This window comes from Anomaloglossus baeobatrachus, chromosome 6, assembly GCF_048569485.1.
Source record: "Anomaloglossus baeobatrachus isolate aAnoBae1 chromosome 6, aAnoBae1.hap1, whole genome shotgun sequence".
Taxonomy (NCBI): domain Eukaryota; kingdom Metazoa; phylum Chordata; class Amphibia; order Anura; family Aromobatidae; genus Anomaloglossus; species Anomaloglossus baeobatrachus.
The window spans coordinates 554260370-554529879 of record NC_134358.1 but is presented as its reverse complement, the minus strand read 5'-3'; the positions used below and the strand labels follow the sequence as shown (position 1 = coordinate 554529879).

Below are 269510 nucleotides of genomic sequence, written 5' to 3'. Positions count from 1 at the left end.
CTCTGTCCCCAGCCTCAGCCCCTCTCTGTCCCCAGCCTCAGCCCGTCTCTGTCCCCAGCCTCAGCCCGTCTCTGTCCCCAGCCTCAGCCCGTCTCTGTCCCCAGCCTCAGCCCGTCTCTGTCCCCAGCCTCAGCCCGTCTCTGTCCCCAGCCTCAGCCCGTCTCTGTCCCCAGCCTCAGCCCGTCTCTGTCCCCAGCCTCAGCCCCTCTCTGTCCCCAGCCTCAGCCCCTCGCATCCACTCACACACACCCGATCGCATCCACTCACACACACCCGATCGCATCCACTCACACACACCCGATCGCATCCACTCACACACACCCGATCGCATCCACTCACACACACCCGATCGCATCCACTCACACACACCCGATCGCATCCACTCACACACACCCGATCGCATCCACTCACACACACCCGATCGCATCCACTCACACACACCCGATCGCATCCACTCACAGACACTGACGATATCGCACATACGCGCTGATACTCACAACATCCGGACATACCACATGCCTCTGGCCATGTGATCCTCCGTCAGGTCCTGGAAGATCACAACAGCACAGTATCGAGGCCGAGAAGCAAGCGATATCGCCGGATGCTGTGAGTATGTAGATGCGATGTGTGTGTGAGGTGTGTGTGAGAGTGAGTGCGATCTGATGTGTGTGTGTATGCGTGTGTGTGTGCTGTTATGTTTGTGCGTGTGGAAGTCGCGCCGCTGCAGGACCTTGATTTACTGGTAACTATGGTTACCAGCGCAACACGTCCCCCGCTCGCACGGGAGCCCACACCAGCATACGGCGGCGGCGTACGCTGATGTGGGCTCCCGTTGGGGAGGGGGGAAAGGGGGGGGGGGGAGTACAGTACTCACCTGGGATTCGTGGCTCCGTGACCGTGTCAGTTCGGGCAATGCGGGGGGGGGGGGGGGGGCGCGAGAGCTAACGTCTATTGCGTGAGGGGGGCGGGGCGTGGCGTGGCGTGGGCGAGTTGCCAATGCCTGCAGGGTGCCGGGGCGAGAGGCCAATCTGTGGGGGGGGGCAGAGCCTGGGCGAGCGGCTGGCCAATCCGTGTGGGGGCGCAGCCGGGACGAGAGGCCAATCCGTGTGGGGGGGCGGGGCCATGGCGAACCCAGCGGCCAATCAGCTTTGTGTCACCGTAAGGACATGTCACGGTGACACTGTCACCGTGACACAATTTTGGAGCATGACAGACAGACAGACAGAATAAGGCAATTATATATATAGATATATAATATACAGATTGTGATATGGGATGCAAAACTATTAGGCTATGTGCGCACTAGGCGTTTTTGCCGCGTTTTTAGCGGCGTTTTTTACCGCGTTTTTGTGCTGAAAACGCAGTGACATTGCTTCCCCAGCAATGTCAATGGGTTTTCAGAAGTGCTGTCCTCACACAGCGTTTTTTTTTAGCTGCGTTTTTGTGGTGACCACAAAAACGCAGCATGTCAATTATTTCTGCGTTTTCCACTGCGTTTTTCACTCATTGAATTCAATGAGATGTTAAAAACGCAATGAATAACGCATATAGCCGCGTTTCTATGACTAAAAACGCAGCTATACACGCAAGGGGTGGGCACTACAGTGACGTGTACAGGAAGAGGATTCCTTCTGTTGGTAAACACAGAAGCATGAATCCTCCCGGTACCGTCACCGCTGCTTCCACCTCCCGTCCTGTGCATGTCAGCTCCGTGCGGCGCCATGTCTGGGCGGGAGGTGGAGGCAGCGGCGAAAAACAAAGTGAACAGTAGAAAAAAAAAAATGTCATATATACTCACCTGTCTGCAGGGTCCCGGTGCCATGCCCGCTCCCATCTCCTCCCGGTCCCGCCGCTCTGGCTGTGTACAGTCTCCCCGGGGCAGGACCTTGCTTGCAGGACCTGGCTGTGGATCACCTGATGCAGTCACCTGACGCATCAGCTGATCGTAGTCTCGCCGGCTTTTTCGCGCCCGGCCGGCTATCAGCTGATCCTGCCGTCAGGGGACTTCATCAGCTGATCACCGGCAGCTCTTGCAGCGATCGTATAGGATCAGACTCCTGTCCAATCGATCGCTCCAGGAGCTGCCGGTAATCACCACAGCACATAAGTGAGTATGTATTTTTTTTTTTTTTTTTTTTGGCAACGATGCATCAGCTGATTGTATAATCGGCTTTTATACAATCAGCTGATGTGTGATGTGATTCAGGCACTTGATCCTGACACATCATCTGATCGCTCTGCCTTCCAGCAAACCGATCAGATGATATTGGATCCGGATTGGACGGCGCGGGACCCTGACCCAGGATTACTGCGGAGGGGGGTTAATTTCAATAAAGATGGAGTCACTAATTGTGTTGTGTTTTATTTCTAATAAAAATATTTTTCTGTGTTGTGTTTTTTTTTTATCATTACTAGAAATTCATGGTGGCCATGTCTAATATTGGCGTGACACCATGAATTTCGGGCTTAGGGCTAGCTGATAATATACAGCTAGCCCTAACTCCATTATTACCTAGCTCGCCACCCGTCACCAGGGCAGCTAGAAGAGTTGGATACAGCGCCAGAAGATGGCGCTTCTATGAAAGCGCCATTTTCTGGGGTGGCTGCGGACTGCAATTCGCAGTGGGGGTGCCCAGAAAGCATGGGCACCCTGCACTGTGGATTCCAATCCCCAGCTGCCTAGTTGTACCCGGCTGGACTCAAAAATTAGGCGAAGCTCACGTCTTTTTTTTTTTAATTATTTCATGAAATAATTAAAAAAAAAAGGGCTTCTCTATATTTTTGGTTCCCAGCCGGGTACAAATAGGCAGCTGGGGGTTGGGGGCAGCCCGTACCTGCCTGCTGTACCCGGCTAGCATACAAAAATATGGCGAAGCCTATGTCATTTTTTTTTTCTTTTTGGGCAAAAAACTGCATACAGTCCTGGATGGAAGATGCTGAGACTTGTAGTTCTGCAGCTGCTGTCTGCTCTCCTGCATACACTAGTGAATGGAGGATGCTGAGACTTGTAGTTCTGCAGCTGCTGTCTGCTCTCCTGCATACACTAGTTCTGCAGCTGTCTGCTCTCCTGCATACACTAGTTCTGCAGCTGTCTGCTCTCCTGCATACAATGAACATTTTGAAGAAGGAAATGACATCAGACCTTTTTTTTTTTTTTTTTTCATCAACAATCTTTAATGGCATTGTGCACTGATTAAAAACGCAGTGAGCAAAAACGCAGCAAAAAACGCACCAAATCGCGGCAAAAACGCATGCGTTTTTGCCGCGTTTTTTTAGCCGCGGGTGCGTTTTTTAGACAAAAACGCACATAAAAACGCAGCGTGAAAAAAACGCCTAGTGCGCACATAGCCTTAGCAAATAAATTACAAAAAATAAATTTATTGCAAAAAACTGATGTAACCAATAGGTGATTTTCTGATGACCCATGTTACATACTATGTCTTCCTGAGTTGAACCAAACAATACGTCACCAGGGTGCGGACTTTTTTTTTTTCTTTCCACTGTATCAGAGACCGGACAACCTCTGCTCATGAAGTCATGACATCTCTTACATATATATACATACATACATACATACATACATACATACATACATACATACATATACATACACATATATATATATATATATATAATATATATACAGTTAGGTCCAGAAATCTTTGGACAGTGACACAATTTTGGCGAGTTGGGCTCTGCATGCCACCACATTGGATTTGAAATGAAACCTCTACAACAGAATTCAAGTGCAGATTGTAACGTTTAATTTGAAGGTTTGAACAAAAATATCTGATAGAAATTGTAGGAATTGTCACATTTCTTTACAAACACTCCACATTTTAGGAGGTCAAAAGTAATTGGACAAATAAACCAAACCCAAACAAAATATTTTTATTTTCAATATTTTGTTGCGAATCCTTTGGAGGCAATCACTGCCTTAAGTCTGGAACCCATGGACATCACAAACGCTGGGTTTCCTCCTTCTTAATGCTTTGCCAGGCCTTTACAGCCGCAGCCTTCAGGTCTTGCTTGTTTGTGGGTCTTTCCGTCTTAAGTCTGGATTTGAGCAAGTGAAATGCATGCTCAATTGGGTTAAGATCTGGTGATTGACTTGGCCATTGCAGAATGTTCCACTTTTTTGCACTCATGAACGCCTGGGTAGCTTTGGCTGTATGTTTGGGGTCATTGTCCATCTGTACTATGAAGCGCCGTCCGATCAACTTTGCGGCATTTGGCTGAATCTGGGCTGAAAGTATATCCCGGTACACTTCAGAATTCATCCGGCTACTCTTGTCTGCTGTTATGTCATCAATAAACACAAGTGACCCAGTGCCATTGAAAGCCATGCATGCCCATGCCATCACGTTGCCTCCACCATGTTTTACAGAGGATGTGGTGTGCCTTGGATCATGTGCCGTTCCCTTTCTTCTCCAAACTTTTTTCTTCCCATCATTCTGGTACAGGTTGATCTTGGTCTCATCTGTCCATAGAATACTTTTCCAGAACTGAGCTGGCTTCATGAGGTGTTTTTCAGCAAATGTAACTCTGGCCTGTCTATTTTTGGAATTGATGAATGGTTTGCATCTAGATGTGAACCCTTTGTATTTACTTTCATGGAGTCTTCTCTTTACTGTTGACTTAGAGACAGATACACCTACTTCACTGAGAGTGTTCTGGACTTCAGTTGATGTTGTGAACGGGTTCTTCTTCACCAAAGAAAGTATGCGGCGATCATCCACCACTGTTGTCATCCGTGGACGCCCAGGCCTTTTTAAGTTCCCAAGCTCACCAGTCAATTCCTTTTTTCTCAGAAATTACCCGACTGTTGATTTCTTCGGCGCTCCATTGGGAGACCCAGACGATTGGGTGTATAGCTACTGCCTCCGGAGGCCACACAAAGCATTACACTTAAAAGTGTAAGGCCCCTCCCCTTCTGGCTATACACCCCCAGTGGGATCACTGGCTCACCAGTTTTCTGCTTTGTGCGAAGGAGGTCAGACATCCACGCATAGCTCCACTGTTTAGTCAGCAGTAGCTGCTGACTATGTCGGATGGAAGAAAAGAGGGCCCCACTTGTGGTTTGTAAGGTTGAGGTACCTATTGCTGGTACGGAGGCTAGAGCCCACATGCTGTTTTCCTTCCCCATCCCCCTGAGGGGCTCTGAGGAAGTGGGATCTTACCGGCCCCCAAGCCCTGAGGCCGGGCTCCATCCACAGACCCACTGGAACCTGATGGATACGGAGCTGTGTACCGTTCAGGGACAAGGCCCTGCAACTTTCAGGTACTCTGTGTCCCCGTACAGGCGGGCACGCACACACCAGACTTGCTGGGTGTGTTAGTGCGCCGGGGACAGTAGCGCTGTACGCTGGGGTTTGAGTCACAGCAGCTTAGCTGGGTGACTTCATGTGATGGGAACTACCGCGCCGGCCACTCTCGGAGCGGCGGCGCGGCTGGGACTTGTAGTGCGCCGGGGACTTAGCGCCGACCGCGCTTTTACGGCGGCGGCGCTTATAAATTTAGCCCCCGGCTTTTGCGGCCTAGCTCCGCTTCGTTCCCGCCCCCTCCCTGTCAGTCAGGGAAGGGGAGAGACGCTGTACGATTACTCAGCGCCGAGGGCTGGAGCCTTATTTACATGCTCCAGCCCTCTCACTAGGCACAGTGGCAAGCAGGTTTCCCGCTTTTAGTCTGGCACGCCCAGGGCCCGCCCCCCCCCTCCACAGGACGCCGGCAGCCATTCCTGCATGCAGTCTGGCTGGAGGACGGACACAGGCTCTGGGAGACCCAGACTAGGGATTTCTGGCGACCACACACCCGCGTTTAGCGGGCGGTAAGCAGCACATTAGTGCTGGCCCCACTAGTGCCACAGTGTGTATTGGTGTACTTTTTCCTGTACCAGATATTTATATATATACTGCACTGTAAGGTCGCTTCTTGGCTGTATACCCTATATTGCTCTGGGAAGACAACAACATGTCATCCACAAAACGCAAGGGTGCCAAGGCACGGGCTGTATTCACTGCTTGTACAGCATGTGGGGCTAATCTACCAGCAGGTTCCAACGACTCTCATTGTGTGCAATGTTCAGTCCCAGTGGCACTTCGTCAGCCAGAGCCTATGGTGGTGGTAGCCCAGGCAGAGACGCCTGTGAACCCTGCCCCGGTGACGGGGACAGAATTTGCAGTCTTTGCTGATAAAATGTCTGTGACTATGACAAAGATCCTGGAGACCTTGCAGTCCAGGCCAGTTGCTCAGACCATGGACACTGCTGTGCCTATGTTCCCCGGTCCCCCTCAGTTGGAACTAATCCGTACTTCAAGGGGGTCCCAGGCATCACAGGCTGAGGGCTCTGACTCCGATGACAGTCCCAGTCCACCTAAGCGAGCTCGCTGGGAGAGACCCTCCACGTCATCACGCGGGTCAGGGTCTCAGCGAGAAGGGTCTCTATATGATGAGACAGAGGTGGGTGATCAGGAGTCTAGTCCTGACACCGCACTCAATTTGGATACGCCAGATGGTGACGCCATGGTAAATGACCTTATAGCGGCCATCAATAGGCTGTTGGATATTTCTCCCCCAGCCCCTTCAGCAGAGGAGGCAGCTGCACAGCAGGAGAAATTCCATTTCTTGTATCCCAAGCGTAAATTGAGCACTTTTCTGGACCACTCTGACTTCAGAGCATCAATCCAGAAACACAATACTTATCCGGACAAGCGTTTTTCCAAACGCCTTAAGGATACACGTTATCCCTTTCCCACTGACGTGGTCAAACGCTGGACCCAGTGTCCAAAAAAGTGGACCCTCCAATATCCAGACTTGCAGCTAGATCCATAGTTGCAGTGGAGGATGGGGCTTCACTTAAAGATGCCAATGACAGACAGATGGACCTTTGGTTGAAATCTGTCTATGAAGCTATTGGCGCGTCGTTTGCTCCAGCATTCGCGGCCGTGTGGGCGCTCCAAGCTATTTCAGCTGGTTTGGCACAGGTGGACTCTTTCATGCGTCCAGCAGTGCCACAAGTGGCGTCCTTAACTACGCAAATGTCTGCGTTTGCGACCTACGCTATTAATGCGGTACTAGAATCCACGAGCCGTACCGCAATGGCATCCGCCAACTCTGTAGTTTTGCGCAGAGCCTTGTGGTTAAAAGAATGGAAAGCAGATTCTGCTTCTAAAAAATGTTTAACCAGCTTGCCATTATCTGGAGACAGACTGTTTGGTGAGCAATTGGCGGAAATCATTAAACAGTCCAAAGGTAAGGACTCTTCCTTACCCCAGCCCAGATCAAGCAAACCTCAACAGAGGAAGTGGCAGTCAAAGTTTCGGTCCTTTCGAGGCTCGGGCAAGCCCCAATTCTCCTCGTCCAAAGGGACTCAGAAAGAGCAAAGGAGCTCTGATTCCTGGCGGGCTCACTCACGCCCCAAGAAAGCAACCGGAGGTACCGCTTCCAAGACAGCTGCCTCATGACTCTCGGCCGCCTCCCTCCACATCCTCGGTCGGTGGCAGGCTCTCCCGCTTTTGCGACATTTGGCTGCCACAGGTCAAAGACCGGTGGGTAACAGACATTTTGTCTCACGGGTACAGGATAGAGTTCAGTTCTCGTCCTCCGCCTCGGTTCTTCAGAACCTCCCCACATCCCGACCGAGCAGATGCCCTTCTGCAGGCGGTGAATTCTCTAAGAGCAGAAGGAGTGGTGGTCCCTGTTCCTCTTCAGGAACAAGGACAAGGTTTTTACTCCAATCTCTTTGTGGTGCCAAAAAAGGACGGCTCATTCCGTCCTGTTCTGGACCTAAAACTGCTCAACAGGCATGTGAACGCCAGGCGGTTCCGGATGGAATCTCTCCGCTCAGTCATTGCCTCAATGTCTCAAGGAGATTTCCTAGCATCAATAGACATCAGAGATGCTTATCTCCACGTGCCGATTGCTACAGAGCACCAACGCTTTCTACGCTTCGTGATAGGAGACGACCATCTTCAGTTCGTAGCTCTGCCATTTGGTCTGGCGACAGCCCCACGGGTGTTCACCAAGGTCATGGCGGCAGTGGTAGCAGTCTTGCACTCTCAGGGACACTCTGTGATCCCTTACTTGGACGATCTTCTTGTCAAGGCACCCTCTCAGGAGGCATGCCAACTCAGCCTGAATGTTGCACTGGAGACTCTCCAGACGTTCGGGTGGATCATCAACTTCTCAAAGTCAAACCTGTCACCGACCCAATCACTAACGTATCTTGGCATGGAGTTTCATACTCTCTCAGCGATAGTGAAGCTTCCGCTGGACAAGCAGAGGTCACTACAGACTGGGGTGCAGGCTCTCCTTCAAAGTCAGTCGCACTCCTTAAGACGCCTCATGCACTTCCTCGGGAAGATGGTGGCGGCAATGGAGGCGGTTCCGTTTGCGCAGTTTCATCTGCGCCCACTTCAATGGGACATTCTCCGCCAATGGGACGGGAAGTCAACATCCCTGGACAGGAAAGTCTCCCTTTCCCAGACGGCCAAAGACTCTCTGCAGTGGTGGCTTCTTCCCACCTCATTATCACAGGGAAGATCCTTCCTTCCACCGTCCTGGGCGGTGGTCACGACAGACGCGAGTCTGTCAGGGTGGGGAGCAGTTTTTCTCCACCACAGGGCTCAGGGTACGTGGACTCAGCAGGAGTCCACCCTTCAGATCAATGTTCTGGAGATCAGAGCAGTGTATCTTGCCCTACTAGCCTTCCAGCAGTGGCTGGAAGGAAAGCAGATCCGAATTCAGTCGGACAACTCCACAGCGGTGGCATACATCAACCACCAAGGGGGGACACGCAGTCGGCAAGCCTTCCAGGAAGTCCGGCGGATTCTGATGTGGGTGGAAGCCACGGCCTCCACCATATCCGCAGTTCACATCCCCGGCGTAGAAAACTGGGAAGCAGACTTCCTCAGTCGCCAGGGCATGGACGCAGGGGAATGGTCACTTCACCCGGACGTGTTTCAGGAAATCTGTCGCCGCTGGGGAAGGCCGGACGTCGACCTAATGGCGTCCCGGCACAACAACAAGGTCCCAACCTTCATGGCACGGTCTCGCGATCACAGAGCTCTGGCGGCAGACGCCTTAGTGCAAGATTGGTCGCAGTTCCGGCTCCCTTATGTGTTTCCACCTCTGGCACTCTTGCCCAGAGTGCTACGCAAGATCAGATCCGACTGCAGCCGCGTCATACTCGTCGCCCCAGACTGGCCAAGGAGGGCGTGGTATCCGGATCTGTGGCATCTCACGGTCGGCCAACCGTGGGCACTGCCAGACCGACCAGACTTACTGTCCCAAGGGCCGTTTTTCCATCGGAATTCTGCGGCCCTGAACCTGACTGTGTGGCCATTGAGTCCTGGATCCTAGCGTCTTCAGGATTGTCCCAAGGGGTCGTTGCTACCATGAGACAGGCTAGGAAGCCCACGTCCGCTAAGATCTACCACAGAACGTGGAGGATATTCTTATCCTGGTGCTCTGCTCAGGGAGTGTCTCCCTGGCCATTTGCATTGCCTACCTTTCTTTCTTTCCTGCAATCTGGGTTAGAAAAAGGTTTGTCGCTCGGCTCCCTTAAAGGGCAAGTCTCGGCGCTATCCGTCTTTTTTCAGAAGCGTCTAGCACGACTCTCTAAGGTGCGCACGTTCCTGCAGGGGGTTTGTCATATCGTACCCCCGTACAAGCGACCGTTAGATCCATGGGATCTGAACAGGGTGCTAGTTGCCCTACAGAAGCCGCCCTTCGAGCCTCTGAGGGAGGTTTCACTTTCTAGACTGTCACAGAAAGTGGCTTTTCTGGTAGCGATCACATCTCTTCGGAGAGTGTCTGAGCTAGCAGCGCTGTCATCCAAGGCTCCCTTCCTGGTTTTCCACCAGGACAAGGTAGTGCTGCGCCCCATTCAGGAGTTTCTCCCGAAGGTGGTATCCTCTTTTCATCTTAATCAGGATATCTCTTTGCCTTCTTTTTGTCCTCATGCAGTTCATCGGTATGAGAAGGATTTACATTTGTTAGATCTGGTGCGAGCACTCAGAATCTACATTTCCCGAACGGCGCCCCTGCGCCGTTCGGATGCACTCTTTGTCCTTGTCGCTGGTAAGCGCAAGGGGTCGCAGGCTTCTAAGGCCACCCTGGCTCGATGGATCAAAGAACCAATTCTTGAGGCCTACCGTTCTGCTGGGCTTCCGGTTCCATCAGGGCTAAAGGCCCATTCTACCAGAGCCGTGGGTGCGTCCTGGGCATTGCGTCACCAGGCTACGGCTCAACAGGTGTGCCAGGCAGCTACCTGGTCGAGTCTGCACACTTTCACCAAACATTATCAGGTGCATACCTATGCTTCGGCGGACGCCAGCCTAGGTAGAAGAGTCCTGCAGGCGGCAGTTGCCTCCCCGTAGGGGAGGGCTGTCTTCGCAGCTCTAACATGAGGTATTCTTTACCCACCCAGGGACAGCTTTTGGACGTCCCAATCGTCTGGGTCTCCCAATGGAGCGCCGAAGAAGAAGGGAATTTTGTTACTTACCGTAAATTCCTTTTCTTCTAGCTCCTATTGGGAGACCCAGCACCCGCCCTGTTGTCCTTCGGGATTTTTGGTTGTTTTTCGGGTACACATGTTGTTCATGTTGAACGGTTTTCAGTTCTCCGACGTTATTTCGGAGTGAATTTGTTTAAACCAGTTATTGGCTTTCCTCCTTCTTGCTTTTGCACTAAAACTGGTGAGCCAGTGATCCCACTGGGGGTGTATAGCCAGAAGGGGAGGGGCCTTACACTTTTTAGTGTAATTGCTTTGTGTGGCCTCCGGAGGCAGTAGCTATACACCCAATCGTCTGGGTCTCCCAATAGGAGCTAGAAGAAAAGGAATTTACGGTAAGTAACAAAATTCCCTTCTTTGCTACTCCAAGCATGTCTGCTATCTCTCTGATGGATTTTTTTCTTTTTTTTTCAGCCTCAGGATGTTCTGCTTCACCTCAATTAAGAGTTCCTTAGACCGCATGTTGTCTGGTCACAGCAACAGCTTCCAAATGCAAAACCACACACCTGTAATCAACCCCAGACCTTTTAACTATTTCATTGATTACAGGTTAACGAGGGAGACGCCTTCAGAGTTAATTGCAGCCCTTAGAGTCCCTTGTCCAATTATTTTTGGTCCCTTGAAAATGAGGAGGCTATGCATTACAGAGCTATGATTCCTAAACCCTTTCTCCGATTTGGATGTGAAAACTCTCATATTGCAGCTGGGAGTGTGCACTTTCAGCCCATATTATATATATAATTGTATTTCTGAACATGTTTTTGTAAACAGCTAAAATAACAAAACTTGTGTCACTGTCCAAATATTTCTGGACCTAACTGTATGTGTGTGTGTGTGTGTATATGTATGTATGTATGTATATGTATGTGTATATATATATATATATATATATATATATATATAATGTATGTATATATATATGTATATATATATATATATATATGTATATATATATATATATATATTACTGGCTGTACTACCTGGCTTCGCCCGGGTTAATAACTATTGTTAACAAATTAGAATGTATTAATATTCCCGGGATAGAATGTATAAATAGAATGTATTAACGCCCGGGATAGTAACTGTCTCTCTGTTTCTCTCCCATTCTCTGTCTGTCTCCCCTCTGTATATATCCCTCTGTCTTTCTCTCTCTATCTCTTTCCCTGTCTGTCTCTTTCCTTCTCTTTCCCTGTCTGTCTCTTTCCTTCTCTTTCCCTGTCTGTCTCTATCTCTTTCCCTGTCTGTCTCTTTCCATCTCTTTCCCTGTCTCTCTTTCCCTTTGTCTGTCTCTGTCTGTCTCTTACCCTGTCTGTCTCTTTCCCTTTCTTTCCCTGTCTGTTTCCCTGTGTCTTTGTCTGTGTCTGTCTCTTTGTGTCTGTCTCTTACCCTGTCTATTTCTGTTTCTTACCCTGTCTGTGTCTGCCTCTTTCCCTGGCTGCAATGTGACGCGCCAACATTCCAAATAACGGTGTGGCTGACATTCTTCTGAAGTTGTGGCTGCCAGCTCCATTCGCTTTAATGGAGGCAGGTTTTTAGTGAATAACTGTAAAGCGCAGGGTTAAAAGTTCCCCTCAAAACATAGCCTATGACGCTCTCTGGGCCCAGATGTGTGAGTGTGCAGAATTTTTTGCCGTTGCGATGGTGCAGATGCCAATCCCGGACACACACACACACACACACACACACACACACACACACACACACACACACACACACACACACACACACACCTTTATATATTAGATACATGCTTTGGCCAATTCATAAACTAAAAATCTCATTTTTTCATATAGCAGTACTGCAGTACCAGAGTTCCCTTATACATTGCTGGCATTGTAGTGTGCAGCTGTATGTATTTTGTATCTCTTAGCAGTTGTCACGTCATTTTATTCTTCCTGTTCTCGCGCAGAGTCTGCAGGACCCGATGGATAAACTCTGTCGTCAGTCTAAAAAGAAGCCAAAAGCCAAGGATGCCTCTCCGGAAACACGGGACAGCGAGCAGTAAGTAGAGACCGAGTTCTGCAGGGTCCATCAGCGTCCGCACGTCTCGGGTCCACGTGCGGAGCTGCCGCCACTGATCCGGATATGTTTCTTTCCTGCAGACTGATCTCTTTAGAGGAGCAGCAGCAGCAGGAGACCGAATCCGTGTCATCAGGTGAGAAAACAGCAGCCACTACAGGAGCCACAGTCCACACATGCAACCGGTGCAGTGATCCCATAGATCACATCACATATCAGGCGGGCATGTTTCCACCATGTAAAGGAACAGCATATCCGCAGCTCTGCAACCCTTCCATTCTCGGGATTGATGGATGTCGGAGGTCAGACCCCAATGTTATACCATTGCAGCCTACCAGGATCAGAGACGACTCCAATCTCAGAAATGTAACACCTTTTGATGCCGCGGCCAATGGTGACAGCAACATGTAAACGGTTAATCCTCCAAAATTAGGCGCTGATAGGAAATCATGGCAATGAGAGGCTTAATGAAGCCACAAGCCTTCAGTTCTTGAGCAGCACCAGATCAGAACATGACTGTCTCCATTCACTGATTGCAAGCAGAGATCTAGAAAATCACAGTGAAAACTGGAAAGAAAAACTGAGAGCAGAAACTGAGCGTCCTGACCACCAGATTTGCACTTTTTGGTGCTGTAGGGGTTAAAGGCCATCTACTTTATGTACAAAGGGGAATTCATGTATGGGGGAGGGGTGATATCTGTGATCTGGTCTGAACCAATTGGGATTTTGTTTTTTTTTTGTTTCATGTCACATCTGAAGTTGAGCTGGACAAAGGAAACCCCCTCGCGTTTGATGGTAAGAGGGGCGGACAGCCGGGTGTGTGTACATAGGGTCAGTGCATTGTTTACAGCCTCATGCTGGCGGTTTTCATTTTCCAGGTACATTGGATGATTTGTTAGATCTGAAACCAGATGAGAAGTTCATCTATGAAGAAAGTGGTGAGTGTGCGCCGATCACCAATCCTCCATCCGTAGTCACTGACCCTGCACAGAGGCGTTACACCGAGCGTCCAACACAGGACTATGGGTGAAGGGGCTCTGGGTACTAAAGGGGGGTTCCCAATAAAGGACCCCTTCTGTAACTTCAGCTATAAAAACTGCTGACAATTCATATAGGCCCTATAGAAATTCTCTTCATGAGAAAATCCAAGATGAACAGTATGATAGCACTAATGTTTATGTACTTAGTCAGTTGAACTTATAGGGGCAGTATTATAGCAGTTATTTTCTTGTACATAGGAGCAGTATTATAGTAGTTATATTCTTGTACATAGAGGGCAGTATTATCGTAGCTATATTCTTGTATATAGGGGCAGTATTATAGTAGTTATATTCTTGTACATAGGAGCAGTATTATAGCAGTTATTTTCTTGTACATAGGAGCAGTATTATAGTAGTTATATTCTTGTACATAGAGGGCAGTATTATCGTAGCTATATTCTTGTATATAGGGGCAGTATTATAGTAGTTATATTCTTGTACATAGGAGCAGTATTATAGTAGTTATATTCTTGTACATAGGGGCAGTATTATAGTAGTTATATTCTTCTACATAGGGACAGTATTATAGTAGGTATATTCTTGTACATAGGGGCAGTATTATAGTAGGTATATTCTTGTACATAGGAGCAGTATTATAGTAGTTATATTCTTGTACATAGGGAGCAGTATTATAGTAGTTATATTCTTGTACATAGGGGCAGTATTATAGTAGTTATATTCTTGTACATAGGGGCAGTATTATAGTAGTTATATTCTTGTACATAGGAGCAGTATTATAGTAGTTATTTTCTTGTACATAGGGGCAGTATTATAGTAGTTATATTCTTGTACATAGGAGCAGTATTATAGTAGTTATATTCTTGTACATAGGAGCAGTATTGTAGCAGTTATATTCTTCTACATAGGAGCAGTATTATAGTAGTTATATTCTTGTACATAGGAGCAGTATTATAGTAGTTATATTCTTGTACATAGGGGGCAGTATTATAGTAGTTATATTCTTGTACATAGGAGCAGTATTATAGTAGTTATATTCTTGTACATAGGGGCAGTATTATAGTAGTTATATAGTTGTACATAGGGGCAGTATTATAGTAGTTATATTCTTGTACATAGAGGGCAGTATTATAGTAGTTATATTCTTGTACATAGGGGCAGTATTATAGTAGTTATATTCTTGTACATAGGGGCAGTATTGTGTGTGTGTAATATATATATATAATGTGTGTGCGCACTCTGGCTTGGTCACCATCCTTTTTTGCCTCCATTGCCTCTTCCTTGATTGACAGCTCTGACTTTACAAGAGCAAGAAAATATTGGGGATCAAGCAAAAATAAGTAATTTGGAGGATGCGCTGAGCTGCTGGGGTGGGCGAGGGGTGCCCTGTGAGCCTGTGAATCACACATACAGTTGTGCTGCCTCCTCTACATCCAGCCGTAGTCACACATCAGGCACCGTCTTATGTCTCCTGCCTCCTTTATAGTCACACACGAGGCATTGTCTTATGCCTCCTGCCTCCTTTATAGTCACACATCAGGCACCGTCTTATGTCTCCTGCCTCCTTTATAGTCACACACGAGGCACCGTCTTATGTCTCCTGCCTCCTTTATAGTCACACACGAGGCACCGTCTTATGCCTCATGCCTCCTTTATAGTCACACACGAGGCACCGTCTTATGCCTCCTGCCTCCTTTATAGTCACACACGAGGCACCGTCTTATGCCTCCTTTATAGTCACACACAAGGCACCGTCTTATGTCTCCTGCCTCCTTTATAGTCACACACGAGGCACCGTCTTATGTCTCCTGCCTCCTTTATAGTCACACACGAGGCACCGTCTTATGCCTCCTGCCTCCTTTATAGTCACACACAAGGCACCATCTTATGCCTCCTGCCTCCTTTATAGTCACACACGAGGCGCCGTCTTATGCCTCCTGCCTCCTTTATAGTCACACATGAGGCGCCGTCTTATGCCTCCTGCCTCCTTTATAGTCACACACGAGGCACCGTCTTATGCCTCCTGCCTCCTTTATAGTCACACACGAGGCACCGTCTTATGCCTCCTGCCTCCTTTATAGTCACACACGAGGCACCGTCTTATGCCTCCTGCCTCCTTTATAGTCACACACGAGGCACCGTCTTATACCTCCTGCCTCCTTTATAGTCACACACGAGGCGCCGTCTTATGCCTCCTGCCTCCTTTATAGTCACACACGAGGCACCGTCTTATGCCTCCTGCCTCCTTTATAGTCACACACGAGGCACCGTCTTATACCTCCTGCCTCCTTTATAGTCACACACGAGGCGCCGTCTTATGCCTCCTGCCTCCTTTATAGTCGCACACGAGGCACCGTCTTATGCCTCCTGCCTCCTTTATAGTCACACACGAGGCACCGTCTTATGCCTCCTGCCTCCTTTATAGTCACACACGAGGCGCCGTCTTATGCCTCCTGCCTCCTTTATAGTCACACACGAGGCACCGTCTTATGCCTCCTGCCTCCTTTATAGTCACACACGAGGCACCGTCTTATGCCTCCTGCCTCCTTTATAGTCACACGAGGCACCGTCTTATGTCTCCTTTACGTTTTCTGCTTTTAGCCACTTCCAAGGACCCTTATGCAGATCCCCTCGAGGCCGATTCTTTGGAGAAGGACGAGATGCAGCTGCTAAATGAGATCTTGAGTGCATCTTCCATGGATGGCGGGGACCTCGGCACGGAGTGGACGGCCGTGTTCGGGGAACCCCTCTTCAATGCTCAGCCTTTAAGCCCCACAAGTCCCGAAGAGGAGCAGAAAGCTGGAGAATCTCCATCTGGTTTCCTTCCATCACAGTTGTTGGAGCAAGACTTTGGCGGCTTCCAGGCTTCATTACACGGTTTGTACTCGCATCTCATTTCTTGCCCCGTCCAGTTTGCTACAATGTGTCAGCGCAGGTTAAATATATGTGCAAATTCTCATCTGTGGCAATATAAAGCGTCGTGTCTTCCGTACATTGCGGACTCTATCACACCCATGATTATGATTCATGTGTCCCTGTATTCCAGACTGGTCCACTAACAACGGGGCCTCGGCCTGTCTCCGAACCCCACCCGCTAACCCCCATCAAAATGCTAGCCGGACCCCTGCAACAGGTAGGATCATCCGCAGCCCTTCTGTGGTCCGTCATGCTTCTGTACGGGGTCTTTGTGTATATGGGGTGATTCTCATCATATGCAGTAAGATTAGATCTGTCTGGATTACGGTGGCGTGTTTTATTTTATCACTTATAGAAACGGCGCCATGTTTGTTCACAGGCTGTGGTTGGTATTGCAGCTCGGCATTTAATGAGTCACTAGGCTGTGGCTGCTTTTCGGTGATTTTATTGAATATGTTAGTGTCAGAAACGCTCCTAATGACCCCCAAAAAGCCCGATTTATACCAAGGTCAGGCCCGAGCTTGTGAGTTGTGGGATTCACCAACCTTCCGCGTCCCCCCCCTTAGAGGGAAAGATCTCGGTCTTTGCACTAACCCAGCGGTGCCGCGTGCTTCACTTAGATGTTTTTTTTTTTTCTTGAGCCGACGAGTTCTGGTAATGTCTAAAGTCAAATATAGTGGTTATGGGATGGGAAAATTAAGACTAGGAATGTCCAGGTTCAAGATGCGGAAGAACCAAAGTCCCATGGCTGATGTGTATGGCGTTCTGCTCGGTAATCCTGGTGGTTAGTGTACAGTGCGCTGTGGCCGGTAGCGTCAGTGGGAACCACTCATGCGGTATGACGATATGGTGGACGAGTTGAACCAAAGAGTTACTAACGCGTTTCGAAGAACAGAGCTCCTTTTCTTCCTGCATTTATATACAGCATGGAGTGTCTTTACTCTTCTAGCATGATCTACGTATTCTAATGAGAATACACAGGAATCTCAATAGAAACCCAGCAGCTGCTATAATGCTACTTCAATCAGCACTAGTGTATACAGTATATTTATGAAACGTGTCTACATTTTAGACAGTAAAAACACAGACACGCGCTCTTACATTATAGACATGGTTATGATTGACACATGTGTCCAAAAGTCTGCATTAATTCACGTATATTATAATATAACTTGAGAGCGGCGGCAGCTATAGGCATAGAAGTGGTGTCTAGGTATAGTAAAGTATCCATGCGCTACGCAATGAAACCACCTATAGCGCCACCTGGTGGAAAACAACGGAGTTAGCATTTTTATCTCGAAAACGGAACAAGATAGAGAAAAAAGTGAATTACAAAGTTGTAGGGCATCATCAATTCAATACGAATCCACACCTTGCATACAGAAATGCTATGATTAGAACGTGTAAAGCTCACAAGGCTGCGGACGTGAAGCGATACCTCATGGAGACCTTCCTACAAGTCATTGGGTATGGTGGCTGTGGAGTGGCCTCCACGCTCACCTGACCTGACCCCATTGGACTTCTTTCTGTGAGGTCACATCAAATAGCAGGTGTATGCGACCCCTCCACCAACATTGCAGGACCTACGACCACGTATCACAGATGCTTGTGCACACGTGTCACCTACCATATTGCACAACGTGCAGCCAGATACAGTATGCTGTGCAGAGTCCAGATGTGCAGTGCAGCAAGATACAGTATGCTGTGCAGAGTCCAGATGTGCAGTGCAGCAAGATACAGTATGCTGTGCAGAGGCCAGATGTGCAGTGCAGCAAGATACAGTATGCTGTGCAGAGTCCAGATGTGCAGTGCAGCAAGATACAGTATGCTGTGCAGAGGCCAGATGTGCATTGCAGCAAGATACAGTATGCTGTGCAGAGGCCAGATGTGCATTGCAGCTGACGGGGGCAACTGTGAGCATCAAAGTTAAATGAGCGCCATATGCGTGACCAGCATTCAATGTTTTGGGTTTTGGGGGGGTCATAGGTTTCGTATCATAGCATTTCTGTATGCAAGGTGTCGATTTGTATTGAATTGATGATGCCCTACAACTTTGTTATTCACTTTTTTCTTTCTATCTCGTTCCGTTTGAGATAGAAATGCTAACTCCGTTGTTTTCCACCAGGTGGCGCTATAGGTGGTTTCATTGCGTAGCGCATAGCTACTTTACTATACCTAGACACCACTTCTATGCCTATAGCTGCCGCCGTTCTCAAGTTAATGGCGGTGGACACACTGTATAGTTGATGGGTGATGGTGCCGATGGCGTTATGGCCCACACAAGTGTTGAGATAGGTGCACCTTTGACAGGTAGGACGTGTGTCTCTCCAATATGGCCATCCCCAAGGCTGACCCATTATTGCTTTGTAAAAAATGATTCGAACCCTGGGAGATGACACCAACTTAAAAGTAACGGGGGGTTTCTTGAGGGAATTCTTACATTTCTATGATTTTTTTTTTTTTCTTAGATGCCCCAAAAAGCACAAAGGATCTGTCTACCTGGTACAACCTCTTTGCCGACCTGGATCCTTTATCTAACCCGGACGCTGTGGGGAAAACCGATAAGGAACACGAACTTCTTAACGCCTAAGAACACTCCGCATCACTGTCCACGTGCCACCGCCGGGTGGCCAGGAGGGGGCGCCGCACACGTGCCACTAATGATTTCCTACAATTGTTCTTTTCTGTTCTCTCAGTGTAATAGAGGAGCTACACGACGTCTCTGAAAACGACCGCGTTTGCCAAAACATGTGCCAGGTCCGGACATTTAAAGGAGAAAATACTGGAAAGCTATTTTTCTACTGCTCGTAGTGATAAACCCAGGTGCCATGGCTCTTCTGTCACTACACGGCCTGGGCTCAGTTTACAATAATTTATTCGGATGGGAGTAGAATTTACTGGAGGATGATGGGAAGGATTGTATACCCAGCATGCACTGCTTTCACATGTTTGTGGGGAGTTACAAAAAAAACAAATATGGCTGCCTTCTTAGTCCCACCCCTGTCTCAGGTTGCCTGGTATTGCAGAACCATACGCAACCTTTAGGCAGGTTTTTTAAAGAAAGCAGTCATATTTTTCGAATTGTGGACAATCCCTTTAAGGATCCATCCTTGAGTTGTCTGGGACAGTATTCCAGATCCAATATGGGTGTTACTCAGCACTCATGGTGCTGACCTGCAAAGCTTCCTAGGCAGGACGCAACGCTGCAGCTAATCAACAACCAGCGGTATCACCAGCAAAACACTTAGTACAGTTGTCACCCATCTTTCTTACAATAACGAATGGCAAATCTGCCTAGGACGTTTAGTACAATGGCAGTGGAGAAGGTAGCCATTCTCATATCTTGGAAAGCTGGGTGACAACCAGCATGATCCACATTGGTGCTCATGTTGTCAGAGGAAGACTGCATTAAGAATGGGATTAAGAAATTGGATCAAGAAGGGGATGTTGATCTGTGCGTATATATATGTGTATATATATATAATATATATATATATATACTATAAAAATATAGTTTAAATATAAATATTATTTAAAATATATATATACACGCACACACACACTCTGGACAAAATAATGGAAACACCTGGAACCATTCAGAAAAGTTAGTTTAATATGGTGCAGGTCCACCTTTTGCGGCCTCAATTCTCCGACGTATGGATTCATACAGGGTGTGAATTGTTTCCAAAGGAATTTTAGCCCATACTGCAGTTAAAACACCCTCCAGTTCCTTTAGTGACGATGGTGGCGGAAATCGACGTCTAACTTGAATCTCTAAAATCGCCCATAAATGCTCAATAATGTTGAGGTCTGGGGATTGTGGGGCCAGATGAGACGCTCAACTTCATTAGAATGTTCCTCGTGCCATGATTTAGCGATTCTAGCTGCATGAATTGGTGCATTATCATCCTGAAAGATGGCGTTCCCCTTCGGGAACAGTGCTTGAACCATGGGATGCACTTGGTCGCCCAAAATGCCTAAATAATCGGGCTGTTAATTCTTCCATGAAGGGATATCATTGGCCCGGCGGATCTCCATGAAACAGCACCCCAGAACCTCTGCCATGTTTTTGGGAGAAGGCAGTCTGGAGGGAAGGCTTCTTTCGGCTTTCTCCAAACGTGCACTCGGCCGGAGGTCGGAAAAAGGGTAAACTATGAGATGAGAATATCACATGTTTCCACTGCTCGAGGGACCAATTCTGGAGGTTTCTACACCACTCTTAGGCTATGTGCGCACGTTGCGTACTGTCCCTGCAGAAATTTCTGCAGCGATTTGAACAGCACACGTGCGCTTCAAATCGCTGCAGAAACAGTTCGTAATGAAGAAAAAAAAAAGCCGATTTCATGCGCTCTGAGTGTAGCCCCTCCCATAGACAGAGCGGGGGCTGCAGGCAGAGTGCAGGAAAGAAGTGACATGTCACTTCTTAGAACGCGCGCTTCGGGCAGCAGCCGAAGCGCTGCGCTGTAATACGCCACGTGCGCACGGCCCCTGCACAATCTCCATAGATTGAGCAGGGGACGCATGCAGTTACGCTGCGGTGCAGATCGCAGCGTAACTGCATGCAATTACGCAACGTGCGCACATAGCCTTAGGCTATGTCCGCACTTTGCTTTTTCAACTGCAGCGTTTAATGCCAAACTGCATGCGTTCTGCTTTTCAAGCATAGTCTATGGAATTTTGGGTTTCTTGTCCGCACTTTGCTCTTCACAATGCTGCCTTTTTGTGGCAGAAATTTGGGCAAAAACTCTGCTTTGCAGTTCAAAACGCAAATGGCAAAAACTATTGACATGTTGCTTCTTTGAAAAGCAGAGTTTTTGCCCAAATTTATGCCACAAAAAGGCAGCATTGTGAACAGCAAAGTGCGCACAAGAAACCCAAATTCCCATAGACTATGCTTGAAAAGCAGAACACATGCATTTTGGCATTAAACGCTGCAGTTGAAAAAGCAGCAAAAAAGCAAAGTGCGGACATAGCCTAAACGCTTGGACACATTTGTGATTGAGAGCAGCGGTTTTCTAATTGCAGCTCTTCCGTGGAATCCAGATTTGTGCAGCTCCCGACCAACAGTTTTCATGGAAACTGGGTTCTGTAGATGTTCATTGAGCTCAGCAGTGATTTCCGGAGCCGTGGTCTTGCCATGCTCTCACAATTCGCTTTAGAGGCAGACGGTCTCGCTCAGTCAACTGCGACTTTCGGCCGGACCTGTGCTTTGCTGCCGACGGTTTTCCTTCTCTTTCTTTGGAGACAGAACCTCTTGACACGCCAAGCATTCAGGCACTTTCTATTACACTAGCGCCTGCCGTACGAGCACCAACACTTTGGCCTCTTTGAAAATCCGAGAAGTCTGCCACTGGTATCAGGTTCCCATCAATGTTCTTACAATTCTGCAAAACTAACAGTTAATTTACACACACATATCCCATAAAACAGTCAACCGCAAAACATTAACATACGTCACGGTGTGCATGTTTATAACATGTTCAAAGATTATGATGCCAAAACGTTAGGTGTTTCCATTACAATGTCCAACCCATTTTATATATATATATATATATATATATATATATATATATATATATATATATATATATATATATATATATATATATATATATATATATATATATATATATATATATATATATATATATATATATATATATATATATATATATATATATATAATAAAAATAAATAAATATTCAAAATATTCAAACAAGCATATTACACTGGAAGTGCTGGGTAGAAGGCTGACCTGCGTCCTCCAGGGGAGGGGTTTATCAGGTCGATTGTGGATCACATTTCTTATAGATTCTGCAGATCGCTTTAATTCCAGTTATTTGCAAATTTATTTTTATTTTTTTTTTTAAATTTCATTCCATTTTCTCGCCACCTGTCACTTTTGCTGAATGAAGTATTAATTGTCGCCACTCTGAGCATGTCTGCAACGTCAACAAATAAATTCTCTGTTCTGTTTAGGTTTTTTTTTTTCCCTGCTAGATGCGGCGTGGTGTCGTTATTTCACATTCATGCAGTTTCAACTTCTTCATATCCTAATTGTCCGATTTTATTATATAGATATGGGAGAAAAACAAGACCTGCTGTGAAAAGTTATGACTAGAGGTTACATATTATGGCACCATCCAGCTGAAATGCATTGCAGCACAAGGACTCGTTGGGTCTCCGCACTGCAATGTACCGGCCACCGATAAAGGATATGAATAGTCACTGCTCCCCACGCCCATAATCCCGCCCACCTCTTTGCACTGAAGATGGTGCTGAGAGGTGGGCGGGATTATGGGCATAGGGAGCAGTGAATATTCATATCCTTTAATAACAGCACATGTGACCGCCCCGCAGCTGGATTCCTGCAGCAGCTATACAATCACGTGCCACTATTAAAGAATATGGATAGTCACTGCTCCCAAAACCCATAATCCAGGGTGTGTGAAGCAGCAAATATGACAGTGGTGTGCGTGGGTGTGCATGACAGTGACGTCATGTGCTGTGCACAATCGGAGGTCAGTTGCCGGCGTGACTGCATCGGAAGAGGACACGTAGGAGGTAAGGTGACGATAAAAGTTTTTGTTTCTTTTTTTTTTTTAATGTGGTGTGATGGGGGAATCATATGTACCAGGATGCAGCCAGAATGGGGACATATTTACCAGTAAGTGGCTCAGCATGGGGGACTTTACTACACATTGAAGGTGGACACACACACGTGTTTCTTTCTAAGATTCAGAATGCTACAGTGGCCCATATATCTGACATATTACTGGGAGAGACATAGACCTCACATCCAGCCTATATTACTGGGAGAGACAGAGCTCACATCCAACCTATATTACTGGGAGAGACACACAGCTCACATCCAGCCTTTATTACTGGGAGAGATACACAGAGCTCACATCCAGCCTATATTACTGGGAGAGATACACAGACCTCACATCCAGCTTATATTACTGGGAGAGACACACAGACCTCACATCCAGCCTATATTACTGGGGGAGACACACAGAGCTCACATCCAGCCTATATTACTGGGAGAGACACACAGAGCTCACATCCAGCGTATATTACTGGGAGACACACAGAGCTCACATCCAGCCTATATTACTGGGAGAGACACACAGAGCTCACATCCAGCCTATATTACTGGGAGAGACACACAGACCTCACATCCAGCCTATATTACTGGGGGAGACACACAGAGCTCACATCCAGCCTATATTACTGGGAGAGACACACAGACCTCACATCCAGCCTATATTACTGGGGGAGACACACAGAGCTCACATCCAGCCTATATTACTGGGAGAGACACACAGAGCTCACATCCAGCCTGTATTACTGGTAGAGACACACAGAGCTCACATCCAGCCTATATTACTGGGAGAGACACACAGAGCTCCCATCCAGCGTATATTACTGGGAGACACACAGAGCTCACATCCAGCGTATATTACTGGGAGACACACAGAGCTCACATCCAGCCTATATTACTGGGAGAGACACACAGAGCTCACATCCAGCCTATATTACTGGGAGAGACACACAGAGCTCACATCCAGCCTATATTACTGGGGGAGACACACAGAGCTCACATCCAGCCTATATTACTGGGAGAGACACACAGACCTCACATCCAGCCTATATTACTGGGGGAGACACACAGAGCTCACATCCAGCCTATATTACTGGGAGAGACACACAGAGCTCACATCCAGCCTGTATTACTGGTAGAGACACACAGAGCTCACATCCAGCCTATATTACTGGGAGAGACACACAGAGCTCCCATCCAGCGTATATTACTGGGAGACACACAGAGCTCACATCCAGCCTATATTACTGGGAGAGACACACAAACCTCACATCCAGCCTATATTACTGGGAGAGACACACAGAGCTCACATCCAGCCTATATTACTGGGAGAGACATACAGACCTCACATCCAGCCTATATTACTGGGGGAGACACACAGAGCTCACATCCAGCCTGTATTACTGGTAGAGACACACAGAGCTCACATCCAGCCTATATTACTGGGAGAGACACACAGAGCTCACATCCAGCCTATATTACTAGGAGAGACACACAGAGCTCACATCCAGCCTATATTACTAGGAGACACACAGACCTCACATCCAGCCTATATTACTGGGAGACACACACAGACCTCACATCCAGCCTATATTACTGGGGGAGACACACAGACCTCACATCCAGCCTATATTACTGGGAGAGACACACAGACCTCACATCCAGCCTATATTACTGGGAGAGACACACAGACCTCACATCCAGCCTATATTACTGGAGAGACACACAGAGCTCACATCCAGCCTATATTACTGGGAGAGACACACAGAGCTCACATCCAGCCTGTATTACTGGTAGAGACACACAGAGCTCACATCCAGCCTATATTACTGGAAGAGACACAGACCTCACATCCAGCCTATATTACTGGGAGAGACACACAGACCTCACATCCAGCCTATATTACTGGAGAGACACACAGACCTCACATCCAGCCTATATTACTGGGAGAGACACACAGACCTCACATCCAGCCTATATTACTGGAGAGACACACAGAGCTCACATCCAGCCTATATTACTGGGAGAGACACACAGAGCTCACATCCAGCCTATATTACTGGAAGAGACACAGAGCTCACATCCAGCCTATATTACTGGAAGAGACACAGACCTCACATCCAGCCTATATTACTGGGAGAGACACACAGACCTCACATCCAGCCTATATTACTGGAGAGACACACAGACCTCACATCCAGCCTATATTACTGGGAGAGACACACAGACCTCACATCCAGCCTATATTACTGGAGAGACACACAGAGCTCACATCCAGCCTATATTACTGGGAGAGACACACAGAGCTCACATCTAGCCTATATTACTGGGAGAGACACACAGAGCTCACATCCAGCCTATATTACTGGGAGAGACACACAGAGCTCACATCCAGCCTATATTACTGGAGAGACACACAGACCTCACATCCAGCCTATATTACTGGGAGAGACACACAGACCTCACATCCAGCCTATATTACTGGAGAGACACACAGAGCTCACATCCAGCCTATATTACTGGGAGAGACACACAGAGCTCACATCCAGCCTATATTACTGGGAGAGACACACAGAGCTCACATCCAGCCTATATTACTGGGAGAGACACACAGAGCTCACATCCAGCCTATATTACTGGGAGAGACACACAGAGCTCACATCCAGCCTATATTACTGGGAGAGACACACAGACCTCACATCCAGCCTATATTACTGGAGAGACACACAGAGCTCACATCCAGCCTATATTACTGGGAGAGACACACAGAGCTCACATCCAGCCTATATTACTGGGAGAGACACACAGAGCTCACATCCAGCCTATATTACTGGGAGAGACACACAGACCTCACATCCAGCCTATATTACTGGGAGAGACACACAGACCTCACATCCAGCCTATATTACTGGAGAGACACACACACACACCTCACATCCAGTCTATATTACTGGGAGAGACACAGACCTCACATCCAGCTTATATTACTGGGAGAGACACACAGACCTCACATCCAGCCTATATTACTGGGAGAGACACACAGAGCTCACATCCAGCCTATATTACTGGGAGAGACACAGACCTCACATCCAGCTTATATTACTGGGAGAGACACACAGACCTCACATCCAGCCTATATTACTGGGAGAGACACACAGAGCTTACATCCAGCCTATATTACTGGGAGAGACACAGAGCTCACATCCAGCCTATATTACTGGGAGAGACACACAGACCTCACATCCAGCCTATATTACTGGGAGAGACACACAGAGCTCACATCCAGCCTATATTACTGGGAGAGACACACAGAGCTCACATCCAGCCTATATTATAAGCTGCATAACTAGGGCTTATGAAAATGAATAGATTGCTGACAAACTATACCTTTTGGATTTATTTTGAAAGGTCAGAGTGTGATCAACAGAAATTACAGATATCCAGGATCAGTGGCTATCAGTAAAATGCAGCTGTGGGCGGGTAGGATTTTTCTGTGGATACAGTCACAGCACTGGCCCGTCTTCAGCTCGATGTCTATTGTCTTCAGGGGACGAGAGGCATCTGTCGTTCACTCATGGTACAAGTACCAAAATGGGTCACAAGCCTGAAAAGATGACAGAAACCAGGGCAGCTGGCCGCTCGCTGCAATGTGTGCTGACAGATAACGAATAGCAATAACTAGAAGCTAGACTAGGTTAATGAAAATATATATTTTTAAAGGCCATAGCTAGTTTCACACAATTTTTTCTTTTTGCCTTTTATTTCCTTTCGGTGTGTATAGTTATACATTCTAAACAATTTTCTTCTAAAAAAAAAAAATATATATATATTTTACCACTTTGCAGTTGCAGAGTCTTAAATCTTATCTAGTTGTTCTGCAAAACAGCTAAAAATGAGTCTGTTCTCCTCCATTCTTTCAGTATTAGCCATACCAGTATGGAGGGGAATGGGGTTTTACATATTTCCACAGTATAGAGAGAAGGGAAAGCAAGTATATTTTTAGGTAGGATAGCACAAGAAGAGAAAATGAATGCAGGTTATCATCATCCTATACACAAAGACTTCCCATCCTTTCTATATTCCTGGGAGAGACACCAAGCTTATATTACTGGAAAGACACACAGCCCTCACATCCAGCCTATATTACTGGGAGAGACACACAGCCCTCACATCCAGCCTATATTACTGGGAGAGACACACAGGCCTCACATCCAGCCTATATTACTGGAGAGACACACAGAGCTCACATCCAGCCTATATTACTGGGAGAGACACACAGAGCTCACATCCAGCCTATATTACTAGGAGAGACACACAGGCCTCACATCCAGCCTATATTACTGGAGAGACACACAGAGCTCACATCCAGCCTATATTACTGGGAGAGACACACAGGCCTCACATCCAGCCTATATTACTAGGAGAGACACACAGGCCTCACATCCAGCCTATATTACTGGAGAGACACACAGAGCTCACATCCAGCCTATATTACTGGGAGAGACACACAGGCCTCACATCCAGCCTATATTACTGGAGAGACACACAGAGCTCACATCCAGCCTATATTACTGGAGAGACACACAGAGCTCACATCCAGCCTATATTACTGGGAGAGACACACAGACCTCACATCCAGCCTATATTACTGGGAGAGACACACAGAGCTCACATCCAGCCTATATTACTGGGAGAGACACACAGACCTCACATCCAGCCTATATTACTGGGGGAGACACACAGAGCTCACATCCAGCCTATATTACTGGGAGAGACACACAGAGCTCACATCCAGCCTGTATTACTGGTAGAGACACACAGAGCTCACATCCAGCCTATATTACTGGGAGAGACACACAGAGCTCCCATCCAGCGTATATTACTGGGAGACACACAGAGCTCACATCCAGCCTATATTACTGGGAGAGACACACAAACCTCACATCCAGCCTATATTACTGGGAGAGACACACAGAGCTCACATCCAGCCTATATTACTGGGAGAGACATACAGACCTCACATCCAGCCTATATTACTGGGGGAGACACACAGAGCTCACATCCAGCCTGTATTACTGGTAGAGACACACAGAGCTCACATCCAGCCTATATTACTGGGAGAGACACACAGAGCTCACATCCAGCCTATATTACTAGGAGACACACAGACCTCACATCCAGCCTATATTACTGGGAGACACACACAGACCTCACATCCAGCCTATATTACTGGGGGAGACACAGACCTCACATCCAGCCTATATTACTGGGGGAGACACACAGACCTCACATCCAGCCTACATTACTGGGGGAGACACACAGACCTCACATCCAGCCTACATTACTGGGGGAGACACACAGACCTCACATCCAGCCTACATTACTGGGGGAGACACACAGACCTCACATCCAGCCTACATTACTGGGGGAGACACACAGACCTCACATCCAGCCTATATTACTGGGGGAGACACACAGACCTCACATCCAGCCTACATTACTGGGGGAGACACACAGACCTCACATCCAGCCTATATTACTGGGAGACACACAGACCTCACATCCAGCCTATATTACTGGGAGACACACAGACCTCACATCCAGCCTATATTACTGGGAGAGACACACAGACCTCACATCCAGCCTATATTACTGGGGGAGACACACAGACCTCACATCCAGCCTATATTACTGGGAGACACACAGACCTCACATCCAGCCTATATTACTGGGAGACACACAGACCTCACATCCAGCCTATATTACTGGGAGAGACACACAGAGCTCACATCCAGCCTATATTACTGGGAGAGACACACAGAGCTCACATCCAGCCTATATTACTGGAGAGACACACAGAGCTCACATCCAGCCTATATTACTAGGAGAGACACACAGACCTCACATCCAGCCTATATTACTAGGAGAGACACACAGACCTCACATCCAGCCTATATTACTGGGAGAGACACAGACCTCACATCCAGCCTATATTACTGGGAGAGACACACAGACCTCACATCCAGCCTATATTACTGGAGAGACACACAGACCTCACATCCAGCCTATATTACTGGGAGAGACACACAGACCTCACATCCAGCCTATATTACTGGAGAGACACACAGAGCTCACATCCAGCCTATATTACTGGGAGAGACACACAGAGCTCACATCCAGCCTATATTACTGGGAGAGACACACAGAGCTCACATCCAGCCTATATTACTGGGAGAGACACACAGAGCTCACATCCAGCCTATATTACTGGGAGAGACACACAGACCTCACATCCAGCCTATATTACTGGGAGAGACACACAGACCTCACATCCAGCCTATATTACTGGAGAGACACACACACACACCTCACATCCAGTCTATATTACTGGGAGAGACACAGACCTCACATCCAGCTTATATTACTGGGAGAGACACACAGACCTCACATCCAGCCTATATTACTGGGAGAGACACACAGAGCTCACATCCAGCCTATATTACTGGGAGAGACACAGACCTCACATCCAGCTTATATTACTGGGAGAGACACACAGACCTCACATCCAGCCTATATTACTGGGAGAGACACACAGAGCTTACATCCAGCCTATATTACTGGGAGAGACACAGAGCTCACATCCAGCCTATATTACTGGGAGAGACACACAGACCTCACATCCAGCCTATATTACTGGGAGAGACACACAGAGCTCACATCCAGCCTATATTACTGGGAGAGACACACAGAGCTCACATCCAGCCTATATTACTGGGAGAGACACACAGAGCTCACATCCAGCCTATATTACTGGGAGAGACACACAGAGCTCACATCCAGCCTATATTATAAGCTGCATAACTAGGGCTTATGAAAATGAATAGATTGCTGACAAACTATACCTTTTGGATTTATTTTGAAAGGTCAGAGTGTGATCAACAGAAATTACAGATATCCAGGATCAGTGGCTATCAGTAAAATGCAGCTGTGGGCGGGTAGGATTTTTCTGTGGATACAGTCACAGCACTGGCCCGTCTTCAGCTCGATGTCTATTGTCTTCAGGGGACGAGAGGCATCTGTCGTTCACTCATGGTACAAGTACCAAAATGGGTCACAAGCCTGAAAAGATGACAGAAACCAGGGCAGCTGGCCGCTCGCTGCAATGTGTGCTGACAGATAACGAATAGCAATAACTAGAAGCTAGACTAGGTTAATGAAAATATATATTTTTAAAGGCCATAGCTAGTTTCACACAATTTTTTCTTTTTGCCTTTTATTTCCTTTCGGTGTGTATAGTTATACATTCTAAACAATTTTCTTCTAAAAAAAAAAAAATATATATATATTTTACCACTTTGCAGTTGCAGAGTCTTAAATCTTATCTAGTTGTTCTGCAAAACAGCTAAAAATGAGTCTGTTCTCCTCCATTCTTTCAGTATTAGCCATACCAGTATGGAGGGGAATGGGGTTTTACATATTTCCACAGTATAGAGAGAAGGGAAAGCAAGTATATTTTTAGGTAGGATAGCACAAGAAGAGAAAATGAATGCAGGTTATCATCATCCTATACACAAAGACTTCCCATCCTTTCTATATTCCTGGGAGAGACACCAAGCTTATATTACTGGAGAGACACACAGCCCTCACATCCAGCCTATATTATAGGGAGAGACACACAGCCCTCACATCCAGCCTATATTACTGGGAGAGACACACAGCCCTCACATCCAGCCTCTATTACTGGGAGAGACACACAGAGCTCACATCCAGCCTATATTACTGGGAGACACACAGAGCTCACATCCAGCCTCTATTACTGGGAGAGACACACAGAGCTCACATCCAGCCTATATTACTAGGAGACACACAGACCTCACATCCAACCTATATTACTGGGAGACACACAGAGCTCACATCCAGCCTATATTACTGGGAGACACACAGAGCTCACATCCAGCCTCTATTACTGGGAGAGACACACAGCCCTCACATCCAGCCTATATTACTGGGAGAGACACACAGAGCTCACATCCAGCCTATATTACTAGGAGACACACAGACCTCACATCCAGCCTATATTACTGGAGAGACACACAGAGCTCACATCCAGCCTCTATTACTGGGAGAGACACACAGAGCTCACATCCAACCTATATTACTGGGAGAGACACACAGACCTCACATCCAGCCTATATTACTGGGAGAGACACACAGAGCTCACATCCAGCCTCTATTACTGGAGAGACACACAGAGCTCACATCCAGCCTCTATTACTAGGAGACACACAGACCTCACATCCGGCCTCTATTACAGGGAGAGACACACAGAGCTCACATCCAGCCTATATTACTGGGAGAGACACACAGAGCTCACATCCAGCCTATATTACTGGGAGAGACACACAAAGCTCACATCCAGCCTATATTACTGGGAGAGACACACAGAGCTCACATCCAGCCTATATTACTGGGAGAGACACACATAGCTCACATCCAGCCTATATTACTGGGAGAGATATACAGACCTCACATCCAGCCTAAATTACTGGGAGACACAGACCTCACATCCAGCCTATATTACTGGGAGAGACACACAGACCTCACATCCAGCCTAAATTACTGGGAGACACAGACCTCACATCCAGCCTATATTACTGGGAGAGACACACAGAACTCACATCCAGCCTATATTACTGGGAGAGAGACACAGAGCTCACATCCAGTCTATTATTACTGGGAGAGACACACAGAGCTCACATCCAGCCTAAATTACTGGGAGAGACACACAGAGCTCACATCCAGCCTATATTACTGGGAGAGACACACAGAGCTCACATCCAGCCTATATTACTGGGAGAGACACACAGAGCTCACATCCAGCCTATATTGCTGGGAGAGACACACAATGCTCACATCCAGCCTATATTACTGGGAGAGATATACAGACCTCACTTCCAGCCTATATTACTGGGAGAGAGACACAGAGCTCACATCCAGCCTATATTACTGGGAGAGACACACAGAGCTCACATCCAGCCTATATTACTGGGAGAGACACACAGAGCTCACATCCAGCCTATATTACTGGGAGACACACAGACCTCACATCCAGCCTATATTACTAGGAGACACACAGACCTCACATCCAGCCTATATTACTGGGAGAGAGACACAGAGCTCACGTCCAGTCTATATTACTGGGAGAGACACACAGAGCTCACATCCAGCCTATATTACTGAGAGACACACAGAGCTCACATCCAGCCTATAGAGCACTGGGTTTATATCCAGCCTATATTACTGGGAGCGATAATCCCACAGTGGATTCAGTTCTTACACTCATGCTGCCAACTGGGTGTCAGGACATTTGAAAATGAATAAAGATTGGTGCCTGAAACTTACTGCAGTTTGGAGTACAGCTAAAAACTAATGTGAAATTTTTCTACAAAAGGGGTCCATAGCCTTTTCATATGCAGTAAACAAATTAAGAGTTTTCAAACTGCTTACTTCCTCTGGCCTCGTGGTTCAGCACAATAGCTGTCCGATGAACTGTCTTCTAATTTCTCCGTTCCACTGCAATGTTTTGTTTTTTTATCTGTTATTCATGTAAACAATATAGAAAAATCCATAAATTATCCTCTCCCTTTTCCCAATAATTCCTAAGCAACTGCTTATTTATTTTCATACCTTATTCTCTAGAAAGCATTGCCGGGCTTAAGGCTATGTGCGCACTAGAAATGTCCTATTTCTCAAGAAACTTTCTTGAGACATTCTGGGAGTTGAAAATTCCCGCACCTGCGGGAAAAAAAACGCACCAAATCCGCAGTAAAAACGCATGCATTTTTACCACGGATTAGCCGCGAATTTACCGCGGATTTTCCGCAGGTTGTTCCTGACACATGCATGTATAGAAATTCCGGGGGTATTCCGCAGGTAATAATGGACATGCTCATTTTCTCAAGAAATTTTCTTGAGAAAAATCCGCACAGTGCGCACAGCTATTTTTTTTACACATAGGTTTTTCTGGGAAATGTCTGCAGAAAGATTTCTAATCTTTCTCAAGAAATTTCCACGGCAAATCCGCGAGTAAAACGGTCTAGTGTGCTACAAAGAAAGAAATGGCAGCTCCTAGCCTTCCATGGCAGCCCTGGGATGAAGATCAGATATGCATGAAATGTCAGATACCATTATATGCTGATTAATAATGAAGTAACAGCTTTCAGGAGGAATTGATCCAATAAATGGCCCTCCTCTGAGGGGCATTAGATGTCAGGAGCGCAGAGCAGCAGATCGATCGCACACGAGGGTCCGGTTCTTCTCAGGTTTATAATGAACATCGCTATATAATCTCAGTATGGAGTAGATCCATCACCGGCCAGACGTGGGCCGCTTTAGGTTCTTCCACCAATAAGGCCTCTTCTCCACTGGCTTTTTTTTCCTGCAAATTCCCTCGCATTGAGAAACGGATTGCAATCTTGCAAATGGTTTCTAATGATGCTGTCTCCATTTCCCTGTTTTTCTCAGACGATACACGGGCTCTCCTTGTAATCGCAGCATGCTGCGATTTGATGCGATTCTCAGCTCTCACCCCCATGCAAGTCAGAATCCGGGTGGCATGCGCATGTCACACGGATCCTGACACTTGCATACCGCGTCAGACTGGTACCGGAGGAATCTCCTGTAAAACCAGTCCTGGCCGCGGTTACCTGCACTGAACCCCGGAGCTGTCCACTGGGCTCCAGAGTGCAGCCTGAACAGTGAGCGCCGAGTGATGGATTCCCCGGCGCTTGCTGGTCAGGTCAGCACAGCTGCAGACAGACGCTGGAGCTCAGATTACAGCTCCGGAGCTGAGTGCAGGTAACCGCGGCCAGGACTGGTTTTACAGGAGATTTCTCCCGTAGCCAGCCCTACACTGCTTGCCTAAAAAGTCACATAGCACTCACATGACGCTCACATGTCATACGGATGCTATGTGAGGAAAAAAACACACACTGTACGCAGATCACACGCAGGATACTCCACTCACATTTTGAGCCGAGTATCGCTGTGATTAAAAAAACGCCAGTGGAGAAGAGTCCTAAGCCAGATACCCAAGGGCCTGATCGTGTTACAGTAAGGCAGGGGAGGGTAATATGTCCATAGGATTCTACATGATTATCTGGTGACCTAGGTCTGGTTTTGTAGACCTGTGTGAGGCTGCATTGCCAGTGTTACATTATGTACAGTTAGATCACAGTCATCTGGCCAAAAGTATTGGCACCCCTGCCATGCTGTCAGATAATCAGTTTATTCTTGAAAATGATTGCAATTAGAAGTTCTTTGGTATTATTATCTTCATATTTGTCTTCAATAAAAAAAAAATTGTCATAAAGCCAAATTGGATATAATTCCACACCAAACATAAAAAAGGGGGTGAACAAAAGTATTGGCACTGTTTGAAAAAATCATGTGATGCTTCTGTAATTTGTGTAATAACAGCGCCTGTAACTTACCTGTGACACCTAACAGGTGCTGGCAATAATAAATCACACTTGCAGCAGGTGACATGGATTAAAGTTGACTCAACCTCTTTCCTGTGTTCTTGTGTGCACCACATTGAGCATGGAGAAAAGAATGAAGACCAAAGAACTGACTGAGGACTTGAGAATCCAAATTGTGAGGAAGCATGAGCAATCTCAAGGCTACAAGTCCATCTCCAAAGACCTGAAGTTCCTGTGTCTACGGTGCGCAGTGTCATCAAAAAGTGTAAAGCCCATGGCACTGTGGCTAACCTCCCTAGATGTGGAAGGAAAAGAAAAATTGACGAGAGATTTCAACGCAAGATTGTGCGGATGGTGGATAAAGAACCTCGACTAACATTCAAACAAGTTCAAGCTGCCCTGCAGTCCGAGGGTCCAACAGTGTCACCCCGTACTATCCGTCGGCGTCTGAATGAAAAGGGACTGTATGGTAGGATACCCAGGAAGACCCCACTTCTTACCCCGAGACATAAAAAAGCCAGGCTGGAGTTTGCCAAAACTTACCTGAGAAAGCCTAAAACATTTTGGAAGAATGTTCTCTGGTCAGATGAGACAAAAGTAGAGCTTTTTGGGAAAAGCCATCAACATAGAGTTTACAGGGGAAAAAAAAAAAAGGCATTCAAAGAAAAGAACACGGTCCCTACAGTCAAACATGGTGGCGGTTCCCTGATGTTTTGGGGTTGCTTTGCTGCCTCTGGCACTGGACTGCTTGACCGTGTGCATGGCATTATGAAGTCTGAAAACTACCAACAAATGTTGCAGCATAATGTAGGGCCCAGTGTGAGAAAGCTGGGTCTCCCTCAGAGGTCATGGGTCTTCCAGCAGGACAATGACCCAAAACACACTTCAAAAAGCACTAGAAAATGGTTTGAGAGAAAGCACTGGAGACTACTAAAGTGGCCAGCAATGAGTCCAGACCTGAACCCCATAGAGCACCTGTGGAGAGATCTCAAAATGGCAGTTTGGAGAAGGCGCCCTTCAAATCTCAGGGACTGGAGCAGTTTGCCAAAGAAGAATGGTCTAAAATTCCTGCAGAGCATTGTAAGAAACTCATTGATGGTTACCGGAAGCGGTTGTTCGCAGTTAATTTGGCTAAAGGTTGTGCAACCAAGTATTAGGCTAAGGGTGCCAATACTTTTGTCTGGCCCATTTTTGGAGTTTTCTGTGAAATGATCAATGATTTGATTTGTGTTTTTTCATTGCAAGCAAAATAAATGAAGATAATACCAAAGAATTTGTGATTGCAAATATTATCAAGAAGAAACTGAGTATTCTCTGACAGAATTGCAGGGGTGCCAATACTTTTGGCCAGCACTATAGCAAAAACACCAGACTTGTTTGAATGAGATTTATTACCCCAGGAAATCTTCCAGAAACATGCTCGCGTTCCCCATTAACTTCCATTATGCTTGGTACTCGAGTCACCAATCCGAGTATTGCCTGCTCGTTATGAGTACCGAGTAGACAAGAATGATCGTGCTTGCTCCGGACTATAAGACACACCCAAAATTTAGAGGAAAAAAAATGGGGTCAATCTTATAATCCAGCGGTGTCTGAGCAGAGGAGCGGGATCAGAGGAGGCGGGGGCTGTGCTGGAGTAGGGCGATGCTGTCATCGGTGCAGCGGGTGTTGCAGATGCTCGCTGTGGACGGCGGCGCTGCGCTGTGGGTGGTGAGGCAGGGTACACCATCCTGAATGTTTACAGTGCGGGCATCAAAGAAACGGCACCTGAAGTTGGCGCGGGTGCAGATTGAGCTATTGGTTCAAGCACAAGCCTGTGCAAAATAGTAAAATTAAAAAGCAATAAAAAAAAAAATTTGCAGTGACTACTATAGCATATGCCACACGTCAGTTTTACACCTAGGAGGCTTGTCAGACCCAGTTAATGGCCACCATTCCTGCATGTCACTCTTCCCGCTTAACCATTTTGATACCGCAGCCCTCACTAACTGCATCATCTAAAGAGTTAGAGAATAGGTTTTCCAGGAAATAAAAAAATTATAACCTAAAAAGGATAAAATAGAAAAAAAATTCCCTCTAAGCTCAACTGCAGGTTCCCCTCGATTGCATGTTCCTACCGGTCTGTGGCTCATTGATGATGGATGTTTACCCAATCACTGGTTGAGGCAGGTTGGCAATGTAGACGGTGATTAGGCATGAGGCCATTGTTTGGTGGACCAAGAAGCAAAAGACCAATGTGGAGTAGATAACAGTTGGCTCTTTAACAAAGGGAGTACAACATTAAGGCTAAGGCCTTCTTTGTAGTATCTGCGCGAAACACTCCAAAGCGAAACACTCCAAAGCGAAACACTCCAAAGCGAAACACTCCAAAGCGAAACACTCCAAAGCGAAACACTCCAAAGCGAAACACTCCAAAGCGAAACACTCCAAAGCGTGCAACATTTGAGATAAACTGGATCCCAAATATTGACCACGCACCCAAGCCCTTCAATGAAAAGAAGGGAATTTTGTTACTTACCGTAAATTCCTTTTCTTCTAGCTCCTATTGGGAGACCCAGACGATTGGGTGTATAGCTACTGCCTCCGGAGGCCACACAAAGCATTACACTAAAAAGTGTAAGGCCCCTCCCCTTCTGGCTATACACCCCCAGTGGGATCACTGGCTCACCAGTTTTAGTGCAAAAGCAAGAAGGAGGAAAGCCAATAACTGGTTTAAACAAATTCACTCCGAAGTAACATCGGAGAACTGAAAACCATTCAACATGAACAACATGTGTACCCGAAAACAACCAACAATCCCGAAGGACAACAGGGCGGGTGCTGGGTCTCCCAATAGGAGCTAGAAGAAAAGGAATTTACGGTAAGTAACAAAATTCCCTTCTTCTTCGGCGCTCCATTGGGAGACCCAGACGATTGGGACGTCCAAAAGCTGTCCCTGGGTGGGTACAGAATACCTCATGTTAGAGCTGCGAAGACAGCCCTCCCCTACGGGGAGGCAACTGCCGCCTGCAGGACTCTTCTACCTAGGCTGGCGTCCGCCGAAGCATAGGTATGCACCTGATAATGTTTGGTGAAAGTGTGCAGACTCGACCAGGTAGCTGCCTGGCACACCTGTTGAGCCGTAGCCTGGTGCCGTAATGCCCAGGACGCACCCACGGCTCTGGTAGAAAGGGCCTTCAGCCCTGATGAAACCGGAAGCCCAGTAGAACGGTAGGCTTCAAGAATTGGTTCCTTGATCCATTGAGCCAGGGTGGATTTTGCAGCCTGCGATCCCTTGCGCTGACCAGTGACAAGGACAAAGAGTGCATCCGAGCGGCGCAGGAGCGCCGTGCGGGAATGTAGATTCTGGGTGCTCTACACCAGATCCAACAATGCAAAGCCATTACATATCGATGAAATGGAGAAAAGGAAGGTAAGGAGATATCCTGATTGTGATAAAAAGGGGATACCACCTTAGGGAGAAACTCTGGGATCGGACGCAGCACTACCTTATCTTGGTGAACACCAGGAAGGGAGCTGTGGATGACCGCGCTGCTAGTTCTGACACTCTCCGAAGAGACGTGACCGCTACCAGAAAGGCCACTTTCTGTGAAAGTCGAGAAAGTGAAAACAACCCTCAGAGGCTCGAAGGGCGGCTCCTAGAGAGCAATTAATACCCTGTGCAGATCCCATGGGTCTGACGGCCTCTTGTACGGAGGGACAATGTGATAATCCCCCTGCAGGAACGTGCGTACCTGAGGAAGTCGTACTAGGCGCTTCTGAAAGAATACCGACAGCGCTGCGACTTGTCATTTAAGGGAGCCGAGCGACAAACCTTTTCCCAATCCAGATGCAGGAAGGGGGGAAAAAGGAGACAATGCAAATGGCCAGGGAGACACTCCCTAAGCAGAGCACCAAGAGAAGAATAACTTCCACGTCTTGTGGGAGATTTTGGCAGACGTCGGCTTCCTAGCCCGTCTCATGGTGGCAATGACGTCTTGAGATAATCCTGAAGACGCTAGGATCTCGGACTCGATGGCCACACAGTCCGGATCAGGGCCGTAGAATTCAGTGGAAAAAACGGCCCTTGGGACAGTAAGTCTGGCCGGTCTGAGAGTGCCCACGGTTGGCCGACCGTGAGATGCCACAGATCCGGGACCACGACCTCCTCGGTCAGTCTGAGACGACGAGGATGGCGCGGCGGCAAGCGGAGCTGAGCTTGCGTAGCACTCTGGGCAACAGTGCCAGAGTAGGAAACACATAGGGTAGCTGGAACTGCGACCAATCCTGAACTAGGGCGCCTGCCGCCAGAGCTCTTTGCTCGTGAGACCGCGCCATGAAAATCGGGACCTTGTTGTTGTGCCGAGACGCCATTAGGTCGACGTCCGGCATCCTCCAGCGGCTACAGATTTCCTGACACCATACTGGGTGCAGAGGCCATTCCCCTGCGTCCATGCCCAGGCGACTGAGGAAGTCTGCTTCCCAATTTTTCTACGCCCGGGATGTGAACTGCGGATATGGTGGATGCTCTGTCCCCCACCCACATCAGAATCCGCCGGATTGCCTGGTAGGCTTGGCGATGCGTGTTCCGCCTTGGTGGGCGATGTCTGCCACCGCTGTGGAATTGTCCGACTGAATTCGGATCTGTTTTCCTTCCAGCCACTGCTGGAAGGCTTGCAGGGCAAGATGCACTGCCCAGATTTCCAGAACATTGATCTGAAGGATGGACTCCTCTGGAGAGAGTCCTTGACCGTCTGAGAAGGGAAACGTTCCTTTCTAGGGACGTCGACTCCCCAACCCATTGGCAAAGCATGTCCCATTGAAGTGGACGCAGTGAAACTGCGCGAAAGTGACTGCCTCTGCATGAGGCGTCTTAAGGGGTGTGACTGGCCTTGAAGGAGAGACTGCACCCCCGTCTGTAGTGAACGCTGCTTGTCCAGCGGAAGCTTCACTAACGCTGAGGGAGTGTGAAACTCCATGCCCAGATATGTCAGCGATTGGGTCGGTGCCCGATGTAACCTTGAAAATTTGATGATCCACCCGAAACTCTGGAGAGTCTCCAGCGCCACGTTCAGGCTGTGTCGGCATGCCTCTTGAGAGGGTGCCTTGACAAGTGGATCGTCCAGTAAGGATCACAGAGTGACCCTGAGAGTGCAGGACTGCTCCCACTGCTGCCCTGAACTTGGTGAAAACCCGTAGGGCTGTCGCCAGACCGAAGGGCAGTGGTACGCACTGAAGATGCTCGTCTTCAATAACGAAACGTAGCAAACGCTGGTGCTCTGGAGCAATCGGCACGCGGGGATAAGCATCCTGATGTCTATTGATGCTAGGAAAATCTCCTTGAGACATTGAGGCAATGACGGAGCGGAGGGTTACATCCGGAACCGCCTGGCCTTCACGTGCTTGGTGAGCAGTTTTAGGTCCAGAACGGAACGGAAAAAGCCACCCTTTTTTGGCACCCCAATAAGAATGGAGGAAAAAACCGTGTCTTGTTCCTGAAGAGGAACAGGGATTACCACTCCTTCTGCCTGCAGAAGAGCATCGGCTCGGTGGGGGGGGGGTGGGGGGGAGCTGAAGAATCGAGCCGGAGGACGAGAACAGAGCTCTATCCTGTACACGTGAGACACAATGTCTCTCACCCACCGGTCTGTGACCTGTGGCAGCTAAATGTACCCAGAAGCGGGAAATTCTGCCACCAACCGCGGATGCGGGGAGAGAGAGCTGAAATACATGAGGAGATCGCCTTGGCAGCGGTTCCTCCTGCTGCCTTCCTTGGGCGTGAATGAGCCCGGCCGGAATCTGAGCCCCTCTGAGCCTTTTGAGCCCTTTTAGACGAGTACAATTGGGACTTGCCCGAGCCTGGGAAGGACCAACCTCGACTGTCCCCCCAGGACAGCATTACTAGGGTAAGTCGCAATGCAGACATTGCGAGGTTAAGGACACCACCTGCGGCACAGATGTACATGTGCTCAAGACCAGCTGCGCAAGACCAGCTGAAATAGGTTAGGGTGCCCATACGGCTGCGAATGCCGGAGCAACCGACACGCCGATAGCTTCACAGACAGATTTCAACCAGAGGTCCATCTGTCTGTCAATGGCATCTTTAAGTGAATTCCCATCTCCCCTGCAACTATGGATCTAGCCGCAAGCCTGGAGATTGGGGGATCCACCTTTGGACCCTGGGTCCAGGGCTGTACCCCATCAGGGTAAAGGGATAACGTGCATCCTTAATACGTTTGGAGAAAACGCTTATCTGGTAGCGTGGTGTTTCTGAACTGCGTCTCTGAAGTCAGCGTGGTCAGAAAAAGTACTCAATCTACGCATGAGTACTGAAAAAGGATTTCTCCTGCTGTGAAGCTGACTCCTCCACTGGGGGAGCTGAGGGAGAAATATGCAACATTCCATTGATGGACGCTATAAGATCATACACTATGGCGTCCCCATCCGGTGTATCCGGCTTGAGAGCGGTGTCAGGACCAAAGCCCTGATCAGCTACGTCTGCCTCATCATACAGAGAGTCGTCCTGCTGGGACCTTGACCAGTGATGAAGCCGAGTGCCGCACCCAGCGAGCTAGCTTAGGCTGTCTGGGACTGCCGTCCGTGTCAGAGCCTTCACCCTGGAATGCCTGGGACCCCCCCGGAGTACTGAGTACGTTCCAAATGAGGGTGGCCAGGGAGCATTAATCAAGATTGCCCATGGCCTGTCTGGACTGCAAAGTCTCCATCCCATGACAATCTCCGTCCTTGTCCCTGGACAGGGTTCACAGGTGGTTTCTTTGGCCACTTCTAGTAGAGACCCCGGCTGACCAAGTGCTACAGGGGAGCATTGCCCACAATGGGGGTCAGTGAAACCTGCCGGTGGAACAGTATCTGCAGGAAAAACAGCATAGAAAGCCTGTGTTGCTTTTTTGCTGCTGTATTCTAGTCATCTATGCAATGTATAGCATACAAGCATAAACACTTCAGCACATGCAATACAAGCAGCATAGAAAGCCTGTGCCTTGGCACCCTTGCTTTTTTGCTGCTGTTGTCCAGCCATCTAGGAGAATATAGCCCAGAGTAGCGACCGTCCAGTGCAATGTATAGCATACAAGCATATATACAAATGAACACTTCAGCACATGCAGTACAAGCAGCCTATAAAGCCTGTGCCTTGGCACCCATGCTTTTTTGCTGCAGTTGTCCAGCCCTCTAGGAGAATATAGCCAAGAGTAGCGACCGTACAGTGCAATGTATAGCATACAAGCATAAGTACAAATGAACACTTCAGCCATGCAATACAAGCAGCCTAGAAAACCTGTGCCTTAGCACCCTTGCGTTTTTGCTGCTGTTATCTCGCCATCTAGAAGGTCATATAGCCAAAGATAGCGACCTACAGTGCAGTGTATAGCATACAAGCATAAAATACAAATGGACACTTCGGTATTTAGTGGGGTCAGCACTTCAGGTGCTGCTTACCGCCCGCCTATAACGCGGGTGTGTGGTCGCCAGAGCCCTGTGTTGGTTGCCCAGAGCATGTCTCCGTTCCCCAGCTCGGACGGCGTGCAGGAATGGCTGCCGGCATCCTTCTCCAGCTCGTGTGACGAGGGGCGGGCCGTGGGCGTGCCCCAGACAAGAGCGGGAAACTGGCGTCCCACTGTGTCCAGTGAAGGGGGCTGGAGAATGCAAAGCAGACTCCAGCCCTCGGCGCTGACTGTCTGTACAGCGTCCCGCCTCTCCCCTGACTGGCAGGGCTGGAGGCGGGAACGAAACGAAAACTAGGCCGCAAAGCCGGGGACTCGAGTAATAAGCGCGGCCGTCCATGTGCACGGCCAGCGCGGAAGTCCCCGGCGCACCACAAGTCCCAGCCGCGCCACAATGTAAAAAACACCCAGCAGCGGCCGGCGCGGCAGTTCCCAATACATAAAGTCACTCAGCAAAGCTGTAGTGACTAATAGCACGAGCGCTCTGCGCTGTTGCCCCCGGCGCACTAACACTCCCAGCAATGCTGGTGTGTGTGTGCGCGCTTGCCCGGGGACACAGAGTACCTTAATGTAGCAGGGCCTGTCCCTGACGATACTCAGCTCCATATCCAGCAGGTTCTCTGGGTCTGTGGATGGAGCCCGGTCTCAGTGCCTGGAGACCTGTAAGATCCCACTTCACCCAGAGCCCTGAGGGGGGATGGGGAAGGAAAACAGCATGTGGGCTCCAGCCTCCGTACCCGCAATGGGTACCTCAACCTTACAAACCGCAAGTGGGGTGAGAAGGGAGCATGCTGGGGACCCCATATGGGCCCACTTTTCTTCCATCCGACATAGTCAGCAGCTGCTGCTGACTAAACAGTGGAGCTATGCGTGGATGTCTGACCTCCTTCGCACAAAGCAGAAAACTGGTGAGCCAGTGATCCCACTGGGGGTGTATAGCCAGAAGGGGAGGGGCCTTACACTTTAGTGTAATGCTTTGTGTGGCCTCCGGAGGCAGTGCTATACACCCAATCGTCTGGGTCTCCCAATGGAGCGCCGAAGAAATGACTCCTTATAAATCTTTTTTAAAGGAGATTTAAAAAATAAAAACACATCACAAGATTGTTTTTTTTTTTTTTTACTAATAACTTTATTTAAATAAAGACACAAGAACTTCTATACTGAAAATACAAAACGAAAGCCACACGTCTTTAGTTTTCTGAAGCAATATTGTGTGGTAACTGGAATACTGTAAAGCACGGCGGCTAAAAATAAACAGTACAACTATGTACAAATCTCTCAGATAATTACAAAAAAAAAAGTAGTCTGCAGTTTAGGAAAGACTGGAGCGAGAATTGCTGGGAAGTGCGGAAAGTTGGAATAGTTTTTTTTTGTTTTTTTTAAACACATTGCATGAGGTCAAAAGAAAAAAAAAGTTAAATCTCACATCTCTGAGGTGCATACAACACAAAAAAAAACAGTTATTCTGCGGGAGTGACATTCGTAATATACAACAGTGTAATGGTTTTTATTAGGAATCGCAGAAAACTGTACAAAAAAAAAAAAAGAGGGGAAAATCTGCAATTCCAGATTATATATTATTTATCCACAGTCATGTTCACGCATTCAATTTTTATTTATTTTTTTTTTAAAGACCTGAGATTAATTGCAATAAGTGCCATTTCTTTCTGAAGTGTATTTTTTTTTTCCTCCTCTCTAAATACTGTAGGAACTGGCTTTAGCAAAAAAACAGAAACCAGAAAAGAAAAAGAAAAAAAAAAACCTGCTACTTAGGCTTAAACAAGTATAAAAATATAAATAGAAAAAAAAAATTAAATATCTCAATTTTCCATCTATAGGTCAATTTACTGAAACTTTTTTGTAATTTTTTTTTTTTTTTTACTACAATCATTCAAAAACAGCAATGGGGAATTCATCGAGAACAGACAAAAGACAAAAAGTTATTCAGGAAGATCAGAAGGGAGAAAAGAAAAAAGGAATATAGCGTGCAAAACAAATAACAAGTACTACTAAAGTTGTAGGAATTTTGGTACGGGACGTGGCTTGCTGGGCCACGGGTTACAAACGTTGGCAATGCACAGGGTGTGTGGAAAGTACAGACAAAAATTAAAATTATATATTATATTGGATCCGATTGTAGGAAAAGTGATTGAAACTAGAAAAATAGATCTCACCCCTGGGGTGGGCTTTACACTTTTGCTGATTAGCGAGAGTTCAGTGTATTGCTTGTGCTAGGTTATCAAAAAAAAAAAAAAAAGTTTATTTTTTTCTTTGTACTGCTGTTTATATAAAACAAAAATGAAAGATACAATTTTAAAAAATAAAATTTGAGATTTTTTTCCTTAATAAAGTGGGTGATTAACAGCAATGCGGGCACTCCGAGAATGCACAAGTATGGCTCTTACTAAATGAGGGGGAAAAAAAATGTATATATATATATATATATATATATATATATATATATATATATATATATATATATATATATATATATATATATATATATATATATATATATATATATATAATTTGGGAACAGACATTTTAATTTGGGGGTTTGCAACAGATGAATGATTTATATCACAATCCCTCCCCAAGAAAAAAAAAAAAAAAAAAGAGATGATGGAAGGGATCAGTTAATCTGTTGCAAACCCACAAATTAAAATATCCATTCGCAAACCTGCAACAGATTAACCCTCTCCAAAAAATAAAAAAAATTATATTTAACCGCAAATGGGTGATTGAGATCAAGCTAACCTGAAAAAAAACATTTGAGAACATATTTTTTAATTTGTGTATTTGCAACAAATTATCTGATCCTTTCCATCTACCCCCCCAAAAAAAATTTTTTTTTTTTTTTTTTTACTATAGATGGGTGATGGAAGGGATCAGTTAATCTGTTGATAATCCACAAAATTAAAATATCCATTTTTCAGATCAGCTTTTTTCTTTAACTTCCATCACCCCCCCAAAAAAAAAAAAAGAAATTTTAAAAAAATTAACAGGTACGGGTGATGGAAGGGATCATTTAATCCGTTAAAGAAAAAAAAAAAAAAAAAAAAAGCTGATTTGAGAATGGATAATTTGTGTGTTTGCAACAGACTAACTGATCCCCTTCCGTGATCACCTCCTCCCTTAAAAATAAAAAAAAATAAAAAAATTTTTTTTTTTCTCTTTACGGGATCAGTTAATCTGTTGCAAACCCACAAATTCAAATATCCATTTTCAGATTAGTTTTTTGTTTTTTTTTAACAGATTAATTGATCCCTTCCATGGATATTGGATATTTTAATTTGTGTTTGCAACAGATTAACCGATCCCTTCCATCACTCATCTGTAGTACGAAGGGAATAAAAAAAAATTGGGGGGGGGGGGGTGGAAGGGATCAGTTCATCTTTTGCAAACACCCAAATTAAAGTATATCCAATCTCAAATCAGTGGGGTTTTTTGTGTTTTTTTTTTTTTTTTTCTAAACCCGGGATCGATGGGGAAGAAGCCGGGGAGGGGGGGGGGGCGCTTAGCAACTGCACCCCACTGATCAACAGGGCTTTAAAATTAAATAAAAAAAAAAAAAACCCTTATGTAGGGCACATGGACACAGCCGTGCCCCTTCCTCTGTTACCAAGGACCTGAACAGTTCCCAGCAGGGTGATCTAAGGGATACTGACCCTTTAGGACCCCTTTGGTACTACTTTACATCTATAGCAGAGACGCAATATTTTATTTCCAAATAACCTCTTTAAGGCAACGGGAATTACTTTATTAGGACCCGGTGTGATGCAGGATGTACCGCATATTTTTCCTCAAATATTCCTGGACAATAAAATATAACGAACATTGGAATGAATAGATTAAAAAAAAAAAAGGAGCGGTGGGGTGACGCAGCTTGAGGGGGGGGGAATAAAATAAATTGCTGCCTTTTTTGGTCATACTACTAACCCTCAAAAAGGACAGGTCTGCTTCGGACAAAAATAACCAGAAGACAAGGACATTGATTACAGGGACCAGTCTGAAGTTCCCCTAGTAAAATCGTGTAGGATGAGACACTCAATAGAGGGTGGATCCCGCCACAAAAACGTCCACTTCAGAAGTCTAATATAAAACTTCACATTTATTGGAACAATACAAACAGCATAAAATAAATTCCTCCGATCAACGCGTTTCAGACGCGATCGTCCTTGGTCATGATCATCATGGGATACAACTGATAGCATTTAGATACACAGGCAAGGGAAATGACGACTTTTTTGAATAAATTATGCAAACGAGCATACAATTTTTTCTTGCTCATTTGCATAATTTATTCAAAAAGTTGTCATTTCCCTTGCCTGTGTATCTAAATGCTATCAGTTGTATCCCATGATGATCATGACCAAGGACGATCGCGTCTGAAACGCGTTGATCGGAGGAATTTATTTTATGCTGTTTTTATTTTTCCAATAAATGTGGAGTTTTATATTAGACTTCTGAAATGGACGTTTTTGTGCCGGGATCCACCCTCTATTGATTGCCTTCAACCTCCTTCCAGCGAACACCGTCCAGATTCTCCTCTAAGAATTTCCCCTGTTTTGGGGGGAAAGAAGTTGGGGGGGGTGGAAAGGGAGAAAGAAGATGTTGGGGTGGAAGGGGGGGAAAGAAGATGTTGGGGTGGAAGGGGGGGGGGAAGAAGATGTTGGGGTGGAAGGGGGGGGGAAAGAAGATGTTGGGGTGGAAGGGGGGGGAAAGAAGATGTTGGGGTGGAAGGGGGGAAAGAAGATGTTGGGGTGGAAGGGGGGGAAGAAGATGTTGGGGTGGAAGGGGGGGGAAGAAGATGTTGGGGTGGAAGGGGGGGAAAGAAGATGTTGGGGTGGAAGGGGGGGAAAGAAGATGTTGGGGTGGAAGGGGGGGAAAGAAGATGTTGGGGTGGAAGGGGGGGAAAGAAGATGTTGGGGTGGAAGGGGGGGAAATAAGATGTTGGGGTGGAAGGGGGGGAAAGAAGATGTTGGGGTGGAAGGGGGGGAAAGAAGATGTTGGGGTGGAAGGGGGGGAAAGAAGATGTTGGGGTGGAAGGGGGGGAAAGAAGATGTTGGGGTGGAAGGGGGGGAAAGAAGATGTTGGGGTGGAAGGGGGGGAAATAAGATGTTGGGGTGGAAGGGGGGAAAGAAGATGTTGGGGTGGAAGGGGGGGAAAGAAGATGTTGGGGTGGAAGGGGGGAAAGAAGATGTTGGGGTGGAAGGGGGGAAAGAAGATGTTGGGGTGGAAGGGGGGGGGGGGGAAGATGTTGGGGTGGAAGGGGGGGGAAAGAAGATGTTGGGGTGGAAGGGGGGGGAAGAAGATGTTGGGGTGGAAGGGAGGAAATAAGATGTTGGGGTGGAAGGGGGGGAAAGAAGATGTTGGGGTGGAAGGGGGGAAAGAAGATGTTGGGGTGGAAGGGGGGGGAGAAGATGTTGGGTTGGGGTGGAAGGGGGGGGAGAAGATGTTGGGGTGGGGCGGGAGAAAGAAGATGTTGGGGTGGGAAAGAAAGAAGGTGGGGTGGGGCGAGAAAGAAGGTGGGGGGGGTGTTGAAGAGTTAGTAGAGGTTTTTAGGGAGGGTTCAGTAGACCGCTGACCGCTGGTGCAGCCTACAAGGCTTTCTGGTTCCTCCTGGTCCCACGTGTGTCTTAATCAAAGTGGGAGTGTCACAAAAAAATATAAATAAAAATTTCGTTTTATAAGTTGTAAGAATTGGGATCTCCAATGTGGTTTACATTCCGAGTTACCTGAGATTTCGACTTCAGCTGAAGTACCTGAAAATAAAAAAAAAAAGCCTTAGGACGGGCGTTGTGCAACATTCCTGCCACCCCTTCACGATGAATTGGGGAGGTGGAGAGAGTCGTCAATTTCTACAAAACAGAGTATGACACCCTCCTTCCCCTTCAAAATCGATGTACATCTGCCAGGAAAAAAAATAAAAAAAAATTGAGGAATTGGAAAAAAAAAAAAAAATTAAAAATCATCCTCTAGTAAAGAATTCCTCACCAGACCAACAAAAATAAATTAAAAATTACACAGGATTTTTTTTCTGAGATATACAAAGAAGCTTATTTTCAGGTTTTGAACATTGAAAGCTGATTTTTTTTTTGTATATGTATAGTCCACAGTGAACTCATTCGTAGAGACGGCGAAATTTGTGCCAATTAACAGAGAAAAAGAAATTAAAAAAAAAAAGTCCCGATCCAGGATAAACATTGGCAGATATAAATGAAGCGAAGCAGTACTTTTTTTTTTTTTCTTCTTTAACTCTGAATTCTTAATATTGATCAGACAGCGTTAACCAAACCACATGCAGAAGGTGTAAATCTGGCTTCAAGTCACAGAGGCCGGCTCTGCGGGGGAGGGGCTTAGATTGTCACATGGTTGTGAGGAGAAGGGGGAGGTGACAACTGGTCGTCAGACGGCCGCTCCACCCCGTTTTGCTGCTCTTGCGGGGACGCGTGGCCGTTGGTTTCAGTGTTGTCTACTTTGCTGGTGGCATGGTCAGTCAGGGAAGAAGAAGAGACCTGAGATGAGAGGAGATCCACAGTCACGGCGCTCACGGGCGAGCTCTGAGCGGGGCTCGGGAGGGTCTTCAGGGTTAGGTCTGACGCGATGAGCAAAGAGCCCAATAGTTTTACAGGACAGAACGCGGTTCCTGTGGGAATGAAGTTAACTTTGTTTTTGTCAGGGCATGAAAGGAGAGCTGCAGGGACCGGCTGACGAGACCTGCGGAGGAAACAACACCCACAACGTGTCACACAACTGCTGAAAACAAACTTTACTATAAAAATCTGATTAATAAGGCTGCGGCAAGTGTCATCAGGGGAACGTCACACATTTAGCTGCCTTATCTGGAAAATTCAGAAAACAATTTCATAGAAAGAAAAAAAAAATAAAAAAATTATTTGACACTAGGGAGGACAGGCACAATTAAAATCAGATATATTTTTTTCGCTTAGCTCATTAACAAAAAAAAGAACGTTCATGTCAATGAGATGTGAAGACTAGTCTAATGGGAAACATCTTCCAGATTTGTGATTGTGGCCATTATTTGGTGCAGAAATAGAAGAAACCACTCAAAATAAAATATATATACAAATTATAAATAAAACATTATTATTATTATTATTATTAATATTTATTCATACTAATATATACAAATAATATTCAGTAGTAATATTTAATTACAATAAAATTAATGATTATAATATTCGTATTAATATAATAAATATCATTAACTTTATTATTATTTATATAATAAAATTAATGATATTTATTAATACTATTGTTATATTATATAATATAATCATTAATTTTATTGTAATCAAATATTACTTACTACTGAATATTATTTTATATATTCGTATTAAATATTAATATTTGTATTAATATTTAATTACAATAAATTATATATTATTTATTAATATAACAATAGTATTAATTATATTTATATAATAAAATAAAAATAATATATAAATATAATAATGATATTTAATACTATTGTTTCTTATATGAATAAATACTATTCTATAATTAATCATTAATTTTATTATAATAAAAAATAATAAAATTAATATTAATACTAATATATAAAAATAATATTCAGTAGTAATGAAATATTTAATTACAATAAAATTAATGATTATATTATATAATCATTCATTTTATTGTAATCAAATATTAATTACTACTGAATATTATTTTTATATATTAAATATTAATATTTGTATTAATATTTAATTACAATAAATTATATAATAGTATTTATTAATATAACAATAGTATTAATTATATTTATATAATAAAATAAAAATATAAATATAATAATGATATTTAATACTATTGTTTCTTATATTAATAATAAATACTATTATATAATTAATCATTAATTTTATTATAATAATAATAAAAATAATAAAATATTAATACTAATATATAAAAATAATATTCAGTAGTAATTAAATATTTAATTACAATAAAATTAATGATTATATTAGAATAGTATTTATTAATAAAATAAATAATAATAGTATTAATAAAGATCATTAATTTTATTATTATTTTTTTTATTATACACACGTCCCTATTACAAACATTTCGTTACATCCAATGTCAGGCAATGCTATGTATTATCCCTGTAGTTGAACATTTCTGTAAAACTAGCAAAAATGCAATATAAGCAGAATTTTTTTTTTTAATTAGTCATGTTGAAAAATATATGTCATCTAAATCTCAGAGGAAGAGATCCTGAATCAGAGGGTGTCAGATTGTTGTGTGCAGCCGTTCAGAGGGTTTTTAGATTTAGCAATGTACCAGAGATGATAAACTGCCCTTGCCCACACCAGGCTCTCTGTGTACAATGTCTATACACACAGATTTGCTAATCGCAGGAGGCGGCGTCTGACTGACAGGCACAACGCAATGTAGCCCAGCAATGATAATTTCCTGGTGCTAAAACAATCATTGCAGGTAAACAGCACAGACCTTGATAGGAGTCATTATTAATTCTGTGTTTTAACCCCTACAGCATGTGGTCTTCAGATTATATATTAAAAACCCGCTGATTGATTTTTTTTTTTTAATAGGATTCAAAAAAATATTACGGTTTGGAGGGGGGAGGGTTTATCCCCCCCCCTTTCCCCTTCATCCATATTTAAGCAACTTATGGCTTCGGATCAGGATTAGTTGATCCCTGGGGGTGTCAGACCGCTGGTACACGCATCAGCGCTTGGATATATTCGTCCCACAGACAGTGAGCAGAGCGCTTGTGCAGACACCGATCCATTCTAACAAAAGATTTTAGCTCCCTGTTCTCGATTGTCGGACCCCTGAGAATCACCACACGTTATGGGACGGCGATAACCTGCTAAGATGGGAAAAATCAGTGAAATGACACTACCGTGACATGCGAATGTATTCACCCCTTTGCATTTTTCATGTTTTGCTACCTCAACCTGGAAATTCACTTTGAGAGTTTGAACATTTTGGTTTTCATTTCATTGTGAAGAAAATAGGAGAAAATAACTGAAATCTTCAGTGTGCATAACTATTCACACCCCTAAAGTCAGTACTGTGTATAGCCTCCTTTCTTTGTCGCTCCATTGGGAGACCCAGACAATTGGGTGTATAGCTACTGCCTCCGGAGGCCACACAAAGTATTACACTCAAAAGTGTAAGGCCCCTCCCCTTCTGGCTATACACCCCCAGTGGGATCACTGGCTCACCAGTTTTGTGCTTTGTGCGAAGGAGGTCAGACATCCACGCATAGCTCCACTGTTTAGTCAGCAGTAGCTGCTGACTATATCGGATGGAAGAAAAGAGGGCCCATACTAAAGGGCCCCCAGCATGCTCCCTTCTCACCCCACTCTTGTCGGGTGTTTGTTAAGGTTGAGGTACCCATTGCGGGTACAGAGGCTGGAGCCCACATGCTGTTTTCCTTCCCCATCCCCTTAGGGCTCTGGGTGAAGTGGGATCTTACCGGTCTCCAGGCACTGAGACCGTGCTCCATCCACAGCTCCTGGGAATCTGCTGGACATGGAGCGGAGTATCCTCAGGGACATGGCCCTGCTACGTTAAGGTACTCTGTGTCCCTGTGGGGACCGCGCACGGACACACGGCAGCATTGCTGGGTGTGTTAGTGCGCCAGGGACGGCGGCGCTGCCCGCACTAGTGCCATCGCACGCTACAGCTTGCTGGGTGTGTTAGTGTATTAGGGGACTACCGCGCTAACCGCCGTTGCAGTTTTTATTTCGGGCGCGGCTGGGACTTGTGGTGAGCCGGGGACTTCCGCGTCGACCAAGGCTTATATGCCGGCCGCGCTTATCACTCGAGTCCCCGGCTTGCGCGGCCTAGTCTCACTTCGTTTCCGCCCACAGACCTGCCAGTCAGGGTAGGGGCGTAACGCTGCACAGCACGGCAGCGCTGAGAGCTGGAGTATGCTTTGCATACTCCACCCCTCTCACTGGATGCACGGTGAATCCGGCAGCGCTGAGAGCTGGAGTATGCTTTGCATACTCCACCCCTCTCACTGTGTACACTGTGAAGCCGGATTCCCGCACTTTCTCAGGCACGCCCACGGCTTCTTCCTCTGCACAGGACGCCGGCAGCCATTCTTGTCAGTGTTTTCTGTAGCGACAGAAGAGACAAGTTTAGGAATCCCTGGCAGGGATTCGGATAGTCACACAACCGCTGTGACCAGGCGTTAAGCAGCACCTGTGGGGCTGACTCCACTAGTGCCGAAGTGCACATATACATATATGTTTATTCACTATGCATTGCACTGTTTAGCTGCATTTTTGTATATACCCTCCTTGATTGTGCGGAGGACATAACAGCATATTGTCTGTGTAAAACAGAGGTGCAGAAGCACATGTTTTCTATGCAGCCGGTACAGCATGTACGGCTATATGGCCGGCAGTGTACATAGACCCCCATTGTATACTACGGAGTCTCTGCTAACCGTCCAGGACATGGGGACGGAGCCTGCAGTATTTACTGACAGATTTTCTGAGACTATGGCTATGATACTAGAAGCCTTGCAGTCCAGACAAGTCTCTCAAATCCATGGCCACTGTTCACATTATCCATGGTCCCCCTCAGTGGGAACAACTTTGAGCTCCGAGGGGTCATGTGCTTCCCAGAGTGACGGCTCTGACACGGACGACAGTCCCAGATAGTCTGAGAGGCTCACTATGAGCGGCCATCGACTTCATCACACTAGTCAGGGTCCCAGCAAGCGGACTCTCTGTGTGATGTGGCGGAGATAGCTGCTCAAGGTCTAATCCTGAGACCGCTCTCAATCTGGATACACCTGATGGTGACGCCATAGTCAATAATCTCATAGCGTCCATCAATAGAATGTTAGTTATTTCTCCCCCAGCTCCTCCAGTGGAAGAGTCAGCTTCATAGCAGGAGAAATTCCATTCACGTATCCCAAGCGTAAATTAAATACTTTCCTTGACCACCCTGACTTTACACAGGCAGTCCAGGAACACCACGCTTATCCAGTTAAGCGCTTCCCCCAAACGGCTGAGGATACACGTTATCCCTACCCCCTGACGTGGGCAATGGCTGGACCCAGTGTCCCAAGGGGCATCCTCCAATCTCCAGCTTGCAGCTAGATCCATAGTTGCAGTGGAAGATGGGGCTGCACTTAAAGATGCCACTGACTGACAGAGGGATCTCTGGTCGAAATCCATCTATGAGGCTATCGGCGCGCTGTTAGCTCCAGCATTCGCAGCCGTAGAGGCACCCCAAGCTACTTCAGCTTGTCTTACACAGATGGACACGGTCACACGTACATCTGTTCCGCAAGTGTCATCCTTAACCGCTCAAATGTCTGCATTTGCGTCTTAGGCGATTAATGCTGTCCTGGACTCTACGACCCGTACGGCAGTGGCGTCCGCTCACTCCGTGGTTTTACGCACGGCCTGGGTGTTAACTGAATGGAAGGCAGATTCTGCTTCCAAAAAAGGGCTTAACCAGTTCGCCTTGTTCTGCTGACCAACTGTTTAGTGTGCGTGAGATGTAATCATTAAACAGTTCAAGAGTAAGGATTCTTCCTTACCTCAGCCCAGACAAAACAAACCCCACATACCAAGGGACAGTCGGGGTTTTCGGTTTTTTCAAGGCTCGGGCAGGTCCCATTTCTCCTCGTCCAAAGAGGACTCAAAAGGATCAGAGGAGCTCAGTTTCTTGGCGGGCTCAGTCACGCCCAAAAAAGACAGCCTGAAAACCTACTTCCAAGAGGCTTCCTCATGACTTGCGGCCTCCTCTCTCCGCATCCTCGGTCGGTAACAGGCTCTCCCGCCTTGGCGATATTTAGCTGTCTCAGGTCAAAGACCGTTGGGTGAGAGACATTCTGTCTCACGGGTACAGGATAGAGTTCAGTTCTCGTCCTCCAACTCAATTCTTCAGAACTTCTCCACCTTCCGACCGAGCCGACGCTCTTCTGCAGGCGGTGGGCACTCTAAAGGCACAACGAGTGGTGACCCCCGTTCCTCTTCAGGAACAAGGTCACGGTTTTTACTCCGAATTATTTGCGATGCCAAGAAAGGACGAGTATTTCCGTCCCGTTCTGGATCTAACACGGCTCAACCAGCTCGTGAACACCAGGCGGTTCCGGATGTAATCCCCCGCTCCGTCATCGCTTCAATGTTTCAAGGAAATTTCCTGACATCGATAGACGTCAAGGATGCTTATCCCCACGTGCCGATTGATCCGGAGCTCCAGCGTTTCTACGCTTTGTTATAAGACGCGAACACCTTCAGTTCGTAACCCTGCCTTCTGGCTGGCGATAGCCCCACGGGTCTTCGCTAAGGTCATGCCAGCAGTAGTACCAGTCCTGCAATCTCAAGGTCACTCTGTGATCCCGTGTTTGGGAGATCTACTTGTCAAGGCACCCTCTTAAGGAACATGCCAACACAGCCGAACGTTGCGCTGGAGACTCTCCAGAGTTTCGGGTGGATCATCAACTTTTCAAAGTCAGATCAGACCCCGGGCCAATCACTAACATATCTAGGCATGGAGTTTCATACTCTCTCAGCGATAGTGAAGCTTCCGCTAGACAAACAGCGTTCACTACAGACAAGGCTGCAATCTCTCCTTAGGATCAGTCGCACACATTGAAACGCCTCATGCACTTCTCACGTAAGATGGTAGCAATGGCGGCAGTCCCTTTCGCGCAGTTTCATCTGCGTCCAGTACAATGGGACATTCCCCGCCGATGAGACGGGAAGTCGACGCCCATCGACAGAGACGTCTCCCCTTCCCAGGCGGCCAAAGAATCTCTACGGTGGTGGCTTCTTCCCACCTCATGGTCAGAAAAAAGGTCCTTCCTACCCCCATCCTGGGCGGTAGTTACGACAGGAACGAGTCTATCAGAGTGGGGAGCAGTTTTTTCTCCGCCACAGGGCTCAAGGTACGTGGATTCAGCAAGAGTCCACCCTTCAGCTCAATGTTCTGGAAATCAGAGCAGTGTATCTTGTCCTACAAGCCTTCCAGCAGTGGCTGAAAAGCAAGCACATCCGAATTCAGTCGGATATCTCCACAGCGGTGGCATACATCAACCACCACGGAAGAACACGCAGCCGGCAAGCCTTCCAGGAAGTCCGGCGGATTCTAACGTGGGTAGGAGACACGGCATCCACCATATCCGCAGTTCACATCCCAGGCATGGTAAACTAGGAAGCAGACTTCCTCAGTCGCCAGGGTATGGACGCAGGGGACTGGTTTCTTCACCCGGACGGGTTTCAGGAGATCTGTCGCCGCTGCGGGATGCCGGACGTCGACATAATGGCGTCACGGCACAACAACTTTGTTCCGGCTTCATAGCACAGTCTCACGATCATCGAGCTCTGGCGTCAGACGCCTCAGTTCAACATTGGTCGCAGATTGGCCGAGGAGGTCGGGGTTCCCGGATCTGTGGTACCTCACGGTAGGCCAACCGTGGCCACTACCAGACCGACCAGACTTGCTGTTTCAAGGGCCCTTTTTTCCATCTGAACTCTGCGGCCCTGAACATGACGGTGTAGCCATTGAGTCCTGGATCCTAGCGTCTTCATGATTATCTCAGGAGTGGTTGTCACCATGACGCAGGCCAAGAAGCCAACGTCCGCCAAGATCTACAACAGATCATGGAAGATATTCTTATCTTGGTGCTCTGCTCAAGGAGTTTCTCCCTGGCCATTTGCATCGCCTATTTTTCCTTCCTTCCTACCATCTTGGTTGGAAAATAGTTGGTCGCTCAGCTCCCTTAAAGGACAAGTCTCAGCGCTATCTGTATTTTTTCAGAAACGCCTAGCCGACTTCCGCAGGTATGCACGTTCCTGCAGGGAGTTTGTCTTCTCATCACTCCGTACAAGCGGCCATTAGAGCTCTGGAGTCTGAACAAGGTTCCAATGACTCTCTTGAAGCCGCCTTTCGAGCTTTTGAAAGTTGTTTCCCTTTCCGTATTTCACAGAAAGTGGCCTTTCTAGTACCGGTCACGTCTCTTCAGAGAGTGTCCGAGCTAGCAGCGCTGTCATGCAAATCTCCATTCCTGGTCTTCACCAGGACAAGGGGGTTCGGCGTCCGATTCCGGACTTTCTCCCTAAGGTGGTATCCCACTTTCATCTCAATCAAGATATCACCTTACCTTCTTTGTGTCCTCATCCAGCCCATCAATTTGAAAAGGATTTGCATCTGTTGGATCTGGTGAGAGCACTCAGGATCTACATTCCCGCACGGCGCTCCTGTGCCGCCCGGATGCACTCTTTGTCCTTGTCGCTGGTCAGCGTAAGGGGTCGCAAGCTTCCAGATCCACCCTGACTCGGTGGCTCAAGGAACCAATTCTTGAAACCTACCGTTCTGCTAGGCTCCCTGTTCCCTCAGGGCTGAATGCCCATTCTACCAGAGCCGTGGGTGAGTCCTGGGCATTACGGCACCAGGCTACGGCTCAGCAGGTGTGCCAGGCACCTACCTGGTCGAGTCTGCACACTTTTACCAAGCATTATCAGGTGCATACCTACGCTTCGGCAGACGCCAGCCTAGGTAGACAAGTCCTTCAGGCGGCGGTTGCCCACCTGTAGAAAGGGGCCGTTTTACGGCTCTATTACGAGGTATTATTTTACCCACCCAGGGATTGCTTTTGGACATCCCAATTGTCTGGGTCTCCCAATGGAGCGACAAAGAAGAAGGGAATTTTGTATACTTACCGTAAATTCCTTTTCTTCTAGCTCCAATTGGGAGACCCAGCGCCCGCCCTGTTTTCTTAGGGTTTTTTTCGGTACACATGTTGTTCATGTGAATGGTTGCAGTTCTCCGATGTTTCTTCGGATTGAATTGGTCTTTAAACCAGTTATTGGCTTTCCTCCTTCTTGCTTTTGCACTAAACTGGTGAGCCAGTGATCCCACTGGGGGTGTATAGCCAGAAGGGGAGGGGCCTTACACTTTTGAGTGTAATACTTTGTGTGGCCTCCGGAGGCAGTAGCTATACACCCAATTGTCTGGGTCTCCCAATTGGAGCTAGAAGAAAAGGAATTTACGGTAAGTATACAAAATTCCCTTCTTTGCAGCAATTACAGCTGCAAGTCACTCTGGACAAATCTCTATGAGCTTTCCACATCTTGCCGTTGGGAATTATTGCCCATTCCTCAAGGCAAAGCTGCTCCAGCTCCTTCACGTTACATGTTTCCTCCGGTGAATCTTCACCTCTGAGCACAGATCCTCCATTGCATTAAGGTCTGGGCTGTGACTCGGCCGCTCTAATACATTTATACATTTCCCCTTACACCCCTCCAGTGTTGCCTGAGCAGGGGCTTTGGGTCATTGTCTTGCTGGAAGATGAATCTCCGTCAAGTCTCAAATCACTGAGACAATCAGGTTTTGGTCAAGAATATCCCTGTATTTCGCACCATTCATCTTCCCCTCAACTTGGATCATTTTCCCTGTCCCTGCTACCAAAAATATCCCCATCGCAGATGCTGCCCCCACCATGTCTCACTGTGGGGATGCTGATCTTGAGGTGATGAGTTGTGTTGGTTTGGCACCAGATATAGCATTTACCTTGGTCTCATCTGACAAAAGCCCCTTCCTCCATACATTTGGGGAGTCTCCCAAGTGCCTTTTGGCAAAAATCAAAAACAACCTTCCAATTTTTGGCTGTAAGGGCTTTTTCTGGCCACTCTTCCATAAAGGTCGGCTCTATGGAGTGTACAGCTTATTGTTGTATGGACAGATCCTCCAGTCTCTACAGCTCCTTGAGGGTGACCTTAGGTCTCTGTGCTCTCTCTCTTATTAATCTCCTTGTTGCACGGGCTAAGCGTTTTAGTGGGTTGCCCCCTCCTCTGTGAGCAGGTTTGTAGTGGTGCCATGTTCTTTTAGAACTCAACCCTGACTTGTACTTCTCACTCCTTGGTCCACGTGGTGGCGTCGGGAGAGGCTCCCCTCGGTGGCGTCGGGAGAGGCTCCCCTCGGTGGCGTCGGGAGAGGCTCCCCTCGGTGGCGTCGGGAGAGGCTCCCCTCGGTGGCGTCGGGAGAGGCTCCCCTCGGTGGCGTCGGGAGAGGCTCCCCTCGGTGGCGTCGGGAGAGGCTCCCCTCGGTGGCGTCGGGAGAGGCTCCCCTCGGTGGCGTCGGGAGAGGCTCCCCTCGGTGGCGTCGGGAGAGGCTCCCCTCGGTGGCGTCGGGAGAGGCTCCCCTCGGTGGCGTCGGGAGAGGCTCCCCTCGGTGGCGTCGGGAGAGGCTCCCCTCGGTGGCGTCGGGAGAGGCTCCCCTCGGTGGCGTCGGGAGAGGCTCCCCTCGGTGGCGTCGGGAGAGGCTCCCCTCGGTGGCGTCGGGAGAGGCTCCCCTCGGTGGCGTCGGGAGAGGCTCCCCTCGGTGGCGTCGGGAGAGGCTCCCCTCGGTGGCGTCGGGAGAGGCTCCCCTCGGTGGCGTCGGGAGAGGCTCCCCTCGGTGGCGTCGGGAGAGGCTCCCCTCGGTGGCGTCGGGAGAGGCTCCCCTCGGTGGCGTCGGGAGAGGCTCCCCTCGGTGGCGTCGGGAGAGGCTCCCCTCGGTCTCCGTGGTGTTGCAGCCTCTGTGGCCTTTCAGAGAAGGTGTGTATATAGTGACAGACCCCAGACATTTGGTGAAATGAAGTACACCTGTGTGCAATCTAAGCATCTAACAAAGGTAATTGCTTGCAACAGAAATTTTTAGAGGGCTTCATAGCAAAAAGGGGTGAATACATATGCATGGCACATTTTTCTTTTATCCCATACATTAAATTTTGGTCTATAAATTTTTCCCACTTCATTTCCACAACTTTGACTATTTAGTGCTGATGCATCACAAACAAAATCGGATTATAAAAATCTGTAAAAACACAGATTGAAAAGGGTCGGATGATTCCTCAGTGCACAACATTGTTGGATACAAATGGTTTAGTGACAAAATATATAATTGGTGGAAGAAGGTTCAACTAGAAGAACCTAGGGCTTTTTTTTCAACCTATGTAAACAAAAATATTTAAAGCGCCAAGAGGGTGAATACTTTCGCAATTCCCTGTATATGGTTGTGTTTGGTGTATATAGGTCAGGAGCTTTCCTGAAGCGTATGCCATACAGATATTTGTAAACAGTGTGAACAGAGCCCAGTATAAAAGATCTTGTGCACCAGCACAAGAATTGGCTCATGCATGGTGATCGCGGGACTCCCGGAGGCGGCAGGTCTGAGTCTAAAAAGCTGAAGAAGGAAGAAAAAAACGCAACTTCCAGCTATAAAAAACAAAAAAAAAAAACCACAACAGCAACTTGACCCCCCCAGACATGAACAGCAGCAAGCAGCTGTCCCTTGGGCCCCTTTTTTGTTGATAAAGGGGAAAAACAAAAATTGCTATACAGGTTCTGAACTTCAGGTCCCTCCTACTGGACCATCACCCGCTAACAAAATGGCAATTACTTACGACACTTCCTCAAAGACCTTGACCCGCTCGCATCCCTCGGGGGGCTCCCGTTTGAACATGTAGCTGTTGTTGGGTTTGGGAGAGGAGGCGTACTTGGGCAGCGGTGAGCTACTCCCACTGTCTGAAAATTTAAAGAGGGACATAACCAGTGATTGGAGGGTACCAAGAAGACAGAAAAAATTCATTTGTGAAGTTAGACTTTTTTCGTTTAAATTCCAAAATACGGAGGGGTTACATTTTCCCCCAGGATGGCAAAGCAGAGGGAGAAATATTATATATATATATATATATATATATATATATATATATATATATATATATATATATATATATATATATATATATATATATATATATATATATATATATATATATATATATATATATATATATATATATATATATATATATATGTAAAGCAAAAAGCAGACGAGTCACTATATATAGAGCGATGATTAGTACAGCACGTGCAGACGACAGACATTTTATTAGTTGGGTGGAAATTTTTGCCAAAAAAGTGTTTGGAGTGGTCAAGCACAATGAAACTTGCAGGACCCTGGCTCACTGGCTCAGTAGACACAGGGGAGGTTTATGGCCCGGAAGCAGAAGCCTCTTGTTGTTTGCATTACACCGGTCTTTTTTTCTTTTTTTTTTTTTTTGAGCATTAAATGAAAATTAATGGGTTTGTTCAGAATTAGTAAACGTGGCTGCCTTATGCCAAAATCGGCCTCACCTGGATGCACGTACATTGGGGTCTGGTTTGTAACAACCCAAATCAATCCCACACAACTCCAGGACTATTAAACACCAAGAAAAGAGATCATCACATGGAAGAGAACTATGGCAACATACAATAAATGTAAAGAAGGGAATTTTGTTACTTCCCGTAAATTCCTTTTCTTCTAGCTCCTATTGGGAGACCCAGACGATTGGGTGTATAGCACTGCCTCCGGAGGCCACACAAAGCAATTACACTAAAAAGTCCCCTCCCCTTCTGGCTATACACCCCCAGTGGGATCACTGGCTCACCAGTTTTAGTGCAAAAGCAAGAAGGAGGAAAGCCAATAACTGGTTTAAACAAATTCACTCCGAAATAACCTCGGAGAACTGAAAACCATTCAACATGAACAACATGTGTACCCGAAAAACAAACAAAAATCCCGAAGGACAACAGGGCGGGTGCTGGGTCTCCCAATAGGAGCTAGAAGAAAAGGAATTTACGGTAAGTAACAAAATTCCCTTCTTCTTCGGCGCTCCATTGGGAGACCCAGACGATTGGGACGTCCAAAAGCTGTCCCTGGGTGGGTAAAGAAATACCTCATGTTAGAGCTGCAAAGACAGTCCTCCCCTACGGGGAGGCAACTGCCGCCTGCAGGACTCTTCTACCTAGGCTGGCGTCCGCCGACGCATAGGTATGCACCTGATAATGTTTGGTGAAAGTGTGCAGACTCGACCAGGTAGCTGCCTGGCACACCTGTTGAGCCGTAGCCTGGTGACGCAATGCCCAGGACGCACCCACGGCTCTGGTAGAATGGGCCTTCAGCCCTGATGGAACCGGAAGCCCAGCAGAACGGTAGGCCTCAAGAATTGGTTCTTTGATCCATCGAGCCAGGGTGGCCTTAGAAGCCTGCGACCCCTTGCGCTTACCAGCGACAAGGACAAAGAGTGCATCCGAACGGCGCAGGGGCGCCGTGCGGGAAATGTAGATTCTGAGTGCTCGCACCAGATCTAACAAATGTAAATCCTTCTCATACCGATGAACTGCATGAGGACAAAAAGAAGGCAAAGAGATATCCTGATTAAGATGAAAAGAGGATACCACCTTCGGGAGAAACTCCTGAATGGGGCGCAGCACTACCTTGTCCTGGTGGAAGACCAGGAAGGGAGCCTTGGATGACAGCGCTGCTAGCTCAGACACTCTCCGAAGAGATGTGATCGCTACCAGAAAAGCCACTTTCTGTGACAGTCTAGAAAGTGAAACCTCCTTCAGAGGCTCGAAGGGCGGCTTCTGGAGGGCCACTAGCACCCTGTTCAGGTCCAATGGATCTAATGGTCGCTTGTACGGGGGTACGATATGACAAACCCCCTGCAGGAACGTGCGTACCTTAGAGAGTCGTGCTAGACGCTTCTGAAAAAAGACGGATAGCGCCGAGACTTGCCCCTTAAGGGAGCCGAGCGACAAACCTTTTTCTAACCCAGATTGTAGGAAAGAAAGAAAGGTAGGCAATGCAAATGGCCAGGGAGACACTCCCTGAGCAGAGCACCAGGATAAGAATATCCTCCACGTTCTGTGGTAGATCTTAGCGGACGTGGGCTTCCTAGCCTGTCTCATGGTGGCAACGACCCCTTGGGATAATCCTGAAGACGCTAGGATCCAGGACTCAATGGCCACACAGTCAGGTTCAGGGCCGCGGAATTCCGATGGAAAAACGGCCCTTGGGACAGTAAGTCTGGTCGGTCTGGTAGTGCCCACGGTTGGCCGACCGTGAGACGCCACAGATCCGGATACCACGCCCTCCTTGGCCAGTCTGGGGCGACGAGTATGACGCGGCTGCAGTCGGATCTGATCTTGCGTAGCACCCTGGGCAAGAGTGCCAGAGGTGGAAACACATAAGGGAGCCGGAACTGCGACCAATCTTGCACTAAGGCGTCTGCCGCCAGAGCTCTGTGATCGCGAGACCGTGCCATGAAGGTCGGGACCTTGTTGTTGTGCCGGGACGCCATTAGATCGACGTCCGGCCTTCCCCAGCGGCGACAGATTTCCTGAAACACTTCCGGGTGAAGGGACCATTCCCCTGCGTCCATGCCCTGGCGACTGAGGAAGTCTGCTTCCCAGTTTTCTACGCCGGGGATGTGAACTGCGGATATGGTGGAGGCCGTGGCTTCCACCCACATCAGGATCCGCCGGACTTCCTGGAAGGCTTGCCGACTGCGAGTCCCCCCTTGGTGGTTGATGTATGCCACCGCTGTGGAGTTGTCCGACTGAATTCGGATCTGCTTTCCTTCCAGCCACTGCTGGAAGGCTAGTAGGGCAAGATACACTGCTCTGATCTCCAGAACATTGATCGGAAGGGTGGACTCCTGCTGAGTCCACGTACCCTGAGCCCTGTGGTGGAGAAAAACTGCTCCCCACCCTGAGAGACTCGCGTCTGTCGTGACCACCGCCCAGGACGGTGGTAGGAAGGATCTTCCCTGTGACAATGAGGTGGGAAGAAGCCACCACTGCAGAGAGTCTTTGGCCGTCTGGGAAAGGGAGACTTTCCTGTCCAGGGATGTTGACTTCCCGTCCCATTGGCGGAGAATGTCCCATTGAAGCGGGCGCAGATGAAACTGCGCAAACGGAACCGCCTCCATTGCCGCCACCATCTTCCCGAGGAAGTGCATGAGGCGTCTTAAGGAGTGCGACTGACCTGGAAGGAGAGCCTGCACCCCAGTCTGTAGTGACCTCTGCTTGTCCAGCGGAAGCTTCACTATCGCTGAGAGAGTATGAAACTCCATGCCAAGATACGTTAGCGATTGGGTCGGTGACAGATTCGACTTTGAGAAGTTGATGATCCACCCGAACGTCTGGAGAGTCTCCAGTGCAACATTCAGGCTGAGTTGGCATGCCTCCTGAGAGGGTGCCTTGACAAGTAGATCGTCCAAGTAAGGGATCACAGAGTGTCCCTGAGAGTGCAAGACTGCTACCACTGCCGCCATGACCTTGGTGAACACCCGTGGGGCTGTCGCCAGACCAAATGGCAGAGCTACGAACTGAAGATGGTCGTCTCCTATCACGAAGCGTAGAAAACGTTGGTGCTCTGTAGCAATCGGCACGTGGAGATAAGCATCTTTGATGTCTATTGATGCTAGGAAATCTCCTTGAGACATTGAGGCAATGACTGAGCGGAGGGATTCCATCCGGAACCGCCTGGCGTTCACATGCTTGTTGAGCAGTTTTAGGTCCAGAACAGGACGGAATGAGCCGTCCTTTTTTGGCACCACAAAGAGATTGGAGTAAAAACCTTGTCCTTGTTCCTGAAGAGGAACAGGGACCACCACTCCTTCTGCTCTTAGAGAATTCACCGCCTGCAGAAGGGCATCTGCTCGGTCGGGATGTGGGGAAGTTCTGAAGAACCGAGGCGGAGGACGAGAACTGAACTCTATCCTGTACCCGTGAGACAAAATGTCTGTTACCCACCGGTCTTTGACCTGTGGCAGCCAAATGTCGCAAAAGCGGGAGAGCCTGCCACCGACCGAGGATGCGGAGGGAGGCGGCCGAAAGTCATGAGGCAGCCGCCTTGGAAGCGGTACCTCCGGCTGCTTTCTTGGGGCGTGAGTGAGCCCGCCAGGAATCAGAGCTCCTTTGCTCTTTCTGAGTCCCTTTGGACGAGGCGAACTGGGGCTTGCCCGAGCCTCGAAAGGACCGAAACTTTGACTGCCACTTCCTCTGTTGAGGTTTGCTTGATCTGGGCTGGGGTAAGGAAGAGTCCTTACCTTTGGACTGTTTAATGATTTCCGCCAATTGCTCACCAAACAGTCTGTCTCCAGATAATGGCAAGCTGGTTAAACATTTTTTAGAAGCAGAATCTGCTTTCCATTCTTTTAACCACAAGGCTCTGCGCAAAACAACAGAGTTGGCGGAAGCCATTGCGGTACGGCTCGTAGAGTCCAGTACCGCATTAATAGCGTAGGTCGCAAACGCAGTCATTTGCGTAGTTAAGGACGCCACTTGCGGCACTGCTGGACTTAAGAAAGAGTCCACCTGTGCCAGACCAGCTGAAATAGCTTGGAGCGCCCACACGGCCGCGAATGCTGGAGCAAACGACGCGCCAATAGCTTCATAGACAGATTTCAACCAAAGGTCCATCTGTCTGTCATTGGCATCTTTAAGAGAAGCCCCATCCTCCACTGCAACTATGGATCTAGCTGCAAGCCTGGATATTGGAGGGTCCACTTTTGGACACTGGGTCCAGCGTTTGACCACGTCAGGGGGAAAGGGATAACGTGTATCCTTAAGACGTTTGGAAAAACGCTTGTCCGGATTAGCATGGTGTTTCTGGATTGATGCTCTGAAGTCAGAGTGGTCCAGAAAGGTGCTCAATTTACGCTTGGGATACAGGAAATGGAATTTCTCCTGCTGGGCAGCTGCCTCCTCTGCTGAAGGGGCTGGGGGAGAGATATCCAACAGCCTATTGATGGCCGCTATAAGGTCATTTACCATGGCGTCACCATCTGGAGTATCCAAATTGAGTGCGGTGTCAGGGCTAGACTCCTGATCACCCACCTCTGTCTCATCATATAGAGACCCTTCTCGCTGAGACCCTGACCCGCGTGATGACGTGGAGGGTCTCTCCCAGGGAGCTCGCTTAGGCGGCCTGGGACTGTCATCGGAGTCAGAGCCCTCAGCCAGTGATGCCTGGGACCCCCGTGAAGTACGGATTAGTTCCAACTGAGGGGGACCGGGGAACATAGGGACAGTAGTGTCCATGGTCTGAGCAACTGGCCTGGACTGCAAGGTCTCCAGGATTTTTGTCATAGTCACAGACATCTTATCAGCAAAGACTGCAAATTCTGTCCCCGTCACCGGGGCAGGGTTCACAGGCGACTCTGCCTGGGCCACTACCACCATAGACTCCGGCTGACGAAGTGTAACTGGGACTGAACATTGCACACAATGAGAGTCGTTGGAGCCTGCTGGTAGATTAGCCCCACATGCTGTACAAGCAGTGTATACAGCCCGTGCCTTGGCACCCTTGCGTTTCGTGGATGACATGTTGTTGTCTTCCCAGAGCAATATAGGGTATACAGCCAAGAAGCGACCGTACAGTGCAGTATATATCTATAGATATCTGGTACAGGAAAAAGTACACCAATACACACTGTGGCACAAGAGGGGCCAGCACTAAAGTGCTGCTTACCGCCCGCTAAACGCGGGTGTGTGGTCCAGAAATCCCTAGTCTTGGGTCTCCCAGAGCCTGTGTCCGTCCTCCAGCCAGAACTGCATGCAGGAATGGCTGCCGGCGTCCTGTGGAGGGGGGGCGGGCCCTGGGCGTGCCAGACCAAAAGCGGGAAACCTGTGTCCCACTGTGCCAAGTGAGAGGGCTGGAGCATGTAAATAAGGCTCCAGCCCTCGGCGCTGAGCAAACGTACAGCGTCTCTCCCCTTCCCTGATTGACAGGGAGGGGGCGGGAACGAAGCGGAGCTAGGCCGCAAAAGCCGGGGACTAAATTTATCAGCGCCGCCGCCGTAAAAGCGCGGTCGGCGCTAAGTCCCCGGCGCACTACAAGTCCCAGCCGCGACGCCGCTCCGAGAGTGGCCGGCGCGGTAGTTCCCAGCACATGAAGTCACACAGCTAAGCTGCTGTGACTCAAACCCCAGCGTTACTGTCCCCGGCGCACTAACACACCCAGCAAGTCTGGTGTGTGCGTGCCCGCCTGAACGGGGACACAGAGTACCTGAAAGTTGCAGGGCCTTGTCCCTGAATGGTACACAGCTCCGTATCCAGCAGGTTCTATGGGTCTGTGGATGGAGCCCGGCCTCAGGGCTTGGGGGCCGGTAAGATCCCACTTCCACAGAGCCCCTCAGGGGGATGGGGAAGGAAAGCAGCATGTGGGCTCCAGCCTCCGTACCCGCAATGGGTACCTCAACCTTACGAACCACAAGTGGGGTGAGAAGGGAGCATGCTGGGGGCCGTATATGGGCCCTCTTTTCTTCCATCCGACATAGTCAGTAGCTACTGCTGACTAAACAGTGGAGCTATGCGTGGATGTCTGACCTCCTTCGCACAAAGCAGAAAACTGGTGAGCCAGTGATCCCACTGGGGGTGTATAGCCAGAAGGGGAGGGGCCTTACACTTTTTAGTGTAATTGCTTTGTGTGGCCTCCGGAGGCAGTGCTATACACCCAATCGTCTGGGTCTCCAATGGAGCGCCGAAGAAAAAAAAATGAATAAATACTCTTGTATAAGCCGACTTTTACAGCACTTTTTTCACACTGAAAAAGACCCTCCTCAGCTTATACTCGTGAGGGTCCCACTTCTGGATTATAAGACGCACTCTCTTTCCCCCCCCAAGACTGGTGGAGAAATGGGGTTGCATCTTGTAATCCAGATAAAGCTTACTGGGTCGTCAATATTGGGGGCTCAGGGGTGTCACGGCAGGCGCCATTGAGCTGCCCAGCGAACTACATGAAGGCCGCCGGCAGCTGAAGTAACAGACTTCAAGAAAATGGCCACAGAAACGGCGCACGTGCAGACTGATCTCGGCTCTCAGAGATCTCCATCTGTGCACGCACTGATTATTTTCCTTGAGTTTATTACATCAACCGCCAGCTGGCTCAATGGCACCCGCCACAACATCCGAGCCGCTGTATCACTGACCCTCCAATATCACTGACACTCCTGAGCCACAACATCCGAGCCCCTAGTATCGCTAAGGCTCCTGAGCTGCGACACCCCTGAGCCCTCAGTATCGCTGACCCTCCTGAGCCGTGACACCCGAGCCCCCAGTATCGCTGACCCTCCTGAGCCGTGACACCCGAGCACTCAGTATTGCTGACCCTCCTGAGCCGTGACACCCCCGAGTCCCCAGTATCGCTGACCCTCCTGAGCCGTGACACCCGAGCCCCCAGTATTGCTGACCCTCCTGAGCCGTGACACCCCCGAGTCCCCAGTATCGCTGACCCTCCTGAGCCGTGACACCCCCGAGTCCCCAGTATCGCTGACCCTCCTGAGCCGTGACACCCGTGCCCCCAGTATCGCTGACCCTCCTGAGCCGTGACACCCGAGCCCCCAGTATCGCTGACCCTCCTGAGCCGCGACACCCGAGCCCCCAGTATCGCTGACCCTCCTGAGCCGTGACACCCGAGCCCTCAGTATCGCTGACCCTCCTGAGCAGTGACACCCCCGAGTCCCCAGTATCACCGACCTTCCTGAGCCAAGACACCCCTGAGACCGATGTATTGCTGACCCTCCTGAGATGCGGACACCCCCGTCCTCTGGGCCCGCAGCATCGCCGACCCAGCCTCCTGAGCTGCTCTACCACTGTGCCGCCACTGTGAGCTAATACACACTAGAATCATAAGACGGACCCCCCCATTTCAACATTAACATTTTTTTATTTATAATTTTCCTTCTCTAAATTTCGGGTGCGTTTTATAATCCTAGGCTTATACTTGAGTCAATAGGATTTCCCAGTTTTTCATGGTAAAATTAGGGGCCTCGGGTTATACAAAAAAAAAACCAAAATGGGGATAACCTCAGAAAGAGGGACAACAGGAGACCTGAAGTGCATAACAAAAAAGGTAGCTGCTGGAAATCAGTATATTAGGCCGTGTTCACACATCTTTTTTTTCCCGCAGAAAAACTTGCTCTCTTGGCAAAAAAAAAAACAAAAAAAAAAACAAAAAACAGTTTTGCTGCATTTTGGTCATGTTTAACCCTTTAGTGACGGAGCTAATTTTCACCTTAATGACCAGACCAAATTTTGCAATTCTGACCAGTGTCACTTCATGAGGTTATAACTCTGGAACGCTTCAACGGATCCCGGTGATTCTGAGATTGTTTTTTCGTCACATATTGGACTTCATGTTAGTACCAAATTTAGGACAATATTTTTTGTGTTTATTTATGAAAAAATTGAATATTGGCAAAAATTTTGAAAATTTAGCAATTTTCAACTTTTGAATTTTTATACCGTTAAACCAGAGATTTCTGTGACACAAAATAGTTAATAAATAACATTTCCCACATGTCTACTTTACATCAGCACAATTTTGGAAACAAATTTTTTTTTGTTAGGAAGTTAGAGGGGTTCAAAGTTTATCAGCGATTTCTCATTTTTACATCAAAATTTACAAAACCAGTTTTTTAGGGACCACATCACATTTGAAGTGACTTCAATAGGCCTAGATGACAGAAAATACCCAAAAGTGACACCATTCTAAAAACTGCACCCCCCAAAGTACTCAAAACCACATTCAAGAAGTTTATTAACCCTTCAGGTGCTTCACATGAACAAAAGCAATGTGGAATGAAAAAAAGCAAAAATTAAATTTTACCTAAAAATGTTGCTCTAACCAAATTTATTCACTTTTAGAAGAAATAACACAACAAAATGGACCTCAAAACTTGTTACCCACTTTCTTATGAGCGCGCTGATACCCCACATGTGGTCAGAAACCTCTGTTTGGACAAATGGGAGGGCTCGGAACAGAAGGAGCAATATTTGAATTTTGGAAAGCAAATTTGGCTGAAATAGATTGCGGGCACCATGTTGCATTTACAGGTCCGCTAAGGTACCTAAACAGAAGAAATCCCTCACAAGTGACACCATTTTGGAAACTAGACCCCTCAAGGCTTCTATCTAGGGGTATAGAGAGCATTTTAGATCCACAGGTACTTCACAGATTTTGTTAACGTTACGTTGTCATATTGAAAATTTTAATAATTTTCTCAAAAATGTTGCTTTAGCATCAATTTTCTCACTTTTTCAAGAGGTAATTCCAAAAATTTGACCTCAAGGTTTGTTAACCACTTTTTTATGAGCGCGGTGATACCTCACATGTGGTCTGAAACCTTTGTTTGGACAAATGGGAGGGCTTGGAACGAAAGGAGCAATATTTGAATTTTAGAAAGGAAATTTGGCTGAAAAAGATTGCGGGCACCATGTCGCATTTGGAGGTCCCCTAAGGTACCTAAACAGCAGAAACCCCGCACAAGTGGCCCCATTTTGGAAACTAGGCCCCTCAAGGAATTTATCTAGATGTTTGGTGAGTACCCTGAACCCTCAGGTGCTTCACAGAATTTTATAACGTTGAGCCATGAAAAAAAAAAATAAAATTTTACCACAAAATTGTTATTTCAACCAGGTAGCTTTTTTTTTTACAAGAGTAAAAGGAAAAAATTCAGCATAACATTTATTGTGCAATTTCTCCTGAGTTTGGTGATATCTTATATGTGGTGGAAATAAACTGTTTGGGCACACGGCGGTGCTCGGAAGGGAAGGAGTGCCATTTGACTGCAAAATTGGCTGGAATCAATAGCGGACGCCAGGTTGCATTTGGAGAGCCCCTGAGGTGCCTAAACAGTGGCGGTCCCCCAAAAGTGACTCCATTCTGGAAACAAGACACCTCAAGGCTTTTATCAAGGTGTATAGTGAGCAGTTTGAATCCACGAGTACTTCACAGAATTTGATAAGCTTAGGTTGCCATATTGAAAATTTTCATTTTTTTCACAAAACTGTTGCTTTAGCATCAAATTTCTCACTTTTTCAAGAGACAACAACAAACCGTGGACCCCACAGGTTGTTATCCAATGTCTTATGAGCACAGGGATACCCCACATGTGGCCAAAAACCTCTGTTTGGTTAAATGGGAGGGCTTGGAATGGAGGGAGCACCATTTGAATTCTGGAAAAGTTGAAATAAATTGCGCACACCATGTCACATTAGCAGGGCCCCTTGGGTACCTATACATCAGAAAACCCCCACAAGTGACCCCATTTTGGAAACTGGATTTTATTCAGGAGTATAGTAAGCATTTTGAATCCACAGGTACTTCACAAAAATGTTGCTGTAGCAACAAATGTCTCACTGTTAGGCTATGTGGCCATGATCCAGCGACACGGCATCTAGTACACAGTGTCAGCCTCCTGCAGAGATGTGAGTGTTGTCCACGGGAGAACGCAGCTGGCCATGCCCACGATTTGGGTTCAGGCTGCTGTGGAGCTCTATGCTACCTGCAGAGAACACTCTTGTCTCCGCAGCATAAATTGACATGCTGAGGCTCGGGAAGCTGCGCCACAGGTCGGTTTATGCTGCGGAGAAAAGAAGCACATTGGGCATGGGATTTCTAAAAATCCTTCCACTGTGCTTCTACTGCACAACGCAGCGCTATGGACGCAGGGAAAACACTCTGCGCCCAAAACGCTGCAAACCCTGATTGTGGGCACACAGCGTAAAATGCTACAATGGATGAATGGATAGATGTCAAACAAATATAACGTCCCATTCCCCTGCATATTCTAAGCTGGCGCCCTTTAGTGCCTTTCATGTGGCACTAAAGGGTGCCTAGCCTTGTATTTAGCCCCCCAAAAAATTAATAATTAAAATAAACGACGTGGGGTCCCCCCTATTTTTGATAGCCAGCTAGGGTAAAGCAGACAGCTGTAGCCTGCAAACCACAGCTGACAGCTTCACCTTGGCTGGTGATCAATTTGGAGGGCTCCCCAGGCGTTTTTTAAAAAAAAAAAAAAACGTGGGGTCCCCCCCAAATTAGATCACCAGCCAAGGTGAAGCGGACAGCTGGGGTCTGGTATTCTCAGGGTGGGAAGAGCCATGGTTATTGGACTCTTCCCAGCCTAAAAATAGCAGGCCGCAGCCGCCCCAGAAGTGGCGCATCCATTAGATGCGCCAATCCTGGCGCTTCGCCCCAGCTCATCCCGCGCCCTGGTGCGGTGGCAGACGGGGTAATATATGGGGTTGATACCAGCTGTAATGTCACCTGGCATCAAGCCCTGGGGTTAGTGATGTCACGGCATCTGAACAGATACCCGACATCACTAACCCAGTCAGTAATAGAAAAAAAAAAGACAAAAAAAAAATTTATTTGAAAAAACACTCCCCGAAACATTCCTCTTTTACCAATTTATTGAAAATAAAGAAATTCCGGTCGCTGTAATCCATTTTGGAGGTCCCTCGGCGACTCTGGATCTTCTAGAATATGGGGGGCACGTTCAGGGAACGTATCCCCCATTTTCTGGAAGAGCAAGCTCTCCATGAGCAGTGTGGGTGCAGTAATCTGAGAATACTGCACTCACACTGCCCCGGTCCAACCTAGGGCAGAGTGACCTGCAGTAACCTCATTCCAGAATATGAGGGGCACGCTCACAGAACGTACCCCCCATTTTCTGGAACAGCAGCCTCTCCATGTGAGGAGTGTGGCTGCAGATCACTGCACTCACCCTCCCCCGGTCCACAGTGGAGCCTGTGCATCAGCGACGTCAGCAGGATCCCTGCTTCCAGGGATCCAGCTGACAGCCGCTGTCTGCGCATGCGCCGCCAGCATTGAAGAAGGAGGCGGCGATCGCGGGCCCGGAGCGGCAGACAGGTAACGTATAACCGGGGGCTTGGGGGGGGGGGGGTTACGGGGGGTGACCTAGTGGGACCTGGGGACACCTTTCTGTCGCATGTGACGTGTCACATGCGGCAGAAAGAGCAGAATGAAGGCGGCCGCGCGCTGTGCGCCGCCATCTTCCACGCTCCGGAGGGGGGAGGGGGGTGGTGGCTCTGGAGAACCGGAGGGGGCTCCGGTGACCAGAGGGCTCCGGTGGACCGGAGGAGGGGTCAGGGGGAGGACATTTCCCTCCGATCTGAAATGTTTGATCATTTCAGATCGGAGGGAAATGACTGCAGAGCCGGCGCCGGCGGCAGTTTTCTGTGCGCTTCGGCGCCATTTTGGATGTCCGGTGGGGGTAGGGGTGGGGGTGGGGGGACTCTCCGGTACCGGGGGCTTTGGGGGCACTAGGGGGTTAGATTTCTTTCTCATCTGACATGTTTGATCATGTCAGATGAAAAAGAAATCAGTTTTACCGGCCATTTCTTTTTTTTTCATGTGTTCGTCGGTATACGGTGTATACCGGCGATCACATTAACGGGGTCCAAAAAAAACACCCCGATTCATAATCTGGGGGGTCTCAGCTACCCCCGGTAGCTGAAACCCCCGAGATTTTCGGTCGCTGGGGGGCGCTACAGGGTTTTTTCGGGCCGCCGCTTTAAAGCGGCGGAACAGAATAAGTACCCTGTTTTGCCGCCGCTTTAAGTCGTACGGCCGTCGTTATGAGGTTAAAGGAGTTGTCCGACATTAGCTTAACAAAAATGTTTGAGTTTATCTGTGCTGTATTGTCATATTAATCACACCTACATTGTTATTTTTTGTTTTCTAACTTTTGTTCCTCTTGAATTATCCCTTTATTCTCTGCAGCTTCTTGTTTACATTCAGCTCCAGCAAACATGACCACTTCCTGTGCAAAACCTCAGTCAGAGCTGTCACCACCCGCCCCAGTGTCCAGCCCCGCCCCAGTGTCCAGCCCCGCCCCAGTGTCCAGCCCCGCCCTCTGCACACACAGTCCCTGTCAGTATTCTTCCCCAGCACCTGACCTAGTATCACTACAGCATTGCAAATAACAGCCCCACATCGGGCTCGGCGCCGCACGCGCACACATATGGCGCGGCTCTGCGCACACACGGCTCTGCGCACGCACACACACGGCTCTGCGCACGCACACACACGGCTCTGCGCACGCACACACACGGCTCTGCGCACGCACACACACGGCTCTGCGCACGCACACACACGGCTCTGCGCACGCACACACACGGCTCTGCGCACGCACACACACGGCTCTGCGCACGCACACACACGGCTCTGCGCACGCACACACACGGCTCTGCGCACGCACACGGCTCTGCGCACGCACACGGCTCTGCGCACGCACACGGCTCTGCGCACGCACACGGCTCTGCGCACGCACACGGCTCTGCGCACGCACACGGCTCTGCGCACGCACACGGCTCTGCGCACGCACACGGCTCTGCGCACGCACACGGCTCTGCGCACGCACACACACGGCTCTGCGCACGCACACACACGGCTCTGCGCACGCACACACACGGCTCTGCGCACGCACACACACGGCTCTGCGCACGCACACACACGGCTCTGCGCACGCACACACACGGCTCTGCGCACGCACACACACGGCTCTGCGCACGCACACACACGGCTCTGCGCACGCACACACACGGCTCTGCGCACGCACACACACGGCTCTGCGCACGCACACACACGGCTCTGCGCACGCACACACACGGCTCTGCGCACGCACACACACGGCTCTGCGCACGCACACACACGGCTCTGCGCACGCACACACACGGCTCTGCGCACGCACACACACGGCTCTGCGCACGCACACACACGGCTCTGCGCACGCACACACACGGCTCTGCGCACGCACACACACGGCTCTGCGCACGCACACACACGGCTCTGCGCACGCACACACACGGCTCTGCGCACGCACACACACGGCTCTGCGCACGCACACACACGGCTCTGCGCACGCACACACACGGCTCTGCGCACGCACACACACGGCTCTGCGCACGCACACACACGGCTCTGCGCACGCACACACACGGCTCTGCGCACGCACACACACGGCTCTGCGCACGCACACACACGGCTCTGCGCACGCACACACACGGCTCTGCGCACGCACACACACGGCTCTGCGCACGCACACACACGGCTCTGCGCACGCACACACACGGCTCTGCGCACGCACACACACGGCTCTGCGCACGCACACACACGGCTCTGCGCACGCACACACACGGCTCTGCACACGCAGACACACGGCTCTGCACACGCAGACATATGGCTCTGCAGCCCCCCCCCATCCCCATCGGGAACACATGTGGAATACATACTCACCCTTCCTCGGTCCCCGACGCTCCTGCACGTTCGTGCGCTGTCTGTGCTCTCATCAGCACAGCAGTGACGTCACCGCTGTGCTGAAGAGAGCACAGACAGCCGGAGGGACAGTGATGAGAAGCAGCGGTGCGCTGCTTCTCATCAGCACTTTCAAATGTACCGGCATCTGTGATCTGTGATGCCGGTACATTTGAATGTGTGATCCTGAGCAGGGGCCCGGTGCTGGAGCTGACACCACGGCAGCCGCCGCCAGGCCCCGCCCCCAGGTCACGGACCCCACAGCAGTGCAGGGGGAGGTTACTGGAGAGTAAAAGAGGTGCGGGGGAATGTGTGGGAGGGTGCACGGAAGGGGGCGGGGCTCACACTGTACACGCCCAGCAGGGAGGCGACATGCTCTTTCCACATTTACGTGTCAACATGGCCCTGCCCATGTTGACATGAAATGACCGGAAGCAGCAAAATCGCGGCAGGAGCGGTCACATGACCGCTCTGAGCCGGGGGAGAGGGGCTGACAGCAGGGCAGGTAAGTGGTCTCTATCTACTTACCTGCCCCAATGTAGCCCCATAGGGGAATAAAAAAAAAAAATGTCAAAAGCCGGATAACCCCTTTAAGTAAAGCTTGTTTCATTCACCAGAAAACAAAATAAAGGCAGATTTTGCACATTTCATTGCTTTCAATTGTGGGAAAAAAAGCTGCAAAAAACACTGAAGGTTGACACGCTGATTCTTTCAAACACGCAGCAGTTTTCCATTTCAGTCAAGAAAAAAATAAATAAATAAAAATAATTCTACTAATAAAAATAATAAAAATAAATAAAAATAATACTGATATATATATATTGCTGGTGCTGTAAAAAGCAGCTTTATAAAAATATGCATAAAATATGGAAAAAGAAGGGAATTTTGTTACTTACCGTAAATTCCTTTTCTTCTAGCTCTTATTGGGAGACCCAGACGATTGGGGTATAGCTACTGCCCTCTGGAGGCCACACAAAGCACTACATCAAAAGTGCAAGGCCCCTCCCCCTCTGGCTATACCCCCCCCGTGGTATCACGGGTTCTCCAGTTTTAGTGCCAAAGCAAGAAGGAGGAAGCCAATAACTGGTTTAAACAAATTAACTCCGAATAACATCGGAGAACTGAAAAACCGTTCAACATGAACAACATGTGTACCCGCAAACAACAAAAAAACATCCCGAAGGACAACAGGGCGGGTGCTGGGTCTCCCAATAAGAGCTAGAAGAAAAGGAATTTACGGTAAGTAACAAAATTCCCTTCTTCTTCAGCGCTCTATTGGGAGACCCAGACGATTGGGACGTCCAAAAGCTGTCCCTGGGTGGGTAAAGAAATACCTCATGTTAGAGCTGCAAAACAGCCCTCCCCTACGGGGGTGTCACTGCCGCCTGCAGGACTCTTCTACCTAAGCTGGCATCCGCCAAAGCATAGGTATGCACCTGATAATGCTTGGTGAAAGTGTGCAGACTGGACCAGGTAGCTGCCTGGCACACCTGTTGAGCCGAAGCCTGGTGACGTAATGCCCAGGACGCACCCACGGCTCTGGTTGAGTGGGCTTTTAGCCCTGAAGGAACCGGAAGCCCCGCAGAACGGTAGGCCTCTAGAATTGGTTCTTTGATCCATCGAGCCAGGGTGGCTTTAGAAGCCTGCAACCCCTTGCGCGGACCAGCGACAAGGACAAAAAGTGCATCGGCACGGCGCATGGGCGCCGTGCGGGAAATGTAGATTCTGAGTGCTCTCACCAAATCTAGCAAACGTAAATCATTCTCATACCGGTGAACCGGATGAGTGCAAAAAGACGGTAAGGAGATATCCTGATTAAGATGAAACGAGGATACGACCTTAGGGAGAAACTCCGGAATGGGGCGCAGCACTACCTTGTCCTGGTGAAACACCAGGAAGGGAGCCTTGGATGACAGAGCTGCCAGCTCAGACACTCGCCGAAGCGATGTGATCGCAACGAGAAACGCCACCTTCTGTGACAGGCGAGAAAAAGAAACTTCCTTCAGAGGCTCGAAAGGCGGCTTCTGGAGAGCAACTAGAACCCTGTTCAGATCCCATGGATCTAACGGCCGCTTGTACGGGGGTACGATATGACAAACCCCCTGCGGGAACGTGCACACCTTAGAAAGACGTGCTAGCCGCTTCTGAAAAAAACACGGATAGTGCTGAGACTTGCCCTTTGAGGGAGTCGAGCGACGAGCCCTTTTCTGACTCCTATTGTAGGAAGGAAAGAAAAGTAGGCAATGCAAATGGCCAGGGAGACACTCCCTGAGTAGAGCACCAGAATAAGAAAATCTTCCACGTTCTGTGGTATATCTTAGCAGACGTGGGCTTCCTAGCCTGTCTCATGGTGGCAACGACCCCTTGGGATAATCCTGAAAACGCTAGGATCCAGGACACAAAAGCCACCCAGTCAGGTTCAGGGCCGCAGAATTCCGATGGAGAAAACGGCCCTTGGGACAGTAAGTCTGGTCGGTCTGGTAGTGACCACGGTCGGCCGACCGTGAGATGCCACAGATCCGGGTACCACGATCTCCTCGGCCAGTCTGGTGCGACGAGTATGACGCGGCTGCAATCGGATCTGATTTTTGCGCAGTACTCTGGGCAAGAGTGTCAGAGGTGGAAACACATATGTGAGCCGGAACTGCGACCAATCTTGCACTAAGGCGTCTGCCGCCAGAGCTCTGTGATCGCGCGATCGTGCCATAAATGCCGGGACCTTGTTGGTGTGCCGAGACGCCATTAGTTCGACGTCCGGCACCCCCCAGCGGCAACAGATTTCCTGAAACACGTCCGAGTGAAGGGACCATTCCCCCGCGTCCATACCCTGGCGACTGAGGAAGTCTGCTTCCCAGTTTTCTACGCCCGGGATGTGAACTGCAGATATGGTGGATGCTGTGTCCTCCACCCACATGAGGATTCGCCGGACTTCCTGGAAGGCTTGCTGACTGCGCGCCCCTTCTTGGTGGTTGATGTATGCCACCGCTGTGGAGATGTCCGACTGGATTCGGATCTGCTCTCTTTCTAGCCACTTCTGGAAGGCTAATAGGGTAAGATACCCTGCCCCGATTTGAACATCGATCTGAAGGGTGGACTCCTGCTGAGTCCACGTCCCCTGAGCCATGTGGCGGAGACAAACTGCTCCCCACCCTGACAGACTCGTATCTGTCGTGACCAGTGCCCAGGATGGGGGCTATGGCCACTATAGCAGAGAGTCCTCGGCCGTCTGGGAAAGGGAGACTTCCCTGTCCAGGGAGGTTGACTGCCCGTCCCATTGGCGGAGAATGTCCCATTGCCGTTGGCGCAGATGAAACTGCGCAAAGAGAACTGCCTCGATGGCTGCCACCATCTTCCTTAGGAAGTGCATGAGGCGCCTTAAGGGGTGCGACTGGCCTTGAAGGAGAGACTGCACCTCTGTCTGCAGTGAACGCTGCTTGTTCAGCGGAAGCTTCACTATTGCTGATAGAGTACGAAACTCCATGCCGAGATACGTTAGTGATTGAGTCGGAGACAGATTTGACCTTGCCAAATTGATGATCCACCCGAAAGTCTGGAGAGTCTCCAGCGTAACATTCAGGCTGCGTTGGCATGCCTCGAGGGAGGGTGCTTTGACGAGTAGATCGTCCAAGTATGGGATCACCGGGTGTCCCTGAAAGTGCAAGACTGCTACCACTGCTGCCATGACCTTGGTGAACACCCGTGGGGCTGTCGCCAGACTGAATGGCAGAGCTACGAACTGAAGATGTTCGTCTCCTATCACAAAACGTAGAAAACGTTGGTGCTCCGTAGCAATTGGCACGTGGAGATAGGCATCTTTGATGTCTGTTGAGGCAAGGAAGTCTCCTCGAGACATTGAGGTAATGACGGATCGGAGGGATCCCATCCGGAACCGCCTGGAGTTCGCATGCTCGTTGAGCAGTGTCAGGACCAGAACGGGACGGAAGGAACCGTCCTTTTTTGGATCCACAAAGAGATTGGAGTACAAACCCTCGCCCTCGTTCCTGAGGGGGAACAGGGATCACCACTCCTTCTGCTCTTAGAGCATCCACCGCCTGCAGCAGGGAAATGGAGTCGGAGGACGAGAATAGAACACTGTCCTGTGCACGTGAGCACAATGTTCGCCACCCACCGGTCTGTGACCTGTGGCAGCTAAATGTCGCCAAAGGCGGGGGGTTCTGCCATCAACCGCGGATGCGGAGAGAGAGAGAGAGCTGAGAGTCCTGAGGAGACCGCCTTGGTAGCGGTTCCTCCGACTGCCTTCCTTGGGCGTGATTGAGCCCGGCCGGAATCTGAGCCCGTCTGAGGTTTAGTAGCCCTTTTGCCCGAGGACAATTGGGACCTACCGGAGCTTGGGAAGGACCGAAACCTCGACTGTACTTTTAGGACAGTATTAACAGGGTAAGTCGCAGTGCAGACATTGCGGGTTACGGACGCCTCTGCGGTACAGATGTCCCTGTGCTCAAGGCCAGCTGCGCAAGAACAGCTGAAAAGGTTAGGTTGCCTATACGGCTGTGGATGCCGGAGCAACCGACACGCCGATAGCTTCCTAGACAGATTTCAACCAGAGTCCATCTGTCTGACTGGCGTCTTTAAGTGAAGCCCCATCTCCAGTGCAACTATGTCTCTAGACGCAAGCCTGGAGATTGGAGAATCCACCTTTGGACCCTGGGTCCAGCACTGACCGCGTCAGGGGAAAAGGGATAACGTGTATCCTAAAAACGTTTGGAGAAGACGCTTATCTGGTAAGCGTGGTGTTCCTGGACTGCTTCTCTGAAGTCAGCGTGGCCAGAAAAATACTCAACATCTGTGTGAGATACTGAAAAGGGACTTCTCCTGTTCGTCTCCTATCTCCACTGGGGGAGCTGAGGGAGAAAGATCCAACCTTCCATTGATGGACGGTATAGGATCATTCCGTATGGCGTTACCACCCGGTGTATCCGGATCGATAGCTATGTCAGTATCAAAGCCCTGAAGAGCTGCCTTTTGGTCAAGTAGATTGCCCATGGCCTGTCTGGACTGCAAGTCTCTATATTATGACTACTCCGTCCCTGTCCATGGACAGGGTTGACAGGTGGTTTCTTTGGCCACAACTAGTAGAGACCCAGGCAGACGAAGTGCTACGGGGGAGCATGCACACAATGGGACGGTGTCATGAACAGCATCCCATGTAGTAAAAACAGCACTGAAAATCTGTGTTGCTGTTTTGCCGCTGCCGACTAGCTATCTAGAATTATATAGCCAAGATTGGTGACCGTACAGTGCAATGTATAGCATACAGGCATAAAGTACAAATGACCACTGCAGCACAAGCAATACAAGCAGCATAGAAGCCTGTGCCCTGGCACCCCTGCTCTTCTGCTGCTGTATACTAGTCATCTAGGGGAATATAGCCCAGAAGAGTGACCGTACAGTGCAATGTATAGCATACAAGCACAAGTACAAATGAACACTGCAGCACATGCAATACAAGCAGCATAGAAGCCTGTGCCCTGGCACCCCAGCTCTTCTGCTGCTGTAGACTAGTCATCTAGGGGAATATGGCCCAGAAGAGTGACCATACAGTGCAATGTATAGCATACAAGCACAAGTACAAATGCACACTGCAGCCCATGCAATACAAGCAGCATAGAAAAAAACCTGTGCCCCAGCACCCTTGGTTTTCTGCTGCTGTAGTCTAGCCATTCCAGGAGAATATAGCTAAGACTAGCGACTGTACAGTGCAATGTATAACACATAAACACAAATGAACACCTCAGTCGTGCAATACAAGCAGCCTAGAAAGCCTGTGCCTTAGCACACCTGCTTTCCTGCTGCTGATGTGTCGCTCCCCAAGCGGGCATATAGCGACCTATGCAGTAAAAAACAACACATGTACACACTGCAGTTATCTGTGGTCAGCACTATGTGTGCCGCTTACCGCCCGCCTATAAGCGGGTGTATGATCGCCACCGTCCTGCCTGGTTGCTGAAAATCCGAGCTCGGACTTCAGTAATGGCTGCCGGCTTCTTCCCCAGCTCATGTGAGGAGGGGCGGGCCGTGGGCGTGCCCCCAAGGCAGAGCGGGAATCCGGCGCCCGACAGTGTGCAGTGAGAGGGCTGGAGCATGTAAAAAGGCTCCAGCCCTCGGCGCTGCTGATTGCTCAGCGCCTGTCCCCTTCCCTGAGTGACAGGGAGGGGGCGGGAACGAAGCGGCACTAGGCCGCAGAAGCCGGGGACTGGATTTATAAGCGCCGCCGCCGTAAAAGCGCGGTCGGCGCCCAGTCCCCAGCGAACTACAAGTCCCAGCCGCGCCGCCGCTCCCGGAGCGTCCGGCGCGGTAGTTCCCAAAACACAAAGTCACTCAGCAACGCTGCAGTGACTGTAACCCATTACTGTCCCCGGCGCACTAGCACACCCAGCAAGTCTGGAGTGTGCTGTGCCTGTGTGTACGGGGACACAGAGTACCTGTAATGGTGCAGGGCCATGTCCCTGAACGGTACTCCAGCTCCGTATCCAACAGGTTCAAATGGGTCTGTGGATGGAGCCCGGCGTCAGAGCTTTGAGGCCGGCAGGATCCCACTTCCACAGAGCCCCTCAGGGGGATGTGGAAGGAAAGCAGCATGTGGGCTCCAGCCTCCGTACCAGCAATAGGTACCTCAACCTTACAACACCATCCAGGGGTGAGAAGGGAGCATGCTGGGGACACTATATGTGTCCTCTTTTCTTCCATCCGAAATAGTCAGCAGCTACTGCTGACTAAAATCTGTGGAGCTATGCATGGAATGTCTGACCTCCTTCGCACACAAAGCTAAAACTGGAGAACCCGTGATACCACGGGGGGGTATAGCCAGAGGGGGAGGGGCCTTGCACTTTTGATGTAGTGCTTTGTGTGGCCTCCAGAGGGCAGTAGCTATACCCCAATCGTCTGGGTCTCCCAATAGAGCGCTGAAGAAAAAAAAAAAAGTAGGAAAACCACAATGTGTGAACATTGCTTTAAAGTACTAGCGCAAAAAATTGTATTTCTGCAATGAAATGCCAGCGAAGCCCTGATCACCGGTCACAGAATTCATTCCCCGGCAGTATATGAAAAAGGCAAAAATGTAGCGTGTAAGAACCAGACAATACCGTATAAATAAGACTGCAATGGGGAGGGTATCGGGGTCTGTGTCCCTCCAACCCAGACTATGTAAAGGTCCATTTACTCTGGGTATGAGGACGCTCAATCCCAATTATCGGCCCAACATTAGACTGATCATAAATGATTGTGACCGTCGGCTCTGTCACGCAGCACATCACTCCGTGTACACAAAATGTATAGCCAGCAATAAGCACGCTGTAAAAAAGCAAGAGAAAAATACTCCGCCGCAATCATCGAAGTCTCCGCAGACAAAACCCACAGGCACGGCGACATCCAACATGGAATATGTGAGTATATAGGTTTGTGTTCTCAACTTTTTTGAAACAAGAGCTCCAAATCCTCTACATGGATGTACAAGACAAACCATGCTAACCAGCAGCTGCCACAAGAGGGCGCTCCCCGCACATGCTGCATCACAGGAAGGTTTGGAGAGAATATTCAGAAAATCACAAATCAACCAACAAAACCAATGTCCCTGATCTCTGGGGAAAATGACAGAACCCCACATCTGCCACATGCACTCCCCAACCAGGGGTTAATGTAGCACCGGAATGGAACTGGCACCAGAAGAGAACTGGAAACCAATTACGAGCAGTGCAAGGAAAACAATGTAATAATCCAAGGTGTGCCGAAAAAGTATAGCTCCTCTGTTATCCTCCAGAGCTGCACTCACTATTCTGCTGGTGCAGTCACTGTGTACATACATTACATTACTGATCCTGAGTTACCTCCTGTATTATACTCCAGAGCTGCACTCACTATTCTGCTGGTGCAGTCACTGTGTACATACATTACATTACTGATCCTGAGTTACCTCCTGTATTATACTCCAGAGCTGCACTCACTATTCTGCTGGTGCAGTCAGTGTACATACATTACATTACTTATCCTGTACTGATCCTGAGTTATCTCCTGTATTATACTCCAGAGCTGCACTCACTATTCTGCTGGTGCAGTCACTGTGTACATACATTACATTACTTATCCTGTATTGGTCCTGAGTTACCTTCTGTATTATACTCCAGAGCTGCACTCACTATTCTGCTGGTGCAGTCACTGTGTACATACATTACATTACTTATCCTGTATTGGTCCTGAGTTACCTTCTGTATTATACTACAGAGCTGCACTCACTATTCTGCTGGTGCAGTCACTGTGTACATACATTACATTACTGATCCTGTACTGATCCTGAGTTACCTCCTGTATTATACTCCAGAGCTGCACTCACTATTCTGCTGCTGCAGTCACTGTGTATATACATTACATTACTGATCCTGAGTTACCTCCTGTATTATACTCCAGAGCTGCACTCACTATTCTGCTGGTGCAGTCACTGTGTACATACATTACTAATCCTGAGTTACATCCTGTATTATACTCCAGAGCTGTAGTCATTCTAGAAATGTAAAGGATACCCTAAAAATTAGAAAAAAACATAACTGCTTTCTTCAAGAAGCCTGTCCACATCTATTTAAGAAATCACAGCACATCACTATACACTTCAATGTAGAAGTTGCGGTGCCAGACACGGCCCATAGACATGCGAGGCGCAGTTTTATAAATCGATTACAGAACCAGACACCTCCCTAAAAATAACAGCGCCTTCTGATAATTCAGGACTTCGGGATGCTATTAGCTATTGACTCATCTTGCTGGACACGCCAAATATTAAAAAGTTTATCTGCATATATTCTAGGCACTGCTATATAGATCCCTACACAAGAAAACCCTCATTACATGATCTATGTTAAAGGGAACCTGTCAGCAGAAATTTCGCCCAAAACCTAAAAGATTCCCCCTGTGCAGCTCCTGGGCTGCATTCTAGAAAGGTCCCTGTTATTATTTTGCCCTCTGTGAGACCAAAATAAAGATTTTATAAAGTGGTACCTTTTTGTATTCAGATTCTGTAAATGTGACACGGGGGCGGGCTGCCTGGCGTCCGTTATTCTGCCTCCTGCCGCTTTAGGCCGTCCCCCATCGCTGTTTTCCATAGCTGTGGACGACGCTCCGTGCTCCACAGGTCCCCGCGCATGCCCAGTGCCTATCTCTCGTGGATGAGCACTGTGCCCAGTGTCACCGCTGGTGACGTGCGCGCAGGCTTTAGATTATGGGCGGTGCTGTGATGTTTATTACCAAGCAACCGCCTATAATCGCGGGACCGCGTCACGTCACCTCCTTCCCATCTTGCCCTGAGGCAGGAAATAAATGGGAAGGAGGTGACGTGGGGTCAGCAGCACCGCGCTTGCGCAGAACGAAGGAGGCCGAGGGGGAAAGCGCGGTCCCGCGATTATGGGCGGCGTCCACAGCTATGGAAATCAGAGATGGGGGCCGGCCTAAAGCGGCAGGAGGCAGAATAACGGCCATCAGGCAGCCCGCCCCCGTGTCACATTTACAGAATCTGAATACAAAAGAAGGGAATTTTGTTTACTTACCGTAAATTCCTTTTCTTCTAGCTCCAATTGGGAGACCCAGACAATTGGGTGTATAGGCTATGCCTCCGGAGGCCGCACAAAGTATTACACTCAAAAGTGTTAAGCCCCTCCCCTTCTGCCTATACACCCCCCGTGCTCCCACGGGCTCCTCAGTTTTGGTGCAAAAGCAAGAAGGAGGAAAAAGAATTATAAACTGGTTAAAAGTAACTTCAATCCGAAGGAATATCGGAGAACTGAAACCATTCAACATGAACAACATGTGTACACAAAAAAACAGGGGCGGGCGCTGGGTCTCCCAATTAGAGCTAGAAGAAAAGGAATTTACGGTAAGTAAACAAAATTCCCTTCTTCTTTGTCGCTCTATTGGGAGACCCAGACAATTGGGACGTCCAAAAGCAGTCCCTGGGTGGGTAAAATAATACCTCATAATAGAGCCGTAAAACGGCCTCTTCCTACAGGTGGGCAACCGCCGCCTGAAGGACTCGTCTACCTAGGCTGGCATCCGCCGAAGCATAGGTATGCACCTGATAGTGCTTCGTGAAAGTGTGCAGGCTCGACCAGGTAGCCGCCTGACACACCTGCTGAGCCGTAGCCTGGTGCCTCAAAGCCCAGGACGCGCCCACGGCTCTGGTAGAATGGGCCTTCAGCCCTGAGGGAACCGGAAGCCCAGCAGAACGGTAGGCTTCGATAATTGGCTCCTTGATCCACCGAGCCAGGGTTGATTTGGAAGCCTGTGACCCTTTACGCTGGCCAGCGACAAGGACAAAGAGTGCATCCGAGCGGCGCAGGGGCGCCGTACGAGAAATGTAGAGTCTGAGTGCTCTCACCTAATCTAACAAGTGCCAATCCTTTTCACATTGGTGAACTGGATGAGGATAAAAAGAAGGTAAGGAGATGAAGGGAATTTTGTTACTTACCGTAAATTCCTTTTCTTCTAGCTCCAATTGGGAGACCCAGACGATTGGGTGTATAGCTACTGCCTCCGGAGGCCACACAAAGCATTACACTAAAAAGTGTAAGGCCCCTCCCCTTCTGGCTATACACCCCCCGTGGGATCACGGGCTTGCTCAGTTTTAGTGCTAAAGCAAGAAGGAGGAAAGCCAATAACTGGTTTAAACAAATTCAATCCGAAGGAACATCGGAGAACTGAAAACCGTTCAACATGAACAACATGTGTACCCGAACAACCAAAAATCCCGAAGGAAACAGGGCGGGTGCTGGGTCTCCCAATTGGAGCTAGAAGAAAAGGAATTTACGGTAAGTAACAAAATTCCCTTCTTCTTCGGCGCTCCATTGGGAGACCCAGACGATTGGGACGTCCAAAAGCAGTCCCTGGGTGGGTAAATTAATACCTCATGTTAGAGCTGTAAAACAGCCCTTCCCTACAAGGAGGCAACCGCCGCCTGCAGGACTCTTCTACCTAAGCTGGCATCCGCCTAAGCGTAGGTATGCACCTGACAATGCTTGGTGAAAGTGTGCAGACTCGACCAGGTAGCTGCCTGGCACACCTGCTGAGCCGTAGCCTGGTGCCGTAATGCCTAGGGCGCACCCACGGCTCTGGTAGAATGGGCTTTCAGCCCTGATGGAACCGGAAGCCCAGCAGAACAGTAGGCTTCAAGAATTGGTTCCTTGATCCATCGAGCCAGGGTGGATTTGGAAGCCTGCGACTCTTTACGCTGATTAGCGACAAGCACAGAGAGTGCATCCGAGCGGCGCAGAGGCGCCGTGCGGGAAATGTAGATTCTGAGTGCTCTCACCAGATCCAACAAATGCAAATCCATTTCATATCGATGAAATGGATGAGGCAAAAGGAAGGTAAGGAGATATCCTGATTGAGATGAAAGGGGGATACCACCTTAGGGAGAACTCCGGAATCGGGCGCAGCACTGCCTTGCCTTGGTGAAACACCAGGAAGGAAGCTTTTGGATGACAGCGCTGCTAGCTCGGACACTCTCCTAAGAGACGTGACCGCTACCAGAAAGGCCTCTTTCTGGGAAAGTCGAGAGAGTGAAACATCTCTCAGAGGCCCGAAGGGCGGCTTCTGGAGAGCAATTAATTAGTACCCTGTTCAGATCCCATGGGTCCAACGGCCGTTTGTACAGAGGGACAATGTGACAAACCTCCTGCAGGAACGTGTGTACCTGAGGAAGTGGTGCTAGGCGCTTCTGAAGAATACAGATAGCGCTGAGACTTGTCCTTTAAGGGAGCCGAGTGACAACCTTTTTCTAAACCAGATTGCAGGAAGGAAGGAAAAGTAGGGAATGCAAATGGGCAGGGAGACACTCCCTGAGCAGAGCATTAAAAGAAGAATATCCTCCACATCCTGTGGTAGATCTTGGCAGACGTCGGTTTTCTGGAAAAAACGGCCCTTGGGACAGTAAGTCTGGCCGGGCTGGTAGTGCCCACGGTTGGCAGACCGTGAGATGCCACAGATCCGGGGACTACGACCTCCTCGGCCAGTCTGTGGCGATGAGGATGGCGCGGCGGCAAACGGACCTGATGTTGCGTAGCCCTCTGGGCAGCAGTGTCAGAGGGGGAAACACATAGGTAGCTGGAACTGCGACCAAACCTGAACTAAGGCGTCTGCCGCCAGAGCTCTTTGATCGTGATACCGCGCCATGAAAATCGGAACCTTGTTGTTGTGCCGAGACGCTATTAGGTCGACGTTCAGCATCCCCCAGCGTTGACAGATTTCCTGAAAACCGTCCGGGTGAAGATACCCTTCCCCTGCGTCCATACCCTGGCAACTGAGGAAGTCTGCTTCCCAGTTTTCTGCGCCCGGGATGTGAACTGCGGATATGGTGGATGCTCTGTCTTCCACCCCCATCAGACTCCGCCGGACTTCCTGGGAGGCTTGCCGACTGCGTGTTCCGCCTTGGTGGTAGATGTATGCCACCGCTGTGGAGTTGTCCGACTGAATTCGGATGTGTGTGCTTTCCAGCCACGGCTGGAAGGCTTGCAGGGCAAGATACACTGCCCAGATTTCCAGCACATTGATTTGAAGGATGGACTCCTCTGAAGAGAGTCCTTGACCGTCTGAGAAGGGGGACGTTCCTTCTAGGGACGTCGACTTCCCATCCCATTGGCAAAGAATGCCACATTGGAGTGGACGCAGATGAAACTGCGCGAAAGTGACTGCCTCTGCATGAGGCGTGTTAAGGGGTGTGACTGGCCGTGAAGGAGAGACTGCACTGAGGGAGCGTGACACTCCATGCCCAGATATGTCAGCGATTGGGTCGGTGTCAGATTTAACCTTGAGAAGTTGATGATCCACCCGAAACTCTGGAGAGTCTCCAGCGCTACGCTCAGGCTGTGTTGGCATGCCTCTTGAGAGGGTGCCTTGACAAGTCGACCGTCCAAGGAAGGATCACCGAGTGACCCTGAGAGTGCAGGACTGCTCCCACTGCTGCCCTGAACTTGGTGAAAACCCGTAGGGCTGTCGCCAGACCGAAGGGCAGGGTTACGAACTGAAGATGCTCGTCTTCAATAACGAAACGTAGCAAACGTTGGTGCTCTGGAGCAATCGGCACGTGGAGATAAGCATCCTGATGTCTATTGATGCTAGGAAATCTCCTTGAGACATTGAGGCAATGACGGAGCGGAGGGATGCCATCCGGAACCGCCTGGCCTTCACGTGCTTGTTGAGCAGTTTTAGGTCCCCCACAATCAGATTGGAGGAAAAACCGTGTCTTGTTCCTGAAGAGGAACAGGAATTACCACTCCTTCTGCCTGCAGAAGAGCATCGGCTCGGTGGGTAGGTGGGGAAGTTCTGAAGAATCGAGCCGGAGGCCGAGAACAGAACTCTATCCTGTACACGTGAGACAGAATGTCTCTCACCCACCGGTCTGTGACCTGTGGCAGCTAAATGTCGCCAAGGCGAGAGAGTCTGCCACCAACCGCGGATGCGGAGAGAGAGAGCTTAAAGTCATGAGGAGACCGCCTTGTCTCATGGTGGCAATGACGTCCTGAGATAATCCTGAAGACGCTAGGATTCAGGACTCAAAGGCCATACAGTCAGGTTCAGGGCCGTAGAAAGCAGGGCCCTGTCCCTGACGATACTCAGCTCCATATCCAGCAGGTTCTCTGGGTCTGTGGATGGAGCCCGGTCTCAGTGCCTGGAGACCTGTAAGATCCCACTTCACCCAGAGCCCTGAGGGGGGATGGGGAAGGAAAACAGCATGTGGGCTCCAGCCTCCGTACCCGCAATGGGTACCTCAACCTTAACAAACACCCGACAAAAGTGGGGTGAGAAGGGAGCATGCTGGGGGCCCCATATGGGCCCACTTTTCTTCCATCCGACATAGTCAGCAGCTGCTGCTGACTAAAAACAGTGGAGCTATGCGTGGATGTCTGACCTCCTTCGCACAAAGCTTGAAAACTGAGCAAGCCCGTGATCCCACGGGGGGTGTATAGCCAGAAGGGGAGGGGCCTTACACTTTTTAGTGTAATGCTTTGTGTGGCCTCCGGAGGCAGTAGCTATACACCCAATCATCTGGGTCTCCCAATGGAGCGCCGAAGAAATCCTGATTAAGATGAAAGGAGGATACCACCTTAGGGAGAAAATCCGGAACCGGACGTAGAACCATCTTGTCCTGGTGAAACACCAGGAAAGGGGCTTTGCACGACAATGCTGCTAGCTCAGACACTCTCCGAAGAGAAGTGACTGCTACTAGAAAAACCACTTTCTGCGAAAGTCGTGAGAGGGAAATATCTCTCATTGGCTCGAATGGTGGTTTCTGAAGAACCATCAGAACCCTGTTGAGATCCCAGGGTTCTAACGGCCGCTTGTAAGGAGGAACGATGTGACAAACCCCCTGCAGGAACGTGCGTACCTGTGGAAGTCTGGCTAGGCGCTTCTGGAAAAACACAGAGAGCGCTGAGACTTGTCCCTTAAGGGAGCCGAGCGACAAACCCTTTTCCAGTCCAGATTGAAGGAAGGACAGAAAAGTGGTCAAGTCAAAAGGCCAGGGAGCGACGAGGATGGCGCGGCGGCAGTCGGTCCTGATCTTGCGTAACACTCTGGGCAACAGTGCCAGCGGAGGAAACACATAAGGGAGCTGAAACTGCGACCATCCTGAACTAAGGCGTCTGCCGCCAGAGCTCTGGGATCTTGAGACCGTGCCATGAACACTGGTACCTTGTTGTTGTGCCGGGACGCCATGAGGTCGACGTCCGGCACCCCCCAGCAGCAACGGATCCCCTGAAACACGTCCGTGTGAAGGGACCATTCCCCTGCGTCCATGCCCTGGCAACTGAGATAATCTGCTTCCCAGTTTTCCACGCCTGGGGTGTGAACTGCGGATATGGTGGATGCCGTGGCTTCCACCCACATCAAAATCCGCAGGACTTCCTGGAAGGCTTGCCGGCTGCGTGTGCCGCCTTGGTGGTTGATGTATGCCACCGCTGTGGAATTGTCCGACTGAATTCGGATCTGCTTGCCCTCCAGCCACTGCTGGAACGCTTTCTGGGCAAGATACACTGCCCGTATTTCCAGAACGTTGATCTGAAGCGAGGACTCTTGCTGGGTCCACGTACCCTGAGCCCTGTGGTGGGGGAAAAAAAAAAAAAAAAAAAAAAAAAAAAAAAAAAAAAAAAAAAAAAAAATCGCTCCCCACCCTGACAGACTCGCGTCCGTCGTGACTACTTCCCAGGATGGGGGTAGGAAGGATTTCCCCTTCGATAACGAAGTGGGAAGAAGCCACCACCGAAGGGAAGCTTTGGTCGCCTGAGAGAGGGAGACGGTCCTGTCGAGGGACGATGGCTTCCTGTCCCATTTGCGTAGGATGTCCCATTGAAGGGGACGCAGGTGAAACTGCGCGAAAGGGACTGCCTCCATTGCTGCCACCATCTTCCCCAGGAAGTGCATGAGGCGCCTCAAGGGGTGTGACTGGCCTTGAAGGAGAGATTGTACCCCTTTCTGTAGTGCCTACTGCTTGAACAGCGGAAGCTTCACTATCGCTGAGAGGGTATGAAACTCCATGCCAAGATATGTCAGCGATTGGGCCGGTGTCATATTTGACTTTGGAAAATTGATGATCCACCCGACACCATGGAGAGTCTCCAGGGAAGCGTCGAGGATGCGTTGGCATGCCTCTTGAGAGGGTGCCTTGATCAGCATCCAAGTACGGGATCACCGAGTGACCCTGCGAGTGTAGGAGCGCTACTACAGTAGCCATAACCTTGGTAAAAACCCGTGGGGCTGTTGCCAGGCCGAACGGCAGTGCCACGAATTGCAGGTGTTCGTTTCCTATGGCGAAGCGCAAGAAGCGCTGGCTCTGGAGCAATCGGTACGTGGAGATAAGCATCTTTGATATCGATCGATGCAAGGAAATCTCCTTGGGACATTGAAGCGATGACGGAGCGGAGGGATTCCATCCTGAACCGTCTGGTTTTACATGTTTGTTGAGCAGTTTCAGGTCCAGGACCGGGCGGAAAGACCCGTCCTCCTTTGGGACCACAAACAAGATGGAGTAAAAAACCGTGGCTCAGTTGCTGAAGAGGAACCGGGATCACCACTCCTTCTGCCTTCAGAGTGCACAGCGCCTGCAGAAGAGCCTCGGCTCGCTAGGGAGGCGGGAATGACCTGAAGAATCGAGTCGGGGGACGAGAGGTGAACTCAATCTTGTAACCGTGAGACAGAATGTCTCTCACCCAGCGGTCTTTTATTTGTGGCAGCCAGGTGTCGCAAAAGCGGGAGAGCCTGCCACCGACCGAGGATGCTACTAGAGGAGGTCGAAGTCATGAGGAAGCCGCTTTGTTAGCGGTGCCTCCGGTGGCCTTTTAAGGACGTGACTTAGACCGCCATGCCTGAGAGTTCCTTTGTTCTTTCTGAGACCTTTTGGACGAGGAGAATTGGGACCTGCCCCGCCCTGAAAGGACCGAAACCTCGACTGCCCTCTCCTCTGTTGGGGTATGTCCTGTTTGGACTGGGGTAAGGATGTATCCTTTCCCTTGGATTGTGTGATGATTTCATCCAGACGCTCGCCAAACAGCCTGTCGCCAGAAATTGGCAAACTGGTTAAGCGCTTTTTTGGAAGCAGAATCTGCCTTCCATTCCCGTAGCCACAAGGCCCTGCGGAGTACCACCGAATTGGCGGCCGCGACCGCCGTACGGCTCGCAGAGTCCAGGACAGCAATAATAGCGTAAGACGCAATTGCCGAGGTCTGGGTGGTAATGGGTGCCACTTGTGGCGCGGCCGTGCATGTGGCTGCTTCAATTTGCGCTTGACCTGCTGAGATAGCTTGTAGCGCCCATACGGCTGCGAATGCTGGGGCAAAAGAAGCGCCGATAGCTTCATAGATGGATTTCAACCAGAGCTCCATCTGCCTGTCAGTGGCATCCTTGAGCGAGGCCCCCTCGTCCACTGCAAGAATGGATCTAGCCGCCAGTCTGGAGATTGGAGGATCCACTTTGGGACACTGAGTCCAACCTTTAACCACGTCAGGGGGAAAAGGATAACGTGTATCCTTAAGGCGCTTAGAAAACCGCTTATCTGGACAAGCATGATGAATCTGGACTGCCTCTCTGAAATCAGAGTGGTCCAGAAACATACTCGGTGTAAGAGAAGCTGACTCCTCCGCCGGAGGAGCTGAGGGAGAAATATCCAGCATTTGATCGATGGACGCAATGAAGGGAATTTTGTTACTTACCGTAAATTCCTTTTCTTCTAGCTCCAATTGGGAGACCCAGACGATTGGGTGTATAGCTACTGCCTCCGGAGGCCACACAAAGTATTACACTAAAAAGTGTAAGGCCCCTCCCCTTCTGCATATACACCCCCCGTGGATCACGGGCTGCTTCAGTTTTAGTGCAAAAGCAAGAAGGAGGAAAGCCAATAACTGGTTAAACAATTCAATCCGAAGGAACATCGGAGAACTGAAACCATTCAACATGAACAACATGTGTACCCGAACAACCAAAAAATCTCGAAGGAACAGGGGCGGGTGCTGGGTCTCCCAATTGGAGCTAGAAGAAAAGGAATTTACGGTAAGTAACAAAATTCCCTTCTTCTTCGGCGCTCCATTGGGAGACCCAGACGATTGGGACGTCCAAAAGCAGTCCCTGGGTGGGTAAATTAATACCTCAAGTTTGGACTGTAAAAACAGCCCTTCCCTACATGGAGGCAACCGCCGCCTGCAGGACTCTTCTACTTAGGCTGGCATCCGCCTAAGCGTAGGCATGCACCTGATAACGCTTGGTGAAGGTGTGCAGACTCGCCGTAGCCTGGTGCCGTAATGTCCAGGACGCACCCACGGCTCTGGTAGAATGGGCCTTCGGCCCTGATGGAACCGGAAGCCCAGCAGAACGGTAGGCTTCAAGAATTGGTTCCTTGATCCATCGAGCCAGGGTGGATTTGGAAGCCTGCGACCCTTTGCGCTGACCAGCGACAAGTACAAAGGGTGCATCCGAGCGGCGCAGGGGCGCCGTGCGGGAAATGTAGATTCTGAGTGCTCTCATCAGATCTAACAAATACAAATCCAATTCATATCGATGAACTGGATGAGGACAAAAGGAAGGTAAGGAGATATCCTGACTGAGATGAAAAGGGGGATACCACCTTAGGGAGAAACCCCGGAATCAGGCGCAGCGCTACCTTGTCTTGGTGAAACACCAAGAAGGGAGCTTTGGATGACCGCGCTGCGAGCTCGGACACTCTCTGAAGAGACGTGACCGCTACCAAAAAGGCCACTTTCTGTGAAAGTCGAGAAAGTGAAACATCCCTCAGAGGCTCAAAGGGCGGCTCCTGGAGAGCAATTAGTACCCTGTTCAGATCCCATGGGTCTAACGGCCTCTTGTACGGAGGGACAATGTGACAAACCCCCTGCAGGAACGTGCGTACCTGAGGAAGTCGCCCTATGCGCTTCTGAAAGAATACAGACAGCGCTGGGACTCGTCCGTTAAGGGAGCCGAGCGACAAACCTTTTCCCAAACCAGATTGCAGGAAGGAAGGAAAAGTAGGCAATGCAAATGTCCAGGGAGACACTCCCTGAGCAGAGCACTAAGATAAGAATATCTTCCACGTCTTGTGGTGGATCTCGGCAGACGTCGGCTTCCTAGCCCGTCTCATGGTGACAATGACGTCTTGAGATAATCCTGAAGACGCTAGGATCCAGGACTCAATAGCCACCAGTCAGGTTCAGGGCTGTAGAATTCAGATGGAAAAAACGGCCCTTGGGACAGTAAGTCTGGCCGGTCTGGTAGTGCCCACGGTTGGCCGACCGTGAGATGCCACAGATGCAGGTACCACGACCTCCTCGGCCAGTCTGGGGCGACGAGGATGGCGCGGCGGCAATCGGAGCTGATCTTGCGTAGCCCTCTGGGCAACAGTGTCAGAGGGGGAAACACATAGGGTAGCTGGAACTGCGACCAATCCTGAACTAAGGCGCCTGCCGCCAGAGCTCTTTGATCGTGAGACCGCGCCATGAAAATCGGGCCCTTGTTGTTGTGCCGAGACGCCCTTAGGTCGACGTCCGGCCTCCCCCAGCGGCTACAGATTTCTTGAGACCCGTCCGGGTGCAGAGACCATTCCCCTGCGTCCATGCGCTGGCGACTGAGGAAGTCTGCTTCCCAGTTTTCTACGCCCGGGATGTGAACTGCGGATATGGTGTATGCTCTGTCTTCCACCCACATCAGAATCCGCCGGACTTCCTGGGAGGCTTGCCGACTGCGTGTTCCGCCTTGGTGGTTGATGTATGCCACCGCTGCGAAGTTGTCCGGCTGAATTCGGATCTGTTTGCCTTCCGGCCTCTGCTGGAAGGCTTGCAGGGCAAGATACCCTGCCCAGATTTCCAGAACATTGATCTGAGGGGTGGACTCCTCTGAAGAGAGTCCTTGCCCGTCTGAGAAAGGGGTACGTTCCTGTCTAGGGACGTTGACTTCCCATCCCATTGGTGAAGAATGTCCTATAGAAGTGGACGCAGATGAAACTGCGCGAAAAGGACTGCCTCTGCATGAGGCGTCTTAAGGGGTGTGACTGGCCGTGAAGGAGAGACTGCACCCCCGTCTGTAGTGAACGCTGTATGTCCAGCGGGAGCTGCACTATCGCTGAGTGTGAAGCTCCATGCCAAGATATGTCAGCGATTGGGTAGGTGTCAGATTTAACTTTGAAAAGTTTATGATCCACCCGAAACTCTGGAGAGTCTCCAGCGCCACGTTCAGGCTGGGTTGGCATGCCTCTTGAGAGGGTGCCTTGACAAGTAGATCGTCCAAGTAAGGGATCACAGAGTGACCCTGAGAGTGCAGGACTACTCCCACTGCTGCCATGAACTTGGTGAAAAGCCGTGGGGCTGTCGCCAGACCGAAGGGCAGGGCTACGAACTGAAGATGCTCGTCTTCAATAACGAATCGTAGCCAACACCGGTGCTCTGGAGCAATCGGCACGTGGAGATAAGCATCCTGATGTCTATTGACGCTAGGAAATCTCCTTGAGATATGGAGGCAATGACGGAGCGGAGGGATTCCATCCGGAACCGCCTGGTTTTCACGTGCTTGTTGAGCAGGTTTAGGTCCAAAACGGAACGGAAGAGCCGTCGTTTTTTGGTACCACAACCAGATTGGAGTAAAAACCGTATCTTGGTCCTGAGGAGGAACAGGGATTACCACTCCTTCTGCCTGCAGAAGAGCATCGGCTCGGTCGGGAGGTGAGGAAGTTCTGAAAATCTAGTCGGAGGACGAGAACAGAACTCTATCTTGTACACGTGAGACAAAATGTCTCTCACCCACCGGTCTTTGACCTGTGGCAGCTAAAAGTCGCCAAAGCGGGAGAGTCTGCCACCGACCGCGGATGCAGAGAGAGAGAGCTGAACGTCATGAGGAAACCGCCTTGGTAGCGGTTCCTCCGGCTGCCTTCCTTGGGCGTCATTGAGCCTGCCAGGAATCTGCGCCTCTCTGAGCTTTTTGAGTCCTTTTGGACGAGGACAATTGGGACCTGCCCGAGCCTGGGAAGGACCGAAACCTCGACTGTCCCTTCCTCTGTTGGGTGTGGTTTGACCGGGGCTGGTGTAAGGAAGAGTCCTTACCCTTGGACTGTTTAATGATTTCATCCAATCGCTCACCAAACAGTCTGTCACCAGATAACGGCAAACTGGTTAAGCACTTTTTTGGAAGCAGAATCTGCTTTCCATTCCCTCAACCACAAGGCTCTGCGTAAAACCACGGAGTTGGCGGACGCCACTGACGTACGGCTCGTAGAGTGCAGGACAGCATTAATAGCGTAAGTCGCAATGCAGACATTGCGAGGTTAAGGACGCCATCTGCGGCACAGATGTACATGTGACAGTGTCCACGTGCGCAAGACCAGCTGAAAAAGCTTGGAATGCCCATACGGCTGCGAATGCCGGAGCAACCGACACGCCGATAGCTTCATAGACAGAATTCAACCAGAGGACCATCTGTCTGTCAATGGCATCTTTAAGTGAAGTCCCATCTTCCACTGCAACTATGGATCTAGCCGCAAGTCTGGAGATAGGGGAATCCACCTTTGGACACTGGGTCCAGCGCTTGACCACGTCAGGGAGAAAAAAGGATAACGTGTATCCTTAATACGATTGGAGAACGCTTATCTGGATAAGTGTGGTGTTTCCGGATTGCTTCTCTGAAGTCAGAGTGGCCAGAAAAGTACTCAATATACGCTTGAGATACTGAAAAGGGATTTCTCCTGCTGTGAAGCTGACTCCTCCACCGGAGGAGCTGAGGGAGAAATATCCAACATTCCCTTGATGGACGCTAGAAGATCATTCACTATGGCGTCACCATCCGGAGTATCCGGATTGAGAGCGGTCTCAGGATCAGAGTCCTGATCAGCTACGTCTGCCTCATCATACAGAGAGTCCCGCTGGGACCCTAACCAGTGATGAAGCCGAGTGCCGCTCCCAGCGAGCTCGCTTAGACTGTCTGGGACTGTCGTCCGTGACAGAGCCTGCGCCCTGGGATGCATGGGACCCCCCCGGAGCACTGATTTGTTCCAAATGAGGGCGTATCAACATTGCCCATGGTCCGTCTGGACTGCAAAGTCTCTAAGATGTTAGTCACAGTCACAGACCTATCAGCCGAAACTGCAACTCCGTCCCTGTCCCTGGACAGGGTTCACAGGTGGTTCCTTTGGCCACCTCTAGCAGAGACCCCGGCTGACCAAGTGCTACAGGGGAGCATTGCACACAATGGGGACAGTGGAACCTGCCGTGTGGAACAGTATCACGTGCAGTACAAGCAGCATAGAAAGCCTGTGCCTTGGCACCCTTTCTTTTTTGCTGCTGTTGTCTAGCCATCGAGAAGCATATAGCCAAGAATAGCGACCGTACAGTGCAATGTATAGCATACAAGCAGAAAGTACAAATGAACACTTCAGCACATGCAGTACAAGCAGCATAGAAAGCCTGTGCCTTAGCACCCTTGCTTTTTTGCTGCTGTTGTCCAGCCATCTAGGAGTATATAGCCAAGAATAGCGACCGTACAGTGCAGTGTATACCAGCATTAAGTACAAATGAACACTTCAGCACATGCAATACAAGCAGCCTAGAAGCCTGTGCCTTAGCACCCTTGCTTTTTGCTGCTGTAGTCTAGCCATCTAGGCATAAAGTACAAATGGCATTAATGGGGTCAGCACTTCAGGTGCTGCTTACCGCCCGCCCAAAGGCGGGTGTGTGGTCGCCCGAATCCTGTGACTGGTTGCCCAGAGCTTGTCTCCCTTCTCCAGCCCAGACTGCGTGCAGGAATGGCTGCCGGCGTCTTGTGAAGAGGGGCGGGCCGTGGGCGTGCCCCAGACAAGAGCGGGAAACTGGCGTCCCACTGTGTCCAGTGAAGGGGGCTGGAGAATGCAAAGCAGACTCCAGCTCTCGGCGCTGACTGTCTGTACAGCGTCCCGCCCCTCCCCTGACTGGCAGGGCTGGGGGCGGGAACGAAGTGAAAACTAGGCCGCAAAGCCGGGGACTCGAGTAATAAGCGCGGCCGTCCTATGCACGGCCAGCGCGGAAGTCCCCGGCGCACCACAAGTCCCAGCCGCGCCACAGTGTAAAACACCCCGCAGCGGCCGGCGCGGCAGTTTCTAACACATAAATTCACTCAGCTAAGCTGCAGTGAATAATAGCACAAGCGCTCCGCGCTGTTGTCCCCGGCGCACTAGCACTCCCAGCAATGCTGGTGTGTGTGTGCGCGATGTGTACGGAGACACAGAGTACCTTAATGTAGCAGGGCCCTGTCCCTGACGATACTCCGCTCCATATCCAGCAGGTTCTCTGGGTCTGTGGATGGAGCCCGGTCCCAGTGCCTGGAGACCGGTAAGATCCCACTTCACCCAGAGCCCCGAGGGGGGATGGGGAAGGAAAACAGCATGTGGGCTCCAGCCTCCGTACCCGCAATGGGTACCTCAACCTTAACAAACACCCGACAAAAGTGGGGTGAGAAGGGAGCATGCTGGGGGCCCTAGTATGGGCCCTCTTTTCTTCCATCCGACATAGTCAGCAGCTGCTGCTGACTAAAAACAGTGGAGCTATGCGTGGATGTCTGACCTCCTTCGCACAAAGCATAAAACTGAAGCAGCCCGTGATCCACGGGGGGTGTATATGCAGAAGGGGAGGGGCCTTACACTTTTTAGTGTAATACTTTGTGTGGCCTCCGGAGGCAGTAGCTATACACCCAATCGTCTGGGTCTCCCAATGGAGCGCCGAAGAAAAGAACGTTCACTATGGCGTCCCCGTCTGGAGTATTAAGATTGAGAGCGCCCTCAGGATCAGAATCCTGATCCGCTGTCTCCGCATCATCAACCAGAGATTCCCCCCGCTGAGACCCTGAACAATATGATGTCGAGGGAAATTCTAAGCGAGCCCGCTTAGTCGGTCTGGGGCTGGGGTCTAAGTCAGAACCCTCAGTCTGGGATGTATGAGATACCCCGGGAGGACATTGTTGGTCCAACTGAGGGGGGCCAGGGAACAATGATTCAACAGAGTCCCTTTGCTGAGATACCGGCCTGGACTGCAAGGCTTCTAGTATCTTAGTCATAGTCTCAGAGAGTTTTGCAAACTCCGTCCCCATCACTAGGACAGTGTCAACAGGTGGCTCCCCCTGGGCCCCTCTTAGCAGAGGCCCCGGCTGAAGAAGTGTCACAGGGGCCGAACATTGCACACAATGAGGGTCAATGGAACCTGCCGGCAGCTGGGTCGTACAAGCGACGCAGGCAGCATAATAAGCCTGTGCTTTGGCACCCCTGCCTTTTGTGGGCGCCATGCTATTGTTTTCCCTGAGTAACACACTAGGGTATATAGCCAGAATGAACTGTGCTCATACAGTGTAAAATATATACTAAAAACAAATAATGTATCAATACACTACAGCACCATGGGGCTAGCACCACAGGTGCTGCTTACCATCCGCCTAAAGCGGTTATGAGGCCACCAGAGACCGTGTCTGGGTCTCCCAGGGTTAATCCCTCTCTGCAGCGTCGGAGGAGCTGACAGGAATGGCTGCCGGCGTCCTGACGAGAGGAGGGAGCCGTGGGCGTGGCCGAGGTGCTCACACTGTGCACAGTGAGGGGGGTGGAGTATGGAAATCATACTCCAGCCCTCAGTGCTGCTCGTTCCGTGCAGCGTCCCGCCCTTCCCCTGCCTGTCAGGGCTGAGGGCGGGAGAAAGGGAAACTAGGCCGCAAGCAAGCCGGGGACTCGAGTATACGCGTGGCCGCCGTAAAAGCGCGGCCGACGCCGAAGTCCCCGGCGAACTACAAGTCCCAGCCGCGCCGCAGTTTCCCATGGCAGCGGCGGTTAGCGCGGTAGCCCCTACATATAAACACACTCAGCGACGCTGAGTGTGTAATGGCACAGTTTAACCCGGTCAGCGCCGCGGTCCCCGGTGCACTAGCACACCCAGCAAAGCTGAGGTGTTGCCGTGCGCGGTCCCCACAGGGATACAGAGTACCTTCACGTAGCAGGGCCATGTCCCTGAACTGTACCCGGCTCCTATCCAGCAGGCTCCACAGGAGTTGTGGATGAAGCACGGTCTCAGTGCCTGGAGACCGATAGGATCCCACTTCACCCAGAGCCCTGAGGGGGATGGGGAAGGAAAGCAGCATGTGGGCTCCAGCCTCTGTACCCGCAATGGATACCTCAACCTTAACAACACCGCCGACAAGAGTGGGGTGAGAAGGGAGCATGCTGGGGGCCCTATATGGGCCCACTTTTCTTCCAACCGACATAGTCAGCAGCTGCTGCTGACTAATCTGTGGAGCTGTGCGTGTGACCTCCTTCGCACAAAGCAAAAAAACTGAGGAGCCCGTGGGAGCACGGGGGGTGTATAGGCAGAAGGGGAGGGGCTTAACACTTTTGAGTGTAATACTTTGTGCGGCCTCCGGAGGCATAGCCTATACACCCAATTGTCTGGGTCTCCCAATAGAGCGACAAAGAAAGGTACCACTTTATAAAGTCTTTATTTTGGTCTCACAGGGGGCACAATAATAACAGGGACCTTTCTAGAATGCAGCCCAGGAGCTGCAGAGGGGGAATCTTTTAGGTTTTGGGCGAAATTTCTGCTGACAGGTTCCCTTTAAAGACTTCTGCAAGACAAACATGTCATTCATTTCTGATCTGCCTTTCTGCTACCGCTAAGACTATATAAGAAGCACCTCATACCCCCCCCTCCCCTATATGCTCCGGTACAGTACGCCTCATCCCCCCTCCTCTCCGGCACACTACGCGTCATACCCAATCCTCCTCCTCCTCCTCTCCGGCACACTACGCCTCATCCCCCCTCCTCTCCGGCACACTACGCGTCATCCCCAATCCTCCTCTCCGACACACTACGCCTCATCCACCCTTCCCTCCTCCTATTCGACACACTATGCCTCTTTCCCCCTTCCTCGGCACACTACACCTCACCCCCCCCCTCTTCCCCAATACACTATGCCTCTCCCCCCCCTCCTTCTTTCCAATACACTATAATACTTCACCCACCCTCCTTTTTGCTACGGCATACTATGTCCCATCCTCCCTCCAATACAATACGCCTCATTCCCCCCTCTCCAATACACTACACCCCACTCCCCCTCCTCCTCACCAATACACTATGCCTTATCCTCCCCTCCTCCTCTCCAATACACTACACCCCATCCCCTCCTCCTCCTCTCCAATACACTGCCTCATCCCTCCTCCTCTCCAGCACACTATGCCTGCACCAGCATACGGACTACTAGGACATACAATCACATGAAAAGAAAGTCAATTTAATAACTACGAAACTAGACGCACATCCCCCACCTGTCCTGCGGATTACACCTACTTGGGCATAACACAATAACCACTGAGCACCCAATTATGTTGCATTGATCACTGTTTCCCACTTTTATCGTATTGCAGCCAATAGCTAAATAAAAGTCTACGACAGTAAACGTGCAAGAAAATATCACCCTGCACCTTAATAGTTGGAAGCCGCCTAAACATAGAACTTTAGGGAGCCAGCACAGAGACCAGCATAGAAGGGAACTACAGTACAGATGGTGCTGGGAGTGCGCACTGGAAAAGAGCAGCTGCACCCTCAGTCTGGACACAGATCAATCTTTCTTTTTACATCTATTTTGGGTGCTTATAACCTAGAAGAGCATGCTCTATGTCTGCCCCGAAAGCAGTGGCTAGAGGGAGGGGGGGTCAAACGTCCGTGATACTGCCGACAAGTACCCTCAATCCCTTACAGAAGATGTTATACAGGAAGCGATGGTGGTGAAATGCAGAGGTGGAGCGAAAAAAGAAAAACAAAGTGACACAGATGACAAAGACAAGAGCTACTAAGAAAGACAATACAGCACCGCAGTGACCCCACCACCTGCAGACATCAGCACTCACCTTTATCCCGATCGAAGAGCAGGTCGTCTGTGGAACAAGGGCTGCCTTCCTGCGACTCGGGGGGACACAATGGGGACGCACAGGGGGAATGGCTGCTGCTGCAACTGCTGCTGCGCTCCTGCACAGACGGGGTCTGGGTGTCGATGCTGCGCGTGCTGCTGCTACGGTAAGTGGAAGGTAACGGTGCTCTGCGCCCATCGGGGATTTCCAAAGGCTGGAGGATGGAAAGAACATGGATTGTAAACATTTTGGGAGCTATAACCCCAAATGACTCTCAGTATTGCAAAGCTTGGCGACAACTCTTACAGAAACACTTATCGGCCATACTGGTTGTCACCCAACTATCCCGGAAATGGCCGAAACGTAAAATGGGCAAAGAATTACCGTATATACCAGAGTACAAAGTACAGATCCTTAATTTCACAAAAAAAAAAAAAAGGAAAAAACCCCTACTTACTCAAGCATAAACCTAGGATTATAAGATGCACCCCAAATTTAGAGATGGAAAATTGGAAAAAAAAATTTAAAGTGTTAAAAAAATGGGGGTCAGTCTTCTAATCCTAGTGTATTTTATATTCACTCACCAGGGCAGCGCGGCGGTGGAGTGGCTCAAGAGGCTGGGCCGGCGATGCTGCGGGCTCGGAGGAAGGGGGTGCCCGCAGCTCAGGAGGGTCACACAACGGAAGGTCGGCAATACTTTGTGCTCAGGGGTGTCACTGTTCAGGAGAGTCGGTGATACTGCGGGCTCAGGGGTGCCATGGTGGGCCCCTTTGAGCCTGCCAGCGGGCTGTGTGCTCCGTTGAGCCCGCTGGCAGCTGATGCGATAGACTTCAAGAAAATAGCCGCAGCAGTGGCGCGTGCACAGATTGAGATCTCGGGAGAGGCGAGACCTCAATCTGAGCACGCGCCACTTCACGGCTTTTTTTTTCCCCCCACTCAATTGCATCAACTGCCGGTGGGCTCAATGGGTTTCGCCACGACACCCTTGAGCCCCTAGTGTCGCAGACCCTCCTGAGCTGCGACACCATCGAGCCACAGTATTGCCAACCCTCCATCCTGTGACCCCGCTCCCCTGCGTTAAGCTTTATCCTGCTTTTACAAGGCACAGCCCAGTTTTCCCCTCATTTTGGGGAAGAAGGGGGGGGGGGGGGGGGAGGGCATCTTATAATAGAAAAGTGGGACCCTCACTCAAGTATAAGCCAAGGAGGGCTTTTTCAGCATAAGAAAAGTGGCAGCGCGGCCTCGTGACGGTGCACCGGACTGCACACGGTCACTGCTGGCTGCGACGTTTGGAGCCGGGGCTCCAGTTTGGGATATTTATACTCTGGAGTGACCCTGCTGTCACCCTCATCATTATAACCTGCGGCTTATCCCTTTCCACCTCCTGTATACAGCAAGAGCTAAAATAAGGCGTTTCAGCTGCATTTATATATAGATTTCTTCTCTTAATTTGGAATATTCTGCTTTAACAACAGTTTGGGAAAAAAAAGCGCAGCGGTGCGGTATTTATAGCCAGAAAAGAGGTAATGAGCCGGCAAACGCCAACTGCAGATCTGAAAGGAAAATGCCGGAGATCATCAGGACGTGGTGGAGCCTCTGAAATTAAAGGGACAGTCCAGGACTTTACACGGATGGTCTATACTTACAATAGAACATCAATACATGACCGGTTAGGCGAAGGTGCGGGTTAGAGTAGGTGCCCCCGTAGTGAGGCCTATGCATGGGTGCACAGTCATGGCCTTTTATTTGCACGGAACGAACGCAGTAACTCTTGCCAGCGCACAGACACTGGATGATCGCAGCGGTTTGCTAAGGGTACTTTCACACTTGCGTTGTTTTCCTTCCGTTACAATCCGCCCTTTTGGAAAACAGCGGAATCTGTTAACGGATTCCGCTGTTTCCCATAGACTAGTATGGTTGACGGATTGTACCAAAAGGACCTGCGTTGCTTCTGCTGGGCGACGCTCCGTCGCTTCCGCCCAGCGGGAGGAACGCAGCATGTAACGTTGTTTTGAGCAGCGGAATCCTCTGGATTTCACTGCGCATGCTCTTTTTTTTTTTTAAAAAAAAAAAAAAAAAAAAAATCAGAAACTTTATTTTGGCTCGCGGTGGCCAAACGTTCAGCTGAGCGCCCGCCCGCCGGCAAGTGAAAGCGATCAGCTGATCACCCGGCGGCCGGCTACTGGGAGCGATCAGCTGATCACTCGGCGGCCGGCTACTGGGAGCGATCAGCTGATCACCCGGCGGCCGGCTACTGGGAGCGATCAGCTGATCACCCGGCGGCCGGCTACTGGGAGCGATCAGCTGATCGTTCACAATAGTCTGCCGCCGGTAAAACTAAAAAAAAAAAAAAAAAAATCAAAACCGATTCCGTTGTTTTGCAGCATCCGTTGCATCCATTGTGCCACTATATGCAACACATCCGTTGCATCCGTCACACAACGCAATGCAACGGATACCGTTCAACGCAAGTGTGAAACTAGCCTAATAATGCCAGTGCGGGGGCTCACACTATGGCTGCGGGAGCGCTCCAATGTCTGGCTCCTTGGACGAGACATCAGAGCGCCCGCACCGACACAGTGAGGCACCGCATCATCTGTCCATTGTAATTTACAGCATTTGTCAGAAGACACGGCCCAAAGTCTAAATACAACCAATGTCCCTGATCTCTGGGGAAAATGACAGAACTCCACATCTGCCACATGCACTCCCCAACCAGGGGTTAATGTAGCACCGGAATGGAACTGGCACCAGAAGAGAACTGGAAACCAATTACGAGCAGTGCAAGGAAAACAATGATGTAATAATCCAAGGTGTGCCGAAAAAATGCAGTTCCTGTATTATACTCCAGAGCTGCACTCACTATTCTGCTGGTGCAGTCACTGTGTACATACATTACATTACTGATCCTGTACTGATCCTGAGTTACCTCCTGTATTATACCCCAGAGCTGCACTCACTGTGTACATACATTACATTACATATCCTGTACTGATCCTGAGTTACCTCCTGTATTATACCCCAGAGCTGCACTCACTATTCTGCTAGTGCAGTCACTGTGTACACACATTACATATCCTGTACTGATCCTGAGTTACCTCCTGTATTATACCCCAGAGCTGCACTCACTATTCTGCTGGTGCAGTCACTGTGTACATACATTATATTACTGATCCTGTACTGATCCTGAGTTACCTCCTGTATTATACCCCAGAGCTGCACTCACTATTCTGCTAGTGCAGTCACTGTGTACACACATTACATATCCTGTACTGATCCGGAGTAACCTCCTGTATTATACCCCCAGAGCTGCACTCACTATTCTGCTAAATATTTACATGGAGACTTTGTTCAAAAGCGGAGTATCGCTGTAGGAGTGGAGTACGCAGTGACAGTATCTATACACAATACCTTGCCTCCATCTTTCTCACTGGATTCTTTAATGAAGACTTTTTCCAGTTCAGGACTTATCCCTTCAACGTTACAGGAGACTCTGGAGCCTATGGATTTTGGTACCAGGATACTTGCTGTGGGCACGGGGATGGATCTGGATGTAGAGGCCTACAAAACAGATAAAAGACTTGTTAGCTAAAACGTTAAAGTCCGAGCACGTGAAGGCCTAAAGCCTGAACCACAGATCAGATGAGAGTATGTCCCCTGTCTATTTCAGACACATGCAGCGTTGTCATGGAAACATTGGCCAAAAGCGGATCACTTGATGTTACAGGCCCAAAGCCTGAGACTGCTACAGAGACTGGAAACGAACATGTCATGGAAACCATGAGAGTGTTCAATGTACCCACATCCTTCCCAACCTCAATTTTAGGTCCGTTTGAAGCGTCCCAACAAGTACTATAATTAATAGAAATCACAATATAGGAAGATTGTTGAATAAAACCTGGTGCAACCAATCACAGCACAGCTTTCATGTCTTTTAGAGCTTTGGTAAAGTGAAAGCTGCGCTGTGATTGGTTGCTATGAGCAACACTGTCAGTTTTAAAAATGTGCCTCTGTAGTGCAGCCCCAGGCCTTTAGAGCATTGCCCAGGCCTTCAAGTCTCCCTACATAGTCTTGTGGGATTTACAATGAAACACGCAGCTGTTTGATGGCAGGGTAACTATTCCAAAGCACCTACTTACTATGACGACATTGCGGAGTGGAGAACGGCTGCCATGGCAGCCAAAAGGCGGATGATGCCTCCCACTGACGACATCTTTGTACAGCCCGGGCTTCATAGCAGATCATCATTTCTATTCTAGTATCGAATTATACACTAGAAGTGATGAAATCCTTTAAAAGGACCTCTCCACTTTTTATCTAGTTTTTGGTGTGATTTTCATATTGCCCAAACCTGTTACTTGCTACAAGTGAGCTTGAACGGGCACTACATGTGTTAAGGCACTACTGAGGCACGAATCCTGCCAGATTACGAAACATGTACAATTTCCCATAATTGGTCCCTCTGCTCATTTTTCTGTGCCACTTGTTGCACATTACCGATAGTTTGGCAATTGTGTGCAGACCAGTGAAGAGGAATGATGGGGGGGTGGGGGAGGGGGGGTGAGGTTGGAGGAAACAGGGGGGGTGAGGTTGGAGGAAACAGACGCACCACAGGTTAAGCCCTATACAATAGCCAACCTACATCTACGGCACATGTCGGAAGTAAGCTCAAAGGGTGAGCTCGCTCCATAATGACTGTTACAACTACGGCCTGCCACAACCGTGGGCGGAGCAAAGTTAAGCAGGCAATTGTTCACCTGTTAAAACCCGCTTTCAAACTAACAGTGAACTTTAACATGCGACAGCATTGTGGCGCACCATTTTTAGCGTTAATCGACACCTGTGAAGTGATCACAGGTCACCGATAGGTGGCAATGACAACTGGGGGTCTGCCGAAGACCTCCGTGCTTATAGCACAGCACCTTTAAAACCTGCCTGTGGCCAGGCTTCCAAGGAGCCCGATTTTTACTATATGCAATGATATGGCAATACTGTATATAGAACAAACGATTAGAAGATCACATATTTGGACTCTTGAAAACAGGGAAAAGAAAAAAAAAAAAGGGGGGAACAAAGTTAAATAAAATTTAAAATAAAAAAAAAAAAAGTGCGAATCACCCTTTTTTGCCTTAAAGATAAATAAAAAAAAAAGTGAAAAAATGGTATCACCGTGTACAAAAAAATCCAAATTATAAAAATTAAAAATGATTGGATAATGATAAAATAATAATAATAATAATAATAATAATAATAATAATAATAATAATAATAATAAATAATATTAATACTAAAATAATATAACTACTAAATTATACATACTAAATAAATACTAAAATATTCTAAATACTAAAATATAAATATTATAGTATTTATATTTATATTATAGCATTTATATTATAGTATTTATATTACTATTATAGTATTATTTTATTTAGTATTTTAGTATAGTATTTTAGTTTTTATAGTATATTAGCATTTGTATTACTATTATTAATACTAATATAAATACTATAAATACTAATATAAATAAATACTATAAATACTAATATAAATAAATACTATAAATACTAATATAAATAAATACTATAAATACTAAATACTATAAATACTAATAGAAATACGATAATAGAAATACGATAAGAGAAATACGATAATAGAAATACGATAATAGAAATATAAATACTATAATATAAATAATAATTCATTCAAGAATGCCATCATTAAGTTGGGTCTTTTTTGTTGATACAATTCCACAAAGACAAAAAAAAACAACAAAATAGCTGTAAGAAATGATTAAAATATATATCTATCCCAAAAAAAGGGTTTGTTTTTTTGTTTTTTTTTTTAATTCTATTCGATCTTAGCTTGGACCTCCGACCCAAAAACTAAAAAAAAAAAACACATTTTTATTTAAGCCAAAAGATTGCAGAAAACAAAACAACTGATTATGGCGTAATGACCCTCAGATCCAGAGTAGGGAAGTGTCAATCGCCCCTGGGAAATCCTCGGAGAAGCTCAACTATTATTATGCCAGCGTAAGATCAGCCGCAGCAGGGGAAGGAAGGGTGGGGTGCGGACGGGCCGAGGATGCCAGGCACGGCTTATTTAGGAGATTTACCAAGTGTGTTCAAACAGAGCGATGTTTCCACACTACCACTCCTCCCACCATCCTAGTGGAAATTATTCCTTCATTATTCATCGCTCCCAGGCTGAGGCGCCGGCGTCTGTTCATACAGGAGGAAAATGCATAATTCATTGCCGATGTATAAATACATACGTGCACATTTCATGCTCTGCCTCCGTGAAATTACATTAGTGGACACTTTTTGGCTGTCATTTTCTCGACATCTTCCAAAAGCCAACTTTATAATTTTCCAGCTACATAGCTACATGTGAGGGTTTATATTTGCCAAGGCATGTTGTCGCTTTGTAGGCCCCTTATTTTACCATATAGTATATTGAGAATTAAAGTAGGGTAAAGCAAGAGAAAAAGCAGGAGAAAAACAAAAATAAAAAAAAAAAAAGTTGTGGTGTGTGGGCTTTATTCAGTGGTCAGCATTTCCTGAGATCAGTAGCTATTTTTTAGTCTATGATTTCAGATGCAGAGCCATAGTTTTCATTTTGATGTACATGAGTAGTGTTGGGTGGACCCAAAGATACCCGGGATCGGTGGGTCCCGCTGAGCTAAAAAAAAAAAAAAAAAAAAAAAAAATGGATTCCAGATATCTGCCCAGATTCAGGTCTTCATATATTTATATGGGGACCAGTATCAAGCACTGGTGGTAGAAGCGATGGGGAATTAGAATAGGTGCAATATACTTACCAGTCTCCAGTGTGGCTTTAACACTACGTCCAGGGCCTCATTATCCTTCATGCATATTCACTGCTTCCCCCACCCATTGGCAATCCCAGCATCTCTGATTGGTTGCAGTCATACACGCTCCCCACCTTTTATTTTATTTTTTTTTTATTACCACCTGTGTGGCCAGATGTAGATTGCTATCCAGAGTTCCCTGAGAAATCCTAGCCCTAGGTCAGTGCATGGATACATTTGAACCCTTGTGGATCCAGACTTTTACAGTCTGGGTATCACTACACATGACGTTTTGATATTTTTTTTATTGCAGTTCTTAGGCAGAGCTCCCAGATTTGCCAAATGTTCCGGGAATTCCAGGGCCTAGAGACGGCGGAGTTTCCATTAACGCAACAGAAAAGAGGGCACTGGCAGGTACGAGCTCCTCCTATAAACCCTCGCCTCCGCAGACAGTTTTCAAGTTTGCAGTTTTTCCCCTTCCCTTCTGCCAAGAGCCATAACTTATTTTTCAGTCTAAACAGCTAAATAAGGCTTTTTTTGCAGGCCGTCTTGTAGTTTTGAATGGCACGAGTTGTTTTTTTTTGTTTTGTAAATACATAAGAGGAAAAATAAAAAATTACAAAAAAGGGAAATAATTAAAAGTGCAACAGAAAAAACAAAATGCAATTTTGCCACATTTTTTATTTGATTGTATGGTGTTCATTGTGTGGCAAAATTACACAATACCATAATTCTCCAGGTCAGTACAATTAAGGCAATGTCAAATTGGTGTAATTTATTCATTTCATTTAAGTGGTACAAAAAAACAAACAAAAAAAAAACACATATATTATATAATACACACACACACACACACACACACACACACACACTATATAATATACATATGTATTATATTATATACCGTATTTTTCGCTTTATAAGACGCACTTTTGTTCCCCCAAATTTTGGGGGACAGTAGGGGGTGAGTCTTATAAGCTGAATATACGGGGGGGGGGGGGGTATATATATATGTACACTGCAGGGTCCAGGGGAGGTGGGGGCAGCAGCTCTGGAGCGCAGGGGAACGCTGCGGGCTGCAGCCTTTGATCTCCTGCTCCCGCTCATATAATATGCACAGCCGCTGTCCATCTCCAATGGTGCTGAAATCGCACGCAGTGATGGGGTGGGGCAGCGGTGCATATTATATGTCTCTGCATCCCAGTGTGATCGCACATGCCCCCCTGTGTTAGATTTGGCCCCCAGGCTGCTGCTCAATCTAAAATAAAAAATCTTTACTTACCCCTGCAGCGTTTCTCCCCGTGTCCCTGCTTCCACTGTGATCAGGCAGGCAGAGATCTGTCTGCTGTGCAGATCACATGACCGCACTGAGAACCAGGAAGTGGAAGAACAGAAGCACAGAGGGAGACAGGAGGGAGCTCAGCGCTGCAGGAGGTAAGGAAAGAGGGTTTTATTTTACTATGGGCAGCAGCAGGGGGGGTGATATCTAACACAGGGGGACTTGTGCGATCTATATAGGGGCCATGGGCAGCACTATGGGGGCGATATCTAACACAGGGGGACTTGTGCGATCTATAGGGGCCATGGGCAGCACTATGGGGGCGATATCTAACAAAGGGGGACTTGTGCGATCTATAGGGGCCATGGGCAGCACTATGGGGGCGATATCTAACACAGGGGGACTTGTGCGATCTATATAGGGGCTATGGGGAGCAGTATGGGGGCGATATCTAACACAGGGGGACTTGTGCGATCTATAGGGGCCATGGGCAGCACTATGGGGGCGATATCTAACACAGAGGGACTTGTGTGATCTATATAGGGGCCATGGACAGCACTATGGGGGCGATATCTAACACAGGGGAACGTGTGCAATCCATAGGCAGCACAGGGAACATGTGCAATTCATAGGGGACCATAGGCAGCACAGGGGAATGTATGCAATCCATAGGGGGCCATAGGCAGCACAGGGGAACGTGTGCAATCCATAGGGGACCATAGGCAGCACAGGGGAATGTATGCAATCCATAGGGGGGCCATAGGCAGCACAGGGGAATGTATGCAATCCATAGGGGGCCATAGGCAGCACAGGGGAACGTGTGCCATCACAAGGGGGCTATATTCAATATAAGGGGGCCATATCCAGATTAAGGGGGCTAATTTTAGGATGGGGGGCTATGAGGGACATATATCCTATATGATTTGTTGAGGGACACTGGCATTATAAGATGGACCCCATTTTACATTAAAAAAAAATAAATTTGGGGGTGCGTCTTATAATCAGGTGCGTCTTATAAAGCGAAAAATACGGTAATACACATATATACATTATATATATTATATACACACATAGTATAATATATAATGTATTATATAATATATCTCATATATATACACATATATATATATATGTGAGATAATATATGTATATATAATGTATTATATAGTGTGTGTGTGTGTGTGTGTGTGTGTGTGTGTGTGTGTGTGTGTGTGTGTGTGTGTGTGTGTGTGTGTGTGTGTGTGTGTGTGTGTGTGTGTGTGTGCGTGCGCGCACAGTGCCTACAAGTAGTATTCAACCACCTGCAGGTTTACACATTCGGAATTAACTTGGCATTGTGACATTTGGACTGTAGATCAGCCTGGAAGTGTGAAATGCAGCAAAAAAGAATGTTATTTCTTTTTTCTTTTTTTTTTTTTTTAAATGGTGAAAAGTTTATTCAGAGGGTCATTTATTATTCAACCCCTCAAACCACAAGAATTCTGTTTGGTTCCCCTAAAGTATTAAGAAGTATTTCAGGCACAAAGAACAATGAGCTTCACATGTTTGGATTAATTATCTCTTTTTCCAGCCTTTTCTGACTAATTAAGACCCTCCCCAAACTTGTGAACAGCACTCATACTTGATCAACATGGGAAAGACAAAGGAGCATTCCAAGGCCATCAGAGACAAGATCGTGGAGGGTCACAAGGCTGGCAAGGGGTACAAAACCCTTTCCAAGGAGTTGGGCCTACTTGTCTCCACTGTTGGGAGCATCATCCGGAAGTGGAAGGCTTATGGAACTACTGTTAGCCTTCCACGGCCTGGACAGCCTTTGAACGTTTCCACCCGTGCCGAGGCCAGGCTTGTCCGAAGAGTCAAGGCTAACCCAAGGACAACAAGGAAGGAGCTCCGGGAAGATCTCATGGCAGTGGGGACATTGGTTTCAGTCAATACCATAAGTAACGTACTCCACCGCAATGGTCTCCGTTCCAGACGAGCCCGTAAGGTACCTTTACTTTCAAAGCGTCATGTCAAGGCTCGTCTACAGTTTGCTCATGATCACTTGGAGGACTCTGAGACAGACTGGTTCAAGGTTCTCTGGTCTGATGAGACCAAGATCGAGATCTTTGGTGCCAACCACACACGTGACGTTTGGAGACTGGATGGCACTGCATACAACCCCAAGAATACCATCCGTACAGTAAAGCATGGTGGTGGCAGCATCATGCTGTGGGGCTGTTTCTCAGCCAAGGGGCCTGGCCATCTGGTCCGCATCCATGGGAAGATGGATAGCACGGCCTACCTGGAGATTTTGGCCAAGAACCTCCGCTCCTCCATCAAGGATCTTAAGATGGGTCGTCATTTCATCTTCCATCAAGACAACGACCCAAAGCACACAGCCAAGAAAACCAAGGCCTGGTTCAAGAGGGAAAAAATCAAGGTGTTGCAGTGGCCTAGTCAGTCTCCTGACCTTAACCCAATTGAAAACTTGTGGAAGGAGCTCAAGATTAAAGTCCACATGAGACACCCAAAGAACCTAGATAACTTGGAGAAGATCTGCATGGAGGAGTGGGCCAAGATAACTCCAGAGACCTGTGCCGGCCTGATCAGGTCTTCTAAAAGACGATTATTAGCTGTAATTGCAAACAAGGGTTATTCCACAAAATATTAAACCTAGGGGTTGAATAATAATTGACCCACACTTTTATGTTGAAAATTTATTAAAATTTAACTGAGCAACATAACTTGTTGGTTTGTAAGATTTATGCATCTGTTAATAAATCCTGCTCTTGTTTGAAGTTTGCAGGCTCTAACTTATTTGCATCTTATCAAACCTGCTAAATCTGCAGGGGGTTGAATACTACTTGTAGGCACTGTATGTATATATATACACACACACACACACACACAATTATATAATATATACATATATATACACACACATACATACATACATACCTACATATATATATATATATATATATATATATGTATATACACACACATATACACACTGAGGTAGCACGGTCGGCTGCGCAGCAGAAGACACGGGATCCAGGCATTAAGTTTCACAGCACACGGTTTAATGTCCAAACAAAAGTCCACACCAATATACATGTGCCTCTCCAGCAGAGAACTCAGGGAGTTGTGTTCACTCCCTCACACCCGGCACACCTGCCCTTGTTCCTGTTTGCATTTAACCCTTCCTTCAGCCTGTAAGGAAACAGCATTAACCCTAGAGTGGATGTACTTTCTATCATGGAGTGAGCACAACCGTGGCGAGACATACCGGCCGTCATAGACAACCCCGGTCACAGTCTCACATACCACCCCCCTCAGTTCAAGCGTGCGGGGTTGAACTCCCGCCATCAAACACGGGCCGCGGGATAAGGCATCGGCGTTGCCCTGCAACCCACCGGCCCTATGTTCAACCGTAAACCGGAAGTTCTGCAGAGAAAGGAACCACCGGGTAACCCGGGCATTCCGTTCCTTGGCGGACCTCATCCAGACCAGTGGAGAGTGATCCGTCACCAAGCGAAACTGCCGTCCCAGCAGGTAATAGCGTAGGGACTCCAAGGCCCACTTGATCGCCAGGCACTCCTTCTCCACTACGCTATAATTCCGCTCGGGAGGGGTGAGCTTCCTACTTAAGAAGGTGACGGGGTGTTCCTCCCCCTGAACCACCTGAGACAGTACTGCCCCCAGGCCGACCTCTGAGGCGTCAGTCTGTACTATGAACTCCTTCCGGAAATCAGGGTGTACAAGAACGGGCTGTCCGCACAGGACTCTCTTCAGGGCCCGGAAGGAGTCCTCGGCCTGCGGAGTCCAGCGCACCATGACGGACTTCTTGCCTTTGAGAAGGTCCGTCAAGGGGGCTGATAGTCCCGCAAAATCCTTTACAAACCTCCTGTAGTACCCCACGATACCCAGGAAGGCCCTAACCTGCTTCGTGGTCAGGGGTCTAGGCCACTTCTGGATCGCCTCAACCTTGTTAATTTGGGGCTTAATCACTCCTTGGCCTATCACGTAGCCCAAGTAGCGGGCTTCCGTGAGTCCCAACGCACATTTCTTGGGATTGGCTGTCAATCCGGCTGTTCGAAGCGCGTCCACCACCGCTTGTACCTGTTCCAAGTGGGTCTGCCAATCGGAGCTGTAAATAATGATGTCATCAAGGTACGCTGATGCATACGCCTGGTGGGGTTCCAGCACTAAGTCCATCAACCTCTGGAACGTGGCCGGAGCGCCATGTAACCCAAAAGGCAAGACAACATAGTGGAAGAGACCCTCCGGCGTAACAAAAGCGGTTTTCTCCTTGGCGGACTCCGTCAGTGGCACCTGCCAGTACCCCTTGGTCAGGTCGAGCGTGGTAAAATACCGCGCCTGTCCCAGCCTATCAATCAGCTCATCCACCCTGGGCATGGGGTAGAGATCGAACTTGGATATTTCGTTCAATCTCCTAAAGTCATTGCAGAACCTTAAGGAGCCATCGGGTTTTGGTATTGGGACAATCGGACTAGCCCATTCACTCCGGGATTTTTCGATGACCCCCAGGCGTAACATTGTCTTTACTTCCTCCGATATGGCTTGTCGTCGAGCCTCCGGTACCCGGTATGACTTCAGGCGTACCTTCAGGTGGGGCTCGGTGACAATATCATGTCGTATCACACTGGTCCTACCGGGCAGCTCGGAGAAGACATCGGGGTTCTGCTGAACCAACCGTCTGGCCTCTCGCCTCTGAGTCTTGGTGAGGGCTTCTCCAATCCTTACTTCCGGTTCGTCCTCTCCGGAGGTCGCTGGAGCCGGAGGTGAACGACCCGAAGAGGAGGGAGATGGGGAAAAAAAAACAGCCATCAGGCTTTCCCGTTCCTGCCAAGGTTTTAATAGGTTGACATGGTATATTTGTTCAGGTTTCCGCCTACCGGGCTGCAATACTTTATAGTTAACCACCCCGACTCTTTCCTTTATCTCGTAGGGGCCTTGCCACTGAGCCAGGAATTTACTCTCCGCCGTGGGGATTAATACCAACACCCGATCCCCGGGTTTAAAGGTCCGCACGGTGGCTTGTCTATTGTAGCGGCCGCTTTGCACGGCCTGAGCCTCCTGTAAATGCTCCTTCACAATTGGCATGACCGCGCTTATGCGGTTCTGCATACCCAAAATGTGTTCAATCACACTTTTATGGGGGGTGGGCTCTTGCTCCCATGTTTCCTTTGCCAGGTCCAACAATCCCCGGGGATGTCGCCCGTATAACAATTCAAAAGGCGAAACCCCCGTGGATGCCTGTGGCACCTCACGGATGGCAAACATCAAATAGGGAAGCATCATATCCCAGTCTTTCCAGTCTTTTGAAATTACCCTTTTGAGCATGGTTTTCAGGGTTTTATTGAAACGCTCGACTAAACCGTCCGTTTGAGGATGATACACAGACGTACGCAACTGCTTGATCTGGAGTAGCCGGCATAGCTCTTTGGTCACTTTAGACATGAATGGGGTCCCCTGATCCGTAAGGATCTCCTTGGGCAACCCCACCCGGCAGAACACAGCAAACAACTCCCGAGCTATAAGCTTTGCTGCAGTATGTCTGAGAGGTATCGCCTCGGGATACCGGGTGGCATAGTCAACGATCACTAGGATGTGTTGGTGCCCTCGAGCGGACTTTACGAGGGGCCCCACCAGATCCATCCCTATCCGTTCAAAAGGGACTTCTATAATGGGTAACGGTACCAACGGACTGCGAAAATGGGTCAGGGGTGCGGTAAGCTGACACTCCGGGCAGGTTTTGCAGAACCGTTTTACCTCCCCAAAGACTCCGGGCCAATAGAACCTTTGCAATATTCGCTCCTGCGTTTTCTTGACCCCTAGGTGGCCACTCATCAGGTGTTTATGAGCCAAGTCGAAGACCCGCCGACGATGCGGCTGGGGCACCACCAACTGCTCTACCCCCACGCCCCGTATTTCATCTACCCGGTAGAGTAAATCCTGCTTAAGAGCGAAATGGGGGTACCTTACCTGGGCACCAGGCAGCTGTGCCACCCCGTCAATTACTGTCACCCGACTCCGGGCATGTATTAATGTAGGGTCCTGGAGTTGGGCAGTCCCAAACATGTCCGGGGACGCCTCCAACTCCGGGATGGGCTCGACCATTTCAGCCTCTCCTGCCAATACCTCTAGGGGTGACCTATCGGGTTCACACTCTGTCCCTATCATGGGGACCCCTACGGCAGGTGTCCCAGATTCAGGATTGTAGGGCTCAGGTCCCGGACTGACCAATATCTGAGGAGACTTTGGGGGTCCCTTCCATAAAGTCCAAAAGAAGGGAATTTTGTTTACTTACCGTAAATTCCTTTTCTTCTAGCTCCAATTGGGAGACCCAGACAATTGGGTGTATAGCTATGCCTCCGGAGGCCACACAAAGTATTACACTAAAAGTGTAAAGCCCCTCCCCTTCAGCCTATACACCCCCCGTGCTGCCACGGGCTCATCAGTTTTGGTGCAAAAGCCAGAAGGAGGAAAAAATTATAAACTGGTTTAAAGTAAATTCAATCCGAAGGAATATCGGAGAACTGAAACCATTCAATATGAACAACATGTGTATACAAAAACAGGGGCGGGTGCTGGGTCTCCCAATTGGAGCTAGAAGAAAAGGAATTTACGGTAAGTAAACAAAATTCCCTTCTTTGTCGCTCCTTATTGGGAGACCCAGACAATTGGGACGTCCAAAAGCAGTCCCTGGGTGGGTAGATAATACCTCATAATAGAGCCGTAACGGCTCCGTCCTACAGGTGGGCAACCGCCGCCTGAAGGACTTGCCTACCTAGGCTGGCATCTGCCGAAGCATAGGTATGCACCTGATAGTGTTTCGTGAAAGTGTGCAGGCTCGACCAGGTAGCTGCCTGACACACCTGCTGAGCCGTAGCCTGGTGTCGCAAGGCCCAGGACGCTCCCACAGCCCTGGTAGAATGGGCCTTCAGTCCTGAGGGAACCGGAAGCCCCGAGGAACGGTAAGCTTCGAGAATTGGTTCCTTGATCCACCGAGCCAGGGTGGATTTGGAAGCTTGTGTCCCTTTACGCTGGCCAGCGACAAGGACAAAGAGTGCATCCGAGCGGCGCAGGGGCGCCGTACGAGAAATGTAGAGTCTGAGTGCTCTCACCAGATCTAACAAGTGCAAATCCTTTTCACATTGGTGAACTGGATGAGGACAAAACGAGGGTAAGGAGATGTCCTGATTGAGATGAAAAGGTGATACCACCTTAGGGAGGAATTCCGGAACCGGACGCAGAACCACCTTGTCCTGGTGAAACACCAGGAAAGGAGCTTTGCATGATAACGCTGCCAACTCAGACACTCTCCGAAGTGAGGTGACTGCTACTAGAAAAACCACTTTCTGCGAAAGGCGTGCGAGCGAAATATCCCTCATTGGCTCGAACGGTGGTTTCTGAAGAACCATCAGCACCCTGTTCAGATCCCAGGGTTCTAACGGACGCTTGTAAGGAGGGACGATGTGACAAACCCCTTGCAGGAACGTGCGTACCTGTGGGAGTCTGGCCAGGCGCTTCTGAAAAAACACAGAGCGCAGAGACTTGTCCCTTAAGGGAGCCTAGCGACAAACCCTTTTCCAATCCGGATTGAAGAAAGGACAGAAAAGTGGGCAAGGCAAATGGCCAGGGAGAAAACCCCTGAGCAGAGCACCACGACAGGAATATTTTCCACGTCCTGTGGTAGATCTTGGCGGACGTTGGTTTCCTAGCCTGTCTCATAGTGGCAATGACCTCTTGAGATAATCCTGAAGACGCTAGGATCCAGGACTCAATGGCCACACAGTCAGGTTGAGGGCCGCAGAATTCAGATGGAAAAACGGCCCTTGAGACAGCAAATCTGGTCGGTCTGGCAGTGCCCACGGTTGGCCGACCGTGAGATGCCACAGATCCGGGTACCACGACCTCCTCGGCCAGTCTGGAGCGACGAGGATGGCGCGGCGGCAGTCGGCCCTGATCTTGCGTAACACTCTGGGCAACAGTGCCAGAGGAGGAAACACATAAGGAAGTTGAAACTGCGACCAATCCTGAACTAAGGCGTCTGCCGCCAGAGCTCTGTGATCTTGAGATCGAGCCATGAATGTTGGGACCTTGTTGTTGTGCCGTGACGCCATGAGGTCGACGTCCGGCATCCCCCAGCGGCAACAGATCTCCTGAAACACGTCCGGGTGAAGGGACCATTCCCCTGCGTCCATGCCCTGGCGACTGAGAAAGTCTGCTTCCCAGTTTTCTACGCCCGGGATGTGAACTGCGGATATGGTGGATGCTGTGGCTTCCACCCACAGCAGAATCCGCCGGACTTCCTGGAAGGCTTGCCGACTGCGTGTCCCACTGGGGGTAGGAAGGATTTCCCCTTCGATAATGAGGTGGGAAGAAGCCACCACCGAAGGGAAGCTTTGGTTGCCTGAGAGAGGGAGACGTTCCTGTCTAGGGACGTCGGCATCCTGTCCCACTTGCGTAGGATGTCCCATTGAAGAGGACGCAGGTGAAACTGCGCGAAAGGGACTGCTTCCATTGCTGCCACCATCTTCCCCAGGAAGTGCATGAGGCGCCTCAAGGGGTGTGACCGACCTTGAAGGAGAGATTGCACCCCTGTCTGTAGTGAACGCTGTTTGTCCAGCGGAAGCTTCACTATCGCTGGAAGAGTATGAAACTCCATGCCAAGATATGTCAGCGATTGGACCGGTGTCAGATTTGACTTTGGAAAATTGATGATCCACCCGAAACTCTGGAGAATCTCCAGAGTAACGTTGAGGCTGTGTTGGCATGCCTCTTGAGAGGGTGCCTTGACCAGCAGATCGTCCAAGTAAGGGATCACTGAGTGACCCTGAGAGTGGAGGACCGCAACTACTGTAGCCATGACCTTGGTGAAAACCCTTGGGGCTGTCGCCAGGCCGAACGGCAGTGCCGCGAACTGAAGGTGTTCGTCTCCTATGGCGAAGCGCAAGAAGCGCTGATGCTCTGGAGCAATCGGTACGTGGAGATAAGCATCCTTGATATCGATCGATGCTAGGAAATCTCCTTGGGACATTGAGGCGATGACGGAGCGGAGGGATTCCATCCGGAACCGCCTGGTCCTTACGTGTTTGTTGAGCAGTTTTAGGTCCAAAACAGGACGGAAGGACCCGTCCTTCTTTGGAACCACAAACAGGTTGGAGTAGAAACCGTGACCCTGTTGCTGAAAAGGAACCGGGACCACCACTCCTTCTGCCTTCAGAATGCCCACCGCCTGCAGAAGAGCCTCGGCTCGCTCGGGAGGCGGAGATGTTCTGAAGAATCGAGTCGGAGGACGAGAGCTGAACTCTATCCTGTAACCGTGAGACAAAATGTCTCTCACCCAACGGTCTTTTACTTGTGGCAGCCAGGTGTCGCAAAAGCGGGAGAGCCTGCCACCGACCGAGGATGCGGTGTGAGGAGGCCGTAAGTCATGAGGAAGCCGCCTTGTTAGCGGCACCTCCGGCGGTCTTTTTAGGGCGTGATTTAGACCGCCATGCGTCGGAGTTCCTCTGATCCTTCTGAGGCCTTTTGGACGAGGAGAATTGGGACCTGCCCGCACCCCGAAAGGACCGAAACCTCGACTGTCCCCTCCTCTGTTGGGGTGTTTTTGGTTTGGCCTGGGGTAAGGATGTTTCCTTTCCCTTGGATTGTTTGATGATTTCATCCAATCTCTCACCAAACAAACGGTCGCCAGAAAATGGCAATCCAGTTAAGCACTTTTTGGAAGCCGAATCTGCCTTCCATTCCCGCAGCCACAAGGCCCTGCGTATTGCCACCGAATTGGCGGCTGCAACCGCCGTACGGCTCGCAGAGTCCAGGACAGCATTAATAGCGTAGGACGCAAATGCCGACGTTTGAGAGGTTATGGACGCCACCTGCGGCGCAGACGTACGTGTGAGTGCGTCAATTTGCGCCTGACCAGCTGAGATAGCTTGGAGTGCCCATACGGCTGCGAATGCTGGAGCAAAAGACGCGCCGATAGCTTCATAGATGGATTTCAACCAGAGCTCCATCTGTCTGTCAGTGGCATCCTTGAGTGAAGCCCCATCTTCAACTGCCACTATGGATCTAGCCGCCAGTCTGGAGATTGGAGGATCCACCTTGGGACACTGAGTCCAGCCCTTGACCACGTCAGGGGGGAAAGGGTAACGTGTATCCTTAAGGCGCTTGGAAAAACGCTTATCTGGACAAGATCGGTGTTTCTGGACTGCCTCTCTGAAGTCAGAGTGGTCTAGAAACATACTCTTTGTACGCTTTGGAAACCTGAAACGGAATTTCTCCTGCTGAGAAGCTGACTCCTCCACTGGAGGAGCTGAGGGAGAAATATCCAACATTTCATTGATGGACGCAATAAGATCATTCACTATGGCGTCCCCATCAGGAGTATCAAGGTTGAGAGCGGCTTCAGGATCAGAATCCTGATCAGCTACCTCCGCTTCATCATACAGAGAGTCCTCTCGCTGAGACCCTGAACAATGTGATGATGTCGAGGGGATTTCATAGCGAGCTCGCTTAGTCGGTCTGGGGCTGCGGTCCGTGTCAGAGACCTCACCCTGGGATCCATGAGACACCCCGGGAGGACATTGCTGTTCCAACTGAGGGGGACCAGGGTGCAATGATTGCACAGTGCCCATGGCTTGAGATGCCGGCCTGGACTGCAAGGCTTCTAATATCTTAGCCATAGTCTCAGAAAGTCTTTCAGTAAAAACTGCAAACTCCGTCCCTGTCACCTGGACAGTGTTAACAGGTGGTTCTCCCTGGGCCACCCTTAGCAGAGGCTCCGGCTGAGAAAGTGCCACAGGGGCCGAGCATTGCACACAATGAGGGTCAGTGGAACCTGCCGGCAGTATAGCCGTACATGCTGCACAGGCAGCATAGTAAGTCTGTGCTTTGGCACCCTTGCTATTTGTGGACGACATGCTGTTGTCTCCTCTGAGCAATACAGGAGGGTATATAGCCAAAAATCAACAGTGCACCATACAGTGTAAAGTATAGTCTATAATCATATAATCTATAAGTACACTTCTGCACTAGTGGGGCCAGCACCACAGGTGCTGCTTACCGCCTGCGCAAAGCGGTTGTGTGGGCACCAGAATTCCTGCCTGGGTCTCCCTGAGCTTGTCTGTCCTCTCCAGCGTTAGCAGAGCTGAGAGGAATGGCTGCCGGCGTCCTGAGGAGAGGAGGGAGCCGTGGGCGTGACCCAGAAAAGTGCGGGAACTGGTGCCCCACTGTGCAGAGTGAGGGGGGTGGAGTATGCAAAGCATGCTCCAGCCCTCAGTGCTGCAGTGCTGTACAGCGTCCCGCCCTTCCCCTGACTGGCAGGGCTGGGGGCGGGAAGAAAGAGAGACTAGGCCGCAAAAAGCCGGGGACTCGAGTTATAAGCGCGGCCGCCGTATAAGCGCGGTCGGCGCGGAAGTCCCCGGCGCACTAACAGTCCCAGCCGCGCCGCAGTGATAACCATGGCAGCGGCGGTCAGCGCGGCAGTCCCCCTACACAAACACACTCAGCGACGCTGAAGTGTGTAATGGCACAAACGCAGTCAGCGCTGCGGTCCCCGGTGCACTAGCACACCCAGCAATGCTGGAGTGTTGCTGTGTGCGGTCCCCACGGGGACACAGAGTACCTCAAAGTAGCAGGGCCATGTCCCTGAACGATACTCGGCTCCTATCCAGCAGGGTCCTCAGGAGCTGTGGATGGAGCACGGTCTCCTGTGCCTGGAGACCGATAGGATCCCACTTCACCCAGAGCCCTAAGGGGGATGGGGAAGGAAAACAGCATGTGGGCTCCAGCCTCCGTACCCGCAATGGATACCTCAACCTTAACAACACCGCCGACAAGAGTGGGGTGAGAAGGGAGCATGCTGGGGGCCCTGTTATGGGCCCTCTTTTCTTCCATCCGACATAGTCAGCAGCTGCTGCTGACTAAGCTGTGGAGCTATGCGTGGATGTCTGCCTCCTTCGCACAAAGCATAAAAACTGATGAGCCCGTGGCAGCACGGGGGGTGTATAGGCTGAAGGGGAGGGGCTTTACACTTTTAGTGTAATACTTTGTGTGGCCTCCGGAGGCATAGCTATACACCCAATTGTCTGGGTCTCCCAATAAGGAGCGACAAAGAAATAGGGCAGATCCCTTCCTAGGATCACGTCATAGGGAAGAGTGTTAAGAAGTCCCACCTCATGTTGCACCTGACCGCAAGGTGCTGTGATGGTGACAATCCCTGTGGGATAGTCTCGGCGGTCCCCATGTATGCAAACCACCCCCACGGTACGTCCTGTGGCCTTTACTTTAGCCCTCAAGGTGGATCGCACAAGGGTCACTAAGCTTCCGGAATCCAACAATCCTGTAACCGGACATCCATTCACCTGTATTTGGCACAAGTGGGGCTCCGTCTCTGGGGAGACCAGGTCAGCGGTACACACCACCTGAGCATACATTGAACCCCGCCGGGTAACCCCACAATCCATGGGCTCCGTGGTGAGTGGACACTGGGCTTCCATATGTCCCACCCGCTGGCACCGCCAACATCTAATGGGGACGGAAACCCCCTTGACGGGTTGTCGTTTAGGGTACAGAACCTTCCGGACCTCAGGATTGGCGGCCGCGGCCTCAGACGGGACGGTAGGGGACTCCTGCACCGTTGTCAGCGGTGGGTCCTTGGCCCTAGGCTTGGAGGGGCCAGACCGACGGGCGGTACGCAAAGTCTCAGTGTCCCGTATCAAGTCCTGCATAGCCACATGCCGCTCTACCAGGGACACTAATTGGTCCAGGGTACTCGGGTCACCCTGTCCTACCCACCGTTGAACGGTGACGGGTAAAGTGCGCACAAAACGATCCACTACTACCCTTTCCACCATCTGCGCCGGGCTCAGAGTGTCAGGCTGCAACCACTTTTTTACAAGATGCAATAAGTCATAGGCCTGGGAGCGTACGGGTTTGCCTTCCTCATAGAACCACTGATTTACCCGCTGAGCCCGTACATAGGTATTCACCCCCAACCGTGCCAGTATTTCGGCTTTTAGGGTCACATAGTCAATGGCGTCCTCGGTACAGAGGTCCAGGTATGCTTTTTGGGGTTCCCCCGTCAGATAGGGCGACAATACCTCAGCCCACTGGGGGGTCGGCAGCTTTTCCCGCTCGGCCACCCGCTCAAACACCGCCAGGAACGCTTCCACATCATCCCCCGGGGTCATCTTTTGCAACGCTTGTCTCACCGCTTTCCGGACGCTGCCGTCATCACCCGGTCCCGGGGTTGTTGCTGCCGGTCCGGCACGGATCGACTTGGCCAGGAGAACCATCTGTTCTTGATGTCTTTGTTCCTGCAATTGTAAGGCTTGCTGCTGACGTGCATTGGCCTGAACCAGCTGTTCTTGGTGTCTTTGTTCCTGCGATTTCAAGGATTGGAGCAGGTGTGCATTGGTCTGTTGCTGCTGTGCATTAGCCTGTTGTTGCTGTGCATTAGCCTGTTGTTGCTGTGCATTAGCCTGAGCCAAATGCTTTAGTATGTCCTCCATGGAGTCGCTGGGTTTGGGCCGTAGTATAGCCGCTTGAATCCAGGACATGTGCTACCGGGTCACCAGAAAAGGAAGCTACACCTCACCGGCTGGGATGCCCGCCGATTCTCCACCATATGTGAGGTAGCACGGTCGGCTGCGCAGCAGAAGACACGGGATCCAGGCATTAAGTTTCACAGCACACGGTCTAATGTCCAAACAAAAGTCCACACCAATATACATGTGCCTCTCCAGCAGAGAACTCAGGGAGTTGTGTTCACTCCCTCACACCCGGCACACCTGCCCTTGTTCCTGTTTGCATTTAACCCTTCCTTCAGCCTGTAAGGAAACAGCATTAACCCTAGAGTGGATGTACTTTCTATCATGGAGTGAGCACAACCGGGGCGAGACATACCGGCTGTCATAGACAACCCCGGTCACAGTCTCACAACACACACACACACATATACACACACATACATACATACATACATATATACACACACACACACACACACACACACACACACACACACACACAGTGGAACCTTGGATTAAGAGTGGCTTAGCTTTGCAAGACAAGCAAAGTTTTCTAAAAATGTGTAACTTGGGTTAAGAGCAATGCTTTGCAATAAGAGCAAATGCTGACCGTACCAACTTCTGGTTCTGTCCTTTCACCACGCTCTGACCCACCCTGAAGGTAACTTTCTGTACATATGTACTGTATACACCATTGCACAGTACAGTATATACTAAAAAGCAGGTCTATCAATTTGCATTTGTGGATACAGTATTGTACTTTCTGCTGTCCAGTGCAGCGCATTGCCTGTACTGTAATCTAATTGCCTGTGCACTATTCCTGACCCACATTTGGCTTAGTGCTGCCCTTATTTGGGGGAGAATAGATTTGGGGTGGGGTTTTTTTTGTCTATTGTACTCCAATAAAAGGTTGTCATATTTATACATCATTTTCTCTCTATAGTGCCTCTCGCACACCAACAATGCTTGTATAAGCTAACATGCAGTTTAATTTGTTTTATGTGTTTTTTACTGTACAGTATTTTGTATTAGTGACTGTAATAATTTTATATGAATACAGGACATTATGTATTACAGTAATAGGTTTGTATGAATACAGTAAATATTTCTGGGCTGTGGAACGAATTGTCTGTGTTTCAATTATTTCCTATGGGAAAATTCACTTTGATATAAGAGTAACTTTGTTTAAGCGCACACTCCCGGAACCTATTTTACTTTATGCCGCCATTTGCCGAGACCTTTAAGTCTATGTGCCCACGGGACTCTATCTGCGGATTTTTCTGCATCAAAATCCGCAGCTTTCCCCCGGAATCCGCACCTTTTCATAGGTGCAGATTTGACGTGGATTTTGTTGCAGATTTTGCGATTTTTTTTGTAATTCAATTGCATAGGCAAAATCCGCACGAAAATCAGCAACAATAATTGACATGCTGCAGATTTTTCCGCACGAAAATCCGCACGATTTCCGCTGCGGAAAAATCCGTAGCGTGGGCACAGCATTTCCCAAATGCCATAGAAATGGCTGGGGAGTAGCTGTGCTGCAGATTTCTGGAAAATCCACGGCTTTTCCGCAGCGTGGGCACATAGCCTGACAGTTTATTTTTCAGGCGAAGGCTTATTTGTGTGGTCAGTCAATTCTTTTAGTGACACATCCGGGGAACACATTTTGATAAATTTTTGTTGCAATTTTTTTTTTTTTTTTATTTTAGAAAAGAAAAGAAAAAAAAAAAAAAAGTAGAGATCACCAAAATTGTGGTTTTCTGTTTTGATTTAATTTTACTTTATCGCTAAAGTTTTCATTACAGAAGTTGATTAATTTTATATTTTGATAGACTGAACTTCTTCAGACTGTGATACAAAATTTTCTCATGTCTAATTAGAATTTAATAGTAGGATTTTTGTGTACTCACCGTAAAATCTTTCTCTGAGACTTCATTGGGGGACACAGGACCATGGGTTATGCTGCTGTCACTAGGAGGCTGACACTAAGTAAACATAAAAAGTTAGCTCCTCCCTAGCAGTATACACCCCGAGCCGGAGGCGGGCTCAGATCAGTTTGGTGCACAAGCAGTAGGAGGAGTACCAGAATCACCATACATAAAACAAAGTTACAACTAAAATATTGCAGCCGTGCGAACAAGAGGTCTATGAACATAAGACCGCTGAAAATGGCAGGCAAATGCAATTAAACAACCAAAAAACAAGCAGGGTGCGTGCTGTGTCCCCCAATGAAGACTCAGAGAAAGAGATTTTACGGTGAGTACACAAAAATCCTACTACTTTCTCTATCGTTTCATTGGGGGACACAGGACCATGGGACGTCCAAAAGCAGTCCCTGGGTGGGAATACAGAAGCACCGCAGATAGGAAGAAAAAACAACGACCTCCCTCGGCGGGCTTGTACTATAATTGAATGCTGTCACCCTATTACAGGTGTGCAACTGCTGCCTGCAAGACCTTTCTCCCAAAACTAGCATCTGCCGATGCTTGGGTGTGAACATGGTAGAACCTAGTAAAGGTATGCAGGCTGGACCAGGTGGCGGCCTTGCAGACCTGGTCGGCCGATGCCGGATGCCTAATCGCCCAAGAGGCTCCCACTGCTCGGGTAGAGTGCGCCCTTACCCCCCGCAGCGGAGACTGGTCCCGAATCCGATAGGCCTCAGATATGGCGGAATGGATCCATCTGGCAATTGTGGCTTTGGATGCCGATTCACCCCTCTTGGGACCAGAAGGAAGGACAAACAGACCATCCGACTTACGGAACGGCGCGGTTCTGGAGACATAAATTCTAAGGGCGTGCACCAGGTCCAGGGTGTGCAAGGACCTTTCAAAGCTGTGAGAGGGGCCAGGACAGAAGGACGGAAGGACAATTTCTTCGTTTAGATGGAACGGGGAGACCACCTTTGGGAGAAAGGAGGGATCTGGCCGGAGAACCGCTTTGTCCTGGTGAAAAATCAAAAAGGGGGCACGACAAGAGAGCTGCCAGCTCTGACGTCCTGCGAATAGAAGTGATGGCAACGAGGAACACCACCTTCCAAGACAGGTGAGAAAGGGAAGAATCCCGCAAGGGCTCGAAGGGGGGACCCTGAAGTGACCCAGGACTAGATTAAGGTCCCACGGTTCTAGAGCCCGACGATACGGCGGGGCCAGGTGGGCAACTCCCTGGATGAAGGTCTTAACCTGTGGACAAGAGGCCAGTGGCTTCTGAAACAGGATTGACAAAGCCGATACCTGGCCCTTTAGTGTTGCGAGCGAGAGACCCGCATCTAGGCCTGACTGCAAGAATGCCAATAGGGAAGGAAGGGAGAAGGCGAGAGGAGAAGAAATGCTGTGCTCTTCACACCACCTGAAGACCTTCCACGTGTGGTAGTATATTCTTGATGAAGATGGCTTCCTGGCCCTAATCATTGTCTGTATCACTCTTGAAGAAAAAACAGCCTGAGCTAGAACCCAGGATTCAATGGCCAGGCCATCAAATTTAGGACCTTTGAGTTCTGATGGAAAAGAGGTCCCTGCTGCAGGAGATCTGGACGGTCTGGAAGACGCCACGGAGCGTCTGCGAGGAGCTGAGTGAGTTCCGCGAACCATGCTCGCCTGGGCCAGTCCGGAGCCACCAGGATGACTGGTATTCCTTCTGCCTTGATCTTCTTGAGGACCCTCGGGATCAGAGGGAGCGGAGGGAAGATGTACGGGACACTGAACTGGCTCCACGACAGGGTGAGGGCGTCGACTCCTAAAGCCAAGCGGTCGCGGCACCGCGCTTCAAATTGCGGAACCTGACAGTTGAACCGGGAGGCCATTAGGTCCACATCCGGAACTCCCCATCTGTCGCAGATCTGGTTGAAGACTTCCCGGTTGAGGGACCATTCTCCGGAGGCGAGGCCTTCCCTGCTGAGGAAGTCCGCCGCCCAATTGTCCACGCCTGGGATGTGTACCGCTGAGATCAGGGAGTGATGACACTCGGCCCAGTGCAAAATCTTCCTGACTTCTCGCATCGCCCCGACACTTCTTGTGCCTCCTTGGTGGTTGATGTACGCCACCGCCGTTGCATTGTCCGACTGGATCCTGACCGGGCAACCCTGTACTAGGTGCCGAAACTGCTGCAAGGCTAGCCGGATGGCTCTTATCTCCAGAATGTTGATCGGGAGACAACTCTCCCGCGGTGTCCATCGGCCTTGCGCTGTGTGATGCCGAAACACTGCCCCCCAGCCCTGGAGACTGGCGTCGGTGGTCACTATCTTCCAGTGGAGCGGGAGGAATGACCTTCCTGACGCGAGGTTGCGTTGATTGATCCACCAACGGAGGGAGTGGCGGGTCTCCGGCGAAAGATGAAACCTGCGGTCCAGAGAAAAGGGAGATCTGTCCCACTTCTTCAGCAAGGCCAGCTGGAGGGGCCGGAGGTGGAACTGTGCAAAGGGTACCGCTTCCATCGCCGCCACCATACGACCGAGGACTCTCATGCGGAACCTGATGGAAACTTGGCGCTGACGCCGGAGAGCGCGGAGGCCTTGTTGCAGGGAGGACATCTTCTCCTGTGTGAGGAAAACTCGCCCTTGGGTGGTATCGAATACCATGCCTAAAAAGGTGATCCGTCGGGCCGGGGTCAGAGAGGACGTCTTCCGATTGATCAGCCACCCTAACCGTGAAAGGGTGTCGATCGTGACCTGAACCCCAAGACGACAGTCCTCGAAAGAAGAACCTTTGATCAAGATATCGTCCAAGTACGGGATGACCACAACACCCATGGAATGTAGGACGGACATGGCAGCCGCCATGATCTTCGTAAAGACTCTGGGGGCGGATGCGAGGCCGAAAGGAAGAGCCGTGAACTGGAAGTGATCTTCCGCTATCGCAAAGCGGAGGAACTGTTGGTGAGAGGTGGCTATAGGGACGTGAAGATAGGCGTTTTGAATATCCAGCGATGCCAGGAATTCGCCGACCTCCATGGACGCGATCACGGACCGGAGTGACTCCATTCGAAACAGCCGAGGCCTCACCGACCTGTTTAGAAGCTTTAGGTCGAGGACGGGGCAGACAGAGCCGTCCTTCTTGGGGACCACGAAAAGGTTGGAATAGAACCCCTTGAAACGTTCTGCGGGAGGGACTGGTACCACAACTCCGGCTTGGAGGAGGGAGTCTATGGAGTGAAAGAACACGCGAGCCCGCGCGGGAGACTCGGGAGGGCGAGATAGGAAAAAACGTCTCGGTGGCTTTGACTCGAATTCTATTTTGTAGCCTGAGGTGATGATCTCTTTGACCCAGGCATCGGCGGTCAGGAGGATCCACACATGCTGGAAACGAGACAGACGCCCTCCCACGAGTCTGGCGCTGTTGCGCGCCGACCGCGAGTCACTTGGAGGAGCGTCGGCGGTAACCGGAAGAGGATTTCGTGGACTGGCGGGTACGTGAACGCCAGGCGGGATTGGTCTTGAATGACGGGGTCCTCCTGTCTCTCGGAGGAGAGCGGCTTTTTCGCGGCTGGGGAGTGGAGTTGAAGCTGCGAAAGGGCCGGAAACGAGCGGTGGGGCACCGATTCTGGAAGCGCTTGGGGCGCAATTGGGGAAGAGATGTACTCTTTCCTCCCGTCGCATCAGAGATCAACTGGTCCAGCTTATCTCCGAAAAGACGTTCCCCTAGGAAGGGCAGGGAAGTCAGTGACTTCTTAGAGGCCGCATCCGCGTTCCAGGACCGGAGCCAGAGGGCTCGACGGATGACCACATTGTTGCTGGCGGCCTGGGCCGCGCAATTGGCAGATGCCAGGGCTGCATTGAGCAGGTACTCACCCGCGAGGGAAATCTGCGAGGCAATGAGGACCAGGTCCGGATTGGCAGGAATGGCGCAGAGTCCGCAGCGTAGCGTGTCCGCCCAGGACATCAGTGCCTTCGCAACCCAAACCGAGGCAAAGGCCGGTGAGAGGGATGTGCCCGCTGCCTCAAAGGCGGAACGGGCCAACCTGTCAATAGTACGGTCCGTGGGGTCCTTGAGAGACGTACCGTTAGTAAGTGGAAGGACTGTGTGAGAAGACAAGCGGGAGATTTGGGGGGGGGGGGGGGGTTGGGGTCGACCACAGGGGAGCCTGCCCAATCCTTTTGAAGACCCTCAGGAAAGGGATAATGCAAATCAATAGACTTACCGCTGGTAAATACCTTGTCCGGCTGTTGCCTGTGGCTGCGCAGTAACTCAGCGAATTCTGGATGTCCGCTGAATGCGCTTTGGGCCCGCTTCATCCGCTTAAACGAGACCTGGGTGCTCTGGGAGGAGACTGGGTCCACCTGTACCTTTAGGGTCTGGTTTACTGCTTCTATCAGGCTATTCACCATGCGCCGAATATCAGCCGCCTGCTCTGAGTCCAGCAGGGGTGCTGCATCGGAATCATCATCGGAGTGGTGAGAAGACTCCCTGGAGGAATGATGGTCTGGACCTGGGCATGAAGGTGAAACCTGGGAAGAGGCTGAAGACGAGACCTGGCGGGTCCGCTTCTGAGCAGCCGAGGAGGTCCCTGGGACGGGGCTCACCTGCTCCGGAGGCGATTGCGTCGGGTCTGCGGGAGTCTGGGCGAGCGACGGCAGCAGGCGCAGTGCTTGCGCGATGGTCCGAGAAGCCTCAGAGAGGGAATCTACAGACTGGGACAGGGACGCTAGCCAGTCGGGGGGGGGCGGGACGCAGGGCCCTGTAGCATCTGGCGCTGTGGCGTCTGCGGTATCAGAAGCGTCGGCCGAGGAGTCCTGCGGAGGCTGCGAGTCTGTAGAACAGACGGAGCATAGTGGGGCGTCCTGGCCCTGGGTAAATTTGGTGTTGCAGGAGGAGCATGCAAAAAATAAGGCAAAGGGGGCCTGCTTGGGTCGGGTGGACTTAGCATTAGGCATGGTGAAAAAAGTACTCTCCCTGGTGGCTGCTAGGAAGGAGACAGGAGAGGGTTAACTCGTCCCTAAACTCAGAACGCTACCTAGTGAGGGCTACTCCGAAGGCTATGTGCGCACTAGAAATGTGAAGTTTCTCAAGAAAATTTCTTGAGAAACTTCTGGGAGTGAAAGATTTCCGGACCTCCGGAAAAAATCCGCACCAAATCCGCATGCGGATTTGCCGCGATTTTCCCGCGGGTGGTTCCCTGCGGATTTTGCAGGCTGTACTGCCGAAATCCGCAGAGTACCTGCGGAAATAATGAACATGCTCATTTTCTCAAGAAATTTTCTCGAGAAATTCTTCAAGGAAATTTCTTGAGAAAAATCTGCACAGTGCGCACAGCTATTTTTTTTTCCCCATAGAATTTGCTGGGAAATGTCTGCACAAAGATTGCAGACATTTCTCAAGAAATTTCCGCGGCAAATCCGCGGGTAAAATGGTCTAGTGCGCACAGAGCCTTAGGAGCAGAGCTTACCCAGGTCCTGCGTGCTGCCCACCAGTCCAGAAGAGGGAGTCCAGGAGTGAGCTGGCCAGAGAGAGTGAGAACGCCGGCGCGCTCACTCAGGGGACCAGAGACAGGCTAAAATGGCGATGGGGACGCTGGAGGAGGCTGGGGGAGGAGCAGCGTTCAGGCGCGAAAAACGGAGGATCCACAGCCCCCACCACAAGCCAGGAGGCTGAGCGGTGGGAGGAGACTGGGCCAGACGACCGGCGGCCAATAGCGCTGCAGCGGGGGCGTGGCTAGGACGCAGGAGTGACTAGGCCGAGACCGGGGTTTAAATTTTGGAGAGGGCCGGGGGAAGGTGAAGGAGAGGTCGGCCCTACCTGATCTCGGCGGCGCCGGCCCAGCGACGGATGCGGTGCAGGCAGGGCGCCCTGCCCCTGCCTGTGTACAGTGCCCTCGTCCAGGAAGACTGTGGACTCACTCCGGGGCAGAGCGTGCTGAGGCAGGGAAGTGGACATCATGATGGGGGAAGCAGCCCCCCTGCAGGAGAAGGCAGCGTGACAGGGCCCCATTGGATTACACACGCTGCGGAGATTCCATCCCTGCTGTATGCCCCTGTACGCCCTTTGGGGTGATACTGCAGGGCGAATCAGGGGTGCCCACGACAACCTGCCCACACGCGCACCCCCGGGAGTGGTACCACGGGGAAGGACGGGGGAGAGGGCCCGAAATCTCAAGCCCCTGCGACCCTGGGGAGTGGTACCCACAGGGCTGCGGAGGATGAGTGAAGAGAATACCTGCAGAGAAAAAGAAGACAGGTATGAGAGCGATGAGCGGCGCCGAAATAAAAGAAAAAAAGCGCAAAAACACAAATGGCTGAGGGGGGCCGAGACGGCCCACATCAGCCTCCTACGACACTAAGCAAAAACTGATCTGAGCCCGCCTCCGGCTCGGGGTGTATACTGCTGGGGAGGAGCTAACCTTTTTATGTTTACTTAGTGTCAACAGCATAACCCATGGTCCTGTGTCCCCCAATGAAACGATAGAGAAATTTAAATTATTTTTGGGGATTTCAACTTGCGATTGCCCGACTTAAGGCCCCGTCACACACAGATAAATCTTTGGCAGATCTGTGGTTGCAGTGAAATCATGGACATATTGTTCCATTTGTACACAGCCAAACCTGGCACTGATTGTCCACAATTTCACTGCAATCGCAGATTTATCTCTGTGTGTGACAGGGCCTTTAGACTATATGCGACAGTATTGCAAAATATAGTGAGGGGGGGAAAAAAAACAAACAAAAAAAAAAAAACACGATCTCCTATGAAGCTCATCTTGTGGCTGAGCATCACAGGAGAACCAGGACAGCAGCAACAAAGGGGTCTTCAGTCCTGCAAATGTTTCACGTTGCAACAAGCTGGAAACTGCACAATTTAATTGCCACGGTCAGAAATTGACAGCAGCATCTAAATGGTTAACAGCAACTCAGCTTTTCAGCCTTCACCACATGCTATGTCCCCAATGCAGACGTACATAATGAGCTGAATGTTTATGTAGGTTCCAATGGAAAAGGAGGATGATGATATTATTATTAAATATATATATATATATATATATATATATATATATATATATATATATATATATATATATATATATATATATATATATATATATATACATACATATATATATATACATACATACATACATACATACACATATATATATACACACACATACACACATACATACATACATATATATAGACATACACACACACACACACACACATATATACACATATACAAAAAAGAATACGTTATTCTGGATCTGCTCTGAATAGGTCAGACGTGTACAAAGACGTTGGCTCCAAATCTATGAAGTGCTAACGATTATACGGCGTCAGCCATTACTTGTACAAGGGAGCACTCAGTGCAAGCTTTATTGTTAGAAACCCCAGTAATCCGAGAATGATCTGCAATCCATCGCTATATGTACAGTATATTGTATATGAGACTGGATGAGAAGCCGCAGCACTGCACCTGGTCACCTCCTGCAGCCCCATAGAGAATAATAGGTGCAGTGCGGGCAGAGCATGAGCCTTACAAATGGTAGCAGAACATTGCGGGAAGAATGGGCTCACCTGAGAATGACTGAGTGTGATGTGTGTTCCCTGCAGGAGCGAGGAGCTGTCCTTCTCCTTCATATGTCGGCTGTTCTTGGTTCGCTGGAGTTGTTGCCGCAGCTTGGCGATCTAAGGAGTCAGTGCACAAATATGTTCTGAAACAACTTCAAATATGTCGTACGATCAGTAAGGTCTTAAAGTCATGTCCACGAGTAAAGAAATAAAATAAAAAAGGACGCATGGAATGTACATGTAATATACATCACTAATTTGGAGCTCTCTCTCTTATCTTACTCCAGAGCTGCACTCACTATGCAGTCCAATATGATAAGTGTCCCTGATCTCTGGGGAAAATGACAGCACTCCACATCTGCCACATGCACTCCCCAACCAGGGGTTAATGTAGCACCGGAATGGAACTGGCACCAGAAGAGAGCTGGAAACCAATTACGAGCAGTGCAAGGAAAACAATGTAATAATCCAAGGTGTGCCGAAAAAAGTATAGCTCCTCTATTATCCTCCAGAGCTGCAGTCACAATTCTGCTGGTGGAGTCACTGTGTACATACATTACATTACTGATCCTGAGTTACCTCCTGTATTATACCCCAGAGCTGCACTCACTATTCTGCTGGTGCAGTCACTGGGTACATACATTACATTACTGATCATGTACTGATCCTGAGTTACACCCTGTATTATACCCCAGAGCTGCACTCTCTATTCTGCTGGTGCAGTCACTGTGTACATACATTACATTACTGATCCTGTACTGATCCTGAGTTACACCCTGTATTATTCTCCAGAGCTGCACTCACTATTCTGCTGGTACAGAGATCCTGAGTTAGCTCCTGTATTATCCTCCATATTCCATAGGCCCCGGGTTAGATTAGTCTTCCTCTTCCATGCTCTGCGTATGTGAAACCCTGCTGGCCGCAGATCTGTAATTAGCAGCTGGCTATGCTACAAGCCCTCGGTGTGGGTGTATTATAAGGAGCGCATAGACGTGCCAGCACTACACAATATTGCTCTGGGGATGGATTTGGCGATTTCCTGCGCAAGAAATAAAAACATTCGGTCCATTTCCATTCGACGCCCTCGAGATTTCCACAATTAGACGTTGGATCATCCAGGTCGGGCACACCGCCATCTCCATTTACATATAATGGCGGTGTAAACATGGCGATTGGGACCTTTTCATTCATGTGGCGCATTTTAAAGTGTCCTTGTGTCAGAAAATATAAAATAGATGACTGCAATGAATAGTGTCGCTTTGTATGAAAATTGGTGCAACTTTTGGGATTAATACAGTTTTTGAAATCCACTGCCAGTAATCCACGCACGTTTGTAAAAAATATGCGAAAAGTTAAAAAAAAAAAAAAAAAAAAAAGTTAAGAATTGAAAAAATTCTGAACTTAACGAAAAGCAATTTTAGACTCGTGAGCCAGTGACCTGCTGCTGCGACCCACAGGGAAGGGGCTAGAAAGCAAGTGACCTGCTGCTGCGACCCACAGGGAAGAGGCTAGAAAGCAAGTGACCTGCTGCTGCGACCCACAGGGAAGGGGCTAGAAAGCAAGTGACCTGCTGCTGCGACCCACAGGGAAGAGGCTAGAAAGCAAGTGACCTGCTGCTGCGACCCACAGGGAAGAGGCTAGAAAGCCAGTGACCTGCTGCTGCGACCCACAGGGAAGAGGCTAGAAAGCAAGTGACCTGCTGCTGCGACCCACAGGGAAAAGGCTAGAAAGCCAGTGACCTGCTGCTGCGACCCACAGGGAAGGGGCTAGAAAGCAAGTGACCTGCTGCTGCGACCCACAGGGAAGAGGCTAGAAAGCAAGTGACCTGCTGCTGCGACCCACAGGGAAGAGGCTAGAAAGCAAGTGACCTGCTGCTGCGACCCACAGGGAAGGGGCTAGAAAGCCAGTGACCTGCTGCTGCGACCCACAGGGAAGGGGCTAGAAAGCAAGTGACCTGCTGCTGCGACCCACAGGGAAGAGGCTAGAAAGCAAGTGACCTGCTGCTGCGACCCACAGGGAAGAGGCTAGAAAGCAAGTGACCTGCTGCTGCGACCCACAGGGAAGAGGCTAGAAAGCCAGTGACCTGCTGCTGTGACCCACAGGGAAGAGGCTAGAAAGCCAGTGACCTGCTGCTGCGACCCACAGGGAAGAGGCTAGAAAGCAAGTGACCTGCTGCTGTGACCCACAGGGAAGAGGCTAGAAAGCAAGTGACCTGCTGCTGTGACCCACAGGGAAGGGGCTAGAAAGCAAGTGACCTGCTGCTGTGACCCACAGGGAAGGGGCTAGAAAGCCAGTGACCGGGTGCTGTGACCCACAGGGAAGGGGCTAGAAAGCCAGTGACCTGCTGCTGTGACCCACAGGGAAGAGGCTAGAAAGCCAGTGACCTTGCTGCTGTGACCCACAGGGAAGGGGCTACAAAGCCAGTGACCTGGCTGCTGTGACCCACAGGGAAGAGGCTAGAAAGCCAGTGACCTGCTGCTGTGACTCACAGGGAAGGGGCTAGAAAGCCAGTGACCGGCTGCTGTGACCCACAGGGAAGAGGCTAGAAAGCCATTGACCGGCTGCGGTGACCCACAGGGAAGGTGCTAGAAAGCCAGTGACCTGCTGCTGTGACTCACAGGGAAGAGGCTAGAAAGCCATTGACCGGCTGCTGTGACCCACAGGGAAGGGGCTAGAAAGCCAGTGACCTGCTGCTGTGACTCACAGGAAGGGGCTAGAAAGCCAGTGACCTGCTGCTGTGACTCACAGGAAGAGGCTAGAAAGCCAGTGACCGGCTGCGGTGACCCACAGGGAAGGTGCTAGAAAGCCAGTGACCTGCTGCTGTGACTCACAGGGAAGAGGCTAGAAAGCCATTGACCGGCTGCTGTGACCCACAGGGAAGGGGCTAGAAAGCCAGTGACCTGCTGCTGTGACTCACAGGAAGGGGCTAGAAAGCCAGTGACCTGCTGCTGTGACTCACAGGAAGGGGCTAGAAAGCCAGTGACCGGCTGCTGTGACTCACAGGAAGGGGCTGGAAAGCCAGTGACCGGCTGCTGTGACTCACAGGAAGGGGCTAGAAAGCCAGGGACCTACTGCTGTGACTCTCCGGGGGGCTGCTGTGGTCAGCCCATAACTAACATTTGTAGCTACAACCAGAATATTAGAATTAGAAGTTTACTACGCACCCTTCAGGACTCCATCGTACATGAAGTTAGGATCTTCGCTCGAACATTTCTACAACCAGTATAAATAGACAGAGACCCCCATAATGCCCTTCCGGTGAAGACACTCACACGCCCCATGTAATTAAACCCACTAGAACAATACCAATGTCTAGGTTACCGAGAGTGGGCGTCAAGTAAGTAGTGAGAAGTGTAAATCTACGGGCGTGGGCGCGTTATGACACATAGTAATTTGCAACCTGTGCTTCTATTCAGACTGCGCAGCTCTCTTATTGGCGATGACAGATTGGGGTTATTCTGGATTTTTATAGCTGCTGACCTGAAATAACATGCTCTGCAAAAATAAAGTTTGCGATAACGGCAACTTTTCTCCAAAAATATGGCGAAACCCCGGGATAACAAAAACGGCATGTGCTCAGACATTCCCCAATCTGCATCATATAACGAATGGAAATAGTAAGGTTCAATCAATGACTGTTTTTGTATGCTATGCTCCAGTCACAACCAAAGCTGCATTTATAATATTCCCTGCAGACGTCTGAAATCACTCCCGTGCAGCTTCTATGCAGATGCCTCTTACATACCTACATTTGCCCCCTTTCTAAAATCTGAAAAATGGTTAAAAGAAAAAAATAATTAACATTACTTAGTATCAGACTACACAAGATTTGTTTGTAGTCTGTTACCATGGAGACACAGATTCCGTAACAATGCTTAGCTGGTTTCTGATTGGCTAGTCAAGTTTCCAGTCTAAAGTACCCCAGGCGACAAAAAAAAAAATAAATTAAAAAAATGCGCATGTGTACCTCTTTAAGCTGGTCCGCGCTACCCCAGGACGCAGAACGCTGATGGCCCATTTTCTTCTCGGTGCTTTCTTCTCCCCAGCAGCTTGGTGTCTGCGGAAAACAAGTAGAAAAGAAAAAGTAATACTGTCCATTATGATCCAGTGATCCATTAAGAGGGCGCAAAGAACCTTTAAAATGGGTTGGTCATGCACCTTGAAAATATATTTTAAGTATCTATCCTTACACCCCAACTACAGCTCTTAAATTTCCTTTATTGCACGATGCCCTGCACTTCTCCCTATCTCAATCTTTTTTTTTTTTTTTTACTGCACTTCCTGTGACCTCACAGGAGGTTGTGGCTGCACTTCCACTCCTGGAAGAAGACGTCACCAGTTACTTACATCCGGCCCCCACCTCCGAAATGTGTCCTAGATTTATGAGAGATGTGAGTGCAGCGCCGGCTCTCTGCTCCTCGCACCACCGCTGTAGCTTCTAAATGAAAGACCTCATCAGGGAGAGGTGCAGCTTCTAGTACTGCCCTTGGAGTGGCGCTGGTGTCGCTGTTTCTGTCTCCAAACCGGACTATGTCTTTTAACACTTAAAATTACAGCGGTGGAGAGAGGAGTAGAAAGCCAGCGCTGCACTCACAAGTGTTAAAAGACATAGTCCGGTTTGGAGACAAACAGTGACACCAGCGCCACCCTAAGGGCAGTACTAGAAGCTGCACTTCTCCATGATGACGTCTTTCATTTAGAAGCTACAGCGGTGGTGAGAGGAGCAGAAAACCGCCACTGCACTTGAATCTCCCACAACATCTATCAGGTTAGATCTTTGACATCTTCAGAGGAAGACTATGCAAGAAACTATTAAGCAGAAACTGCAGCGCTCCCTCCTTATGTGTTGTCCTATTCATGCAGGGATGTGATGTCGTATTTGATACACACAGAGTGCAGCTCCAGCCTCCTCTGACGTCACGTTTGAGACTCCACTCAGGTAAAATGTCACAGGATGTGCAAAAAAAAAAAAAAAATTAGGAGTCAGACCAACCCCTTTAACTTTGACATGAAACTGCAGAGATTCTGGACCCAAATCCCAGGAAAAGGCTCATACACAAAAATGTCTGGTATTTCCAGTAGAAAAAGGATTGAGATTAGTGCAAATTGTAAAGTATAGTGGAAGTATGGAGCAGCGACCGCAAACTTTCAGCAGATGGGAGCTGGATTTTAGACCACCATAGACTCGAACAAGCATTGCAATCTAGCTGGAGCCACTGATCCTGCAAACATCAGACAATCCCCCATGGGAGAGTGACAATGTGTAAGAGAATCAGTGATACTTTATGCCCAGAGGGGGCGGAGCATGACAATAATGCTTTGTTTGCCGTGTCATGCCCCGCCCCTCACAAGAGAAAGTGCAATCTCTTCCCCAGCCCATGCCTTTACCCTGTGCGGTAACAGAGGCCCGGGGAGGAGATTTTATTTTCAGCCGGTCAGGTTCAGGCGGAGATATTCTAGCTGCAGCCGCGTGCATTAAACATGTAACAGGGGAGACTGGACGCATTGCAAAGGAGCTGCGCAAAGGTTCGCCGCTATTCTGTTACTAATTGTAAGCCGCTGTGAAATATTAAAGAAGCCTCTCAAGTCACTAAGACATTATCACAAAGCTCGTATGTATGCACCGATGCAGAGCGGGGTGCCGACTAAAGATGCTGTGCAAGGTGAGGGGGGATGGGGGGTCATGCACCGTCCGGCTACGAATATTCGCGTGGGGGGTCCGACACCCCCCAGATGTAAAAACAACTCACTCCTCTTTGATCAGTAGAGCACAACAACCCATAATCGGCCTTTCCTAAAACAACATCTATAGAACGAAGGGAATTTTGTTTACTTACCGTAAATTCCTTTTCTTCTAGCTCTAATTGGGAGACCCAGACCATTGGGTTGTATAGGCTATGCCTCCGGAGGCCGCACAAAGTACTACACTTAAAAGTGTTAAGCCCCTCCCCTTCTGCCTATACACCCCCCGTGCTCCCACGGGCTCCTTAGTTTTGGTGCAAAAGCAAGAAGGAGGAAAAAAATTATAAACTGGTTTAAAGTAACTTCAATCCGAAGGAATATCGGAGAACTGAAACCATTCAACATGAACAACATGTGTACACAAAAAAACAGGGGCGGGTGCTGGGTCTCCCAATTAGAGCTAGAAGAAAAGGAATTTACGGTAAGTAAACAAAATTCCCTTCTTCTTTGTCGCTCTATTGGGAGACCCAGACAATTGGGACGTCCAAAAGCAGTCCCTGGGTGGGTAAAGAAGGGAATTTTGTTACTTACCGTAAATTCCTTTTCTTCTAGCTCCTATTGGGAGACCCAGACGATTGGGTGTATAGCACTGCCTCCGGAGGCCACACAAAGCAATTACACTAAAAAGTGTAAGGCCCCTCCCCTTCTGGCTATACACCCCCAGTGGGATCACTGGCTCACCAGTTTTAGTGCAAAAGCAAGAAGGAGGAAGCCAATAACTGGTTTAAACAAATTCACTCCGAAGTAACGTCGGAGAACTGAAAAACCATTCAACATGAACAACATGTGTACCCGAAAAACCACCAAAAATCCCGAAGGACAACAGGGCGGGTGCTGGGTCTCCCAATAGGAGCTAGAAGAAAAGGAATTTACGGTAAGGAACAAAATTCCCTTCTTCTTCGGCGCTCCATTGGGAGACCCAGACGATTGGGACGTCCAAAAGCTGTCCCTGGGTGGGTAAAGAAATACCTCATGTTAGAGCTGCAAAGACAGCCCTCCCCTACGGGGAGGCAACTGCCGCCTGCAGGACTCTTCTACCTAGGCTGGCGTCCGCCGAAGCATAGGTATGCACCTGATAATGTTTGGTGAAAGTGTGCAGACTCGACCAGGTAGCTGCCTGGCACACCTGTTGAGCCGTAGCCTGGTGTCGTAATGCCCAGGACGCACCCACGGCTCTGGTAGAATGGGCCTTCAGCCCTGATGGAACCGGAAGCCCAGCAGAACGGTAGGCTTCAAGAATTGGTTCTTTGATCCATCGAGCCAGGGTGGCTTTGTAAGCCTGCGACCCCTTGCGCTGGCCAGCGACAAGGACAAAGAGTGCATCAGAGCGGCGCAGGGGCGCCGTGCGGGAAATGTAGATTCTGAGTGCTCTCACCAGATCTAACAAATGTAAATCCTTTTCATACCGGTGAACCGGATGAGGACAAAAAGAAGGTAAGGAGATATCCTGATTAATATGAAACGAGGATACTACCTTAGGGAGAAACTCCTGAATGGGGCGCAGCACTACCTTGTCCTGGTGGACCACCAGGAAGGGAGCCTTGGATGACAGCGCCGCTAGCTCAGACACTCTCCGAAGAGACGTGATCGCTACCAGAAAGGCCACTTTCCGTGATAGTCGAGAGAGTGAAACATCCGTCAGAGACTCGAAAGGCGGCTTCTGGAGAGCAACTAGTACCCTGTTCAGATCCCATGGATCTAACGGCCGCTCGTACGGGGGGACGATATGACCAAACCCCCTGCAGGAACGTGCGTACCTGCGGACGTCGTGCTAGACGCTTCTGAAAAAAACACCAATAGCGCCGAGACTTGCCCTTTAAGGGAGCCGAGCGACAAGCCCTTTTCCAACCCAGATTGCAGGAAGGAAAGAAAAGTAGGCAATGCCAATGGCCAGGGGGACACTCCTTGTACAGAGCACCAGTAAAAGAAAATCTTCCACTTCCGTGGTAGATCTTAGCAGACGTGGGCTTCATAGCCTGTCTCATGGTGGCAACGACCCCGTGGGATAATCCTGAGGACACTAGGATCTAGGACGCAATGGCCACACAGTAGGTTCAGGGCCGTAGAATTCAGATGGAAAAACGGCCCTTGGGACAGTAAGTCTGGCCGGTCTGGTAGTGCCCACGGTTGACCGACCGTGAGATGCCTGTCGCCAGAGCTCTTTGATCGTCATGAAAACCGGGACCTTGCTGTTGTGCCGATTCGTGAAACCCGTCCGGGTGCAGAGACCATTCTCCTGCGTCCACGCCCTGGTGACTGAGGAAGTCTGCTTCCCAGTTTTTTACGCCCGGGATGTGACTGCGGATATGGTGTATGCTCTGTCTTCCACCCCTAGCAGAATCCGGCGGACTTCCTGGGAGGCTCGCCGACTGCGTAGTCCGCCTTGGTGGTTGATGTATGCCACCGCTGTGGATTGTCCGACTGAATTCGGATCTGTTTGCCTTCCAGCCACTGCAGGAAGTCTTGCAGGGCCATATGCACTGCCCAGAGCTCCAGACAATTGATCTGAAGAGTGGACCCCTCTGAAGAGAGTCCTTGATCGTCTGAGAAAGGGGGACGTTCCTGTGTAGGGACATCGACTTCCCCTCCCATTAGCGAAGAATGTTCTATTGAAGTGGACGCAGATGAAACTGCGTGAAAGGGACTGCCTCTGGATGAGGTGTCTCCTTGAAGGAGAGACTGCACCCCCGTCTGTAGTGACCGCTGTTTGTCCAGTGGAAGCTTCACCATCGCTGAGAGAGTGTGAAACCCGAAGCTAAGATATGCCAGCGATTGGGTTTAACTTTGAAAAGTTGAGGACCCACCCGAAACTCTGGGAAGTCTCCAGCGCCATGTTCAGGCTGTGTTGGCATGCCTCTTAAAAGAGTGCCTTGACAAGTAGATGGTCTAAGTAAGGGATCACAGGGTGACCCTGAGAGTGCGGGAGTGGTCCCACTGCTGCCATGAACTTGGTGAAAACCCGTGGGGCTGTCGCCAGACCGAAGGGTAGGGCTACGAACCGAAGATGCTCGTCTTCAATAACGAATCGTAGCAAACGCCGGTGCTCTGGAGCAATCGGCACGTGGAGATAAGCATCCTGATGTCTATTGATGCTAGGAAATCTCCTTGAGACATTGAGGCAATGACGGAGCGGAGGGATTCCATCCGGAACCGCCTGGTTTTCACGTGCTTGTTGAGCAGTTTAAGGTCCAGAACGGAACGGAAGGAGTCGTCCTATTTTGTCACCCCGACCAGATCGGAGTAAAAAGTGTCTCTTGTTCCTGAGGAGGAACCGGGATTACGACTCCTACTGCCTGCAGAAGAGCCTCGGCTCGGCCGGTGAGGAAGTTTTTGCGACAAACTGTCTCTCACCCACCGGCCATTGACCTGTGGCAGTTAAATGTCGCTAAAGCGGGGGAGTCTGCCACCGACCGCGGACGCGGAGAGAGAGAGGGCTGAAAGTCATGAGGAAACCGCCTTGGTAGCGGTTCCTCCGGCTGCCTTCTCCGGGCGTGATTGAGCCCGCCAGGAACCTGCGCCCCTCTGAGCCTTTTGAGTCCTGTTGGACGAGGGCAATTGGGACGTGCCCGAGCCTGGGAAGGACCGAAACCTCGACTGTCCCTTCTCCTGATGGGTCTTGTTTGATAGCTGGGGTAAGGAAGACTCCGTACCCTTGGACAGTTGAATGATTTAATCCAACCGCTCACGAAACAGTCTGTCACCAGATAAAGGCAATCTGGTTAAGCACTTTTGTGGAAGCAGCCTCTGCTCCAATCCCTTAACACTAGGAGCGTAACAACACGGAGTTGGCGGACGCCACTGACGTACGGCTCGTAGAGTCCAGGACAGCATAAACAGCTTGAGTCGCAATGCCGACATTGCGAGGTGAAGGACGCTACTGCGGCCAAGATGTACATGTGACCGCGTCCCTCTGCGCAAGACTAGCTGAAATAGCTTGGAGTGCGTCTATGGCTGCGAATGCCGGGGCAACCGACCCGCCGATAGGGCTATCTGTCTGTCAATGGCATCTTTAAGTGAAGTTCCATCTTCCACTGCAACTATAGATCTAGCCGCAAGCCTGGAGATTGGGGGATCCACCCTTGGAGCGCCTGAGCACGTCAGGGGGGAAGAGACAACGCGTATCTTCAATACGGTTGGAGAAACGCTTATCGGGATAAGCGTGGTGTTCCTGGACTGCTTCTCTGGAGTCAGAGTGACCAGAAAAGTACTCAATATACGCTTGAGATACCGAAATAGGGATTTCTTCTGCTGTGAAGCTGACCCCTCCACTGGAGGAGTTGAGGGAGAAATACCCAACCTTCCATTGATGGACGCTATAAGATTATTCACTATAGCGTCACCATCCGGTGTATCCGGATTGAGAGCGGTCTCAGGATCGGAGTCCTGAACAGCTACGTCTGCCTCGTCATACAGAGAGTACTGTGATGAAGTCGAGGGCCGTTCTTAGGGAGCTCGCTTAGGCCGTCTGGGACTGTCGTCCGTGTCAGAGCCTGCACCCTGGGATGCATGGGACCCTCCTGGAGCCATGATTTGTTTCGAAATCAGGGTGGCCAGGGGCATTGAATCAACATTGCCCAAGGTCTGTCTGGACTGCAAAGTCTGTAAGATGTTAGTCATAGCCACAGACAATATATCAGCGGAAACTGCAACTCCGTCCCTGTCCCTGGACAGGGATCACAGGTGGTTCTTTTGGCCACCTGTAGCAGAGACCCCGTTGAGTAATTGCACACACTGGGGGTCCTGGAACAGTCGCATGCAGTACAAGCAGCATAGAAAGCCTGTGCCTTGGCACCCATGCTTTTTTTTTTTTTTTTTTTTTTGCTGTTGCTGTCTAGCCATCTAGGAGCATTAGCCAAGAATAGCGACCGTACAGTGCAATGTATAGCATACAAGCATGAAGTACAATAAACACTTCAGCACATGCAGTACAAGGAGCATAGAAAGCCTGTGCCTTGGCACCTTTGCTTTTCTGCTGCCGTTGTCTAGTTATTCAGGAGCATTAGCCAGGAAAAGCGACATACAGTGAATGTATAGCATACAAGCATGAAAATAACCACTGCAGCACATGCAATCCAAGCAGCATTGAAAGCTTGTGCCTTAGCACCCTTGCTTTTCTGCTGCTGTTGTCTAGTCATCAAGGAGCATTAGCCAAGAATAGCGACATGCAGTGAATGTACAAGCATGAAAATAAACTGCAGTACATGCAATCCAAGCAGCATTGAAAGCTTGTGCCTTAGGGGTGCTTCACACACAGCGAGCTCGCTGCCGAGATCGCTGCTGAGTCACGCTTTTTGTGACGCAGCAGTGACCTCATTAGCGATCTCGCTGTGTGTGACACTGAGCAGCGATCTGGCCCCTGCTGCGAGATCGCTGCTCGTTACACACAGCCCTGGTTCGTTTTCTTCAAAGCCGCTCTCCTGCTGTGACACACAGATCGCTGTGTGTGACAGCGAGAGAGCGACAAATGAAGCGAGCAGGGAGCAGGAGCCGGCGTCTGACAGCTGAGGTAAGCTGTATCCAAGATAAACATCGGGTAACCAAGGTGGTTACCCGATATTTACCTTAGTTACCAGCATCTGCAGCTCTCACGCTGCCTGTGCTGCCGGCTCCGGCTCTCTGCACATGTAGCTGCTGTACACATCGGGTTAATTAACCCGATGTGTACAGCAGCTAGGAGAGCAAGGAGCCAGCGCTAAGCAGTGTGCGCGGCTCCCTGCTCTCTGCACATGTAGCTGCATTACACATCGGGTTAATTAACCCGATGTGTACTGTAGCTATGGTAGGAGAGCAAGGAGCCAGCGCTCAGTGTGCGCGGCTCCCTGCTCCCTGCACACACAGCTGTGCGCTGGTAACTAATGTAAACATCGGGTAACCATACCCGATGTTTACCTTAGTTACCAGTCTCCGCAGCTTCCAGACGGCAGCTCCGTGCAAGCGCAGCATCGCTTGCACGTCGCTGCTGGCTGGGGGCTGTTCACTGGTCGCTGGTGAGATCTGCCTGTTTGACAGCTCACCAGCGACCATGTAGCGATGCAGCAGCGATCCTGACCAGGTCAGATCGCTGGTCGGATCGCTGCTGCATCGCTAAGTGTGAAGGTACCCTAAGCACCATTGCTGTTTGCTGCCGCTGTCTAGCCATCTAGGCGGGTAGACAGCCAAGAATAGCCCTTACAGTGCAATGTAAAGCATACAAGCATAAAGGACACATGACACCGCAGCACATGCAAGACAAGCAGCATATAGAGTCTGTGCTTTAGCACCCCTGATCTTTTGCTGCTGTTTCTAGGTCTGCATCCTGAATAGCGACCGTACAAAAGTACAACAGGACACTTCGGCATTAGTGGGTCAGCACTTTAGTTGCCGCTTACCGCCCGCACAAAAGCGGGTGTGTGGCGCCGGAATCCTGTGCTGGTAGCTCAGTGTCTCCGTTTTCCCGCTCTGCGTGCCGGAATGGCTGCCAGCGTCCAGAGGAGAGGGGCGGGCCGAGGGCGTGCCCGAGACAAGAGCGGGAACCCGGCGCCCACTGTGTCTAGTAAAGGGGGCTGGAGAATGCAAATAAGGCTCCAGCCCTCGGCGCTGCTATAGAACAGCGTCTCTCCCTGTCCCTGAGTGACAGGGTGGGGGCGGGAACGAAGCGGCGCTAGGCCGCAAAAGCCGGGGACTAAAGTTAGAAGCGCCGCCGCCGTAAAAGCGCGGTCGGCGCGTCCCCGGCGCACTACAAGTCGCAGCTGCGCCGCCGCTCCAGGGGCGGTCGGCGCGGCGGTCCCCACACGTAAAGTCCCCCAGTAATCTGCAGGGACTATAAGCCCAGCGCACAGCGCTACAGTCCCCGGCGCACTAGCACACCCAGCAAGCCTGGAGTGTGCGTGGCCTGCCATACGGGGACACAGAGTACCTGAAAGTTGCAGGGCCTTGTCCCTGAACGGCACTCCCGCTCCACATCCAGCAGGTTCTATGGGTCTGTGGATGGAGCCCGGCCTCAGGGCTTGGTGGCCGGAAAGATCCCACTTCCTCAGAGCCCCTCAGGGGGATGGGGAAGGAAAACAGCATGTGGGCTCCAGCCTCCGTACCAGCAATAGGTACCTCAACCTTACAAACCGCAAGTGGGGTGAGAAGGGAGCATGCTGGGGGCCCTAGTATGGGCCCTCTTTTCTTCCATCCGATATAGTCAGCAGCTACTGCTGACTGAACAGTGGAGCTTATGCATGGATGTCTGACCTCCTTCGCACAAAGCAGAAAACTGGTGAGCCAGTGATCCCACTGGGGGTGTATAGCCAGAAGGGGAGGGGCCTTACACTTTTTAGTGTAATTGCTTTGTGTGGCCTCCGGAGGCAGTGCTATACACCCAATCGTCTGGGTCTCCCAATGGAGCGCCGAAGAAATAATACCTCGTAAGAGAGCCGTAAAACGGCCTCTTCCTACAGGTGGGCAACCGCCGCCTGAAGGACTCGTCTACCTAGGCTGGCATCCGCCGAAGCATAGGTATGCACCTGATAGTGCTTCGTGAAAGTGTGCAGACTCGACCAGGTAGCCGCCTGACACACCTGCTGAGCCGTAGCCTGGTGCCTCAAAGCCCAGGACGCGCCCACGGCTCTGGTAGAATGGGCCTTCAGCCCTGAGGGAACCGGAAGCCCAGCCGAACGGTAAGCTTCGATAATTGGCTCCTTGATCCACCGAGCCAGGGTTGATTTGGAAGCCTGTGACCCTTTACGCTGGCCAGCGACAAGGACAAAGAGTGCATCCGAGCGGCGCAGGGGCGCCGTACGAGAAATGTAGAGTCTGAGTGCTCTCACCAGATCTAACAAGTGCAAATCCTTTTCACATTGGTGAACTGGATGAGGACAAAAAGAAGGTAAGGAGATATCCTGATTGAGATGCAAGGGGGATACCACCTTAGGGAGAAATTCCGGAACCGGACGTAGAACCACCTTGTCCTGGTGAAACACCAGGAAAGGGGTTTTGCATGAAAGCGCTGCTAGCTCAGACACTCTCCGAAGTGAAGTGACTGCTACTAGAAAAACCACTTTCTGCGAAAGGCGTGAGAGAGGAATATCCCTCATTGGCTCGAATGGTGGTTTCTGAAGAGCCATCAGCACCCTGTTCAGATCCCAGGATTCTAACGGCCGCTTGTAAGGAGGGACGATGTGACAAACCCCCTGCAGGAACGTGCGTACCTGTGGAAGTCTGGCTAGGCGCTTCTGGAAAAACACAGAGAGCGCTGAGACTTGTCCCTTAAGAGAGCCGAGCGACAAACCCTTTTCCAGTCCAGATTGAAGGAAGGACAGAAAAGCGGGCAAGGCAAAAGGCCAGGGAGAAATACCCTGAGCAGAACACCACGACAGGAAAATTTTCCACGTCCTGTGGTAGATTTTAGCGGACGTTGGTTTCCTAGCTTGTCTCATAGTGGCAATGACGTCTTGAGATAATCCTGAAGACGCTAGGATCCAGGACTCAATGGCCACACAGTCAGGTTGAGGGCCGCAGAATTCAGATGGAAAAACGGCCCTTGAGATAGCAAGTCTGGTCGGTCTGGTAGTGCCCACGGTTGGCCGACCGTGAGATGCCACAGATCCGGGTACCACGACCGCCTCGGCCAGTCTGGAGCGACGAGGATGACGCTGCGGCATTCGGCCCTGATCTTGCGTAACACTCTGGGCAACAGTGCCAGCGTAGGAAACGCATAAGGGAGCTGAAACTGCGACCAATCCTGAACTAAGGCGTCTGCCGCCAGAGCTCTGGGATCTTGAGACCGTGCCATGAACATTGGTACCTTGTTGTTGTGCCGGGACGCCATGAGGTCGACGTCCGGCACCCCCCAGCGGCAACAGATCTCCTGAAACACGTCCGGGTGAAGGGACCATTCCCCTGCGTCCATGCCCTGGCGACTGAGATAATCTGCTTCCCAGTTTTCCACGCCTGGGATGTGAACTGCGGATATGGTGGAGGCCGTGGCTTCCACCCACATCAAAATCCGCCGGACTTCCTGGAAGGCTTGCCGGCTGCGTGTGCCGCCTTGGTGGTTGATGTATGCCACCGCTGTGGAGTTGTCCGACTGAATTCGGATCTGCTTGCCCTTCAACCACTGCTGGAACGCTTTCAGGGCAAGATACACTGCCCGTATTTCCAGAACATTGATCTGAAGCGAGGACTCTTGCTGGGTCCACGTACCCTGAGCCCTGTGGTGGAGAAAAAACGCTCCCTACCCTGACAGACTCGCGTCCGTCGTGACTACTTCCCAGGATGGGGGTAGGAAGGATTTCCCCTTCGATAATGAAGTGGGAAGGAGCCACCACCGAAGGGAAGCTTTGGTCGCCTGAGAGAGGTAGACGGTCCTGTCGAGGGACGTCGGCTTCCTGTCCCATTTGCGTAAGATGTCCCATTGAAGGGGACGCAGGTGAAACTGCGCGAAAGGGACTGCCTCCATTGCTGCCACCATCTTCCCCAGGAAGTGCATGAGGCGCCTCAAGGGGTGTGACTGGCCTTGAAGGAGAGATTGTACCCCTTTCTGTAGTGACTGCTGCTTGATCAGCGGAAGCTTCACTATCGCTGAGAGGGTATGAAACTCCATGCCAAGATATGTCAGCGATTGGGCCGGTGTCAGATTTGACTTTGGAAAATTGATGATCCACCCGAAACCCTGGAGAGTCTCCAGGGTAGCGTCGAGGCTGCGTTGGCATGCCTCTTGAGAGGGTGCCTTGATCAGCAGATCGTCCAAATACGGAATCACCGAGTGACCCTGCGAGTGTAGGAGCGCTACTACAGTAGCCATCACCTTGGTAAAAACCCGTGGGGCTGTTGACAGGCCGAACGGCAGTGCCACAAATTGCAGGTGTTCGTTTCCTATGGCGAAGCGCAAGAAGCGCTGGTGCTCTGGAGCAATCGGTACGTGGAGATAAGCATCTTTGATATCGATCGATGCAAGGAAATCTCCTTGGGACATTGAGGCGATGACGGAGCGGAGGGATTCCATCCTGAACCGTCGGGTTTTTACGTGTTTGTTGAGCAGTTTCAGGTCCAGGACCGGGCGGAAAGACCCGTCCTTCTTTGGGACCACAAACAAGTTGGAGTAAAAACCGTGGCTCTGTTGCTGAAGAGGAACAGGGACCACCACTCCTTCCGCCTTCAGAGTGCCCAGCGCCTGCAGAAGAGCCTCGGCTCGCTCGGGAGGCGGGGATGACCTGAAGAATCGAGTCGGGGGACGAGAGGTGAACTCTATCTTGTAACCGTGAGACAGAATGTCTCTCACCCAGCGGTCTTTTATTTGTGGCAGCCAGGTTTCGCAAAAGCGGGAGAGCCTGCCACCGACCGAGGATGCTACTAGAGGAGGTCGAAAGTCATGAGGAAGCCGCTTTGTTAGCGGCGCCTCCGGTGGTCTTTTTAGGACGTGACTTAGACCGCCATGCATCAGAGTTCCTTTGTTCCTTCTGAGACCCTTTGGACGAGGAGAATTGGGACCTGCCCGCGCCCCGAAAGGATTGAAACCTCGACTGCCCTCTCCTCTGTTGGGGTATGTCCTGTTTGGGCTGGGGTAAGGATGTATCCTTTCCCTTGGATTGTTTGATGATTTCATCCAGACGCTCGCCAAACAGCCTGTCGCCAGAAATTGGCAAACTGGTTAAGCGCTTTTTGGAAGCAGAATCTGCCTTCCATTCCCGTAGCCACAAGGCCCTGCGGAGTACCACCGAATTGGCGGCCGCAACCGCCGTACGGCTCGCAGAGTCCAGGACAGCATTAATAGCGTAAGACGCAATTGCCGAGGTCTGGGTGGTAATGGATGCCACTTGTGGCGCGGCCGCTTCAATTTGCGCCTGACCTGCTGAGATAGCTTGTAGCGCCCATACGGCTGCGAATGCTGGGGCAAAAGAAGCTCCGATAGCTTCATAGATGGATTTCAACCAGAGCTCCATCTGCCTGTCAGTGGCATCTTTGAGCGAGGCCCCATCTTCCACTGCAAGTATGGATCTAGCCGCCAGTCTGGAGATTGGAGGATCCACTTTGGGACACTGAGTCCAACCTTTAACCACGTCAGGGGGAAAAGGATAACGTGTATCCTTAAGGCGCTTAGAAAAACTCTTATCTGGACAAGCATGGTGATTCTGGACTGCCTCTCTGAAATCAGAGTGGTCTAGAAACATACTCGGTGTACGCTTGGGGAACCTGAAACGGAATTTCTCCTGCTGAGACACTGACTCCTCCGCCGGAGGAGCTGAGGGAGAGATATCCAGCATTTGATTGATGGACGCAATAAGAACGTTCAGTATGGCGTCCCCGTCTGGAGTATTAAGATTGAGAGCGCCCTCAGGATCAGAATCCTGATCAGCTGTCTCCGCATCATCAACCAGAGATTCCCCCCGCTGAGACCCTGAACAATATGATGTCGAGGGAAATTCTTATTCGGTCTGGGGCTGGGGTCTAAGTCATAACCCTCAGCCTGGGATGTATGAGATACCCCGGGAGGACATTGTTGAACCAACTGAGGGGGGTCAGGGGACAATGATTCAACAGAGTCCCTTTGCTGAGATACCGGCCTGGACTGCAAGGCTTCTAGTATCTTAGCCATAGTCTCAGAGAGTTTTGCAAACTCAGTCCCCGTCACCTGGACAGTGTCAACAGGTGTCTCCCCCTGGGCCCCTCTTAGCAGAGGCTCTGGCTGAATAAGTGCCACAGGGGCCGAACAGTGCACACAATGAGGGTCAGTGGAACCTGCCGGTAGTGGGGTCATACATGCGGCGCAGGCAGCATAATAAGCCTGTGTTTTGGCACCCCTGCCTTTTGTGGGCGCCATGCTATTGTTTTCCCTGTGTAACACAATAGGATATATAGCCAGAATGAACTGTGCTCAAACAGTGTAGAGTATATACTATACACAAATAATGTATCAATACACTACAGCACCATGGGGCTAGCACCAACAGGTGCTGCTTACCACCCGCTTTAAAACGGTTGTGAGGCCACCAGAGACCGTGTCTGGGTCTCCCAGGGTTAATCCCTCTCTGCAGCGTCGGAGGAGCTGACAGGAATGGCTGCGGCGTCCTGACGAGAGGAGGGAGCCGTGGGCGTGGCCGAGAAAGTGCGGGAACTGGTGCCCGCACTGTGCACAGTGAGGGGGGGTGGAGTATGCAAATCATACTCCAGCCCTCAGTGCTGCTCGTTCCGTGCAGCGTCCCGCCCTTCCCCCTGCCTGTCAGGGCTGAGGGCGGGAGAAAGGGAAAACTAGGCCGCAAGCAAGCCGGGGACTCGAGTATAAGCGTGGCCGCCGTAAAAGCGCGGCACACGCCGAAGTCCCCGGCGAACTACAAGTCCCAGCCTACAAGTCCCAGCCGCGCCGCAGTTTCCCATGGCAGCGGCGGTTAGCGCGGTAGCCCCTACATATAAACACACTCAGCGACGCTGAGTGTGTAATGGCACATTTAACCCGGTCAGCGCCGCGGCCCGGTGCACTAGCACACCCAGCAAAGCTGAGGTGTTGCCGTGCGCAGTCCCCACAGGGATACAGAGTACCTTCACGTAGCAGGGCCATGTCCCTGAACGGTACCCGGCTCCTATCCAGCAGTCTCCACAGGAGTTGTGGATGAAGCACGGTCTCAGTGCCTGGAGACCGATAGGATCCCACTTCCACCAGAGCCCTGAGGGGGATGGGGAAGGAAAGCAGCATGTGGGCTCCAGCCTCCGTACCCGCAATGGATACCTCAACCTTAACAACACCGCCGACAAGAGTGGGGTGAGAAGGGAGCATGCTGGGGGCCCTATATGGGCCCACTTTTCTTCCATCCGCCATGGTCAGCAGCTGCTGCTGACCAATCTGTGGAGCTGTGCGTGCATGTCTGCCTCCTTCGCACAAAGCAAAAAACTGAGGAGCCCGTGGGAGCACGGGGGGTGTATAGGCAGAAGGGGAGGGGCTTAACACTTTTAAGTGTAGTACTTTGTGCGGCCTCCGGAGGCATAGCCTATACAACCCAATGGTCTGGGTCTCCCAATAGAGCGACAAAGAAAGATCCATTTGCAAAACACAAGCCCTCGAAGTTGTGACAACTCCCTTTTTTCTCCCCATAGTTCCTGCGCACCTGTCTATGTATCATCGGTGCAGGGGCAGCAGGGGAAACATCGTGCAGCAGTACTGAGCAGTGTAGCTGGGAATACTGGGGGTTTTGTGCGCACGCTGAGTTTTTGGTGCAGAAATTCTCTGCACAATAAAAAAAACAAAAAAACAAAAAAACTCGCACCATAAAACATGCTTTTTGGTGTGTTTTTGTGACATGCGGTTTTTTTGGGAACTACTGGGGGGGGGGGGGGGGAGAAGAAAAAAAAATGCACACAATTGGCATGCTGCAGATTTTTTTTTTCTTTCTACACCCAAAACTGCAAGGGAGACCGGCACTACAGAATTCATTGACTTTGTTGGGGATAAGGATAGACATGCAGATTTGGACAACAATTTGTACAATAAACTGCACGGAATCTGGAAAAAAAAACGCAGCTTGTACACAGCCTAATGCGGGCGTCACACGAGGCGATCCGTCATGCATTAGATCGTCGGGGTCATGGTTTTCGTGACGCACATCCGGCTTCGTTGGCGACGTCGCCCCGTGTGACACCTACGAGCGATCGCAAATCCGTGACAAATCGTGAGTCGTTTACACGTCGTTTATTTTTTAAAAAATAGTTTATTTTTCTTTGCGCCGGTTGTTCATCGTACCCGGAGTATCACACATCGCTCAGTGTGACACCCTGGGAACGATGAACAGCAGCTTACCTGCGTCCCGCGGCACCCGCCGGCTATGCGGAAGGAAGAAGGTGGGTGGGATGTTTACGTCCTGCTCATCTCCGCCACTCCGCTTCTATTGGCCGGCGGCTGTGTGACGTCACTTCAGGAAGTGGATGTTCGCCGCCCACAGCGACGTCGCACAGGAGGCAAGTACATGTGACGGGGTTTAAACGACTGTGCGACACGGGCAGCGATTTGCCCGTGACGCACAAACGACGGGGGCGGGTGCGATCGCTCGTGCAATCGCAGGATAGATCGTACCGTGTGACGCCCGCATTACTCTCACGTGGCTCCCTGTTTCTGGCTTCATAGATGTCAACAAGAAAGCTGTAATCTTGTCCATCAGATGTTATAGTGAACCTGTCAGGTGCAATATGCAGCCAGTACCACGAGCAGTATATGGAGATAAGGTATGCACACCAGTGACTATGTAAGGGGAATACATGTAATAGCAGAAACTGCTGTGTGAATACTGACATGAAAAATTCAATAGCTATATGTAAGAGTGAAAATGTGAAAAATGGAACCTGCATTACTGCCATGAACATATGAATGAAGAGAAATTTAGCTACTGAATTGATCAATGCAACAGAGCCCCAACACTACGCCAAAGTATTTCTCTACGTTGGGGTCCCTAGCTTGTGTGTGTCCTCTCATGCAGTTAAAAAAACTTACCGTGTATGGGAAGCTGAGACCCAGGCTATATATGCGTATAATGTGGACTGGCAATAGGTGTGAGTGGGGTGGGTTCACAAACGATTTTTTTTTTTTTTTAGGTTTTTGCACCCAGTTCAGACATAGAATGGAGTTCCAAACGTTATTCCTTATTTGTTAGTAGTTTTTCGTTTGTGAACCCTCCCCATACACACCTATTGCCAATCCACACGATACCTACAGTGCATAAAAGTAGTATTCAACCCCCTGCAGATTTAGAAGGTTTACACATTCGGAATAACTTGGCATTGTGACATTTGGACTGTAGATCAGCCTGGAAGTGTGAAATGCAGCAAAAAAGTGTGAAATGTTATTTCTTTTTTTTTTATTTTTTTTTTTTTTTTTAAATGGTGAAAAGTTTATTGAGAGGGTCATTTATTATTCAACCCCTCAAACCACCAGAATTCTGTTTGGTTCCCCTAAAGTATTAAAAAGTATTTCAGGCACAAAGAACAATGAGCTTCACATGTTTGGATTAATCATCTCTTTTTCCAGCCTTTTCTGACTAATTAAGACCCTCCCCAAACTTGTGAACAGCACTCATACATGGTCAACATGGGAAAGACAAAGGAGCATTGCAAGGCCATCAGAGACAAGATCGTGGAGGGTCACAAGGCTGGCAAGAGGTACAAAACCCTTTCCAAGGAGTTGGGCCTACCTGTCTCCACTGTTGGGAGCATCATCCGGAAGTGGAAGGCTTATGGAACTACTGTTAGCCTTCCACGGCCTGGACAGCCTTTGAAGGTTTCCACCCGTGCCGAGGCCAGGCTTGTCCGAAGAGTCAAGGCTAACCCAAGGACAACAAGGAAGGAGCTCCGGGAAGATCTCATGGCAGTGGAGACATTGGTTTCAGTCAATACCATAAGTAACGTACTCCACCGCAATGGTTTCCGTTCCAGACGACCCCGTAAGGTGCCTTTACTTTCAAAGAGTCATGTCAAGGCTCGTCTGCAGTTTGCTCATGATCACTTGGAGGACTCTGAGACAGACTGGTTCAAGGTTCTCTGGTCTGATGAGACCAAGATCGAGATCTTTGGTGCCAACCACACACGTGACGTTTGGAGACTGGATGGCACTGCATACGACCCCAAGAATACCATCCCTATAGTCAAGCATGGTGGTGGCAGCATCATGCTGTGGGGCTGTTTCTCAGCCAAGGGGCCTGGCCATCTGGTCCGCATCCATGGGAAGATGGATAGCACGGCCTACCTGGAGATTTTGGCCAAGAACCTCCGCTCCTTCATCAAGGATCTTAAGATGGGTCGTCATTTCATCTTCCAACAAGACAACGACCCAAAGCACACAGCCAAGAAAACCAAGGCCTGGTTCAAGAGGGAAAAAATCAAGGTGTTGCAGTGGCCTAGTCAGTCTCCTGACCTTAACCCAATTGAAAACTTGTGGAAGGAGCTCAAGATTAAAGTCCACATGAGACACCCAAAGAACCTAGATAACTTGGAGAAGATCTGCATGGAGGAGTGGGCCAAGATAACTCCAGAGACCTGTGCCGGCCTGATCAGGTCTTATAAAAGACGATTATTAGCTGTAATTGCAAACAAGGGTTATTCCACAAAATATTAAACCTAGGGGTTGAATAATAATTGACCCACACTTATGTTGAAAATTTATTAAAATTTAACTGAGCAACATAACTTGTTGGTTTGTAAGATTTATGCATCTGTTAATAAATCCTGCTCTTGTTTGAAGTTTGCAGCCTCTAACTTATTTGCATCTTATCAAACCTGCTAAGTCTGCAGGGGGTTGAATACTACTTGTAGGCACTGTACATATAGCCTGGGTCTCAGCTTCCCATACACGGTAAGTTTTTTAACTGCATGAGAGGACACACACAAGCTAGGGACCCCAACGTAGAGAAATACTTTGGCGTAGTGTTGGGGCTCTATTGCATTGATCAATTCAGTAGCTAAATTTCTCTTCATTCATATGTTCATGGCAGTAATGCAGATTCCATTTTTCACTCTTACATATAGCTATTGAATTTTTCATGTCAGTATTCACACAGCAGTTTCTGCTATTACATGTATTCCCTTTGCATAGTCACTGGTGTGCATACCTTATCTCCCCATAGTGATGTTTTTTAGGTTTTTGCACCCAGTTCAGACTTAGAATGGAGTTCCAAACTTTATTCCTTAGTACCACGAGCAGTTCTGGGTGCATATTGCTAATCCTTGACTAATTATCTATGCTAGTGTATACAGGGACAAAGGGATGTTTAGAAAAAGTATTTCTAAAGATCTTTTATGATATGCTAATGAGCGAGAGGACTAGTCACCAGGGCGTTCTATCCCCAGACTAGTCCCACTCTCAGAATATTAGCACTTCTGTGGGCTTGCTAACATGCTATACAATGCAGTGTACATATGTTCGCTGTGACCGCTGATCTGAATGCCCCGCATTTCTGGTCATGCGCAGTATGAAGCCGGGTGTGCGCGTCCCAGCTTCATGGCGGTCTACTGCGCAGGACTGGAGGTGAACGGCATTCAGATCAGCGCGACACCGCTGGTTACACTGCATTGAACAGTATGTGAGTATGCTCCTGTGGGCGTGCTAATATGCTAAGAGTGCAGACTAGTCAGGATATAACACCCTTGGGACTAGTCCCTGAGCTAATTAGCATATGATAAAAGATCTTTAGAAATACTTTTTTCTAAAGATCTCTTCATCTATGCTAGTATATACAGGGACGGTTAGGCAGGGATCAGCAATATACACCCAGAACTGCTCGTGGTACTGAGTGCATATTGCACCTGTCAAGTTCACTTTAAGGGGTTGTCCACTTCTCATTCCCCCAGGTTTGGACCCATTAAAAATAAAGTAAAAAAAAATAATTATGCTCTCCTCCGCTCCCGGCGCTCCCTTTCCCGAGGCTCACGTGAAGTTGTGACTTTGCACAAGCTCCTGCGCCCAGTCACCGTTGTTTTCCTCCCCACACTGGACATATAAGTAATCTACATGTAGCGAGTGTCAGCTGCAGATCCAACTTGGTTGATTAATCATATGTCAGAAGGCGGGGAGAGAGAAGCTGGCGAAGATTGGGCACGGGACACATCTGATGTCACGTCAGCCATGGGAGAGTGCACACCAGCACCGCTGGAAGAGCACTGCAGAGCAAGCACCGGCACAAGAGGAGAGTATAAGCTTTTTATATTTTAACCAAACATGGACGAATGAGAAGGGGTTGTCCTAGCAGTGAACAATCCCTTTAACTGAGACCGAGAAACAGTCTTTTCCCCTGCGCCCTCGGAGGAGCTGGACAGAGGCTGCGGAGAGTTTATGCGAGTCACAGAATGAAAGTCTGGAAACCTTACCTGGGTGGATTTATCATTCATACATGAGGGGTGGTGAACATGAGGGTCCCGAGGCCAGTGGCCGCTTAGATATGGTCCAGTTATGGTGTCCAGGGAGGAAGTCCGCCTGATGGTGTTGGATGTTCTGTGGTGATGGGAATTTGACCGCTCAGCTGTGGAACAAACAAAACATTGGGTTCAGGTTATTTTGTAAATACCATATTTTTCGGATTATAAGACATACTTTTCCTCCCAAAAATCTGGCAGGAAAACGATGAGCGCGTCTTAAAAGCCGAATCTAGCTTACCAGGGGGTTGTGGTGAAGGGTCCCAGGAGGCAGGACAATGCTGTGTTGCGGGGACTGCTCTGCACGGTGGGCAGCGAAGTTCTGTGCAGGGGCTTGTTGCGGGCGGTAAGGCACTGGCCATTCTGAAGATATCGGCGGCAGGTCTTCAAATGTGCCCAGAGTGCGCAGATTGAGCTCTCGGCTCAAGCTCTCATCGGCACACGTGCAGACTCTGGCCGCCATTTCTTTGAAGCCCGCACCGCCATCTTCAGAATGGCCAGTGCCTTACCACCTGCAGTCAGGCCTCCCCACCCCTGCACAGAGCGGTCGGGCCACCCCCTCGCCTATGCAGAGCGGCCGGGCCCCCCACCCCCTGCACAGAGCGCCCCCCCCTGCACAGAGCAGCCGGGCCCCTCCCCCCCTACCGCGGCACAGAGCGGCCCGGCCCCCCCGCCCCCTGCCGCGGCACAGAGCGGCCGGCCCCCCCGCCCCCTGCCGCGGCACAGAGCGGCCGGCCCCCCCGCCCCCTGCCGCGGCACAGAGCGGCCGGCCCCCCCCGCCCCCTGCCGCGGCACAGAGCGGCCGGCCCCCCCGCCCCCTGCCGCGGCACAGAGCGGCCGGCCCCCCCGCCCCGGCACAGAGCGGCCGGCCTCCCCGCCCCCTGCCGCGGCACAGAGCGGCCGCCCCCCCCCTGCCGCGGCACAGCCCCCGCCCCCCCCTCTGCACCAGAGCGGCCGGGGCCCCCCCCCTCTGCCGCGGCACAGAGCGGCCGGGCCCCCCCCTCTGCCGCGGCACAGAGCGGCAGGGCCCCCCCCCTCTGCCGCGGCACAGCCCCCGCCCCCCCCCTCTGCACAGAGCGGCCGGGCCGGGCCCCCCCCCTCTGCCGCGGCACAGAGCGGCAGGGCCCCCCCCCCCCTCTGCCGCGGCACAGAGCGGCAGGGCCCCCCCCCCCCCCCTCTGCCGCGGCACAGAGCGGCAGGGCCCCCCCCCCCCCTCTGCCGCGGCACAGAGCGGCAGGGCCCCCCCCCCCCTCTGCCGCGGCACAGAGCGGCAGGGCCCCCCCCCCCTCTGCCGCGGCACAGAGCGGCAGGGCCCCCCCCCCCCTCTGCCGCGGCACAGAGCGGCAGGGCCCCCCCCCCCTCTGCCGCGGCACAGAGCGGCAGGGCCCCCCCCCCTCTGCCGCGGCACAGAGCGGCAGGGCCCCCCCCCCTCTGCCGCGGCACAGAGCGGCAGGGCCCCCCCCCCCCCTCTGCCGCGGCACAGAGCGGCAGGGCCCCCCCCCCCCTCTGCCGCGGCACAGAGCGGCAGGGCCCCCCCCCCCTCTGCCGCGGCACAGAGCGGCAGGGCCCCCCCCCCTCTGCCGCGGCACAGAGCGGCAGGGCCCCCCCCCCCCTCTGCCGCGGCACAGAGAGGCAGGGCCCCCCCTCTGCCGCGGCACAGAGAGGCAGGGCCCCCCCTCTGCCGCGGCACAGAGAGGCAGGGGCCCCCCCCCTCTGCCGCGGCACAGAGAGGCAGGGCCCCCCCCCCCTCTGCCGCGGCACAGAGCGGCAGGGCCCCCCCCCCCCCCCTCTGCCGCGGCACAGAGCGGCAGGGCCCCCCCCCCTCTGCCGCGGCACAGAGCGGCCGGGGCCCCCCCCCCCCCTCTGCCGCGGCACAGAGCGGCCGGGCCCCCCCCCCCCTCTGCCGCGGCACAGAGCGGCCGGGGCCCCCCCCCCCCTCTGCCGCGGCACAGAGCGGCCGGGCCCCCCCCCCCCCCCCCTCTGCCGCGGCACAGAGCAGCCGGGCCCCCCCCCCCCCCCCCTCTGCCGCGGCACAGAGCGGCCGGGGCCCCCCCCCCCCCTCTGCCGCTGCACAGAGCGGCAGGGCCCCCCCCCCCTCTGCCGCGGCACAGAGCGGCAGGGCCCCCCCCCCCCCTCTGCTGCGGCACAGAGCGGCAGGGCCCCCCCCCCCTCTGCCGCGGCACAGAGCGGCAGGGCCCCCCCCCTCTGCCGCGGCATAGAGCGGCAGGCCCCCCCCCCCCCTCTGCCGCGGCACAGAGCGGCAGGCCCCCCCCCTCTGCCGCGGCACAGAGCGGCCGGGCCCCCCCCCCTTTGCCACGGCACAGAGCGGCCGGGCCCCCCCCCCCTTTGCCGCGGCACAGAGCGGCCGGGCCCCCCCTGCACTGCCCGCAGCATTGCCGTACTCCAGCACCACCCCTGCCTCCTGTGACCCCACTTCATCGCTGGCGCCCCACCTCCCCAGCAAGACACCACCGGAATATAAAACAGACCCCATATTTACATTTTTTTTTCACAATTTTTTTTAATCTCTAAATTTGAGGTGCGTCTTATAATCCGGTGCATCACATAAAACGGAAAATTGAATATATAATTTCTTTGTTAGAAAATTAGTAAAAATCCAAAGTGAAAATCTGCTTGGTAATGTGTGTCTACGCAGCACAGAGCGGCGCGGGGTGACTGTGCGGATACTGCCGGACATATCTGCAGCGCACAGAGCGGCTACACAGGCGAGATAAGAGAGAAGCCAAAAACTACAACATCCACAAAGAAACCGGAGAGCAAGAATAATGAGGAGCTGGGGGGGGCTGAACTCCTAAAATGTGCTTAAAGAGATGGCTACAACCCTCGATTGCCTGCATGCCGGGTGCTGGAGACCCCCTTTGGGGTGGGGTGCAGTTTGGCTCAGTTTCATCTGATGTGTATGGGGGATTCCATGCATGTGTATGGGAGGGGGGGGGGGGGGGGGGGGAACGGGGGGATTCTGAATTTTTTTTTTAACCTCTCAAACGGGTCAGCAAACGCTTCCACAACAGAGGAGAGAGTTTCTGCGGACGTTATGCCAGATACGGGACGTGCCCTATCCTAATTAATAGGACGGGACCCATCCTTCCTGAAGGCCTGAGCGGTCAGAGTCGGATGGACCGATGGCGCACTCTCAGGCTGTGGCACTATCACATTTTCCCCCCATTTTCCTCATCGATAGCACACAGCTGGACAGTGTTTTACAAGTTATATTCGGTATCAAATTTATGTAAGAAACCAAAAATTGCAAATTTCTACAGTGCGAGAGAAGATACAGAACAGGAAGGAAAGCGGGATTAGTCACAAGCTGAACAGTATTTCTTAAATGCACCCACGACATCTGAAAGACGGTGTATGCAAAATGTAAGAGCTGAGCACTTGCAGAACGTTCCCCTGACTCATCCGATGAATTAAAGGGCCGGTAGGCCTTATAAAAGATGCAGCGGCGTTAAATCGGAAAGACATCTTAAGACAGTAGTGCTCAAAAGGCGTCTCCATTAGAGGGCTGGTAACAGGACGCAACAGACTACACAAACATTTTTTTTTGCAGAACTATGGTGCAAAGAAAAAAAAAAGTATCATGTTTTGACCAGAGTTTTGGGCGTAAAGTTTTTTTTTTTTTTTATAAAAAGAATCCATGACTTGCAGTGTCCTTGTCCAGTGGTCTCACCAGTCGGTCACCAGACAGGTCCCGAGAACCTAATTCTGTCCATATGTTATGGCACAAAGCACGCACGGTGTTGAGGAGGCTGCAGTGGACTACAGACGTGGCTGCTGGACCAGGCTCATGCAAATCTTTTTGCTCATTTCTCCACTCTTCTATATTACCATATTTGTGGGATTATAAGAGCCACTTTTCCTCCCCAAAATTTAAAAGGAAAATGAGGGGTGCGTCTTATAATGCGAATGCAGCTTACCAGGAGGTGTGCTGGCTGCGGCGGGGCTGGTGAGATGCTCTGTTAGCGGTGTGGGCTTCAAACAATAGCGCCCGGAGTCAGCACATGCGCAGCTGAAGCGCGCGGCTTAAGATCTCATCTGCGCACGCACCACCTCCGGCCGCTGATCTACCAGCAGCAAACTTGAGGAAGGTGGCGAGTGAACAGATGAGATCTCGGCTTGTCATTGAGCTGAGAGAGTAATATGTGAACGAATGGACTCCGGTCGCCATTTCTTTGAAGCCTGCACCACCGATAGAGCATCTGTGACAACTGCCGCACCATCCTGCTCCACAGAGCCAGCACGCCCACCAGCGCGGCACCCGCCGCACGGCCCCCAGCGCGGCACCCGCCGCACGCCCCCCAGCGCGGCACCCGCCGCACGCCCCCCAGCGCGGCACCCGCCGCACGGCCACCAGCGCGGCACCCGCCGCACGCCCCCCAGCGCGGCACCCTAACTCCAGCACCGCCCCTGCTCCACAACCGCTGCCGCCCCCACTGTTAAGACACCACTGGAGTATAAGACAAACCCCATTTATTTTTTTTACCTTTGTTATCTCTAAATTTGGAGTTTGGTGCATCTTAGAAAACTAAAGATACGGTACTTATAGTCTGGATCCGCGCTTGCTGCAAGTGAACTCCAACGTCACCCCCAGTGGCGGAAACCTCAATGTATCGTACATCCGAAGCTTCAAAGTGAAGAGTTCAGGACACGTTCACACGAATGTCAGCACAAAAAGATGTGTGAGACGTGGCCACTGTCGGCACCTGACAAACTGCAAATCTGGTAGCCTCTGGCCCATCTGCTCTGCAGACGGCAGCTCGTGGGGTGTGCAGCCACAGATGTAGCAGAGGTGAGCTTGCCATCATGCAAATTACCAATTTGGCTCCGCTCCTCCGGCTTCTGCCCGCTCCGCCACGCCGCTCTGAACGATTTTTCTTAAGGGCGGTTTCAGTTTTTCATCTCCGGCGTGTGACCTCTCCGGGTATTGCCTTTCGTACAGACCTTGGTAGAATTTTCCACCCCAGAGGTGCCCCCTATTATGTGAAGTAGAAATGCAGTGGGCCGATTGAGGCATGCCCTTGTAAAAAACTGCAGACTGAAACATGAAACATGGGGGTAGCGGGATACGGACGAAATATAGAACATGCAGCAGCCAGAGCCGGTCAGCAGCAATCTGATCAGAGGAAAGCTGGGTGGCAGTTATAGGGCGGTGAGTGGGGTCTCTATGAGGCCGGAATGGCACATAAGAGCCTATAGTATTCTACATTAGTGCCAAGTTATGGGTCAGAGGTCTCCACACACAGGATATGCTGGGTGCACGAGACCCAATCAATAGTCTCAACCCCCTCATGCACACTCAATTTGTCCACCAGCTTTTTTGCTCCCGACTTGCTCCATACACATGCATGCTCATTTTCAATTACTCCTCCTTATGCCCACTCCATACACATGCATGCTCATTTTCAGTTATTCCTACTTATGCCCCCTCCATACACATGCATGCTCAGTTATTCCTACTCCATACACATGCATGCTCATTTTCAGTTATTCCTCCTTATGCCCACTCCATACACATGCATGCTCATTTTGCAGTTACTCCTCCTTATGCCCACTCCATACACATGCATGCTCATTTTCAATTACTCCTCCTTATGCCCCCTCCATACACATGCATGCTCATTTTCAGTTATTCCTCCTTATGCCCACTCCATACACATGCATGCTCATTTTGCAGTTACTCCTCCTTATGCCCACTCCATATACATGCATGCCCATTTTCAGTTATGCCCCCTCCATACACATGCATGCTCAGTTATTCCTACTCCATACACATGCATGTTCATTTTGCAGTTACTCCTCCTTATGCCCACTCCATATACATGCATGCTCATTTTCAGTTATGCCCACGCCATACACATGCATGCTCATTTTGCACTCACTCCTCCTTATGCATGCTCAATTTGGCTGACCGCTATCCCTCCCTCCAGCAAACGCAAAGTCGATGTAGCCAGCCATTTTTGCTTCAAACCCCCTCCTTTTGCCTGTCATAACCATACACTGTTCTGATGACAGCTTCCCCCCCATAGGACATTCACACTCCGCTTCAGACATTTCCTCCCAAGTTCACACTAACATGCATGCTCAGTTTAGCTGGGTGTGCATGTATTGTCTCTGTGCAGTAATAGACACTTCTGGTTGGTGGCAGCTTCACGTCCCTGGAATGAAAATGGCCAGCATTCAAATCAAGCATACCCTCCCAACATCAGTCACGGGATACCCACCCCTCCATGTATATATGGTACTCCTCTTTTACAGCCAAAATCTGTGGGTGCAAACAAATTGCTCGTGTGTAGATTGGGTCTTAGGCTGCTTTCACGCATCCGTTTTTTGCAGGGCGGCTCAAAAACCCATGCAACGGATGCGGCAAAAAAACTGATCCGTTGCATAAGTTTTTCCATGCGGCCCGTCCGTTTTTTTGACAGATGCGACTTGATACTGAGCATGCGCAGTTCAAAAAACCGCATCCGGCGTCCATAGGCTTGCATTGTAAATCGCGCCGGATCCGTTTTTTTTGCCGCACAAAAATACGTGCCAGGCAATGTTCTATCCGGCTGCCGCATGGGCTAAATATGCCGCATCCGGCAAAAACTGGACGCAACGCAAGGCCATGCGGCACAATACGTTGCTAATGCAAGTCTATGCAGAGAAAAACGCAACCGGCGGCAAAAATAAAAACTGTTGCTTTTTTCTGCAAAGCGCCGTATTGTGCCGCTGAGCAAAAAACGGATGTGTGAAAGCAGCCTTATAGAAACAACGTTTAAAAAGTAGCAATGGCATCCAGCAGCCAATTATTGGGTATGGTGAAGGAATATAATTCACAAGATAGGGGGCTATGAGGCGTCGGGGGGGCCATGGTAACCGCTGGGGATGTCCCACGATACATGCCAGGGGGAGAAACCACAGAATTCTTCTGAAAAGCAGAAAACCTCAATTAGGCTGCTTTCACACATCCGGTTTTAGCGGTGCGGCTCAATCCGGCTATGCAACCTATGCAATGGATGCGGTGAAAACACCGCATCCTTTGCATAAGTTTTTTACATGCGGCACGTCCGGTTTTTGCCGCTTGCGGCATGCTACCGAGCATGCGCAGTGGCAAAAAACGCATGCGGCGGCCGGATGCGGTTTTTGCCGCATCGCGCCGCATCCGGAATCCATAGGGATGCATTGAGAAATGCGCCGCATCGGCCGGATGCGGCGCGATGTGGTTTTTTTTGCCGCATAAAAAAACGTGCCAGGCAACGTTCCATCCAGCCGCCGCATCGGCTAAATCTGCCGCATGCGGCAAAAACCGGACCGAACGCAAGGACATGCGGCACAATGCGGCACTAATTAAAGTCTATGCAGGAAAAACGCAACCGGCAGCAAAAAAAAAAAAAAAAAAAAAAAAAAAAAAAAAAAAAAAAACTGTTGCGTTTTTCCTGCAAAGTGCCGGATTGTGCCGCATAGCAAAAACTGGAGGTGTGAAAGCAGCCTTATACAGCATTCTATTCATCAAGGTGCAGTATAGTCCCATAGACTTCCATGGGCACAGTATTAGAATTCTCAGCAATTATGTCAAGAGTCTGGGAAGCGGAATGCCAATAATGTCATAGCGAACCAATTCGCACACCCACAAAAAAAAAAAAAATATCAACTGATCACAACCTAACAATGAACTGTAAAATAACCCCAAATTAAAAACAGTGACAACTGAAGACAATGCTAAGAGCAGAACCATCTTCTACAATAAAGGCGGCCTATTTGCTAACCCCAAGACCAGCCCGGCTATTAAGCTCTCATTATAATCACTACACCGACAGCGGTTACGACCTCAAACAATAAACACCAACACTGCCATAGTAACTGCACGCCGGACGCCGAGGGACAGGAGGAAGTGTGCAACCGCCACATAATGCAAGCCAAGGGAAACCTGCAAAGCATTGCACAAGCTCAGCCTGCAACCTTGATCGCAAATAGAGGTCCTCTCTGTAAGAGACCGTGTACACCTAAGCACAGGAATAAACTCAAAAGGGAATGTCCCTACAAAGCTCATTTTAATTCATTAGGTCTTGGAATAAGTTCCACAATTAGATGTTTTACTGGTTTTTTTATTTTAAAAACAGGCAGGGAAATGTTTTACCTCACAAAAAGAATCAGCTGTGATCCCATGCTGTAATGTCTGTATCCAGCCTATATTACTGGGAGAGATACACAGACCTCACATCCAGCCTATATTACTGGGAGAGATACACAGAGCTCACATCCAGCCTATATTACTGGGAGAGACACACAGAGCTCACATCCAGCCTATATTACTGGGAGAAACACACAGACCTCACATCCAGCCTATATTACTGGGAGAGATACACAGAGCTCACATCCAGCCTATATTACTGGAGAGACACACAGAGCTCACATCCAGCCTATATTACTGGAGAGACACACAGAGCTCACATCCAGCCTATATTACTGGAGAGACACACAGAGCTCACATCCAGCCTATATTACTGGAGAGACACACAGACCTCACATCCAGCCTATATTACTGGAGAGACACACAGACCTCACATCCAGCCTATATTACTGGAGAGACACACAGAGCTCACATCCAGCCTATATTACTGGGAGACACAGAGCTCACATCCAGCCTATATTACTGGGAGAGATTCCCAGTAATATAGGCTGGATGTGAGGTCTGTGTATCTCTCCCAGTAATATAGGCTGGATGTGAGCTCTGTGTCTCCCAGTAATATAGGCTGGATGTGAGCTCTGTGTGTCTCTCCAGTAATATAGGCTGGATGTGAGGTCTGTGTGTCTCTCCAGTAATATAGGCTGGATGTGAGGTCTGTGTGAGATACACAGACCTCACATCCAGCCTATATTACTGGGAGAGATACACAGACCTCACATCCAGCCTATATTACTGGGAGAGACACACAGACCTCACATCCAGCCTATATTACTGGAGAGATACACAGAGCTCACATCCAGCCTATATTACTGGGAGAGATACACAGAGCTCACATCCAGCCTATATTACTGGGAGAGATACACAGAGCTCACATCCAGCCTATATTACTGGAGAGACACACAGAGCTCACATCCAGCCTATATTACTGGGAGAGATACACAGACCTCACATCCAGCCTATATTACTGGGAGAGATACACAGAGCTCACATCCAGCCTATATTACTGGGAGACACAGAGCTCACATCCAGCCTATATTACTGGGAGAGATACACAGACCTCACATCCAGCCTATATTACTGGGAGAGATACACAGACCTCACATCCAGCCTATATTACTGGGAGAGATACACAGACCTCACATCCAGCCTATATTACTGGGAGAGACACACAGAGCTCACATCCAGCCTATATTACTGGAGAGACACACAGAGCTCACATCCAGCCTATATTACTGGGAGAGACACACAGAGCTCACATCCAGCCTATATTACTGGAGAGACACACAGAGCTCACATCCAGCCTATATTACTGGAGAGACACACAGACCTCACATCCAGCCTATATTACTGGGAGAGACACACAGACCTCACATCCAGCCTATATTACTGGGAGACACACAGAGCTCACATCCAGCCTATATTACTGGAGAGACACACAGAGCTCACATCCAGCCTATATTACTGGGAGAGACACAGACCTCACATCCAGTCTACAGTGCCTACAAGTAGTATTCAACCCCCTGCAGATTTAGGTTTGATAAGATGCAAATAAGTTAGAGCCTGCAAACTTCAAACAAGAGCAGGATTTATTAACAGATGCATAAATCTTACAAACCAACAAGTTATGTTGCTCAGTTAAATTTTAATAAATTTTCAACATAAAAGTGTGAGTCAATTATTATTCAACCCCTAGGTTTAATATTTTGTGGAATAACCCTTGTTTGCAATTACAGCTAATAATCGTCTTTTATAAGACCTGATCAGGCCGGCACTGGTCTCTGGAGTTATCTTGGCCCACTCCTCCATGCAGATCTTCTCCAAGTTATCTAGGTTCTTTGGGTGTCTCATGTGGACTTTAATCTTGAGCTCCTTCCACAAGTTTTCAATTGGGTTAAGGTCAGGAGACTGACTAGGCCACTGCAACACCTTGATTTTTTCCCTCTTGAACCAGGCCTTGGTTTTCTTGGCTGTGTGCTTTGGGTCGTTGTCTTGATGGAAGATGAAATGACGACCCATCTTAAGATCCTTGATGAAGGAGCGGAGGTTCTTGGCCAAAATCTCCAGGTAGGCCGTGCTATCCATCTTCCCATGGATGCGGACCAGATGGCCAGGCCCCTTGGCTGAGAAACAGCCCCACAGCATGATGCTGCCACCACCATGCTTGACTGTAGGGATGGTATTCTTGGGGTCGTATGCAGTGCCATCCAGTCTCCAAACGTCACGTGTGTGGTTGGCACCAAAGATCTCGATCTTGGTCTCATCAGACCAGAGAACCTTGAACCAGTCTGTCTGAGTCCTCCAAGTGATCATGAGCAAACTGTAGACGAGCCTTGACATGACACTTTGAAAGTAAAGGTACCTTACGGGCTCGTCTGGAACGGAGACCATTGCGGTGGAGTACGTTACTTAAGGTTTCAGTCAATACCAATGTCCCCACTGCCATGAGATCTTCCTGGAGCTCCTTCCTTGTTGTCCTTGGGTTAGCCTTGACTCTTCGGACAAGCCTGGCCTCGGCACGGGTGGAAACTTTCAAAGGCTGTCCAGGCCGTGGAAGGCTAACAGTAGGTCCATAAGCCTTCCACTTCCGGATGATGCTCCCAACAGTGGAGACAGGTAGGCCCAACTCCTTGGAAAGGGTTTTGAACCCCTTGCCAGCCTTGTGACCCTCCACGATCTTGTCTCTGATGGCCTTGGAATGCTCCTTTGTCTTTCCCATGTTGACCAAGTATGAGTGCTGTTCACAAGTTTGGGGAGGGTCTTAATTAGTCAGAAAAGGCTGGAAAAAGAGATAATTAATCCAAACATGTGAAGCTCATTGTTCTTTGTGCCTGAAATACTTCTTAATACTTTAGGGGAACCAAACAGAATTCTGGTGGTTTGAGGGGTTGAATAATAAAATGACCCTCTGAATAAACTTTTCACCATTTAAGAAAAAAAATAAAAAAAAGAAAAACATTCTTTTTTGCTGCATTTCACACTTCCAGGCTGATCTACAGTCCAAATGTCACAATGCCAAGTTAATTCCGAATGTGTAAACCTGCTAAATCTGCAGGGGGTTGAATACTACTTGTAGGCACTGTATATTACTGGGAGAGACACACAGAGCTCACATCCAGCCTATATTACTGGGAGAGACACACAGACCTCACACCCAGCCTATATTACTGGGAGAGACACACAGACCTCACACCCAGTCTATATTACTGGGAGAGACACACAGAGCTCACATCCAGCCTATATTACTGGGAGAGACACACAGAGCTCACATCCAGCCTATATTACTGGGAGAGACACACAGAGCTCACATCCAGCCTATATTACTGGGAGAGACACACAGACCTCACATCCAGCCTATATTACTGGGAGAGAGACACAGACCTCACATCCAGCCTATATTACTGGGAGAGACACACAGACCTCACATCCAGTCTATATTACTGGGAGAGACACACAGACCTCACATCCAGCCTATATTACTGGGAGAGACACACAGAGCTCACATCCAGCCTATATTACTGGGAGAGACACACAGTCCTCACATCCAGCCTATATTACTGGGAGACACACACAGAGCTCACATCCAGCCTATATTACTGGGAGAGACACACAGAGCTCACATCCAGCCTATATTACAGGCAGAGACACACAGAACTCACATCCAGCCTATATTACTGGGAGAGACACAGACCTCACAAATTAGTGCAATTCTATTAACTAAAAATAACCAATATGTAAAATTCCTTTTTACGTGAGAAGAGTATCCATAGCTTATAAGAACTTGTTCAGAGAATTTGGGAAAGTGGAAAAGGGAGTGATGTGACCGCTGCCAATACAGAGTGCACCAGTATATCCTTCCTCCTACACAGGCCACATGGCGAGGAAAATATGAAATTCTACCAGTGGATCCAGGTGCCCGGCACCGGGCGGAATGACACGGTTTACTGGCACAACATGAGTCCCATTTTCAAGACACTTCTGCCAAGTGTGAGAAACACAACGGCTGCACTAACATATGAATACACATATGCAGCCGCCTAGACGCAGGAGCCTACGCCATCCAGCAGAGCGCCCCGTGCAGCCGCCTAGACGCAGGAGCCTACGCCATCCAGCAGAGCGCCCCGTGCAGCCGCCTAGACGCAGGACCTACGCCATCCAGCAGAGCGCCCCGTGCAGCCGCCTAGACGCAGGACCTACGCCATCCAGCAGAGCGCCCCGTGCAGCCGCCTAGACTCAGGAAGCCTACGCCATCCAGCAGAGCGCCCCGTGCAGCCGCCTAGACGCAGGTAGCCTGTGCCATCCAGCAGAGCGTCCCGTGCAGCCGCCTAGACGCAGGGAGCCTGTGCCATCCAAGCAGAGCGTCTCGTGCAGCCGCCTAGACGCAGGAAGCCTACGCCACGCAGCAGAGCGTCCCGTGCAGCCGCCTAGACGCAGGAAGCCTACACCATCTGGCAGAGCACCCCGTGCAGCCGCCTAGACACAGGAAGCCTGTGCCATCCAGCAGAGCGCCTCGTGCAGCCGCCTAGACGCAGGAAGCCTACACCATCTGGCAGAGCACCCCGTGCAGCCGCCTAGACACAGGAAGCCTGTGCCATCCAGCAGAGCGCCCCGTGCAGCCGCCTAGCCGCAGGCAGCCTGTGCCATCCAGCAGAGTGCCTCGTGCAGCCGCCTAGACGCAGGCAGCCTGTGCCATCCAGCAGAGCGTCCTCTGGTCATACGAACCTTTACAAAAAAATAAACCCTATAACCTCGGGGAGCAGTGCAGCAGATGACGCTCAGGCGACCTTACAGACCAATTAAGAATCGGGACGTTCTAATTATGAAGCGCTCTCTGGTTTCACCTTGGTAAATCGGTCCCCGGGGTGGTATGATGAAGTCACTGCAGCGCTGAGCGGCGTTATTAGAGCCGGTGCCTCCGAGGACTAATGTCAGAGCAACAGAAGATGCAGCAGAGCCGAGCCGGCCAACTCTGTGCACTGGGATCGGGGTAGCCTCACCTGCAGTCCAATGTAAAGCCACAAACTCCGTGACAACATGACACACATCTGTGGCTTTACATAGGACTGCAGGTAAACCTTTTGCTGAAACTGAGCTCTGCTACACTGCGATCTCTCACTACATCTACAGAGTCAGCAAATGGCCTGACGAGAAGATAATATGCGGAAGGGGGGGGGGTAGTATATAGAAGCATAGATAACGCCGTCATATCACATATGTGCTGCGATAGCTGCAGTCCTAGGTTAAACCGCAGATAATACTGCGCAGATGTCGCAGAGTGGAATTCGGTCCTAGGTGGAAATGTCAATGCTGCAAAATGAGTCGACTTTGTGCCGCAGTCCTATGTAAACATCACAAAAAGTGAGCAGATGTCGAACCAAATGACACATTCAAGTATGCTACATCTGCGCACACGATTTCCGACTGGTAGCACAGCTCTGCTACATCTGTGCACACGATGATTTCCGACTGGTAGCACAGCTCTGCTACATCTGTGCACACGATGATTTCCGACTGGTAGCACAGCTCTGCTACATCTGCGCACACGATGATTTCCGACTGGTAGCACAGCTCTGCTACATCTGCGCACACGATGATTTCCGACTGGTAGCACAGCTCTGCTACATCTGCACACACGATGATTTCCGACTGGTAGCACAGCTCTGCTACATCTGCGCACACGATGATTTCCGACTGGTAGCACAGCTCTGCTACATCTGTGCACATGATGATTTCAGACTGGTAGCACAGCTCTGCTACATCTGTGCACACGATGATTTCAGACTGGTAGCACAGCTCTGCTACATTTGTGCACACGATGATTTCAGACTGGTAGCACAGCTCTGCTACATTTGTGCACACGATGATATCTGACTGGTAGCACAGCTCTGCTACATCCGTGCACACGATGATATCTGACTGGTAGCACAGCTCTGCTACATCTGTGCACACGATGATTTCAGACTGGTAGCACAGCTCTGCTACATCTGTGCACACGATGATTTCAGACTGGTAGCACAGCTCTGCTACAACTATAATTCATGTGCTCCAGCCCTAGGTGTCACCACAAATATTGTAAAAATTGTTGTGTGCACAGATGTAGCAGAGTTGAATGTGTGCTGAAGTCCAACTACTTTTAATAAGAGCAAACTAGCAAACTCAGCTCTGCTACATCTTTGCACAATGTTTCAGGTTTTACCTAGGACTCGTACACAAACTCCACAAGTTTCAGGGTGCAGAGCCAAGCTGGAAATCTCAGCAGTCCTACGTAAAGCTGCATACAACGCAGGGAGAGATGTAGCCTAGCTGAATTGGTTCTGGAGTGTTCCATAGGTCTGCAGCTGAATGGCACCAAGTAACGCTCGGAGGGTTAATACCGCAGGGTTGCTCCAGAAGAATGATCTCCATCCTGAGGCTCTCTTTTGGTTGCAAAACTACTACTCCGAGCATGTCGTAATGGAGGGTGTAGTAGTTGTGCAATTAGCAAGCTCAACTCCAGATCTCAGTATTCCCAGAATCAGCACTTGATCTAGATCTGTAGATTACCTCCACGTTACTAACTAAAGTATTATTAGTCCAGAACTAAACGTTCCGGACCTGCCTATGATCTAGAAGAGGTAGCCCTACTCCAGACCTTCACACCTCTACATCTCATGTACCAAAGCTGCTCTAGAATGATAGCTGAGAGCATCGTATCTGGAAACAAGTCATTTGTGATCTTTGCAGAGCGGCCAATTCCAGAGCGATTCTAGAACTAGGTATGTGTAATTGTTCTGGATTCATCACCTCCAGTTCTACAATGTAAAGAGCCAGCTGTGCCCCTAAAACCGCAAATATTCTAGACCAGTCACACCTCTAACGTGCGGTTCTCTAGCTTTTGCAAAGCTGCTACTCCCTGCATGCTCTGACAGCTGCATCCTCCCGGGCATGCTGGGTGTAACAGTTGGAGAGCTCTGCTCTAGATCTTGAGATCACCAGCAATACTGTACAATGCAAATGCTTGCACTGCTCTGGGTGAAGTGGTCTGAAGCTTGTAGCTATGAGGGTCTAGAGCAGAAAATGTTCTAGAACTGCAGGTGCAAACATCTGCTCCTAACCAGATAACTGCCACGCACTGGAACATAATCCAGCATTGGCATTTCCCCACCTCAGATCTGAAATGAGCAAGTGCAAGAACGAAACCCCCAGACCCGGAAATGAAAGAACCACAACGTATGCATGCACTGCCCTCCAGCTCAGTCCAAGAACTGGTAATGATCTAGAAGCACACGTGTATGCATTGCATTCCAGACCTAGAAACACATGCATGCATTGTGCTCCACACTACCAGCTCTATAATATAACTGCACGTTTCAGCACTGACCTAGAACACCAAGTGCATACACTGCACTCCAGACCTACAAGGGCATGCATTGCTCGCCAGATCTGATCTAGAGCCCCAAGTGCATGCACTCCACTATAGAATCCCAGTACAGTTTTAGGAACGCATGGTCAAGCCCTGGCCTAGAACCCAAAGTACATGCACAGCACCCCAGACCATCAGCTAAGTTCCAGAACCGCAAGTGCCAGCACTGAATGTAAGACCTAGAATTGCAAGTAAGCTGCAGAACCCCAAGTGCATGCATTGCACAGCAGACCACCAGCTCTGCTCTAGAACACAAAGTGCACTGCCCTCCAGATCCCAGGGTGCATGCACCACTCTACAGACCACTAGCTCTGATTTAGAACCCCTAGTATACTGTCCTCCAGACCCACAAGTGCATTCACTGACCTCCAGACACCAGGTGTATACACTGCGCTCCAGACCCCCCCAGCTTTGCTCTAAAACCCCAAGTGTACTGACCCCTGCTCTAGAACCACAAGTGCACTGCTCTCAAGGAAACCCCCCTTCTCTAGAACCCAAAGTACATTGTCCTCCAGACCCAAGCCCCACAGACTTCCAGGTGCATGCACTGCCCTGCACACACCCCCTACCCCATTTGATCTAGAAACCCAAGTGCACTGCCCTATTCTAGAACCTCAGGTGCATGTTCTGGCCCTTTAGACCCAAGCTCTGCTCTAGACTCCCAGGTGCATGCACTGCCCTCCAGACACAAACTCATACTATTTATTCTAGAACCCCAAATGCGTTGCCCTTCAGTCCTGCTCTAGAACCTCAGCTGCATGCACTGCCCTCCAGACCCTCTTTGTTCTAGACCCCCCATTTGCATGCACTGCCCTCCAGGTACCCCCACTGCTCTAGATTCCCGTTTGCATGCACTGCCTTCCAGACACACACCCCCCCCCCCTGCTCTAGATCCCCGTTTGCATGCACTGCCTTCCAGACACCCCCCCCTGCTCTAGATCCCCGTTTGCATGCATTGCCCTCCAGACACCCCCCCCCACTGCTCTAGATCTCTGTTTGCATGCATTGCCCTCCAGACACACCCCACCCACTGCGCTAGATCCCCGTTTGCATGCATTGCCCTCCAGACACCCCCCACACTGCTCTAGATCTCCGTTTGCATGCATTGCCCTCCAGACACACACCCCCCACTGCTCTAGATCCCCGTTTGCATGCACTGCCTTCCAGACACCCCCTGCTCTAGAACCCTAAGTGCACGCCCCTCCCCCAGAGCTAGAACTTGGAGACAGCTGTTTGTGGACAGCACATGGCCTGCGCTCTTAGTAAAACTTCTGGCCCCAACCTGTGGCTCGCGTAGCCCGCAGGCCGGGAGGTGCAGGCCCTGGGCCCGGTGCAGCGGTGCCGCGTGCAGGCGGTGTACGTGTGCTCGGCGCCATGCTGACCTCACAGGAGGTAACACGAGAGGCGGCCGCTCACCTCTGCTCCCGGGGGACGCCGCGTTCCTCCTGTCCGGGGAGCTGCTCCTCCTCCTCCGGGTTCTGGCCGCCTCAGGGCTGCTTTGAGGTTGTGCTAGCAGCAGGGAAGGAGGGGAAGGACTCGGGGGCCCCGGCTCGGTGTTACTCCCCACCGAAGCGGACGGGGAGCGGCTGGGACTGCTGTGCAGGAGCTGGTAGGGTACGGTGGCCCGGATGGGCTGGAGGAGGCGCGCTGAGCCGTTCGGAGGGGAGACGGAGCCGCGCTTCACTCGGGGGTGAGTGGAAGACATGACGGCGGCGCGATGCACGGTCTCCCCGCCACCGCCGGTGACGCAGCTCCTCCGCGGCCCCCGAATGGCCGGCGACTGTCACACAGCGGAGAGGAGGGAAGGGGCGGCGCTCACGGCGGGAGGCGTTGCGTCATAACCAATCAGAGGGCCCATTCAAACCGTGACGTAAGAGCCACAGCCAATAAAAAGGAAGCGAGCCCTGAGGGGCGGGGTCAGTGGAGGTTGTAGCGTAAAATAGTTCAATGACGTCACCAAAGTGAGCAGAAGGTTCATAATACACAGTATATAATACACAGTATATACACACACAGTATATACACACACAGTATATAATACACAGTATATAATACACAGTATATACACACACAGTATATACACACACAGTATATAATACACAGTATATAATACACACAGTATATACACACACAATATATAATACACAGTATATACACACACAGTATATACACACACAGTATATAATACACAGTATATACACACACAGTATATACACACACAGTATATAATACACACACAGTATATACACACACAGTATATACACACAGTATATACACACACAGTATATAATACACAGTATATACACACACAGTATATACACACACAGTATATACACACACAGTATATACACACAGTATACACACACAGTATATAATACACAGTATATACACACACAGTATATAATACACAGTATATAATACACAGTATATACACACACAGTATATACACACACAGTATATAATACACAGTATATACACACACAGTATATACACACAGTATATAATACACAGTATATACACACACAGTATATACACACACAGTATATACACACAGTATATACACACACAGTATATAATACACAGTATATACACACACAGTATATACACACAGTATATAATACACAGTATATACACACACAGTATATACACACACAGTATATACACACAGTATATACACACACAGTATATACACACACAGTATATACACACAGTATGTACACACACAGTATATACACACACAGTATATACACACACAGTATATAATACACAGTATATACACACACAGTATATACACACAGTATATACACACACAGTATATACACACACAGTATATAATACACACACAGTATATACACACACAGTATATACACACAGTATATACACACACAGTATATACACACACAGTATATAATACACACACAGTATATACACACACAGTATATACACACAGTATATACACACACAGTATATACACACACAGTATATAATACACACACAGTATATACACACACAGTATATACACACACAGTATATACACACAGTATATACACACAGTATATACACACACAGTATATACACACAGTATATACACACACAGTATATACACACAGTATATACACACACAGTATATAATACACAGTATATACACACACAGTATATACACACACAGTATATAATACACACACAGTATATACACACACAGTATATACACACAGTATATACACACACAGTATATAATACACACACAGTATATACACACACAGTATATACACACACAGTATATACACACAGTATATACACACAGTATATACACACACAGTATATACACACAGTATATACACACACAGTATATACACACAGTATATACACACACAGTATATAATACACAGTATATACACACACAGTATATACACACACAGTATATACACACACAGTATATACACACAGTATATACACACACAGTATATACACACACAGTATATAATACACAATATATACACACACAGTATATACACACAGTATATACACACAGTATATACACACACAGTATATACACACACAGTATATACACACAGTATATACACACAGTATATACACACACAGTATATACACACACAGTATATAATACACAATATATACACACACAGTATATACACACAGTATATACACACACAGTATATATACACACAGTATATACACACACAGTATACACACACACAGTATATACACACAGTATATACACACAGTATATACACACACAGTATATAATACACAGTATATACACACACAGTATATACACACAGTATATAATACACAGTATATACACACACAGTATATACACACAGTATACACACACAGTATATACACACACAGTATATACACACAGTATATACACACACAGTATATACACACAGTATATACACACACAGTATATAATACACAGTATATACACACACAGTATATACACACACAGTATATAATACACAATATATACACACACAGTATATACACACACAGTATATACACACACAGTATATACACACACAGTATATACACACACAGTATATAATACACAGTATATACACACAGTATATACACACAGTATATACACACACAGTATATAATACACAGTATATACACACACAGTATATAATACACAGTATATACACACACAGTATATAATACACAGTATATAATACACAGTATATACACACGCAGTATATAATACACAGTATATACACACACAGTATATACACACACAGTATATAATACACAGTATATACACACAGTATATATACACACAGTATATACACACAGTATATACACACACAGTATATACACACAGTATATACACACACAGTATATACACACAGTATATACACACACAGTATATACACACACAGTATATACACACAGTATATACACACACAGTATATAATACACAGTATATACACACAGTATATACACACACAGTATATAATACACAGTATATACACACACAGTATATAATACACAGTATATACACACACAGTATATAATACACAGTATATACACACACAGTATATACACACAGTATATACACACAGTATATACACACACAGTATATAATACACAGTATATAATACACAGTATATACACACACAGTATATACACACACAGTATATACACACACAGTATATAATACACAGTATATACACACACAGTATATACACACACAGTATATAATACACAGTATATACACACACAGTATATACACACAGTATATACACACACAGTATATACACACAGTATATACACACACAGTATATAAACAGTATATACACACACAGTATATACACACAGTATATACACACACAGTATATACACACACAGTATATACACACAGTATATACACACACAGTATATACACACAGTATATACACACACAGTATATAATACACAGTATATACACACACAGTATATAATACACAGTATATACACACAGTATATACACACACAGTATATACACACACAGTATATAATACACAGTATATACACACACAGTATATAATACACAGTATATACACACACAGTATATAATACACAGTATATAATACACAGTATATACACACACAGTATATAATACACAGTATATACACACACAGTATATAATACACAGTATATACACACACAGTATATAATACACAGTATATACACACACAGTATATACACACAGTATATAATACACAGTATATATACACACACAGTATATAATACACAGTATATACACACACAGTATATAATACACAGTATATAATACACAGTATATACACACACAGTATATACACACACAGTATATAATACACAGTATATACACACAGTATATAATACACAGTATATACACACACAGTATATAATACACAGTATATAATACACAGTATATACACACACAGTATATAATACACAGTATATACACACACAGTATATAATACACAGTATATACACACACAGTATATAATACACAGTATATAATACACAGTATATACACACACAGTATATAATACACAGTATATACACACACAGTATATAATACACAGTATATACACACACAGTATATAATACACAGTATATAATACACAGTATATACACACGCAGTATATAATACACAGTATATACACACACAGTATATACACACACAGTATATAATACACACAGTATATAATACACAGTATATATACACACACAGTATATAATACACAGTATATACACACACAGTATATAATACACAGTATATACACACACAGTATATACACACACAGTATATAATACACAGTATATACACACACAGTATATAATACACAGTATATAAACACACAGTATATAATACACAGTATATACACACACAGTATAAACACACACAGTATATACACACAGTATATAATACACAGTATATACACACATTATATAATACACAGTATATACACACACAGTATAAACACACACAGTATATACACACAGTATATAATACACAGTATATACACACACAGTATATACACACACAGTATAAACACACACAGTATATACACACAGTATATAATACACAGTATATACACACACAGTATATACACACACAGTATATAATACACAGTATATACACACACAGTATATAATTCACAGTATATAATGCACAATATATACACACAGTATATACACAGTCTATAATACACAGTATATACACACGCAGTATATACACAGTATATACACACACAGTATATACACACAGTATATAATAGACAGTATATACACACACAGTATATAATAGACAGTATATACACACACAGTATATACACACAGTATATAATACACAGTATATAATGCACTGTATAGACATACAGTCTATAATACACAGTATATACACACGCAGTATATACACACACAGTATATACACACACAGTATATAATACACAGTATATACACACACAGTATATAATACACAGTATATACACACAGTATATACACACACAGTATATACACCCAGTATATAATACAAAGTATATAATACACTGTATAGACACACAGTATATACACACACAGTATATACACACACACAGTATATACACACACAGTATATACACACAGTATATAATACACAGTATATAATACACTGTATAGACACACAGTATATACACACACAGTATATACACACACACAGTATATACATACTGAGTATAACATCCAGCCCTAATACCACAGTGTATAACATCTGGCCCTAATACCCCCCGTGTATAACATCCGACCCCATTACCCCCAGTGTATAACATCCGGCCCCATTACCCCCAGTGTATAACATCCGGCCCCATTACCCCCAGTGTATAACATCCAGCCCCATTACCCCAGTGTATAACATCCGGCCCCATTACCCCAGTGTATAACATCCGGCCCCATTACCCCCAGTGTATAACATCGGGCCTCATTACCCCCAGTGTATAACATCCGGCCCCATTACCCCCAGTGTATAACATCCGGCCCCATTACCCCCAGTGTATAACATCCGGCCCCATTACCCACAGTGTATAACATCCGGCCCCATTACCCCCAGTGTATAACATCTGGCCCCATTGCTCCCAGTGTATAACATCCAGCCCCATTACCCCCAGTGTATAACATCCGACCCCATTACCCCCAGTGTATAACATCCGCCCCCATTACCCCCAGTGTATAACATCCGGCCCCATTACCCCCAGTGTATAACATCTGGCCCCATTGCTCCCAGTGTATAACATCCGGCCCCATTACCCCCAGTGTATAACATCCAGCCCCATTACCCCCAGTGTATAACATCCGGCCCCATTACCCCCAGTGTATAACACCCGGCCCCATTACCCCCAGTGTATAACATCCGGCCCCATTACCCCCAGTGTATAACACCCGGCCCCATTACCTCCAGTGTATAACATCCAGCCCCATTACCCCCAGTGTATAACATCTGGCCCCATTGCTCCCAGTGTATAACATCCGGCCCCATTACCTCCAGTGTATAACATCTGGCCCCATTACCCCCAGTGTATAACATCCAGCCCCATTACCCCCAGTGTATAACATCCGGCCCCATTACCCCCAGTGTATAACATCCGGCCCCATTACCCCCAGTGTATAACATCCGGCCCCATTACCCCCAGTGTATAACATCCAGCCCCATTACCCCCAGTGTATAACATCCAGCCCCATTACCCCCAGTGTATAACATCCGGCCCCATTACCCCCAGTGTATAACATCCGGCCCCATTACCCCCAGTGTATAACATCCAGCCCCATTACCCCCAGTGTATAACATCCGGCCCCATTACCCCCAGTGTATAACATCCGGCCCCATTACCCCCAGTGTATAACATCCGGCCCCATTACCCCAGTGTATAACATCCAGCCCCATTACCCCCAGTGTATAACATCCGGCCCCATCACCCCCAGTGTATAACATCCAGCCCCATTACCCCCAGTGTATAACATCAAGCCCCATTACCCCCAGTGTATAACATCCGGCCCTAATACCACAGTGTATAACATCTGGCCCTAATACCCCAGTGTATAACATCCGACCCCATTACCCCCAGTGTATAACATCCGGCCCCATTACCCCCAGTGTATAACATCCGGCCCTAATACCCCAGTGTATAACATCCGACCCCATTACCCCCAGTGTATAACATCCGGCCCCATTACCCCCAGTGTATAACATCTGGCCCTAATACCACAGTGTATAATATCCGGCCCCATTACCCCCAGTGTATAACATCCGGCCCCATTACCCCCAGTGTATAACATCCAGCCCCATTACCTCCAGTGTATAACATCCAGCCCCATTACCCCCTGTGTATAACATCCGGCCCCATTACCTCCAGTGTATAACATCCGGCCCCATTACCTCCAGTGTATAACATCCAGCCCCATTACCCCCAGTGTATAACATCCGGCCCCATTACCCCCAGTGTATAACATCCAGCCCCATTACCTCCAGTGTATAACATCCGGCCCCATTACCCCCAGTGTATAACATCTGGCCCTAATACCACAGTGTATAATATCCGGCCCCATTACCCCCAGTGTATAACATCCGGCCCCATTACCCCCAGTGTATAACATCCAGCCCCATTACCTCCAGTGTATAACATCCAGCCCCATTACCCCCAGTGTATAACATCCGGCCCCATTACCCCCAGTGTATAACATCCAGCCCCATTACCTCCAGTGTATAACATCCGGCCCCATTACCCCCAGTGTATAACATCCAGCCCCATTACCCCAGTGTATAACATCCAGCCCCATTACCCCCAGTGTATAACATCCGGCCCCATTACCCCCAGTGTATAACATCCGGCCCCATTACCCCCAGTGTATAACATCCAGCCCCATTACCCCCAGTGTATAACATCCAGCCCCATTACCCCAGTGTATAACATCCGGCCCCATTACCCCCAGTGTATAACATCAGGCCCTAATACCCCAGTGTATAACATCTGGCCCTAATACCCCAGTGTATAACATCAGGCCCTAATACCCCCAGTGTATAATATCCGGCCCCATTACCCCCAGTGTATAACATCAGGCCCTAATACCCCAGTGTATAACATCAGGCCCTAATACCCCCAGTGTATAATATCCGGCCCCATTACCTCCAGTGTATAATATCCGGCCCCATTACCTCCAGAGTATAACATCCGACCCCATTACCCCCAGTGTATAACATCCGGCCCCATTACCCCCAGTGTATAACATCCAGCCCCATTACCCCCAGTGTATAACATCCGGCCCCATTACCTCCAGTGTATAACATCCGGCCCCATTACCCCCAGTGTATAACATCCGGCCCCATTACCCCCAGTGTATAACATCCGGCCCCATTACCCCCAGTGTATAATATCCGGCCCATTACCCCAGTGTATAACATCCGGCCCCATTACCCCCAGTGTATAACATCCAGCCCCATTACCTCCAGTGTATAACATCCAGCCCCATTACCTCCAGTGTATAACATCCGGCCCCATTACCTCCAGTGTATAACATCCAGCCCATTACCCCAGTGTATAACATCTGGCCCCATTACCCCCAGTGTATAATATCCGGCCCATTACCCCAGTGTATAACATCTGGCCCCATTACCCCCAGTGTATACCATCCAGCCCCATTACCTCCAGTGTATAACATCCAGCCCCATTACCCCCAGTGTATAACATCCAGCCCCATTACCCCCAGTGTATAACATCAGGCCCCATTACCCCCAGTGTATAACATCCGGCCCCATTACCTCCAGTGTATAACATCCAGCCCCATTACCCCCAGTGTATAACATCCGGCCCCATTACCCCCAGTGTATAACATCCAGCCCCATTACCCCCAGTGTATAACATCAGGCCCCATTACCCCCAGTGTATAACATCCGGCCCCATTACCCCAGTGTATAACATCCGGCCCCATTACCCCCAGTGTATAATATCCGGCCCATTACCCCAGTGTATAACATCCGGCCCCATTACCTCCAGTGTATAACATCCAGCCCCATTACCCCCAGTGTATAATATCCGGCCCATTACCCCAGTGTATAACATATGGCCCCATTACCCCCAGTGTATAACATCCAGCCCCATTACCCCCAGTGTATAACATCCAGCCCCATTACCCCCAGTGTATAACATCCAGCCCCATTACCCCCAGTGTATAACATCCGGCCCTAATACCCCAGTGTATAACATCCAGCCCTAATACCACAGTGTATAACATCTGGCCCTTATACCACAGTGTATAATATCCGGCCCCATTACCCCCAGTGTATAACATCCGGCCCCATTACCCCCAGTGTATAACATCCAGCCCCATTACCCCAGTGTATAACATCCAGCCCCATTACCCCCAGTGTATAACATCCGGCCCCATTACCCCCAGTGTATAACATCCAGCCCCATTACCCCCAGTGTATAACATCCGGCCCCATTACCCCCAGTGTATAACATCCAGCCCCATTACCCCCAGTGTATAACATCAGGCCCTAATACCCCAGTGTATAACATCTGGCCCTAATACCCCAGTGTATAACATCAGGCCCTAATACCCCCAGTGTATAATATCCGGCCCCATTACCCCCAGTGTATAATATCCGGCCCCATTACCTCCAGTGTATAACATCCAGCCCCATTACCCCCAGTGTATAATATCCGGCCCCATTACCTCCAGAGTATAACATCCGACCCCATTACCCCCAGTGTATAACATCCGGCCCCATTACCCCCAGTGTATAACATCCAGCCCCATTACCCCCAGTGTAAAACATCCGGCCCCATTACCTCCAGTGTATAACATCCGGCCCCATTACCCCCAGTGTATAACATCCGGCCCCATTACCCCCAGTCTTTAATATCCGGCCCATTACCCCAGTGTATAACATCTGGCCCCATTACCCCCAGTGTATACCATCCAGCCCCATTACCTCCAGTGTATAACATCCAGCCCCATTACCCCCAGTGTATAACATCCGGCCCCATTACCCCCAGTGTATAACATCTGGCCCTAATACCCCAGTGTATAACATCTGGCCCTAATACCCCAGTGTATAACATCCGGCCCCATTACCCCCAGTCTTTAATATCCGGCCCATTACCCCAGTGTATAACATCTGGCCCCATTACCCCCAGTGTATAATATCCGGCCCCATTACCTCCAGTGTATAACATCCAGCCCCATTACCCCCAGTGTATAACATCCAGCCCCATTACCCCCAGTGTATAACATCAGGCCCCATTACCCCCAGTGTATAACATCCGGCCCCATTACCTCCAGTGTATAACATCCAGCCCCATTACCCCCAGTGTATAACATCCGGCCCTAATACCCCAGTGTATAACATCCAGCCCTAATACCACAGTGTATAACATCTGGCCCTTATACCACAGTGTATAATATCCGGCCCCATTACCCCCAGTGTATAACATCCGGCCCCATTACCCCCAGTGTATAACATCCAGCCCCATTACCCCAGTGTATAACATCCAGCCCCATTACCCCCAGTGTATAACATCCGGCCCCATTACCCCCAGTGTATAACATCCAGCCCCATTACCCCCAGTGTATAACATCAGGCCCTAATACCCCAGTGTATAACATCTGGCCCTAATACCCCAGTGTATAACATCAGGCCCTAATACCCCCAGTGTATAATATCCGACCCCATTACCCCCAGTGTATAACATCAGGCCCTAATACCCCAGTGTATAACATCAGGCCCTAATACCCCCAGTGTATAATATCCGGCCCCATTACCCCCAGTGTATAATATCCGGCCCCATTACCTCCAGTGTATAACATCCAGCCCCATTACCCCCAGTGTATAATATCCGGCCCCATTACCTCCAGAGTATAACATCCGACCCCATTACCCCCAGTGTATAACATCCGGCCCCATTACCCCCAGTGTATAACATCCAGCCCCATTACCCCCAGTGTAAAACATCCGGCCCCATTACCTCCAGTGTATAACATCCGGCCCCATTACCCCCAGTGTATAACATCCGGCCCCATTACCCCCAGTCTTTAATATCCGGCCCATTACCCCAGTGTATAACATCTGGCCCCATTACCCCCAGTGTATACCATCCAGCCCCATTACCTCCAGTGTATAACATCCAGCCCCATTACCCCCAGTGTATAACATCCGGCCCCATTACCCCCAGTGTATAACATCTGGCCCTAATACCCCAGTGTATAACATCTGGCCCTAATACCCCAGTGTATAACATCCGGCCCCATTACCCCCAGTCTTTAATATCCGGCCCATTACCCCAGTGTATAACATCTGGCCCCATTACCCCCAGTGTATAATATCCGGCCCCATTACCTCCAGTGTATAACATCCAGCCCCATTACCCCCAGTGTATAACATCCAGCCCCATTACCCCCAGTGTATAACATCAGGCCCCATTACCCCCAGTGTATAACATCCGGCCCCATTACCTCCAGTGTATAACATCCAGCCCCATTACCCCCAGTGTATAACATCCGGCCCCATTACCCCCAGTGTATAACATCCAGCCCCATTACCCCCAGTGTATAACATCAGGCCCCATTACCCCCAGTGTATAACATCCGGCCCCATTACCCCAGTGTATAACATCCGGCCCCATTACCCCCAGTGTATAATATCCGGCCCATTACCCCAGTGTATAACATCCGGCCCCATTACCTCCAGTGTATAACATCCAGCCCCATTACCCCCAGTGTATAATATCCGGCCCATTACCCCAGTGTATAACATATGGCCCCATTACCCCCAGTGTATAACATCCAGCCCCATCACCCCAAGTGTATAACATCCGGCCCCATTACCCCCAGTGTATAACATCCGGCCCCATTACCCCCAGTGTATAATATCCGGCCCCATTACCCCCAGTGTATAACATCTGGCCCCATTACCCCCAGTGTATAACATCCGGCCCCATTACCCCCAGTGTATAACATCCGACCCCATTACCCCCCAATGTATAACATCCGGCCCCATTACCCCCAGTGTATAACATCCGGCCCTAATACCCCAGTGTATAACATCCGGCCCTAATACCACAGTGTATAACATCCGGCCCCATTACCCCAGTGTATAACATCCAGCCCCATTACCCCCAGTGTATAATATCCGGCCCTATTGCCCCCAGTGTATAACATCCGGCCTCATCACCCCCAGTGTATAACATCCGGCCCCATTACCCCCAGTGTATAACATCCGGCCCCATTACCCCCAGTGTATAACATCCGGCCCTAATACCCCAGTGTATAACATCCGGCCCCATTACCCCAGTGTATAACATCCGGCCCCATTACCCCCAGTGTATAACATTCAGCCCCATTACCCCCAGTGTATAACATCCGGCCCCATTACCCCCAGTGTATAACATCCGGCCCCATTACCCCCAGTGTATAACATCCAGCCCCATTACCCCCAGTGTATAACATCCGGCCCTAATACGCCAGTGTATAACATCCGGCCCCATTACCCCCAGTGTATAACATCCGGCCCTAATACCCCAGTGTATAACATCCGGCCCCATTACCCCCAGTGTATAACATCAGGCCCTAATACCCCAGTGTATAACATCCGGCCCCATTACCCCCAGTGTATAACATCCGGCCCCATTACCCCCAGTGTATAACATCCGGCCCTAATACCCCCAGTGTATAACATCCGGCCCCATTACCCCCAGTGTATAACATCCGGCCCTAATATCCCAGTGTGTATCATCTGGCCCTAATACCCCAGTGTATAACATCCGGCCCTAATACCCCAGTGTATAACATCCGGCCCTAATACCCCAGTGTATAACATCCGGCCCCATTACCCCCAGTGTATAACATCCAGCCCTAATACCCCAGTGTATAACATCCGGCCCTAATACCCCAGTGTATAACATCCGGCCCCATTACCCCCAGTGTATAACATCAGGCCCTAATACCCCAGTGTATAACATCTGGCCCTAATACCCCCAGTGTATAACATCCAGCCCCATTACCCCCAGTGTATAACATCAGGCCCTAATACCCCCAGTGTATAACATCCGGCCCCATTACCCCCAGTGTATAACATCAGGCCCTAATACCCCCAGTGTATAACATCCAGACCCATTACCCCCAGTGTATAACATCCAGCCCCATTACCCCCAGTGTATAACATCCGGCCCCATTACCCCCAGTGTATAACATCCGGCCCCATTACCCCCAGTGTATAACATCCGGCCCTAATACCCCAGTGTATAACATCCGGCCCTAATACCCCAGTGTATAACATCCGGCCCCATTACCCCCAGTGTATAACATCAGGCCCTAATACCCCAGTGTATAACATCCGGCCCCATTACCCCCAGTGTATAACATCCGGCCCCATTACCCCCAGTGTATAACATCCGGCCCCATTACCCCCAGTGTATAACATCCGGCCCTAATACCCCAGTGTATAACATCCGGCCCCATTACCCCCAGTGTATAACATCCGGCCCTAATACCCCAGTGTATAACATCCGGCCCTAATACCCCAGTGTATAACATCCGGCCCCATTACCCCCAGTGTATAACATGAGGCCCTAATACCCCAGTGTATAACATCTGGCCCTAATACCCCAGTGTATAACATCAGGCCCTAATACCCCCAGTGTATAACATCCAGACCCATTACCCCCAGTGTATAACATCCAGCCCCATTACCCCCAGTGTATAACATCCGGCCCCATTACCCCCAGTGTATAACATCCGGCCCCATTACCCCCAGTGTATAACATCCGGCCCCATTACCTCCAGTGTATAACATCCGGCTCCATTACCCCCAGTGTATAACATCCGGCCCTAATACCCCAGTGTATAACATCCGGCCCCATTACCTCCAGTGTATAACATCCGGCCCCATTACCCCCAGTGTATAACATCCGGCCCCATTACCCCCAGTGTATAACATCCGGCCCTAATACCCCAGTGTATAACATCCGGCCCTAATACCCCAGTGTATAACATCCAGCCCCATTACCCCCAGTGTATAACATCCGGCCCCATTACCCCCAGTGTATAACATCCGGCCCTAATACCCCAGTGTATAACATCTGGCACAGTGGCACTAATGCTCCAGTGTATTATATCTGGCCCTAATATCCCATTGTATAATATCCGGCCCCATTACCCCCAGTGTATAACATCAGGCCCTAATACCCCAGTGTATAACATCCAGCCCTAATACCCCAGTGTATAACATCCGGCCCTAATACCCCAGTGTATAACATCCGGCCCCATTACCCCCAGTGTATAACATCAGGCCCTAATACCCCAGTGTATAACATCCAGACCCATTACCCCCAGTGTATAACATCCAGCCCCATTACCCCCAGTGTATAACATCCGGCCCCATTACCCCCAGTGTATAACATCCGGCCCCATTACCCCCAGTGTATAACATCCGGCCCTAATACCCCAGTGTATAACATCCGGCCCTAATACCCCAGTGTATAACATCCGGCCCCATTACCCCCAGTGTATAACATCCGGCCCCATTACCCCCAGTGTATAACATCCGGCCCCATTACCCCCAGTGTATAACATCCGGCCCCATTACCCCCAGTGTATAACATCAGGCCCTAATACCCCAGTGTATAACATCCGGCCCCATTACCCCCAGTGTATAACATCCGGCCCCATTACCCCCAGTGTATAACATCCGGCCCCATTACCCCCAGTGTATAACATCCAGCCCCATTACCCCCAGTGTATAACATCCGGCCCTAATACCCCAGTGTATAACATCCGGCCCCATTACCCCCAGTGTATAACATCCGGCCCTAATACCCCAGTGTATAACATCCGGCCCTAATACCCCAGTGTATAACATCCGGCCCCATTACCCCCAGTGTATAACATGAGGCCCTAATACCCCAGTGTATAACATCTGGCCCTAATACCCCAGTGTATAACATCAGGCCCTAATACCCCCAGTGTATAACATCCAGACCCATTACCCCCAGTGTATAACATCCAGCCCCATTACCCCCAGTGTATAACATCCGGCCCCATTACCCCCAGTGTATAACATCCGGCCCTAATACCCCAGTGTATAACATCCGGCCCCATTACCTCCAGTGTATAACATCCGGCCCCATTACCCCCAGTGTATAACATCCGGCCCTAATACCCCAGTGTATAACATCCGGCCCTAATACCCCAGTGTATAACATCCAGCCCCATTACCCCCAGTGTATAACATCCGGCCCTAATACCCCAGTGTATAACATCTGGCCCCATTACCCCCAGTGTATAACATCCAGCCCCATTACCCCCAGTGTATAACATCCAGCCCCATTACCCCCAGTGTATAACATCCGGCCCTAATACCCCAGTGTATAACATCCGGCCCCATTACCTCCAGTGTATAACATCCGGCCCCATTACCCCCAGTGTATAACATCCGGCCCCATTACCCCCAGTGTATAACATCCGGCCCTAATACCCCAGTGTATAACATCCAGCCCCATTACCCCCAGTGTATAACATCCGGCCCTAATACCCCAGTGTATAACATCCGGCCCCATTACCCCCAGTGTATAACATCCGGCCCTAATACCCCAGTGTATAACATCCGGCCCTAATACCCCAGTGTATAACATCCGGCCCCATTACCCCCAGTGTATAACATGAGGCCCTAATACCCCAGTGTATAACATCTGGCCCTAATACCCCAGTGTATAACATCAGGCCCTAATACCCCCAGTGTATAACATCTGGCCCTAATACCCCAGTGTATAACATCCAGCCCCATTACCCCCAGTGTATAACATCCGGCCCTAATACCCCAGTGTATAACATCTGGCCCCATTACCCCCAGTGTATAACATCCGGCCCCATTACCCCAGTGTATAACATCCGGCCCTAATACCCCAGTGTATAACATCTGGCCCCATTACCCCCAGTGTATAACATCCGGCCCCATTACCCCCAGTGTATAACATCCGGCCCCATTACCCCCAGTGTATAACATGAGGCCCTAATACCCCAGTGTATAACATCTGGCCCTAATACCCCAGTGTATAACATCAGGCCCTAATACCCCCAGTGTATAACATCTGGCCCTAATACCCCAGTGTATAACATCCAGCCCCATTACCCCCAGTGTATAACATCCGGCCCTAATACCCCAGTGTATAACATCTGGCACAGTGGCACTAATGCTCCAGTGTATTATATCTGGCCCTAATATCCCATTGTATAATATCCGGCTCCTTCACTCTGTTTTATAATGTCCGGGTCCCACTGTCCCACCCCGTGAATAACATCCGGTCCCTCATTCGGCACACTAACAAGTGACAGAATTGCAGGTGGTAAAGAGCGGTCCTGAAATAGGAGCCACCTATTTAACAAGTCAGTCCATGACATTTCTTCCTCCTGAACATTACAGAGCGGGGGACCGAGTGCTGAGGAGCAGAGGGCAAAAAACTCACCACCGCACTGCTGACCCCATAACTGACCTCCTCTAGTAACATGAGCACAAACACTGCGCCCACCGGAAGCTTCATGGCCGAGCAATTGCAGTAGCAATCACCAAGCACAATGCTGAGCCATACATCACCAAGCACAATGCCGAGCCATACATCACCAAGCGCAATGCCGAGCCATACATCACCAAGCACAATGCTGAGCCGTACATCACCAAGCACAATGCTGAGCCATACATCACCAAGCACAATGCTGAGCCATATGTGACGCCCTGGGCAAGCCAGGGGTCACAGGTAATGACATCACCACACCCTACACCCCGGATAGGTACACCAAAGCTAAACCAAAAACCCTTGTTGCCTTCCTCCAGGGGCTGATGTTGACACCAGGGGGTGGGCCAGGCGGTTGGCTCCGCCCAACGAGGAGTTCACAGTCCTGGAGGCGGGAAAACACAGGCAGTCTAGTTTGGAAAGGAGAAAGTGACAGTTTGGAAAGCCTGAAGTTGGTCCGGGTGTGTGCCCCGGACTGAGACAGCAAGGTTAGCAGACGGCGGTGACCGTCTGCAGGAGAGGCTGATCGGAGGTTGCCGAAAGGACCGTGGACGGGTGGTGGCCCGGCGGTACCGGACCGGTATACAAGGAGAAGCCAGCACCATTGGCAGGGGCCTTTCGGATCCCGGCAAGGCTAGGAGTCGCCGTGAATTTGCCAAATCCGTCAGTGAAGGGGACCTCCGGGTCTCCCAACAACTAAGTCCCGATTGAAGGCAACAGTCCAACCGTAGGAGAGAGACACCGCCACCGCCAAGGCACCAGGTTCTCAGGGCCAGCGCCTGCGGGCAAAGAGGGGCTCCTCCGGCACATATCCAAGCCGGGGAGCGGGTTACCGGTGGGAACCCATCGCTACCAACATTTCACTAGGTGCAGGGACAGAGACCATCACCGTCAACTACCGGGGAAAAGCAACAGCAGCCGTCCGTGGAAACCGTCTTTCCAGCCGTGCGTTTTACCGAGAACTGTGTCAACATCTCAGGCTGAGTGAGTGCCACCGTGCCGTGCGGCACAGCGCTGCCCCCCGCGACCCTGCACCTCACCAGGCCCCGCACCTGGCCTGCCATCCATCCCTACCCCATCACCGGGCCCCGGGACAACCAACCCCCTACCCACGGAGGGGAGAAATAACAACAAAGCTGCTCCCTGTCACCGCTCCCGGGATCCCCATACAGAGCAGCGGTGGTGTCCACACAATCACCACAACCGTGGGTGGCGTCACGGACAATAAATCCCCACAACCAATCCCCTTTTCACTCACGGGCGAGGAGCGCCGCTCGAGTCCCCGGGATCCGGCGCATCGCTCGAGCCACCGAGCAGCAGAGGCCGCAGCAGCAGTGGCAGCCGGACCCGAGCAGTGGGAGAGCGCGGTGTCCCCTCCTCCGCCCGCGACACATACATCACCAAGCACAATGCCGAGCCATACATCACCAAGCACAATGCTGAGCCGTACATCACCAAGCACAATGCCGAGCCATACATCACCAAGTACAATGCCGAGACGGACATCACCAAGCACAATGCCGAGCCGTACATCACCAGGCACAATGCCGAGCCGTACATCACCAAGCACAATGCCGAGCCGTACATCACCAAGCACAATGTCGAGCTTTATACACATATAACCGCCTCCAGTAATGCCGGATATATGTGAATATCGGTGTAGTTGGTGAATTACATTACCCACACAAAATTTCCACAAAAACACCGCACCTGACAGAATCAGAAGCGGACATGTTGTCCTCTCAGTAGTGCAGCCTCAGGCTTTGGGCCTGCAACTCAATATGATCATTACTCACCATAGAAACAATATATTAAAAAATGGTTTTCACATTTTTAATACACATGGAAGACGTAGACATTTCTAGTTCCCCTCCATTCTGGATAAGTCACCGAAGCCATAATCACTACTGCTCGCTCTTGGAGCATTCATTTTCTGGAGGCCATTTGCATAATGGATAATAAGTGAACATTGTGCATATTTACAGAGGATTTTCTGAGAGCTGTGAATATATAAAGCACAGCCATTTATTACAGGTCACAGGATGGGACTGTCACTGCCAGATGCATGATAGCGGGATAAGTATCCCAGCACAGTCTGGCGTCACATTCATCTATATAATTATTACTGACCATCATCCATAGAAGATAACGCGGAAAAAAGCTCCAAAATACTAAACTTTACCTCACACATAAGCAGCCAAAACACTGAAACCACCTGCCTAATAATGAACCAATATTCCCAAAACATGGAGGGTAGTTAGTATACAGACCCCACACTACACATGGAGGACGGGTAGAGAGTGACAGACCCCACACTACACATGGAGGACAGGTAGAGAGTGACAGACCCCACACTACACATAGAGGACAGGTAGAGAGTGACAGACCCCACACTACACATGGAGGACAGGTAGAGAGTGACAGACCCCACACTACACATGGAGGACAGGTAGAGAGTGACAGACCCCACACTACACATGGAGGACAGGTAGAGAGTGACAGACCCCACACTACACATGGAGGACAGGTAGAGAGTGACAGACCCCACGCTACACATGGAGGACAGGTAGAGAGTGACAGACCCCACACTACACATGGAGGACAGGTAGAGAGTGACAGACCCCACACTACACATGGAGGACAGGTAGAGAGTGACAGACCCCACACTACACATGGAGGACAGGTAGAGAGTGACAGACCCCACGCTACACATGGAGGACAGGTAGAGAGCGACATACCGTGCACTACACATGGAGGACAGGTAGAGAGCGACAGACCCCGCACTACACATGGAGGACAGGTAGAGAGTGACAGACCCCACACTACACATGGAGGACAGGTAGAGAGTGACAGACCCCGCAGTACACATGGAGGACAGGTAGAGAGTGACAGACCCCACGCTACACATGGAGGACAGGTAGAGAGTGACAGACCCCACGCTACACATGGAGGACAGGTAGAGAGCGACATACCGTGCACTACACATGGAGGACAGGTAGAGAGCGACAGACCCCGCACTACACATGGAGGACAGGTAGAGAGTGACAGACCCCACACTACACATGGAGGACAGGTAGAGAGTGACAGACCCCGCACTACACATGGAGGACAGGTAGAGAGTGACAGACCCCACGCTACACATGGAGGACAGGTAGAGAGTGACAGACCCCACACTACACATGGAGGACAGGTAGAGAGTGACAGACCCCACACTACACATGGAGGACAGGTAGAGAGTGACAGACCCCACGCTACACATGGAGGACAGGTAGAGAGTGACAGACCCCACACTACACATGGAGGACAGGTAGAGAGTGACAGACCCCGCACTACACATGGAAGACAGGTAGAGAGTGACAGGCCCCACACTACACATGGAGGACAGGTAGAGAGCGACAGACCCCGCACTACAGATGGAGGACAGGTAGAGAGTGACAGACCCCACACTACACATGGAGGACAGGTAGAGAGTGACAGACCCCACACTACACATGGAGGACAGGTAGAGAGTGACAGACCCCACACTACACATGGAGGACAGGTAGAGAGTGACAGACCCCACACTACACATGGAGGACAGGTAGAGAGTGACAGACCCCACACTACACATGGAGGACAGGTAGAGAGTGACAGACCCCACGCTACACATGGAGGACAGGTAGAGAGCGACAGACCCCACACTACACATGGAGGACAGGTAGAGAGTGACAGACCCCACACTACACATGGAGGACAGGTAGAGAGTGACAGACCCCACACTACACATGGAGGACAGGTAGAGAGTGACAGACCCCACACTACACATGGAGGACAGGTAGAGAGTAACAGACCCCGCACTACACATGGAGGACAGGTAGAGAGTAACAGATCCCGCACTACACATGGAGGACAGGTAGAGAGCGACAGACCCCGCACTACACATGGAGGACAGGTAGAGAGTGACAGACCCCACACTACACATGGAGGACAGGTAGAGAGTGACAGACTCCACACTACACATGGAGGACAGGTAGAGAGTGACAGACCCCGCACTACACATGGAAGACAGGCAGAGAGTGACAGACCCCACACTACACATGGAGGACAGGTAGAGAGTGACAGACCCCACACTACACATGGAGGACAGGTAGAGAGTGACAGACCCCACACTACACATGGAGGACAGGTAGAGAGTGACAGACCCCACACTACACATGGAGGACAGGTAGAGAGTGACAGACCCCGCACTACACATGGAAGACAGGTAGAGAGTGACAGGCCCCACACTACACATGGAGGACAGGTAGAGAGCGACAGACCCCGCACTACACATGGAGGACAGGTAGAGAGTGACAGACCCCACACTACACATGGAGGACAGGCAGAGAGTGACAGATCCCACACTACACATGGAGTACAGGCAGAGAGTGACAGACCCCACACTACACATGGAGGACAAGTAGAGAGTGACAGACCCCGCACTACATATGGAGGACAGGCAGAGAGTGACAGATCCCACACTACACATGGAGGACAGGTAGAGAGTGACAGACCCCACACTACACATGGAGAATGGGTGGAGAGTGACAGACCCCACACTACACATGGAGAATGGGTGGAGAGTGACAGACCCCACACTACACATGGAGGACAGGTAGAGAGTGACAGACCCCACACTACACATGGAGAACGGGTGGAGAGTGACAGACCCCACACTACACATGGAGGACAGGTAGAGAGTGACAGACCCCACATTACACATGGAGGACAGGTAGAGAGTGACAGACCCCGCACTACACATGGAGGACAGGTAGAGAGCGACAGACCCCGCACTACACATGGAGGACAGGTAGAGAGTGACAGACCCCACACTACACATGGATGACAGGTAGAGAGTGACAGGCCCCACAATACACATGGAGGACAGGTAGAGAGTGACAGACCCCACACTACATATAGAGGACAGGTAGAGAGTGACAGACCCCACACTACACATGGAGAATGGGTGGAGAGTGACAGACCCCACACTACACATGGAGGACAGGTAGAGAGTGACAGACCCCGCACTACACATGGAGGACAGGCAGAGAGTGACAGACCCCGCACTACACATGGAGGACAGGTAGAGAGCAACAGACCCCGCACTAAACATAGAGGACAGGTAGAGAGTGACAGACCCCACACTACACATGGAGGACAGGCAGAGAGTGACAGACCCCGCACTACACATGGAGGACAGGTAGAGAGTGACAGACCCCACGCTACACATGGAGGACAGGTAGAGAGTGACAGACCCCACACTACACATGGATGACAGGTAGAGAGTGACAGGCCCCACACTACACATGGAGGACAGGCAGAGAGTGACAGGCCCCACACTACACATGGAGGACAGGCAGAGAGTGACAGATCCCACACTACACATGGAGGACAGGTAGAGAGTGACAGACCCCACACTACACATGGAGGACAGGTAGAGAGTGACAGACCACACACTACACATGGAGGACAGGTAAAGAGTGACAGATCCCACACTACACATGGAGGACAGGTAGAGAGTGACAGATCCCACACTACACATGGAGGACAGGCAGAGAGTGACAGACCCCACACTACATATAGAGGACAGGTAGAGAGTGACAGACCCCACACTACACATGGATGACAGGTAGAGAGTGACAGACCCCACACTACACATGGAGGACAGGCAGAGAGTGACAGATCCCACACTACACATGGAGGACAGGCAGAGAGTGACAGACCCCACACTACATATAGAGGACAGGTAGAGAGTGACAGACCCCACACTACACATGGAGGACAGGTAGAGAGTGACAGACCCCACATTACACATGGAGGACAGGTAGAGAGTGACAGACCCCGCACTACACATGGAGGACAGATAGAGAGTGACAGACCACACACTACACATGGAGGATGGGTGGAGAGTGACAGACCCCGCACTACACATGGAGGACAGGTAAAGAGTGACAGATCCCACACTACACATGGAGGACAAGTAGAGAGTGATAGACCCCGCACTACACATGGAGGACAGGTAGAGAGTGACAGACCCCACACTACACATGGAGGACGGGTGGAGAGTGACAGACCCCGCACTACACATGGAGGACAGGTAGAGAGTGACAGACCCCGCTCTAAATATGGAGGACAGGTAGAGAGTGACAGACCCCGCACTACACATGGAGGACAGGTAGAGAGTGACAGACCCCGCACTATACATATAGGACAGGCAGAGAGTGACAGATCCCACACTACACATGGAGGACAGGTAGAGAGTGACAGATCCCACACTACACATGGAGGACAGGTAGAGAGCGACAGACCCTGCACTACACATGGAGGACATGTAGAGAGTGACAGACCCCGCACTACACATGGAAGACAGGCAGAGAGTGACAGACCCCGCACTACATATAGAGGACAGGTAGAGAGTGACAGACCCCACACTACACATGGAGGACGGGTGGAGAGTGACAGACCCCGCACTACACATGGAGGACAGGTAGAGAGTGACAGACCCCGCTCTAAATATGGAGGACAGGTAGAGAGTGACAGACCCCGCACTACACATGGAGGACAGGTAGAGAGTGACAGACCCCGCACTATACATATAGGACAGGCAGAGAGTGACAGATCCCACACTACACATGGAGGACAGGTAGAGAGTGACAGACCCCACACTACACATGGAGGACAGGCAGAGAGTGACAGATCCCACACTACACATGGAGGACAGGTAGAGAGTGACAGACCCCGCACTATACATGGAGGACAGGCAGAGAGTGACAGATCCCACACTACACATGGAGGACAGGTAGAGAGTGACAGACCCCGCACTACACATGGAGGACAGGTAGAGAGTGACAGACCCCGCTCTAAATATGGAGGACAGGTAGAGAGTGACAGACCCCGCACTACACATGGAGGACAGGTAGAGAGTGACAGACCCCGCACTATACATGGAGGACAGGCAGAGAGTGACAGACCCCGCACTACACATGGAGGACAGGTAGAGAGTGACAGACCCCGCTCTAAATATGGAGGACAGGTAGAGAGTGACAGACCCCGCACTACACATGGATGACAGGTAGAGAGTGACAGGCCCCACACTACACATGGAGGACAGGCAGAGAGTGACAGGCCCCACACTACACATGGAGGACAGGCAGAGAGTGACAGACCCCGCACTATACATGGAGGACAGGCAGAGAGTGACAGACCCCGCAAAACACATGGAGGACAGGTAGAGAGTGACAGACCCCGCTCTAAATATGGAGGACAGGTAGAGAGTGACAGACCCCGCACTACACATGGATGACAGGTAGAGAGTGACAGACCCCACACTACACATGGAGGACAGGCAGAGAGTGACAGGCCCCACACTACACATGGAGGACAGGCAGAGAGTGACAGACCCCACACTACACATGGAGGACAGGTAGAGAGGGACAGACCCCGCACTACACATGGAGAATGGGTGGAGAGTGACAGACCCCACGCTACACATGGAGGACAGGTAGAGAGTGACAGACCCCACACTACATATAGAGGACAGGTAGAGAGTGACAGACCCCACACTACACATGGAGAACGGGTGGAGAGTGACAGACCCCACACTACACATGGAGGACAGGTAGAGAGTGACAGACCCCACATTACACATGGAGGACAGGTAGAGAGTGACAGACCCCGCACTACACATGGAGGACAGGTAGAGAGTGACAGACCACACACTACACATGGAGGACAGGTAAAGAGTGACAGACCCCACACTACACATGGAGGATGGGTGGAGAGTGACAGACCCCGCACTACACATGGAGGACAGGTAGAGAGTGATAGACCCCGCACTACACATGGAGGACAGGTAGAGAGTGACAGACCACACACTACACATGGAGGACAGGTAAAGAGTGACAGACCCCGCACTACACATGGAGGACAGGTAAAGAGTGACAGATCCCACACTACACATGGAGGACAAGTAGAGAGTGATAGACCCCGCACTACACATGGAGGACAGGTAGAGAGTGACAGACTCCACACTACACATGGAGGACGGGTGGAGAGTGACAGACCCCGCACTACACATGGAGGACAGGTAGAGAGTGACAGACCCCGTTCTAAATATGGAGGACAGGTAGAGAGTGACAGACCCCGTACTACACATGGAGGACAGGTAGAGAGTGACAGACCCCGCACTATACATGGAGGACAGGTAGAGAGTGACAGACCCCGCACTACACATGGAGGACAGGTAGAGAGTGACAGACCCCGCACTGTACATGGAGGACAGGTAGAGAGTGACAGACCCCACACTACACATGGAGGACGGGTGGAGAGTGACAGACCCCACACTACACATGGAGGACAGGTAGAGAGCGACAGACCCCACACTACACATGGAGGACAGGTAGAGAGTGACAGACCCCACACTACACATGGATGACGGGTGGAGAGTGACAGACCCCACACTACACATGGAGGACAGGTAGAGAGTAACAGACCCCGCACTACACATGGAGGACAGGTAGAGAGTGACAGACCCCGCTCTAAACATGGAGGACAGGTAGAGAGTGACAGACCCCGCACTACACATGGAGGACAGGTAGAGAGCAACAGACCCCGCACTACACATGGAGGACAGGTAGAGAGTGACAGACCCCACACTACACATAGAGGACAGATAGAGAGTGACAGACCCCACACTACACATGGAGGACAGATAGAGAGTGACAGACCCCGCACTACACATGGAGGACAGGTAGAGAGCAACAGACCCCACACTACACATGGAGGACAGGTAGAGAGCAACAGACCCCACACTACACATGGAGGACAGATAGAGAGCGACAGACCCCACGCTACACATGGAGGACAGGTAGAGAGTGACAGACCCCACACTACACATGGAGGACGGGTAGAGAGTGACAGGCCCCACACTACACATGGAGGACAGGTAGAGAGTGACAGACCCCGCACTACACATGGAGGACAGGTAGAGAGTGACAGACCCCACACTACACATGGAGGACAGGTAGAGAGTGACAGACCCCACACTACACATGGAGGACGGGTGGAGACTGACAGACCCCACACTACACATAGAGGACAGGTAGAGAGTGACAGACCCCGCACTACACATGGAGGACAGGTAGAGAGTGACAGACCCCACACTACACATGGAGGACAGGTAGAGAGTGACAGATCCCACACTACACATGGAGGACAGGTAGAGAGTGACAGACCCCGCACTACACATGGAGGACAGGTAGAGAGTGACAGACCCCACACTACACATGGAGGACAGGTAGAGAGTGACAGACCCCACACTACACATGGAGGACAGGTACAGAGTGACAGACCCCACACTACACATGGAGGACAGGTACAGAGTGACAGACCCCGCACTACACATGGAGGACAGGTAGAGAGTGACAGACCCCACACTACACATGGAGGACAGGTAGAGAGTGACAGACCCCACACTACACATGGAGGACAGGTAGAGAGTGACAGACCCCGCACTACACATGGAGGACAGGTAGAGAGTGACAGACCCCACACTACACATGGAGGACAGGTACAGAGTGACAGACCCCGCACTACACATGGAGGACAGGTAGAGAGTGACAGACCCCGCACTGTACATGGAGGACGGGTAGAGAGTGACAGACCCCGCACTACACATGGAGGACAGGTAGAGAGTGACAGACCCCGCACTACACATGGAGGACAGGTAGAGAGTGACAGACCCCACACTACACATGGAGGACAGGTAGAGAGTGACAGACCCCACACTACACATGGAGGACAGGTAGAGAGTGACAGACCCCACACTACACATGGAGGACAGGTAGAGAGTGACAGACCCCACACTACACATGGAGGACAGGTAGAGAGTGACAGACCCCACACTACACATGGAGGACGGGTGGAGACTGACAGACCCCGCACTACACATGGAGGACAGGTAGAGAGTGACAGGCCCCACACTACACATGGAGGACAGGTAGAGAGTGACAGACCCCGCACTACACATGGAGGACAGGTAGAGAGTGACAGACCCCACACTACACATGGAGGACAGGTAGAGAGTGACAGACCCCACGCTACACATGGAGGACAGGTAGAGAGTGACAGACCCCACACTACACATGGAGGACGGGTGGAGACTGACAGACCCCGCACTACACATGGAGGACAGGTAGAGAGTGACAGACCCCACACTACACATGGAGGACGGGTGGAGACTGACAGACCCCACACTACACATAGAGGACAGGTAGAAAGTGACAGACCCCACACTACACACAGAGGGTTGGTAAATGACATTATATCCTGGTAATATGCCATACATTTTCAGAACAGTAATAGCCCTTTAATGACAAATATTTACTCTTCCAATGTGAATCTTTCCGTGGATTCTTCGCCATGTTTACCGCTGTTTGTCGCCCCCATATAAGTTTATTTCTGGGTTTTTCTTGACACTAAGCGAAGATTACAATGTGTACAGTGCGCAGTGACAGATTAACTTTTAATTAAAACGGATGGAAGTCACTGCACCATTAACAAGACCGTATCCCAAGGGAAGAGCTGCCTCCTCACGTGTAAAATCAGAAACAGCAAGATGGGTTTCTTTTTATAGAAGCTTCAGACACGTCAGATAGAAAAAGACTGAAAATAACGCAAAATGGAAAGTTCTAGAACAAAATGTATCTGCCATATTTATCGGTACCCTCATTATAATTGAAGGGGTCTTCCCATAGGGGCAGTATTATAGTAGTTATATTCCTGTATGTAGGAGGCAGTATTATAGTAGTTATATTCTTGTACATAGAGGCAGTATTATAGTAGTTATATTCTTGTACATAGAGGCAGTATTATAGTAGTTATATTCTTGTACATAGGGGCAGTATTATAGTAGTTATATTCTTGTACATAGGAGCAGTATTATAGTAGTTATATTCTTGTACATAGGAGGCAGTATTATAGTAGTTATATTCTTGTATGTAGGAGGCAGTATTATAGTAGTTATATTCTTGTACATAGGGGCAGTATTATAGTAGTTATATTCTTGTACATAGAGGCAGTATTATAGTAGTTATATTCTTGTACATAGGGGCAGTATTATAGTAGTTATATTCCTGTATGTAGGAGGCAGTATTATAGTAGTTATATTCTTGTACATAGGGGCAGTATTATAGTAGTTATATTCTTGTACATAGAGGCAGTATTATAGTAGTTATATTCTTGTACATAGGGGCAGTATTATAGTAGTTATATTCTTGTACATAGGAGCAGTATTATAGTAGTTATATTCTTGTACATAGGGGCAGTATTATAGTAGTTATATTCTTGTACATAGGAGGCAGTATTATAGTAGTTATATGCTTGTACATAGGGGCAGTATTATAGTAGTTATATTCTTGTACATAGGGGAAGTATAGTAGTTATATTCTTGTACATAGGGGCAGTATTAGAATAGTTATATTCTTGTACATAGGAGCAGTATTATAGTAGTTATATTCTTGTACATAGAGGCAGTATTATAGTAGTTATATTCTTGTACATAGGGGGCAGTATTATAGTAGTTATATTCTTTTACATAGGGGCAGTATTATAGTAGTTATATTCTTGTACATAAGGGGCAGTATTATAGTAGTTATATTCTTGTACATAAGGGGCAGTATTATATTAGTTATTTCTTTTACATAGGGGCAGTATTATAGTAGTTATATTCCTGTATGTAGGAGGCAGTATTATAGTAGTTATATTCTTGTACATAGGGGCAGTATTATAGTAGTTATATTCTTGTACATAGAGGCAGTATTATAGTAGTTATATTCTTGTACATAGAAGCAGTATTATAGAAGTTATATTCTTGTACATAGGGGCAGTATTATAGTAGTTATATTCTTGTACATAGGGGCAGTATTATAGTAGTTATATTCCTGTATGTAGGAGGCAGTATTATAGTAGTTATATCCTTGTACATAGGAGCAGTATTATAGTAGTTATATTCTTGTACATAGGGGAAGTATTATAGTAGTTATATTCTTGTACATAGGGGCAGTATTAGAATAGTTATATTCTTGTACATAGGAGCAGTATTATAGTAGTTATATTCTTGTACATAGGGGCAGTATTATAGTAGTTATATTCTTGTACATAGGGGCAGTATTATAGTAGTTATATTCCTGTATGTAGGAGGCAGTATTATAGTAGTTATATTCTTGTACATAGGGGCAGTATTATATTAGTTATATTCTTGTACATAGAGGCAGTATTATACTAGTTATATTCTTGTACATAGGGGCAGTATTATAGTAGTTATATTCTTGTACATAGGGGCAGTATTATAGTAGTTATATTCCTGTATGTAGGAGGCAGTATTATAGTAGTTATATCCTTGTACATAGGAGCAGTATTATAGTAGTTATATTCTTGTACATAGGGGAAGTATTATAGTAGTTATATTCTTGTACATAGGAGCAGTATTATAGTAGTTATATTCTTGTACATAGGGGCAGTATTATAGTAGTTATATTCTTGTACATAGGAGGCAGTATTATAGTAGTTATATGCTTGTACATAGGGGCAGTATTATAGTAGTTATATGCTATTACATAGGAGCAGTATTATAGAAGTTATATTCTTGTACATAGGGGCAGTATTATAGTAGTTATATTCTTGTACATAGGGGCAGTATTATAGTAGTTATATTCCTGTATGTAGGAGGCAGTATTATAGTAGTTATATCCTTGTACATAGGAGCAGTATTATAGTAGTTATATTCTTGTACATAGGGGAAGTATTATAGTAGTTATATTCTTGTACATAGGGGCAGTATTAGAATAGTTATATTCTTGTACATAGGAGCAGTATTATAGTAGTTATATTCTTGTACATAGGGGCAGTATTATAGTAGTTATATTCTTGTACATAGGGGCAGTATTATAGTAGTTATATTCCTGTATGTAGGAGGCAGTATTATAGTAGTTATATTCTTGTACATAGGGGCAGTATTATAGTAGTTATATTCTTGTACATAGAGGCAGTATTATAGTAGTTATATTCTTGTACATAGGGGCAGTATTATAGTAGTTATATTCTTGTACATAGGAGCAGTATTATAGTAGTTATATTCTTGTACATAGGAGGCAGTATTATAGTAGTTATATGCTTGTACATAGGGGCAGTATTATAGTAGTTATATGCTATTACATAGGAGCAGTATTATAGAAGTTATATTCTTGTACATAGGGGCAGTATTATAGTAGTTATATTCTTGTACATAGGGGCAGTATTATAGTAGTTATATTCCTGTATGTAGGAGGCAGTATTATAGTAGTTATATCCTTGTACATAGGAGCAGTATTATAGTAGTTATATTCTTGTACATAGGGGCAGTATTATAGTAGTTATATTCTTGTACATAGGGGCAGTATTAGAATAGTTATATTCTTGTACATAGGAGCAGTATTATAGTAGTTATATTCGTGTACATAGGGGCAGTATTATAGTAGTTATATTCTTGTACATAGAGGCAGTATTATAGTAGTTATATTCTTGTACATAGGGGGCAGTATTATAGTAGTTATATTCTTTTACATAGGGGCAGTATTATAGTAGTTATATTCTTGTACATAAGGGGCAGTATTATAGTAGTTATATTCTTGTACATAAGGGGCAGTATTATATTAGTTATTTCTTTTACATAGGGGGCAGTATTATAGTAGTTATACTTGTACATTGGGGCAGTATTATAGTAGTTACGGTGGGTACAGAAAGTATTTAGACCCCTTTAAGTTTTCACTCTTTGCTTCATTGCAACCAATTGGTAAATTCAAAAAGTTCATTTGTTTCTCATTAATGTACACTCTGCACCCATCCCCTATCTTGTTAGAAAAGTAGAAATTTTTGCAGATTTATTAAACAAGAAAAATTGAAATCTCACATGGTCCTAAGTATTCAGACCCTTTGCTCAGTAGTGAGTATTTGCACCCTCCCTTTTGAGCTAGTACAGGCATGAAGTCTTCTTGGGATCCCGGATTTGGGGATCCTCGGCCATTCTTCCTTGCAGATCCTCTCCAGTTCCGTCAGGTTGGATGGTGAACGTTGGTGGACGCCATTTTCAGGTCTCTCCAGAGATGCTCATTTAGGTTTAGGTCAGGGCTCTGGCTGGGCCGGTCAGGAATGGTCACAGAGTTGTTCTGAAGCCACTCCTTTGTTATTTTAGCTGTGTGCTTAGGGTCATTGACTTGTTGGAAGGTGAACCTTTGTCCAAGTCAGAGGTCCAGAGCACTCTGGAAGAGGTTTTCTTCCAGGATATCTCTGTACTTGGCCACATTCATCTTTCCTTCAATTGCAACCAGTCGTCCTGTCCCTGCTTCATAGCATGATGCTGCCTCCACCATGTTTCACTGTGGGGATTGTATTGGGCAAGTGATGAGCAGTGCCTGGTTTTCTCCACACGTACCGCATAGAATTGTCACCAAAAAGTTCTATCTTTGTCTCAGACCAGAGTATCTTATTTGTCATAGTCTGAGAGTCCTTCATGTGTTTTTTTGCAAACTCTATGCGGCTTTCATATGTCTTGCACTGAGGAGAGGCTTCCGTCAGGCCACTCTGCCATAAAGGCCCGACTGTTGGAGACTGCAGTGATAGGTGACTTTGTGGAACTTTCTCCCATCTCCCTACTGCATCTCTGGAGCTCAGCCGCAGTGATCGTGGGGTTCTTCTTTACCTCTCTTACCAAGGCTCTTCTCACACGATTGCTCAGTTTGGCTGGACGGCCAGGTCTAGGAAGAGTTCTGGTGGTCCCAAACTTCTTCCATTTAAGGATTATGGAGGCCACTGTGCTCTTAGGAACCTTGAGTACTGCAGAAATTATTTTGTAACCTTGGCCAGATCTGTGCATTGTTACAATTCTGTCTCTGAGCTCCTTGGGCAGTTCCTTTGACCTCATGATTCTCATTTGGTGTGACATGCAGTGTGAGCTGTGAGGTCTTATATAGACAGGTGTGTGCCTTTCCAAATCACATCCTATCAGTTTAATTACACACAGCTGGACTCCAATGAAGGAGCTGAACCATCTCAAGGAGGATCACAAGGAAATGGACAGCATGTCACTTATATATGAGTGTCTGAGCAAAGGGGCTGAATACTTATGACCATGTGATAGTTCAGTTTTTCTTGTTTAATAAATTTGCAAACATTTCTACATTTCTGTTTTTTTTCTGTCAAAATGGGGGATGGGGGCAAAGTGTACATTAATGAGAAAAAAAGGAACGTTTTTGAATTTACAAAATGGCTGCAATGAAACAAAAAAGTGAAAAATTAAGGGGTTTGAATACTTTCCATACCCACTGTATACTTATACTTTGGGTCAGTATTAGGCCATGTGCCCACGAGAAATGTACCTGCGGAATTTTCTGCAGGTATTTCCGCAGGTTCACACTGCAGCTCCCCGGAATCTGCAGCTATCCATTGTTGCGGATTTCTATGCTGAATTGTTGTGGAAAACATGCGGAATTCGAGCGTTATTGCTGCGGATTTCCCCCCTGTATCTCCATAGTGGAGAGGCAGGAAATCGACATGAATAATTGACATGCAGTTCTGTGGGAAATTCGCAGCATTGAAACAGCATTCCCCAAATCCCATAGGATAACATGGGGAGTGTCTGTACTTGCGCAAACCTGCGGATTTATCTGGAAAATCTAGAAAATCCACAGGTTTTCTACTGCAAAATCTGCAGGTATTTTCTCCTGGGGGCACATGTAGTAGTTATACATTGGGGCAGTATTATAGTAGTTCAATACTTATACATTGGGGCAGTATTATAGTAGTTATACATTGGGGCAGTATTATAGTAGTTCAATACTTATACATTGGGGCAGTATTATAGTAGTTATACACTGTGGTAGTATTCTAGTAGTTCTATACTTATACATTGGGGCAGTATTATAGTAGTTATACACTGTGGTAGTATTCTAGTAGTTCTATACTTATACATTGGGGCAGTATTATAGTAGTTATACATTGGGGGAGCATTATAGTAGTTGTACATTTGGGTATTATTATAGTAATTCTATAATTATATATTGGGGCAGTATTATAGTAGTTATACACTGGGGGAGTATTCTAGTAGTTCTATACTTATACATTGGGGCAGTATTATAGTAGTTATACACTGGGGGAGTATTCTAGTAGTTCTATACTTATACATTGGGGCAGTATTATAGTAGTTATACATTGGGGGAGCATTATAGTAGTTATACACTGGGGTAGTATTCTAGTAGTTCTATACTTATTCATTGGGGCAGTATTATAGTAGTTATACACTGGGGGAGTATTCTAGTAGTTCTATACTTATTCATTGGGGCAGTATTATAGTAGTTATACACTGGGGTAGTATTCTAGTAGTTCTATACTTATTCATTGGGGCAGTATTATAGTAGTTATACACTGGGGTAGTATTCTAGTAGTTCTATACTTATACATTGGGGCAGTATTATAGTAGTTATACACTGGGGGAGTATTCTAGTAGTTCTATACTTATACATTGGGGCAGTATTATAGTAGTTATACACTGGGGGAGTATTCTAGTAGTTCTATACTTATACATTGGGGCAGTATTATAGTAGTTATACACTGGGGGAGTATTCTAGTAGTTCTATACTTATACATTGGGGCAGTATTATAGTAGTTATACACTGGGGGAGTATTCTAGTAGTTCTATACTTATTCATTGGGGCAGTATTATAGTAGTTATACACTGGGGTAGTATTCTAGTAGTTCTATACTTATTCATTGGGGCAGTATTATAGTAGTTATACACTGGGGGAGTATTCTAGTAGTTCTATACTTATTCATTGGGGCAGTATTATAGTAGTTATACACTGGGGTAGTATTCTAGTAGTTCTATACTTATACATTGGGGCAGTATTATAGTAGTTATACACTGGGGGAGTATTCTAGTAGTTCTATACTTATACATTGGGGCAGTATTATAGTAGTTATACACTGGGGGAGTATTCTAGTAGTTCTATACTTATACATTGGGGCAGTATTATAGTAGTTATACACTGGGGGAGTATTCTAGTAGTTCTATACTTATACATTGGGGCAGTATTATAGTAGTTATACACTGGGGGAGTATTCTAGTAGTTCTATACTTATTCATTGGGGCAGTATTATAGTAGTTATACACTGGGGGAGTATTCTAGTAGTTCTATACTTATACATTGGGGCAGTATTATAGTAGTTATACACTGGGGGAGTATTCTAGTAGTTCTATACTTATACATTGGGGCAGTATTATAGTAGTTATACACTGGGGTAGTATTCTAGTAGTTCTATACTTATTCATTGGGGCAGTATTATAGTAGTTATACACTGGGGGAGTATTCTAGTAGTTCTATACTTATACATTGGGGCAGTATTATAGTAGTTATACACTGGGGGAGTATTCTAGTAGTTCTATACTTATACATTGGGGCAGTATTATAGTAGTTATACACTGGGGGAGTATTCTAGTAGTTCTATACTTATACATTGGGGCAGTATTATAGTAGTTATACATTGGGGGAGCATTATAGTAGTTATACACTGGGGTAGTATTCTAGTAGTTCTATACTTATTCATTGGGGCAGTATTATAGTAGTTATACACTGGGGGAGTATTCTAGTAGTTCTATACTTATACATTGGGGCAGTATTATAGTAGTTATACATTGGGGTAGTATTCTAGTAGTACTATACTTATATATTGGGGCAGTATTATAGTAGTTATACATTGGGATAGTATTCTAGTAGTACTATACTTATACATTGGGGCAGTATTATAGTAGTTATACATTGGCGGAGTATTCTAGTAGTTCTATACTTATACATTGGGGCAGTATTATAGTAGTTATACATTGGCGGAGTATTCTAGTAGTTCTATACTTATACATTGGGGCAGTATTATAGTAGTTATACACTGGGGGAGTATTCTAGTAGTACTATACTTATACATTGGGGCAGTATTATAGTAGTTATACATTGGGGTAGTATTCTAGTAGTACTATACTTATACATTGGGGCAGTATTATAGTAGTTATACATTGGCGGAGTATTCTAGTAGTTCTATACTTATACATTGGGGCAGTATTATAGTAGTTATACACTGGGGGAGTATTCTAGTAGTACTATACTTATACATTGGGGCAGTATTATAGTAGTTATACATTGGGGTAGTATTCTAGTAGTACTATACTTATACATTGGGGCAGTATTATAGTAGTTATACATTGGGGGAGTATTATAGTAGTTCTATACTTATACATTGGGGCAGTATTTATAGTAGTTATACATTGGGGGAGTATTCTAGTAGTTCTATACTTATACATTGGGGCAGTATTATAGTAGTTATACATTGGGGGAGTATTATAGTAGTTATACATTGGGGGAGTATTCTAGTAGTTTTATACTTATACATTGGGGCAGTATTATAGTAGTTATACATAGGGGCAGTATTCTAGTAGTTCTATACTTATACATTGGGGCAGTATTATAGTAGTTATACACTGGGGTAGTATTCTAGTAGTTCTATACTTATACGTTGGGGCAGTATTATAGTAGTTATACATAGGGGCAGTATTCTAGTAGTTCTATACTTATACATTGGGGCAGTATTATAGTAGTTATACATTGGGGGAGTATTATAGTAGTTATATACTTATACATTGGGGTTACTATTACAGTAACTGTATGAAGTCTGTTTTCCTTTCCATGTCAAATAAAAGTAACAATGAATGTAGTAATTGTATTTGGTATCTGTATATAATGTTTTCCTGGTGCTTTTATTGGTTGTGATTACAGTTGCTGTATAATGTAACCTGCGGATTGATGAACTCTCGCGTTTGATTGGCTGTTGAAGATGTAATCAGGGATCTGATGAATCGTTGCCTTGCTGTAGGTCTCCTCTTCTCTCAGGAGCATTCTTGTCTATACAGAATGGGATCGGTTCCGCCGATGTCGTTACAGCGAGCTTGTTTGTACACGCTGAATACGTCAAAACGAATCGGCAGCAGCGAATGTTGACAGTTTTCATGCTGGTGCGATACCATCTGTCTTTGTCTAAAAAAAAAAAACCCGGCAAACTCTCATGACTAATGTTCCAGCTATTTTCGGTGATAAGCTGAGAGGTTGCTTTGGCAAAACTAACAAGTATCCAGTCCATGGAATGCAAACTGTGTAAAGTCAATATAGTCCCAGTGCTGGGTGCAACTGTCATAACTGGAGCTGCTCAATGGCACTTACATAACTATGAATGCGGAGATAAGATACCGGGCAGCACAGTCTGGGAAAACACAGTGAGCAGTGCTGGGAGACATCCGCAACGGGGGGACGACATAAAGCTGCAATGGGGACTGGAATATTGAACTGTTTAAAAGAAGCTGCGGTTTCCTTCAAGGAGGAATTATGTGCCCACGTTGAGGATTTAGTGGCAGCACAGTGGCTCAGTGGTTAGGACTGTATGGTGGCTCAGTGGTTGGGACTGTATGGTGGCTCAGTGGTTAGCACTGTATGGTGGCTCAGTGGTTAGCACTGTATGGTGTATCAGTGGTAAGCACTGTATGGTGTATCAGTGGTTAGCACTGTATGGTGTATCAGTGGTTAGCACCGTATGGTGTATCAGTGGTTAGCACCGTATGGTGTATCAGTGGTTAGCACCGTATGGTGTATCAGTGGTTAGCACCGTATGGTGTATCAGTGGTTAGCACTGTATGGTGTATCAGTGGTAAGCACTGTATGGTGTATCAGTGGTTAGCACTGTATGGTGTATCAGTGGTTAGCACTGTATGGTGTCTCAGTGGTTAGTACTGTATGGTGTATCAGTGGTTGGGACTGTATGGTGGCTCAGTGGTTAGCACTGTATGGTGTATCAGTGGTTAGCACTGTATGGTGTATCAGTGGTTAGCACTGTATGGTGTATCAGTGGTTGGGACTGTATGGTGGCTCAGTGGTTAGCACTGTATGGTGTATCAGTGGTTAGCACTGTATGGTGTATCAGTGGTTAGCACTGTATGGTGTATCAGTGGTTAGCACTGTATGGTGTCTCAGTGGTTAGTACTGTATGGTGTCTCAGTGGTTAGCACTGTATGGTGTATCAGTGGTTAGCACTGCATGGTGTATCAGTGGTTAGCACTGTATGGCATATCAGTGGTTAGCACTGTATGGTGTATCAGTGGTTAGTACTGTATGGTGGCTCACTGGTTAGCACTGTATGGTGTATCAGTGGTTAGCACTATATGGCGTATCAGTGGATAGCACTGTATGGCGTATCAGTGGTTAGTACTGTATGGTGTATCAGTGGTTAGTACTGTATGGTGTATCAGTGGTTAGCCTGTATGGTGTATCAGTGGTTAGCACTGTATGGTGTATCAGTGGTTAGTACTGTATGGTGTATCAGTGGTTAGTACTGTATGGTGTATCAGTGGTTAGCCTGTATGGTGTATCAGTGGTAAGCACTGTATGGTGTATCAGTGGTAAGCACTGTATGGTGTATCAGTGGTTAGCACTGTATGGTGTATCAGTGGTTAGCACTCTATGGTGTCTCAGTGGTTAGCACTGTATGGTGTATCACTGGTTAGCACTGTATGGTGTATCACTGGTTAGCACTGTATGGTGTATCAGTGGTTAGCACTGTATGGTGTATCAGTGGTTAGCACTGTATGGCGTATCAGTGGTTAGCACTGTATGGCGTATCAGTGGTTAGTACTGTATGGTGTATCAGTGGTTAGCACTGTATGGTGTATCAGTGGTTAGCACTGTATGGTGTATCAGTGGTTAGCACTGTATGGTGGCTCAGTGGTTAGCACTGTATGGTGTATCACTGGTTAGCACTGTATGGTGTATCACTGGTTAGCACTGTATGGTGTATCAGTGGTTAGCACTGTATGGTGTATCACTGGTTAGCACTGTATGGTGTATCAGTGGTTAGTACTGTATGGTGTATCACTGGTTAGCACTGTATGGTGTATCAGTGGTTAGCACTGTATGGTGTATCAGTGGTTAGTACTGTATGGTGTATCAGTGGTTAGCACTGTATGGTGTATCAGTGGTAAGCACTGTATGGTGTATCAGTGGTTAGCACTGTATGGTGTATCAGTGGTTAGCACTGTATGGTGTATCAGTGGTTAGCACTGTATGGTTTATCAGTGGTTAGCACTGTATGGTGTATCACTGGTTAGCACTGTATGGTGTATCAGTGGTTAGCACTGTATGGTGTATCAGTGGTTAGCACTGTATGGTGTATCAGTGGTTAGCACTGTATGGTGTATCAGTGGTTAGTACTGTATGGTGTATCACTGGTTAGCACTGTATGGTGTATCACTGGTTAGCACTGTATGGTGTATCAGTGGTTAGCACTGTATGGTGTATCAGTGGTTAGCACTGTATGGTGTATCAGTGGTTAGCACTGTATGGTGTATCAGTGGTAAGCACTGTATGGTGTATCAGTGGTTAGCACTGTATGGTGTATCAGTGGTAAGCACTGTATGGTGTATCAGTGGTAAGCACTGTATGGTGTATCAGTGGTTAGCACTGTATGGTGTATCAGTGGTTAGCACTGTATGGTGTATCAGTGGTAAGCACTGTATGGTGTATCAGTGGTAAGCACTGTATGGTGTATCAGTGGTTAGCACTGTATGGTGTATCAGTGGTTAGCACTGTATGGTGTATCAGTGGTTAGTACTGTATGGTGTATCAGTGGTTAGCACTGTATGGTGTATCAGTGGTTAGCACTGTATGGTGTATCACTGGTTAGCACTGTATGGTGTATCAGTGGTTAGCACTGTATGGTGTATCAGTGGTTAGCACTGTATGGTGTATCAGTGGTTAGCACTGTATGGTGTATCAGTGGTTAGCACTGTATGGTGTATCAGTGGTAAGCACTGTATGGCGTATCAGTCGTAAGCACTGTATGGTGTATCAGTGGTAAGCACTGTATGGTGTATCAGTGGTTAGCACTGTATGGTGTATCAGTGGTTAGCACTGTATGGTGTATCAGTGGTTAGCACTGTATGGTGTATCAGTGGTAAGCACTGTATGGTGTATCAGTGGTTAGCACTGTATGGTGTAACAGTGGTTAGCACTGTATGGTGTATCAGTGGTTAGCACTGTATGGTGTATCAGTGGTTAGTACTGTATGGTGTATCAGTGGTTAGCACTGTATGGTGTATCAGTGGTTAGCACTGTATGGTGTATCAGTGGTTAGCACTGTATGGTGTATCAGTGGTTAGCACTGTATGGTGTATCAGTGGTTAGTACTGTATGGTGTATCAGTGGTTAGCACTGTATGGTGTATCAGTGGTTAGCACTGTATGGTGTATCAGTGGTTAGCACTGTATGGTGTATCAGTGGTTAGCACTGCATGGTGTATCAAGGGTTAGCACTGTATGGCGTATCAGTGGTTAGCACTGTATGGTGTATCAGTGGTTAGTACTGTATGGTGGCTCACTGGTTAGCACTGTATGGTGTATCAGTGGTTAGCACTGTATGGCGTATCAGTGGTTAGTACTGTATGGTGTATCAGTGGTTAGCACTGTATGGTGGCTCACTGGTTAGCACTGTATGGTGTATCAGTGGTTAGCACTGTATGGCGTATCAGTGGTTAGCACTGTATGGCGTATCAGTGGTTAGTACTGTATGGTGTATCAGTGGTTAGTACTGTATGGTGTATCAGTGGTTAGCCTGTATGGTGTATCAGTGGTTAGCACTGTATTGTGTATCAGTGGTTAGCACTGTATGGTGGCTCAGTGGTTAGCACTGTATGGTGGCTCAGTGGTTATCACTAGAGTCTTGCAGCGTTGGGGTCCTGGAATCAAATCCCACCAAGGACACGATCTGTAAGGACTTTGTATGTTCTCCCCGTGTGTGCATGGGTTTCCTCCCACACTCCAAAGACATACAGATAGGCAATTTAGATTGTGAGCCCCAATGGGGACAGTGTTGACAATGTATGGAAAGTCCTGCGGAATTAATAGCGCTATATAAATTAATAAATATTATTATATTAGTGCAGAAATTTTCTGCACCTTCTGGCAGAAAAAAAACCGCACCAAAATACACCGGCGTTTTTAGTTCATTTTTTGTGCCATGCATTTTTCTTAAACCCTTCACCCTCGGGCGATTTTCCATTTTTCGTTTTTCTTTTTTGCTCCCCTTCTTCCGAGAGTCGTATCTTTTTTTATTTTTCCGTCAATCTTGCCAAATAAGCGCTCGTTTTTGTGTGTGACAAGTTGTATTTTTAAATGAAACCATTAGTTTTATCATAGTGTGTACTAGAAAACGGCAAAAAAAATTCCAAGTGCGATTGCGCAATTGTTTTGGGGTATTTTATTCACCGTGTTCACTATATGGTAAAACTAATGTGTTGGTGTGATGCCTCAGGTCGGTGCGAGTTCGTAGATACCAAACATGTATAGGTTTACTTTTATCTAAGGGGTTAAAAAAGTTTGTCCAAAAGAAGTGGCGCACTTTTTGTGCCATTCTCCGCGACCCGTAGCGTTTTCATTTTTCGGGATCTATGGCTCAGTGATGGCTTATTTTTTGCGTCTCGAGCTGCCTTTTTTAATGCTACCATTTTTGCGCAGATGAGCCGTTTTGATCGCGTGTTATTACATTTTGCGCAAAATTTGTGAATGAGCAAAAAACTTAATTTTGGCATTTGGAATGTTTTTGCCGCTACGCCGTTTATTGATCAGATTAATTGATTTTATATTTTGACAGATCAGGCATTTCTGAACACGGCCATACCAAATATGTGTATATTTTTTTATTTTTTAACTGTTTAATTTTCAATGGGGCAAATGAGGGGTGATTTGAACTTTTAGGGTTTTGTTTAATCTTTTAAAACTTTTACTTATTTTTATTTTACTTTACAAGGCCCCATAGGGGACTATAAGGATCAGCAGCCTGATCGCTGATTCATTTCTGTTGATCAGAGCTGCACAGCTCTGATCAGTAGAAATGCTGCATTCCTGTTAGAGCCGGATGAAACAGGAACTACATTATGATAGCAACAGGAGTCATCACATGATCGCTACCATGACAATCGTTGACTCCCCGTGATTCCGTCACGGGACCTCCAAAGGTGTCGGGAAAAGGCGATTTAAATCGTGCTGTCACATGGGATCATTCATAGGATAATTTTTATTCTCTTCCATGTATTGGGTCATTCTCATTATCTCACAGGACATTCTCATCGATTTATATGTAGGGTCAATCTAATTGTTTTACATGAGATTATAATTGATTAATGTACATGGTTATTCTTATTATTTCATAGGGTCCTTTCTCTGGATTTCATTGGGTCATTGTCATTTTTTACTATGGTCATTTTCACTATTTCATCCTCTTTTATTAATAGATTCAGTTTTGTGTTTTTTTAGAGTAATGTTTCTTACTATCAGGGTTTTTGGGTTTTTTTTAAAGTTTTTCAATATCTTCTCATTATCTGTTACCTACGTCTTTTATCCTTAAAGGATTATTCCCGTCATAAATATTTATGCCATATTTGTCTCACGAATATAGGTCCCAGAAAGAGGGTCCGTCAACCCCCCAGGTGAAGACGTCACAGGCCTCTGCATCCATATGGAGAATAATTTATATCTGCCTTTTTCATAGAAGTTTATGGAAAAAAAGTCCTCTCAAAACTTATGAAGAAGTCTATTGTGCATATGCATAAAAAAGCGTCAAGATAATGTTCTGCTATGCTCTCCTGCAGAGCCGGTATATGTTGCTTACGGTGCAGAGCGTTTTGCAGGGTGAATGCTCTGCTGGTGGTTTCACAGCACTGGGTTTCACGCTGGTCCTAGGAGGTGGTCTCACAGATGCTTCTCGTTCCCGGTGATTGCTCTGCTTCATTAGCGAGCGTGTTAGCTCAGGACGCCGCCAGTTGTACTTCCTGGTTACAGTAGTGCTGTTGGCTCCCGTGGTGCTCAGTGTTCAGATTTTGGCCTCTTGACTCTGGTTTACCCATCACTGCCTGTCCCCCCGTTCCTGTTGTGACTTTCCGGCTTCTGACCTCGGACTTTCTCCTGACTACATCCTCGCCTGCTCCCTGTATTTTGTACGTACTCTCTTGAAACCCTGACCTTCGGCTTGTATCCTGACCTTGTCTCTGTCTGCCCTCCATGTACTGTCGTGTCCTCCTGGTTTATGATCTCAGCCTTTCTGACTACCTCTCCATTTACTGCAGGCAAGTAATGTCCAGCGCCACCTAGTGACAGTCATCACAAAAAGTCTATGATACCTTTATCAGGTCTCAGGCAGTCTCAGGAGGTCATCATTACTAGATAAGATAGGAGTGTCCTGCTTGAACAGTACCACAGTCAATATTAACACATGCATGCTGACTGTTTCCTGTAGACAAAAAGTGAGAATGCCGTTTAGGATGCAGGTCTATATTTTGCTAGGTGTATTCACTTTGAGCAGGAAACGTAGACTCGACTGTAGCAGCCGAACAGATGTGTAAAATAATTTTTGCAGATCAGTTACTAAGGCAATTTCCTTTATACTCCCATCTATCGACATCTGCAGCCACGCTGCTCTCTGACCCGTTAACCTTTTTATTTTGTCATTTACACCATAAAAGCCACAAGTAAAACATAAATTAAAGAGAATTAAAAAAAAATTGCAAATTTTTGGAAATAACATCTGTGCAGGTGCAGAATATAGACGGCGAGTGTATAACGGTAAATGCAACTGTATCTGTTTACAGATGTATCATAGAAGGTCAGAAAATAGAATGATACTGGAAATTATACTAATGGGGGGGAGGCAATTGTAAAAAGAGGCTAAAACGTATTCACCGGTTAAATAAAAACATACTGTACTTATAAATTGGGCACTGTCTCCTGTTAAAGCTTGATTTTGAATTGAGTTCCAATATACAGTGGCATGCAAAAGTATTAGCACCCCTGGTTAAAATTACTGTTATTGGAAACAGTTAAGCAAGATGAAGATTAAGTGATCTCTAAAAGGCATAAAGGTAAAGATGACACATTTCTTTTGTATTTTAGGAAAAAAATATATGTATATTTTCATCTTTTACATTTTTAAAAAGGAAAATGGGCCAATGCAAAAGTTTGGGCACCCTTGGAGATTTGTGTGCTCAGATAACTTTGATCAAGGTTTCTGACCTTGATTATCCTGTTAGGAATGGCCAGATGATGCAAATTCACAGCTTTGTAAAAACCCAGCCACCTCTAAGCTTGTGCTAAAACACAGCAGCCATGGGTTCTTCTAAGCAGCTGCCTAGCACTCTGAAAATAAAAATGGTGGAGGCTCACAAAGCAGAAAGCTATAAGAAGATAGCAAAGCATTTCCAAGATGCCTTTTCCTTGTCAAGGTATAAATTTGGGAAAAGATAGCTAATGGTATCTTCATACAGGGTATCCAGAGACCAGTGCCGTATTAGCTATATATATCGGAGCTGATGTTAATGAATCAGACAATGATTACACAAGACATGTTCTCTGTTTGAGCTCAGGCTTGCAGTCTGAAAAATAATTAACAAATGGCAGTTACCAGGAACAGTGGAGGAGAAGATAAGGTCTGGAAGACCAAGCAACATTTCTGTGAGAGCTGCTGATAGGATTGCGAGGCAAATCAGAACCTTCTGCCTGACTGCAAAAGACCCTCAGGAAGATTTAGCAGACTCTGGAGATGTGTTACATTGTTCTACTATTCAGAAACACTTGCATAAATATGGCCTTCATGGAAGAGTCATCAGAAGATGTTTTGGGGTTGTTTTGCTGCCTCTGACACTGGGGGCCTTGACAGTGTGCAAGACATCATGAAAACTGAAGATTACCAAAGGATTTTGGGTGGCAATGTAGTGCCCAGTGTCAGATTCTGGGTGTGTGTCCTAGGTCAGGGGTCTTCAAGTAGGACAATGACCCCAAACACTTCAAGAAGCCCCAGAAATGGATGGAAACAAAGCGCTGGAGAGTTCTGAAGAGGCAGCAATGAGTCCGGATCTAAATCCCACTGACTCCTGTGGAGAGATCTTAAAATTGCTGTTGGGAGAAGAGAAGACGTCTTCAGCTATGAGAGACCTGGAGCAGATTATAAAGAAGAGTCCGAGATTCCACTTGAGAGGAGGATGAAGCTTGGGACGGGTATAGGAGGCGACTGATTGCAGGGATTTATTCCAAAGGGTAAAGGGTGTGCGACCAAATATTAGGATGAGAGGGACAACAATTTTGTCATGCCCATTTTTGGGGTTTTGTGTGAAATTATGTCCAATTTGCATTTATTCTGTGTTGTCCCAATACATACAAAGGAAATAAAAGTGTATAACAAAACATATCCAAGCCACACATCCAAGCCCTCTTCACCTCATGCAGACTACAACTCAAAAATATCTCCCGGATCCGTGCTTTCCTTAACCAAGAATCAGTAAAAACATTAGTGCATGCCCTCATCATCTCCCGCCTCGACTACTGCAACCTCCTGCTCTCTGGCCTCCCTTCCAACACTCTTGCACCCCTCCAATCTATCCTAAACTCTGCAGCCCGCTTAATCTACCTCTCCCCTCGCTACTCCCCAGCCTCGCCACTCTGCCAATCCCTTCACTGGCTTCCCATCGCCCAACGACTCCAGTTCAAAACATTAACCATGACATACAAAGCCATGCACAACCTGTCTCCTCCCTACATCTGTGATCTAGTCTCCCGGTACCTACCTGCACGCAACCTCAGATCCTCACAAGATCTCCTTCTCTGCTCCTCTCTTATCTCCTCTTCCCACAATTGCGTACAAGATTTCTCCCGTGCATCCCCCATACTCTGGAACGCTCTACCTCAGCATATCAGACTCTCCCCTACCATGGAAAGCTTCAAGAGGAACCTGAAGACCCACCTCTTCCAACAAGCCTACAACCTACAATAACCCTCAGACCAGTACACCACTGCGCAACCAGCTCTGTCCTCACCTATTGTACCATCACCCATTCCCTGTAGACTGTGAGCCCTCGCAGGCAGGGTCCTCTCTCCTCCTGTAGACTGAGCCCTCGCGGGCAGGGTCCTCTCTCCTCCTGTAGACTGTGAGCCCTCGTGGGAAGGGTCCTCTCTCCTCCTGTAGACTGTGAGCCCTCGCGGGCAGGGTCCTCTCTCCTCCTGTAGACTGTTAGCCCTCGCGGGCAGGGTCCTCTCTCCTCCTGTAGACTGTGAGCCCTCGTGGGCAGGGTCCTCTCTCCTCCTGTAGACTGTGAGCCCTCGCGGGCAGGGTCCTCTCTCCTCCTGTAGACTGTAAGCCCTCGCGGGCAGGGTCCTCTCTCCTCCTGTAGACTGTTAGCTCTCGCGGGCAGGGTCCTCTCTCCTCCTGTAGACTGTGAGCCCTCGTGGGCAGGGTCCTCTCTCCTCCTGTAGACTGTGAGCCCTCGTGGGCAGGGTCCTCTCTCCTCCTGTAGACTGTGAGCCCTCGCGGGCAGGGTCCTCTCTCCTCCTGTAGAATGTGAGCCCTCACGGGCAGGGTCCTCTCTCCTCCTGTAGAATGTGAGCCCTCACGGGCAGGGTCCTCTCTCCTCCTATACCAGTCTGTTTTGTACTGTTAATGATTGTTGTACGTATACCCTCTTTCACTTGTAAAGCGTCATGGAATAAATGGTGCTATAATAATAAATAATAATAATAATATAATTACAAACATTTTCTGGGAGAATTTCAAGGGCGACAAAACTTTTGGCCATGACTGTATATATGTTTGCCACTCTTATTTTATTTTTTATATTATCTGCTGTTTTTTGCTGAGTATATTTAAAAATATTTTTTTCGAGGGCATTCTGTCCAGATTAAGACTTACATAGCTACATATGTTGAAAAAAAAAAAGATCTAGATCCATATAGTTCCACCTTCCCCCACCAATTATACAAGACTTGATATAACCCGTCTTTGGGTTTTCTGTTGTGTGCCGTTTTATATAATGGCAACCTCCGAGAGTGTGGCTACAGTAATCTAAATTGCAGATGATGTCATTTGTTTACAGAAAAATACAAAAAGGTGAATCTGTACTTTGGCTGCTGAGATCTCTTGATGGGTTTTTATAGGTTTTTCTATTTTTTTAAGTAGAAATAAATATTGCCCTTTTACTAGGATTGAGCGGATCTTCAAGCAGGTGTGAAGGTGTACTTAAATGGTTAGCCGAGTCATGATGCACTGAGCGCCTGCACTTGGTTTGAACATTCATTCTGTGCTGACAGATTGTGTTTAAAGATTTTAAGGAGTTACAAAAACAGTTGACACATTTTTATACCATGCAATAGTATATAGAAAAGCTTATAAAAGCATATTTAGTCATCTCAAGACTGTAGTTTGATATCTAAGAAACTGGTCTAACAAGGGGCTCATGTCAGACCCCATTGCGGTACCCTTCATAAACAGAGAACAAGTCCAATATAAGGACAGCATTTCAAGACAACTGGACTAAATTGCTGTTAAGCAGTCAGGAAAAATTGCCTGACAACTGCTGGGTGTGCTCCAGAGTGGTTGTCACCCAGCTATCCCAGTAATAGCGGAAACCGAGTGTGACTAAGGCGGGCTTTGCACACTACGATATCGCAGGTGCGATGTCGGTGGGGTCAAAACGAAAGTGACGCACATCCGGCATCGCTGTCGACATCGTAGTGTGTAAAGCCTTTTACATACGATTAACGAGTGCAAAAGCGTCGTTATCGTATGATTGGTGTAGTGTCGGTCATTTTCATAATGTCGCACCAATAGGAGATACGATGTTGTTCCTCGTTCCAGCAGGCAGCACACATCGCTGTGTGTGAAGCCGCTGGAGCGAGCAACATCTCCTACCTGCGTCCCGACCAGCTATGCAGAAGGAAGGAGGTGGGCGGGATATTTACGTCCCGCTCATCTCCGCCCCTCCGCTTCTATTGGCCGCCTGCCGTGTGACGTCGCTATGATGCCGCACGACCCGCCCCCTAAGTAAGGAGGCCAGAGCGACGTCGCAGGGCAGGTGAGTCCGTGTGAAGCTGCCGTAGCGATAATGTTCGCTACACCAGCTATCACAAGATATCACACTTGCGATGGGGGGCGGGGACTATCGCTGCAGCGTCGGTAACACATTGTTACCGATATCGCAACGTGCAAAGCCCGCCTAAATCTTGACTGAAGATAAAGTTGTTAATTCAAGGACTTGGATCTATTGACGAATTTCCGTTATTTGGATAGGCTTCTTTGATTCTGACGTGACGCACTTTCTGTAGTGTATACCTGCACCTTCATGCTCTTTCAGTACAGTGCACTAGTAGACAGTACAAATTGCTAACTCACTGCAGAAGATAAGGACTGATACAGAGACTGTGCATATTTTCTGCTCAAAAGCAGGAACCTTGACACTTGAAGACACAGAGATGAAATGTGAGCTTCCTCAGAGCATTTCCTTCTATATCTGCGGTGCCTATAATATATGTAGATCAGACACTAGTATAAGGCAAACCACACAGCATGTCACAACTAAAGACAAACGAGGATTGCAGAGGTTTCATTTATTTAGGGCCGTGCCTGGTAATTTGAAGAGGCTTCTTTCTGCTCTTGAAAAGTCAAACCTACTATGCCATCACAGCTGAAAACAAAACCCCTTGAAATAGTACATTCTGGTTCCTTGCAGCCACCACTAGGGGGAGCTTACGAACTTTATGCATACAGGTGTAATATTAATGGTAGGAGTATTAGCCCCCAAAGGGCTGGCCATAGGCAGGCACAAAGACAAGACAAACTGTGACGTTGAAGATCAACCATCAAAATTCCCAGTGATTAGAACAAAAGGGGTCCTCCTTATACAAAATACCAGTAATAAAAATGATAATGGTAAACTTTATTTATACAGCGCGGACATAGTCCGTATTGAAATAATGAGAACCAGGCACATGAAATAACTATAGGGATGAATGATGTGATAATCACATCCAAGGCCCCTGTAAAGTCACCACCGAGCCGTCCTGCTGACATGTAACGGGCTGCCTGCTGGGAACGGATGTTATACAAGGGGCTGCTGATAAGTCTTTGGCTTTCTGATCTATTTTTGTTTCTATGGTAACGAGTGTTACATTACATGAAATCCTTATGAGTCTAATATGTTTTGAAAATTTTGTGTTTGTTGCTTACGGCAACAGTGTTCTACGCACGCGGGAAAACAGAATGGCGGAGTCTGATGCGATATTCACAGCAACTGAGAGCAGAGGAGGGATAAAATTCTTGTTTCTGCAAGGAAAGTCCGCGGAGGATATTCATGGTGATATGTCGCAGACATTGGGGGATCAATGCCCTTCATATTCCACAGTTAAGAACTGGGTTGCCAAATGTAAAACGGGCGACTTCAGCCAAAATGATGAGGAACGTCCTGGACGACCGAGAGCGAGTGTCGTTCCGGAGATCGTCGATGCTGTGCACAACTTCATACTGGAGAATCCACCAATTTCAGCTAAAGTAATAGCAAACATCATGGGGATTTCCCATTAACGTGTTTGTGTCATTATCCATCAACATTTGGACATGAGGACGTGATCTGCAAAGTGGATCCCCAAATGTCTGACAACAGATCAGAGAAGCAGCGAGTGACAACTTCCCGCTCCATTTGTCAGCGTTTCCGGACTGATAAGAACTTCCTGGAGCGACTGGCCACTATAGATGAGACCTGGATTTATTTGTAGGACCCTGAAAACAAGGAGCAGTCAAAAGAGCAGACGCACAGTGGTTCTCCTCGTCCAAAGAAGGTCAGGGTGCAAAAATCAGCCACTAAGATGATGGCGTCTGTGTTCTGGGATAAGGAGGGTGTGCTGCTAGTGGACTACCTTCAAAAGGGTTCCACCATCAATGCAAGGTATTACATTGAACTTTTGGACCAATTGAAGGCAGCTCTGAAGGCCAAAAGGCGCGGCAAGCTGTCCAAAGGAATCTTGTTCCTGCAAGACAATGCCTCTGCTCACACTGCACAAGCGACCACGGCAAAACTGGCAGAGCTGGGCTTCCAGCTGGTGATCACCCACCTTATTCACCAGATCTAGCTGCCTCCGACTATCATCTGTTTCCAAACCTGAAGAAACACCTCAAGGCACCAAATTTCACACCATCTCTGATGCCATGGCTGCTACAAATGCCTGATTTGAGGCACAACTGAAATCCTTCTTTTTCCCAGGCTTGCGGAACTTGGAATACGGATGTAAGAAGAGTGTTGTCATCAGTGGAGAGTATGTGGAATAAATGGAAAGTTTCATCATCCTATCTCGTTTCTTTCTGGGTAAAGCCAAAGACTTATCAGCAGCCCCTCGTATACTGCATGCAGTACAGAGGCATGGCACTGGTGAAAAGAACAGATGAAAATAAAAAACTACTAACAAAAAAATCTACAAAAAGTTAAGAAGGTACCGAAAGCTTAAATAAGGAGAGTTGTCTTCTAAGATCTTCAGATGTAATCAAGTTGGAACCTCCAGTTGGGATGCATTTATTTTAGAACAGGGGGCCATGTCGATTTCTGGACCATTCTTATTCATTAAGGAAGTAATTTCATGGTTACGGGCAACACCACCTGCAATCATTGCTCTGGCTAATATACAGGGGTTCTACTTTTACTAAAAGTGGACAATCCCTTTAAGAAGTGGGTCTATGTAAATCACTATACAAGAGTATTTATAACTATTATGTATGTCTCTGAATAGTTATGAACAATCAATGTAACATACCGACAGGTCCTGAAGTAAAGCTTGTATTATATACTGCAGAGCTGCACTCAATTCTCCAGTGCAGTTCTGGAGTATAATACAGGATGTAACTCAGGATCAGTAATGTAATGTATGTACACAGTGACTTCACCAGCAGAATAGTGAGTGCAGCTCTGGAGTACAATACAGGAGGTAACTCAGGATCAGTAATGTAATGTATGTACACAGTGACTGCACCAGCAGAATAGTGAGTGCAGCTCTGGAGTATAATACAGGAGGTAACTCAGGATCAGTAATGTAATGTATGTACACAGTGACTGCACCAGCAGAATAGTGAGTGCAGCTCTGGAGTACAATACAGGAGGTAACTCAGGATCAGTAATGTAATGTATGTACACAGTGACTGCACCAGCAGAATAGTGAGTGCAGCTCTGGAGTATAATACAGGATGTAACTCAGGATCAGTAATGTAATGTATGTACACAGTGACTGCACCAGCAGAATAGTGAGTGCAGCTCTGGAGTACAATACAGGAGGTAACTAAGGATCAGTAACGTAATGTATGTACACAGTGAAAGCACCAGCAGAATAGTGAGTGCAGCTCTGGAGTGTAAAACCGGATATAATGCAGAATCAATAAAGCATAAATAATGCAATGTATGTACTCAGTGACTGCACCAGCAGAATAGCGAGTTCAGCTCTGGGGTATGATACAGGATGTATCTCAGGATTAGTACAGGATAAGTAATATATGTACAGTGACCACCAGCAGAATTGTGAGTGCAGCTCTGGAGTATAATACCAGATGTAACTCAGGACCAGTCATGTAATGTATGTACACACTGACTGCACCAGCGGAATAGTGAGTGCAGCTCTGGGGTATAATGCAAGATGTATCTCAGGATCAGTAATGTATGTACACAGTGACTCAACTAGTAGAATAGTGAGTGCAGCTCTGGAGTATAATACAGGATGTAACTCAGGATCAGTACATGATAAGTAATGTAACATATATATATACAGTGAGTCCACCAGCAGAATAGTGAGTGCAGCTCTGTAGTATAAGTTCTGATCCAGGCTTGACGCCTCCAAGACAATTATCCAACCCTTTAGTATATTCCTCTTATAATTGTCACACAATATTTCCACCACTGTTCCTCCAGAGTCCTCTAATGAAAAAAAACAAATATCCATCATATTAGTGAAGCAGTTGCCTCTTAGCACATGTAAGGGATGTGGGCTGGGCTCACACGAGGATGGAGGCCGGCAGCTCACACGAGGATGGAGGCCGGCAGCTCACACGAGGATGGAGGCCGGCAGCTCACACGATGATGGAGGCCGGCAGCTCACACGAGGATGGAGGCCGGCAGCTCACACGAGGATGGAGGCCGGCAGCTCACACGAGGATGGAGGCCGGCAGTCACGCTCTGATGATAGCAGCAACATAGAGGTTATGAAAAGTGATCACACATGTAAACTGGACAGGTGAGCAGAGTCACAGCGCGGGCTCAGAGTCCACACAGAACAGAGTTCTCCAGGGTGAAATCATAATGAAACCTGGCAAATGTCTCATCCAGGCTGTAGGCGGTGACGGGCTCCGGCAGCTCCTGGCAGATGTTCTGCACCTCCTGCACATGGGGGGCCAGGATGAAGGGGATGTCGTTCAGCAGGTCCGCCATGGCCGGGTTACCCTCCGAGAGCTGACTGCTCACCTTGGCCGGGCCTGAATCACCGCTGCTCACCTGGGAGAAGTTTCCTGGCGGCAACTAAAAGCAAAGAAGAAGAAGATGATGAAGAAGAAGATCTACTGCACGGACCATTAACAACCAGCACATGCCCATACTGAAGAATCCTCACCATCCAGCATTGATGAGGCCAACTAGATGTCTCATGTGTAGCACTCGCCACCGGGGACGGTGCTGCGGCAAGCTAGAAGTGGACCCATTGGACCACAGGAAGACCCCAGGCCTACACTAATGTGGGGGGAGGACCGGGACTGTGGCAGCTGACCACCAGTACAGGGGCGAACACAGGAGCAGACAGGACTGGGTCTCAAGTGCAGACAGGGACCACGAGGGTAGCTCAATGCAGACGACACAGGCAGGACGGACAGGCAGAGTCTCCACCACCAACAGGGCAGGAAGGACAGGCAGAGTCACTAGCAAGGCAGATGGCAGGGCCAGGACAGACAGGCAGAGTTTCTTGCACAAGCAGGGCAGGATGGACAGGAAAAGTCACTATTACCAACAAGGCAGGACGGACATGATGCAGGTGCAGACAAGACAGGACTGAAACCAAGTGCCAACATACAGGACAGGACGGGACGGGACCAGGTACAGGACGGGACCAGGTACAGGACGGGACCAGGTACAGGACGGGACAGGACCGGGTACAAGACGGGACAGGACCGGGTACAAGACGGGACAGGACCGGGTACAAGACGGGACAGGACCGGGTACAAGACGGGACAGGACCGGGTACAAGACGGGACAGGACCGGGTACAAGACGGGACAGGACCGGGTACAAGACGGGACAGGACCGGGTACAAGACGGGACAGGACCGGGTACAAGACGGGACAGGACCGGGTACAAGACGGGACAGGACCGGGTACAAGACGGGAAGAGACGGGACCAGGTACAGGACGGGTTGGGACCAGGTACAGGACAGGATGGGACGGGACGGGACCAGGTACAAGATGGGATGGGATGGGACGGGACCAGGTACAAGATGGGACGGGATGGGATGGGATGGGATGGAAACAAGGAACAGGATGGGACGGGACCAGGTACAGGATGGGACGGGTTGGTAGCCAGGTATTGGCAGGAACAGGACGGGTAAGGGACCTGATGGGACAGGACAGACAGGGTAACCTGAACAGTAACTAGACAGAACTCAACTGGCCTAGTGGGAGCTTGCCTTAAATACCCAGTGCCTCTCAGTGATAGGCTGAGAGGATCTTCTGAAGAGTGGCGCGCTGGCCCTTTAAGCAAGGGGTAGTGGCATGCGCGAACTCCTTAAGAACACTCCCGGAGGTCCTGTGACGTGAAGACTCTGGGAGGAGAAGAAACCACCGTGGAGGAGAGGCAGGGATGCCGGGCAGCATGGAGGGACCCGGCCGCGGCGGGGAGTCAGTGCGCGTCCCTGCAGGGGAGCAAGGAGCGCAAGAACGCAGCATTAAACATGTCTTGGCGGGATCTATCCACTTATCTCCGCTTCACGGTTCTACAAATATCCATGGATCGATTGGTCTATTTCATCTGAGCCAGGATGAAACAAAGCAGACAAATCCACATCATACAGCAACTACAGAGTAGAAGGGATGGATTCATCTACTGTACACACCACGGCTCCATGCATCTAATATATATAAGTACACCCCCTTTAAAAAGTTATCTTCTGATCAATAACTCACTGAATAAAAGAAAAAAAAAATCCAAAATTTTGACCTGTGAGTTGCATAGAACATTTTTTTAACCCATAAAATGAAAGGAAGTCTAATACTATAACTATCATTACAAAATTTTCATCAGTTTTACTCAAATTATTTGATGCAAAAGTGAGTACACCCCACATTAAAAACGCCTATATACAGCATTTTGTACTTTAGTACGAGTGCTATGATTTTTAAGGACAGCCCCCAGTCTGCTAGGCCTGGAATGAACAAGTTGGGGACATATAACAACATCTATTATTTTCCAGTCTTTAGTAACGAGCTCTTCAGAGCCTGGATGCCGGAAGGAGATGTTGGATGGAGAGTGATGACAACTCGTCTCTTCAGGGTTCTTCAAAGGTGTTCAGTTGGGGGTTAGATCAGGAGACACTTGGCCACTGAATCACTTTCACCCGGTTCTTCAGAAATCTTCAGTTTTGGATTATGGTCATGTTAGTGCACGTCTACCAAGCGCACGGAGTGATGGAGCATCTTCTCTATGGAGCAGGACATCTGTGAATTCATGAAACCATCAATGACATGTATCCCCCAACACCAGGAGTGCTCAAGTGCCCCACATAAGGACAAGGCCACCAGATTTCACAGTGAGCACCAGGCATTTTTCTTTGTGTCCCTCACCTTTGTGTCGCCACACAGTTTTGATGCCATCAGTTCCAAAAACCTTTCTCTTGGTCTCATAAATCCAGAATAAAAGGTTCCAGTAGTCTTAATACTTTGAGCCATGGCACACTGTACGAGGTTTTTTGTCCATTGGCCTCAGGAGAGGCTTCCTTCATGGAGGACGCCCATGCTGACATTTCAGTGCAGGGTATGCCTGATTGTGTCACAGAAAACATTCACCCTAGTTTGGCTTTCTACTTCTTTAGCAGTGAACTTACATGTGGATTTTCTTCCACCTTCTCCATCAGAAGACGCTCCTGAGGTAACTCCTGTGGTTGCCTGGATGTCTCTGTGAGATGGTTGCAGTTACATCATTGTATTTGATCGATAAGGCTTTGCTGATATTTTTGTAGCCTTTATCTCAGGTCTTGTGACATTTCTCTTCCATATGGTGCCATTGCTGACAGCAAGAAATGGGAAGGGGTTTTAAATTTTAAGTAATGCTCCCTTTACAGTTAACTGTCTGCTGGACACCTGTTTAACAAGAATTAAGCCATAGATAAGTTTAATTATTCGTTATTTAGCATTTTGTAGTCTAAACTTTAGCTTTGCTCCTAAGACTTTCATTGGAGTGTACTCAATTTTGCAATATTGTCTTTAATGAATTTGTTAGGCAAGTACATTTTTGGGGTGTGCAAAATAACAACTCTTGTATGCAATCAATAGGCCCCACGTATGTGAGAATATTTTGTAGTTCTCGGTGGATCGATCTACGCATCTCGGCACAGAGGATCGATCTACGCATCTCGGCACAGAGGATCGATCTACGCATCTCGGCACGGACGATCGATCTACGCATCTCGGCACGGACGATCGATCTACGCATCTCGGCACGGACGATCGATCTACGCATCTCGGCACGGACGATCGATCTACGCATCTCGGCACGGACGATCGATCTACGCATCTCGCACGGACGATCGATCTACGCATCTCGGCACGAACGATCGATCTACGCATCTCGGCACGGACGATCGATCTACGCATCTCGGCACGGACGATCGATCTACGCATCTCGGCACGGACGATCGATCTACGCATCTCGGCACGGACGATCGATCTACGCATCTCGGCACGGACGATCGATCTACGCATCTCGGCACGGACGATCGATCTACGCATCTCGGCACGGACGATCGATCTACGCATCTCGGCACGGTGGATCGATCTACGCATCTCGGCACGGTGGATCGATCTACGCATCTCGGCACGGACGATCGATCTACGCATCTCGGCACGGACGATCGATCTACGCATCTCGGCACGGACGATCGATCTACGCATCTCGGCACGGTGGATCGATCTACGCATCTTGGTGGATTGACGTACGCATCTCGTCTTGGTGGATCGATCTGTGCATCTCATCTCAGTGAATCGATCTACGCATCTAGTCTCAGTGGATCGAGACACGCATCTCGACTCGGTGGAGTGATCTATGCATCTTGGTGGATTTATTTACGCATCTTGTCTTGGTGGATCAATGTAAGCATCTCCTCTCAGTGGATCGAACTATGCATCTCGACTCGGTGGATCACTATACGCATCTTAGCTAGGTGGATCGATCTATGCATCTCAGTGGATTGATGTATCCATCTACTCATGTTGGATCAATGTAAGCATCGCCTCTCGGTGGATCGATCTACACATCTCAGCTCGGTAGATCAATCTCCGTATCTCGGCTCGGCAAATCAATCTACGCTCTCCGTCTTGGTGGATGAATGCACACATCTCGTCTCGATGGAACGATCTACACATCTCAGCTCGGTGGATCAAGCCACACATCTCGGCTCAGTTGATTGATCTATGTATCTTGGCTAGGTGGATCGATCTATGAATCTTGGTGGATTGATGTATCCATCTCGTCTTGGTGGATCAATGTAAGCATCTCCTCTCAGTGGCTCGATCTATGCATCTCGGCTCGGTAGATCAATCTATGCACCTCGTCTTGGTGGATGAGTGTACACATCTCCTCTTGGTGGATCGATCTACGCACCCTCGTCTAGATGGATTGATGGACACATATCATGGCTCAATGCAGATCCGATCTGTCTTGGAGTGATCTGTCTGCTTCTCTCAGTAAATCCCCTTTGTCTTCCCATTATCACTTGGTCTCCTAGTGCTTCCATGGTTGATGGTGAAGAGCAGATGAAGGCTTTAGGTTCTGCACTTCAACACCCACCGCTGAGGAAGTCCAATGTTAAACTATTAGGAAAGCAGCTGTTTAACCTAAAAAACCATATGGCTGATTGTAATGGTTGCACATTTTTAATCGGTACAACATTTGTGTTTTCAGACACAATAGTTTAAGTGCGGTGGTTTTTGGCTGCCCATGTCCTTTTGATTCCTCCCTGACCGGCCATACTTTACATTCATGCTGATCGAGAGTGGGTTTTGCATTTACTGGATGTAGCGTTAATAATGATAATTCACCATCTCAACAGACATCTATAAAGTAGAACCAAACTGATAAAGGAACACTTCTACTTTATTATTCATAGCAGCTGACAAATATTCTATAGAAATGGAGATAATCATACATTACACCTCATACACAGAGGGCTACGCAGGTATTACATCCACCATGAACGCATTGTATCGCTGTAATCTGCAGCTAAATCTGAGACACTTTACATAATTACCACAATGTGACATGGGAAAGTCATTGCCCCAACTAGACTTTGCTCAATTCCTCTTTCTCACACACTGCTAACATCACAGCTCAGGAAGGAGCATAAACGTCATCCATTCTCTCCTGCAGGAGGAGCTTTCATCTGCTGCTCTCACTGCTGCCCCCTGTGGAGCAATTACATTAATATCAAACAGGGTGGGGGATGAGAAATGGCAAAACACTACTATAATACTGCCCCTATGTACAAGAATATAACTACTATAATACTGCCCCCTATGTACAAGAATATAACTACTATAATACTGCCCCCTATGTACAAGAATATAACTACTATAATACTGTTCCTATGTACAAGAATATAATACTATAATACTGCTCCCTATGTACAGGAATATAACTACTATAATACTGCCCCTATGTACAAGAATATAACTACTATAATACTGCCTCTATGTACAAGAATATAACTACTATAATACTGCCTCTATGTACAAGAATATAACTTCTATAATACTGCCCCTATGTACAAGAATATAACTACTATAATACTGCTCCTATGTACAAGAATATAACTACTATAATACTGCCCCTATGTACAGGAATATAACTACTATAATACTGCCCCTATGTACAAGAATATAACTACTATAATACTGCCTCCTATGTACAAGAATATAACTACTATAATACTGCCCCTATGTACAGGAATATAACTACTATAATACTGCCTCTATGTACAAGAATATAACTACTATAATACTGCCCCTATGTACAGGAATATAACTACTATAATACTGCCCCCTATGTACAAGAATATAACTACTATAATACTGCCCCCTATGTACAAGAATATAACTACTATAATACTGCCCCTATGTACAAGAATATAACTACTATAATACTGCTCCCTATGTGCAAGAATATAACTACTATAATACTGCCCTCTATGTACAACAATATAACTACTATAACACTGTCCCTATGTACAAGAATATAACTACTATAATACTGCCCCTATGCACAAGAATATAACTACTATAATACTGCCACCTATGTACAAGACTATAACTACTATAATACTGCCCCTATGCACAAGAATATACAGTGCCTACAAGTAGTATTCAACCCCCTGCAGATTTAGCAGGTTTACACATTCGGAATAACTTGGCATTGTGACATTTGGACTGTAGATCAGCCTGGAAGTGTGAAATGCAGCAAAAAAAGAATGTTATTTCTTTTTTTTTATTTCTTTTTTTTAAATTGTGAAAAGTTTATTCAGAGGGTCATTTATTATTCAACCCCTCAAACCACCAGAATTCTGTTTGGTTCCCCTAAAGTATTAAGAAGTATTTCAGGCACAAAGAACAAGGAGCTTCACATGTTTTGATTAATTATCTCTTTTTCCAGCCTTTTCTGACTAATTAAGACCCTCCCCAAACTTGTGAACAGCACTCATAACTTGGTCAACATGGGAAAGACAAAAGGAGCATTCCAAGGCCATCAGAGACAAGATCTTGGAGGGTCACAAGGCTGGCAAGGGGTACAAAACCCTTTCCAAGGAGTTGGGCCTACCTGTCTCCACTGTTGGGAGCATCATCCGGAAGTGGAAGGCTTATGGAACTACTGTTAGCCTTCCACGGCCTGGACAGCCTTTGAAGGTTTCCACCCGTGCCGAGGCCAGGCTTGTCCGAAGAGTCAAGGCTAACCCAAGGACAACAAGGAAGGAGCTCCGGGAAGATCTCATGGCAGTGGGGACATTGGTTTCAGTCAATACCATAAGTAACGTACTCCACCGCAATGGTCTCCGTTCCAGACGAGCCCGTAAGGTACCTTTACTTTCAAAGCGTCATGTCAAGGCTCTTCTACAGTTTGCTCATGATCACTTGGAGGACTCTGAGACAGACTGGTTCAAGGTTCTCTGGTCTGATGAGACCAAGATCGAGCTCTTTGGTGCCAACCACACACGTGATGTTTGGAGACTGGATGGCACTGCATATGACCCCAAGAATACCATCCCTACAGTCAAGCATGGTGGTGGCAGCATCATGCTGTGGGGCTGTTTCTCAGCCAAGGGGCCTGGCTATCTGGTCCGCATCCATGGGAAGATGGATAGCACGGCCTACCTGGAGATTTTGGCCAAGAACCTCCGCTCCTCCATCAAGGATCTTAAGATGGGTCGTCATTTCATCTTCCAACAAGACAACAACCCAAAGCACACAGCCAAGAAAACAAAGGCCTGGTTCAAGAGGGAAAAAATCAAGGTGTTGCAGTGGCCTAGTCAGTCTCCTGACCTTAACCCAATTGAAAACTTGTGGAAGGAGCTCAAGATTAAAGTGCACATGAGACACCCAAAGAACCTAGATAACTTGGAGAAGATCTGCATGGAGGAGTGGGCCAAGAAAACTCCAGAGATCTGTGCCGGCCTGATCAGGTCTTATAAAAGCCGATTATTAGCTGTAATTGCAAACAAGGGTTATTCCACAAAATATTAAACCTAGGGGTTGAATAATAATTGACCCACACTTTTATGTTGAAAATTTATTAAAATTTAACTGAGCAACATAACTTGTTGGTTTGTAAGATTTATGCATCTGTTAATAAATCCTGCTCTTGTTTGAAGTTTGCAGGCTCTAACTTATTTGCATCTTATCAAACCTGCTAAATCTGCAGGGGGTTGAAGACTACTTGTAGGCACTGTATAACTACTATAATACTGCCTCTATTTACAAGAATATAACTACTATAATACTGCCTCTATGTACAAGAATATAACTACTATAATACTGCCCCTATGTACAACAATATAATTACTATAATACTGCCCCTATATACAAGATTAAAACTACTATAATACTGCCCCTATGTACAAGAATATAACTACTATAATACTGCCCCTATGTACAACAATATAACTACTATAATACTGCCCCTATGTACAAGAATATAACTACTATAATACTGCTCCTATGTACAAGATTAAAACTACTATAATACTGCTCCTTTGTACAAGAATGGCGTATAATGCAGGCTATGACTCAGGATCAGTGCAGGATAAGTAATGCATTGTATATATACACTGATACTTATTTTTCTGTAGCTTACATTTTTGTATACAAATTTTAGTTGATGGACCTACTATTAAATGGGTATAACCCATGACTGACCATTGCATGTTAATGGGAAATAATAGAGTTTTTATTATGGCTGTATGAGGGCGACTTTAGTTGTAATTCTGCATGTGATACCCAGACTGGAAGAAGAAAAGATCTATGCAAAAGCTTCTCGACATAAGAATTCCTTGAATCCTCCATGGTCTAAGAACCCCGGCGACGGCGCTCACTTGAAACTCACACACTTCCATTATTCATTGACCTTTCTTGGATTCCAAAGCTTTTAATTCTGAAAGGCTCTGAGAAGTTGGCCGAGAACCAAAACCAAAAAGCATTTCTGGAGATCCTGAGTGCAGGCGCTTCTTCTACATTACCTGGTAAGGCAGATTGTAGGCCAGATCGCTCCCGGGAAATGGCGGTGTACTGTCCCTCCGCTCCGCAGGAGTCTGTCCTGTACAGAACACAAAGGAACGTTACATGAGCCGTACCTCACACAAAGTACAAAACTCTCATACAACAGCACAATCCCGAAATCTGGATTATTAAAGTTTCCGGATTATCAAGAGGCTACCTAGCAATAAAAAAACAAAAAACAAAACTATTACCTGTAAGGGTGGATTCACAGCTACACTGCTGTAAAATAATAAACAGCTGCAGCATGGAGGATATTATACAGCAATGCTGAGCAGTGTAGCTGTGAATCTAACACTTAATTAAAAGCTGCAGCATTGAGGATATTTTACAGCAGTGTAGCTGTGAATCCAGCACTTAATAAAAAGCTGAAACATGGAGGGTAAGTGCTGGATTCACAGCTACACTGCTGTAAAATATCCTCAATGCTGCAGCTTTTAATTAAGTGTTAGATTCACAGCTACACTGCTCAGTACTGCTGTATAATATCCTCCATGCTGCACCGTTTTACTAAGGTCCGGATTCACAGCTACACTGCTCAGCATTGCTGGAAATTATCCTCCATGCTGCAGGTTTTTATTACATGCTGGATTCACAGCTACACTGCTCAGTACTGCAGTATAATATCTTCCACGCTGCAGCTTCTTACTAAGGTCCAGATTCACAGCTACACTGCTCAGCATTGCTGTATAATATCCTCCATGCTGCAGCTTTTTACTAAGGTCCGGATTCACAGCTACACTGCTTAGCATTGCTGTATAATATCCTCCATGCTGCAGCTTTTTACTAAGCGCCAGATTCACAGCTACACTGCTCAGCATTGCTGTATAATATCCTCCATGCTGCAGCTTTTTACTAAGGGCCAGATTCACAGCTACACTGCTCAGCATTGCTGTATAATATCCTCAATGCTGCATTTTTTTACTAAGCGCCAGATTCACAGCTACACTGCTCAGCATTGCTGTATAATATTCTCCATGCTGCAGCTTTTTACTAAGGGCCGGATTCACAGCTACACTGCCCAGTACTGCTGTATAATATCCTCCATGCTGCAGCTTTTTTACTAAGGGCCGGATTCACAACTACACTGCTCAGCATTGCTGTATAATATCCTCCATGCTGCAGCTTTTTACTAAGGGCCGGATTCACAGCTACACTGCTTAGCATTTCTGTAAAATAACCTATATGCTGCAGCTTTTTATTAAGCGCTGGATTCACAGGTACTCTGCTCAGTGCTACTATATAATATACTCTATGCTGCAGTTTTTTAAGTTCTAGATTCACAGCTACAATGATCAGTACTGGTCTTATCTTTGTGCAGCAGCTTTTTATTAAGTGCTGGATTCACAGCTACATTGCTCAGTACTGCTGAGAACAGGAATCCCACGTCTGTGGGTGCAGTGTATGGGAGACATCATAGCAGTTAATCTTTACTCACTAGCTCAGAGACAACTGAAATTTAGAGAACCCGCAGGGGAAAAACTGGTGAAAAATGAAGGATGCAAGTCCTGTAATGCCAGAAATAAGTGTTTTTTTCATGTGTTCACATACGATAGCATATTCTGGACACTTCCTCACTATTTGAAGATTTCTGCTTGTTGTCAGTGAATGGATATGCTCTTATTTATATCCAGCCTATCTTTGTCAGTACAGGGTTTGTTACAGTGTATCAGGACCCTCTCTAGTAACGAGCTCTGCTGCTGTGTGAGCAGAACACAACCATGGCAGGAGCAGCAATGTGCTAGTACGTAGGCCCAGAAGTGATTGCTGCTTTTATACTGCTGTCAGCGCTGTTCACATGTATACATTCCATACTAAGCCCTGACAATGTCTCTGACGTAGGCCGAGCCTGCAACAGACAAAACCATGAACCCAACACATACAATGCAATGTAAACAGCGGCTTCCCAGTCATCCCAGTTCAGCAGGACTGGTCTGTATGTTCTGATGCAATCTTTCTGCTCTATGAACCCATATAAGCAGCCGCCATTATATCAGATCAGCTGCAATCAGACTCAGAATCCCCCTCGATAGCCAGCTGACTGAAGGAGGTCACTGCTGGGGCGCCTCGCCACCAAGATCAAATGATCATAAGTGTGTCTGGAGTCAGATTTTTCTCCATCCCATATTGAGAACATATGATATTGATATTCTACTCTAAAGCCAGCTTTACACCTTACAATTAGGTGTGCGATCTCGTATGCGATGTGACACGCCCAGGTTGCATATGCGATTGAATGAGATTGCACGTAGGTCGTTCATTTGCTGTCACACGTGCGTTAGTAGTCTATGTTAAATTGATCAATTTTGTGTGCGATCCTTTAGATCATGTGTTCTGTGACGTATGCATTGGGCACCCTTTTTTTTTTTTTATTTATTGACTTGCCAAGCGTGTGTAATGTGTAGGGATGCGTTTTTACTATGTCATCTGCCATTCAGCTCTGCTACATGGCCGCTGACAGCAGACACAGACAGCCATGTAGCAGAGCTGAATGGCAGATGACAGCAGACACAGACAGAGCCGCACTGTCAGAATGAACTCGGGTGAACTTCACCCGACTTCATTGTCATGCTGCGGCTCTGTCTGTGTCGCGTCCTGATTAGCGGTTACCCGTGAAGGACTCACCGGTGACCGCTAATCTCCTGAGTGACTGAATTGAGCAGCCCTCTCTCATACTCACCAATCCCCGATCCCCGGCGCTGCACGGCGTTCACACTGCTCCGGCGGCCTTTACTGTTTTGAAAAAGCCGGCCGCCCATTAAACAATCTCGTATTCCCTGCTTTCCCCGCCCACCGGCGCCTATGATTGATTACAGTGAGACACGCCCCCCACGCTGAGTGACAGGTGTCACACTGCACCCAATCACAGCAGCCGGTGGGCGTGTCTATACTGTGTAGTGAAATAAATAATTAAATAATTAAAAAAAACGGCGTGCGGTCCCCCCTAATTTTAAAACCAGCCAGATAAAGCCATACGGCTGAAGGCTGGTATTCTCAAGATGGGGAGCTCCACGTTATGGGGAGCCCCCCAGCCTAACAATATCAGTCAGCAGCCGCCCAGAATTGCCGCATACAATAGATGCGACAGTTCTGGGACTGTACCCGGCTCTTCCCGATTTGCCCTGGTGCGTTGGCAAATCGGGGTAATAAGGAGTTATTGGCAGCCCATAGCTGCCAATAAATCCTAGATTAATCATGTCAGGCGTCTATGAGACACCTTCCATGATTAATCTGTAAATTACAGTAAATAAACACACACACCCGAAAAAATCCTTTATTATACATAAAAAACACAAACATATACCCTGGTTAACCACTTTAATCAGCCCCAAAAAGCCCTCCATGTCCGGCGTACTCCAGGATGCTCCAGCGTCGCATCCAGCGCTGCTGCATGGAGGTGACCGGAGCTGCAACAGACACAGCCGTTCCGGTCACCTCCACACAGCTAATGAAGACAGCCGTGCGATCAGCTGAGCTGTCACTGAGGTTACCCGCTGTCACTGGATCCAGCGGTGGATGCAGCGGTGGCCGCGGGTAACCTCAGTGACAGCTCAGCTGATCGCGCTACTCAACGCCGCTCCTCTCACCTCCACGCAGCAACTGAGGTGAGTAGCGCGATCAGCTGAGCTGTCACTGAGGTTACCCGCGGCCACTGCTGGATCCACCGCTGGATCCAGTGACAGCGGGTAACCTCAGTGACAGCTCAGCTGATCGCGCGGCTGTCTTCATTTGCTGTGTGGAGGTGACCGGAGCGGCTGTGTCTGCTGCAGCTCCGGTCACCTCCATGCAGCAGCGCTGGAAGCGACGCTGGACCATCCTGGAGTACGCCGGACATGGAGGGCTTTTTGGGGCTGATTAAAGTGGTTAACCAGGGTATATGTTTGTGTTTTTATTTCTAATAAAGGATTTTTTCAGGTGTGTGTGTTTATTTACTGTAATTTACAGATTAATCATGGAGGGTGTCTCATAGACGCCTGACATGATTAATCTAGGATTTATTGGCAGCTATGGGCTGCCAATAACTCCTTATTACCCCGATTTGCCAACGCACCAGGGCAAATCGGGAAGAGGCGGGTACAGTCCCAGAACTGTCGCATCTAATGTATGCGGCAATTCTGGGCGGCTGCTGGCTGATATTGTTAGGCTGGGGGGCTCCCCATAACGTGGAGCTCCCCATCCTGAGAATACCAGCCTTCAGCCGTATGGCTTTATCTGGCTGGTATTAAAATTGGGGGGGACCGCACGCCGTTTTTTTTTAATTATTTATTTCACTGCACAGTATAGACACGCCCACTGGCTGCTGTGATTGGGTGCAGTGTGGCACCTGTCACTCAGCGTGGGGGCGTGTCTCACTGTAACCAATCATAGGCGCCGGTGGGCGGGGAAAGCAGGGAATACGAGATTGTTTAATGGGCGGCCGGCTTTTTCAAAACAGTAAAAGCCGCCGGAGCAGTGTGAACGCCGTGCAGAGCCGGGCCGGGGATCGGGGATCGGTGAGTATGAGAGAGGGGGTAAGAGGGATAGACTGACATGGACAGAGAGAGAGGGACAGAGATAGTGACCGACTGACAGAGATTAGTGAATGACAGACATTGTGAGGCGCTTCAGAATGCAGCTTTTCAGCTGCGCTCTGAAGCGGACCTTTTTTAAGCTGCGGTGCAGAGCGCACACCTGCGCACATAGCCTCAGACATCAAAATCGTATGAGGGATGTCACACGTTACAATTGACTAGGTTCATACAACAAAACGTCCAATGTATGAGGAATAAACGACGTGTATGCGATCACCGTATTTTCGTTCAATCTTGATTGCACGTAGGTGTCACACGCAAATACGTCACGAACGATGCCGGATGTGCGTCACTTACAACTTGACCCCGACGACGGATTGAAAGATTTATTGAAGCGTGTAAAGCAGGCTTAAGTTTTAGAAAATCCCTTTAAATGATGCATGCAGTCACTACATGAGGGAGCAGACGCTTACTCAATACTGTTAAAGGGCTCTTCCCAGCTTCCTAGATGAATGTAGTCGCATAGTTCTTGTAGAAACAAGCACTTTTGCAATTTACAGCTTATTAAAATTTGCAATTGTTCTTGAGATATTGACACTTGTGTACGCGTTGCCTAGGAGACCGACCACCGCTGCTGTCTAGCTTGTAAGCACTGCGGAATTAGGAGGGAACAGTGCGCTGCTGCAGCGATCCAGATTTCAAATAGTGCTTATAAAAGATTGTAAACTCTGCACCTGTTCTGTTGTCTAGCAACAGTGGTCGGTCTCCTAGGCAACGAGCTGCAAACAAAAAAAAAAAAGTGTTAATATTTCAAAAAGTGGCTGAAAAATTTAATAAGCAACAAATTGATAAAATTTCTTATTTTTCAAAACCTGTCCAACATTACCCATATATGAAGCTGGGATTAACCCTTTGATGAGTAAACGGTATTCTATAGGCTCCAAAGATCCCGCTAGTGGTCTCTCTAAGTAGCATTTGCCATGGAAAAAAGGGGTCTCCCAGTTGGACAACCCCTTCAATAAATGGTATTCAGCTCACCGACACAGGTGTGGCAGCGTCCACTGCAGGACAGATGTGGTATTACACTTTTTGAGCCAGAACTTTGCAAATTTTGATAAGCTGTAACATTTCGACAGGTGGGCAGAACTTCATGACCAAATAGAGACGGATAGATTCATAATTATCTGCCCCAAAATTGGTGTAAATTACAATTAAATTTGATATGGAGTAACATTTTGTCACATGGAGTTTTGTACAAACTTTGCAGACTGTCATGGCGGAGTTGGGGTTTGTTCACACTGCAGATTCTGACACTCCTGTAATCAACACAATCAGTCCCAGGCCATGTGGTCAATCACTCAGGCTAGCAAGAGTTAATAATCTCTGCTAGTCTGCTTGTTAGGCTCCTTTGATCACATGTTGTGAAGAAGCCAATCACATCTGCTTCTCTACTATTTATGCTGGATGAAATCTTCTACCCATGCCAGCTATAGCTAATGAGTTGGTCTGTATGTTTTAGTGTCCCAGGCTATTTGGAAAGTGTTGCTTTGTGCTTGGAGTGGTTGTGGAGTTTACCTGTTTTGTTGTTTCCTCCCTGCTCTTGTTTTCCTCCTTATCTTTTATTCTCTTATACGTCTGTGTGAGCATGTGATGTGTGAGAGTTTTGGTTTCCCCTGTCTGTCTATTTCTGTGGGATTAATCTCACTCCTATCCTTGCCTCCCCTGGGGAGGGGGTATCAGATCAGGGCTGCTCAAGAGCAGGGCCAGGAAGGAGGCTCAGGCATGCTCACCTTTAAGGGTATCCATGAGACTAGGGATAGCATAGGGCTCACCCTAGCCTGAGGGTCATCTTAGGAGCTGCGGTTACCTGCTATCCCCATAGTCTGAAAGATGCACCAAATTTATTAACAGGAGCACACTTTCCAATGAATTTGGTGCATCACACTAGGGCTGTCACGCTAGATACTGGGAAAGACCAAGCGAAAGGGAAAGTACAGGAAACCCTGTGTCTAGGGAAGGGGGAGATGATGACCCCTGAATAAATCTACCACTGGTCCCCCACCACCCTAGATAAGTGCCGCACCTATGTGCCGAGCTGGATACCTGACCCTAGGTATCCCTAGTGCTGGCCCCTAAATTGGGAACGGATTGGATGAGCTCTTCTTCCACCCCACTAAACACTAAAGGAAGACAGAAGTAGGACACACAGGGGAAAATTCATTAACTACAGGTAAAGGTTCAGCAAAGTTATCAGCAACTAAACCACAGAGGAGTACAAGCCACCTGCTTGCAACCAATGCTTGAGTGAACTGAAAATATCACCAGCATCAGTCAAAGGAAGGAAGGGGTATTTAAGCACCAAGATAATGCTGATGATCAGCAGCTGGGTGGAAGTCGAGCTCCTGCTGGGTCTAAAAGGGAGAGATGAATCCAGCAGGAAAGCTACCTATACCAATGAATACCGACACTAGGAACAATAGAAAGTCAGGGAGCATTCTGCACAGCCAAACACTATGACCTTCTATGGCCAGTAACCACATGACTGTGTCACCCGTGACAAGTGCACTCTTCATTGTCACTGGGGTATAAAATGCCAGAATTGGGTCTAGGTCTGTGCAGAGTTTTGATGCAAAAGTAAACCCAGATTTAGGCGTTTGTAGCATCGGTCGTACGTTCACACCTCCCAGTCTACAAACCAGATCGAACAGCATTAATGTCACTGGATATATTGTGAACTATGGGGTACAAAACCCTAAAATATCCCCAGAATATGTAATTCTAAGGAAGTCTAGTAATATATTGCATGTAAATTTAACAATTGTAGCAGAGATCAATGCACAGAACATTGAGGTAATGACCCTTTAAAGTATCACGTTTGGGTTTTGATGCTGAAGCCCAAAAATGACTCCATCCGGGAAAACACATTCAGAATGCGGAGCAATAATCCGCAGATTGTGCGGATGCTAATCTCCGGATCAGTCGTTTCCTTAGAATTTGCTTCAGATTAAGTACATTTGTTTGCAATAAATGCTGATTAGCTGGGATTATACACTGTGCCCGCCATGTGCTGTGCGAGGGGCGGTAATATTTATTATCATGGTCTGGCATTAGATTCACTCCTTGTAGTTTGATCGTGTAACCTCTGCCGGCTCATCACAGAGATGGGGCTAATTGATAGAGCCCCTTGATTTCCAGTTTGGATGCTGGAAGCTCTCTATAAAGACACATCTGCAGGTTTTCCCTCCTCTCTCTATAAAGATATATATATATATATATATATATATATATATATATATATATATATATATAGACCAGACTTGTCTGCGATAGGACTTCCTCATTTCCCAATTAACACCGACACCTGTCTGAATCACAGGCTCAGATTCAACTCCACTATCATTCCTGGCCACCAGAGGGATCTTCAGAACAGCACCTACAAAGATGACGTTTACAACAGGGGGGGTATGCAGCTGTAGTGAGTCTGTGATACTGTCTGTATAATGGGAAAGTAACAATATCTCTGTCTGTGTGAACCGACCACATGGTGTGAGGAAAGGGAGCACGGCCTGGATGGCATCTGGCGTCACCGATAACTTCTCTATGCTCTCTAATACAGATACAGTAATAAAGTGAGGAGGAAGACCCTCCACGAAGCCACGGACGTGACTGGAGAAGGCCCAAATGCCGTGTGAAAATACTGTATACACCGGACCCGGTCCTGGATATTCCGTATGATGGTGCCGGATTACAGGACTTCTACTGTAAATATCCACATTGGTGGGGGGGGAGGGGGGGGAGGGATGATAAAAAGTTAATATGTCCAATTATTTCAGCTATTTCACATGTTCCAGCTTAGAGAATCACGCTGCAGTACGTTTCCAGTGACAGTATCATCAAATCTTAATCACAAGGAGGAATTTCAAGAATTTCATTCCAATTTTAAAAGGTAAAAAGTTTGTGACCGTCGGGAAAAATTAGGCTCAGCAAGTTATGCATATAATGGACATCATAATCAATGACCCCAGGACTGACAAACTGATTTAATAGATAAAGTGACAAGTAGATCTGGAAATCACTATTCACCACGTGTCTCCTGTCTGTAAGTCTCTGTCTGCGGCCTGCTGTCACGTGTGATCAGCAGAGACATCAAGACAAATTACAGGAAGCGGAGGGCGGGCCTCTGTCCCAGAGACAGGAAGCGGAGGGCGGGCCTCTGTCCCAGAGACAGGAAGCGGAGGGCGGGCATCTGTCCCAGAGACAGGAAGCGGAGGGCGGGCATCTGTCCCAGAGACAGGAAGCGGAGGGCGGGCCTCTGTCCCAGAGACAGGAAGCGGAGGGCGGGCCTCTGTCCCAGAGACAGGAAGCGGAGGGAGGGCCTCTGTCCCAGAGACAGGAAGCGGAGGGCGGGCCCTTGCCCCCGAGACAGGAAGCGGAGGGCGGGCCCTTGCCCCCGAGACAGGAAGCGGAGGGCGGGCCCTTGCCCCCGAGACAGGAAGCGGAGGGCGGGCCCTTGCCCCCGAGACAGGAAGCGGAGGGCGGGCCCTTGCCCCCGAGACAGGAAGCGGAGGGCGGGCCCTTGCCCCCGAGACAGGAAGCGGAGGGCGGGCCCTTGCCCCCGAGACAGGAAGCGGAGGGCGGGCCCTTGCCCCCGAGACAGGAAGCGGAGGGCGGGCCCTTGCCCCCGAGACAGGAAGCGGAGGGCGGGCCCTTGCCCCCGAGACAGGAAGCGGAGGGCGGGCCTTTCCCCCCCGAGACAGGAAGCGGAGGGCGGGCCTTTCCCCCCCGAGACAGGAAGCAGAGGGTGGGCCTTTCCCCCCCGAGACAGGAAGCAGAGGGTGGGCCTTTGTTTTCCTGCTCCTGCTGTGTTTTCTATCACACTACATACTGACATAACATCGATACAGCCTTACAGTCCAGGACAAACAAGACATTGGGCAATGACAGAAGCAGGACATGGTGGTGAGTGAAAGGTAGTTACAGCACCTATTGTGCTGGCAAAACAATGATAAAGAGGAACAGCTCACAAACAAAACAGGTGGCGGGTTACAGAGCAAGAGAATCGGGACAGTTATCAGACATAGATTCCTGGATTCAGTTTCATCAGTTGCCTAACAACTGTCCTAACTATGGGCGATTACCCTGGATGTCTGTGCTGCCCTTCAATACCCTGTGCACCAGCACTAACACCCCCTGCAAAGCGCAATGGAAACTACACAAAAGGGGGATAGAAAACCCCCTCAATACGTCTCACAGCTGGGAGTTTCCAACCTATCATATATAGGGCTATTGTCAGTGTCAATCCGAAGATATATTACAGAAAGGGACCTCTGCTGCAATGTAATAAGCCGAGGACCAGTGTGAAGTCCCAGTGTAGCAAACCCTCAGCTGTGAGAAGTAACAGATCTGTATCTAGATCTAAACAAGAGGGTTCCAAATCACTGACAGCAAGAAGGGTAATGAGGGATTTACACACAAAGTTGCAGAACGTTTTCCATGCTGGCGTTAACCAGTCACTGCACTGAGTTTAGAAAACTATTGCAAAGTCAAAGATCCCCCAGCAATCTCTACAATGCAGGGGCAGGAGTGCTCGGCCGAGCGCCGCTCTCCTCGTAGCCTGAAAATGAGCAAAGCCAAAATTCGATGAACCCATCTGCCAATGTTATACTTTAAAAAGAATTTTAACCAGTGATTTTAAATGCATAGTATATCACTAAATAGTGTACATTATTAGATCATTTAGGATAGAATCAAGGACCATATATGGGCAAAAATCGCATGCCTACGTTTAGAGAAAGGGGGGAGGAAAAAGCGATCACAGAGCCCAATTATGCAAAGGAAAATCAAGTTCATCAAAGATAATATTTATTATCAATAAAAAATAAGTATTGTTACACAAGTGCTTGTTTGGACAACTCATATGCATCGTTAATATACATATAACGGAACCATAGTATACAATATATATTTAGACATATATTCTAGGATGGCTAGGATATTAATAATAATAATTTTATTCATTTATATAGCACTGTTAATTCCATAGCGCTTTACATAGAATTGCAACACTGTCCCCATTGGGGCTCACAATCTAGAATCCCTATCTGTATGTCTTTGGAGTTTGGGAGGAAACCGGAGACCCCGGAGGAAATCCACGTAAACACGGGGAGGACATACAAACTCCTTGCAGACAGTGTCCTGGGTGGGATTTGAACTCAGGACCCCAGCACTGCAAGACTGCCGTGCTAACCACTGAGCCACCACAAGACTGCACTGCTAACCACTGAGCCACCACAAGACTGCACTGCTAACCACTGAGCCACCGTGCCGCCCATATTCATACATAGATCAAAAAATGTATAGTTTTTGACATTAGGTTAAAACAAATTTATATCTAATGACTATTATATTTGTATATCGATAGGGATCACATTTTCTGTGCCAGGGTAAACTGCAACTCTAGTGTTTCATATATTATAAAGCCCAGATTCACTGGACAAAAATAAATTGTACCAAATATCGTTACAGACCACCAGGGGTCACTCTTACTACACCATGAGTGCTGCAGCTTTTCCTATTGTTCACATTTCCCTAATATCGATAGCTATGTCAAAAAGAACCAATCCAGCAAAGACCGATAATAGTAAAATACCGGTCAGATTATTATCTACAGGCTTATTTCTACACATATATATATAATCTCCAAAGAGATGGTTACCGTTGGTAGCATGGGACACCCGACACGTGTTTCGGTTTCTTCGTCAGGCCCCCTGACGAAGAAACCGAAACACGTGTCGGGTGTCCCATGCTACCAACGGTAACCATCTCTTTGGAGATTATATATATGTGTAGTAATAAGCCTGTAGATCAGACCTGGGCAAGGGGCGGCCCGCGTGCCACATCCGGCCCGCCTACTCTCTGTGACCGGCCCGCCCGTCTTCAGCCGGTGCAGTGGAGCCGGGCTGCAGCGTGCTGAGCAGGGAGAGATCCTGTGCAGGTCCGCAAAGTCAGTGCAGGCAGCGGAACGCAGGAGTCTTTCCTCTGTTCCCTGCCGGCACTAATTGTCAGTGACACACGCGCGCGCTCTGACGTTGTCAGTACTGCGCTGCGTGTGTCATTTCAAAAGTTCCCGCCGGCAGGAGAAGGAGCAGCACAGCAGACGGAATAATTCATCTTGCAGGACTTGCGATGATGTCACGCCCATGTGACTGTGTGGGAGGAGACACAGGATGCCGGGCAGAAAGCAAAGATACTGAATCCTGAAGGAGATGTGGACACATTATAACTGGTAATGAGAAAAGAGGGGACATGAGGGGGAGGGGGGCTGCAGGGTGAGTGGCATATGTGGGAAGATGGAGTTGCAGGGTGAGTGGCATATGAGGGAAGATGGAGCTGCAGGGTGAGTGGCATATGAGGGAAGATGGAGCTGCAGGGTGAGTGGCATATGAGGGAAGATGGAGCTGCAGGGTGAGTGGCATATGAGGGAAGATGGAGCTGCAGGGTGAGTGGCATATGAGGGAAGATGGAGCTGCAGGGTGAGTGGCATATGAGGGAAGATGGAGCTGCAGGGTGAGTGGCATATGAGGGAAGATGGAGCTGCAGGGTGAGTGGCATATGAGGGAAGATGGAGCTGCAGGGTGAGTGGCATATGAGGGAAGATGGAGCTGCAGGGTGAGTGGCATATGAGGGAAGATGGAGCTGCAGGGTGAGTGGCATATGAGGGAAGATGGAGTTGCAGGGTGAGTGGCATATGAGGGAAGATGGAGTTGCAGGGTGAGTGGCATATGAGGGAAGATGGAGTTGCAGGGTGAGTGGTATATGAGGGAAGATGGAGTTGCAGGGTGAGTGGCATATGAGGGCTGCAGACTGACAGAAGGATGTGAAGGGGTGCAGAGTGTTTGAGAGGGGTAAGTTGGGGTACAGGCAGGGTGAGATATGTGGGCAGGGTGTGTGACATATGGGGGTGTAGTGTGTGTGATCTGGGGGGTGCAGGCTGTATGGGGAGCAGGGTGTGTGACATATGGGGGTGTAGTATATTACAGGTGTACTATATGGAGGTGTACTATATTACAGGTGTAGTATATGGGGTGTAGTGATGAAGTATATTACAGGTGTATATAGGGGTGTAGTGATGTAGTATATTACAGGTGTACTATATGGAGGTGTAGTATATTACAGGTGTGCTATATGGAGGTGTAGTATATTACAGGTGTAGTATATGGGGTGTAGTGATGTAGTATATTACAGTAGTATATAGGGGTGTAATGATGTAGTATATCGGAGGTGTATTATATAGTGGTGTAGTATAATACAGGTGTAGTATAGGGGTGTAGTGGTGTAGTTTATTACAGGTGTAGTATATGGAGGGGGTGTAGTGATGTAGTATATTGGGTAGAACTGAGGTAATTATATTAGTCCGGCGCTCTAAACCAATCCCAATTTCTCATGCGGCCCCATGGGGAAATTAATTGCCCACCCCTGCTGTAGATAATAATCTGACCGGTATTTTACTATTGTTGGTCTTATATCCTAGCCATCCTAGAATATATGTCTAAATATATATTGTATACTATGGTTCCGTTATATGTATATTAACGATGCACGAGTTGTCCAAACAAGCACTTGTGTAACAATACTTAATATTTATTATCAATAAAAATTATCTTTGATGAACTTGATTTTCATTTGCATAATTGGGCTCTGTGATCGCTTTTTCCTCCCCCCTTTCTCCAATTTTATACTTTGTGTCTACAGCTCCTATGCAGACAATGCATCTCCATGGTAACAGACAACAAAAACTGTAGTCTGATCCTGCAGTGATGTATCTTATCCGTTCTCTACTCTTAAAATAAAAAATCTTTATTTACCTACATCAGGAACACTGTCCCCATTGGGGCTCACAATCTGAATTCCCTATCTGTATGTCTTTGGAGTGTGGGAGAAAACTGGAGATCCCGGAGGAAACCCACGCAAACACGGAGAGAACATACAAACTCCTTGCAGATGGTGTCCTTCGTGGGATTCGAACCCAGGACCCCAGCGCTGCAAGACTGCAGTGCTAACCACTGAGCCACCACAAGACTGCAGTGCTAACCACTGAGCCACCACAAGACTGCAGTGCTAACCACTGAGCCACCGTGCCGCCCCACCCCGCTCTTGGATATCCTTCCAAATATATGCACACAACAGGGAACAAATGACAGTGTATGAGACTGACATTTGGTAATGACAGGGGCAGTGTATACTGGTGAGTGAAAGGCATTTCCAGCACCTATTGTGCTGGCAAAAAAAATAGAGGGTAATGATAGGAGCCCTGCATGCTGGTGAGTTAAAGAAGGTTTCAGCATCTATTGTGTTAATAAAAAAAAATATAGAGTGCAATGACAAAAACAGTGCATACCGTGTTTCCCCAAAAATAAGACCTCCCCCGAAAATAAGACCTAGCAGGAGTTTTCTGGGAGGCTTAAATATAAAACATCCCCTGAAAATAAGACCTAGCCGCGGTCAATAATGAAGTGTCATGTAGCAGTAAAAAAGGTAAAGACACCGCAGGACACTTCATTATCGACGGCGGAGACCCCCTAAAGAAAGAAAAAAGAAGAGAGAAGACCCCCGATCATACTCACCAGACGCCGACTGGGAGCAGGTGAGCGCATCAAGGTCCTGCGGCGTAACACACATCAGATCACATATACACACACTACAGATCACATACACTCACTCACCACATCCAGCGGTATCGCTTGCTTCCCAGCGCATGTAAGGACCTGCGATGTGGTGCACTGTGCAGTGAGCTTCCAGAACCTATATCACATGACTGGAAGCACGTGGCATCTCCGGATTTTGTGAGTGTGTGAACGTGACTGTACAGGTATATGCGATATTGTGACTCTGTGTGAGTGTATGCGATCGGATGTGTGAGTGTCGGCAAGAGGCAGAGGAGGACGGCGTGCAGCACAGCTGCCTGGAGCGCCCACCGGAGGTCACAGGGAGGAATGATGTGAAATGTGATATGTGTGTGTGTGTGTGTGTGTGTGTGTGTGTGTGTGTGTGTGTGTGTGTGTGTATATATATATATGCTATCTGATGTGTGAGTGTGTGTTCTGGTATATGTGTGTCAGTCAGATGCAGAGGAGGACAGCATGCAGCACAGAGATCACAGGGGGGAATGATATGGAATCTGATGTGTCTATATGAGTGTATGCTATCTGATGTGTGTATGTGATTTGCAGTGTGTGTGTGTGTGTGTGTGTGTGTGTGTGTGTGTGTGTGTGTGTGTGTGTGTGTGTGTGTGTGTGTGTGTGTGTGTGTGTGTGTGTGTGTGTGTGTGTGTGGGCCAGACGCGGGGGAGGCGTGCAGCATACCTGCTGGAAGATCACAGGGAGATACAGACGCCCGGGACTGGTAAGTATGACGATCCTGGGAAGGGGGATGGGGGGGGGGGTCTGCTTTTTGTGGGGGGTAAACTTACCCCCAACCAGGTCTCCTCGAGAATAAGACACCCCCCTGAAAATAAGACCTAGTGCTTTTTTCAGGGCAAAAAAAAAATATATATAAGACAGTGTCTTATTTTTGGGGAAACAGGGTACTAATGAGTGAAAGAAATTTACAGCACCAAATGTGCTGGCAGATAATAGGGAGTAATAATAGAATTCCTCCATGCTGGTAACTTAAAGGAGATTCCAGTATCTACTGTGCTGGCAAAATATAAGGTACAGGGATAGGAACAGGGCATGCCAGTGAGTGAAAGAATTTTCAGCACCTATTGTGCTGGCAGATAATAGGGGCCAATGATAAGAGTAGTGAATGCTGGTGAGTCAAAGGAGGTTTCAGCACCTATTGTGCTGGCTGATGACTGAGGAGGAAGAAGAACGGCCTGCTAAAATAAAAAGTAGCTGGCAAGTAAATATTAATAATAAATAGAAATGTGGCTGTAGCTGTGCACATTGCCTTTAAGAAGCTGCTGAGGGTATAACATGGCGGCGCCTGATCCATGCAGCGAGAACAGTGTGAAAAGCCAGCGCTGGAGAAACAGGTTCCTAACAATGTTTCTATCATTCATCTCATTGACAAAAAGTACAGCCTTCTGCTGAAACAGCTGATAACAGGGAACAATAGCGTGCACATGACCCCACAGCATATATTCTGTATGTAACGATTGGGGGATTTAAGTAAACTTAAAAAATGAACCAGATACTCAAAAGTCTAAAATAAAGGGAAAGTGTGCTGCCACCTAGTGGAACAGAGGAGAACAGCAGTTTGCCATAAAGCAAAGTGGAGGTCACATTTGCTGCAAATTTGTATAAAATCTGCAAATCTTTATAATAAAATTAAAAAAAAAACCAATAAAATAATGACATTAGCGCCTGCTGAAACGTTTGAAGGTTGTTGGTTCAAGTCTCGGTGGGTAATAATAATAATAATAATAATAATAATAATAATAATAATAATAATGGGACATTCTCTGCAAGGGAAATAACTTTTAACCATTATTGATCTTTGGAAAACCCCTTTAAATTGCCGCTCCTCCCCACCATCTCTGTGTTTTAGCAATGACAGTCTATACCCGGGATGGCTACAGCCAATCAATAACCTCAGTTGTATGACTGTGGAGGTCAGTGATTGGCTGCAGAGGTCATGTGTTGTACTACAGTAAAGAAAGACTGTTGGGGAGCAATATGGCCGCCTGCACATTGCATGTCTGAGGGTTTGCTGGAATTTGTTATATAATAGAGCAGGATCGGGAGTCCAAGGGAAAAAATAACCCCCTTTTGGGGCAATCGATTCTAGATTACGGCACATAGAGCAGTAAAGATGGAGTAAAGATGGAGGAGTCTCCTTATTGTGACGCTTCTAGTCACCCTCTGTATCCAGACATTGCACCAGTGGTCTCTACCCTGCAAGTTATATCTCCCAGAATATCCTGAATAGAGCTGGAGTGACAAAGGCTTCAGAGATATGCCACTCAGCATGGAATAGAGCTGGAGGGACAAAGGCTTCAGAAATATGCCACTGAGCAAGGAATAGAGCTGGAGGGACAAAGGCTTCAGAAATATGCCACTGAGCAAGGAATAGAGCTGGAGGGACAAAGGCTTCAGAGATATGCCACTGAGCAAGGAATAGAGCTGGAGGGACAAAGGCTTCAGAAATATGCCACTCAGCAGGGAATAGATCTGGAGAGATAGAGGCTTCAGAGATATGTCACTCAGCAGGGAAAAGAGCTGGAGTGACAAAGGTTTCAGAGATATGCCCCTGAGCAGGGAATAGAGCTGGAGAGATAGAGGCTTCAGAGATATGCCACTCAGCAGGGAATAGAGCTGGAGTGACAAAGGTTTCAGAGATATGCCCCTGAGCAGGGAATAGAGCTGGAGAGATAGAGGCTTCAGAGATATGCCACTCAGCAGGGAATAGAGCTGGAGTGACAAAGGCTTCAGAGATATGCCACTCAGCAAGGAAAAGAGCTGGAGTGAAAAAGGTTTCAGAGATATGCCACTGAGCAGGGAATAGAGCTGGAGTTACAAAGGCTTTAGAGATATGCCACTCAGCATGGAATAGAGCTGCAGTGACCAAGGCTTCAGATCTACAAATAGCTGTACATCTTCCTTTACATGTAAAATTAAAAGCCGATTTCTCAGTAATAGAAGAACAGAAAGAAAGAAAGAAAGAAAGAAAGAAAGAAAGAAAGAAAGAAAGAAAGAAAGAAAGAAAGAAAGAAAGAAAGAAAGAAAGAAAGAAAGAAAGAAAGAAAGAAAGAGCTACATGTGCATAGAAATAGTTTGGAGGATGAAACCCTGCTGACAGATTCCCTATAAATGAGTTGTGCCCATAAGTAAACCCTTTCTTGAGACCAGGTACAAGAATCAATGATCGGTGGTGATCTATAACGGACGGGTGCCTCTGGCTCCTGCAGTTGAATCCCCCCTTTCATGGTGATGTGGATCCCCCATTATATATTTGAATCTCGCACTATAAGAATAACTTACCCAGGAACACAAAATCATCGGCCTCCTTATCCGCCACCGGATTTTTCTTCGTATCTTGGCTTTTCCGGAAAAAGCTGAACATTGTGGAGTTTTGACACCGGCCCTTTAAAAACAGCAAAAGAAAACATGAATGACTTATCAGGAGTGTAGAGGAGGAACAGAAATGGAGCAGCTGCTGTAATCACGGTCCATGGTTACGAGCGCGGCGAAACCAAATATCACATTTCTGTTCTGCCAACCAGGGGAAAATGATTCACGGCAATACATACGTGGCAGACGCAGAGGTCCACGCCATCAGGCACCAGTGATCATGATGAGGGGGGGATGTGATGGGCATCAGATGGGAGAATCCCACCATTTCCAACCGCTTAAATGTCGGTGTCACAACTGACTGCAGCATCTAAGGGGTTACACTGCTGCTAGCAAACAGCTCCTGAGCTCGCTCCGTTAACACCCAGACACACTGAATTGAGTGGCCTCACACATACCCGGCCTCCGCTGCCGCCCTAAAGGGGGGCGTCTGGTGAGGGAAAGCAGAAAAAGTGCTCAGGATCCCTCAATCTAGCAAGAAATCGCTATTATGGGACAAATCCCGTCATTTCTCTACTTGAACACTACCCAAAATATGCTTTTGGGGTTTTTTTTACGTTTTGGGACCCAGTTAGTTCTTCCTGTCAGGACCTATTGTAGTCATTCCTGGCACCAGCGCAGAGATTGTAGCAGCATCAGGCGCCTGGATCCTGGGACTTATCTATTTTATTGGGGGAGGGAGACTGCGATTAAAAAGAGCTATGTTGTCATCATGGAAACCATTTTGAGCTCCAAGACTAGAGAGCGACTTTACAGACGGCGCCTCCTCTGTAGCCAAGATATAGAAAACTCGCAGATCCCCACAATTTGGCCCCAATGTCTATCAGATACATATTTCTGGAAAAACACAATGGTCATGTGACTTTCAAACTACAATCACAGAGGAAGGTAAATGAGGGGACAGCGCCGCTGTTTAATGTCAGTTACTAAGTGAGAAAAGTTGCAAAACATAGGAAATTCATAAAGACGGACGACCACAGCAAAACTTATCTATAATGATTCTAGGGGGGGGTGTCACAACATGTCACCCACCCAAGAGGTGACAATCACCGCCAGCAGTGCCCATGACCGCTAAAGACTGCCAGGGACAGCCCAAGACTGCCAGGAACAGCCAGGGACAGCCCAAGACTGCCAGGAACAGCCCAAGACTGCCAGGGACAGCCAGTGAGAGGCCAAGCCTGCCAGGGACAGCCAGTGGCTGCCCAAGACTGCCAGTGACTGCCCAAGACTGCCAGTGACTGCCCAAGACTGCCAGGAACAGCCCAAGACTGCCAGGAACAGCCAGGGACAGCCCGAGACTGCCAGGGAAAGCCACGGACAGCCCGAGACTGCCAGGGACAGCCACGGACAGCCCGAGACTGCCAGGGACAGCCACGGACAGCCACGGACAGCCCGAGACAGCCAGGGACAGCCCGAGACAGCCCGGGACAGCCAGGGACAGCCAGGGACAGCCCGGGACAGCCAGGGACAGCCAGGGACAGCCCGAGACAGCCAGGGACAGCCCGAGACAGCCAGGGACAGCCAGGGACAGCCCGAGACAGCCCGAGACAGCCAGGGACAGCCCGAGACAGCCAGGGACAGCCCGAGACAGCCAGGGACAGCCCGAGACAGCCAGGGACAGCCCGAGACAGCCAGGGACAGCCCGGGACAGCCCGAGACAGCCAGGGACAGCCCGAGACAGCCAGGGACAGCCAGAGACAGCCAGGGACAGCCAGGGACAGCCCGAGACAGCCAGGGACAGCCCGAGACAGCCAGGGACAGCCCGGGACAGCCCGAGACTCCCAGGGACAGCCCGAGACTCCCAGGGACAGCCCGAGACTCCCAGGGACAGCCCGAGACTCCCAGGGACAGCCCGAGACTCCCAGGGACAGCCCGAGACTCCCAGGGACAGCCCGAGACTCCCAGGGACAGCCCGAGACTCCCAGGGACAGCCCGAGACTCCCAGGGACAGCCCGAGACTCCCAGGGACAGCCCGAGACTCCCAGGGACAGCCCGAGACTCCCAGGGACAGCCCGAGACTCCCAGGGACAGCCCGAGACTCCCAGGGACAGCCCGAGACTCCCAGGGACAGCCCGAGACTCCCAGGGACAGCCCGAGACTCCCAGGGACAGCCCGAGACTCCCAGGGACAGCCCGAGACTCCCAGGGACAGCCCGAGACTCCCAGGGACAGCCCGAGACTCCCAGGGACAGCCCGAGACTCCCAGGGACAGCCCGAGACTCCCAGGGACAGCCCGAGACTCCCAGGGACAGCCCGAGACTCCCAGGGACAGCCCGAGACTCCCAGGGACAGCCCGAGACTCCCAGGGACAGCCCGAGACTCCCAGGGACAGCCCGAGACTCCCAGGGACAGCTATAACAGCCCAAGACTGCCACGGACAGCCCAAGACTGCCAGGGACAGCTATAACAGCCCAAGACTGCCACGGACAGCCCAAGACTGCCAGGGACAGCCACGGACAGCCCAAGACTGCCCGGGACAGCCCAAGACTGCCCGGGACAGCCAGGGACAGCCCAAGACTCCCAGGGACAGCCAGGGACAGCCCAAGACTCCCAGGGACAGCCCAAGACTCCCAGGGACAGCCACGGACAGCCCGAGACTCCCAGGGACAGCCCAAGACTCCCAGGGACAGCCACGGACAGCCCAAGACTGCCAGGGACAGCCACGGACAGCCCAAGACTCCCAGGGACAGCCCAAGACTCCCAGGGACAGCCCAAGACTCCCAGGGACAGCCCAAGACTCCCAGGGACAGCCCAAGACTCCCAGGGACAGCCCAAGACTCCCAGGGACAGCCCAAGACTCCCAGGGACAGCCCAAGACTCCCAGGGACAGCCCAAGACTCCCAGTGACTGCCAGGGACAGCCAGGGACAGCCAGGGACAGCCCAAGACTGCCAGGGACAGCCAGTAACAGCCCAAGACTGCCAGGGACAGCCAGTAACAGCCCAAGACTGCCAGGGACAGCCACGGACAGCCCAAGACTGCCAGGGACAGCCACGGACAGCCCAAGACTGCCAGGGACAGCCACGGACAGCCCAAGACTGCCAGGGACAGCCACGGACAGCCCAAGACTGCCAGGGACAGCCACGGACAGCCCAAGACTGCCAGGGACAGCCACGGACAGCCCAAGACTGCCAGGGACAGCCACGGACAGCCCAAGACTGCCAGGGACAGCCACGGACAGCCCAAGACTGCCAGGGACAGCCACGGACAGCCCAAGACTGCCAGGGACAGCCAGTAACAGCCCAAGACTGCCAGGGACAGCCCAAGACTCCCAGGGACAGCCCAAGACTCCCAGGGACAGCCCAAGACTCCCAGGGACAGCCCAAGACTCCCAGGGACAGCCCAAGACTCCCAGGGACAGCCCAAGACTCCCAGGGACAGCCCAAGACTCCCAGGGACAGCCCAAGACTCCCAGGGACAGCCCAAGACTCCCAGGGACAGCCCAAGACTCCCAGGGACAGCCCAAGACTCCCAGGGACAGCCCAAGACTCCCAGGGACAGCCCAAGACTCCCAGGGACAGCCCAAGACTCCCAGGGACAGCCACGGACAGCCCAAGACTGCCAGGGACAGCCCAAGACTGCCAGGGACAGCCACGGACAGCCCAAGACTGCCAGGGACAGCCACGGACAGCCCAAGACTGCCAGGGACAGCCACGGACAGCCCAAGACTGCCAGGGACAGCCACGGACAGCCCAAGACTGCCAGGGACAGCCAGTAACAGCCCAAGACTGCCAGGGACAGCCAGTAACAGCCCAAGACTCCCAGGGACAGCCCAAGACTCCCAGGGACAGCCCAAGACTCCCAGGGACAGCCCAAGACTCCCAGGGACAGCCCAAGACTCCCAGGGACAGCCCAAGACTCCCAGGGACAGCCCAAGACTCCCAGGGACAGCCCAAGACTCCCAGGGACAGCCCAAGACTCCCAGGGACAGCCCAAGACTCCCAGGGACAGCCCAAGACTCCCAGGGACAGCCCAAGACTCCCAGGGACAGCCCAAGACTCCCAGGGACAGCCCAAGACTCCCAGGGACAGCCCAAGACTCCCAGGGACAGCCCAAGACTCCCAGGGACAGCCCAAGACTCCCAGGGACAGCCAGTAACAGCCCAAGACTGCCAGGGGCAGCCCAAGACTGCCAGGGACAGCCAGTGACAGCCCAAGACTGCCAGGGACAGCCACGGACAGCCCATAACAGTCAGTGACAGCCCAAGTCTACCCATGAATGCCCGTGCCAGCCGCCCCACAGCACCACTCACCTCCGCTCTCCTAAATCACTAACCACGCCTCCATCAGCTGTCACTAAGGTGACTAACCGGAGTGACGTCACGAGCCCTAACTTAGAAAGTGCACATGCGCCGTAGTCCTGCACTGAAATACTTCCCCGATCCCTTCACAAAAGGTTCCACAACAGTCATGGTTCCTATTATAAAGAATACATATACAAAATCGTTATTATTGTAGTTGCGCTGAATTTAAGTAACAATTTAACCATCTTCACTCCGGTATCGCCCGAATCCTCAGCTACATAAACTATAATAGATTTTTGCCAGTGTCTAATATGGCGGAATGTGAGTCCAAGAACTTGCCTTTACCGTCTGTTGTGCGTCAAAAGCGTCTCTTTTGATTGGGTAACAAAAGTGAAAGCTTGGCATTGATTGGTTGGAGTCGTTGTCGAAGCGCTGAATGAGTGGGCGCTTTGTTCTAATTGGTCAGTAGATATCAGGTGGTATTGTCAGCGAGTTCCCGCCAGAAGAAGAGCTCAGAGTGCGAACATGGGGGATGTGAGCGAAGTCCCGCGGGTGCGGATCAACACCAGCATGCTGGCCCAGTACATGGGGAAGCCGGTGTGCTTCGTCGGCCGGGTGGAGAAGGTAACTGGCCATAGAACTACAGGGCCCAGCATGACCTGATACTCCTAAAGCAGCACTGGGGACTATAGTCTCTGTATTTCCCGTGTGTTCCTCTATTGCTCCTCCTGGAAATATAGAAGTAATGGCATTTCTACTTTCTGCCTCCTTCTTGCCCCAGTCCCACCATTGTTTTTGGGGGATGACCTGTAATGATCTATCCCGTTTCTATGGTTACAGTGATCCCCTCTCTAGTATAGTCGTGACTGCCTGTGGCCTGGTGCGTAGCGGATAATAATCCTGGATTTATCCCCACATTGACTGTGTTCCTCTATTACAGGTTCACCCCACAGGGACGTCGTTTGTCCTCTCAGATGGAGCAGGAAAGAACGCCACGGTGGAGCTGGGCGAACCGGTAAGTGTCTCATACAGAACCGTATACAGGGCATAAAGTGGTGGGGCTTATATTTACCAGATCACTAGATAACAAATGAAATCATTAAAGGGGATGTCCACTACTTTGACACTGATGTCATGTCCTTAGGATAGGTCATCAATGTCTGATCGGCTGAGGTTGAACACCTGGCACCCCTGCCGATGTGCTGTGCTTGGTCCTGGCAGCAGCAGGCGGCCATAAATACTCAGTTCCGATGCTGCTTAGCGGCCGTTGCGGGTACTGCACATCTGTCTCCTATTGTAATCAGTATGAGGCGGATGTGTAGTATCTGGCTGCCGCCGCTATCAGAAACAAAACAACAACGTAACTGAGCATTTCTGGTCGCCTGCTCCCGGGACCGAGAGCAACTGTGCGACTTGTAGGACCCTGGCCAATCAGGCATTGATGACCTATCCTAAGGATAGGCTATCAGTGTCAAAGTAGTGGACAACCCCTTTATTCATTAAATTTTCTCATACTAATACTAGAGTCACTTCCTGTTTTGTAGTGATAACACAGGATCTGCCATTCACAATAGGTGATGTCACAGCTCACCTTCTCCTCCTGTACGATGATTTATAACACATCTATGTACAGTAGATAACACAGGATACACCGTACACAATAGGTGATGTCATAGCTCACCTCCTCCTCCTGTACAATGATTAATAACATGTCTATATACAGTAGATAACACAGGATACACTGTACACAATAGGCGATATCCCAGCTCACTACCTCCTGTGCAATAACTGATAACTCCTGTATATATACAGTAAATTGAATTTAGGTGCTGCGAAATATTTGGCGCTAGATAAAAAAATTATTAACACAGGATTCACCATTCACAATGTGATGTCACAGCTCACCTCCTCCTCCTATAGACTGACTGATAACACCTCTAATATGATGGACTCACAGGTATCCGTCAGTGGTTATGTCTGATCACCACATGACTAGGATTGTAGTTTTACCCTTGGAAGATAATGATTTCATGTCTGTGGATACAGGCAGAGCTCTTGTCAGGGATGTGATGCAGTTTGATGATAAATGTGATCTTTTTCATTCCCGGCTCATTATTCATCGCTCGTCCTTTTGTTTCGTTCCTCAGCTCGACGAAGAATTGTCTGGAGTGGTTGAAGTTGTCGGTAAAGTTACGCAGAAAGCCACAATCATGGGGGTGTCGTATGTACCTTTCAGAGAAGACGTCGCCTCCTTTGGTGAGTACCAGGATCCTAATCGTTACAATAAGCAAAATGCCGGCTGTGTGTGCTGTGCCCCGGCGCTGCCTGGGAAAGCATCTGCCCTCCACCCTTTATGATCCTCTGCATAGTCAGCATCAACATCAGTGGTCGGTCCAAAGGTTGGCACCTAGAATGATGGGGAATAAGATAAGGATAATGATATTGGGTTTCTATGGTGATAAAACAGATAAGAGCAACAAACTCTCCAGTCATTCAATCTGGATGAGCTCACTGGCTGATTCTCAGTTATTTCATTCTGCAGCCAGTGATTGACAGCTTTAGGCTAGGTTCACATTTCCGTTGTTTTTCCTCAGTCACATGCGTTGCTTGATGCTTGTGACTGATGCGTTGTACAAAGGATGACAAGAATTGAATTCATTGTCGGACTCCGTTGTAAAAGAGAGAATGATCAGCTGATCATTCACAATAGCCGGCTGGCTATTTACCTTGGTTCCGTGTGCAGGGAGTCAGAGAGAGCATGCGCAGCTAATTCCTATGGATTGCGCTGCTCAAAAAACTTTACAAGCTGTGTTCCTCCCGCCCGGCGGTCAGTCGTTCCATGACTGATCAGTCGGGCGGAGGATGCAACGCAGCATCATCAGTCACAATCCGCCGCTCATAAAAGTCTATGGGAACAACGGAATCCGCTAAACGGATTCCATTGTTTACCAGAGCAGCGGATTGTGACTGATACAAATTGACGGAAATGTGAACCTAGCTTAAGACGGCAAACACTTAAAAAATAAAAATGCATTATTTTTTAATTAAACCCTATTACATTTTTAGCCTTGAGTACACGTATTTAAACGGTGATTTTAGGTCTTGTGGTGTTCGTGCATACAATATTACATTTATAAGGTTGGACGATGTCATGAGTGGGTGCTGCTCGCCTTCCTTTATGCACATATTCACTCCAATCATCACCTATTCTTGTGTATTGGGTAAATTATGTGATGGTACAGGCTGTAACAGCCCGGTCCTGTATGTGTGTGCGCGTGTAATATATAAATAAATATATATTATATTATATTTTCATTCATATTCACTGGTCAGCACAAGGTGGGAGATGCCCTGATACTTAATGAGTTTCGTTCTCTTCTCGTTTCTCCAGATCTGAACCTTTACGATGAAGCCGTGAAGATAATTCATGAATTTCCTCAGCATTATCCCTTTGGACAATAAGGAATGGAATGACTATATTTTTTTGGTTTTTTTTGTTCTCGCCTCTTCCGCCCGGTGGTGATCCGGATTCTGCAGCTGCGGCCTATGTCTCTATGTAACGTATTCCGGCAGATTAATATTGGAAGCGTCCACCGCTCTTCTGAGGAGCCGCACCGTCAGTGTTGCTGTAAATCTCACATTGTGTCTTCTCGTTGGAAATATAACTATTCCTTTTTTTAGTTTCTTGTCTGCATCTATTTTGGAGATGAAAATCACAGATCAAATACAGACCACCCCCACCCCCCCCTCCCGAAAACCTTGTTGTCCCCTATGAGTTTTCATGGCCTCTTGCCTGATCTCATGCACCCACCGTAGCCCTAATAGGACAGACACACCCTACCTGACAGTCAACCATTTTTTTTTTCCTAGTGTTGACTGAGCAGTACCATGCCTGGGTGGTTAATACTGAGATAGGCGTGACTTGAGCACCTGAGTACAATGTAAGTCACTCGAGCAGATTTCTGGGAAATCTTCTGGGAAAATGTCAGAGTTCTCCACTAACTTCCATTATACTCGGTACAGGAGTTGTGCCTGTCTGAGCACCCGCGCATGGTAGTGCCCGCTCATCACTAGTTACGAGTACCGAGCACCCGAGCATGGTAGTGCTCGCTCATCACTAGTTACCAGACCTGAGCATGGTAGTGCCCGCTCATCACGAGTTACCAGTACTGAGCACCCGAGCATGGTAGTGCCCGCTCATCACTAGTTACCAGTACAGAGCATCCGAGCATGGTAGTGCCCGCTCATCACTAGTTACCAGTACTGAGCACCTGAGCATGGTAGTGCCCGCTCATCACGAGTTACCAGTACTGAGCACCCGAGCATGGTAGTGCCCGCTCATCACTAGTTACGAGTACTGAGCACCTGAGCATGGTAGTGCCCGCTCATCACGAGTTACCAGTACTGAGCACCCGAGCATGGTAGTGCCCGCTCATCACTAGTTACCAGTACAGAGCACCCGAGCATGGTAGTGCTCGCTCATCACTAGTTACGAGTACCGAGCACCCGAGCATGGTAGTGCTCGCTCATCACTAGTTACCAGTACTGAGCACCCGAGCATGGTAGTGCCCGCTCATCACTAGTTACGAGTACCGAGCATGGTAGTGCCCGCTCATCACTAGTTACCAGTACTGAGCACCTGAGCATGGTAGTGCCCACTCATCACTAGTTACGAGTACAGAGTACCCGAGCATGGTAGTGCTCATTTCCCCCCCCCCCCCCCCATTTGCACCTCACTCTTCTTTAACCCACTTCCCAACATACGGAAGGTGGAGGAGGGTAAAGTCTCTAATATCCACCAGCTCTGGGATGTCGTCATGGAGGGGGAAAGCGGATAAAACAGCTCCTGTGACGCTGAAGTAACCTCCATGCCTAAGAGAGGTAAGGCCGTGCCGCTAAATAATGGCGGCCACATTCACAGCAAGATCACAATTTGGCCATTATCACTAAGGGGTGTACTCACTTTTGTTGCCAGCGGTTTAGACATTAATGGCTGTGAGTTATTTAGAAGGCATCAAATTTCCCCTGTTATACAAGCTGCGCACTGACACTGTACATTGTATCACAAGGTCAGATCTTTAGTGCTGTCCCATGAAACGAGAAAATATTTACAAAAATGTGAGGGGTGTACTTACTTTGATATACTATATACTCCGAAATGGTATCAAGAGAAAGCATTTCAGATTATCCCACAAAGAACAAGCCCTAGTATAATGAAAATCACTGGGGGGGGGGGGGGGACTCGAGCAAAATGACAACTTGTCGAACAGTAAAACAAGCCATCGGCTGTATCGATGGAAAAACAAAAAAGCTGTTTATTCTTGGAAGAAGAGAGGGAAAAATAAAAGATAAAAGTGCAAAAAATGAAATCGCCTGGTCTTCTTGAAGCATGTGCTCGATTTGATGAATTTGGGGCAACCCCCCCCTCCACCTTCACTTCAAGGAAGGTCAATGAGTTCACAGACCTGCCTCTCCTAGTAGAAAACTGCTGTCGTGCAAAGAGAGGCAGATTTGATGCTGACATTTTTTACATCATATTCCTGCACCCAATCTACACCTCCTGGCAAACCCCCCCCCTACCCCCCAAAAGAAAACGGATTTTTTGTGTACTCACCGTAAAATCGTTTTCTTTGTCGCTCCATGGGAGACCCAGACAATTGGGTGTATAGGCTATGCCTCCGGAGGCCGCACAAAGTATTACACTAAAAGTGTAAAGCCCCTCCCCTTCTGCCTATACACCCCCCGTGCTCCCACGGGCTCCTCAGTTTTTTTGCTTTGTGCGAAGGAGGCAGACATGCACGCATAGCTCCACAGCTTAGTCAGCAGCAGCTGCTGACTATGTCGGATGGAAGAAAAGAGGGCCCTTAAAGGGCCCCCAGCATGCTCCCTTCTCACCCCACTCTTGTCGGCGGTGTTGTTAAGGTTGAGGTATCCATTGCGGGTACGGAGGCTGGAGCCCACATGCTGTTTTCCTTCCCCATCCCCCTTAGGGCTCTGGGTGAAGTGGGATCCTATCGGTCTCCAGGCACTGAGACCGTGCTCCATCCACAGCTCCTGAGGACTCTGCTGGATAGGAGCCGAGTATCGTTCAGGGACATGGCCCTGCTACTTGAAGGTACTCTGTGTCCCCGTGGGGACCGCGCACAGCAACACTCCAGCATTGCTGGGTGTGCTAGTGCACCGGGGACTGCGGCGCTGACCGCGTTTGTGCTATTACACATTGCAGCGTCGCTGAGTGTGTTAGTGTAAGGGGACTGCCGCGCTGACCGCCGCTGCCATTACTATTACTGCGGCGCGGCTGGGACTGTTAGTGCGCCGGGGACTTCAGCGCCGACCGCGCTTTTACGGCGGCCGCGCTCATAACTCGAGTCCCCGGCTTTTTGCGGCCTAGTCTCGTTCTTCCCGCCCCCAGCCCTGCCAGTCAGGGGAAGGGCGGGACGCTGTACAGCACAGCAGCACTGAGGGCTGGAGCATGCTTTGCATACTCCACCCCCCTCACTGTGCACAGTGGGGCACCAGTTCCCGCACTTTCTGGGTCACGCCCACGGCTCCCTCCTCTCCTTAGGACGCCGGCAGCCATTACTCAGCTCCTCTGACGCTGCAGAGGACAGACAAGCGCTGGGGGACTCAGACAGGGATTCTGCTGGCCACACAACCGCTCTAAGCGGGCGGTAAGCAGCACCTCAGGTGCTAGCCCCACTTGTGCAGTAGTGTAAATATATTTATAGGTATACTTTACACTGTATGGTGCACGGTTGTTTCTGGCTATATACCCTATTGTGTTGCTCAGGGGAGTCAACAGCATGGTGCCCACAAGAAGCAGGGGTGCCAAAACACAGGCTTACTATGCTGCCTGCGCCGCATGTACGACCTCACTACCGGCAGGCTCCACTGACCCTCATTGTGTGCACTGCTCGGCCCCCGTGGCACTTGCTCAGCCGGAGCCTCTGCTAAGGGAGGCCCAGGGGGAACCACCTGTTAACACTGTCCAGGTGACAGGGACGGAGTTTACAGCTTTTACTGAAAGGCTTTCTGAGACTATGGCTAAGATACTAGAAGCTTTGCAGTCCAGACCGGTATCTCAAACCAGGGACACTGTGGAATCATTGCCACCTAGTTCCCCTCAGTCGGAACAACCATGTCCTCCCGGGGTGTCTCATAGATCCCAGAGTGAGGTCTCTGACACGGACCGCAGTCCCAGACCGCGTAAGCGAGCTCGCTTGGAAATTCCCTCGACATCATCACATTGGTCAGGGTCTCAGCGGGAGGACTCTCTGTATGGTGAAGCGGAGGTAGCTGATCAGGATTCTAATTCTGAGGCTGCGCTCAACCTTGATACTCCTGATAGGGACGCCATAGTGAATGATCTTATCGCGTCCATACATCAAATGTTGGATATTTCTCCCTCAGCTCCTCCAGTGGAGGAGTCAGCTTCTCAGCAGGAGAAATTCCGTTTTAGGTTCCCCAAACGTACAACGAGTATGTTTCTGGACCACTCTGACTTCAGAGAGGCAGTCCAGAAACACCGGGCTAATCCAGATAAGCTTTTTTCTAAGCGCCTTAAGGATACACGTTATCCCTTCCCCCCTGACGTGGTCAAGGGCTGGACTCAGTGTCCCAAGGTGGATCCTCCAATCTCCAGACTGGTGGCTAGATCCATAGTTGCAGTGGAAGATGGAGCTTCACTCAAGGATGCCACTGACAGACAGATGGAGCTCTGGTTGAAATCCATCTATGAAGCTATCGGCGCGTCTTTTGCTCCAGCATTCGCAGCCGTATGGGCGCTCCAAGCTATTGCAGCGGGTCAAGCGCAAATTGACGCACTTACACGTACGTCTGCGCCGCAAGTGGCGTCTATACCCTCTCAAACGTCGGCATTTGCGTCCTACGCTATTAATGCTGTCCTGGACTCTGCGAGCCGTACGGCGGTTGCAGCCAACAATTCGGTGGCAATACGAAGGGCCTTGTGGCTTCGGGAATGGAAGGCAGATTCAGCTTCCAAAAAGTGCTTAACCGGTTTGCCATTTTCTGGCGACCGTTTGTTTGGTGAGAGGCTGGATGAAATCATCAAACAATCCAAGGGAAAGGAAACATCCTTACCCCAGGCCAAACCAAGATTACCCCAACAGAGAAGAGGACAGTCGAGGTTTCGGTCCTTTCGGGGCGCGGGCAGGTCCCAATTCTCGTCCAAAGGTCCTCAGAAGGATCAGAGGAACTCCGATCCATGGCGGTCTAAGGCACGCCCTAAAAAGACCGCCGGAGGTGCCGCCACCAAGGCAGCTTCCTCATGACTTACGGCCCCCTCACACCGCATCCTCGGTCGGTGGCAGGCTCTCCCGCTTTTCCGACATTTGGCTGCCACAGGTAAAAGACCGTTGGGTGAGAGACATTCTGTCTCACGGTTACAGGATAGAGTTCAATTCTCGTCCTCCGACTCGATTTTTCAGAACATCTCCGCCTCCCGAGCGAGCCGATGCTCTTCTGCAGGCGCTGGACACTCTGAAGACAGAAGGAGTGGTGGTCCCTGTTCCTCTTCAGCAACAGGGTCACGGTTTTTACTCCAACCTGTTTGTGGTCCCAAAGAAAGACGGATCTTTCCATCCTGTCCTGGACCTAAAACTGCTCAACAAACACGTAAAGGCCAGGCGTTTCTGGATGGAATCCCTCCGCTCCGTCATCGCCTCAATGTCCCAAGGAGATTTCCTTGCATCGATCGATATCAAAGATGCTTATCTCCACGTACCGATTGCTCCAGAGCATCAGCGCTTCCTGCGCTTCGCCATAGGAGACGAACACCTGCAGTTCGTGGCACTGCCGTTCGGCCTGGCGACAGCCCCACGGGTTTTCACCAAGGTTATGGCTGCAGTAGTTGCGGTCCTCCACTCTCAGGGTCACTCGGTGATCCCTTACTTAGACTATCTGCTGGTCAAGGCTCCCTCTCAAGAGGCATGCCAGCACAGCCTCACCGCTACTCTGGAGACTCTACAGAGTTTCGGGTGGATCATCAATTTGCCAAAGTCAAATCTGACACCGGCCCAATCGCTGACATATCTTGGCATGGAGTTTCATACCCTCTCAGCGTTAGTGAAGCTTCCGCTGAACAAGCAGCGTTCACTACAGACGGGGGTGCAATCTCTCCTTCAAGGTCAGTCACACCCCTTGAGGCGCCTCATGCACTTCCTGGGGAAGATGGTGGCAGCAATGGAGGAAGTCCCTTTCGCGCAGTTTCACCTGCGTCCTCTTCAATGGGACATCCTACGCAAATGGGACAGGAAGCCGACGTCCCTCGACAGGAACGTCTCCCTCTCTCAGGCAACCAAAGCTTCCCTTCGGTGGTGGCTTCTTCCCACTTCATTATCGAAGGGGAAATCCTTCCTACCCCCATCCTGGGCGGTGGTCACGACGGACGCGAGTCTGTCAGGGTGGGGAGCAGTCTTTCTCCACCACAGGGCTCAGGGTACGTGGACTCGGCAGGAGTCCTCACTTCAGATCAATGTTCTGGAGATCAGGGCAGTGTATCTAGCCCTAAAAGCTTTCCAGCAATGGCTGGAAGGCAAGCAGATCCGAATTCAGTCGGACAACTCCACAGCGGTGGCTTACATCAACCACCAAGGAGGAACACGCAGCCGGCAAGCCTTCCAGGAAGTCCGGCGGATTTTGATGTGGGTGGAAGCCACGGCCTCCACCATCTCCGCAGTTCACATCCCGGGCGTAGAAAACTGGGAAGCAGACTTTCTCAGTCGCCAGGGCATGGACGCAGGGGAATGGTCCCTTCACCCGGACGTGTTTCAGGAGATCTGTTGCCGCTGGGGGATGCCGGACGTCGACCTAATGGCGTCCCGGCACAACAACAAGGTCACGGCATTCATGGCACGTTCTCACGATCACAGAGCTCTGGCGGCAGATGCCTTAGTTCAGGATTGGTCGCAGTTTCAACTCCCTTATGTGTTTCCTCCGCTGGCACTGTTGCCCAGAGTGTTACGCAAGATCAGGGCCGACTGCCGCCGCGCCATCCTCGTCGCTCCAGACTGGCCGAGGAGGTCGTGGTACCCGGATCTGTGGCATCTCACGGTCGGCCAACCGTGGGCACTACCAGACCGACCAGACTTGCTGTCTCAAGGGCCGTTTTTCCATCTGAATTCTGCGGCCCTCAACCTGACTGTGTGGCCATTGAGTCCTGGATCTTAGCGTCTTCAGGATTATCTCAAGAGGTCATTGCCACTATGAGACAGGCTAGGAAACCAACGTCCGCCAAGATCTACCACAGGACGTGGAAAATATTCCTGTCATGGTGCTCTGATCAGGGTTTTTCTCCCTGGCCATTTGCCTTGCCCACCTTTCTGTCCTTTCTTCAGTCCGGATTGGAAAAGGGTTTGTCGCTTGGCTCCCTTAAGGGACAAGTCTCTGCGCTCTCTGTGTTTTTTCAGAAGCGCTTGGCCAGACTTCCACAGGTACGCACGTTCCTGCAGGGGGTTTGTCACATCGTTCCTCCTTACAAGCGGCCGTTAGAACCCTGGGATCTGAACAGGGTGCTGATGGTTCTTCAGAAACCACCGTTCGAGCCACTGAGGGATATCTCTCTCTCACGCCTTTCGCAGAAAGTGGTTTTCCTAGTAGCAGTCACTTCACTTCGGAGAGTGTCTGAGCTAGCAGCATTGTCATGCAAAGCCCCTTTCCTGGTGTTTCACCAGGACAAGGTGGTTCTGCGTCCGGTTCCGGAACTTCTACCTAAGGTGGTATCCCCGTTTCATCTCAATCAGGATATCTCCTTACCCTCTTTTTGCCCTCATCCAATTCACCAATGTGAAAAGGATTTGCACTTGTTAGATCTGGTGAGAGCACTCAGACTCTACATTTCTCGGACGGCGCCCCTGCGCCGCTCGGATGCACTCTTTGTCCTTGTCGCTGGCCAGCGTAAAGGGTCACAGGCTTCCAAATCAACCCTGGCTCGGTGGATCAAGGAACCAATTATCGAAGCTTACCGTTCGGCGGGGCTTCCGGTTCCCTCAGGGCTGAAGGCCCATTCTACCAGAGCCGTGGGTGCGTCCTGGGCTTTGAGGCACCAGGCAACGGCTCAGCAGGTGTGTCAGGCGGCTACCTGGTCGAGCCTGCACACTTTCACGAAACACTATCAGGTGCATACCTATGCTTCGGCGGATGCCAGCCTAGGTAGGCGAGTCCTTCAGGCGGCGGTTGCCCACCTGTAGGAAGGAGCCGTTACGGCTCTATTATGAGGTATTATTTACCCACCCAGGGACTGCTTTTGGACGTCCCAATTGTCTGGGTCTCCCATGGAGCGACAAAGAAGAAGGGAATTTTGTTTACTTACCGTAAATTCCTTTTCTTCTAGCTCCAATTGGGAGACCCAGCACCCGCCGCTGTTTTTTTGTGTACACATGTTGTTCATGTTGAATGGTTTCAGTTCTCCGATATTCCTTCGGATTGAATTTACTTTAAACCAGTTTATAATTTGTTTTTCCTCCTTCTTGCTTTTGCACCAAAACTGAGGAGCCCGTGGGAGCACGGGGGGTGTATAGGCAGAAGGGGAGGGGCTTTACACTTTTAGTGTAATACTTTGTGCGGCCTCCGGAGGCATAGCCTATACACCCAATTGTCTGGGTCTCCCCATTGGAGCTAGAAGAAAAGGAATTTACGGTAAGTAAACAAAATTCCCTTCTTCTCTTAGCCATCATTGGGGGACACAGGACCATGGGTGTTATGCTGCCTATCCATAGGAGGACAGTAAGTAGATGCAAAAGCATAGCTCCTCCTCTGCAGTATACACCCCCTGGCCGGGCCAGGCAAGCTCAGTTTTAGTACACAAGCAGTAGGAGAAAAAGCCAGTAAAAACTTACCTCAACAGAGGAACATGAGGAAAAAAAAAAGAGTCATAACCAAATAAGGTACTGAGAGAACCAAGGCCCAACAGGGCAACAGGGTGGGTGCTGTGTCCCCCAAGATGGCTAAGAGAAAACGATTTTACGGTGAGTACACAAAAATCCGTTTTTCTCTGACGCCTCATTGGGGGACACAGGACCATGGGATGTCCTAAAGTAGTCCATGGGTGGGAAAAATAAAAACAAGACAACGCAACCCAAGGACTAGGAACCAGTCCCAGACAGCCTGGAGCATCCACTGAGAGAGGTGCTCTATTGCCGTTTGCAGAATTTTCCTACCCAGATTTGCCTCAGCTGAAACCTGGGTATGGACTCTGTAATGCTTTGAAAACGTATGTAGGCTAGACCACGTCGCAGCCTTACACACCTGTTCCACTGAAGCCTGATGCCAAATGGCCCACGAAGCCCCAACTGCTCGCGTGGAATGAGCCCGCAGCCCACTAGGAATGGGCTTGAGTTGCAAGCGGTAGACTTCCTGGATCGCAGAGCGAATCCAGCGAGCCAGAGTCACCTTTGAAGTTGCCTGTCCCTTCTTAGGCCCCTCAGGAATGACGAACAAAGAGTCCGTTTTCCTAAAAGGGGCTGTCCTATGTAATATCTGAGAGCTCTGACGAGGTCTAACAAATGCAGAGACCTTTCCACCCTATGAACCTGGGTGTGGACAAAAGGAAGGCAGAACAATGTCCTCGTTCAAATGAAACTGGGTAGGAAGCTTTGGAAGAAAATCCGGAAGGGGGCGCAGAACCACCTTGTCCTGGTGAAAAATGAGAAAAGGCTCGCGGCAAAAGAGTGCTGCTAGCTCAGAAACCCGTCTGATGGACGTAATTGCCACCAGGAACGTTACCTTCCAGGACAGAAAAGCAAGGGAGGATTCCTTGAGAGGTTCAAAGGGGGACCTCTGGAGACCTTCCAGAACGAGATTGAGGTCCCATGGTTCCAGCGGCCATTTGTACGAGGGAACTAGGTGGGAAATGCCCTGGAGGAAGGTGTTGACCTGCGTTTTTTGAGCCAGGCGGCATTGGTAGAAGATTTAGAGCGCTGAAACCTGCCCTTTAAGGGAACTGAGAGTCAACCTGCAGAAAATCGAGAATTCTGGGGATGGCCAGAGGCAGAGGCTGGACGTTAGTTTCCCTGCACCATGAAAGGAAGATTTTCCACGTACGGTGGTAAATGCGGGATGAAGCAGGCTTTCGGGCGCTGATCATGGTGGAGATAACCATGGGGGAGAATCCTGCTCTTGTTAATACCCAGGTCTCAATGGCCATGCCGTCAGCTTCAGGGCTCTGGAGTTCTGATGGTTAATGGGCCCTTGTGTCAGCAAGTCTGGAAGGTGCCACGGTATGTCTACGAGCATTTGTACAAATTCGGCGTGCCAGGCGCGCCTGGGCCAGTCCCGTGCTATCAGTATCACCGGGACTCTCTCTGCTTTGATTTTCCTGATTACCCGCGACAGCAGAGGTAGGGGTGGAAATATGTAAGGCAGGCGGAAGTGGAGCCAGGAGCAGACTAGAGCATCCGCGCCGATGGACTGCGGATCACGTGACCTGGCTATGAACGCAGGTACCTTTGCGTTCAACCTTGAGGCCATTAGATTCACGTCTGTGTACCCCAGCGAGTGCAGATGTGTAGGAACACTTCTGGGTGGAGAGAGCACTCTCCGGCGGCCAGGCCTTGGCGACTTAGAAGTCTGCTGCCCAGTTCTCTACTCCCGGTATGTGTACCGCTGCTATCACTGACCCTGTCGATTTGGCACAGCTGAGGATCCTGTGGGCCTTGAGATAAGCCGCTTTGCTGCAGGTATACCCCTTGGCGATTGATGTAGGTTACAGCTGTCGCATTGTCCAATTGGACTCGAATCTGATGACCCGATAGCAGAGAGGGCAGGATGCCCTGAGCGCGAGGAAGATCGCGCGGAGTTCCAGGATGTTTATGGGTAGGAAAGACTCCTGGAGCGTCCAACGTCCTTGAGCAGTATGGTGCCGGTACACTGCTCCCCAGCCTAGGAGGCTGGTGTCTGTGGTCAGGACCAGCCAGTTCACTGGGAGAAAAGATCTCCCCTTCGATAGGGATGAGGACCGAAGCCACCAGCGGAGTGCATACCTGACTGAAGGCGTCAGGTGAAGATGTCTGTCCAGGGAGAAGGGGCTCTTGTCCCAGGCCGCTAGAAGGGCTAGCTGCAGTGGGCGGAGGTGCAGTTGAGCAAAGGGTACTGCTTCCATAGCTGCCACCATCCTGCCGAGCACTTTCATGCTGAATCGAATGGAGCGAGACGGAGGACGTAGAAGGCAGCGTACCGCTTGTTGAAGAGCGATCGCCTTGTCCTGAGGGAGAAGGATCAAGCCCCGATGGGTGTCCAGGGACATGCCCAGGAAGGTGATGGATCGTGATGGGATCGGGGATGATTTGTCCAGATTCACTAGCCACCCTAAGCGGGATAGGGTGTCCACAGCGATCTGTACGCTGGTTGAGCAGTCGCGGAAGGAGGGGGGCCTTGATGAGGAGGTCGTCCAAGTAAGGGAGAACGACTACTCCCCTGGCGTGAAGGACGCTCATGGCGGCCGCCATGACTTTGGTGAAGACCCTTGGTGCGGTGGCAAGGCTGAAGGGTAGAGCTACGAATTGAAAGTGGGAGTCCTGAATTGCGAAGCGGAGGAACTTTTGGTGAACTGGGGCGATGGGTATGTGCAGGTACGCGTCCTTGATGTCTATGGAGGCGAGGAATTCCCCTTCGACCATGGATGCAATAATGGACCTTAGGGACTCCATTCTGAATCTCCGTACGTGCACATGTTTGTTTAGGAGTTTGAGGTCCAGGATGGGTCGAACTGACCCATCCTTTTTGGGGACCACAAAGAGGTTGGAATAAAACCCCCCGAACTTCTCGTCGTCTGGGACAGGTATTACCACTCTTGCTGTTTGGAGCGAGTGGATTGCTGAGAAAAAAGCTTTGCGTCGTTTTCGAGTCTTTGGGGGGTTTGAGAGAAAGAACCGACTCGGGGGCCGGGTCCGAAATTCTATGTGGTAACCGGAAGACACAAAGTCTCGCACCCATTTGTCGTCTGAGGCGGCAGCCCAGATGTGATGAAAGACCCGCAGTCTACCTCCTACAATGAGTGTGTCTTCCGGGGCGCCGAAGGAGTCATGAGGGGGGGAAAACGTTGTGGCCGAGTCTCCCTAGTCCTGGACTGTTTTGGTCTAGGCTGCCATGACGAGGTGGGTTTCGGGGAGAGCTGAGAAGGTCGGTCCCTGCGTAGTCCGCAGCTGGTGGCGGGGACAGCACAGGATGTCGACCAACCAAATGAGTTCCGAAAGGAGCGGAACGAGGACTGTGGGCGTCTGGTGAAGGACGTCCTGGACTTCAGCTGGGGGAGGGAGGTACTCTTTCCTCCCGTGGCGTCAAAAATGAGCTTGTCCAGACGTTCGCCAAACAATCGGTCTGGAAAAAAAGGGAAGGCCCGAGAGAGACTTCTTGGAGGCAGAGTCCGCTCGCCATTGTCTGAGCCAGAGAGCTCTACGGATGGCTATGGTATTTGAGGCGGCAAACTCTGCGCAGGTAGCAGCGTCCATGGAGGCCTGCATGAGGTACTCCGCCGCAGCGGCAATTTGAGCTGTTACCTCTGTGAAGGTATGAGTGAACTGGGATTCCTCAAGCGAAGTGTTAAGGGATTCTGCCCAGACCGAGATCGCCTTTGCGACCCACACAGCGGCAAAGGAGGACGAGAGGGAGGAACCCGCAGCCTCAAAAGCAGAGCGGGTGAGGTGCTCCACCTGTCTGTCTGTCGGGTCTTTGATGGAGGAACCATCGGGTAAAGACAGGAGCATCTTTGTGGTAAGGCGGGAGACCGGGGGGTCGACCGAGGGCGGATAGGCCCAGCCCTTAGGGGCAGGTGAGGCAAAAGGGTACCGGGACCCCATGAGTTTTCGGTTACCGAAGCGCCTGTCAGGCTTCTCCCTTTGCTTTGTGAGGATATCCTGAAACTGGTTGATCAGCGAAAACCTTTTGGGGTTTCCTTGCCCTCTTAAAGGAGACCGCATGGTCAGTGGTAGTGGATGGGGGACCCTCCACATGCAGAGTTTGGTTGATTGCTGCTATAAGGGAGTCTATTGCAGTTTGATCATCTGGGGAGGCTGAAACCAAGGAATCCTCTTGGTATAAACAGCATTCTCCCTCCTCCAGCTCTTTAGAAGCCGTGGAGCGTGTGGGAGAGCCTGCCTTGTGTAGTCCCGAGGGAAAGCCTGCTGGAGACACCCGGCCGTGTGCGCTTTTTCTGATCCCTGCAACCGGTGAAGCATGTGCCCGGATTACCTCAGAAGGATCCTCCATAGGGGTATCCTCAGGCTGCGTTCCGTCCAGGGACCCAGAAGGGTGTGGAGGACGACAATGCATAGCCAGCACCAGGTTCTGTTTTTCCATGGATTGGGACAGAAACTGTGCCCATTCCGGTGGGCTGGGAGCCCTAGGCTCTGGGCTGACTATTGCGGCGGTGGTGGCAGGGGGTCTTGGAGGGCTATAGGGGCACAGGACTCACAGAGAGAATAGGTGTGTTTACATGGTAGCTCAGCGTGGCAGGCAGTGCAGGCTGAATAATAGACTATGTGAGCCTTAGCACTCCTAGTGCCCTTAGAATTCTGCATGTTCCTAATAGGAGTATGCCAGGAGGGGGAGCAATGCTCAGCAGAGCTACAAGTGAAGCAAGCACCTCACCAGAATCAGC

General features: G+C 49.0%; 4 protein-coding genes across 13 annotated transcripts in view; 2 read left to right on the top strand and 2 right to left on the bottom strand.

Moving 5' to 3' along the window:
* The window catches only part of ICA1 (islet cell autoantigen 1), a 337463-nt gene extending 316190 nt beyond the window's left edge, over positions 1 to 21273 (top strand). For 8 of the 9 annotated variants that reach the window (XM_075315699.1, XM_075315705.1, XM_075315703.1 and 5 more), the window contains 7 exons: positions 12423 to 12514; positions 12616 to 12668; positions 13292 to 13327; positions 13411 to 13470; positions 16132 to 16407; positions 16577 to 16663; positions 18915 to 21273. In XM_075315699.1, coding sequence (XP_075171814.1) covers positions 12423 to 12514; positions 12616 to 12668; positions 13292 to 13327; positions 13411 to 13470; positions 16132 to 16407; positions 16577 to 16663; positions 18915 to 19036 — 726 coding nt within the window. In that variant the 3' untranslated portion in view covers positions 19037 to 21273. The remainder of the gene's footprint in view (positions 1 to 12422; positions 12515 to 12615; positions 12669 to 13291; positions 13328 to 13410; positions 13471 to 16131; positions 16408 to 16576; positions 16664 to 18914) is intronic. The other variant, XM_075315707.1, reaches the window with a different exon arrangement.
* An 8744-nt stretch (positions 21274 to 30017) lies between these two features.
* On the bottom strand, positions 30018 to 172354 carry GLCCI1 (glucocorticoid induced 1). Of its 2 annotated transcripts, none has more exons than XM_075315697.1 (8): positions 171974 to 172354; positions 154923 to 155074; positions 135343 to 135432; positions 131382 to 131492; positions 103660 to 103809; positions 100249 to 100462; positions 32558 to 32645; positions 30018 to 30169 (listed from the first exon to the last, which is right to left on the bottom strand). In XM_075315697.1, the coding sequence occupies exons 1-8, from the start codon at positions 172260 to 172262 to the stop codon at positions 30109 to 30111; spliced, it is 1155 nt and encodes a 384-aa protein (XP_075171812.1). In that variant the 5' UTR covers positions 172263 to 172354; the 3' UTR covers positions 30018 to 30108. The 2 variants fall into 2 exon arrangements, with proteins under 2 accessions (XP_075171812.1, XP_075171811.1); XM_075315696.1 differs by lacking the exons at positions 30018 to 30169; positions 32558 to 32645 and adding exons at positions 47295 to 48692; positions 59383 to 59503.
* A 46601-nt stretch (positions 172355 to 218955) lies between these two features.
* Positions 218956 to 253009, bottom strand: UMAD1 (UBAP1-MVB12-associated (UMA) domain containing 1). Its single transcript, XM_075315695.1, has 4 exons — positions 252908 to 253009; positions 248568 to 248670; positions 231040 to 231116; positions 218956 to 222579 (listed from the first exon to the last, which is right to left on the bottom strand). Exons 2-4 carry the CDS (start codon positions 248647 to 248649, stop codon positions 222322 to 222324), a joined length of 417 nt encoding a protein of 138 aa, XP_075171810.1. The 5' UTR covers positions 248650 to 248670; positions 252908 to 253009; the 3' UTR covers positions 218956 to 222321.
* Positions 253010 to 253363: 354 nt separating this feature from the next.
* RPA3 (replication protein A3) lies at positions 253364 to 256578 on the top strand. The gene is made up of 4 exons (XM_075316871.1): positions 253364 to 253522; positions 253839 to 253913; positions 255046 to 255154; positions 256290 to 256578. The coding sequence occupies exons 1-4, from the start codon at positions 253424 to 253426 to the stop codon at positions 256358 to 256360; spliced, it is 354 nt and encodes a 117-aa protein (XP_075172986.1). The 5' UTR covers positions 253364 to 253423; the 3' UTR covers positions 256361 to 256578.
* The last annotated feature ends 12932 nt before the right edge of the window (positions 256579 to 269510 follow it).

Coding starts and splice junctions, on each gene's coding strand:
- GLCCI1 (XM_075315696.1), bottom strand. CDS start 172,262: ATGTCTTCCACTCACCCCCGAGTGAAGCGCGGCTCCGTCTCCCCTCCG. Junction 103,810..131,381: donor TCACACTCAGTCATTCTCAG/GTGAGCCCATTC, acceptor TCTGTTTTGTAG/GCCTCTACATCCAGATCCAT. Junction 48,693..59,382: donor AAGGTCTTTGAGGAAGTGTC/GTAAGTAATTGC, acceptor TTTCCTCCGCAG/GTCTCGTCAGCCGGTCCCTG.
- UMAD1 (XM_075315695.1), bottom strand. CDS start 248,649: ATGTTCAGCTTTTTCCGGAAAAGCCAAGATACGAAGAAAAATCCGGTG. Junction 231,117..248,567: donor CGATGATTTTGTGTTCCTGG/GTAAGTTATTCT, acceptor TGTTCTGTACAG/GACAGACTCCTGCGGAGCGG. Junction 222,580..231,039: donor CCTACAATCTGCCTTACCAG/GTAATGTAGAAG, acceptor CTTTGCTTTTAG/TTGCCGCCAGGAAACTTCTC.
- RPA3 (XM_075316871.1), top strand. CDS start 253,424: ATGGGGGATGTGAGCGAAGTCCCGCGGGTGCGGATCAACACCAGCATG. Junction 253,914..255,045: donor CGGTGGAGCTGGGCGAACCG/GTAAGTGTCTCA, acceptor TTCGTTCCTCAG/CTCGACGAAGAATTGTCTGG. Junction 255,155..256,289: donor AGAAGACGTCGCCTCCTTTG/GTGAGTACCAGG, acceptor TCGTTTCTCCAG/ATCTGAACCTTTACGATGAA.